Below are 231,380 nucleotides of genomic sequence, written 5' to 3'. Positions count from 1 at the left end.
CTGGATTGCATTGTGCAAAAATTCAGTTTCCTCTTGCTCCCAGCTGCACAGGAGCCCATTCTGATACCCCAGCCACCCCCAGACTCAAGCCCCCTGCTTTGATCCTCCCCTTCCCACATTTGATTTCCTGCCAGGGCTTCCCAGCAATGAATTATTTAATCTCCTTAATGTGCGCTGGGAACTTCGGCGCTGCGGCTCGTGCCCTCTCTCAGTGGCTCAGGTTCCGCCTTGGCACGGCCGGCCCTTGTCGGTAACCGATCTCCGCCGAGGAGAATCCTCCAAAGGCCTTTCGGAGCCTGGTGAGCTCAGCGCCGTCTGCCTGTGACCTTCCTCAGGACTAGTGTCTTGTGTCCCTCCTGGGGACGCAAGCCGGTTTCACGATACAGTAGGGAAGAGAAACGGAGATCCCACCCAGGTCCCTTCAGAGGAGCTGTTGCCAGATAATAATGAGGGGGAGAGAGAGAAAAGAAAACCCTTTTCGAGGCATTTTATGGAAATTATCTTGTCACCTTTATGGCAGCCATGTAAGGCAGGCATCCCCAAACTGCGGCCCCTCCAGATGTTTTGGCCTACAACTCCCATGATCCCTAGCTAACAGGACCAGTGGTCAGGGAAGATGGGAATTGTAGTCCAAAACATCTGGAGGGCCGAAGTTTGGGGATGCCTGATGTAAGGCAAATCAGCTCTTCTGACAGTAAGGAAGGGACTACCTTGGAAGGTGCTGAGTTCTCTAGCATTGGAAGATTTGGGACAGAGGTTGGATGGCCACCCACCAGGTATTCTTTAGCTGAGTTACCTGTGGGAATGTTAAGGATTGTAGGAAAGGATATATTGAATAAGTATTGTCCTTCCTTCACTCACGCTAGTGAGTGATATAGCAGAGAAGATTCCCCTCGATATAGCAGGAAGCTAGTTTGCAGATTTGTTTTGAATCTCTTTGGGTTAAGTAACCCAATCTGGCTTCCCCAGATGGATTATTCCTGGTGTCCCCCTTTATCCCTCTTAAAAGAATAAAGGCACCATAGTCTTTCCTTAAAAGTAACCAGAAGTTTACTCACATTTCAGTTCACGATTTGACCCCTGAAAGGCAAACTTTAACTAGTACGGTAGCTACATAGCAAACTGTGAGTTCATCTCATACGGAGCTTGAGCTCATGCGCTGCTGGCTGAGAGCCAGCAGACAGCAAAATTACATTAAGAGAACAAAATGGCTGCAGGAGAGCAGCAAGCAAGGGATCAGCAAGAGAGAGCCAAGAGGAGAGAAAATGGCTGCGTGACTCGGCTCTTTTATGGAGTCAGCCAGGGCCACGTCCATCTCCCAGATCACATGCTGGAGGAGGATGCTCCAGCTCCAGACCAGTGGAAGTTACACTGACTGGAGCAACATCCCTCTGATTGTGCCCACTCTAGATAAATAAGGAATGTTGCATTTGACTGTCCCAATGGATTACACCCCACATTTCTTGCATTGCAGGGGGTTGGACTAGATGATACCTAGGGGTCCCTCCCAGCTCTCTATTCTGATTTCTTCCCTCATATCACAGATAGGAAAACTGGGTCTGAGAGTGTGGATTGATCCAGGACACCGAGAGCATTCATGACAGAACCCAAAGATGTCTTGATTTGTGGCTCAGTCTCTTCACCACAGTTGGGCCAGAGATGAGAATGTTGGGGAGTTCTGGATTCCTTTAAAATGGGGATGAGTTTTCCAGCAATGTGTTTTCTGGTGCCCTCTCCCTGAAGAGTGGGGGAAGTCAGGGCTGTCCCCGATGGGGGGGGGGGGGCTTGTTTGAAGGAAAGAGCATCAATATCTTGTACTTACGGCACCCCATAAACAGTACGGTAATGGCAAATTCAGAAGGCCAGGGCCTCTCTATGGTAGTCACAGCAACATTGCCTTCTAAGACGATACCTTGGTTGTTGAACACTTCGGAAGCCAAACGTTTCGGTTGTTGAACGCTGAAAACCTGGAAGTGAATACTTCTGTTTTCAAACGCACCTTGGAAGTCAAACGGCAATCTAGTTATGAGATGGCAGTAAATGCCCAGTGGCGTGCATGGAACTTGCAGAACTGTGGAACTCCCTCCCACAGGAGGCCGAGACGGCCACCAGCTTGGATGGCTTTAAAAGAGGATATGACAAAATCACGGAGGGGAGGGCTGCTAGCCGTTACGGCTTATGTTCTGCCTCCAATATCAGAGGCAGCAATGCCTCTGGATACAACTTGCTGGGAACCGCAGGAGGGGAGACGGCTCTTGTGCTCAGATCCTGCTTCTGGTTGGCCGCTGTGGGAACAGGATGCTGGCCTCTATGGGCCACTGGCCTGATCCAGCAGGCTCTTCTGATGTTCTTACAACCCTGCTGTCCAACAGAAGGGCCCCCGATATCTGCCACCCGAGACTGTTGTCTCACTCTGCCCAACGGTAGAGTTGGCCACGTACTGTTCACTTCTGATTTGGGCTGGTCAACTCTGGGAAGGCTCTGAAGGTAACAAGCCAAGCCCAGTTCCACAAGAGAGGCCTCTCCCCGTTCCACAGGACGCAGTGGAGCATCATCTGCATGCCTTAGCCGTCTCTTTGCCGTGTGAGCAATTCCCGGCCTAAATAAATGATAAACTTTGGAACAATTATAGACCACTCACCGAGGAAGATTTAGCAGAGGAACGAGAGGCAAGTGCTCCTCGGCTTCTCCCTTTAATGCATTCAATAAAAGTTTATTAAGATATTAACGGCTTATTAAAGAGGAAAGCACCGGTGAGCATAATGGAAGGTGCCTGAGGCTGTGAGGTGGCCGGACTGAGAGGCAGTTCCCGTTAACGGCATGGCGGGAGCGCTTGAAAGCAAACTTGGCAGAGAGGAATGAAGGAGGCGGTTTGGGGAGTGTGGTCTTCTGTTTGCCTGAGGGTGCAGAGTAGGGTCTGAATTCGTGCCCGAGACAGTGAAGTAGCAATTCTGGGAAGAGGGGTGGGCCTTTTATTTTTTTGTAGCTGGAAAGTAACTTGCCGTTCCAACCTTGTTTTGCACAGTGCATCAAACTGGAGAGAGAGAGAGAGAGAAAATGAGAGAGAGAGTCCGGTTTCTGGTTTGGAGAAATCTATCTATGGGTCAAATAGAGAGGCTTGAAGTGAGGGGTTTAGCCTGGGAAGAAGGGGTTTGACTGGAGAGAGGGGGTGGCATGAGGACAGTCCAGGGGGCCAGTTAGCCCTAGGGGACTGCATTGACACTTGGGGCTAGAGAAAGTCCTGACAATGACTCACAGACCAATATCAGGGATTCACGGGTTCAGAAGGTTTTCTATTAATATACTGATTTTTTAACACGGATGCCTTCTGTCGCTCTCAGCTTCGTGACACGCTGATGATTCATAGGTACCATTTTTCAGACCGTCGTAGCTGGTCACTTTTATACCTCAGACAGATTTTAAGGTGCTCCTTTTACGGAGCATATTGCTGTCGCTGGGTCCCCCTTCCCCCCTTTTCTTATATTTGTTAAAATGACATTTTAAAAAATAAAAGAACAGAAAACGCTCTCCTCCCTACTTTATCACCCTGGACATTTATTGCTGTTTATATCTTCTCACCTGTCACAGCCTGTATCTGTCTAATGCATTTTTTTATTTATTTTTATGATTACCTTGCAAAAACGGCCTGAGGCTGATGTATGTTAAACACAGGACAGGAAGTGGTCTCTAGATTATGGCTTCTCTCTGGCTCCGACCCCCCCCCCCCAAATTTCATTTTCAGCCTAGGAAAATAGTGCCTGGTGGAATTCAAACAAATAACAATATGCTGCATTGTGATCAGGTGTGGGGACCCTGTGGCCCTCCAGAAGTGGTTGAATTACAACTCCCAGCAGCCACCAGGACCCAGCCCCCCCCACTGCTTCAGGTTTCCTTGATATCACAATCTGCCTTTACCGTTTCTGTGCTTGTTGCCTTCTGATAGCATATGAAAGGTGCGACGAATGTCTTTATTACTAAAATGTGACACAGGAATCCAGAGGTGAAGCCACCCCCTCTCTTCTCCCGCAGCCTCCAAATAAACCCCTTTATTCTTGTGGGTTTATAAATAAAGAGACTCTCCTTCCAGCTCACGTGGCCTGGTATCAAAGAAAAACTCTAGGCTGTTTGATAGAATAACCTCCTGCCACCAGAAAAGGATCTCTCTCTCGGCTTGATTCCCTCTACTGTAAAAGTTTGCCCTTTCCACGCTGGCAACTTGTTGACACCCCAAGTTATCTTTCTAAGCCTCCTCAGTGTTACTCTAAGACACAAACTTTCACCTCTTTTCCTGAGGTAAGTTTTGTCCTCTAATGAGTTACCACTTCTGTGAGTCCCGATACCTTGCTGGAAAAATAATGACGATACTTCTTGGCACAAAAGAGAAGAATGTTATTAACCTTAGAACAGAATTGTTTCTTTAATGTTTCATGTGTTTATAAGCTACGTTTCGGTTGTAGATAATCTCTGTCAAACATTTAACATCGAGCCTTCCTGAACCTCATCTAGATCCCCACTATCCTGGCCTCTCAACTTTCTTTTTCACACCTACCCACTCCCTCTCTCTCTCCTCAACTGACAAAACCGCTGCTCCCTTTTAAACTGGGAACAGTCCCGCCCCCACCAGAACGTTATGTCAGTCAGGCTGGAGGTGGATTAACTCTTTTCCAGCCAGGTAGGAATACATATTTCAAAACCGTGTCAATCCGTTACAAAAGGCAGTGAAGCCTGGGAGGGGCACAGACATATATTCCTGACACCCTCGTGGGGCACCAGAAAGGGGTAAAACCTGAGCTGAGGGCCAGATGGAGTGTTCCAGGGGGCCACATTCGGCCCACAGACTTGCGTTTCCTTCTCCTTGATCTACAGCAGTGGCTCCCAAAACTTTTTGTGCCACTGTCCGCTTGGTTTGATGAACTCATCCCCAGTGCCCCCTATGAAAAGTATTATTTAAAACAGCAGTTTACTATTTGCTGAGGAAGATAATAAAACAATAAAACCCCCAGTAACAGTTAAGTGCGCACTTATTCAAAATCCAGTTGGAAGTATTTTGTTTAATTAACTCACCAACATGGTTATGAACTTGATCCAGTGAGACTGTCTTTTCAAAGTCTGATTGTCATTTATACCTCCAGCGCCAATAATAATAATAATAATAATAATAATAATAATAATAATAATATATTTATACCCCACCCATCTCTTATACACCCTTGCCTCTTAGTGCCCTGTAGGGGGCGCTACCACCCACTTTGGGAAGCTGTGCTCTATCTTTCTCCTATTGGTATCGCTATTTTGGCTTCCATCATCTTTAGGACTCTCATAGTCCTTTCCAACACTGCAATTCTATTATTCTATCATCATCAGTTTATCTGGGCTCGAGATATCACATGAAGAACCACAACAGATTTTTTAAAAGTATCGTATTAGGAACACTTGATTCTGCTAACATTGATGTGAGGCCTACAGTCACAGACAGGTGAAACTCAGGAGATTTGACTATCGTCGAAAAGTGCATTTATTTCAGCAACACAACTTATTATTTTTTCTTTTTCTTTTAAGTTTTACAAATGCTTTCTTTTGGAAATTCTGCAGTAATAAAACAATTACAATAATACAAAAATGAACATCGCTATTACATTTCATTAATTACGTTCCATTTATAATTGACCCGCCTAACGCTTTAGTTTACGAACGCTTCAGTTTAAGTACTCCGTGGACCGTCTGGAACAGATTAATCCACTTTCCATTACTTTCAATGGGAAAGTTCGCTTCAGTTTATGAACGCTTCAGTTTATGAACAGACTTCCGGAACCAATTGTGTTCATAAACTGAGGTACCACTGTATTTGCAATAACCTTTCTCTGTTTTTGGAAACTCACGTATTGGAACAAGAGACATTGGCATTGAATATACAGTGGTATCTCTGGTTAAGTACCTAATCTGTTCCAGGGTGCCGTTTGCACCCCGAAAAGTACTTAACCCGAGCAGTGCTTTAGCGCATGCGCGAAGCGTGAATAGAGTGCTTCTAGAGTAAACACTTCTGGGACCGCCGAGTATGCAAGCTGAAAGTACGCAACCCACAACGTACTCAACCCGAGGTATGACTGTATACATATATACGGTAGATCTCCATCCTATATAGCCCTTGAGCAGGAGTGACAACCTAAGGCCCGGGGGCCGGATCCGGCCCAATCGCCTTCTCAATCCGGCCCGCGGATGGTCCAGGAATCAGCGTGTTTTCACATGAGTAGAATGTGTCCTTTTATTTAAATTGCATCTCTGGGTTATTTGTGGGGCATAGGAATTCGTTCATCCTCCCCACCCCCACCCCCCAAAATATAGTCTGGCCCACCACATGGTCTGAGGGACGGTGGACCGGCCCACGGCTGAAAAAGGTTGCTGACCCCTGCCCTTGAGTCTTTGGCTTCTCAGTCTCTGGCTGTTGACGCCCTGGGAGCTCCAGGTTGGGCAGTCAGCAGCTGAATTCGGTGTAGAGAGAAACAAACAGACCTTGTCATGTTCAATGTCAGGAACGTGTTGCGTTGGCAGTGAAGGCAACCCTGAGAAGCGACGTCGGGACTCAGTGGGTGGTTAATTTTCAGTCTGTGTATCCGGGTGTCATGGCATGTGCGATTTTTTGTTTTTGCCTGACGAGGAAAGCGGTGTGTGTGTGTGTGTGTGTGTGTGTGTGTGTGTGTGACGGCGTTGAGAAGCAGATGATATACGGAGGTTTTCTTGCAGGGAATGGCAGGGTGGATTTCAGCAGAAAGTGAGCTTCCGACTGCAAATCTGTGCAAACCCTCTCCTTTGAAAACAGACTGCTCCCCCTGCTCTTCATCCCCTTACAAATTACGCAATCAGAGCAAATTTGCATTCAGGATGCATAATTCATTTCTGCGCTGGTTAGCCATGCAGAAGGACCATGAGGCTGGCCAGGGGTACAGCTCTCATTGGACTCCAACTCCCACCAGCCCTAGCAGCCTGCCAGCATGATCGTAGTTGATGGACACCTCTTCTATTTGTAGCATCTGCAGTTTCAAGGGACCTGATAGACGTCATTGGACACACAGCCCAGTTCCAGAACCTCCACTGAGAACCCCAGGAGATAGCAATGAATCTGAGCCGAAGGCCAGAATATTTCTACCAGAAGGTACCAGAACTTAATCTGGTCTCACATGACTTTTACTCAGGAGCAGGAAGCAAAAAGCAGCATGTGTTCTGGATTGGGACTCAGTTGGTTCTCACTTAAGGGGTAGGGTTAGGGTTGCCACCCATCTGGATTTTCCGCATTATCAGGGCGGAAACCGGGAAAATCCGGACATATGGCAGCCCCTGTTTCTGCCGTTTTCCCAACTATATAGCTGTTTTCTCTATTTGGGGGGGGGGCTCTGTCCATCTTGAGCAGCACCAGTATTTCCTTCTGCGAAATGGGCACCCTGGAATGTCCCTCTGCTCCCCAGACATGCCTGAACACGCCGTGCTTTTCCTGATTCAGCTGATTCCACCGTCTGCTTGTTCCAACAATGAACGTGGCCTTGGCTTCCTTTCCCTTTCGATCTGCGCTGTGTTTTTTGGTGCGGTTGACAAAACTCTGAATATTTTGTGTGAATGGAGCTGTTCTTCTGTTTGATGTTCGCTGCTCCAGGCTTCCCCCAGGAAGGCAGAGCAGAATGTAAGCAAGACGTGAAATGAAATTAGCCCAGAAATACCTTTTTAAAGATTCTCTAGAACTCTAGATGACTCACTGCCAGCACATGCTCTAGCTCTGTTCCCTGAGGCTCAGCACCCCCCATGTTTGCCTGGGAGGATGCAGGATTCTGGAAGTAGAAAAAAATGGTGGGTTGTGTTTTTTTTTTGGTCCAGGGCTGGGGCTAGAGGCAGCTGGGGGCTGGGGAAGGGTCTTTGCCTCTTCCAGCCAGTTCACTGCTTTTGGATGCTAACCAGGCAGGGGCCCCTTTGCCAGGAGAGGAAGCTGGTGGCAGTTTTATCCATTTTAATTTCTGGGACCTGTGCAAATGTGTGCGAAATTGACAAATAACCACCCACGTTGCACAGATGCTGCTCACTCTCTACGTGGGTGTGAAATGTATAAACATACACAGTGAGCACACACACACACACACACAGAGAGAGAGAGTCATATTCACTACCTATGTGCATTTATGTATTTATTTAGCTTACTTGGTTAGAGCATGGTGCTGATAAGGCCAAGGTTGCAGGTTCGATCCCTGTATGGAATTGGAGTGGACAATCCTCACGTTCCCTTCCTTTTTCTCCAAAGAGCTCAAATGTGGCACATGTGGTTCTTTCCTTCCTTATTTAACCCCAAAACAACCCTGGAAGGTACAGGTGAAACTCGGAAAATTAGAATATCGTTGAAAAGTGCATTTATTTCAGTAATGCAACGTATTATTTTTTCTTTTTCTTTTAATTTTTACAAATGCTTTCTTTTGGAAATTCCACAGTAATAAAACAAATAGTTACAATAATAGAAAAATAAACATCGCTATTACATTTCATTAATTGCATTTCATTTATAATTGACCCGCCTAACGACAAATAATTACAATCACAACAAATAAAGGCTTGACATATCTTGCTTTGCATGTCATGCATCTATCTCATATATTGGTTTCACCTTTCAAGTTGCATTACTGAAATAAATGCACTTTTCGACGATATTCTAATTTTCCGAGTTTCACCTGTAGGTTAGGCTGAGAGGCCCAAGGTCGCACCCAACGAGCTTCATGGCCACATGCGGATTCGAACTCTGCTCTCCCGAGCTCCAGCCTGACCCTCTACCTACCCCACCATCTGTATGAGAGTTGTATAAATAGCAGGCTTGCCCTCTTAACCTGTGAAGCTCACAGTGGCCTTGATGCAGTCCAGATTTGCCTCCGCCCACCACCCCAGTGACAAAATGACGAGAGAGAGAAAGGCCATTCATAAAGGACGGGCAGACTCCTTTTGTGGTGTGGAGAGGGTCTCTCTCTCTGTGTGTGTCTCTGCCTGCCTGGGAGCCAAGAGCTTTCCTTTCCATATGCCAAGCTATCCGAGGGCCATCGCGTTTTCTTTTTCGGTTGGAGGAGGAGGAGGAGGGCTGCGTGTCTGTGCTGATAAGAACAATCAGGCACAGAAACAGACGTTTCTCTCTCTCTCCTCTCTATCGCCTCAGCCGTCCCCAGTCTTGGCAAACAGACACTGGCTGGCTGGCAGGAAAGGTGGGCTGCGCAGAGATTACCCTGAAATTAGGGCACGGCAGGGAGGAGGCGAGTGGAGTCATTTCAGATGCTTCTCAGTGTGCCAGTTTGGGATTCCAGGATCCTAGTGGACACTCTCAGGTGGGGACAAGGCTTTTCTCAGAGTTCCTGTTTAACCAGGGAGGCCTGGGCCTTTCTGGGAGAGCCAGTGTGGTGTAGTGGTTAAGAGCGGTAGACTCGTAATCTGGTGAACTGGGTTTCGCTTCCCCGCTCCTCCACATGCAGCTGCTGGGCGACCTTGGGCTAGTCACACTTCTTTGAAGTCTCTCAGCCCCACTCACCTCACAGAGTGTTTGTTGTGGGGGAGGAAGGGAAAGGAGAATGTTAGCCGCTTTGAGACTCCTTCGGGTAGTGATAAAGCGGGATATCAAATCCAAACTCTTCTTCTTCTTTTTCTGCCTGCAAACGCTGATGCTCTCCCATCCAGACAAGACCCCATTCGCAATGAGTCATAGAACTGTAGAATTGAAAGGGTCCCAAGGGTCATCTAGCCCAACCCCTTACAGGAACACCCTTATTGTGAAGGTCCCACATCCAACCCCCAATGCCATCTCCAGGGAGGGCTGGGGAAAGACCCCTGTCTGGAAGCTTGGAGAGCTGCTGCCGGTCAGTGCAGATGGTACCGAGCTAGATGGACCAATAGTCTGATTCAGCTTCCTAAGTTCCTGCATTCTGAATCAGGTCCTTCTTCTACCTTGCTCAGTATGGCCTACTCTGACTGGCAGCCTCACTCCAGGGATTCACATAGTGGGTGTCTCCCTGTCGGGTGGATGCCAGCGACTGAAGTTGAGACCTTCTGAGTGCAAAGCAGATCCTCTACCACTGAGCCACAGCCTCCCTTCATCTGACCCTTCATCTGGGTCAGCAAGAATTCACACGGTGTCAGTGAAGTTAACTCTTTATTCAAAGAAACAAGACAGCTCAGGAGGCCAGGCCTAATGAGCACAGAAACTCTTCCTTGTAGATCTTACCCCATTGAGGCAGTTGTGGGGCTGGAGGTCCCTGCCTTCCCACATCTCCTGATCTCTCTCCCCCCCCCGGACCCTTCCCCCAAAACATGAGACTTTGTTATCTTGTCTGTCTCTCCTCCGCCCTTTTCATGCCTCTTCTGGTTCTGGGAGACCAGGGGGAGGGGAGACCCCCCTGACTTCTTCAGCAGCCTGCCTCTCCTCTGCCTTTTGGCCCCCTTCCTCTCCAGCCTCTGCTTCTGCCTCTGCTTCTGAACTGCTCTCTGCCCCAGCCTCTTCCTGCTCATTAAACCCTGTTGCCTCTTCTGCTTCCGACACCTCCTCCTCCCAGTCTGCTCCCACTTCTTCTTCTGACCGCTCAGCACTGCCCCAACACCAGTCCCTGGCTCTGAGCCTTCTTCCCTTGGGGGTTCCCCAGCTGGTGCCTCCCACCACTCCTTTGCATTCAGCCAGTCTATGACACTGGAGCTCTACCTTCCATCCAGGGGTGCAAAAGGCCTTATCAAAGTTCAAGGATGCATTCCAGCCAGGCAAAAACATCTAAGGAGGAGGCAATGCAAGGCCAGCAAGGGGTGTGTGGCTCATGAGGGCCAGATAGGGAAGCTTGGGGGGCTGCATTTGTTTTAGGGCTGATTCAGAATAAGGCAGCACCCGATTTTTAAAAAAATATTTATTGAATTTATATACCGCCGTAGGCCCACAGGTCCATGTGGCACAGTCATAGCTCAGTGGTAGAGCAACAACTTTGCTTGCAGGAGTTCCTGGCTGTGCTTCTGAGCGCCTCCAGGTAGGGCTGGGAATACAGTGGTATCTCGGTTGCCGAACATAATCCATTCTGGAAGACTGTTTGGCTTCCGAAATGTTCGACAACCGAGGCGCAAAGGGCCGCCTGCAATTTCCATTGAGAAAATTGAACAAACAAACAAACAAACACACGCAGAGGAAACTGTTTGACTTGTGAGACGCGTTCGAAAACAGAAGCATTTACTTCTGGGTTTTCGGTGTTTGGAAACCAAAGCGTTCGACTTCCGGGACGCTCAAGAACCAAGGTGCCACTGTATCCCAAGTCTGGAGAGCTGCTACAAATGTCACAGACTGGTTGGACACAGAGGAATTGGGGGGGGGGGAGGAAGACATCTGGGGAGCCGCCAAGGGAAGAAGGCTCAGAAACTGGGGACAACAATAAGTGATCAGAGGGAGAAGAGGGAGAAGACTGGGAAGAGGAGGTGTCAGAAGTTTAGGACACACAGGACCTGGTGATTTGGGAGAGTCTGTGGCAGAAAGAAGTCCGGAATCAGAGGCAGAAACTGAAGCTGGGGAGGAGCGAGGCCAAGAGGCAGATATGAGTCAGGCTGGTGAAGAGTCACAGGTGTCTCCCCCTCCTGCTGTGAAAAGCTCCCCTCCCCCCTTGTTTCCCAGAACCAAAAGAGGCATGAAAAGGGTGGAGGAGAGGTTGGCTTCATGCAGGCACAGTCTTAGATTGCTTGGGGAAAGCCCTGGAAAGGAAGGGACAGCTGTGGGGAGGCGAGGATGTTCAGTCCCGGCAAGACCTACCGGGGATGAGCTGCTGGGCTCATTAGGCCTGACACTCCGCCAAGTCTGTGCAGATCATGTTTTTGCCAATAAAGTGTTTATTCTGAGTTGCCCAGTGTGATTTCCTGCTGGCCCGCTCCTGACAACCAAGCAGCTTCCTACTCCCTTCCCTTACGTGTCAACAGAGAGCTATCGAGGCAACAGGAGCCACAACTGAGGGTCACCCTCATTCTTCTGCCCTTTGCAATCTGCCGCCTGAGGCAAGTGCCTCTTCCCTCAGCTTGGAACCTTATTCTTGGGGTCAATGTTAGGGTGATGCCGAGCACAACTTGGGGGAGCAGTTTCCCTCTCAGATGGCATGTTTGACCTTCCTCCACGCAGTTCTTGTTGAGAGGTGCAAGTCAAGATAGCTGCTCTCCGTTCCATTTCCGCCGCAGCTGTGCGGGTGACAGCCGAGGAGGCGGGAGGCGGCCTCTCCCACTGTCAGTCACCAGGTGCTAATAGACTCTGGGTTTCTGGCCATTAATTTGTACCGTAATTAAGAGTTAATTGCCTACACCCCCCATGCCTAACGCAGCCATCGCCAGCCATTTGGATCTAATTGAATGGAACTCAAGGTCCTTGATATCAACAGACTCTGCTGAGGTCAGGGTTGGGAGAGCATGTTGATTTCAGGTCCTTGTTTTTCCAACCTTAAGTTTAGTTCTCCACTTTTGTACATCAGTTTGAGATTTCTCTCCCCGGCATCTTTTTTGAAAGTTCAGAAAGAAGGGGGGAGGGGTGGAAACACAAAACTGTACACTTTACAAAGTTGTCATTGAACTTCACCAGATCTTAGCCTATTACAGTATTTGTAAGAATGGATTCCAAATATCAATGAATTTGTCCACGGCAAGTCTGTGTTTTTTTGCAAGTTGTCCATATGTTGTGAGTTTGTGTAAGTCTTCAAAACCAATTGTAGAACAGTAGAAGTGATCCACATTTTTATTTTTCCAATTCATCAGTATCAGTCTTTTTGCTGTGGAAAAGGCATGGAGGGTCCACTCATATTGTCCTTTTGCAAGGTTCCATGTGCTGGGTATATAATTCAAAAGGATATTTTGCTCTGTAAATTGTTCCGTACAGTTCCGTACAGTTCTGTTGAAAGTTGTTTCTTTTTTAATTTCCCCATGAAGGTTTGCCAGCACTTCTGTGCAATTATCTCCTGCTATAAGAGGTTTCCTCCACAATGTTGCCACAATGTTTTCACATTTTCTTTCAATGCCATATAAATGCATTGTGTTATTTCACTAACATTGAAAGGAGGTTCGACTGAACATTAGGTACGGCTGCCATACGTCCAGACATAGTTGGTATTCAGCCCCCTTAAGAAGAGTCTGGGCGGCTCAACTTTTGTGGTTGGATTTTCACTTTTTGGAATGACAGCCCCTAACATTAGGAAGAACTTTCTGACAATGAGAGCAGTTTGACAGCGGAACGAACTAACCCAGAAAGTGGTGGAGTCTCTTCATTGGTGGTTTCAAAGCAGAGCTTGGATGCCCATCTCTCAGGGATTTTTTAAGCTGTGTTTCCTGCATTGCAATGGGGTTGGACTAGAAGACCCTTGGGGTGCCTTCCAACTCTCCGATTCCATGTTTCTAGGTAGAAGTAAAGGGACCCCTGACCATTAGGTCCAGTTGTGACCAACTCTGGGGTTGCGGCGTTCATCTTGCGTTATTGGCCAGCGTACAGCTTCCGGGTCATGTGGCCAGCATGACTAAGCCACTTCTGGCAAACCAGAGCTGTGCACGGAAACGCCATTTACCTTCCCTCCGGAGTGGTACCTATTTATCTACTTGCACTTTGACGTGCTTTCGAACTGCTAGGTTGACAGGAGCTGGGACCAAGCAATGGGAGCTCACCCCATCACAGGGATTCGAACCGCCGACCTTCTGATCGGCAAGCCCTAGGCTCAGTGTCTTAACCCACAGCGCCACCTATGTCCTCCATGGTTCTATGTTGGTGCATAAATACAATTATCATTGCTGTTATGCCCCACCTTTTTCTCCAAGGAGCTCAGGGTGGCTTGCATGGTTGCCCCCTCAATTCCCCACAACAACTCTGTGGGGTAGGTTAGGCTGAGGTGCCAATGACCAGCCCAAGTGAGGATTCGAACCCATGCCTCCCAGGTCCTAGCCCAACACTCTAACCACAACACACCACTAGCTTCCCTCGGTTTAGTTGCTAAGCTCCTTACCCTTCCAGCACCCCTTTTATCCCTCCTCTTCCTCACTCAGGCATCTGCTTGCTTCCTTTGCCGACCCTCTCTTCCTCATCATGCAATCTGTCCACGATGACCTAAGGGCAGTGTAAAAAAACCCAGAGAGGCCAAATATTGTCCCTAAAGCTGATGGATTCCTCTGAAAGTTTAATGAGCTAGTTAAAAATGCATGGGGGCAGATTGCCTTCTCAGGGTGGGCATAATTTGGGGGTCGGGTAGGGGCTGATGGTTCCATTAAGCCTGAGAAGCAGATGGGGCTGCGGGAAAGATTTCCACCCTCCTTCTTTCTCAGTAGGCAACCGTTCCACTTCAATGCATTGAAGGGAAGCAGATTGGAGGTGGCCATTGGGTTGCCATGCCATGCCGTCCGGCCAGATTTTCTGGATCCTTCGTTTTGGACTAGGGGGTGGTGCTCACTGTCCATTTGACTGGGAAAGGGGACAAGATACCCTTTAACTCAGTGGCTCCAAAACATTTATTTTATTTTATTTTATGATTTTCAGTTTTGTACATTTCAATAATTTTACAATCATTTTAACATCTTAAAAAAATCAACTTCCTTCCCCCTCTTCCTGCCGTTCCTTAAATTTGTGGGTTTAAAAAAAAATATTTTCTGCATATTCCAAATTAACTTTATTTACTCATCTACTTAAAGTATGTACTCTTATAAAACTGCAGGCTATTACAATAATCCTGCCGATGTTCTTATCTGTTTACAGTTGATTTGTAAATGTTCCGAAACATTTTTGGGTCCCCACCCCTTTTGTTCCATAAACTTAACTCCAGTGCCCCCTACCCTATTAAAAAAAAAACCTATTATTCAGAAAAAGCGGTTTGCATGAACCAGCAAGGAAGAGAACACCACAATGATATTCGGAAGCGTAGCAATGAATTGCACACATATTCACAGCCCAGTGAAAGCTGTTTCGTTTAACTAATTCAACAAAACTGATGAACATGATCTACAGAAGTGAGACCAGATTTTCAAAGTCTTTCAAGTCCTCTATACCCCCTGTGTCCCCCCTGCTGCCCACTTAGCCTCTTAGCACCCCACCCCTAGGCAACCCCAATGCCCTATCTACTCGGCTGCATTAGGTTTCATTGCTTTAGATCTGCAGTTTTTAATATTTTTCATCGCTTTGCTGCAATCACAATTTATCATCCTGTAAGATGCCCTGGGCTCCAATAAGAGGAAAAACAGACTTAAGAAATAATCACCACCCTGAACAGTTTTCACAGGTTCCCCCTCCCCCCGACAATGTAAATTCAGTTCTTCAGATTTAAACATCATTTCTCACTTAAGAAAGTCCTCATGAAAATTCACCAGTATTTGAGTGCAATCCCTCCCCCCGGAATATACACATTTTTCAAATGTATTTATTTGATTTATATAGACAACAAAACAATGCAAATGAAGTACTGTCACAGGACAGAGTCCTGACAAAGTATGCATAGAATTATAGAATGGGAGAGTTGGAAGGGTCCCCAAGGGACATCTAGTCTAACCCCCTGAAATGCAGGAATCACAGCAATCATTTCTCTTCTCCCAGGCACTGGAGGGGCTAATCTTTGAGAGCTGGGCTTGTTACTGGTCCGTGGATTGCTGCAATCCTGGTTTTTGGGTGTTTTTTTTAAAGTTTCTTATTGGTTTTTCCATTTAGATTTGTTTTTAATCGAGTTGTTTTCTAAGCAGGAAACTGTCCTGATGTGATGAAGGATGCTCCATAAAACCAATTTAATAAAGAAAGGAAACTAATGAATATGCTCCTAAGCACCACACAGACAGATCTTTATCAGATAATATTCAATAATAAGTCCCTGTGGTCCTGTTTACTGTAGCGTGCTTTTAAATTCACAGAAAACCCACATTTAAATTGTACTCGTTGTCACACTTGCTTTCTCCCCCTGAAGCAGAGAGGCAGCGTGGTGCTGTGGTTAGAGCATTCGACTAGGGAGCCTGAATCCTGGCTCTGCAGTCGGGGCTCATGGGTGACTTTTGGCCAGATGCTGTCTCTCGGCCTAGCCAACCTCACAAGGTTGTTAAAATGACAAAACCGTGAGGGAGGGAAGAGTGTTCACCACCTTGAGCTCCTTGGAAGGAAGGTAGGATGAAAATGGAGTATTTCTACTAACCCACTACTTGAAATCCCCTCTCATGGTTGCTAATCAGTAGGAACAGGGAGGGAGCAATATCTCTTCATGGACCCAAACTATAACAAGTCGCTAGACCCTGTGAGCACAAACCAAACCCATCCACTGTGTCGCCACATAAAATAACTCATGGATTGGGATGTGGTGTTGACTGTCAGCTCAGATGGCTTTGAAAGGATGGGCTTGAAAAGCTGGTGTGACTTTCTTCAACATCAACTTCGTTGGACTGGTCATGTTGTGCAGATGCCTGATGATCGTCTTCCAAAGCAACTACCGGTACTCTATTCCGAACTTAAAAATGGAAAGCGTAATGCTGGGGGTCAACAAAAGTGGTTTCAAGACTGTCTCAAGGCAAATCTTAAAAAAATGTAGTATAAACACTGACAACTGGGAAACACTGGCCTGCGGGCGCTCCAGTTGGAGAACAGCTTTTACCAAAGGTGTCATGGGCTTTGAAGACACTCAATCTCAGGACGCAAGGGAGAAACATGCTAAGAGGAAGGCACGCTTGGCAAATCCACACCGTGATCAACTCCCGCCCGGAAACCAATGTCCGCACTGTGGAAGGACGTGCGGATCCAGAATTGGCCTCCACAGTCACTTACGGACTCATTGTTAAAACAGTGTTTATGGAAGACAATCTTACTCATCTACAAGTGATTGCCAAAGAAGAAGAAGAACCAAAGATATACTGCCTGTGTCCATGGAGGTCCAAGGCAAAGTCACGGAGAAGAGGGCTAACTGTTTAAAAACGACACAGAAGCGAGTGGTCATAGGAAAATAAGAAGAGCCTGCTGAATCAGATCAATGGTCCATCTAGCCCGGCATGATCTTCCAGCTAGATGCATGTGGGAAACCTGCAAGCAGGATTCAGGCAGAAGATCCCTCTCCCCTCCTGCGGTTTCCAGCGACGGATGTTCAGAAACATTGCTGCCTCCAGCTTTGGAGGCAGAGCAGAGCCATCATGGTTAGCAGCCATCAATAGCCCTCTCCTCCCCCATGAATATGTCTAATCCTCTTTGAAAGCCATCCAAATTGGTGGCCGTCACTGCCTCCAGTGGGAGGGAGTTCCACAGTTTAACTATGCACTGCGTGAAGAAGGACTTCATGTTGCCCGTCCTACACCCCCCCAACATTCAGCTTCATGAGTTCTAGTGTTATGAGAGAGGGAGAGAAGCTTTTCTCCATCCACATAATTTTACAAACTTCTATCACGTCACGTTACGCCTTTTTCTCTAGACTAAAAAGTCCCAGACCCTACAACTTTTCTTCATAGGGGAGTTGCTCCCTCCCCTGATCATTTCAGCTGCCCATTTCTGAACATTTCAAACGCTGAAGTATCTTTTTTTAGGGGAGGCCACTGGAATTGTGCACATGCTCATCATGTGGCAGGCAATTCCACAAGCTAATGGTGCACTGAGCGAGAAAGCCACAAGCTTCTGAATCAGTCCTCTGTTTTTCCATGGTGCAAAAAAAAAAAAAAACAACCGAGGTGGAGGGAGAAGGACTAAACACCACTGTTTGTGCCTGGCCCCCCCTGCACTGCCCCCTCTCTCCCTGTCCCACACCCTGGGCGCAGTGTCATGCTAATGACATGCTAATGTTAGGGAAATTGTTCCGACTGCAAAAGTGACATTCCGAGAGAGAAACAGGAAGCCCCAAAGCATCCGGCTCTCGTTAGCTCGGCTGTCCAAACGTCAGTTCTCATTACGGGCTACAATGAGCTTCCGGGCGAGACTCGAGTGGCGGAGGCAATGGTGGCGAACCTGGGCGAGGGATGGAGGAAGAACACTCCGTCTGCGATCCCGCCTCCTTTGCTTCCCTTCAACGCCCCCCCATTCTGCCCCAGATCTAGATGTGGTTCGTTCGTCAAATGTGTCTCGATGAGGTTCATAAGTGTAACATGGTGAATCTGATTGGATAATGCCACAAATGGTGCAGCTGTTCCCCACGGGCCATAGAATGTCAGGGTTTGGTAGCCAGGAGAGGGCCATTAGTGGTCCAGGAATGACCTAGACATGGAGGGCCAAACACAGGTTCACAGCAGACCCTGTGGGTGGTTGGAGACCAAAGGGAGAGAAAGAGGTTGGGGATGAAATGGGCAGTGATGGAAGAATAATAGAATCATAGAATTGTAGAGCTAGAAGGGACCACAAGAGTCATCTAGTTCAACCCCTTGCAATGCAGGAATCTTTCACCCAACATGGGGCCCACAATCCTGAGATTAAAAGTCTCATGCTCTACCAATGAAAAAAATGTCCTCTGCAAGTGATCAACTCAGGCCTTTGATGAGAGGGATGTGTTGCTCTCTTGGTGGCTTATTTGGTTTGAAAGGAAGCGGGAGGAAGAGAAAAGAGAAGCAGTGGCAGAAAGAGAGGGGGGCAGCAGAAAGAAACAGAAGTGGGTGAGAAAACAGGGGTGGTTGAAAGAAAACTGGTTGGGAAGTATTATTAAGGGAAGAACAAGCCTTACTGGAGCAGAGTCAGCATGGCTTCTGCAAGGTCAAGTACTGCTTTGCAAACCTAGCAGCATTCTTAGAGAGTGTCAACAAGCCTATAGATAAAAGTGATCCAGTTGGCATTGTTTACTTGGACTTTCACAAAGCTTTTGACAAGGTACCTCACCAAAGACCTCCGAGTAAGCTTAGCAGTGATGGGATAAGAGGAGAGGTCCTCTTGTGGATCAGGAATTTGTTAAGAAACAGGAAGCAGAGAGCAGGAATAAATTGAAAGTTGGAGGGATGTAGAAAGTGGAATCCCTCAAGGATCGGTATTGGGATTTGTGCTTTTAAACTTGTTCATAAATGATCTTGGATTTGGGGTGAGCAGTGAGGTAGCTAGGTTTGCCGATGATACTTGATTGTTCCGGATGGTCAAATAAAAAATAAAGCCTTGCATAGAGCTCCCAAGGGCAAATTTCATGCAAGAAACCATTAGGGAAGGTATTGAAAATAAAAGTGCCAGGATCAAAATACCATTACACAAATTTAAGGTGAGACCACACTTGGAATATTGTGTAGCGTTCTGGTCACCTCATCTCAAAATGACGAGCAGGAAAAGATTCAGAAAAGCGCTACCAAACGATCAAGGTGATGGAATGACTCCCCTATGAGGAAAAGTTGTAATGTTTGGAACATTTTTGGTTTAGAGAAAAGGCGAGTGACTGGTGACATGGTTGAAGCTTTTAAAATGATGCCTGGCATGGAGAAAATGGACAGAGAAAAGTTTCCCTCCCTCTCTCAGAACACTAGAACTCATGTTGGGTGATTCAGGACAGAGAAAAGAAAGTTCTTCTTCATGAAGCACATGGTTAAACTATGGCACTCACTCCCACAGGACGCAGGGATGGCCCCCAATTTGGATGGTTTTAAAAGAGGATTAGACGTGACTTCCAACTCCAAAGGCTATGATCTACCTCCACTGTCAGAGATAGCAGGTTTCTCAGTACCGGTTGCTGGAATGACAGGTGGGGAAAGTGCTCTTGTGCTCGGATCCTGCAGGCACTTGGGCGGCCACTGGGAGAACAGGATGCTGGTCTAGATGGGCCATTGGCCTGACAAAGGGAGAAGATAAAGGTAAAGGTAAAGGGACCCCTGACCATTAGGTCCAGTCGTGACCGACTCTGGGGTTGCGCGCTCATCTCGCATTATTGGCCGAGGGAGCCGGCGTATAACTTCCAGGTCATGTGGCCAGTATGACAAAGCCGCTTCTGGCAAACCAGAGCAGCACATGGAAACACCGTTTACCTTCCCGCTGTAGAAGATAAGGGGCAGCAGAAAGAAAGAAAGACAGACAGAGAAAGGGAGGGAGGGAGACGCAGAGGGAGAGAATGACCCCATTCATTCCTGGCATGCTTCCCTCCACAGATTACCTCCAAGGAAATGCTTCCTTTGACAGAAAGAAAGTTCCTCACCCCAGATCTAATATATATTGATGGCTCTTAAATTTAATATATTGGCAGCTTTTAAATTTCTTCTCGGCTTGGAATAATGCAAGCATGCTTTCAGGGTGGCCAGTGAGATATCAGATTGCAGCTTTCCCTGCTCTCTTCGCAGTTTCTCACTAGCTCTGCACAGTGCAGCTGAACATGGTGGAGCACGTTTCGCTGCTGGGTCCCAGTCCTGATTCTGCTCAGCTACCGAGCAGCTGAGACACATGGACAACCATGGGTCATAAGGGATGTCAGAGTGAATGAGCCCTGGCTCCTTTAAGAAATGTAGGCCTCTGCTGGAGAAGATTCGGCTGACTGACCGAACCCAAAGGGTGCTCATCAATGGCTCCTAGTGACTAGTGGGGTGCCACAGGGTTCTGTCTTGGGCCCAGTCTTATTCAACATCTTTATTAATGACTTGGATGATGGGCTTGAGGGCATCCTGAGCAAGTTTGCAGATGACACCAAATTGGGAAGGGTGGCTAATACCCCATAAGACAGGATCACACTTCAAAATGACCTTAACAGATTAGACAACTGGGCCAAAGCAAACAAGATGAATTTTAACAGGGAGAAATGTAAAGTACTACACTTGGGGGGGGGGAATGAAAGGCACAAATACAGGATGGGTGACACCTGGCTTGAGAGCAGTACATGTGAAAAAGGATTTAGGAGTCTTGGTAGACCACAAACTTGAAATGAGTCAATAGTGTGATGCAGCAGCTAAAAAAGCCAATGCAATTCTGGGCTGCATCAATAGGAGTATAGCATCTAGATCAAGGGAAGTAATAGTACCACTGTATTCTGCTCTGGTTAGACCTCACCTGGAATACTGTGTCCAGTTCTGGGCACCAGATCTTAAGAAGAATACTGAAAAGCTGGAACGTGTCCAGAGGAGGGCAACCAAAATGGTCAAAGGCCTGGAAACGATGCCTTATGAGGAACAGCTTAGGGAGCTGGGTATGTTTAGCCTGGAGAAGAGAAGGTTAAGGGGTGATATGATAGCTATGTCCAAATATATAAAAGGATGTCATATGGAGGAGGGAGAAAGGTTGTTTTCTGCTGCTCCAGAGAAGCGGACACGGAGCAATGGATTCAAACTACAAGAAAGAAGATTCCACCTAAACATTAGGAAGAACTTCCTGACAGTAAGAGCTGTTTGGCAGTGGAATTTACTGCCAAGGAGTGTGGTGGAGTCTCCAGATGTTTTTGGACTACAACTCCCATCATCCTTGACCCCTGGTCCTGTTAGCTAGGGATGATGGGAGTTGTAGTCTCAAAACATCTGGAGGGCCGAGTTTGCCTATGCCTGCTCCAGGTGTTTTGTCAATGACATCAATATTTCCTTACAAGTAGGCTGTGTGTGCTCCCCGGCAAGATTTCGGTTCCTAAGAACATAACCTGAGAAGAGCCTGCTGGATCAGGCCAATGGCTCATCTAGTCCAGCATGCTGTTCTCACAGGGGCCAGCCAGCAGGACCTGAGCACAAGAGCCCTCTCCCCTCTTGCAGTTTCCAGCAACTGGCATTCAGAAGCATTGCTGTCTCTGATTCTGGAGGCAGAGCATAGCCATGATGGCTAGTAGCCATGGATAGCCTCCTCCTCCTCCTCCTCCTCCTCCTCCTCCTCCTCCTCCTCCTCCTCCTCCTCCTCCTCCTCCTCCTCCTCCATGACTTTGCTCAATCCTCGTGATGGCCAGTACAAGAGGTTGGTGGCTTCCAGTTGGGGAAGTCAGGTTGGGCACTGTGAGATTAGAGTCCTGGACTACAGATGGGCCACAGAATCATCAAATTGTAGAGTTGGAAGGGGGCCATTGGGTCATCTGTTCCGACCACCTGCAATGCACGAATCACAGCGAAAGAATCCCTTGGCCTGTCCCAGCTGCAGGTCTGCCGATTCAATCCCCGGCATCTCCCCTTTCCTTAAAACACTCAGATATCGGCCTGAGAGTCACCGCCAGTTGGTATAGATGGGCAAATTATTTTGGCAGAAGGCAACTAAAAACAAAACAAAAACACATCCTGACAATTAGGGAAATGTTCTCCCGAACGTGACGAGGCTGTGGGTGCAGGGTCTGGGCTCTCGGCCCCCTCTATTCCCTCGTGGATTCACAGGCGAGAGTGCGCCTGGTCTTGCTAAATGGTTGCCATCTGGGGCCAGAGAGGGCCCAGGTGAGCAGACGGGATTTGGCACGGCTGGAAAGGCGAGTCGATGGCTGTCTGTTTCTGCTAATGCTGGAGAGATGGCTCCTAAATAATTGAGAAAGGGTCCTGGGTGCCAGGCACTGTGGGGAGAGAGAAGGGGGAGCGGGAGATAGGAGGGGCACTATTAAGTGGCACTAAAAGCTCATTAGCTGATGAATTATTCAGTCTCAGCATCTGCAGATGGGGTGGAAGCTTTGCCAGAGGGATTCGGGATGGAGAAAGGCCTGTGTGGGCATCAAACGGGGCTTATTCCACAAACGGATGCTGCAAAGAAACCCAGTTGCTCCAGCCTGTTTAAGGTGGTTGCCGTGAGCAGAAGTCACTTCATCAGGTTTTCTAACAATTAATTTATATTATCCCCATTCAGGGAAGTTTTTAATGTGTGACATTAATGTATTTTAAATTTTTGTTGGAAGCCGCCCAGAGTGGCTGGGGAAACCCAGCCAGATGGGTGGGGTACAAATAATAAATGATGATGATGATGATGATGATGATGATGAAATGAGAACCTGTATTCTCATCCACACACATCACAACTTTTTATTATTATTATAATTTATTTTCAAAAAAATAATAAAAATTTACCAAATGGATACGCCAAGATATAAAGCAACAAAACTGTAAGCACGTTATTTGTTGTGTTCGATTCAATAGGACTCGCTGCAAATCCAGCAAATGTTGTTGCAAATAAAAATAAAATGGATTTAAACAATAAAACCATTTATCCCTTCCTCCAGCAGAATTAAAGAACCCTTTACTAGCCATCCAAAAGCAGTGTACCATGAGAGGGGGAAATTACTTTAGCAAACACTGTTATCTTCCATGGAAGAGAAAGGGAATAGATGGGATTGAGATATCTTATTAAAACAGGATGTAAATGAATTAGGTTAACACCTGTAAATTCTCTGAGTAAGGCAGATGAGCTAAGAGCAGAGATAGGAGCACTAAGCATTCCAAATCACACCATGGCTTATAAAAGTATACATCTGTGGAACATGTTCTTATTATGTGATTCTCATGGAGGAGAGGGCTACTGAAGGCTACTAGCCATGGTGGCTGTTCCTCTGCCTCTATGGTCAGAGGCAGCAATGCTTCTGAATACCAGTTGCTGGAAACTGCAGAAAGGGAGAGAGATCTTGGGCCCGAATCCTGATTTCTGGCTTCCTACAGGCATCTGGTTGGCCACTGTGGGAACAGGATGCTGGACTAGATGGGTCACTGGCCTGATCCAGTATAAACCTTTGGGACTGGTCTTTGGTGTTGTTTTTTTTGGGGGGGGAGAGTTTGTAAATGAAATAGAAATGCTCCAACATCATCCTGCAAAGGTGTCTTTGTGCTTTCTTGCCAGTCTGAAGTTGTGAGTCAATTTTCCCCTAAGGGCAACACATCATCCTCTCCTGTACCAAGAGTTCAAGTCTGCACCTTCTAAGTCCTTCCAGAATGTGGCTACAACCGTGCATGCTGCCACTACAAGAAATCCAATTACAGTAATTGTTTATCCATCAATCCCTGATTCTCATTTAAATACAGATTCGTTCATGAAAGCTCTGGAGATTTCACGATATGCTGATGAGTAATTTTATTTATCTCATTAAACATTTGTTCACATATCAGTTTTGGCAGCCTTTCCCCCCAAAAGCTGGTTGATCCATTAGAGGAGATGCCGCAGCGGTACAAAAGAAAAGGACTAAGTAGAGCATCCCTCATCAGGGGCACTGTACCTCCAAATTCTCCTCTCTGGGGAGCAGTGGTTGGAAAATGCCAGCATATCCTAGATTTACCTGCCCCCCCTCTTCTTCTTCTTCTTCTTCTTCTTCTTCTTCTTCTTCTTCTTCTTCTTCTTCTTCTTCTTCTTCTTCTTCTTCTTCTTCTTCTTCTTCTTCTCTCCGATACAAGTCAGATTATATTATAGCTGTGATTCCTGCATTGCAGGGGGTTGGACTAGATGACCCACTCTACAATTCTATTTTGGAAACTGTAGTCAAACCCCCACAAAGAGGAATGAAGATGTGAGCCAATTTTTTTTATTCAAATAAATGTAACCACATTTCCCTACCTGTCGGTAGAGTTCTTTGATGTTGCATCTCAGTTTTGTAGTATAAGTCTCAGTGCGAGGTTTGCTGAGTGGTTCAGTTAATTGATTGATAGATATTTTTGTTAGTACGCCCTGTTCAGCCCACGTCTTAAGTGCGTGCATGGGCTAGGCAACTGGAGCACCTTCACCGACCTTCCGATTACAGGAACATAGACACAGCATTCCTGGAGAACAGGTCCTGGTGCAGTGGACTCGCATCTGCTCATTGTGAGCACCAAAACTCAGCAGAGTAAAACAGAAGCAAAGCTGTGGAGGTTTTGAAGCATGCCTAATTTATTTCTAACAGTCACTAGAAATCACTACAGACCTGCATGAGAGGAGCAGCTCTTATGCAGCCATCTTATCTCTACATAGATAAGAGCGAAAACTTTCTCAGGCATGGGACAGAAGAACCAAAGAACAGCTTCCGACCCCTCCTTTCTCGTAACATGAAAGCAAAACAAAAGATCAGGCGATTCTTGCAATGGGAGGGGTGAAATGCCAACAATTTTTAGGGACTTGTTTCCAGTAGGGTAGCCATAAGTCCGGATTTTCCCAGGCATATCTGGAATACTGCGGTCGGCGGCAGTGTCAGGGCAGAAATTGGGCAAATGTCCGGGGAAATCCAGACGTATGGCAGCCCATGTCGGCAATGCCATTTTGTTCAGCAACTTTTCAAAAAGCAAAACAAAACCCTCAACAACTTTTCTGTCCGGATTTTCAGTGTTTGAAATATGGCAACCATGGGCATAGCCGGGCGGGGGTGGGTGGGTCAGGGAGGGGCAGCTCCCCCCCCAATAAATAAAAATAAATAAAAATACGTAGCTAATGGAGATTCTGCCCCCTAACAAAAGCCCCCCCCCACCCGCAAAAATCCTGGCTATGTCCATGATGGCAACCCTAGTTTCCAGAGCCATCTGGCAGGCTAACTTTGCAGAGAATGATGCTTTACTCAGTGGGCCTTTGCTTTGATCCAGGAAGGGACCTCTTTTGTTCTTAAATCTCCCCCCACATCCCCTAAAGCAAAATCCTGTTCTTCCGATGGAACCTTAGGAAGAACTTTGTGAGAGCAAGGGCTGCCTGACAGTGGAATGGATTCCCTCGGAAGGTGGTGGACTTTCCTTGGTCGGAGGTTTCTAAACAGAATGGCCATCTGTCAAGGAGTCTTCAGCTGTGATTCTTGCATTGCAAGGGGCTGGGCTAGATGACTCTAGGGGTCCCTTCCAACTCTACAGTTCTATGATTCTATGTTTGATTGCTTTTGATTCCTCCAGAAAGAAGAAATGAAACGAATGGCTTTGGGAGGGGGAGGAAGAGAAGAGAAGGGGCTTCTTGTTGCTCCATCCATCCCTCTCTTGAGTTTCCACCGTCTGGAACTGAGCCAGGGAATCTGATGCAGACGCCGAAAAGCCATTAAGGCGGTAATCCAATTGCAGCGGCATTTTAGTCCTTCCAGAAGGAGCCATTTCAGGATGGATCAACATTCCTATCTGATGTATTTTGAGCTCGCTGGTTGTAGCCGCCCCTGAAGGGAACTCGGAGCGAGCGAGGGAGAATGGTCCCCATCCACCCATCCATCCAGGAGGGTCAGCTGGATAATTGCTACCTTCCCCAAACACACAGCTGCACTGAAAGATATCACGTGCTTGTATGTTTCCCATAACAGGCCTCTAGGCGGCCAGTATGAGAACAGGATGCTGGACTAGATGAGTGACTGGCCTGATCCAAGAAGCTCTTCCTAGGTTCTTATGTTGCTGGACTAGATGGGCTACTGGTCTCATCCAGTCCTCCTCTTCATGGTTCCACACACTCCACTGCATTCCCCTTCCTACCCCATCTGAAGTTTTTGCAAGAGCCGGTCAGCTTTCTAGTCCTCATTGGGGTGTTTGGGAAGATGCTGACCCGCTAGTGACCAATCCCAGCTCCCAGAACATCTTGCATTCCTCCACCCTCACTTTGCTCCTTGGTGGTGGTGCCAGCCCTATCCTTAGTTGGGGTGAGGAAGCTGATTTTGGCTATCCAGCAGCTGGTCTCTTCTCTGTGTGCTTCTCTTTGACATGGGCACAGAATCAGTCTGTTCCACAGCTGGGAGAAGGCAATCCCACTATCCAAGAAGGCTGCTCAGTGATTAGCTCCTATGGCAACAAATCACCTGTACATGATACTCCTTCACACAACAAAGCCAGACTGCTCTGGTAGGCTTGAACACTTAAAGTAGTCCTTCCACTCTCTGGAACACAACACATGCAATAAACCAACCAGCCAATCATAGGATCCCTGCCTTGGAATGAACCTTGAGGTCATCCAGCTCAATCCTGCAATCCCATGGCAATGCATGTTATTGAAAAATCCCCTGGTTGAACAATATTTATAGAGGTGGTCCAAAGCAGATATGGCTGTAGATAGCCCATCTCTCTCTCTCTCTCTCTCTCTCTCTCTCTCTCTCTCTCTCTCTCTCTCTCTCTCTCTCTCTCTCTCCCCCACCCCATGGAAGGGAATTTTGACTGTTTCAGTTCCATTATCTTTGAACAGAGTTCCTTATCCACTCCCAGGCTGCCTCACGATTTGTCTCTGCTGCCAATAGCATCTTGGCCCACCAGCTGTGCTCCCCACCGCCCGTTTTGGAATCCTTCCATCTCCTTCCATCTCCACCTTCTCACTGTGGCTCCGACGGAGGCAGCTTGGCAAGTGCTTGGCTCTCTGGCAGGCCCAAGACCTGCATCTCCTCAGAGCCCCGAGTTAATGTAATCCCTGCACCCGGGTCATTAGGTGGTTCCCCCAGGAAGCTCTGGCCTTCTCCTGCCCTCCTGGGAACCCTCCTGATCGAATCAAGAAATGATCGATGCTCTTGGATAAACTGCCAGGCCAATTCTGGAGCTGGAAGGCTTTTGATTTTCTCATTTATTGTGCTTTTCAGCACACACATACGAAAAGGCTTAAAAGGACTTGGTCGGGGAATGGCAACAGGAAGCGAGCCCAGGTGCAGCCCCGCCTGGTCAGGGCAAAGGCCCATCTAATTCAGCATCTTCTCCCTGCCCCTAGCTGCCAATCATAGAATCAGGGAGTTGGAAGGGACCCCGAGGGTCATCTAGTCCAACCCCCTGCATTGTAAGAATCACAGCTAAAGAATCCCTGACAGGTGGTCATCCAACCTCTGCTGAAAAACCTCCAGCGAAGGAGAGGCTGGAACAGTCTGTTCCACTGTCAAACAGCTTTTATCACCAGAAAGTTCTTCCTAATGTTCAATTGGAATCTCATTTCTTGTCATTTGGATCCATTGGAGAGCTAAAGTGATCCTTTGCAGAGGGCTCTCCTCTGGCTACTGTGGCTTCTCCTTCCGTTGAGACATCTTGCTTTGTTCACCTTCCTCTCCAGATTCTGCACCCTTTCCTTTTTCTAAACCATCTTCCAGCTTCATCCATAGCATGGCTCCCTGAGATCTGTCCAAGGTTCTGATCTGTCTTCACTTGGCTTGGAACAGAACCTGCTGAGTTCGAGCAGACTCGGGAAGAGACTCCGACCATCACTAGTCCAGGCAAAATCATTCCTCTTCACCAGGGCCTTTGGCCATTAAATAATCTATGGCTTGTTAAAACTGAGGGCGGGGCTGTTATTAAGATCATTTTATAATTACGCTGTCTATTAACTGTGCCAACTTGAACAAAATGGGGGGGGGCAGGTAAGCACCGCCCCACATAATTTGCACATGCACACCATTTGAATGGCAATGCCCATCAACTGGTGGGGTGGACGGCCCCACATGACAATATGGAGGGGGCTGAAGGGACCTCGGTCCCTAGGAGTTGGCTCCTATGCTTTTATGTTTTTATTATCATGCTCCATAAAATGTGTTCTTAATATGGTCTGAAGCTCAGCATCAAAAAAACCAAGATCATGGCCACTGGTCCCATCACCTCCTGGCAAATAGAAGGGGAAGAAATGGAGGCAGTGAGAGATTTTACTTTCTTGGGCTCCTTGATCACTGCAGATGGTGACAGCAGTCACGAAATTAAAAGACGCCTGCTTCTTGGGAGAAAAGCAATGACAAACCTAGACAGCATCTTAAAAAGCAGAGACATCACCTTGCCGACAAAGGTCCATATGGTTAAAGCTTTGGTTTTCTCAGTAGTGATGTATAGAAGTGAGAGCTGGACCATCAAGAAGGCTGATCGCCAAAGAATTGATGCTTTTGAGTTGTGGTGCTGGAGGAGACTCTTGAGAGTCCCATGGACTGCAAGAAGATCAAACCTATTCATTCTGAAGGAAATCAGCCCTGAGTGCTCACTGGAAGGACAGATTGTGAAGCTGAGGCTCCAATACTTTGGCCACCTCATGAGAAGAGAAGACTCCCTGGAAAAGACCCTGATGTTGGGAAAGATGGAGGGCACAAGGAGAAGGGGACGACAGAAGACGAGATGGTTGGACAGTGTTCTCGAAGCCACCAACATGAGTCTGACCAAACTGCGGGAGGCAGTGGAAGACAGGAGTGCCTGGTGTGCTCTGGTCCATGGGGTCACGAAGAGTTGGACACGACTAAAAAACTAAACAACAACAACAATATTGTACCCCACCCTGGGATCTTTTGATAATAATAATAATATTCTCAAACCCTAGCAGAGCAGGAAAGACTGCTAAGACCCTGATTCAAAGACACTGTGTGCCTTTGAGAGGCATAGAATCATAGAATCATAGAGTTGGAAGAGACCACAAGGGCCATCCAGTCCAACCCCCTGCCAAGCAGGAAACACCATCAAAGCATTCTTGACATATGGCTGTCAAGCCTCTGCTTAAAGACCTCCAAAGAAGGAGACTCCACCACACTCCTTGGTAGCAAATTCCACTGCCAAACAGCTCTTACTGTCAGGAAGTTCTTCCTAATGTTTAGGTGGAATCTTCTTTCTTGAAGTTTGAATCCATTGCTCCGTGTCCGCTTCTCTGGAGCAGCAGAAAACAACCTTTCTCCCTCCTCCATATGACATCCTTTTATATATTTGAACATGGCTATCATATCACCCCTTAACCTTCTCTTCTCCAGGCTAAACATACCCAGCTCCCTAAGCCGTTCCTCATAAGTCATCGTTTCCAGGCCTTTGACCATTTTGGTTGCCCTCTTCTGGACACGTTCCAGCTTGTCAATATCCTTCTTGAACTGTGGTGCCCATAACTGGACATAGTACTCCAGGTGAGGTCTGACCAGAGCAGAATACAGTGGTACTATTACTTCCCTAGATCTAGATGCTATACTCCTATTGATGCAGCCCAGAATTGCATTGGCTTTTTAAGCTGCTGCATCACACTGCTGACTCATGTCAAGTCTGTGGTCTACCAAGACTCCTAGGTTCTTTTCACATGTACTGCTCTCAAGCCAGGTGTCACCCATCCTGTATTTGTGCCTTTCATTTTTTTTTGCCCAAGTGTAGTACTTTACATTTCTCCTTGTTAAAATTCATCTTGTTTGCCTTGGCCCAGTTGTCTAATCTGTTAAAGTCATTCTGAAGTGTGATCCTGTCCTCTGTGGTATTAGCCACCCCTCCCGATTTGGTGTCATCTGCAAACTTGCTCAGGATGCCCTCAAGCCCATCATCCAAGTCATTGATAAAGATGTTGAATAAGACTGGGCCCAAGACAGAACCCTGTGGCACCCCACTAGTCACTACTCTCCAGGATGAGGAGAGTGTAAGATTGTAAGAAGATCTACAATTGGAATACTGTGTTCTGGTCGCCTCACCTCAAAAAGGATATTGTAGAGATGGAAAAGGTTCATAAAGGAGCCACCAAAATGTTCAAGGGGATGGAACTCTAAAAGATGATGGGGCAAATTCTTGGAGGAGAGGGCTGTTGACGTCTACTAGTCACAATGGCTATGTTCAGCCTCCACAACTGGAGGCAGCAATGCTTCTGAATGCCACTGTGCAGAGGGGGTGGTGACAGTTCCCTACCATTTGCAGCAATGAAACCGCTAGCAATTGGATGGGAGACCACGTGTTGAGATTCCCTTATTGTGTGGGGTTTGGCTAGATGACCCTTGGCGTCCCTTCCAACGCCACAATTCTAGGATTCACCACCCCATTAGCTCCTCTTCATTTTTAGAAGGCTACAGCAGGGCGGTGATTTGGCTAAAGGTGGTGGTGGTCAGTGGGCGCAGTGCTTGAATTTCATCAAAGACCTCCCAATTATTTCAGCACTACTCAAAAGATGCGTCGCAACAAGACAGCCGAGGGTGTCAAGCAGATCTGTGGCCTTCGGCAGAGACTCCCATGGCGTTCCTCCAGCGATGGCTTATCGACGGCAATAAACCTCAATAATTTCATGTTTAATAATCGCCGGGAATTTATTTAACATACAATAACAGCCGGCAATAAATCCCAATTAAATACCCAGTGGGGAAAACTGGCTTCAAGATTGTTTGAAGGCTTGAACAAATAGGATAATATTAGCTGGAAGTGAAGATGGTTTTGAAGCGGCTGAGCGAACCATGGCGGGCGTTTCAGGGTATGCAGCACCCCTGATGGAAACCCTTTTAGATCTTGTGGATCTTTGGAGCCTGTGTGGTACAGATCTCAGTGGTAGAGTCCCAATAGGGAGCCAGGACTGTACCACTTCATTCTGTGGCTGGGATGAGTGCTTCATAGACCTGAATGTTTCCACTTGAACAAAAACACCCCTGCACTCAGAAAACTAGCATGTCAGGGGGCCGGCTGTCCTTCTCGAGATGGTACAGATACAGAACCCTGCCTGTAGTCTGCAGTGGTACAGACAATGCTGAAGTGATGCAGTTGGACCATCTCATAAAGAACAAGGCCTAAGATTGGCTGCATTCCTTGATCAAGGCTTTTCAACATTCTCATGGACAACTGGACAGGCATAAGATCACTCTCTCCTCCTGTGGCTTCCGGCAACTGGCATTCACTTTCTCCATGTCTTGCATAATTTTATGAACATCATTGTGCTGCCTTAAATGATAATAACAACAATAATAATAATTCCAGGCCTTTGGAAGCTAGAGTGCAGGCAGTGCTGGCCACTGGGCTGCTGTCAGAGCAAACGGCACTTTAATTTCTGGTTCTCACTATGTCTTTTAATTATTTTTTCCAACGAGCTTGTTTTTTTAATCACTTTGTATCTGTGGGTTAAACCACCGAGCCTAGGGCTTGCCGATCAGAAGGTCGGCGGTTCGAATCCCCGCGACGGGGTGAGCTCCCGTTGCTCGGTCCCAGCTCCTGCCAACCTAGCAGTTCGAAAGCACGTCAAAGTGCAAGTAGATAAATAGGTACCGCTTCAAGCGGGAAGCTAAACGGCGTTTCCGTGTGCTGCTCTGGTTCGCCAGAAGCAGCTTAGTCATGCTGGCCACGTGACCTGGAAGATGTACGCCGGCTCCCTCAGCCAATAACGCGAGATGAGTGCCGCAACCCCAGAGTCGGTCACGACTGGACCTAATGGTCAGGGGTCCCTTTACCTTTACCTATTTTACAGTGGCGTTTCTGAATGCTGTGAATCCTAATTTGGGAGGAAGGTGGGGGAGACATACTTTAAACAAACAAGCAGGCATCTTGAAGACCCTGAGACAGCCTGCTTGAGGCCACATCCTGAGTGGATATCAGGCTGTGACTCATGTTGGCATCCAGGGAAGCCTCGGCGCTGCCTCCTGGCTTTTGTCCATGCCCCCAAGGAGAGCCTTCTCTTGGGTGAGCAAGGCTTTCCCCTTGCCAGGAGTTGGCACCTGATACAGAGCAGAATGTTCCGGAATGCCCTGTGGTTCCTCCCTCAGTGTGGCTTATCCGAGGGGGTTCTGGTGGCTCTGTTTCAACCAGGTATAAACGGAGAAAACTCAGGAAGAATGCGACCTCCCTGCTTCTGAGATATTGAGATATTTCCTCCCAAGAGTATTCTTCTTCTGCTCCTGTCCTCTGCCGCCAACAGTGTGACCTAGTGGTTTGAGGGCTGGACCTACTCGGCAGCGGTGGACTTCGGCCACTGTGAGATGGTCTGATCCAGCAGGCTCTTGGTTATGTTCTTATGTTCCCATGCATGGATGTTTCGAAAGATGCCTTGGCAAGGGAGTTTTAAAATAACACGAGTGAGGAAATGGCCAGAAACTCAGAGGAATACAGATCAGTCCAGGGGGGCGGGGAGTTGCATATTTGAAAACATGGTACATTTATGGAATGGACTGAACCTGGATTTGCTTTCCTTTTTAAAAAAATCAAAATCAAATGGCATATTTTGCTTAAAGCAGTCCGGGATCCAAGCTCATTCCTCATGCTCGGCTTTCGATGCTCCTTAATTCTGGCGCCCCCAGCTCAGCCATGATCTTTTATTTACTGCCTTTTAGCACCGTTGCGAGTACAGGCTGGTCTTCAGAGACCCGCCGCGCTCTCTGCGTGTCGTTTGTATCAGAGATGCCTGTGAACACCATCTCTGAAGGCGAATTGCAAAAGACCCGACATTTATCACAGGGGCGAGGGGGTTGGTGCTGCCAATGCGTCCCGCTGTGGGTTGCAAATGGCGCCCTGCTTTTCACCAGGGCACAGCGGCAAACATTTTGCAAAAATTCGCCTCCTCTGATACTGCTCAGGAGGGGCGGAGCAGATACATTTGTACACAAAACGCCCCTGGGTTCTGTATGAGTGTCCTGGGGGCAGTCAGCTTGTCAGTTGTCAGTGCTACTGAAGCAATAGAATAACTCCCCATGCTCTGGTGCCTTGTCTCAGATGTGCCAACCATGGCCAAGGGAAAGGCCTTCTGCACATGCTCAAGCACATTGCCCATTACTTTCCCAGGGCTGGCTTTGAAAGCGGGCTGCCGAAACGCAGCTGAAACCAAGCAGCAATTTATTTTGTTTCCCTGGCATTTCCTTAACTGTTAATTTACATATTTTGTCTGTCTGATCGATGTTCTGACTCATTATAAGTCCCCTCTCCATGTATGGACTGTGTGACTTCAGCAGGCCTTCCAAGTGTCCCTATTTTCCAGGGAGAGTCCCAGATTTACAGAAGCCGTACCAGTTCCTGATTTAATCCTGGAATGTCTCTTTTCTAGGACGTTCCTATTTTCAACGGAGAAATGTTGGAGGGTATGGAGTTATGCGACCCCTGAGCCAAGGAAATAAGTAACTATACATTCTTTAGAAGACACCTGAAGGCAGTCCTGAATAGGGAAGTTTTTTTAATGTTTGATGTTTTATTATGTTTTTATATATGTTGGAAGCTGCCCAGGGTGGCTGGGGCAACCCAGTCAGATGGGTGTGGTAATACTACTACTACTATTACTACTAATGGAATAGGACACCTCTATTTTCATTGGAGAAATATTGGAGGGTATGCTTCAGGATACAGATGGGGGCATAGACTGCTCCTTCGTGGGAATTAATCTTTGCACATGGAAAGCTAGTATGGCAAGGCAACAGCTAGGCCAGAACTCTTTCTCATGAAAATGCTTGTTTTCTATAGGCAGGGGCTACTCTTAGAGAGGAGGATTCAGTCTGGCAAGCTCCCATCTAAAGGAGCATAGCCTAGACACCTCCTGGAGAACAGAGCTTTTGCGATTTCCATGTCTCGGGGTTCCAATATTGTTGCATTTGATGCAGGGGACCCCGTGCAGTGGCACCTTGCTACACTGAACCCATACAGGACTGAAAGCTGATATTTGCAAAGGAACGACAAAACATGGTACCTCTGAGCATAAGCAGAGTGGCTTCCTGTCCTTGTGGCGTGAGCTGCAACCAGACTCTGCACAACTTAAGAGAAAGCAACTTTCACACCACAGAGCACAAATCCCAAAGTCTTTGGACTCCAGTGCCCATAATTTTAGGGATTAAGCACCCTCCTCCCATTCCCTCCACACACCCACACACCCACAACAATCACAAGGAAAGGGGAAACTGCAAATCCTTTGGGTTTTCCTATCAAAGGAGACAACAGTGCAAAAAGAACAATCAATTGCTCCGGGCGACAATTCTCTCTCTCTCTCTCTCTCCCCTCTCCGAGTAACAAGGGATAAAGCCTCGGAGTATCAAAGAAGGATTTGCAAACAGGATCCACTTAGAATACGCAAAGGAAATGAAATCCCAGGGAAAGCCTGCGATGCAGAGGATTTCTACAGCTCAGGCTCTTGTCAGCTGAAAACAGAGTGGCACTGAGCAAAAAAAAAAAGGGGGGGAGTGTGGTTTGGTGGTGTGAGCGTTGAACTAGGACAGGCACCCCCAAACTCGGCCCTCCAGATGTTTTGGGACTACAATTCCCATCATCCCTGACCACTGGTCCTGTTAGCTAGGGATGATGGGAGTTGTAGTCCCAAAACATCTGGATGGCCAAGTTTGGGGATGCCTGAACTAGGACACAGGAAACCGTGGTTTGAATGCCCACTGGGCCATATGAAACTCACTGGGTGAGACTTTGGGCCAGTCGCTGTCTCTCAGTCTCACCTACCTCACAGGGTTGTTGTGAGGATTAAATAGGGAGGAAGAGAACTAGGTATACCACCTTCAGTTTCTTGGAGGAGAGGAGGCCTAAGAATGCCGTTAAATAAATGAATAAAATCCCTGGCCCTCAGGTGCCCATGTGAGCCTCCCAACGCCAAACATGTCTGCACCTGGGAGCAGCCAGGGGCCTGGAATATGTGGGTGGGTGAGTTGGGGGGGGGGTGGACACCCGGGCAAAGAGAAGGGTGCACCTGCCAGCCCCCCACCCAGAACAGACATCTCCAAGGCTGGGCACACATTGTACATTTAAAGCAAGCCCGCTGAAAAATTCCAGGAACTATAGTTTGTTGAGGGCTTGGGAAATAGTAGCTCTGCGAAGGGTAAACTGCATTCCCCAGGATTCCTGGGAGGAGGGGCATGCACTTTAAATGCATGGTGTGTGCATGGCTCGGATCTCTCAAAGCAGCCTGTTTTGGGAGAGAAGGCAGGGGATCAGAATCTGGGGCTCATCAATGGAGTTGCAGAATCAAGGCTGGAGATGCAATCGGTGCCATTCAGAAACCTCCACAGTTCTGGCTGGACTTGTGGAGCTCCTTTGTTGTTGTTGTTTAGTCGTTTAGTCGTGTCCGACTCTTCGTGACCCCATGGACTAGAGCACGCCAGGCACTCCTGTCTTCCACTGCCTCCTGCAGTTTGGTCAAACTCATGTTCGTAGCTTCGAGAACACTGTCCAACCATCTCGTCCTCTGTCGTCCCCTTCTCCTAGTGCCCTCAATCTTTCCCAACATCAGGGTCTTTTCCAGGGAGTCTTCTCTTCTCATGAGGTGGCCAAAGTATTGGAGCCCTAGCTTCACGATCTGTCCTTCCAGTGAGCACCCAGGGCTGATTTCCTTCAGAATGGATAGGTTTGATCTTCTTGCAGTCCATGGGACTCTCAAGAGTCTCCTCCAGCACCACAACTCAAAAGCATCAATTCTTCGGCGATCAGCCTCCTTGATGGTCCAGCTCTCACTTCCATACATCACTACTGGGAAAACCATAGCTTTAACTATACGGACCTTTGTAGGCAAGGTGATATCTCTGCTTTTTAAGATGCTGTCTAGGTTTGTCATTGCTTTTCTCCCAAGAAGCAGGCGTCTTTTAATTTCGTGACTGCTGTCACCATCTGCAGTGATCAAGGAGCCCAAGAAAGTAAAATCTCTCACTGCCTCCATTTCTTCCCCTTCTATTTGCCAGGAGGTGATGGGACCAGTGGCCATGATCTTGGTTTTTTTGATGTTGAGCTTCAGACCATATTTTGCGCTCTCCTCTTTCACCCTCATTAAAAGGTTCTTTAATTCTTCCTCACTTTCTGCCATCAAGGTTGTGTCATCTGCATATCTGAGGTTGTTGATATTTCTTCCGGCAATCTTAATTCCGGTTTGGGATTCATCTAGTCCAGCCTTTCGCATGATGAATTCTGCATATAAGTTAAATAAGCAGGGAGACAATATACAACCTTGTCGTACTCCTTTCCCAATTTTGAACCAATCAGTTGTTCCATATCCAGTTCTAACTGTAGCTTCTTGTCCCACATAGAGATTTCTCAGGAGACAGATGAGGTGATCAGGCACTCCCATTTCTTTAAGAACTTGCCATAGTTTGCTGTGGTTGACACAGTCAAAGGCTTTGACTGTGACCACATAACACCGATCCTGAAAGACCTACGTTGGCTCCCAGTACTTATTCAAAGTGTTGGTTCTGACCTTTAAAGCCCTAAATGGCCTCGGCCCAGTTTAGCGAGCCCGGACACTGAGGTCCAGCTCCGAGGGCCTTCTGGTGGTTCCCTCACTGCGAGAAGCGAAACTACAGGGAACCAGGCAGAGGGCCTTCTCTGTAGTGGCACCCGCCCTGTGGAATGCCCTCCCATCAGATGTCAAGGAAATAAATAACTATCTGACTTTTAGAAGACATATGACGGCAGCCCTGTTCAGGGAAGTTTTTAATGTTTCATGTTTTATTGTATTTTAAATATTTTGTTGGAAGCTGCTCAGAATGGCTAGGGAAACCGAGACAGATGGCAGGGGTAGAAATACAATAAATTATTATTATTATAATTATATTATTATTAATTTTCCCACTAAAACTGACCTCCAGACTGTCCCAACACTGAACGCTTTCCCAACAATTGCTTCACGCCCTTTTGACAGGCGTCTTGGATGTGTCCCCCTCCTCCAGAAAGGACCAGCCAGTCTCTCCGCCCAGAGCCTTGATCTGTGAGCCGCTGGGAATCCCATCGAGTGTGAATTAGGATTGTGTTTTGAAGCTGTTAAGGCACTTCCCTTGTTTTCAGGGAAGGGACACTTTGCTTGGTGGAGGTCTATCGAGTGTGAATCTGGCACCGAAGGCTGTGCCAGAGGCTATATGGGGGTGACCCTGACTGTGTACCTGGGATGCCCCTCTGACGAAATCGTGCAAGTCCACATGCGTAAGTCCACAAGAGACATTGCAGCAGAAAAACAACAACAACAACGGCTGGTCTGTCCAGGGAGACGCAGGAAGCCAGAAAATCCATCTGAACATCACTACCTGGTAGCCTCAGCCCGGCTGAGTTCATACTTGGTTAAATAGGAAATATTAATTTATGTTGTTGTCATTTTGCTTATCAAAGAATTGTTCCATTGTTTATCTTTACATGATTTTGCAATTTTTGTATAAAGTCGACTTGCATCTTACCTGTGTTTAACTTGTGCAATTTCAACTTTGTGTGGCTGGCCAGTTGAAATTGCTCAAATTACAGTAATTGCACGCATGTCCGAGAGCTTAAAAGCTCTTTCTGCGCTGGGTTCTCCTGGCATAGAAACAGCTTTTAAGCTCTCGAGCATTCTTACTGGGCTCTGGCGAGATGTCGCGGAAAATCAGACAGCCCGTAGTATCTCACTATAGCCTCACACACCTTGGTAAGCAAGGCAGAGAGCTTAGAATTGTTCTGCCTTGCTACTGGGGTGTGTACAGACTCAGTTACGAGTTGTTGTGTGTTTTTTAAAAAGTGTTTTAGACGTGTTATAACACCAGATGGTGCTGTAGAGTTCCATCTTTTGACAATGGGATTTCCCATCATAAGGTTGACAACACATTTTCCTTAAAGGGTTTTTTTTTTTGATGCATCTAGATCCAGCCTGTGTTTGTGTGTGGGTTAAGACCCATCCGGTGGAAGGTAAGACCGCTTGTGCAGAGGCAAGGCCGGCGCTTCCACTTAGGCAAACTAGGCCATTGCCTAGAGCTAAACAGCCCACCCGCCGCCCGCTGCAGCAGAGGTGGTCCCAAGGGAGTGTTTTGAATATATGCCTTTTTTGCGTATTTGTGCCATCGACCGAAACGTAACCCCAGCGCAGATGCGAGTCAAGTGTATTGGTTTTTCTTTCTTTCTTTTTGTTCCATTCAAAATGAAAACATTCCATGAAGAGTGAGCCTTAAATACTGCAAACAAACAAGCAAGCAAAAAACAAAAACAAAGTATAGACCCTTAAAGACCAACTAAGTTTTTATTTTGGTATGAGCTTTCGTGTGCATGCACACTTCTTCAGATACACTTGAAACAGAAGCCACCAGACCCTTATGTATATTCAGAGGGTGGGGGTGATGGGAATGGGTGATGGGCTGTATTGGACAAACAGGCCAAACCCTACGCCAAAGGATAAATGGACACAAATCTGACATCAGGAACCACAAGACAGAGAAACCAGTAGGTCGGGAGAACACTTCAATCTCCCAGGACATTCTATACAATATCTCAAAGCAGCTGTTTATTTACAGAAAAATTTCAGAAACAGACTGGAAAGAGAAGTTGCTGAATTGCAACTCATTAGCAAGCTTAAAACCATGGAGCCACCTGGAATGAACAAAGACATAGGATTCTTATCTCATTATACATGATCAAGCTTTCCTTAGCACCTCAGCCCTTGCTCCCCCCCCCCCGCAAGACCAATTGCAGTCATTAACAGTCGTTAACAGTCATCAACAGGTTTACCACTCCTATCAGCCCATCACCCCCACCCTCTGAATATACATAAGGGTCTGGTGGCTTCTGTTTCAGTGTATCTGAAGAAGTGTGCATGCACACGAAAGCTCATACCAAAATAAAAACTTAGTTGGTTTTTAAGGTGCTACTGAAGGAATTTTTAAAAAATTTTGTTTCGACTCAGACCAACACGGCTACCTACCTGTAACTAAAAGTATAGACCCGTAATTCTCAAACCATTTGCCAGGGCACACCTTTGAGACAAGAGGAGTAAATGTGCACTTTGTTCTTGTGCCACAGGTGATTTCCTTTTCAAGTGGGAGCAAGAGTGAATATTTGGAGGATGCACTTGAATCCTTCCACTCTTGTAAAGCTGTCTAGGTTAGTGGCCCTCACCGCCTCCTGTAGGCGGGAGTTCCACAGGTTAACTATGTGCTGCATGAAGAAGGGCTTCCTTTTCTCTGTCCTGAATCTTCCAGCATTTGGCTTCCTAGGATGTCCACAAGTTCTAGTGTTAGGAGGGAGGGAGACAAACTTCCCCCTCCCCACTTTCTCCATGCCGTGCACCATTTCCCTCCAAGTCACCTCTTGCTCTCCTTTCCTCCAAACCAAAAAGCCCCCAGACGCTACAACCTGTCTCCCGGAATAGTTTTTGCTTGGCCTTTTCTGCCGAAATTTCTTTGCCGCTTCCAGCAGAAGCGGCAGCTGCGCTCGGAACGCTGCCTTCGGCTTTGGCTCCGCTTCCAAATGTGCAATTGTGAGGAGCTCAGGAGAAGAAAAGAAAAACGCCCCCCCCTTTTCCAGGCAAGCAGACGACGTGATGATTCCAACCCAAACTTGGCTGGGGCCCCTGTCTAAGCAGCAGGTGGAAGGACGTGGGGTGGCTCTGGCAAAGCCAAGACGCAGCCAGCCATCTGCTCCTCGAGGGCTCTTTGGGGTTTGCCGAATGGCATCGGAAACCCCCGTCTGGAAGGAAACCTGTTTTGCTGGAAGAGTCTTTGCGATCTGGGTTTCTTTTGCGGAAGGCAGACAGCCTGGAGACACCTGCCCCCCTTGTAGTGGGACACCCCAGGGCGTAGCCCTTGACATAGACGGGGAATCTGCGGCCCTCCAGATGTTAGGGCCACAGGAAGCAGCCAGGGCCTTGGTCTATCTAGCTCAGTATTGTCTACACTGACTGGCAAGTGGCTTTCTGGGCTTCGGATACTCTCAGCCCTACCTGGAGATGCTGGGGATTTGAACCTGGGGCATTCTGAATGCAAAGCAGATGCTCTGCCACTGAGCTATGAATGCACATGATGAAAACTGGAACAGCTCAGTCAGTAGAGCAGTAGACTCTTAACCTCAGGGTCGTGGGTTCGGGCCCTACATTGGGCAAAAGATTTCTGTATTGCAGGGGGTTGGACTAGATGACCCTGGTGGTCTCTTCCAACTCTACAGTTCTATGGTTCTATGAAAACAGGAAGCTGCCTTATACTGAGTCAGGCCAGGATGTCTTTGGAATACTATGGAATGTCCATGGAGGTGCAGGTCAATTGGTGTTGGTGCTGACCTTTAAAGCCCTAAATGGCCTTGGTCCAGTATACCTGAAGGAGTGTCTCCACCTCCATTATTCTGCCCGGACACTGAGGTCCAGCACCGAGGGCCTTATGGTGTTTCCCTCGTTGCGAGAAGCCAAGTTGCAGGGAACTAGGCAGAGGGCCTTCTCGGTGGTGGCGCCTGCCCTGTGGAACGCCCTCCCAACAGATGTCAAAGAGGAAAACAACTACCAGACTTTTAGAAGACATCTGAAGGCAGCCCTGTTTAGGGAGGCTTTTAAAGTTTAATAGATTATTGTGTTGCATTTTTCTGTTGGAAGCTGCCCAGAGTGGCTGGGGAGACCCGGCCAGATGGGCAGGGTATAAATAAATTATTATTATTATTATTATTATTATTATTATTATTATTATTATTATTATTACTATTACTATTTGCTGGGAATTGGAATTATGCTCGGATCCTGCTTGTGGGCTTCCCAGAAGAGGCACCTGGTTGGCCACTGTGAGAACAGGAGGTTGGATTATATTGGCCTGATCCAGCTGCAGGACTCTTCTGATGTCACCTCCACCCCCACTTTGTAAAGAAAAGCTCAAATAAACACTTCCATATCATCATGTGTTTCAGATATATTAGAGTTGCCTCATAATTGTTTTTGTGTGTGTTGGGGGGTGTCAGGGAGTGCCTGTCCCATGGGAAATGGAGCAAGCTTGATTTCTGCTGCTCCAAAGTTACAAGAAAAGAGATTCCGACTAAACATCAGGCAGAACTTTCTGAGGGTAAGAGCTGTTCAGCAGTGGAACAGACTCCCACAAGAGGTGAAGGGCTCTCTTTCCTTGGAAGTTTTTAAACAGAGGTTGGATGGCCCTCTTACAGGGATTCTTTAGTTGTGATTCCTGCATTGCAGGGGTTTGGACTAGATGGCCTTTGGGGATACCTTCCAACCCTACAATGCTGTGATTCTGTGATAGGCTCAGATTGCATATGTGTGTAAATAAACTATATATCATAAAGACACCACGGTCTCTGCTGTGCCTGAAATCCCTGGAACCTCATGCTGCTTGGAGATTGGGGTGGCGTGCAACACTGGTGTAAGAAGTGGGATCCGTGTTTCCTTTTAGAAATGAGGCATAGTGGAGACTGTGCTGGCTTTACACTATATGCTTTATTTACACATATATACAACCTGAGCCTACGATGGAAGGGTTCACATGAGGGCCTTGCTTCTCTCATTGCCTCAGCCTTGGATTCCAGGCAGAAAACAGCCATGGCTCTCTCTCTCTCTCTCTCCCTCCCTTTCCAGCCTGCAGCTTTTCCCTTCTAGGTCACATCACAGCAAACTCTGCTGGGGCCCTTGCCAGAAACAGGAGCTGACAACCGCTACATCTTGGTTGCCATGGATTATTTCACACGGTGGCCAGAGGCTTATGCTATAAAAAACCACCAGGAAGCTGTGACAATGGCAAACGCCTTGGTTGACAACTCTCTCTCCCCACCTCCTGCAAATTTGGGGTGCCTGAGGGATTACACTCTGATCAAGGCAGGGAGTTTGAGCCAAGAGTACTCCAGATAGTGTGTGAAATTCTGGGAATTCACAAAACATGGGCTATCTATAGGAGCCCTCAGTCAGACAGCATGGTGGGAAGATCTGACCATGCCTTGGGTGTACGACTGGCCATGTTTGTCCAGCAACACCAAAAGGATTGGGATGGACATCTCCCCCTCCCTCTGGTGGCATAAAGGATGGAAGTTAAGCACCAAGCGTTCTCCAACCCTTCTCATTAATTGAGGACTCCACTCGCCTCCTTTAAGGTGCCCTCAATGATGGACTCAGGTGGCGCTGTGGGTTAAACCACAGAGTCTAGGGCTTGCTGATCAGAAGTTCGGTGGTTCGAATCCCTGCGACAGGGTGAGCTCCCGTTGCTCGGTCCCAGCTCCTGCCCACCTAGCAGTTCGAAAGCACATCAAAGTGCAAGTAGATAAATAGGGACCGCTCCGGTGGGAAGCTAAACGGCGTTTCCATGCGCTGCTCTGGTTTGCCAGAAGCAGCTTTGTCATGCTGGCCACATGACCTGGAAGCTGTCTGCTGACAAACGCCAGCTCCCTCGGCCTATAGAGTGAGATGAGCGCCGCAACCCCAGCGTCGGACACGATTGGACCTGATGGTTAGGGGCCCCTTTACCTTTACGAATGATGGACAGAGAGATTGAGGGCAGAATTTGCTAGAGGGCGGGGAGGAACTGTGGGCTGGAAAGGCAGAGAGAGCCATGGCTGATTTCTGCTTGAATCCAGGGCTACAGCTACGAGAGAAGCAAGACCCTTTTGGGATGTTGTTGATGCTGTGAGCCCATCCATCGTAGGCTCAGTTTGTATTTATATGTGTATAAACCATTAACCACAAAGCCACCACAGTCTCTGCCTTGCCTCATTTCCAAAAGGAAACACAGACCCTGGGGTCAGGAAACAAGCCCTATGAGGAACTTTGTCTGGGAGACGTGATAAAAGTAAAGGGTAAAGGGACCCCTGACCATTAGATCCAGTCACGGATGACTCTGGGGTTGCGGCGCTCATCTCACTTTATTGGGCGAGGGAGCCAGCATACAGCTTCCGGGTCATGTGGCCAGCATGACTAAGCCGCTTCTGTTGAACCTGAGCAATGTACGGAAACGCCATTTACCTTTCCGCTTGGAGCGGTACCTATTTATCTACTTGCACTGTGACGTGCTTTCAAACTGCTAGGTGGCCAGGAGCTGGGATCGAGCAACGGGAGCTCACCCCATCACAGGGATTCGAACCGCCAACCTTCTGATCGGCAGGCCCTAGGCTCTGTGGTTTAGACCACAGCACCACCTGCGTTCCTGGGAGACGTGATAGTGGTCTTCAAATATCTGAACGACACTCATGCAGGAACTGAGTCGACATTCTCTGTAGCTCCATAACAACCTTCTCTAAGCTGGTGCCCTCTCCTAGGCATAGCCAATAGACAAGGGACACTGGGAGTAGTACTTGAAAATCTTTGGAGGGCACCACATTTGGGAAGGTTGCTCCAGCAGGCAGGTCTAAAGTGTTTTAGAGCTTATAATTGTTCTATTGATGATTTGTTATTCTATATCATTTGTGCTGCATTTGGGATGTTCTATTGTGCTATTGGACCCAGGTGGCGCTGTGGTTAAACCACTGAGCCTAGGGCTTGCTGATCAGAAGGTCGGCGGTTCGAATCCCTGTGACGGGGTGAGCTCCCGTTGCTTGGTCCCAGCTCCTGCCAACCTAGCAGTTCGAAAGCACGTCAAAATGCAAGTAGATAAATAGGAACCGCTACAGCGGGAAGGTAAATGGCGTTTCCATGTGCTGCTCTGGTTTGCCAGAAGTGGCTTTGTCATGCTGGCCACATGACCTGGAAGCTGTACACCGGCTCCCTCGGCCAATAATGCGAGATGAGCGCGCAACCCCAGAGTCGGTCACAACTGGACCTAATGGTCAGGGGTCCCTTTACCTTTACCTATTGTGCTATTTATGGCTTGTAAGCCACTTTGGGATTCATTTGGATTGAAATCGTCACAGAAATACAATAAAACAAGCTATTCGGAACCCCATTGAGAATCGTTTGAAAGTAATATTCAGCCCCATCCTTTCACCAAGACTTGGGAAAGATTTAGAAGGGGAAAGGATTTGGGATGTTTTTACGGTTTTCACTGCTTCTGTGCTCTTCTGGTGAGCTTCCAAGCTTTTCCAAGAGGCAAAGCGAGGGGAGTCATTCCCTTGCAGTGCTTCCAGTGGGAGCCAGAGGGTGCCGTGCTCCTCCTCTGCTTGGGAGGAGAAATGCCTGGGTGAAATTTGCAAACAGTTGTCTAGCGAGGCGCTGGAGGTAGCAATTAAGCTGTGAGCCAGATAGAGGGCATGCCTGGGGGTGGGGAAGTAGCAGGAGGGACCCGCCTCTCGCGCCCCCACACAGAGATTAGCAGCGAGCCTTAGGGCTCTTCGCTTGAACGGGGAATGTGGTTTGCTAGAACCGCTAGGGATCATTTTCTTCTATGCTTGTGGTGCTAGTTTCTGGGCATTGCTCAGTGAATTCAAGTTGTGCAATTGCATTTGATCTGGTGCTCCTAGCCTAGCATCCTGCTCCCACAGTAGGAAACCAGCAAGCAGGATTCGGCCACAAGAGCCCTCTCCCCTCCTGTGGTTTCCTGTAAGTGGTATTCAGAAGCATTGCTGCCTCTGACTCCGGAGGCAGAGCATAGCCATCCTGGCTAGAAGCCATCGAGAGCCCTCTCTTCTATATATTTGTCCAATCCTCTTTTAAAACCCTAAACGGCCTCGGTCCATTATACCTGAAGGAGCGTCTCCATCCCCATCATTCTGCACAGACACTGAGGTCCAGTGCTGAGGGCCTTCTGGTGGTTCCCTTGTTGCAAGAAGCCAAGTTACAGGGAACCAGGCAGAGGGCCTTCTCGGTAGTGGCACCCGCCCTGTGGAACACCCTCTCACCAGATGTCAAAGAGAACAACAACTACCAGACTTTTAGAAGACATCTGAAGGCAGCCCTGTTTAGGGAAGCTTTTTAATGTTTAATAGATTATTGTATTTTAATATTCTGTTGGAAGCCGCCCACAGTCGCTGGGGAAACCCAGCCAGATGGGCGGGGTATAAATTATTATTATTATTATTATTATTATTATTATTATTAGTATAGCCATCTTGTGGCAGGGAGTCCCATAAGGGTTTTTTGGGGGTTTTTTTTTGTACAAGTCAAATATTTTTATTATTGTTGTTGTTTTCCAGTTTGTAGTTCAGCAATCAAATCTGGATTTCCCTCTCCTGGAATTCTTATATGCACTTTAGCAAAATTAGTCCGCCTTTGGACAGCATAATGCATGGGGACAGATCGTTTCTGTATTAGCTGAAAATTATATGTATCGCTTAAATAAAAGCCTGGCGTCTTTTTGGACACACTCTACCCTCTTAGTTGAACTGGGCACAAGAGATTCTCCCCAATCCCATGGAACTTTTTGCAGAAAGGAGAATTGCAGAAAATGCACTGGGAAGTGTGGGGTAGCAATTGCTTGACTTTTACTGATGTGCTAGCATAGGTTTTCAACCAGTGGGTCAGGACCTAAAGGTGGTTCCTGAAGCTACGCCAAGTGAGGTCCCAGCAAAGCTGTTGCCACTATGTTGGATTCCACCAGTCAAAGGAGCACTATAAAGTTCACACAATCAGTGGCGGAGCTTCATGCTCTGGCACCGGGGGGGGGGGGGCGGAGAGCAGGTGGGGGTGGGGCTAGTGTGCGTCCTGGGGGCAGGGCACGCTGCCTACAGGGGTGTGGCGCCCAGTGCGGGCGGGTGGGCAGCCGCGATGGAACCCCACCGGGATCACGCTGCCGGGGGCGGTGCACTCCCCCCCGCACTCCTCTTCCTCCGCCACTGCACACAATTCCTCATTGCATTGAGAAAGTGGACAGAGGAACATTTTTCTCCCTTTCCCATGAAGCTGAACATTGGAAGACTCAGGACAGGTTTTTAAATGTCCTTCTTCATGCAGCACATTGTTAAATTCCTTCCTGTAGGATAACCAGCCTCATATAACCATTATGCTTAAGTCTAATTAATGCATGAAGGGGTTAATACCATAGAGTAAGCTGTCCTGCCAGGCATAGCTAGGTCACTCCGCCTCACTCTTTACCTTGCTACATCTTTTGTGATTTTAAATCTCTGCCAGGGCTCTCTCTCTCTCTCTCACCAAACAGTATTTCCCCAAACCTGGATCTAGGCATCAAGGAAATTCTCCTTTTTATTTACCATACCTATTTTCCTTTAACCAAAAAAACAATACTTCCTGGTTCCCACAGAAAGCAGGAGACATGTAGTCATCCGTACAAGAAGTTATGACAAGCCTTACATTGCAGGGTTGCCGTTAGGATAAAACGAGAGGGAGAGCCCTGGCACTCTGCATGGAACTTATTGGTGCAAAGAAATGTGGGATATGACAGTATTGCAATTAACAAGCAAAGTAAAATGGGACTTTTCCAAGGTCACCCGGTGTCCTTCAGAGCTCTTCAGGGATTTGAACTCAGCGCCTCCCTCGTAAAATGTCTCTATCCGATTCAGTACAGTGGTCCTCAGTGTCCAGCATTGATTTTCTGCCCCTTCCCCCTCCCACCACAGGTTTTGATTTACCAGCCTGGGCAGCGACTGGAATTATACTCAATTGGAAGTTTTAAATTTTGCTGCGGGGTTCCAATTCTCCTTCCCTTTCCTGGACGTTTATCTTCTGCGGGTCCTGGCAATGCCGAAAGGGTAGCTTGATTGTTTTTCTATTCCTCTGATAAACTACCATTTCACACACACACACACACACACACACACACACACACACACACACACACACAAACACCGCCCCCCAGATTCGGTTGTTATTTATGGCTCCTGTTTCCACAAGTCCTGGAGCTGTCGTGAGACCAAAAAGGTGGAGCCCAGAGCTCACTGGCGTATTGACTGAGATCTGTCAGTGGGGCTTCAGATTATAAGGCCACAGTGGGAATTGCATCGAAGATAAATGACGGAACTTTTATAAAAACAACAGTGCAATTAAGGTCAATTTCCAATGCCAGTGGCGCCATACTTGCAATGAAAATTATTTAAGCCGTTGCACCAGTCCCCCCCCCCCAGCCCTGTTTGCATGTCTAGCAACCAACATACCTTCAACAGGCAGAAAATCACACAGCAAGAACCGTGCGCATTGAACATGCTGTTGTGGTTAGGAGCATCAGGCTGGGGCTGAGAAGACCCAGGTCTGAATCCTCACTCAGCTGGATTGAGCCTGCACCAGTCACTATGTCTCAGCCCAGCCTATCTCGCAGGGTCATTGTGAGGCTAAAAAAGAAAGCAGATATGACTGTCCACAGGAATTTTTCAATGAGGGTGGGCTGGGCTGGGCTAAGCAAAACATTGAAAGTGGCGAGCAGGCTGGTTTCTCACAGAAAAGGAGAAGAATATGGTCAGTGGGCACAGGTGGTGCTGTGGGTTAAACCACAGAGCCTAGGGCTTGCCGATCAGAAGGTTGGCGGTTCGAATCCCTGTGACGGGGTGAGTTCCCATTGCTCGGTCCCTGCTCCTGCCAACCTAGCAGTTCGAAAGCATGTCAAAGTGCAAGTAGATAAATAGGTACCGCTCCAAGCGGGAAGCTAAATGGCGTTTCCGTGTGCTGCTCTGGTTCGCCAGAAGTGGCTTTGTCATGCTGGCCACATGACCTGGAAGCTGTACGCCAGCTCCCTCGGCCAATAACGCGAGATGAGCGCCGCAACCCCAGAGTCGGTCATGACTGGACCTAATGGTCAGGGGTCCCTTTACCTTTACCTTTATGGTCAGTGTACATTTTATCCCCAATCTCAGGTTCTGCAGTTGCCAGAAACTTAAATCTAAAAGAAATACAAAAGCTGCTTGTCTGGAGATTGTTCAGAGAAGCCACCCTGAGTTCCGTAGATTATTGATAGGATAAAAAGTTAATAATCTACATTGGGCAGCTTTCAGCACATATAAAAACATAATAAGTCATCAAACATTAAAAACTTCTCAATACAGGGCTGGCTTCAGATGTCTTCTAAAAGTTGCGTAGTTCTTTATCTCCTTGGCATCTGGTGGGAGGCTGCTCCACAGGGAGGGTGCCACTACCGAGAAAGCCCTCCGATTTCTCTGCAGATTCGTAGAATCTCTCCTTGTCCCTAAAAACAGTTTCTGAGACGGAACTCATTCCTTGCCAGGGGACATTTCTGCTGAACGCGTCTCTCTTAACACATAAGAGAGTTTTCACAAGTCCCGACTTTTACAAAATTATACTCGGGATGCTTGTTGAAATTCCCTGTTCATAGATTCAGTGTTTGCTTCTCGCTTGCTTGCTACCGAGAAGGGAGCAGGTATCATCTATCTAGTTCATCATGGTTCCAAATTTCAGGATAATGAGAGAAATTTGATGAGTCTGATGAGTGGGGCTTTTCCTTCCTGGTTGGTTCTCCCCCCAAAAGAATTGTGATAGACTTCCTGACACACCTTAGTCTGCTCAGCTGTTTGGAGACATTTCTGAGCCTCAGGGGATTGAAAGACATTAGCATATTGTTGTACAGATCAGAGTGAGGGTGGGGGTGTCTTCATTTGATTAGAATTACCCGATTTATTTCTTCACACCTACACACACCTCCAGTTCTCCAGTTCTGTGAAGATGCCATCTGAGCATGCTCAATTGCTGTCTGAAATGTACACACCTCAGTTCAACCATGGCTTCCATTTTCAAAATGGGCCAATGGGCCATTCTAGTCCAGAATCCTGTTCTCACAGTGGCCAGCCAGATGCCTGAGGGAAACCCACAAGCAGGACCCAAACACAAGATCCCCCTCCTGTGGCTTCCAGCAACTGGTATTCATAATGGAGGCAGAGAACAGTCATTGTGGCTAGTAGTCATCAAAATCCTAATCTTCTTTTAAAGCCAACTAAGTTCTCGAAGCTACCAACATGAGTTTGACCAAACTGCGGGAGGCAGTGGAACACAGGAGTGCCTGGCGTGCTCTGGAACAAGTTGGTGTCCATCACCGTCTCTTGTGGGAAGGAGTTCCACAGTTCGATTATGTGCTATATGAAGACTAAACCCAGGACCTTCTGGATGCAAAGCAGATGGTCTCCCACTGAATGACATTCCTTAATCATAAAAAAATTCCTTCAGTAGCACCTTAAAGACCAACTAAGTTTTTATTTTGGTATGAGCTTTCGTGTGCATGCACACTTCTTCAGATACATGCACACGAAAGCTCATACCAAAATAAAAACTTAGTTGGTCTTTAAGGTGCTACTGAAGGAATTTTTTTTATTTTGCTTCGACACAGACCAACACGGCTACCTACCTGTAACTATTCCTTAATCATCTTAGTGGAACATCTGGGGGAATGTTACTCATAGCTCTGCACCCTACGAAACATCACAAGGTGGGGATCCAAATTTTTCCTATTGCGCCTGTTTTATGGAGTGCCTTTCCCTCTGCCATATATAAAGCATCATCCATCAGTTGCTTCAAAAATTTTTAAAAGCATGCATATATATTTTTGGTCATGCTTTCCCTGACCCATAAGGTTGGACTCTGTTCTTCCCAGATTTCTGGGTTTGTTTTTTTTCCTCCAGTGACTATGGTTTCACTATTTTTGTGCAAGCATTTTCCTGCACCACTCAAGAGCCTTTAAAAACAAAAAACAAGAACAAAAACGGGTGGTTCAGAAATGCTTCTGAAGATAAAAATAAAAAATGTGCAAAACTGTCAGCGCAGAGGACAGGATCTCTGGATCATTCACACGACACTTACCTGTCAGTGAAAGCCACTTGCAGATCAAGATAAATCTGCCTGCAGCTGGATCATAATAACACACACACAAACACGTCAATAAGTTTGAATCAGTCATCTTTATTTCTCTTTATTTAGAAGATTCCCCATCCTGCACTTTGTTCAGAATAGCTGTGGCCTGGGATGTGATGGATTGAATTGTAATAAAACTGCAATTTATCATCAAACCCAGCAACAACAAAAGAGTTAAGAGCAGAAGGGGGAGTCCAAAGAGGTCACACACAGCCCTCCCCACAGTGCAGCAATTTAGCAAAAAAAAACCCCTGTTATAGTGAAGGATTGAAACCTAGCAGGAGGCATGAATGAGGTGATAGAATGGACCATACCACTTCAGACTGCAGGTGGGTGATGTCATCTTTGTAAAAAGCACCTCCCTCAATTAATCCTTGCAGATGGGGGTGAGGGGAATAGCACAAAGGGAGAAAGGCTCTGATGTTTAGGCCATCAGGCTCTGTTTCATACTTAACAGGGTGAATTTTTCCACAAGGGAGCATTCAAAACTGCAGTTCTGGCCCCTGAGAAATGGTGCAGTCGAGGCGGCCACCTGAGGACCCCCCTCCCCAAACCTCATGACCATCTCTCAAACTGATGAGTGGGTCAGAAAAGGCCACACTGTCCAGCCAGCCTAGTAAGTCTGATGAGGTGCGTCTCGCTCTCTCTGATAAGGAAGCATTTCCAGCCGGAGGGCCGCATTCGCTTCTGGGAAATTTCCTGGGGGCCACATGCAGGTAGTGAGCAGGGTCAGAAGCAAAAATGGGCAGAGAGGGGAAAAAGGGAGGACATTATTTTAACATTCACACCCTGCAGTTTATTTTAATATTGTATTTTTAGATTGGTGTCACCCACCCCAAGGTCTTAGATGACGGGCTGGTAAGAAATATTAATACTACTGCAAATACAACTAACAAAGATAATATTCAGTACTGGAGCAGTTGTCATTTTTTACTCTAGGCTTTAATACCTTTATGCCTTCCCCTTTAAAGGGAAATAATGTGTACTACTGATCTTTCCGCACATGGGATAAATTGATCTTTTAGTGCAGCAGCATCTATCCCCTGGAACTGTCTGCCTCTTGATGTACAGCTTTCAATCTCTGTTAAAAACTCCCCCTCCCCAGCAAGCACATAATAAACCTATTGATTTCCGCCCTACATTTCAATGAATTCATTACATTTACATTCTTAAAGTCTATTTTTATACAGTATTAAAGGGAATACTGTATTCTACATCATCATATTTTAAATCAATTTTTGCATCAAGCAATATTTACATATTTGTTAAATGAAGTCCGGTGTGTGTCTGTGTGGCATTCACAGCCCAAACTGAATGTGCCCCTTAGGGACCAAACCTAGAACCTTATAATTTCGGTCCATCTGCCTCAGTACAGTATTGTCTACACAGACTGGCAGCAGCTCTGGGTTTTCAGGCAGGGGGATGGTCCCAGCCCTACCTGGAGGTGCTTGCCTGGAGGTGCTTGCCTGGAATGACCTGGGGACCTTCTGCATGCAAAGCAGTGGCTCTGCCTGTCAAGCTTTGGCCCCTTCCCCTGAGAAATAATGCAAGATTCTAGTCTTCATTGCTCTGCATAATGGGATGAAATAAATGGGAAGGTAGGAAAAGGTGCTGAGTCAGACCTTTGCTAGCATTGTGTACTCTCTTACACTGACTGGACACTGAGCTTTAGCTTGGTGGGTAGAGCACGAGACTTACTCTCAGGGCCATGGGTTCGAGACTCATTTTGAGCAAAAGATTCCTGCATTGCAGGGGGTTGGACTAGATGACCCTCAGGATCCCTTCCAACTCTAGAATTCTATGATTCTATGGTTGCAGCTCTCCAGGATTCCAGCTGCTTCCACCCTGGTCTCCCTCGTCCAACACTAGCCACTAACCAGGGGTCAGCAAACTTTTTCAGCAGGGGGCCAGCCCACTGTCCCTCAGACCTTTTGGGAGGCTGGACTATATTTTGAAAATAAAAATAAAAATGAACGAATTCCTATGCCCCACAAATAACGCAGAGATGCATTTTAAATAAAAACACACATTCTACTCATGTGAAAACACGCCGATTTCCGGACCATCTGCTGGCCGGATTTAGAAGGCGATTGGGCCGGATCCGGCCCCCGGGCCTTAGTTTGCCTACCCATGCTGGCTGGCAGAGGCTATCCAGGGTTTCGGACAGGGCAACCTACCCAGAGATGCTGCCAGCAGGGGCTTTCTGCGTGCCAAGCAGGTGTTCCTTACCTATGAGTTACCGCCCTTTCCCATTAAGACCTAGAGCACACTGACGCCTCCAGCCCCGTACACGGGCCGGCAGCTGCTCCCCAGGCTTTCCGAGGCAGGGGTGTTTTCTGCATCCCTGCCTGGAGACGCCGGGGATTGCAAGCGGGTCCTTCTGCATTCAAAGCACGCGCGCTCTGCCAGCGAGCGCAAACCCTCCCCCGGAGACCTTATACACAGCCTTTTACCTACCCCCCCCCCTCCAAAATGTGTACGCGTGTGTGCAAACGCATCCTGACCCTGGAATGGGGGGGGGGCGTGCACACGGCGGCAGAAACTCTGGGGAAAACACGTGATGGAAGGAAAAGCGGGGGCCAGGAGGAGGAGGGGGTGGGCGGCTGGAGGGGGGCGGAGGGAGTTTCTCTGGCGCTTGCCGTTCCCGGCAGAGAGCTCAGATCGGCGCAGCCTCGCCGCGGAGGAGGACCCGGGAGGCGAGGCAGGAGCCAGCCGGAGCGGCGCTTCTCCCCGGGCTCGTCTCGGCGCTCGCCCGGGCCGGCTCCTGCCTCGGACGCCCCTTCGCAGGCCGGGCCTTCGGATCGCCTCCTCGGACGCCCCGGCGGAGAAGCAGGAGCGCTTTGGATTATAGCAGCGCCACCCCCCAAATCGCCCCCAACACTTTTTTTTTGTGCGTGTGGTGGAGCTCTCTTCTTTTCTATTCCCTCTACTTTTTTCTCTGCCCCCCATTTTTATTTGGGGGGGCATTTTATTTTAATTGGTTTTTTTTTGCTATTTTATTTGGGGGGGGGGCTTTGAGATTTTTTTTAAAGGGGGCTTTGCATCAAGACTTCGCCGGCTGCCCCGTTCTCTCCCCCCATCCATCCGTTTGTATTCCCCCCGCCCAGATTCCCTTCCTGCCATTACTGTATTTACTGCCTAACACCCCCACCCACCGCCAATCGCCCCCCCCCGATTATTTCGAACCAATTTCGCCAGGGTTTGCACGTGGGATTCGCTCCCCCTCCCTCTCGCCCCAAGCTTCTTGATATTTTTTTGTGTGGGGGTAGGCAAAAAGGGGGGACCCTCCCCCCCTTGGGTGGAAATCTGGGGTGGCTCGGGGAAGGAGCAGGTGGGACCCCCCCTCCTTGGCCCATCTCCCTCTGGACCCCCCACCTTTGTCTCCGGGGTGGCCCCGCCCCTTACCTCACCCCCCCGTTCCCACGTCTCGGCCTGGGCTCGCCTTTCCGTTCGCACGTGCTTGGATTTCGCTTCTGCCCGCTCCACGCCTCGACCCGGATTCCGCCATGGCCGCCTCGGCGGGGAGAGCTCGCTCCGGACCCGCCGCCCTTTTCTGCTGCATCGGGGCTCTGATCAGCCAGGGTGAGTTTCCCCCCTATGCCGGATGCAGAGGGACGACGGGGTGGGTTTCGTCCTTTGGCTCCGGAGCATGCTTTTGGAAACCAGAAACAATTTGGAAAGACGAGAGTGCCTCTGGCCCTGTGCAGAGAGCAGCCCGCCCCAACAAACGAGCTGTTCTTTCGGGTCCCAGAAATGTAGGAGAAAGGTGTGTGTGTGGGGATATATCTCGGGGTGTTTTGGAGCGAGCCCAACAAGCATCGTGGAAGCCCCCACCCCTTGAACAGACCAAGTGTCGTGTTGGATGTTGTCTGGGGAACCAGATAAGTATTCAGATTTCCCCATGGCATCTGAGCATTTGCAGAGTGCATTTCGATGATTGCTGCCTGCAGAAATGTGAAGCTGATGAATGGACTTCTTAGGTCGGTTGGTGTAACTGCTGGGCTTGACGTGAGTCTCTCTGAGAGGAGTGGGGTGGCGTCCATGAACCCCTAATTCAGGCGTTTGTCTCTCTCTCTCTCCTCCCTCCCTTTCACTGAAGCTGGAACTCCAGACTTGTTCTGAAGGAGTTCTGAAGGAGTGGGGGCTCAGAACTGGGACACAGCGACACAACTTCAAAAAGGCGGCTCTGAAAAACATGTGGAGTGGTTTGAGGCTAACAAGGAAAGGAGCACGGAGCATGTACAGAGTGCCTCCCTCTCCTCCCATCAAGGTTGAGAGAAAGCCCAGGCCTATATCAACCCCTTGTTTTTAATGTTGGGTCTCAGCCTCTTTCCATGAAGCGGAGCCTCTGAGCATAAGCAGAGGGCTTTTCCTCACTCCAACCATCCTACTGTCCATACTTTAGCGCTCTCTCTCTCTCTCCCGCCCCCCCCCCCTTTCTGGGGATGCAGAGCTGCTTCTCCTCCCTGGATTGAAATTAACTCTTGACTGGCTGGCTTTTTAGCAGATGTGGAAAAACCCCAAAGGTCCCTGGAGCAGCTTATCTTTACAGGTAGACTACTTCTGGACCTGAAGGTTCTACACACCTTCTTTATCCCCAACCAGACTTTAATTTCCCTTCCTTCGGGGGGGGGGGGAGCTATTTCATTATTGGGAGTGGGGTGCTCCCTGATCATTAGAAGAAAGAGGGGCTTGCCTCTTACTCTTCCCTGATACTGTACAACTTTTGCTATCACATCCTCTCTTAATGGAAGAGGTTTGTGAATATGTGCATTTTTTTTAAAAAAAGCTTAATATAGTGGCATGTTATTTGTTCCTCTGATTGGAAGAGGGAAGGGAAGAATTGTCAGTGCTGGGGGTGGGGGGGAAGAGACCATGTAGACATAGTTGACTCTGAGATCACACCCTCCCGCTCAAAGATTAATAGCTGTGCAACAAGCTTCCTCCCCTGGCTTCTCTGGGATAATTGCTGGTGTGGTTCTGAACCTCCTCCTGACTTCCTGCAGCACGAAAAAGACCCCCCCATCCCATTTAAACAGCCCCTTGATGGTGTGGCAGGGTCCTCAACGTGGTTCATTGGCAGAGAAGTTCCAAGCAGATAGGTCCAGGGGTTCAGCTCTCTGGAATCGCTGCCCAGGATGCTTGTGTGTGGAGACTCGCTGAGGACAAGGCACTCTCCACATGCCTAGAGGCCATGTTGTGTTGCGGGGCCCTTTAGGGGAAGGAATCCGTACACGGCGGTGTGTCATTTGGAGTGCACACTGGCACCTGGCTGCTTAGACTGGCACCTCTTCTCTTATCCACTTCCTTTGCGTATCCCCTCTTTCCACCCCAAAAGTGCTCAAGCTGCCCATACCCTCACGCCAACCCTGTGAGGTAGGCTGAGGGCAGCAACCGTGCGCCCCTGGTAGGGATTTCAACCAGGATCTGTCCAGGCCCTTTCTGACACTCGAAGCACTACCTCACCCTGGGCTTGAATACGTTTACATGGAGACCCCAGCTTCATTTGTGTGTGTGTGTGTGTGTGTGTGTGTTGGGGGGGGGCAACAACGACCACAGAGAGTTTGTGGGTGTCTCCTGCAACCTTGCACCTGAATCACCCCTCCCTTCTAGAACTGCAAAACTGCTAGTAGCCGCTAGGGATTTTGGCACCATCATTCTGCCCAGGGAGTGGATTCCATGATCAGTCTGCAGTGGACCACGGACAATGCGATGTATTCAACACCCCCTCACGTTCCCCCTTTGCAAACTGGCCTTTTGGGGGTTCACTGTGCTAGGGGTGTGTGTGTGTGTGTCAGTCACAGGCAGGTTGGATTGCATGAGAAACACTTCTTTCTCTGTGGTGCTTATAATACCGGGTGCAATCCAGGACCTATGTATGGAGCAGAGGAAAACAGAACTATTGCTGTGTGTTTAATATTGCTGTGTGTTTAATATTGCTGTGTGTTTCTGGCAGATCTGGAGCAGGTGCATGGCACCCAATTTCCTGTAATTTTTTTTATTTTTATTTTGCAAAGGGCTCTCTGGAAGGCACAATGTCAGGGGTGTTTGTGGCGGGTGGTGCTTGTGGGACTTCTTGGAAGCAATGATTCCATCCCAGCGCAAACACATGAAGACATTTCCTGTCGTGTAACAGTGGCTCCCTATACAAATCTCTGCACCTCTCCGTCGGGAAAGTCTGGTCTTGTACACAGCAATCGAGAAAGACCAGGAGACTGCCTGCCTTCTTTTTTTCCCTCATCTTTTTTTGGAGGAAGGAAGGGGAGAGATCTGAGGTGGGTTTTCTGGGGAGGGGGCGCGAGCTGGTGAAGTTGTCAGTGGGGCTGAGCTTCCATCCCCCCTCATCCCCGACCTGTGCATTTCAAGGGAAGCTGGATTTATCACAAGTCTGGAGGGAATTGCTCATCAGTCAAATGTCGCTTTGCCAGAAGAGGCTGGCTATGGGTTGCATCCAGCCTTGGTCTCTCATCTGCCCATTTCTCTAACATTGGAGAGGACCCGGTGTTTTCTCCCTGCAGACCCGAACCGAAACTGCGCCCCGGCCTTGGTGGGGGTCGTCACTGTCCCCTTTTTGCTCCCCCTGCCTTCCAGTTTTCCCCCTGTTCCCGCATCACCCCTCCTGTGTACAGCTCTGTTTTGTGTCTGCTATGTGTGTATAGTTAGCTATATTCCAGCAGCTGCCTTCTCTCCTTGCACTGTGGAAGAGTGTGTGTGTGGGGGAATCAGCTTGATGCCCCCTTTTCCTCCCTCTTCCTCCCCCCCCCCCCGAGCCAAACCCCAGGAATGGGAACGGAGCCCCGAGCGACAGCAATCTATGGCATCGCATTATAAAAACGATTAATAATATATCACGGCGCAGCGTTCAAAAGCTCTGGGTCGGAGCGTGGGGCTTTACTGCCTGCGTCGCTTTCTACGCGCTTAAGTTTACAAGTAGGCTGGGAGCTCATTGGTGGGGTGGGGGCCTCCTTTCCCCCCTCCCTCGGCGAGCAGATGGCAGAAATGAGTCTGGGGATGAGAGTGGGGACAGGAGCTGGCTGCAAATTGCAGCGGACTCTCCTTCTTGGCTTGGCTGCGGCGATGTGTATTCATTGGAGAGGGTTGCTATATTTAATGCTTTTGAGCTGTGATTGCTTTAGGTCGAAATCAGGTGTGTATGTGTGCTTGGGGACCCACCACACAAATAAATCCTCCTGCTCTTCTTCCCTCCCCTTGTATGGATCATTTCATATGGATGATCCATCTCCCCCCCCCCCTCCGAATCTCAGCCCTTGAAAATTGAGAGCGACGAAAAGGAAGGCTGTTTACTGAGCTGCAACTGGTCCTTGGTGGTGGCCACTGATAAAAACTTAAGAGTCTGCTGGATCAGGCCGAGGGACCATCTAGTCCAGCATCCTGTTCTGGCAGCAGTGAACCACATGCCTCTTCTATTTTCTCTCTCTGTCCTGATGGTTAACTGACAAGTGGGAATCTGCCACCCCAAGGGTGTGAGGATGGCCAAATAGATACTAGCTTTGAAAAAGATGTGTTTGACAAATTCGTGGAGGACCAACCCAGCCACAGCAATTGGCCAGGAAGTGACTCATCATCCAGAGACCGAGGAGGCTCAATGGAAACCCCCCCCCCCCCCGGTCCAGATGCAGTATACCAAATATTTGTGGAGACAAGCAAAGCAGGCAGTGAGCAGGATGGCTTTAGTGGCCATGGATGTAGCTGGTTTGGCCGCGAAGAAGAGTCCTTTGGCATGAAAATGCCAAAGAGGGTTTCAGTCTGGTCCACTGGGGTAGCTATCTACGGGTGGGGGGTTATTAGGGTGGGGGACTTGCAGATAATGTTCTGGGCTCCTGTGAACCAGCTGCCGTTGGCAGACTTTGGGCTTTAAAGTTTCAGCGGTGCCCTGTGTACTGCCAAAATTCAGCCCCCCGCCGCCTCTTGCCTTCCATAGTTCAGCGTTTTCGTGCCACCCCCTGCGATGTCCTCTCGGCTCGGCGCCCAGCGAAGTGGTTGCACTCCTCTAAATCTGCCTCTGCAGCCGCACCCTCCCCGTTCGCTTCCTGTTCCAGACTTTCGGTAGCGATGTGTTACAGAAGAATCAGCAGCAGAATCCTAAGACCCAGGTGGGGAACCTGAAGCCAAGGGGCCAAAGGCACCCCAGCTGCACACCCTCTTCCCAGCCACGCCTCTCACTGGCCCCAATGTTTTTGCCTGGCTGGACTGTGTCCTCGAACTCCTGACAACGCCTCTCGCTTGTCTGGCCGGAGGATCAAGAAGGGTTGTTGTTGTTGTTGTGGTGTAGAAACACGCTTGGGTAACATCTGGATTTGTTGCTGCTCCCCTTTCCCCTCCCTGGCTGTGCTCACTGTTGGCATTTTGCCTTCCCATAAGGCTTCCCAGAAGGGGATGTAGCCCTTCTTGGACCTACAGCCCTGCTGTAGATCCTCGAACGTTGACCCTTTAATTACGGCACCAGCTTTTCTGCAGACTCTCGTCCATTTCGTCAGATGAAAGGACTAGCATCTTGTGTCTGATGATGCGAATGGTCGTCCACATTAGCAATTATATTAGCTTTAATGAAGCACAAATATTCTCTCTCTCTCTCTCTCTCTCTCGTCCCTTGATGGGAGGCCTCAGTTTTGGGACCAAAATAGCAAGTTTGAGCATTATATTAATATCCAGTACAAATTCGTGGCTCGTGGCATGGCAACCAGCTTGTAAATGACAAGGAACAGGATACATACATATATATATATATATATATATATATATATATATATATATATATATATATATATATAGTACCACTCTGTTCTCCTGCCTGGAATGCTGTGTCCAGTTCTGGGCACCTCAGTTTAAGAAAGATACCGACAAATCTGATGGTGTGCAGAGGAGGGCGAGCAAGACAATTAAAGGACTTGGGAACCAAGCCTTATGAGGAATGATGGAGGGAGTTGGCTGTGTTTAGCCCAGATAAGAGAAGACGGAGAGGTGATGTGGTAGCCAACTACCTGAAGGGCTGTCCCATGGAAGATGGAGCAAGCTTGTTTTCTGCTGTTCCAAATGACAAGAAAGGAGATTCTGACTAAGCACCGAGAAGCTTTTTCTGCCAGTAAGAGCTGTTCGACAGTGCACAGACTACTTGGGAAGACGATGGACTCTCCTTTACTGGAGGTTTGTCAGCAGAGGTTGGATGGGCCACCTGCCAGGGACTCCTTAGCTGTGATTCCTACATGGCGGGGTGGGGTGGGGTGGGGTGGGGTTGGACTAGATGATCCTTGTGCCCCCTTCCAACTCTACAATTCTGTGATTCTATATCTGTGAATGAAGGACCTAGAATTTAGTGGCAAGAGGCATAACCAGCCTCTCTTGTGAACCAGTTCAAGCTGTGTTGGAGCAACTTTCAGGGGGGGGAGCCTGTAATCTCCACCCTCTTTATTGCTGGAGGGCTTTCTTTTCCCATGGGGCATGGGGGGGCTGTTGGGGTGGGGGCTTGAAGGAGAGAGAGAGAGGAGACTTGCCTCTGATTCCTGGAAACAATTTTCTCCTCTCTTTTGCATCTCCAAAGAATTTGCCTTGGGGCTTAAGCTCTGAATCACTGCAACATCCTGTTTACACATTCCTTTAGGCTGGGTTGACAACCTGTGAACCTGCTCCCATTTGTCAGGATTCAGAATGGGGCTGGTAGGGAGCGTGGGGCGAAGTCAGATAAAATGAAGCTATAATCCTGCCCCCCCCTTCCAAACTCTTGCACGTGTGGCCTTCCCTTGAGGCAAAAATAAAATAAAATGAGAAGCTGGTTTAAGTGCATAGGAACATAAGAAGAGTCTGCTGGATCAGGCCAATGGCCCATCTTGTCCAGCATCCCGTTCTCGCAGTGGGAAACCTCCAAGCAGGATTTGAGCACAAGAGCTCTCGCCCCTCCTGTGATTCCCATGCTTCTGACATATTTTGGGTTTCTGACTGACAGCTTGATGGCCTGTGTGAAATTGCTCTCAGAGTGCTTTTTGGGCTCCATCCTGTTACCAGTGCACCTTTGCGAAAGGCGAAGGCTCAGGTCTTCAAATGCATTTGTAGCAGGTTCTTAAAATCAATTGATGGCCTTCCAGGAAAAATAGAGTTGTAAGTGCAAACCCTGCTAGCTTCCTCGTGTTGCGTGTCATAAGCGATCAGACGCACTCGATCTGAAGTCTGTTCCTCATCCTCCAAAGAGTCGTCCACATTTGGAAATGGCTTTCTTTCACTCCCCTAACCTGGCGCCCTCTGGGTGTTGTTGGGCTGCGAGTTTGAGTCATAGAATCATAGAGTTGGAAGAGACCACAAGGACCATCCAGTCCAACCCCCTGCCAAGCAGGAAACACCATCAAAGCATTCTTGACATATGGCTGTCAAGCCTCTGCTTAAAGACCTCCAAAGAAGGAGACTCCACCACACTCCTTGGCAGCAAATTCCACTGTCGAACAGCTCTTACTGTCAGGAAGTTCTTCCTAATGTTTAGGTGGAATCTTCTCTCTTGTAGTTTGAATCCATTGCTCCGTGTCCTCTTCTCTGGAGCAGCAGAAAACAACCTTTCTCCCTCCTCTATATGACATCCTTTAATACAGGCATGTCAAACCTGCGGCCCTCCAGATGTTTTGGCCTACAACTCCCATGATCCCTAGCTAGCAGGACCAGTGGTTGGGGAAGATAGGAATTGTAGTCCAAAACATCTAGGGCCGCAGGTTTGACATGCCTGCTTTAATATATTTGAACATGGCTATCATATCACCCCTTAACCTTCTCTTCTCCAGGCTAAACATACCCAGCTCCCTAAGCCGTTCCTCATAAGGCATCGTTTCCAGGCCTTTGGCCATTTTGGTTGCCCTCCTGTGGACACGTTCCAGCTTGTCAGTATCCTTCTTGAACTGTGGTGCCCAGAACTGGACACAGTATTCCAGGTGAGGTCTAACCAGAGCAGAATACAGTGGTACTATTACCTGCAGCAGCAGCGTCTGGAGGAAGGCCACAGACTCCTCCCTCCCTGCCTTAGTTGTTGTTGAGTAGAGCATGAGACTCTTAATCTCAGAGTCCTGGGTTTTAGCTCCATCTTGGGCAAAATATTGCTGCGTTGCAGGGGGTTGGACTAAATGACCCTCGTGGTCCCTTCCAACTCTACAATTACACGATTCTATGATTCCCATCGGAGTTCACTGTCTCCCCTCTTGTCTATGGTGAAACTGATAAAGGTTATTGTTGTTGTCATTATATGTATTTATATCCTGCCATTGTCCCAACTTGGGATTCAAGGAGGCTTGCAGCATTATAAAATGCCAAGCAATAGAAACAAACTATGGTAGTTTAAAATGTTTTTGCATTCAGGGAGGAGAGGGTTGTGGATGGCTGCTAGCCAGAGTTAGAAACTCAGATATACAGTATAAGCTAATTTCCAAATGCCACCTTAAACCTCCGTTACGGTCCTCGCCACAGAATCTCTAGGTGCCATTTATCAAGATGATTATTACTGTATTTTCATTTCTCCATTGCTTTATATTTTAAAGGGGAAAAAAATCACAAAGTGGTTGACGACACATTCAAACATCCAACCAAGCCATCCAGAATAAAAGGAATTCAAGTTTCAAGGAAAATATTTCAGATCCTTCTCTAAGGTACATTTGGCTTCCCCCATATTTTTTTACCTACTTAATTTATAGAGCTGCCACGTAGCAGAGGCACTCTAGGAAGCCAGTGTGGTGTAGTGGTTAGAGTGTCAGACTAAGACCTGGGAGATCAGGGTTCAAATCCCGGCCCAGCCAGGAAGCTCACTGGATGACCTTGGAGTCAGTCATGGCCTCTGAACCTCCCTCACAGGGTCGTTGTCAGGATTAACTGAGAAGGGGGTGAACCATGTACTCCTTGCAGAAAAAAGTGGGATATAGATGCAATAAATAAGCTCTTCTGCTTACCTAGTTAAGAACGCTGACATGTTAATCTCTTTCATTTCACTGGAGGGCAGAGATGGGGGAAGGGGATGGAAATAATGGTGTGTGGGGGGTGAGGGGAGCAGCAGAAGGAAGATAATGCAGAGAGTGGGGTGGTGCAGGAAGGAGTTTTCACACCCCCATAGTATTGCCAGCTGTGTCATGGCGGGGGGGGGGGGGGAGTTGTATCTGGCTGATATCTGGGCAGGTGAGGAAATATCCTATTTTGTGCCACCTAGAGAAGGAGCTTGGTGATCTTCAAAGAAGCAAAATCGAAACCTATAAACAGTGACAATGGACGTAAACTGAATGGGTGAAGGTTCCTGAATGCTCATTAAAGTGTATTAAAATATACATGTGTCTTGGGCCCAAGGAAGGACATGATAGCTGATCATAAAATTCTGAACGGCTGTACTCTGCTTCCGCAGTCGGCTGCAGTCATGCCTCTGAATGCTGGAAGCTGCAGGAGGAGAGAGTGCTCTTGGGCTCGGATCCTGCTTTTGGGCTCCCCATTGGGGCATCTGATTGGTCTCTGTGAGAGCAGGGTGCTGGACTAGATGGGCCATTGGTCTGACCCAGCAGGCTCTTCTTAAGTTCTTACGAATCGTATGGAAAGCGGGACTTCTTTCCCCTGCCCCGTTCCTCATAATACTAAAACTTGAGGGGAAGCTGATGAAATGTGGGCAAACCTACGGAACTCACTGCCACAAGACGTGGTGGTGGGCAATAGTTAAGTTTGTGTCCTTCTGGTTTCGAATGGAGTGGTGGGATCCTGGAATGTACCACTTCAGAAGACAGGGATTTGGGTGCATTTGTATTGCACGAACATGCCTTGTATTTGGAAGACACACTGTGGGTTATCTAATGCAACCCTCCTAGTCAATGCAAGATGCAACTCCAGCAAACGGCTACCAAGTCCTTCCTCCTGTAGAGGAAATCCTGCAGCCCCTCTCAGGGCATCCCGTGTCACGGTCAAACAGTGCTTGCTGTTAGGACATTTCTCCAAATGCTCTGCCGATATTCGCTTCTGTTGCCTCTGCCCTGACCGGGAGCAAGCCTCTTGCTGCACATATGCTGCAGAATAGGCCTTTGGATAAGAGCCACATTAAAAACAAAGGAAGCTCAAAAACCAAAACACAATTCCTTTAAGCGGAGCTGCGCTCTGCCTGGTGGAGCCTCCACATTCAAGGAGAGTATAGCTGCAAGGAGCGGGTAAGAAGGCAAAATGAGGACACCCTTCATGCATCGATTTGCACGGGCTAGGCATTGCTGGAGGCCAAAATGGTGGGTGAATCTAGCCTTGTAGTGGCTGGTAAAAAACAACAACCCTCCCTTCCCTTCCTTCTCCTCCTCCTCCTCCTCTCTCTCTCCCTCCCTCTCTCCTGCGTAGGTGAGAATATGGCACTCGCTGGCTGCTAGGGAAATGGACTGACCTGCCATCTTTATCAAGCGGGAACATCATAAAGCACAGGCGCCTTGCCAGCTCCCCGCTCTCCTCTGATGAGATCGCCAGGGCCATATATCACCTCCCCTTCCCCCTCCGAGAGCGTGAAGCTAAAATATTCCAGATGCCCACTTTTATTTCCTTGTCAGCCCTGCAACTCTTTCTGCACCTGGGGGGGCTGGGAAGGAGGGAGGAGAAGCGAGGAAGAGGAACGGATATAGAACATGGGGAGAGGTAATTGCAGGGACGTTATTTGTTGGAGCAATCGGCCAGGAAAAAATGTGTTGCTCCCCATCCCCATCCCGCTGCCTTTTGCTAGTTTCCACCACCACTACCACCACCACCGCAGGCTGTATGCATGCTGGGAACTGGGCCTGATTTCAGCCGGGGAGAAAACCAACATCTGTTTGAGAAGGCCAGTAGATGGGGGTGTGTATTAAACTTGGTGGCCAGATGCTGGTCTCTCATATTCTCTCTCTCTCTCTCTCCCCCCCCATGCCTCTTCCTATGTTGTCACTAATGGTCATCTGCAGAGGATATTCTTCTGGTTTTTTTGGGGGGGGAGTGTCAGTCTGGATGGTGCCCTGAGCCCCCTCCAATTCTTGGGGCCCTGTACCCGGTGAGGGTTAGACTGTGATAGAGGATTCTGTTGCTGAAATGTTCAGGCAAGTTTCTTTGTAAGATGCTGGCTGGCCACTTCAGCGTCCCCGAAGAATGAGGTCAGCTGCAAGAGTTGCACCTAAATGGTGGTGCCTCTCAGGTGAAGGAGGGCATTTCCTTCACCTTCCTCACCTAGCTGCTAGGTAGGAGACCAAGTGTCGGCATGGGGCGTGTGGGCTGAGCTGGAAACAATCTGGAAGCTGGAGACACAGAGACCTGCTTGTTCTGTGCTGGCCCTAAAACTGTGACTAATGGAAAAGCAAGATCTGTTGGGGTGCTGATGTTGTGAGCCCCTCCGTCTTAGGCTGATGTTGTATATCTTCTTCTTTGGTGATCCCTCATAGCCGAGGAAGATGGTCTTCCATGAACACGGTTTTAACAGCGAGTCCATAAGTGACTGTGGAGGCCAATTCTGGGTCCACACGTCCTTCCATAGTGGGGTGGGAGTTGATCACGGTGAGGTTAGGCCAAGCATGCCTTCCTCTTAGCACATTTATCCCTGTTGTCCTGAGTTCGAGTGTCTTCAAAGCCCATGACACCTTTGGCGAAGGCTGTTCTCCAGTCGGAGCGCTCGCAGGCCGGTGTTTCCTAGTTGCTGGTCTTTAAACTACACCCCCCCCCGCACGATCCATATGAACACAACAGAAAAACAGAAAAAAGAAAACACAAAATATACACAACATAACAAAATACCAACATTACAATAAAAAGAATATCAAATCAATCTTATATCACGTATCTTTATCGACTTCCTCCATTCCCTCCCAACTACGTTTCTTTATATTACTTCCTTAGTACTTTCCAGATCTTGATTCCAATCTTTTAAATAATTATCTAAACCTATTAATACTCTTAATAACTTATCAATACTATGAATCTCTTATAATCTCAAAATACAATTCTATTCTAGTTAAATCTTAAAATTCAATACAATCATAACACTTAACTAAATCTTAATACATAATAAACTTAACTGACACTCTTCTACAACCTCCTTTTACTTCCAAATCTTTAGCTATATGCTGCTAAACTTACAATTCTTTTCTAAATAAACTTTAAATTTCTTCCAATCTTCTTCCACCGATTCTTCCCCCTGGTCCCGGAGTCTCCCAGTCAGCTTGGACAGTTCCATGAATTCTATCAGCTTCATCTGCCAATCGTCCACCGTGGGTATATCTTCAGTTTTCCAATTCCTTGCTAATGCAATTCTAGCTGCTGTTGTGGCATACAAAAACAACAACAACAACGTAATATCTTTCTTGGGTAATTCCTCTCTAATTATCCCAAGTAAAAAAGCTTCTGGTTTCTTAACAAACATGTTTTTCAACACTTTCTTCAATTCATTATAAATCTTATCCCAGAAGCTCTTTACTTGGGGACATGTCCACCACATACGGTAAAAGGTTCCTTCCACATTCTTACATTTCCAACATTTGTTATCCTGTTTATGATAGATCTTAGCTAGCTTTACTAGTGTAAGATACTACCTATACATCATCTTCATATTTTCTTTCAGTACGTTACACGCGGTAAACTTCATATTCTTCTTCCACAGCCTTTCCCAATCTTCTATCATTATATTATGCCCGACATCTTTAGCCCAGTCAATTATTACAGATTTTGTCTGCTCATCCTTGGGAAGCCACTCCAATCTTTCAACTACATTTTTAAAGATTTGCCTTGAGAGAGTCTTGAAACCTATTTTGTTGACCACCAGCATTACGCTTTCCATTTTTAAGTCCGGAATAGAGTAGTTGCTTTGGAAGATGATCATCAGGCTGATGTTGAAGAATCATTGCTTCGACAGTGGTGTATATATGTGTGAGAGGCATATATCCTAAAGACACCACAGTCTCCACTGACCTTCATCCAAGCAATCCAGACCTGGGCAAATTCCCAGAACCCTCAGAGTCTCTCCTCACTTGGAAATTGGGGTGGCGTGTAATAATATTTAGGGGAAGGCTAGATGTGTTCCTGCTTGTTAGCACCAGCAGCAACGATTCCAGGCCTTGGTTGCAGACGTCACTCTGCCGCCAGCCAGCCCAGGCTCATAAGTCAAGCCTTTTAATTTCAACTTCTACCATTTGCAGCCCACTCCTCATTAAAAATCAGCCAGAGACAGAACCACTAGCACTTCCTTAATTGCAGTTAATGGCGGGGGAGCATTAGAACATTGCGGACAGAATGTAGGAAGCAGAACGTAGGAAGATTCAGCAGCGATAGAAGAGAGTCCTTCTTCACGCGGTGCAGAGTTAAACTGTGGAACTCTCTCCCGCAGGAGGCAGGGATGGCCACCAAGCATACCTGCCAAATTCCGGCCTGAGAAATAAGGGACTGGACCGGAAGTAGCAGACTAGATAGCGCTGCCGCCATTTTGGAACTGGGCGGAGCATGCTCAGAAGCGACTTTTGATGCTGCTCTGCCCTGTTCCAAAATGGCCGCCGCACCAGAAGTCGCGCTGCAGCCATTTTGGAACTGGGCAAAGCAGCATCAAAAGTTCCAAAATGAACAGCTCAGTTCAGTGGGGGAGTTTGCTCCTGGCATGGGAGAGTCTGCAAGCTTTCCCACCTGCCTTGCCCCACTTGCTGCCTGGGTGGTGTTGTTTATTTTGCCGGTCTTTGGTTGCTTAGCATTTTGTTGCAGCGCTGGAAATCCCCCAGGGGCCAGGCGCGTTTTGCAACTGGCGTGGGTCCAATTGCAACTATGTAGAGATCGCTGGATACCAGGATCCCTCTGGATCCCTACAACGACCCTGTGAGGTAGGTTAGGAGGCTGTGACTGACTCCCAAGGTCACCCAGTGAGCTTTCTGACTGCGTGGGGATTTGAACCCTGATCTCCCAGGTCCTAGTCCAGCACTCTAACCAATACACAACACTGGCTTCCTAGCGTACATCTGCTGTTGGGAAGCTATATAAATTAAGCAAGCAAATAAATACAGTGGAACCTCGGGTTATGTACCGTCTTTCTTCCTTACGAACGTTTGGGTAGTGAGCTCCGCTAACCCGGAAGTAGGTCTCCTGGTAGCGAAGTTTGCCCCAGGATGTGAACAGAAGTCGCGTCCTGGTGGCGTGGTGGCAGCGGGAGACCCCATTAGCAAAAGCACGCCTCAGATTAAGAACGGTTTCGGGTTAGGAACGGACCTCTGGAACGAATTACATTTGTAACTGGAGGTACCACTGTATGGGTGAAGCGAAATGTCACTTTGAGAAGGATCTGAACTATTTTCCTTGAAGCTTGAATTTGTTCTATTCTGGGTTGTTTTGTTTGACGTTTTGATGTACTGTAAACCGCTTTGAGATTTTTTTCTTTAAAATGTAAAGTTGTATAGAAATGAAATTTCTATAGAAATTTCTATACTAATGAATACTAATAAAAAATGCATTGTGGGTGGGGAATGGCAACTAGGCATTCTGTTGTGGTGATCACAACCTAGGTTTAAGTTGCCATTTGGCCATTATGCTATATTTCAGGGTTGACAAAGGTCCGCGGGCCGGATCAGGCCCAATTGCCTTCAGGATCTGGCCTGCGGAATGTCCATGGATTGGCGTGGGGATTCTGTTTGTTCTTGCTGCGCCATCCTCCCCCGTGCCATTCCATTCCCCCCCCTTCCTCACACACAGCGCGGCGGCGCCTCCTCCCTCCCTCCTTCTGGCTTCTCCCTGCCCTGCCTAGAGGAGGAAGGGGGCTGGGTTGAGCTGGCTGAGCGCCATTTTAAGCAGCCCCTCTCCGGAGCCAGCCCTTTTGCGCCACTCATCTTCCCTCTGCCACCACATCTCTGGTACTCCTGTGCGCCAGAGAGCGGAGTAGACGAGCTCGCTCTGCCTACCCACGAGAAGCAGCAGCAGCGGCAATGGCGGCAGCCCCTGGGAAGGTAAGCTGTGGCTGGAGGGTGGGGAGGAGGACTACTTGCCCCCCTCGCCTCTTCTTCCAGCTCCCCCCCCCCCCGGTGCAGCTTCTCCGGCCCGCCACAATGTCTGAGGACAGTGGACCAGCCAAAAAATTTTTGCCGACCCCTGCTATATTTCAAGAGTTTCTAACACTGTTTTGTTGTCAGGCGTTGTTTCAGTGTTTAGTAACATGAGATGCTTGCTTGCCTTCTTGATATTAGTGTGAGTTTATGTTTAAATGGTGCTCTGCTTTGCACCTGTTCCTGCATTATCTTGGCATGTTGTTACGTTTTATATTCCGTGTGTCGTTGGCGTGCTTCTGGTGTGGGGAAGCGGTACCCAAATAAACTCCTGAGCAGAAGGATGGAGAAGGCTCCGGCAGTGGGAGGGGGCTGGGTTCAGGGGTTCCGCCCCCCCCGGCTCTGGCCTCCGGGGGACCTTTTGCGTGCCCTTCAGCGACCCCCACAGCGGAAGTTCCCCTTGAAAAGGAGGGGGAAAGGAGGGACGCTTTCTTCACCAAGGCTCATTTTGCAGCTTCAGTTCCCGAAGCTTGGCACGGGGAAGGAAAGCCTCTCCCGCGGCCCCCTCCCCCCCCCCCGGAGCTGCTTGGCAGAGTAGCCACAGCTTCTCCATTCCAGCAGGGATTGCCACGCTGGGCAATGATCCAGATGGCAAAGCACTGCAGCAATGCCCTTGGCTGCCTGGAAGGTTGAGCTGCCGGGCAGAACCGCAGCCTCTTCTGGGGGAGGGGCATTGGCGGCAGCCTTAGAAACTCAGGTATTTAAGCTAGGCGCCGAATGGTTCTTTAAACCAAGGTAGCAGTCGCCAAAACGGAACGTCTAGTCGCCATTTGGGGGCAAGACGGCTCTAGAGTTTTATTTTTCAAACGATGGACTGACTGCGATTGATTCTCCGTTAAACATCTGGCTATTTCAGATGACAATCTTGAGCTAGGTGAAGAGCTTTGAGAACTTAAAAGAAGAAAAGTCGCTTGATCCAGGGACAGCCCAGGTATATAAAATGGTCTATTCCTACCTCTTTTTTCTCTTAATGGGGACGCCCACCATTCATAATGTAGGGATACTCTTCCCAACTCTGAGCAGGGCAGTGGGAGGGGGGGTAACTGAAGACAAGCGACCACAATTAACTAGAACGTTGATCGCTGCTCCTGCACAGGACGCACCGAAAAAGCGTTTTGCTTCCTGGAATTCGTTCTGATGGTGCAGATAAAATATACCTGATGGAATTCCGCAGGACGTGGTCTTGGTGTGCGAAAACAGTCCAGAACCAATGACACTCCCCCCCCCCCAGGCATGCATCTCCAGATGGTGGAGATGTCAGGCACCATCCTGGCCCCGGGCATCTTCACTTGGTCGCAAGGGACTGATTGCCAGGTGCAAAATGCACTTAGCGCCTGGCTACTTTTGAACACTGGTTGGCGGGCAAGGAGATGGGCCTGTGCCGTTGCGCCTCCTGAGAGAAGGGGATGCTGGACAAGATGAGCCATTGACCTGACCGATCAGGGCTCCTCATGTTCTTAAGGAGAGCTGAAATTGCGCAAGCTGTCCTTTCCTTCTGACAACGTGTGGCAGCTTGGATTCCTCCAGTCGCACATTCCCTCACACCTCCGTGAAGCTCTCCAAAAATGGAACTTCTGTGGGGGCTTTGGAGCAACTATTTTCGTCCTTCTCCACAGTTTGTTGATATAGCAGGCTCCAGCATGTGTGTGTGTGTGTGTGTGTGTGTGTGTGTGTGTGTGTGTGTGTAGCGCTTTTTGCAGACGGGTATCCACATTCTTATTTTTATTTTTGTTTCAGTTTAATTGAGGAACTCAGTAGTTTCTCCAACTTTCCTGTCTTTGGGGAATCCCTTCCAACCGGATTTGTCTACACTGAGCATCTGCTAGCCCTGATGCAGAGGAATCTGGGATGTATTTTATGATATACATGTGCAGTACACATAGGGGCTCTCTTGGGGCACGCTATTGCCCTATGATCTCCCCAAAATTTCATAGCACTGGAGCAGGACTGCCTGACAGCTGTGCCCCCCCCCACCGCCCACCCTGTTGCACACCTGACTTTTCTCCAAGCAAAAGGTTGGTGGTTTGAGCCCACCCAGGGGTGGCTGTGGGCAGGATTCCTGCCTTACATTGCGGTTGGACTGGATGACCCTTGGGGTCCCTTGCAACTCTATAATCCTATGATTTATATCCTGCCTTTTCCTCCAAGGAGCTGAAGGGTGTGTGTGTACATGGGTCTCCCCCCTCCTCATTTAATAGTCACAGCAACCCTTGGAGCCTGGGAGACCAGGGTTCAAATCCCCACTCAGCCATGAATCTAGCTGGGTGATCTTGGGACAGTCCCTGCCTCTCAGCCTAGGGCTGTGTGGAGGTGGAATGAGGGAGGGGATAGCCACGTATTGCCACCTTGAGCTCCTTAGAGGTGGGATAAAAATACAATCAATAAACAAGAAAATAAGTAACACAGTGATGCTTCCCTGACAGAAGATATCAAATTCAACCCTAGGAATGGAGGAGAGCATTGTTCTAGGCACATTTCAGAGCAAATTAACATAGACTGCATTCACACAGCTTTTTCGCTGACATTTCCCTTACTGTTAACTTCCACATTTATATTATATTATATTATATTATTATATTATATTATATTATATTATATATTATAATATTAACCATTGCTAACAACACAAAAGTACAGTAGCAGGATATTGCATCATATCACATATAAAGCAAGCAATAACCAAAGTCCACACGTTCTTAGGGTGACGCAGGTGGCGTTGTGGGTTAAACCACAGAGCCTAGGGCTTGCTGATCAGAAGGTCGGCGGTTCGAATCCCTGCGACGGGGTGAGCTCCCTTTGCGCGGTCCCAGCTCCTGCCAACCTAGCAGTTCGAAAGCACGTCAAAGTGCAAGTAGATAAATAGGTACCGCTACAGCGGGAAGGTAAACGGCGTTTCCGTGTGCTGCTCTGGTTTGCCAGAAGTGGCTTTGTCATGCTGGCCACATGACCTGGAAGCTGTACACCGGCTCCCTCGGCCAATAACGCAAGATGAGCGCCGCAACCCCAGAGTCGTCTGCGACTGGACCTAATGGTCAGGGGTCCCTTTACCCTTTCCACGTTCTTAGAACACAATAGACAAGTGCATATTTCCCCCCCAAGGTTTTCCATTGCTGGGCTGTTGAAATTCTAGCTGCCCCTGAAACTCAGGCCAAAGGTTCTTCAGCAGTATTGCCAGTCCACACATTCATTAATACGGCAGTCGCTGGGAGGCCTGAACAGGCAATTGAATTATTTTAGATATTTATTTTAATTGGCGCTGCTGGAAAAGTTTAGCGCTTGTGTCGGTGTTAATTGCTTCCAGAAAAAGAAAGCCTGCCTGCAGACCCATTAGCTCAGAAAATTGCGGGAGCAAAGTGATAAAATTTGGGGCGGTTTGCAAATCTTTCCTGCCGTCTCCATGGAAGAATCATTGGTGGTGGTGGTGGGGGAGAGGAACAGAAGCAGGGATGCGTAGAAAGGGCAGGAGGAATCACGATGTTGTCCAATTGCGTTTGTCGTTGTGTCCCGTGAATGAAATTTCGCCGGACATCTTGGCACAGAGGTGGTTGTGTAATGCAACAGGTACTGCAGTGTGGAAGGAACGTTAGAAGATGGGACAGAAGCACAGGCATCATAATAGGGGAAACAAATGCAAAATATGGAGTGCCTGGTGCGGGGAGATTCCCAGCTGATTCAGGTGGTTGGTTGAAACACAGCAATAATTGCATTTTTTGGCAGAGCGACTGCCCCTTCTCAGGTGGGCGCCATTGCCGTTCTAAGAGAACAAGAGAAAAGTTCACGGTGAGCTCCAGCACTTCTTTTTTTAATAGAAACTTAGCACTGGAGGGGAGTGTGTGTGTGTGTGAGAGAGAGAGAGAGAAGTTTGAATTTTAATGCAGGCTTTCCTGAGCAGCTGCCTGATGTGAAGGTTCCTTTCTGCCTCCTAGCAACAAGTTGTTCTCTTTTGAAGGAGAAAAGGGACATCAAGCAAGCCGTTTGTTTTCCAGCGATTCTTTTTAAAAAGCTCTGGCAAGCCCCTTGATTTCCTCTGTGGGGAATGGGGTGTGTGTGTGTATTTGCATGTGACTTTCCCCCAAAGGATTGGTGGGGGTGGGAATCCCTCCTTTCCCCAACAGGGAGTCCCAATGCCCTAAGCCTGATGCCTCAGGAAGGGGGATCTCACCCAGGAATGGCGGATTCCCCCTAACGGAATGTGATGCTCTTTCGTTTGGGACCACAGCTGTCAACTTTCGGATTTGAAAATAAGGGACCAGTAGCCTCACCTGTCCCGGGTACAGTCTACGGCAGGGGTAGGCAACCTCCGGCCCACGGGCCGCCCATGAACCGAGCCACCCGCTCGGCAAGCCCCCTCCGTGCTGCAGGAAACGGCGCTGGAATAAGGGAATTTCCAGCAAAAAAAGGGAGGGTTGACAGCTATGTTTGGGACAGACTGTTATCGTTGGAGGTCCAAGAGGGACCCACTGAATCTCTTTTTCTTTAGGAGTCGATATGTGAGGATGGGTTGCTAGTGATAGAACTATAGAATGGGAAGGGACCACATCACAGCTAATGAATCCCTCACAGATGGCCATACAACCTCTGTTTGAAAGCCTCCAAGGAAGGAGAGCTCACCACCTTCTGAGGGAGTCTGTTCCACTGTTGAACACCTTACCATCAGAAAGTTCTTCCTAATGTTTAGTCAGAATCTCCTTTCTTGAAATTTGAATCTGTGGGTTCAGGTCCTTACCTCTCGAGCAGCAGAAAGCAGACTAGCTCCATTTTCAGAATTCGGAAGTTGGCTATCATATCTCTCAGTAGTCTCTTCTCCAGATCAAACACACCCAACTCCTTCAACCGTTCCTCATCAGGCTTGGTTTCCAGACCCTTGACCATCTCGGTCGCCCTCCTCTGCCCACATTCCAGCTTGTCAATATCCTTCTTAAATTGTGGTGCCCAGAAATGGACACAGAACACCAGGTGTGTTTTGACCAAGGCAGAAGAGAGTGGGACTATTGCTTCCCTCCATTACTATTACTAGGGGATGCGGGTGGCGCAGTGGGTTAAACCACTGAGCCTAGGGCTTGCCAATCAGAAGGTTGGCGGTTCGAATCCCCGCGACGGGGTGAGCTCCCGTTGCTCGGTCCCAGCTCTTGCCCACCTAGCAGTTTGAAAGCATGAAGTGCAAGTAGATAAATAGGTACCACTCTGGCGGGAAGGTAAACGGCATTTCCGTGCGCTGCTCTGGTTCGCCAGAAGCGGCTTAGTCATGCTGGCCACATGACCTGGAAGCTGTACACCGGCTCTCTCGGCCAATAGAGCGAGATGAGCACCGCAACCCCAGAGTCGTTGGTCAGGGGTCCCTTTACCTTTTGTTACTTCCCTTGACCTGGACACTATATTTTTAGAATGCCTAGAATAGCATTAGCTTCCCATCCACCCAGTGACAGGATTCAGATGCAAGGTGGAGGACTGGGGGAGTTGGTGCAAGACAGAGGTGGTGGTTGCTTTCTGTTTGTTTGTTTTAGGGGGCTAGGCAAACCAAGCTTGGGCCTTGAACCGCTTTGCCTTCAACTTGTCACAATAGCCCTGTTAGCATCTCCTCTCTTGAAAGGCCAGTTCTGCCTCCCAGGATTATAGTTCTGACACCTGAAATAGGATTAGATGAGCACACAGTGAGGGGGGCACCACCCCTCCCAGTGCGGCTGCATCAGAAGATGAATGGTTGGGGGGGGGATGCTTTGGCTCTTGGGATGTTTACATGGCATAACTCGATTTCGGCGTTGGTAATCGCATCACCCAAAAAGCATGAAATTGGAAAGATGGGGGGGGGGGAGCTATTACAAAGCGCCTGCTTCTCCCCCTGCCTCGGTTGCCACGCGAGCAGATATGTGGCGGAAATATCAAATCCTTTAGCGGTGACGGGTGTCGGGGAAAATCATTTGCTTCTGTGATCTGGGCTTGTAGTTGGAGACGAGTCTACTGCGATCTGTTGAAAGTGGAAATGCAGCTAGTTCTGGGGAGGAGCATAGCAGGGCAGGGGGAGGTCCATATGAAATACAAACGAAGCACTGTTTTAGAGTTGGAAGGGGACCCTAGAGATCATCGGTCTGTGCCCCCCACATGCTACTGAGCTGGGTTCAAGATTCTTGCATTGATTTACAAAGCCCTGAACAACTTAGGCCCAGGGATCGCCTGAACCCTTCTTCCCTTGCTTGATCACTGAGATCTTGCTGGCTGTTCCTAGAGTTGGTGAGGCTCATTTGACAACAGCAAGGAATCGAGCCTTCAGTGTCATTGGCCCGGTCCTGTGAAACGTTCTCCCACTGGAGATTCAGTGGGCGCCTTCTAGGCCAACCTTTGAATGCCTGCCCCAAACTTTCCTGTTCCTCCAGGCCCACTGCAACCTTCCCCAATGCTTCTAATATGGGATAACTTTAGCATCCTTGGGAAACAAAGGTTTTTTGTGTCCTTGGTAGGAAATGTATACAGTTGTACCTGGGTTTTTGAACAGCTTAGTTCCCGAACGTTTTGGCTCCTGAACGCCGCAAACCTGGAAGTGACTGTTCCGGTTTGCGAACTATTTTTGGAAGCCCGATGGGGCTTCTGCAGCTTCTGATTGGCTGCAGGAGCTTCCTGCAGCCAATCAGAAGCTGCGCTTTGGTTTCCAAACGTTTTGGAAGTCAAACGGACTTCCGGAACGGATTCCGTTCGACTTCCGAGGTACGGCTGTACTTTTTTGTGCATTTCAGCAATTTTTTATGAAGAACACATGGTTCCACAGTGGTTAAAGGTTAATGGGAGTCACTCCACCCCCTTGATTGTTTCGCTTGCCCCTTTCTGAACCCTTTCCCAGCTCTGCAATATCTTTTTTGAGACCAGGCCACCAAAGAGGCAGACTTTGTAAAGAAATTTAAGCGCTGCTAGGTGTGTTTGCCGATGCTTTGAGTGAACTGTTCCCAAGGCAGCCCTCACGGCATTCCCCTCCTGGAGAGAGAGAGAGCGAGAGCCTTTTTTTTGGCTTTTTCTTCTGCACTCCAAATGAGAGGATCTGAAGACCGTTTGCTGAGACGACGCTCCTTTTCCCCGGAGAAGACAGTGTTTGGGCCTCGCCTGCTTCTTTTTTCAAGTCCCCAGTGCCAGGGCAAAGCTGTCTCTTTGTCGGCGGGGCATTTGATCCCGGGCCTCATTAGCGGAGTTTCCTTGGGTCGACTTCCGCAAGGGTGGCCCCGCTTCCAGCAGGAGTCGCATCTCTTCTCAGGAGATCTGAGGACAGGGAGGAGGAGAAGGGTGTTCTCGGTGCTGGATGCTGGATGGATGGGGAAGCTGGCTCCAAGAAACTCCTTCAGGCAAGAGTCTGTCCCAGTGTTAGAAACTCAGATATATAAGCTATTCGCCAAATGGCACCTTAAAGTAGGTTACGGTCGCCACCTCAGAATGTCTAGGCACCTTTTTTTACAGTAAAATTATTATTATTATTATTATTATTATTATTACTACAGTATTATTATTAATTTCTATGCTGCTTTGTATTTTAAAAGAAAAATTCTCAAAGCGGTTCACAACACATTAAATAAAACGATCCGGAATAAAACAAATTCAAGCTTCAAGGAAAATATTTCAGATCCTTCTCTAATTGACGTTTCGCTCCCACCCCCGCCGCCCTATTTATTTGCCTACTTAATTTATAGAGCTGTTCCATAGCAGAAGAACTCCTGGATTGCTTATTCTGGGTGTCTCTTAATGCATTGTTTCGTGAGAGAGATGCGCCGCAGCAAATCAAAACAAAAAACTGGGAAGCAACCCCTGCAGTTGTGGAACCACAGTAGGAGAATCCTTGGCAGATGGGCACCCACCCAGCCTCTGCTCGGAAGCCTCCCACAAAGGAGAATATACTCTGCCTCTTTGCCTTGATTAGCTGGTGGGTTTCCTCCTCTCTGACCAAAGCGTATTTCTCTGCCAGCTCAGGGGGTTGGCAAAGCGCATCCGGGGAGGTGGTATCGCTGTTCTTGCTGCTGTGAAACTGCTGTCACCCCCCCCCCCACCCCCAGGCTCCGCTGTGCCAGCGGTGTTCTGGGTTGGCATTCCGGCAGCTAGCAATCCTGGGGAACCGGAGAGGATCCAGCCCAATTCATCCTCCTTCGTAGCCGAGAGTGTGCAGGGTCTCTGAGTCCGGCTGTCACTTTGGGCAAAGGGAGGCTCATCTCTCGAAGTCTCTATTGCTTGTTTTTCTGTTTTGAAAGGAAAGAGCATCAACCTGTTTGTCTCTTTCGGCCTCCTCATGGGACTTTTCTATTCCCCGATTTCCCAGCTAGCACATCATCTCATTTACCAGCCAATTCGGTTTAAAGAGAGCCCAGACTCTCTTTTGATTTCTATAAAAAGCACCTCTCTCTCTCTCTCTCTCTCTCCCTGCCCTTGAAATGATTTGTGTAAATTGCCCTGAGTAGCCGGGAAATAAAAGACTTAATGGTGAATGGTATTTATATTTATATATAAGTATGTATTTTTGCAGGAGTTTTTTTTTTAATGCACCATCTCATTTTTCTTCCCACCCACTTTGACGTTCTTAGTAATTTGTAATAAAAGAGGCTTTCCTGAGAATGGGCAGGGCCCTGAGACGTGATATGTAATGTGTGTATGAATCTCAGCAAAACTGCCGTGGTGATTTTCTATTTATATTTTTATTAATATCCTGCTTTTCCTCCAGAGTCGGACTCAAGGTGACTCACGCGAATTAAAACAACAGAGATAATATACAAAAGCCTAAAAAACATATTAATGATAATTGCTATAAAGTAATTACAGTAAGCTCTAACAGAATTACAACAACAAAAACCCCCAAATCTGTTAAAATACAGATGGTGAGAGCAGCACAGCGCTACTTAAAAGCCCTTTCCATTAAAACAAAACAAAACAGTCAGTTCCCAAAAGCCTGTTGGAAGAAGCGGAAGGACAGCAAGGAGGGAGCCTGGCTACTCTAGGGAGGGAGTTGCAAAGCCTGGGAGCAGCCACTGAGAAGGCCCTGCCCCGCGTCCCCGCCAAGCATGCCTGTGAGGGGGGGGCAGGACTCAGAGAAGGTCCTCCCTTGAGAACCCAGACAGGTTTGTGTGGCAGAAGACGGTCTTTCAGATAGCCTGGTCCAAAGCCGTACAGTATAGGGCTTTGCAGGTCATAACCAGCACTTGGAATTGTGCCTGGAAAGAGACTTGTAGCTAGTGGAGCTGTTGTCGCAAGGGAGCGGAGGCTCCAGCTTCCAAGGGCGATTGCGGGGGCCAACGTCGTATGCGTGACATCATGATGTTGGGAGGAGCCAGAGGCGGAGTCACATGTGGTGGCTGTGCAGCTTCAATGACTGTTGGCTCCTCCTCCTCCTCCTGGCACCACCACTGGCAGGAGGCTGCTTTGACCCTCCTTCCCCCCACCCCAGAAATATTCAGGGCCCCCCAAAGGGCTCGGCCCCCAGGAGCCGGTGTCTCTGCAAGTGAGCCATGTCCTTCCTATAACCAGTGGGTGTTGATCTATAAAGCCTTACATGGCTCAGGACTTCAATACTTTAAGGCAGGCACCCCCAAACTTCAGCCCTCCAGATGTTTTGGACTACAATTCCCATCATCCCTGACCATTTGTCCTGTTAGCTAGGGATCATGGGAGTTGTAGGCCAAAACATCTGGAGGGCCGCAGTTTGGGGATGCCTGCTTTAAGGCATGGGTAGGCAAACTAAGGCCTGGGGGCCGGATGTTGCCTAATCGCCTTCTAAATTCGGCCCACGGACGGTCCAGGGATCAGCGTGTTTTCACATTAGAATGTGTGCTTTTATTTAAAATGCATCTCTGAGTTATATGTGGGGCATAGGAATTCGTTTTGGTTTTTTTCCCTTCAAAATATAGTCCGGCCCCCCACAAGGTCTGAGGGACAGTGGAGCGGCCCCCTGCTGAAAATGTTTGCTGACCCCTGCTAAGGACTGCCTTTCCCCACACGAACTGCCTCCCCTGGATCCTGCACTTGCCACCTGAAGGCCCTCTCCGTGTTCCCCCTCCTCGAGAGGTTCGGAGGTTGGCAACATGAGAGCAGGTATTTCCTGTGGTGGCCCCCCTGCTGTGGAATGCTCTCCCCAGACAGGCTCTCCTGGCGCCATCGTTACAAGTCTTTAGGTGCCTGGGAAAAATATTCCTCTTTGCCCAATCTATGACCTGTTAAAGCTGTGGGGGGGCGGGGCAGGGGATTGTCATTATGATTGTTTTATTATTATGCTGTCTTTTATTATGTATTATGTATTATGTATTATTATTATTACTTATTAGCTACAGCGGTTATGCTCTGCTTCCACAGCTGGAGGCAGCAATGCTTCTGAATACCAGCTGTTGGAAACTATAGGAGGGGAAGATGTTCTTGTGCTCAGGTCTTGCTTGTGGGTTTCGCACAGGCATATGGTTGGCCCCTGTGAGAACAGGATGCTGACTTAAAGGGGCTGTTGGCCTGATCCATTTGGCTCTTATGTTCATAGAATCATAGAGTTGGAAGAGACCACAAGGGCCATCCAGTCCAACCCCCTGCCAAGCAGGAAACACCATCAAAGCATTCCTGACATTTGCCTGTCAAGCCTCTGCTTAAAGACCTCCAAAGAAGGAGACTCCACCACACTCCTTGGTAGCAAATTCCACTGCCGAACAGCTCTTACTGTCAGGAAGTTCTTCCTAATGTTTAGGTGGAATCTTCTTTCTTGTACTGTAGTTTGAATCCATTGCTCCGTGTCCGCTTCTCTGGAGCAGCAGAAAACAACCTTTCCTCCCTCCTCTATATGACATCCTTTCATATATTTGAACATGGCTATCATATCACCCCTTAACCTTCTCTTCTCCAGGCTAAACATACCCAGCTCCCTAAGCTGTTCCTCATAAGGCATCGTTTCCAGGCCTTTGACCGTTTTGGTTGCCCTCTTCTGGACACGTTCCAGCTTGTCAGTATCCTTCTTAAGATCCCAGGTTCAGTCCTAAGCCAGAGAGAGAGCAACCTCCCCTTCCAACATAGGATGTGGTCTACAGGAAATTTGGGAAAAGGGGAGTCTCTTTGCATGCAGAAGGTTCCATCTTCAATCACTGCAGCTTCTGCAGGTAGATCTGGGAATCTTCCCCTTCAGAAACTCCCAGTAGCTACCGGTCAGCGTAGACAATATGGAGCTAGATGGATCAGAGGTCCAATTCGGTATAAAGCAGATTCCTGCACTCCAGTTTCAAAAGTGCCATGTTTTAAACTCCAAATGAGATTTCTCTTCCCTCTTGGCTATTGCTCACCTGCTCAGAAGCTGTGAAGTCGAGGTAATTGGTGAACCCGCTCCAGGAAGTCGCCTCTTCCCCTTCCCTGCCAGAGTTCACCAGTGGGGGTGGGAGGTGTCAGGGGACACAATACACCCCCCCAGCAGCCCTCCCCCAGCTCTGAGTCATCTGGAATTCAGGGTTCTTCTCTATGCCAGGGTGGAAGGTAATTATTACATTTGTAACAATTATTCACTTAATTGAGTTCCAATTAAAGAGGAGTTTTTCTGCACGTCAAAGGGAGCTCTTTGCCTTGTTGTCCCTTTTATCTAATTTGTCACTGTAATTTGCTCTTTCTTGTTTAAAGGGCATCTCGGAGTGCCTTGGAAGGGTCCCAGGGCTGGTTCTTTTTATCCCTTCCCGGAGGCAGCCTGTCCTTGAAGTTGGGTGAGGTGTGCCAGGTCTATCCAATACCGTTACAAAAATAGGAGCTGTCTTATGCTCAGTCAGGGCATTGGTCCATTATGCTCAGTATTGTCTGCACTGACTGGCAGAGGCTGCCTGGGGTTTCTGGCAGGAGTCTCTCTCAGCCCTACTACCTGGAGAGGCTGGGGATTGAACCAGGGACCTTCTGCATGCAAGGCAGATGCCCTACACACTGAGCTATAGGCCTTCCCACTAGGTTGCAACCACATTTGGAACACTATATACAGTTCTGGTTTCCTCCCCTCAAAATGGATATTGTAGAGTTGGAAAAGGTTTAAAAAAGGGAAAGCAAAATGATCAAGGCAATGGAGTAACACCCATATGAAGAAAGGTTTCAACTTTTGGGATTTGGGTCATTTAGAGAAAAGGAAAATAAGAGAAAGGGAGAGGTTAGAGAAAAGGAGAGTAAGAATCTACTGGATAGGAGTGAAATTATGCATGGCATGGAGAAAGCAAATAGAGAATTCCCCCCCCCCCACCTCTCAGAACACTAGAACCTAATGAAGCTGAATGTGGGAAGATTCAGAACAGAGAAAAAGGAAGCCCTTCTTTACACTGTGCACAGTTAAACTGTGGAACTCCTGCCCACAGGAGGCAGTGATGGGCATCAATCGAGAAAACTTTACAAGAGGGCTGTGCAAATCTATGTAAGAGAGAGCTATTGGTGACTACTGGCCATGATTGCAATGCCTTCCCTCCTTGGTTGGAGGCATTAATGCTTCTGAATGTTGGTGACTAGAAGCCCCTTGGGGTCTCTTCGAAATCTACAGTTCTACGATCTGGTTGGCCACTGTGAGATCCAGCAGGTTCTTCTTTCTTTTTAAAGTTATTTTGCCAAATGACATTTCCAACTGGATTTCCAGCTGTGGGGAATCTCTCCCCAGGGCTCCCTCGATTCCCCCAAGGAGTTTCTGGAGCAGACATTAAGAGATTTCTGCAGCTTGCGGAACATGGCCTTTTTTTTCCTGGGGCAGGATGCTGCCTTTCCCCCCTTTTCTTTTGCTAGGCCAGTTCAGAGTGGCCTGTTTCGCACGCAGAGGTGCCTGACACTCCCTTGGGGGGGTTTCTTTGATGTAAGAGCACAGCTGGAGGGGGGCTGTCTGCAGGAATCGACCACTCTGGGGCAGGTGGAGGATTGGCCTGACTCAACGCCAGCGCGAAGCCCCGCCTCTCCCCCTTAGACCCCTCTTGCCTCTTGAGCGCCCTGAGCTGACCCTGCAGCCTTGGGGGAGGTGAGTGGCTGCAGACGACTTGAAGCCTTGAGAGCTCATCCCATCAGACCGGATCAGGCCATTCGTATCGGCTGCGAGTGATGTGTCCCCCGAGGGACCCCGGGCAGGAGCAGTGGCCTTATCACAGGGCAGCGAGGTCTCTGATCTTGGCAGCCGAGAGAGACTTCGCTCGCTCAGACGTGCTTTCCTGCGACACGGCTGGTTCGGAAGGGACTGACCTCTTCATAGAATTGTGGAGTTGGAAAGGACCTCCAAGGGTTGTCTGTCCAGCCCTCGGCAATGCAGGAATCGCAGCTGAAGACTCTCCGGCAGATGGCCATCCAACATTCAACTCTGCTGTCAAACAGCTCTTGCCATCAGAAAGTTCTTCCTTGATGTTTAGCTGGAATCTCCTTTCACATCATTTGAAGTTCAGGTCCTCCCCTCCGGACCAGCAGAAAAGAAGGTTGCTGCATCTTCCATGTGACAGCCCTTCAGGTGTTTGAAGATGGCTTTCATATCACTTCTTAGTCTTCTCTTCCCCAGGCTAAAGATACCCAACTCCCTCAACTGTTCCTCAGAAGGCATGGTGTCCAGACCTTTTTTCATCTCGGCCGTCCTCCTCTGCACTACATTTTGTGCTAAGAAAAAGACCAAAAGCGAGCATCCTGTATTTATTTATTTCTGAAAACGTTTACACCACTTAAAAAACACACACACACACCATTCAAAACAGTTTACAAAGAGAATAAAATTGCCAGTAGAAACCGCTCTTCCAAACATTCAAAAGATAAAATCAGCAAGCAAATAAAAAGTAGTTAAAACACACATCAACATACTACATGGTTTGGTAGACCTGTCTAAACTAAAATGTTTTAGTAGGTGCCTAACAGAGTATGGCTGACATGCCTGCCTGGTGTCAATAGGCAGGGAGTTCCGAAGTGTAGGCATTGCCATGCTAAAAGACCAATTTCTTGCAAATGTGGAACAAGTACGATGTAGCACCTGGAACAGTGCCAGTTCCTCAAGTGGTAATAATAATAATAATAATAATAATAATAATAATAATAATAATATACTGTACCCCACCTATCTGGCTGAGTTTCTCTGGGTGGCTTCCAACAGAACATTAAAATGCAATAATCTATTAAACATTAAAAACTTCCCTAAACAGGGCTGCCTTCAGATGTCTTCTAAAAGTTTGGTAGTTGTTCTTCTCTTTGACATCTGGTGGGAGGGCGTTCCACAGGGCAGGTGCCACTACCGAGAAGGCCCTCTGCTTGGTTCCCTGTAACTTGGCTTCTCATAGTGAGGGAACTGCCAGAAGGCCCTCGGCGCTGGACCTCAGTGTCCGGGCAGAGCGATGGGGGTGGAGACGCTCCTTCAGGTATACCGGACCAAGGCCGTTTAGGGCTTTAAAGGTCAGCACCAACACATTGAATTGTGCTCGGAAACGTACTGGGTTGAATGGGATATTCAAGGTGACCTTGCAGACATTCATTGGGCTCCCACTTGTCCTGGAAGAGAGGAGTGAGGGTGTTCAGGTTCACAGCCCAAATGTAGCCCTCCAGGACTCTCTATGTGGTCCCTGAGGCTCTACCTAAGCCACACCCCTCACCATCACTGCTTCATACCCTCCTTGCTTGTTTTTGCCTGGCTGGGATTTGTCCTCGAACCCTCATCTTTTCTCTTTGATTTCCTGCATGATGGGTAGTGAGATGCGTGTAGAAACGGGCCTACTCCTACAAAGGGAAAAGCTTCCACGTTTGCCTCTGGTTCTTCCAGTGTCAAGACCAGGGTTTCCCAAACTCCAGCTGCTGTTGGACTTCAACTCCCATCATCACTAGCTAGCAAGACCTGTGGTAAGGGATGTTGGGAATTGTAGTCCGCAAACAGCTGGCGAACCAAGTTTGGGAAACCCTGGGCTAGACCAATGCAGTGCCTTCCAGGTGTTGCTGCAATACAACTAATTTTGGTCTAGCAGCCTGCTTCTTCTGAAGAAAAGGTGACCTTTATAATGTGTTTCTGCTACATAAATACATAAGGCTCTGAGTCTCCTTTGTGCTTAGTCTTAACAGTTTTTAATTACTGACTTTAAAAAAAATAAAGCAAAGGCACATGTTTCTTTACACATCTGTAAGCTGCTCTTGGATTTTGATAGAGGAAAAGTTGAATTAAGTTTGATTGAATCTTGGAAAGCTGTGTGTGTACTTCCATAGTGGTTCTGACTGAGAAAAAGTGATCTGAAACCTGTGGAAACAATAGCTGGATTTTGTGACTCTATGAAATGGTGGTTATATAGCGGGTTTTTTTTTGTTTTTTGTTTGTATTTAGCTGAATTTGTTCTGCATTTACTCTTGTTATTCTAGTTCGTACGTTCTCTTCTGTCATTCTTTCTGTGTGGCTTGGCCCCCCATGGAGAGCAACAAGTGATTTATGTAAGCCATCCTGGGAACTTTTTCCACTGAAAAGCGGAGTGGAAACCTTTGAATGGATGAATGTAATAACAGAGGACCTTGACACCCTGCTGTCTAACCACAGCAAATCCCATTCATATCTCTGGCTTCTGAAATCTCAGCTGGGGATTGCCCTGTGATCCTAGCAAGCCCCTCCCATATCCTGAGCCATGCTAGCTATTGGCTAGATTTCAGCATTGTCACGGAATGTTCACAGACATCAAACGCTCGAATCCAGCAAGCTGCTCTTAATGTTCTTATACAGGGTCAGACCATTGGGGGTCTTTCTAGCTCAGTATTGCCTTCCCTGACTAGCAGCGGCCTTCCTGGGGTTCATGAAGGAGGTTTGGTTATTTTAAATTTATGTTTTTATTACGACATTTTTGTATTGGATCAGATTGTTATAAGGTGTGTGGTCTTCGTTGTATATTTTGTTGCCCCCCCCCCAGCTTTTAAACCAGTATAGCAATATAGAAAGCGGTATGCGAATTAAAAGGGGGAAAAAGGGAAAACGAAATTTCCCAACCAGAGCTTCAGGGGATCGAACCTGGAACCCCCTGAGCGACATGCAGGAGCTCTACCACTAAGCTATGGCTCTTCCCGTATTAGTAACCCAGGAAACTGATTTTTGTTGAGTCAGACCTTTGATCCATTAGCTCAGTATTGTCTACAATGACTGGCAGCCGATCTCCAGGGTTTCAGACAGGGGACACTCCCAACCCTACCAGGAGACACCAGGGGTCGCATCCTGCATGGTCTGACTCTGTGTAAGGCACCTTCCTATGCTCCTTTGCCCCCACAGCACCAGCCACCACAAAAGCCATGCCCACCCCTGGCAAAGTCTATCATTCATGCCATGTGACACCGGGCCTTGAAGACTCCTCGCCTCCTCCAATCTCCTTCCCGGTGTAATGAAGAGGCTTTTCTGATGTTTGGGGCAGCGGCAGAGGCGCCTTTTGAACTCGCTCCAGGGGGAACGCTTGTCTTGGGAGCAGGAGATGACATGGGTTGAAAGGAATCCCCCAGATGCTCTTCTCAATAATCAGAGGTGTTTGTTCATGTCCGATCCACTCTCTTTCTTTTCTCCTCTCCTCGAGATCCTCTTTACTGACGTCAATGCAGAGGCAGAACCTAGCACTAGCGAGGTAAGTTTGGATAGGAGCTGCCTTATACTGAGCCCATAGACCTCAGTGTTTTCTACACTGGCTGGCAGGGGTTCTCCAGGGTCTTAGGCAGGGGCCCTGCCTGCAAACGCAGTGGATTGGGGCCTTCTGCATGCCCAGCAGATGTTCTGCCGCTGAACTGAGGCCCTTCCTCGGCCATGTGCTTAGGAACGTAGGAAGGCAGAGTCCATCCAAATCAGTGTTGTCGACTCTGACCGGCAGTGCCCTCTGGGATTTCAGGCGTCCTCTCCCAGTCCTGTCCGAAGACACCAGGGAGTGACGTGGAGGCTTCTGCATGCAAAGCAGAGCCTCTGCTACTGGGTGACACCCCTTCGCTCTGCTCAGTGAAGCCGCTGGTCCATCTAGCTCAGTATTGCCCACACTGACTGGCAGCATCTCTCCAGGATTTCAGGCACGGTCCTGTCCTGTCTGCAGAGAGTCAACCTGAGACCTTCTGCCTTCAAAGGAGGTGCTATAGCGCAGTGAGCTAATGTTTCCTTTGCAGATGGAATATGCTTCCTGGGCAGAGGAAACTCACATGGGGGGGGGGGAGAACGCCACATTTTTGCCTTGTTTCCCCTCTTGGGAATTCAGCCGTCAAAACCCACTTCCGTGTTGTGTATGTGTTCTGTATAGTGTGATTGTCGGTTATGAACAAATCTGTCAATTTCTCTCAGTTTCTCTATTTATTTATTTTTCTAATCTGAAGTTCAGTTCAGTACATTTCCACATCACTTCGTGATTAAAACAACAACAACAGATAAAAGATGCTTATGAAGTTCCGTTAGCATCTGAGGGTCTGGACCACTGCTGGGTTCAGGAGTCACAACAGTGTGGGGGTAGTAGTTTAATGTCTTTAGCCACCCAGAGAAGATATGTAGCAGCTGATCCTATCTCAGCTCGTATGTGGACTCATCTAGGGAGGGGGAGTTTGTCAGCTATGTCAGTTGGCAAGGCCAGATGTGGCTCACAGCTGGATTTTGTCCTGTCCTCTGGGTCCCCTCTCTCTGCCAGTTGTTCAGTGGGCAGCAGGTGAGAGAGGAAAGGGCTCTGACACTGAGCAGGAAAAATCTGCTGCCAGAATGTCCAAGCAGGGGGAGAATATATGGTAGACTCTAGCTCCTTGCTCAAAGTGTAGTCCATGCATTTTGCAATTGCATGTCTGTGATTTTCAGAAAGTATTTTTTTTAATAGTCTGAGGCTTCAAGTGGCTGCAAGGTAGGTCTTGCAGTTCAGCTGCACGTTGACCTCTTTTGCAATTCCCAGCTGAGGTTTTACCTTTTGCACTGTGAGAGTATTGGAGAATCTTCTCCTTCCCCTTTATTATGGTTGTTATTGCTACCATTATTATTACAGTCTTTGTAAGTAAAGCCCCTGCCAGCTTTCCACTGGGCTAAAACTGTGAGATTGCCTTACCCCATAAATGCCCACTCAAATGCTTCAATCTGTGGAACTAGTGCTGTTACAGATGCCACATGATACCCCTTCCACATCTGTAAGAAATCCATCTCATAGTGTGGCAGCACCTACACTTTGGAACTCGCTGCCCCTTGAGACCAGGCAGGCACCTTCACTGTCTTCTTTCCGGCACCTGATGAAAACGTTTTTCTTTAGAGAAGCCTACCCAGATATCTAGAATGCTGATGTGAGAACAGCCTTTACCAAAGGTGTCATGGGCTTTGAAGAAACTCGATCTCGGGACGCAAGGGAGAAACGTGCTAAGAGGAAGGCAATCTTGGCAAATCCACACCGTGATCAACTCCCGCCTGGAAACCAATGTCCCCACTGTGGAAGGACGTGTGGATCCAGAATTGGCCTCCACAGTCACTTACGGACCCATTGTTAAAACCGTGTTTATGGAAGACAATCTTACTCGGCTACGAGTGATCACCGAAGAAGAAGAAGAAGAAGAAGAAGAAGAAGAAGAAGAAGAAGAAGAAGAAGAAGAAGAAGAAGCTGCTTATGGTTGATTTAATTTTTAAAAATGTTTTCAGTAGCTGTTTTTACTGATAATTTCATTGTGTAATTCTTTTTGTAAACCACTTTGAGTTTTCTTCTTCAAGCAGTATATACAATTTTATGAAATGAAAGTATAAACTGCTCCCCGGCCCCCAAATTGTTCCCCACCCCTGCCCTAAAGGTAAAGGGACCCCTGACTATTAGGTCCAGTTGTGGACGACTCTGTGGTTGCGACGCTCATCTTGCTTTACTGGCCGAGGGAACCGGCGTACAGCTTCCAGGTCATGTGGCCGGCATGACTAAGCCACTTCTGGCGAACCAGAGCAGCACATGGAAACGCCGTTTACCTTCCTGCCGGAGCGGTACCTACTTATCTACTTGCACGTGCTTTCAGACTGCTAGGTTGGCAAAAGCAGGGACCGAGCAACGGGAGCTCACCATAGCTGCCAAGTTTTTCCTTTTCTCGCGAGGAAGCCTATTCAGCATACGGGAATTTCCCTTAAGAAAAGGGAGAACTTGACAGCTATGGAGCTCACCCTGTCGTGGGGATTTGAACCGCCTTCTGATCAGCAAGCCCCAGGCTCTGTGGTTTAACCCACAGTGCCCTAGAGGACTTTAAAAGTTGAAGCCAGCACCTTGAAGTGAACTCCAAAGCCAATTAGTTACCAAGAGGTGCAAAATAGCTTGAACTTGAATGCAGCTCCCCTTCTCTGATAGGAGATGCACAGGTGAATCGGTGTTGGAGTTCTGCTCAAGGGCAGCCCCTTGCCCAGCATTTTGCAGTAGCCAAGCCTAGAAGTTACAGAAGCATGGATCTGCCTCTCAAGGCCTGACCTGTGCTTCACTTCCCACCCTGATGCAGATAGTGCCTTGTTCCTCTTTGTTAGTTTCAGAGCAGAGACTCCTTTTGCACAGCCTCAGCCAAGAATCTCTGTTTTTTTCCTGGAAGCAATGGAGGGTGCTTGAAAGTTAATAAATTTGCATGGGGAAGGGGAGAGGGAAAGCAGTGCACAGCAGCAGGCTTGCGGAATTACTGTCTTCAAAGCAGAGCCTGTCATTGATATTCAAATTTGCTCCAGCTTGAATGGAAGGAGCAGACAAAGCGGAAAGGGAAAGTGGCTGGCCTGCGAAACTCCCTTTTTGTGTTTCTTGACTCATCAGTGGGCAGATTGGCAGGAAACAAAGTTGGTGTTACTATTCTTCCTTCTTCCTTGAGGGACCCGGTGGTCCAATCCTCAGGGAGTGGCCCTTGATCCATGGCTTCCATGGTGGGAGAGGCAAAAATGGTGAGCTCCATTTTTAAAAAAGTTTTTTATATTTTTCAAATTCATACATAAGTTCATAAGTTTTACAATCAATTTAACATTTCCAATTTTTGACTTCCTTCCTCTTTCTGCGGTTCCTTAAATTATTTGTTTTTTTAAAAAATCTCTTCTGCATATCCAAATTAACCTAATTTGCTCATGTATTAATCTTCTTTAAATTACAAGGCTGAAGGTTATTACATTAATCCTGCTATGTTTTTATCTGTTTACAATTTATCTCTAAATATTCAATAAACCATTTCCATTCTTTTTAAAAAAAGTTTGCTATCTTGGTTTCTTATTCTTCCGGTAAGTTTTGCCATTTCTGCATATTCCTTAAGTTTTTGGACCCATTCTTCTTTTTCTGGGACTTAGGCTTCTTTCCACTTTTGGGCAAGTAACATTCTTATTGTCCAACTATCTCGTCCTCTGTCGTCCCCTTCTCCTTGTGCCCTCAATCTTGACCACATCCAGTTTACCAAGGTTCATGGTTCTTACATTCCAGGTTCCTATGCAATATTTTCCTTTACTGCATTGGTCTTTCCTTTCGCTTCCAGGCATATCCGCAACTGAGCGACCTTTCGGCTTTGGCCCAGCCGCTTCATCAGCTCTGAATCTACTTGTACTAGTCCTCCGCTCTTCCTCAGTAGCATGTTGGACGCCTTCCTACCTGAGGGGCTCATCTTCCAGCGCCATAACTTTTATATGCCTGTTGTCTTTGTCCATGGCAGGGATACTGGAGTGGCTTGCCAGTTCCTGCTCCAGGTGGATCACGTTTAGTTAAAACTCTCCACCATGACCTGTCCATCTTGGGTGGCCCTGCATGGCATAGCTCATAGCTGCTCTGAGTTGTTCAAGCCCCTTCGCCACGACAAGGCACTGATCCATGAAAGGGTGTACATAAATAAACTTCTGGTTAGGTAAATTGTGAGCTCCAATTTTCAGCAGGGTTGATGAGGGTGCAGTCATTCTGGCAACACTGAGGCTATTTTTACTTATTTAACACATTTTTGGCCCACTGATACACAATGATAAATAATGAAACACAGTATTTAAAAAAATCTGAGAAACATTTGTAATAACAGTTAAAAATCAGTGAGAATATTTAATGTGCTGCTTTCACCTTTCTTCACACACACACACACACACACACACACACACACACACAGCTGAACTTTATATTATTATTGTCATCCAACCTTTTTCGCCATTGAGCTCAAGGTAAACGCTACACTGGCTGGCACCAATGACCTTCTGGGCATGTCAGGCAGGGGATTATATCCCAACCTGGAGACTCTGGGCATAGAACAGGCACCCCCAAACTTCGGCCCTCCAGATGTTTTGGACTACAATTCCCATCTTCCCCAAGCACTGGTCCTGTTAGCTAGGGATCATGGGAGTTGTCGGCCAAAACATCTGGAGGGCCGCAGTTTGGGGATGCCTGGCATAGAACCTGGGGCTTCCTACATGTAAGGCTGAGGCTCTTCCCACCGAGCTACAGACCTTTCCTGCTCTCCTTGCAGCATCCAAACTATGAAGCTGGTGAGGGGAGAAGGCAGCCCAGAGGGTCAGAGATCCAAAGAGGGTCTGGACTGCAAGCCAAGCAAAATGGAGAGAGATCAGTTGTACCTTTCGCAGAGGCCGCTTGGATGAGGTCCAGCCTCAAATGGCGCCGGCAGCAAAATGGAATATGTCAGGGCAATGCTTCCTTTTTCTTTAAATTTTAAAACTGGCAAGTGGCCACCCATGGTGCATTTAAGGAGTTTGAGTCTGGACTTCAGAGCGGGGGGAGGTGGGGCTCTTGAGATGGCAATGCATATGTACGACTTCACTTACTTCAAATTATGGGGAGCCAGCTCTGCTGGGTTTGACCCCTGCCACTGCTCATTCTGGGGATGTGGGTGGCACTGTGGGTTAAATTACAAAGCTTGCTGATCAGAAGGTCGGCGGTTCGAATCCCCGCGGTCCCAGCTCCTGTCCACCTAGCAGTTTGAAAGCACTTCAAAGTGCAAGTAGATAAATAGGTACCGCTCCGGTGAGAAGGTAAACAGTGTTTCCGTGCGCTGCTCTGGTTCACCAGAAGCGGCTTAGTCATGCTAAGTAAAGGTAAAGGGACCCTGACCGTTAGGTCCGGTCGCGGACGACTCTGGGGTTGCAGCGCTCATGATCCAGAAGCTCCCTCAGTCAGTAAAGTGAGATGAGCGCCACAACCCCAGAGTCGTCCGTGACTGGACCTAACGGTCAGGGGTCCCTTTACTGCTCATCTGAGTGGGGGACCTGGATGTCTGACCCCTAAGTCCTACTGAGGTGACACCATTGATTGGGCTATGAATATGGTGCTCCCTGTAAACCTTTCCTCCAAGGAAGTCAACATGGCACACACAGTTCTCCCCCTACAACAAGCCTGTGAGGTAGGTTAGACTGAAAGGCAGTGACTGGCCCATGGCCACCCAGTGAGCTTTATAGCCGAGGAGGGATTTGAACTGTGATCTCCCAGGCCCTAGTCTAACACTCTAACCACTTGCTGAATTACAACCTATTACTAAACTGAAAACTATGGAGAGATCTGTTCTGAACAGAGATATTGGATTCTTGTCTCATTACATATGCTAAAGCTAATTTTGGTCATCCGCATACTATCCCTTGCTTTTTCCTGAAGGACTAATTGCAGTCGTTAACAGTTGTCAAACAGGTTTACCATACCCATTGAGTCAACCACCCATCTCCTACTACCCTTCTGAGAAAAACCCTACGCCACCCTCCCACTATATACAGTGGTGCCTCGCTTAACGAATGCCCTGCTTAACAAAATTTCCGCTTAACGAAAGGATTTTTCGAGCGGAGGTTGCCTCGCTAGACGAATTCGTTTTATGAAAAATTCATCTAGCGAATCACGGTTTCCCATAGGAATGTATTGAAATTCCATTAATGCGTTCCTATGGGCAAAAAAAAATTCAAAAAAAATTTCAATGCATTCCTATGGGATTCACTAGATGAATTTTTCGTTATAAGAAAAGACCCGTGGAACGAATTAAATTCGTCTAGCGAGGCACCACTGTATAAGGGTCTGGTGACTTCTGTTTCAGGGTACCTGAAGAAGTGTGCATGCACATGAAAGCTCATACCCAGAACAAACTTAGTTGGTCTCTAAGGTGCTACTGGACAGTTTTTAAATTTTCTTTCACTCTAACCACTGCACCACATAGCTTCCATGGAGGGTATTGAAGTATAAGATTTGGCAGTTGAACAGCCGGGGTTACCAGTTCTCTGACTTCTGGGTGATGATGATGAATGATGATGATTTTATTTTGCAAGTTTCCCCCATACACGTCCAGATTTGCTGCCATGAAGACTATTATTTTTTATTATTACTTGTTCAATTTATATACCGCCCTTTATCAAAAGATCCCAGGGCGGTGTACCACATAAAGAATAGGTTTTTCAGAGCACCAGTAATTAAAACACGATAAAAAGCATAGTAACAGACAACATAATAATAAAATGATCAGGAACATTGCTCATTTGAAAACAAAAACAGGCCCTCAGAGAGCTAAATTCTCTGATACTGTCAATTTCTCTCTGTTTTTCATTTTGCCAGCTTTAAACTCATAGAATCATATAATTATAGAGGCTCCAAGAGTCATTCAGTCCAAACCCCTGCAATGCAGTTTGCTCCATTTCTATATCTGTTTTTTAAAGGTCCCTATGAAAATTGGTTTTAATTTTCATGTCCATTTTCCCCAATATATACACATTCTCGCACACTCTTTCCCCTAATGTGTATATCCCCCCAAGCAATTTCCCCTGATAAGATACATTTTTTTGTACATTATTGGCATAAACATACATTTTCGAGTGCATCTTTTGACACACGTTCTATTTGGAGTGTCAACCACACTGCAAAATTCAGAGATACTGTATGTGAATTTTGAAGTACAGCTGCTTTTTCAGTTCACTTATCATTTTGGAAAGGGCGAATTTGATGGGTTTGCATTCAAATGTGTTGTGGACAAACTCCCCCCCCACCAGAACCCTTAATTCTGAGCCTGCTGGTACAGTTCCTGCAACTTAATCATAACACATGGCAGACATCCAGCCTCCCAATTAGTCCTGAAGACCATTAAAGCAAAGACTTCAAAAAAAAGTTTTTTTCTTTTTAATGTGAGGAACTATGAGATAGTCACATTTCCTGACTGTTATGCACCAAAACAAGGAGTATGCAAAAGCCGCCAAATGATGTAAGAATTATTGGCTGGTTCTTCTTCCTCTTCTTCTTCTTCTTCTTCCTCTTCCTCATCCTCTTCCTCTTCCTCTTCCTCTTCCTCTTCCTCTTCCTCTTCTTCTTCTTCTATCACTCGTAGCCGAATAAGATTGTCTTCCATAAACACGGTTTTAACAATGGGTCCGTAAGTGACTGTGGAGGCCAATTCTGGATCCACACGTCCTTCTACAGTGGGGACATTGGATTCCAGGCGGGAGTTGATCACGGTGTGAATTTTCCAAGCATGCCTTCCTCTTAGCACGTTTCTCCCTTGCGTACTGAGATAGAGTTTCTTCAAAGCCGATGACACCTTTGGTAAAGGCTGTTCTCCAACTGGAGCGCTCGCAGGCCAGTGTTTCCCAGTTGTCAGTGTTTATACTACATTTTTAAAGATTTGCCTTGAGACAGTCTTGAAACCTCTTTTGTTGACCACCAGCATTACGCTTTCCATTTTTAAGTTCGGAATAGAGTAGTTGCTTTGGAAGACGATCATCAGGCATCCACCTCTTAACTCTTAACTGATTAATCAACAACAACAACTGCCTCTTAACTGATTAATCATCATCATCATCATCAACAACAATAATTTAATTATTTATACTCCGCCCATCTGGGCGGCTTACAATATATCTAAAAACATAATAAAAACATCAAGCATTAAAAACCTCCCAATACAGGGCTGCCTTCAGATGTCTCCTAAAAGTTGTGTAATTCTTTATCTCCTTGACATCTGAAGGGAGGGTGTTCCACAGGGAACGCACCGCTATTGAGAAGGCCCTCTGCCAAGTTCCTGGAATATGTGCTCATATTCTCCAAATCTGGAGAAATTGTGGACATCCAATGTCGGAAGATTCAGGTAAGAATAATAATAAAAAAAGAGGCACTCTTCACACAGTTCTTTGTTAAACTGTGGAACTCACTGCCACAGGAGGCAGCGATGGCCGACTTGGATAGCTTTGAAAGAAGATTGGACAAATTCATGGAGGAGAGGGCTATTAGTGGTTACTAGTCATGGTGGCTCTGCCCTGCCTTCATGGTTAGAGGCAACAATGCTTCTGAATGCCAGTTGCTGGAGACCAGAGGAGGGAGAGGGCTCTTGTGCTTGGATCCTGCTTGCTGGTTTCCCATAAAGGGCATCTGGTTGGCCATGGTGAGAACAGCATGCTGGACTAGATGGGCCATTGACCTGATCCAGCAGGCCCTTTTATGCCTTCAAGAAACTAGAAGGAAGTGTCATAGGGAACCAATGATGGAGTGAAAGGGGGCTGTGGGTGGACTATATTGCTGGACAGTATGCCTGTTGAGCTGCCCTGTGATGTTTTGGTGAAGAGCAAGGAATGTGGCCTCTGGTCTGAAAAAGCTTGCCATGTGTCAGTTATTCCACTCTATTCTGACTCTATTCAGACTCCACCTCGAGTCCCGTGTCCCTTTCTGAGCATCACAGTCTAAGAAGGATATTGACAAGCTGGAACGAGCGCAGAGGAGGGGGACCAAGGTGACCGAGGGTCTGGAAACGAAGCCTTGGGAAGAACTGTAAAGGGATTTGGGTATGTTTAGCCTTGAAATGTGGAGACTGAGAGGTGATACGAGGCCAATCTATAAACACCTGAAGGGTTGTCACGGGAAGATGGAGCAAGCTTGTTCCCGCTAGGGAAGACCCAAACCAATGGGCTGAAAAGACAAGAAAGGAGATTCTTGTGGGCTGTGACGGTTCTTCCTGAGAAGGTGGAGGTCCCTCCTTCAATGGAGGTTTTTAAACAGAAGCTGGCTGGCCTTCTTGCAGGGATTCTTGCTCTGTGATTCCTGCATGGTAGGGTGTTGCACTAGATTACCTTTGGGGGTCCCTTCCAATGCTACGATTCCATGATTCTGTGAGTCGGGCGTCATTTTGTTTGATCCGGTGTGTCGAATTCTCGTGTTATCTTTCCCCGTTGAGGCAGCGCGGTAATTGTGTCCAGTGAGCAGATTGCTTCTTTCATCTAGGAGCAGGAACAGATTGCGTTTTCCCTGTCACTTGGCAACCATCTCTTGCCCCCCCCATTTTGAAACGGGTCTCCCCCCCCCTCCCCAGCCCGGAGAATATCCGGAAGGCTTTCCTTCCTGCCCCTGCTAAATGCGGAGAGATGGATTCAGCTGCCCTCTGCGTGGCACCTGGGCTGCCCTGTTCCACTTAGGTACCTTCAGTGAGCAGGCAGCCTTCCAGATGTTGCCACTCCGCTCTGGACCCAGCCAGGCGAACGGCGGAGTTGATCCCGCCGACTGGCAAAGGGTCTCTGGGGGTTTTTCCGACGCCGTTTCGGAAAGGCCGGGATGGATGAATGAGGCCGATGTGAGCAGCAGCTGAGTCACCAAAGGACTCCTGCCTGGAGTTAATCAACTGTTTGAGCTCCATTGAAGCGCTTTGCAGAGAGAGAGAGAGAGAGAGAGAGAGAGAGAGAGAGAGAGAGAGAGAGAGAGAGAGAGAGAGAGAGAGAGAGGAAAACCCAACAGACATGTTGCCAGGAGGATTGGAGCTGGCTGAGGCATGGGCAGGGGTTGAATGTGTCTGTGTGTGCTAAAAGGAGTGCAATATTTGTAAAATGAAGCTGAATGTCGGACGATTTGGGGCAGATGAAAGGAAGTCTTTCAGGCACCACCTTGCTCAACTGTGGAACCTGCTCCCACAGGAGGCAGCATTGGCGCCTACTCTATGGGGCTGAGGTCCCCCAAATATATTGGGAGAGGGCTGAGCCCCCCGCAATCTTAAGGGGCTGGGCCTCGTTGGGTCTCCTGGTGGCTGCAGTGGGCCTTTCTGTCCTCCTCCTGCCGTGTGTCATCACACATGCATGTCGTCCGCATGACGTCACGCGCTCGCGATGCGCCCCCCCAAAGTTGGGCAGAACCTGGCGCTTATAGGAAGCCGTGATGAACACCAACCTGGATGACTTTAAAAGACAATTGGACACATTCCCGGAGAAGAAGGCTACCAAAGCCCACTAGCTGTGATGGTTATGCTCTGCCTCCATGGTTGGAAGCTTCAGAATATTGTTTGTTGGAAACCACAGGAAGGGAGAGGGCTGTTGTGCTTGGATCCTGGGTTCCCAGAGGCATCTGGTTGGCCACTGTGAGAAAAGGATGCTGGACTGGATGGGCCACTGACCTGGTCCAGCAGGCTGTTCTTAGGTCCCTATGCCTAACCTTGCAAGGAGTTCCGCCTTCCGAATCCCACCACCACCTCGGGGTCTTCCGAATGCTTATTTCGCCTCTGAAGAGAGACTGTGCTGTATCTTCACGCCTGCTTTGTGCGAAGTCCATTCTCCTCATGTACAATGCATTAGCGAGCTGCGCTGACATGCTAACTGCTGGCAGTTTCCTCCAAGCTTGATGGAGAGGTGTGATGTCAGCTGTCCCCTGCAGTGGGGGCTGCTACCGCTGAACTGCGCCAAGTGGCCTCGAGGCCAGATGCCGGGTCACACTGGCTAAAATAAGCTAGCGAGCGAGAAAGAAAGAGGAAGGCGGCCAAGTTGCCAAGGGTGTTCCCGCAGCTCTTTCTGCGCCACCCCCCCATGCAAGATGCAAAAGGGAAAGGAGATTCCATCTAAACATTAGAAAGAACTCTGACAGTGAAAACTTTTGGACAGTGGAACAGATTACATGGAAGGTGGTGGCTTCTGCTTCTTTGGAATTTTTTAAACGGAGTTTGGATGGCCATCTGTCAGGGATTCTTTACCTGTGATTGCTGCGTTGCTGCGGGTTGGGCTAGATGATCCCTGGGTACCTTCCAACTTCACAGTTCTACATCTATGATTGTTTTAGAAGGCAGCCTGAGAGGGACCTCTTCTTGCTGGCATGGCTTGCACGGTCGGGACTGGAATGAATTATCATGGAACCATAGAACTGTAGAGTTTTAGGGTGCACCCCCCCCCAGGGACCTCTCATCCAACCCTCTGTAAATGCAGGAATCACAGCTGAAGAATCCCTGACAGATGGCTGTCCAACCTCTGCTTTGAAACCTCCAGTGAAGGAGAGTCCGCCACTTTCTGAGGGAGTCTCACTGTCAGACAGCTCTTCCTAGGTTTCAGTCAGAGCCTCTCCTCTTGTCATTTGAAACCATTGGTTTGGGCCCTGCCTTCTAGAGCAGCAGAAAGCAAACCGTCTCCTCCTTCCATGTGGCAGCTCTGTGGCAGCTGTTTGAAGATGGCGATCGAGTCACCTCCCAGGCTAAACATCCACAACTCTCTCAGTGATTGGATGATTGGAAGACATCCAAAAGCATCAGTGCCAGATCAGGCCCCTCTAGTCCAGCATCCAGTTTCTCACAGTGGCCAAACGGATGCCTCTTCTGGTAGCCCCTCATGTGGGGCAAGAAGGGAACAGCACCAACTGATATTTGGTGATATACTGCCTCTGAACATGAAGGTTCCCCTGAGATACCCTGCCTGATAAAACCTGTTTGCTGGATCAGAGCAAAGGCCCTGTTCCTCTGCTGCAATCAATCAGAGGCCACTGAGAAGCCCTTGAGCAGAACATGAAAGCTGCCCGCGTTTTGCTTTACCCAAACATTTCTGGTAACTATGTTAGGGCTGCATATAGCACCATAGAATTGTAGAGCGGGAAGGGACCCTGAGGACCGTTTAATCCAACCCCCTGCAATGCAGGAATATGCAGATATCTGGATCGAACCTGCAACCTTGGTGTTATCATCAACTGAGCTGTCTATTGGCTTGTAGGCAGCTCTCCAGGGGCCACATGCTAGTGGTGGAAGATCAGGCTTGAGAGTTCCCCACAGGCAACTGGCCGACCTTTGTGAGAACAGGATTCTGGACTAGAGGGGCCATTGACCCGACGCAGCAAGCTCTTCTTTTGTTCCTATGGAGGGAGGGACCCAGGGCAGCAAGACAGGCAGAGGTGGTCGCTTCAGCACCATGGAGAGCTCCTGATAAGCAATGTTTTCTGACCAGAGCTGCATGGGGAGCTCTTCTGAGCCTCTGTCTTCAGCCTGCCTTTCCCAGGCTGCTGGAGAACTGGAGTCTATTCGAGGCCCAACCCTCTGGCCTGGAGGTGACCATGTTTCCTGCTCTCCATGGCCTCCTATCTCTCGTGGGCCAGGGGTTTAGGGCCACAACTCAGCGGCAGAGCCCATGCCTTGCACACAGATGGTCACAGGTTCAGTCTCCAGGTAGGGCTAAGAGAGTGCTGTGATCCCATTGACTGACACCTGATCTGAGGATTTCGTTTTTAATGATGATGGCTATTCTAGCCTTTGCCTTCCTTTGAAATGTGGTAAGGGCAGTAGCCATTAATAGTGGTAGATCTCAGTGGTTAGAGCACCGGCCTTTTATGCAGAAGGTCGCAGGTACAATCCCCAATGGCATCTCTAGGTAGGGCTTGGACTGTCCACTGTCTCAAACCCAGTTTCAGAAATTAGTCGGGCACTAGGCATGTCTTGCGACTGGATCAGTTCCAATTTTGACCATGTGGAGATCTTCCCAGACACCAGGAAGGCAAAATGTCACACAGAGAAGGATCTGAAATATTTTCCTTGAAGCTTGAATTTTTTAATTCTGGATTGTTTAACAACAACAACAACAACAACAACAACAACAACAACAACAACAACAATCTATTCATACCCTGCCCAGCTGTCTGGGTTTCCCGCCTAGCCAGTTGTGGCGTCTCCCAACAGGATATTAAAAGCACAATAAAACATCAAACATTAAAATCTTCCCTAAACAAGGCGGCCTTCAGGTGTCTTCTAAACATCAGATAGTTGTTTATTTCCTTGACATCTGATGGGAGGGCATTCCACACGGCACGTGCCACTACCGAGAAGGCCCTCTGCCTGGTTCCCTGTAACCTCACTTTTCGCAGGGAGGGAACCGCCAGAATGCCCTCAGTGGCTGAATGATGGGGGTGTTGTAAACTAATTTGAGATTTGTTCTTTAAAATATAAAGCAGTATAGAAATTACAAACTACAAGAAAGAAGATTCCACCTAAACATTAGGAAGAACTTCCTGACAGTAAGAGCTGTTCGGCAGTGGAATTTGCTGCCAAGGAGTGTGGTGGAGTCTCCTTCTTTGGAGGTCTTTAAGCAGAGGCTTCACAGGCGTATGTCAAGAATGCTTTGATGGCGTTTCCTGCTTGGCAGGGGGTCGGACTGGATGGCCCTTGTGGTCTCTTCCAACTCTATGATCCTATGAAATTAATAACCACCACAACAACAAATTCCATCGCAAAGCAAAAAACAAAACACAGTGCTGAAACGTTCCGTTGTGGTGGCTGTAACCTAGATTTAAGGTGCCATTTGGCGGTTAGACCAGGCACCCCCAAACTGCGGCCCTCCAGATGTTTTGGCCTACAACTCCCATGATCCCTAGCTAACAGGACCAGTGGTCGGGGAAGATGGGAATTGTAGTCCAAAACATCTGGAGGGCCGAAGTTTGGGGATGCCTGGGTTAGATTATATATCCGTGTTTCTAACACTGCTCAGACCCCAGAGCGCTGTTGTTCAGTGTAGACAATTCTGGGCTGACTCATTATGGAGCTTTCTTTGTTCCTATGTGCACTCCTCATTGCTGTATTGCAGGGCAATGTGGGTGGCATTCATTTCCTAAAGTCCAGGGTCAAATGTGTGGGAGCATCATGGCTCTCTTTCCATGGGATCCTGTGCTGTGGGATCTGGCTTTGTGGGATCCTGCCTCAGATCCAATGGCCCCCTCTTCACCAGCCTTAGAGTCTGGATTTTTGACCCTGTAGCCTTTGGCTTGGCCCGCTGATCACCACTGGACTCTGGGGTCAAGAGCCTGAGGTCGGGAGGGTGCGATGAGAAACAGAAGCCTGATCTTCCTCATGGATCTGGGCCTCGACTTTGCCGCAGCCCTCGGGCGATCACTGATGAAGCTGTCTCTTGGATCCAAGAACCCAGCAAAGGAAACACTGCTATTCCCGCCCGTGAAAAATGCAAAGTTATTCCTTGATTACGAACCACAAAAAGACGGGGGAAAGGAAGCAAATTATTTCTGTATGAAAGATGTGGGCAGCCTATGAGACATGAGACGTATTTTATTTTTTGACAAGACGGAAAGCCTGCGATTGGTTGGGGGGGGGGAGGATGAGAGAGGACGTCTTCCTCCTTTTGCCACAAGAGATTGTTAACATTTCGATGCAGCGATTCTTTGATTTCATAGAACATTGCTTCACTCAAGGGGTAGACAAGGGTGCACTTAATATCTGTTAGCAAGGCAGCACCATCCCTCAATTCCACTTCAGCTGCTTCCTCTACCCGAGGAATTAAATCATTTACCGGCAGCCGAAGTGAGATGGAATCTCTCTCTCTGGCAACTGCAGGGCCAGCCCACAGCCTGGTGTAAAAGTGTGTGTGTAAATCTTTGGGGGTGTTGGCCAAAAGGCAACAACCCCCTTTGTTATTATTATTATTTTTTAAATTCATTTTGTAATGCATCTAAAACAGAGAGAACAGTTATTAACAACAGATGCAAATTAAAAGACGAAAAACAATGCCGTAAAATAGCCATGTAGACTGAGCACAGTTGCACATGGATCAAAATAACCAAGTAAAAGGCCATCAAAGTTACCAGATCATCAAGTCCAGTTCCAGATTTTCCAGGCTGGTGACGAGGACTGTCTTGAGAATGATGGTTTCGCTGTATATGTCACCAAGGAATGCCAAATCATATAAAATGTGTCTGGAGGTTTCCGGTCCTTGTCAAAATCTCAAATGGTGTGCAATTTTCTCCATTACAGCTATATTCCAGAGTGAGTGGAACCAAGCACCCAGTGTAAGATTTTGGGCTGCTTTCCACTAGAGCTGCAATTGCTATTTGAGCTGCCAAGATTGTATATAGCATAAAAAAAATCAGTAACATTAAGTCTGGACAACGAATAATAGTTTAGTGATATTTACCACTATTTATCCCCATAAGGCTCAGGGCTTATAGCAGGCAGGTGGAACCTAAGAGAAAAAGTCAGGGGTCTTAAGACCCTGCCACTCACAGACATCTTTCTCCACCCAGGTTAGCAAGAGGCGTTTATCACACTTCAAGGATATTTCCAGATAGTCAAAAGTACGCATGGAAAGTGCAGAGTAGGGGTGTTCAGAGGGCGTTTGGCCTGAGGATGGGTGTGGCCCGGACTGACTACCGAGGACCAAATTGAGAGGCTTGGAGGGCCAACAAAGTTTTGCCTGCAGGCCTGAGATTCCACACCCCAGGTTGATTGGGTCAACTGCTGGAACAGTGAGTTGCACTCAGCCTTAGTCTTACTCAGAGTAGACCTGTTGACATTAATGAACCTTACATAAGCCCACTCTACCACTTCGGTCTGACACTGCCACAAAATACCTGTTCTGCGTCTGCTAGAAAGCAATCTTTTAGTGTTTTAATTTCTTTCTAGCTCATTGCAGATTTTAAGAAGCTGTCCTGACTGTTTTTTTGCAGATAAACTTATTATTTAATTCTCTTTGTAAACTGCTCTGAAGTTGTTGCTGTTGTTTTTTCTTTTTTTCTTTTTACAATCAAATGGAGTACGGATTTGATGAACTAAATAAATAAATACTTGGGTCCATTAACGCCAGTTGGTTTAAGCCCTGTAACACCTAGCTGGAGACAACCTTGGGTGCGTCAAGGAGCAACATTCTTGAGTTAAAGGGGTTCAAGAGGGTAGAGAGGAATCTCTGAGCTTTGATGATTTCCCCCTTACCCGTTCTTTCTAGGAGAGCTAGAGGATTTCCCTCCCCCTCAAAAAATGAAAGTCAGGAGCCATGAGGCCTGTGGGTGCTGGTTTGGGGACCTCTGCCTGAGACCCTGCAGTGATTCCTGAAGGACAGTGGCCTCCCTCCCTCTCCCTCTTCTTCCTCCCCCAGGCAACAGCTGGCCCAGCTTGGGAAAGTTGTCTGTAAAGCAATTACTGGAGCTGACACGATGATGAAAATCCCCAATAAATTCATCAGGAAGGGGCCGCAGAGAGAGAGAGAGGGAGCGTGCCACGTTGTGTGCATCAGGAGGGAGTTACTTTATTATCCGTCACCTGCAAACAGCTGGCTCCCGGCTGATTTAGAGCCCCAGCTCCTGGGACTCTCTTATTGCCTGCTGGAGCTCAGGCTTTGCAGGGCTGGCTGGGGGGGGGGGGAGGCTGGACTTGCCTGGGGGAGGAGAGGGAGATGAGAGCACCCCTGCTGGTTCAGGCCAGAGGGCTACCTGGTCCAGCATCCTCTACTCTCTGTGGCCCAAACACACATCTTCAGAAGTAATAATATGAACAACAGTAATGAATAACGAGAGCAGCACCATCTCATCGTATGGCTTACAGCAAATAGCATTCAGAAGCTTTGCTGCCTCTATACATGGAGGCAGAGCATAGCCATACATTTCCGAGCACAATTCAAACTGTTGGTGCTGGCCTTTAAAGCCCTAAATGGCCTCGGTCCAGTATACCTGAATGAGCTTCTCCACCCCCATCGTTCTGCCCGGACACTGAGGTCCAGTACTGAGGGCCTTCTGGCGGTTCCCTCGTTGCAAGAAGCCAAGTTGCAGGGATCCAGGCAGAGGGCCTTCTCGGTGGTTGCACCTGCCCTGTGGAACACCCTCCCACCAGATGCCAAAGAGAAAAACAGCTACTAGATTTTTAGAAGACATCTGAAGGCAGCCGTGTTTAGGGAGGCTTTTAATGTTTAATCAATTATTTTATTTTATTTTTCTGTTGGAAGCCGCCCAGAGTGATCATCATCATCATCATCCTGGCTAGTAGCCTTTGACAGCCTTCTTCCTCCTCCATGACTTTATCAAATCCTCTTTTAAAGCTATCCAAGTTGACGACCATCTGTGCCTCCTGTGGCAGGCAGTTCCATAGTTTAAATACATGGTGTGTGACTGGAAGTAGTTTGTTTTCCTCTGCCCTGAATCTTTTAAACATTCAGCTTCACGTCCTCAGGGCAACGGCAGGAAAGAGACCTATGCTGGGATAGCTCGGTCAGTAAAGCACAGACTCCTTAACCTCAGGGTTCAAGCCCCATGTCGGGCAAAAGATTCCTGCATTGCCGGGGGTTGGGCTTGATGACCCTCAGGGTCCCTTCTAACTACGATTCTAAGTGAGGTTCATCAAAGAGTGAATGATGTGAAGCCAAGAGGCAGGTGGAAGGTCTCTGCAACAGTTGTTGGCATTCATCTGTCTCGAGAGATAATGGAGCGTGCCTCTTTTCCAGGGTGCAAGACTGGGCAGTGTATATGGAGGTCCTGTGCTGCCCAGACAACAAGATCTCCCTTTTGGCCTCATTGATGTGGTCCAAATGAAAGCAGAGCAATACATTTGGCACCATCCTGGCTGTGGGAGTTGCCAGAAGGAGGCGTATAAGACCCCACCCAACCGTTTTAGGGTCTCCACTCTGGATTTGTGTAGAATTGACTCCTTAGCCTTTTCTTTCCCTGCTCCAGCAGCAGAACGAACAACATTGATTGGCGGTGGGTGAACCAAAGGAGTCCTTCTTCCCACATGGTACAATTAGCATGAATCAAGCGCAGGTTGGCGCTTGACGAGACGTCACACTCTCAGCACAGGCAGCTCTCTGGATTTGATGTGGCAGGAGCCAGGCATCAAAGAGGAAGCCTGGGGGAATTGATTGGCGCTGTCACACATGCCGGTTTCTCTGGGAAGCGAAGCCCTTCCAACCACAAACCTGCTAGGTAGGGAAAGCCCGTTGTAATTATCATCTGAGGGTGGGGAGCACAGAAAAGGGGGATCCCTGTGGGGGGGAAGGGCGGCTGTGTTCTCCCACATCTTTTTTTGGGGTGCTCTTGGAAGTTGCACATGTACTTTGTAGAATTGGTTGAGCGGGAGGTCACCCAAAGGTCATCCAGTCCAACCCCACAAGATCCACCGGTGACTTTGAAAGGGAACAGACAGATTCGTTGAGCAGGAGAAGGCGAACAATGGCTACAAGCCATGAGCCTGTGTGCCACCTCCAATATTAGAGGTGGTCAGCCTTTGAATAGAAGTTATTTTTGAGAGAGAGAGAGAGAGAGAGAGAGAGAGAGAGAGAGAGAGAGAGAGAGAGAGAGAGCTGTGTTGCCCTCTAGTCTTGCTTGTCTGTTTCCCTTTGGGGCACCTTTTTGGTGATTCTGATAACAGGACCCTGGACTAGATGGGCCATAGGGCTAATCCAGCAGGACTCTAACACGGTTGTGATTTTTCCTGCCATACACTTGTAAAAGAAAAATCCCTTTGGCATTTTCTTTTCCAAATTCACAAAACGAAGTACCACTGATTATTATTTTTTGCACAGCCGAAAAGTGACAGGCTTGGCAGAGTTTTGGGGAGGCTGGGTAGTGGCCTTTACAGTTGTCTTGCTGAGGTTTTGTACAATGCCCTTGTCAGCAAAGAAGGCTGATCCCCCCCCTCCATTCCAATTTTCTGGTGGTAGGAGGAGTGATAGACAGGAAATTGTTGCGTTAGAGATGAGATGTTAGAAGGCTGTGCTAATAGGGATGGGATCTGTCCCCCAGTATTTTTCAGGTAAAGGAAAAATAACAGCCTGTTTTGAGATTGGTGGCTTTTATATTTTTTGGGGGAGGGGGGGAACCTTGGGAGAGGGAAGCAGAAATCGACAGGTGAGCGGCTTCGATGTTGACAAGCTGATAAAAGCATCACTTGAAGGTTGTCTGTGAGCGACCGGCATAGCAGTGCAGAGAAAACAATACTTATCACAGCAAAGTGTCTTGGCGGGACCCGGGACAGATCCATCAAGCACATTTACTTTGGAGGAAAGAAGAAATTGAAGCCATCCATCAGCAGGGGTTGCCTTGCCAGTGTGCCAGTTCCATTTCTCCTTCACAGCCCTGGGAATTTATAGGCAGCAAAGTTTTTATCTCAGAAATCTCCCCAGACACTTAATGCTCTTAAGTCAAGGGGTGCGTGGAGAAAACAATGAGGCCTATATCCCATTTCATAACCTGCAGACTTTAGACCCACAAAAGGTCAATTCAGACCCTTTGAGGACCTTCCAATAGGCGTCTCGAAGCCTACCTTATCCAAATACTTTTTTGGCAGAGCCATCTTTAGCTTGGATGCTGTGACATGCCAAATGTTCTTTGTGCATTCCAGATGTTGCAAGGCAGGTGCTCTTCGCACTGAGCCACAGCCCTTCCCCATATCCACCGTCATCATTGGAGGTGCAGTGTTCGAAATTATCCAGGCGCCAGGCTCATTTTGCGACCAAGTGAAGATTCCTGGCTGCTGGGATGGCAACTGATCTCCACCATGTGGGAGTCATTGAATCTGGACTCCTTTCACACACTCATGTCCCGTCCTGTTGAATTACATCAATTATATTTTATCTGCACAATTGGAATGAATTTCTGGAACCAAGTTGCTTTTTCTGTGCAGCCTGAGCTGGATCAGTCACCGTTAAGAAAAAGGCAAGAATGTTGTTGTTGTTGTTGTTGTTGTTGTTGTTTAGTCGTGTCCGACTCTTCGTGACCCCATGGACCAGAGCACGCCAGGCACTCCTGTCTTGCACTGCCTCCCGCAGTTTGGTCAAACTCATGTTCGTAGCTTTGAGAACACTGTCCAACCATCTCGTCCTCTGTCGTCCCCTTCTCCTAGTGCCCTCAATCTTTCCCAACATCAGGGTCTTTTCCAGGGTCTTTTTCATGGATCAATGCCTTGTTGTGGCGAAGGGGCTTGAATAACTCAGAGAAGCTATGAGCTATGCCATGCAGGGCCACCCAAGATGGACAGGTCATAGTGGAGAGTTTTGGCTAAACGTGATCCACCTGGAGAAGGAACTGGCAAGCCATTCCAGTATCCCTGCCAAGAAAACTCCAGGCAAGAATAGGGCAATATATATGTTCACGCAAGGGAGAAATGTGCTAAGAGGAAGGCACGCTTGGCAAATCCACAGCGTGATCAACTCCCGCCCAGGAACCAATGTCCCCACTGTGGAAGGACGTGTGGGTCCAGAATTAACCTATGGACTCACTGTTAAAACCGTGTTTATGGAAGACCACCTTACTCTGCTACAAGTGATCGCCAAAGAAGAAGATATGTTGACTGTCCCTGGATTGAGTGACTTTTCTAAGTTCTCATAACTCTTAACTGAGCTCAAGATTGTCATCTGAACTAGCCAGAATCAATTACAGTCAGTCCCATCATTTGAAAAAATAAGACCCTCAAATGGCAACTAGACATTCTGTTCTGGCGACTGTAAGCTTGGTTTAAAGAACCATTTGGCGCTTAGCTTATATCTCTTGAGTTTTTAACATTCCCAATGGGAATTGGTGTTAAGCAACCTCTGGGAGGCTGGGGAAGGCTGGTCTGCAACCTGGGAACCTCTGGGGTGGCCTTCTCCAGTATGAGCAAGCCCCCAGTAGTACGTCCAGCTTTCCTGAGAAAAGCAGAGCTTGTTCCGTGGTGACCTTTGGAACTCATGCCCACTGGAGCTTTAAATAGGCACAATCTCTTCTCTCTTTTTCAGGGGGGCGGGGATAATGAACGGAAGCCTAACCATTCCCTACCCTGTGCATTCAGAAATTCAGTTTATGCCCATAGCCTGTATAGTCTGGCATCCTGTTCTCACAGCAGCCAACCAGAGGCCTGGGGGAAATCTGTAAGAAGGAGCTGAGCACAAGAGCCCTCTCCCCTCCTGCGGCTTATAGCAATTGATATTCATGGAGGCAGAACATAGCTATTTTGGCTGGTGGTCATTGATAGCCTTATACTCCATGGATTTGTCTAATCATCTTTTAAAGCTCTGGAAGTTGGTGGCCATCGCTGCCTCCTGTGGCAGGGAGTTCCACAGCTCTGCCCTGCGTGAATCATAGAATCATAGAGTTGGAAGAGACCACAAGGGCCATCCAGTCCAACCCCCTGCCAAGCAGGAAACACCATCAAAGCATCCGTGACATGGCTGTCATGAATAAGTCCTTTCTTTTTATCTGTCTTGAATCTTCCGTCGCTCGGCTTCATTGGATGTGAAGGAGTTCTAGCATTATGAGAGAGAAGGAAGAAAGCTTTTCTCTTCCTACTTTCTCGACGCCAGGCATACCTTTATAAGCTTCTACCGTATCACCACTTGCTTGGCTTTTCTCTCAACTGAAAATCCCAAACGCTGCAACCCTTCCTTGTAGGAGAGGCCCTCTACCCTCTCCATCATTTTTGTTTCCCTTTTCTGAACCTTCTCTAAGTGTATAATATCCTTTTAGAGGAGAGGCACCCAGAACTCTACACCATATTCCAAATGTGGTTGCACCATAGATTGGTAGAACGGCATTCTGCATATCAGCAGTTTTATTTTCAATTACTTTTCTAACAACTCCTAGCATGGGTTTTGCCTTTTCCACACTGGGTCAGCATCTTGTTTCTGAGCTATCCACTAAGACTCCCAGGGTGGGGTCTTGTACCCGGTCCATCCCTGCCAGTTCAGGCTCCGGGAGTGCATTTGTGAAAGGAAGACTCTTTTTTGGCCACATTACACTTGTTTACATTGCATTTGCCATTTTGCCGCCGATTCGCGCACTTCGGAAAGGTTGCTCCCTTTACAAAGCAGATGCTGCGCCAATGAACTTCTGCCCTTTCCCGCACAGAGTCTGCTTATCATCATCATCCCAGTCATTTGAAAGGCTTGTGCTGCCTTCGTCTGCTTTTAGGTCTTTTTTTATTTTATTTGAAAAAAAAATGATGCCTCTTGGACATGAAGAATGTGCTTTGATTATACTGGAATCTTGTATAATTTTTTGTTTTTGTTTTAATGTTCACTGTGTGTGCACTGCCCTGGAATGTATTGGAGGAAAGGCAATTTAGGCATATTGTGATGAACACAATTGAGCGGATGAGCTTTGCTGTGGATTTCAGGTAGGAGCACATCTGAGCCAAAAGTTCTTCATAGTGAGGCATAGCCTTCGCTCTGCAAACTCCTTGCAAACTGCCTTTGCCTGGGTCGGATTTGTCATCGAACTCTGATCATAGAATTGTAGACTTCGAAAAGGACTCCAAGGGCCATCCAGTCCAACCCCCTGCACTGCAGGAATCTTTTGCCCAACGTGGGGCTCGAACCCACAACCCTGAGATTAAAGCGTCTCATGCTCTACTCACTGAGCCATCCATGCCTCTTGATTGTCTGGATATAAGACAGAGAAGGGTGTGCGAGGGCATTTGTGTGTGCGCAGTGCAGAGGTTAAGGTTACATTTGCTGCTCTGCCCACTTTTATTCATTCATTTATTATTTCATCACATTTATACACTGCTTTATTGGCGCTGTGGTCTAAACCTCTGAGCCTAGGGCTTGCCGATCAGAAGGTTGGCGGTTCGAATCCCCGCAACTGGGTGAGCTCCCGTTGTCTGGTCCCAGCTCCTGCCAACCTAGCAGTTTGAAAGCACGTCAAGTAGATAAATAGGTACCACTCCGGAGGGAAGGTAAACGGAGTTTCTGTGCGCTGCTCTGGTTTGCCAGAAGCAGCTTAGTCATGCTGGCCACATGACCCGGAGGCTGTCTGTGGACAAACACTGGCTCCCTCGGCCGATAGAGCGCTGCAACCCCAGAGTCATCCGCGACTGGACCTAACGGTCAGGGGTACTTTTACCTTTACCTTTATTATTTTAAAAAGGTGGTTAACAAAAGAATATACGCAAGGGAGAAACGTGCTAAGAGGAAGGCACACTTGGCAAATCCACACCGTGATCATCTCCCGCCTAGAAACCAATGTCCCCACTGTGGAAGGATGTGTGGATCCAGAATTGGCCTCCACAGTCACTTACGGACCCATTGTTAAAACTGTGTTTATGGAAGACAATCTTACTCGGCTATGAGTGATCGCCAAAGAAGAAGAAGAAGATTTTTTTAAAAAGGTGGTTTACAAAAGAATATAAATCAATAATAAAAATGATCAACCCAAAATTTAGGACAGTTGAAAAGTTAAAAAAGCAGTAGACTAAAAGTAGATCAGACAGTGCATCAAATTTCTAAATATTTGAGTAGGCTTGGTTTAAACAAGGAACAGGTATAATGTGGTTCTTGTAATGGTGCTGAAGGTCCTAAGACTAAGGCAGGTAAACTGTTTGTATGACATCTTTCCTGATGTACACTTTTTTTGCAAAGCAATGTTCTCTGAAATAATGCATTTTGGTTTGCCACTTTCATTGATATATGCATTTCCATGCACACTGTTCCCTGCAATATCCAATTTTTTACACATTACTGGACTGGAGAATCGCATTGCAAAATTCGGGGGAGGGTGGCTTTCAAAGGATGCCCACGTTTCGTTTGGGAAAGTGGAGATTAAGTTGGTTTGCCTTTTTTATCGCAAACTGAATCTCCTCCCGTGACCAGCTGCAGCCCAGTGTGGCGGTGAGATTTATCATAGAACTGAAGAGTTGGAAGGTGTTCATCAACCCCCTGCAGCGCAACTTAAGAATCCCTGACACATTGGTCCGCTTAACATCTGCTGAAAAACCTCAGAGGAAGGAGAGTCTACCACCTTCTGAAGGAGTCTGATTCACTGTCGAACAGCTCTTACTGGCGGTCGGAAACTCCGGCTCTTAATCAGCTCATCTCTGTTCAAGACTTGGGCGTGTTCCTCTGCTGCTGACCCCCCCCCCCCAGGAAAGGACCTGAGAGACCCTTCTTTTTTCCTAACTGGAGCCATACGCGGATAAAGTCACACAGGCTGTAAACCTGTGTGCCGTAAAGCCGGGTGTTGGTTCGGAACGCTGGGAAGTCCCTGATTTAAGCCTCTTAATAAAACTCCAGGAAATTGTCCTTGGTTACTTCTGCGCCGCTAGAACGGTGCCAGGGTATAAAAAGGCAAATAAAACTTTTTAAAGGCACATAACTTATTCCCTCCCTGCGGTGGTGGCTCGGTACTGTTAAGGTGCATCATGGAACATATTCTAGCTGTATTTCACTTCGCTCTTTCTTTCTAGCGCAATGGCTTGTTCCAGCATGAGGGCCGCAATCCCTTGTTGGTAGAAAATCTGGGGGCCGCTTTCCCGTGATGGGGGGCGCGGTGACCGTGGGCCAGTCACTGCCTCTCAGCCTGACCTAGTTTGCAGGGTTGTCATGAGGATAAAATGGAGAGGGAGGAGAACTCTGTATGCCACTTTCAGCTCCTTGCGCTCTAAATGTAAAAACCAACCAGCCAGCCAATGCCTTGGCTCCCTGAGTCTTGATAATTCCCTGGCCCTGGCCTAAGGCAACCACATCCCCCAAGAATACAATGCAAACCCGTTCTGCTGCAGCATACAACATTGATACCAGCTCTACCTGTGTGGAAGGATTTAGGAGGCATCTTTGACTATGACAAACCCCTTGCATGCAGAAAGCTCATCAGGAAATTTTATTTGGCCTTGACTTCTAGGGCAAGGCTATCAAAGGCTATTGGCCACTGGTTACTGGGAATCACGGGACGTGGGTGGCGCTGTGGGTTAAACCACAGAGCCTAGGGCTTGCCGATCAGAAGGTCGGTGGTTCGAATCCCTGCGAAGGGGTGAGCTCCCGTTGCTCGGTTCCAGCTCCTGCCAACGCAGCAGTTCGAAAACACGTCAAAGTGCAAGTAGATAAATAGGTACCGCTCCTGCGAGAAGGTAAATGATGTTTCCGTGTGCTGCTCTGGTTCGCCAGAAGCGGCTTTGTCATGCTGGCCATATGACCTGGAAGCTGTACGCCGGCTCCCTCGGCCAATAATGCGAGATGAGCGTCGCAACCCCAGAGTTGGTCACGACTGGACCTAATGGTCTGGGGTCCTTTTACCTTTACCTTTACTGGGAATCACAAGCCGGGAGAGTTCTGTTCACTAGGGTGGCCTTGTGCCCAGAGTGGTTTACCAGCCAATCCCTCTTCCTTGGGGACTGTAGAATTCCCATTGTTTCCCAGACTCCGGGGCTGACGTTTCCCACCCAGTGGGAGAGCCTGGAGGGGTGAGGATTAATGATTTGGGCTGCATCAACAAGGGGATTATTGCTCCAATCTGATTCACGGGGATTGCCAGGGAATGATCCTGTGGATTTTCCCCCACCCGCCAGGCAATAGTCTGGGAGCTGCATTAGGGGAGCAGATGTTCTTTCCAGCTGCGGACTAAGATATATGGGGCAGGCGTCCCTCTCCGTTCCTCGAGTGCAGAAAGGAGGTGAATGCTGTCTGGGAGACTCAAAGTTAACACGGGGATGCATTTGGCTGACGCAGATTCCTCCCCGAACCCACCCAGTTTGAATTTCCTTGTGAAATGGTTGCTACTGGGCCATGCTTGTAATATAGAATGGTAGAATTGGGAGGGTGCCCTGAGGGTCATCCAGTCCACCCCCTGCCAGGCTAAAGCATTCGTGACACATGGCCCTCCAACCTCTGCTTAAAAACCTCCAAAGAAGGAGAGTCCACAACCCCCCAAGGGACACAGTTCCACTATCAAACAGCTCTTACTGCTAGAAAGTTCTTCCCGATGTTTTGGCGGAATCTCCTTTCTTGTAAGCCATTGGTTCAAGTCCTCCCCTCCAGAGCAGGAGAAAACAAGCTTGCTCCACCTTCCATGTGACAGCCCTTGAGATATTTGAAGGTGGCTATCCTATCTCCTCTCAGTCTCAGCTTTGTATTGCTTTTAAATGTTTCGATGCTGATGTACATTGCACTGATCTTTTGTGGGAGGGTGGTATATAAATACTGCTATGAATAACGGAATGAATGAATGAATGAATGAGTAAAATGTGCAAACATTAGGCTTCCTATCCCTTCTCACCCCCTTGGCCTTCCTTCTCCATTTATTGCCCTGGTCCTCATCAGACCACCAACAGACCATCCTCGGACCATGCGAGAGAGCTGTGTGCTCCACAGGTTCACAACACAGGAATGTAAGAAGTGAGTGCTGGATCAGGCCAATGGCCCATCAAGCCCAGCATTCTGCTATTGACATAAGAGGAGCCTGCTGAATCAGGCTATTGCCCCAGATACCTGTGGGAGACTCCGAGCCAAAAACTGGTATTCCAAAGGATTGCTGCCTCCAACTGTGGAGGTAGAGTATAGCTATCCTGGCTAGTAGCCATTGATAACCCTCTTTACCGTGAATTCGCCCAGTCTTCTTTTAAAGCCATCCAAGATGGAAGCCGTTACTGCCTCCCGTGGCGGGGAGTTCCATAGTTTGGCTCCGCTCTTTCCTCCAATCGCATCTTCCACCAGTCAGCTTCAAGGGATGCCCATGAGTTCTGGTGCTGTGACACAATCCATTCGTGAGGATCATGCCCCCTCTTACTCTCCTTCGCTAAACCAGGAAGCCTGAAATACCGCATCCTTTCTCACTTGGGGAATCACTCTCTCCCCTGGATAATTTGGCTTGCCATTTTCTTGAACCTTTTCCTACTCTACAGTATCCCCTTTGAGGACCACATCTTGCTTAACTAGAGCCAACCTACATCTTCCCTGCCCCACAAACCCCTGTTTTCTCCCCTTAAACACTCCCTCCCAGTAGGAAGTTGATTAAGGCCATGAGGACCTGGGGATTTAAGCCCCCAACCCCCATTATAAGACCACCATAATCAAGAGCTAAAGTTTTATCCCTCACCCAGATGTTTTCCCCTGCAAGGATTCTCTATCCCCACTGAATTTGAGGAGGGGGACATTATCCCCCCTGAGAGGGATCAAAAGGATGCCATCTTGTCTCATCTGTTTGTCTAGTGTCTGCTCTCTCTCTCTCTCTCTCTCTCTCTCTCTCTCTCTCTCTCTCTCTCTCTCTCTGTGTGTGTGTGTGTGTGTGTCTTATTTTTCCTCTCCTTAGAATTTCTCCTGCCCCCCCAGACCATCTAAGAAAGGATAGTCTCCAGGGTGGAAAGGGGGGGAGGGTCTGAGCCCCAGACCTACTCTGTTTCGGACCACAAAGTCCCCTGATTCCGCTCCCTTTGCCTGTTCCAGATTGTAACTGTTTTGGGGTACGAGGAGGGAGAAAGGTTGTTTTCTGCTGCTCCAGAGAAGCGGACACGGAGCAATGGATTCAAACTACAAGAAAGAAGATTCCACCTAAACATTAGGAAGAACTTCCTGACAGTAAGAGCTGTTCGGCAGTGGAATCTGCTACCAAGGAGTGTGGGGGAGTCTCCTTCTTTGGAGGTCTTTAAGCAGAGGCTTGACAGGCATATGTCAAGAATGCTTTGATGGTGTTTCCTGCTTGGCAGGGGGTTGGACTGGATGGCCCTTGTGGTCTCTTCCAACTCTACGATTCTATGATTCAACCACCTACCAGCAAGTTCAGGTATTGCAATGATAGTTTATTGGGAGGTCTTGTGTAAAAAAACAACAACTCAGTCCCCCCCAAATATTTCTTGCAATAAGGAAAAGTGATAGGTAAATGCACTTGTAGGTTTGGGGTAGACCCTTGTCTTGATGCAACATCATCTCACTTCTCCGCAACATCGTTTTGCTTCCCTGCAAACAAATCAGAATGAATGAATCTGCTATATACTTTGTCCATTCATTTGTTTGTTCTCTACACGTTCAGACGCCTCTTGAGATATTGCCAAACTTGGCAAGAGGGTTCCCAAGGGCTCTTCATTGCTGCTTGGACTCCAGGTGCCATTTTGAATCAAGATGGGTGCCCGAAATGCAGCTTTGGTGTGACGTCACCTGCTTTTCAGCATCGGTTCAGCTGCCTCTTACGGTTGCCAAACTTGGCATGGGGGTTCCTCGTGTGAAGGCGGTGGTCTTTGTTGATGTTTGAATGCCAGGCACGATTTTGAATCAAAACGACAGACCAAAAAATGTGACTTTTACATGGCTTTACCCGATTTTTGGCTGCGCAAAATCTGGACACTTTTGAAGGTATCACTGCCCCCATTTGGCAGAACATCACCAAATTTGGTGTGATGGGCTCAGCCTGCAGGAATTTGGATGGTTCTGAAGATATTGCCACCCTATTTGGCATGGCAGTTCTAACTTGCAGCAATTTGGATGTCTCTCAAGATAACTCCCCAGTCTTGCATGCTCTCTCTTTGGAGTGTCCTGTTGGCTGGCAGTAGGGCCCAGGGGTGAGATCCCGTTTTATCCTCAGCTTCTGTACTTGCCCAGAAAGCTTGGCGTGGGAGCATAGAAGAGAAATGCAGGATAGACTTGATTAGATTAGCCCACAGAGAGCCAGTGTGGTGTGATGGTTAGAACATGAGTAGGCAAACTTAAGGCCCAGGGGCCGGATCCGGCCCAGTCACCTTCTAAATCTGGCTCGCAGACGGTCCAGGAATCAGCGTGTTTTTACATGAGTAGAATGTGTCCTTTTATTTAAAATGCACCTCTGGGTTATTTGTGGAGCCTGCCTGGTGTTTTTACAGGAGTAGAATGTGTTCTTTTAGTTAAAATGCATCTCTTGGTTATTTGTGGGGCATAGGAATTCATTCATCCCCCAATATAGTCTGGCCCACCACATGGTCTGAGGGACGGTGGAGCGGCCCATGGCTGAAAAAGGTTACTGACCCCTGTTGTGGGGATTAAAGGAGGAGTGGGGAGAGCCATTCCCATTCCACCTTGAGCTCCTTGAAGGAAAAGGTGGGATGGACAAAAAGGAAGGAAGGAAGGAAGGAGGTAGGGAAGGAAGGAAGGAAGGAAGCAAAAAAGCAAAACGACCTTTAAAACACCACATATGGTGGTGAATTAGGCCGCTGCGAAAACAAAATGAAAATAAGAGGGTCAAATATGCTGTCATGAAGCCTTATAAAACACCCCTCATTGGATTAGCGGGCCACAGCGACCCCAAGATATGTGTTAGTTTGGCAAGTGCAGGCATGGCCAATGCCGTCACCTCCAGATGTTGCTGGACTCCCCCATCCGCCCCAGCCAGCATGTCCAGTGGTTAGAGTTGATGGGCGTTGTAGTTCAGTGACACCTGGAGGGTGCCCTTAAACTAGCTCAAATACCCTGTGTGGTATTGTCAAATGCTGGGGGGTGGGTGTGGGTGGGTGTTACGATAGGAAATATCTGCTGGGGGAGGCAGGGGGTGCTTTCAAGGCATTAGCGCCTGTAATCGGATCATCCGATGCCGATCATATGGGGGTAAGCGAGCTAAGCGGATTTCCTGCGGGGTGTAATGGAGAGGGCTGGCTGGCTGGGGGACTGGCTGGCAGGTGCGGTGGAGAAGGGGTCAGCTCTCTGAGGTGCTGGTGGGAATTCAGTCTGTCGGAACGCTGATGTTTTTTTAATCCCCTCTTCCTGAGAGTGTTCGAATGAGGAAGGTGGGAGGGAGGGGGATGGTTGCAGCACCCAAGACTGAACATCTGGAATGGACTGCGAGTTTGGAGGCTACCTGGAGATGTTGTCAAGTCAAGGATCAAACCAGGCGCTTTGCGCCTGAGCGGCGGCCCTTCTCGTCCTGTATGGGGCTCCCCAGCCCTCTAACCCTCCAAAAAACCCTAACCCAAAACAAATTTTCCACTTCGTTTGCAGGTGGCAAAGTTGGAGGTTTGCCCAGGGGGTGGTGGGTGGGAGTCATTTCTGCAATCATAAAACTGAAGTGTTGGAAGGGATCCCAGGGGTCATCTAGTCCAACCCTCCTGCAGTGCATGAGTCGCAGCTGATTGGTGACACTGGGCTGGGCTCTCTAGCCAATCAGGCTTGGCTATGGGGTGACGATGCTGACAGCCAACGAAGTTGGTTCAGATTGTGGGCAGCGTTTCTGAACGGACAGGTGCATTCCAAGCACCCACCAAAATATTGTCAAATACGACTAGTTTCTGGTCTTTTTATGTTTTATTTATAATTTTATTGAGATTATTAAAGTAAATTAAAGAAAGAATAGAAAAGGGGACGGGGAGATAGAATATATAAAAAACCCCTAAAAAGCAGAGGAAAACAGCAACAACAAAATAACCATAAAATATATACAGGTGAAACTCGGAAAATTAGAATATCGTCGAAAAGTGCATTTATTTCAGTAATGCAACTTATTATTTTTTATTTTTCTTTTAATTTTTACAAATGCTTTCTTTTGGAAATTCCACAGTAATAAAACAAATAATACAAATACACAATAATACAAAAATAAACAACGCTATTACATTTCATTAATTGCATTCCATTTATAATTGACCCGCCTAACGACAAATAATTACAATTACAACAAATAAAGGCTTGACATATCTTGCTTTGCATGTCATGCATCTATCTCATGTATTGGTTTCACCTTTTAAGTTGCATTACTGAAGTAAATGCACTTTTCGACAATACAGGGGTACCTCGACTTCCGAAGGCGATCCGTTCCGCGGCACTCTTCGGAAGTCGAGATTGTGCGCTTTGCGCATGCACAGACCACATGCGCCGCTTCTGCGCATGCGCAGAACACGCGCGGGGCGAAAATACTTCCGGGTTAGCGGACTTTGGAAGTCGAGGCTTTTGGAAGTCGAGGTACCACTGTATTCTAATTTTCCGAGTATCACCTGTACCAGTATGTAGATGGATAAACCTATTGTTTCCCTCAAGTATATGTCAATCCATGTGTCACCTGCTTTCGACAAATACATTCCAAACATCATTAAATTTGTCCATGCATCATCTTCGTCTGAAGGCTATCTGTTCATGGGTTGCAAGAGTTGTCATCTGTCCGTGATCAATTTTTTTGGGGGGTGTATTTTTTGCCCTTCCAATGTATAAATTATCAATATTTTTGCAGATGTGAGGGCAAAGAGAATCTCTTTACGTAGAGCGATACCAGTGTTGGGTATATGATTTAAGACGTGGGTAGGCAAACTAAGACCCGGGGGCTGGAACCGGCCCAATCACCTTCTAAATCCGGTGTTTTTACATGCGTGTTTTTACATGAGTAGAATGTGTCCTTTTATTTACAATGCATCTCTGGGTTATTTGGGGGGGCATAGGAATTCGTTCATCCCCCCTCCCCCAATATAGTCCGCCCCCCTCCCAAGGTCTGAGGGACAGTGGACTGGCCCCCTGCTGAAAAAGTTTGCTGGTTTAAGATGTTATCTTTTGAAATTTTCAGCTCTTTCCCCATTCCAAGTCCTGGTCCGACACTAACCATAGACTGCCTCTCCCTAGCAAATGAGGGTGCCTCCTCTGAGAACAGCACTCGCAAGGGGTTGGGGACAGCAATTCCACAGCCAGATGTGAATGGCAGGCAGGAAAGAGGCCCGGCCAACGAGGCTCCGTTGCTTGGAGCTGGCAGGCTTGCTGTGCCTGGGAGTGCTATGCTGTCATTAGCATTCAGGCCGGGTCTGCTGTGTCCGCCACTCAGACAGCCAAGTGGCTTTAAAGAGCTGTTTGGAAGGCAGCTGGTACATTGCGTACATTCTGGGGCAGGCTGGCATTGTGGGACGCGGGCAGGCTGGAACGGGGAGGGGGCGAGCAGAAAGGAGGGTGGCTCAGTTCACAGCAAAAGGCTGCCCGCCATGGAGGCTGTGTGCTGGGAAGGAACCAAGCCTATGGCTTGAGCCCCAAAGGAGTCCTGGATATCAGTCCAGATAGGTTTGTCAAAAGGAGGGCAGTCCCGCCTAACTGACTCGTGGCTCCGTGATAGAGCATCCATCTCGCAAGCAGAAGGTCCTGGGTTCAATCTCCAGGTAGGGTTGGAAGAGACTTGCCTGCCTGAATCCCAGAGTGCGGCTGCCAGCCAGTGTAGACAATACTGAGCCCGATGGACCAAAGGTCTGGCTCAGTATAAGGCAGCTTCCTGTGTAAGATATGACTTGGGAAGGCGGTGCTCTGCTTCCCTTCAACCTAGAACAGGCATAGGCAACCTTGGCCCTCCAGATGTTTTGGGACTACAACTCCCATGATCCCTAGCTAACGGGACCAGTGGTCAGGGATGGTGGGAATTGTAGTCCCTAAACATCTGGAGGGCCGGGGTTGCCTATGCCTGCCCTAGAAGCTTTATTACAGCTTCCCACAAGCTGCTGCCCTCCATTCATTCAATACAACTCCCACTGTCTCTGACCATTGGTCCTGCTGGCTGATGGGGCTGATGGAAGCTGGAGTCTGAAATAGCTGCTTCTAGGATATACCTGCTCAGTTTGAGTTTATCACCCTTTGGGTAGTTCATTTTTTATTTTTTAAAAATAAAAAAACTAAGTGGCGAGCTGAAATGTTCATGGCTTAATCCAGGCATCCCCAAACTGCGGCCCTCCAGATGTTTTGGCCTACAACTCCCATGATCCCTAGCTAACAGGACCAGTGGTCGGGGAAGATGGGAATTGTAGTCCAAAACATCTGGAGGGCCAAAGTTTGGGGATGCCTGGCTTAATCTCCCCCTTTGAGCAATCCTTTGAAAAGGATCTAGGAGTCTTGGTAGACCACAAACTTGGCATGAGTCAGCAGTGTGATGCAGGAGCTAAAAAAGCCAATGCAATTCTGGGCTGCATCAATAGGAGTATAGCATCTAGATCAAGGGAAGTAATAGTACCACTGTATTCTGCTCTGGTCAGACCTCACCTGGAGTACTGTGTCCAGTTCTGGGCACCACAGTTCAAGAAGGATACTGACAAGCTGGAACGTGTCCAGAAGAGGGCAACCAAAATGGTCAAAGGCCTGGAAACGATGTCTTATGAGGAACGGCTTAGGGAGCTGTGGGTATGTTTAGCCTGGAGAAGAGAAGGTTAAGGGGTGATATGATAGCCATGTTCAAATATATAAAAGGATGTCATATGGAGGAGGGAGAAAGACTGTTTTCTGCTGCTCCAGAGAAGCGGACACGGAGCAATGGATTCAAGCTACAAGAAAGAAGATTCCACCTAAACATTAGGAAGAACTTCCTGACAGTAAGAGCTGTTCGGCAGTGGAATTTGCTGCCAAGGAGTGTGGTGGAGTCTCCTTCTTTGGAGGTCTTTAAGCAGAGGCTTGACAGGCATATGTCAAGAATGCTTTGATGGTGTTTCCTGCTCGGCAGGGGGTTGGACTGGATGGCCCTTGTGGTCTCTTCCAACTCTACGATTCTATGATTCTAAGCCTTTTTCCAGTTTGGTGCATTCAAAATGCTTTGGGCGACAATTCCCATCCACCCCTAGCCAGCATGGCCAATGGTCTAGTGCAGTGGTTTTCAACCAGTGTGCCGTGGCACCCTGGGGTGTCTTGAATGATGCCCAGGGGTGCCGTGGGCATCACTGGCCTCTTTCCCTCTTTCCTTCTCCCCCTCCTCTGATGCCCAGCTGTTTGTTGCAGTAGCCCTGGCTACCAGGTCCCCAGGCGAATGGCGCCTCTAGGGCTGGCCAAGGGGTGTTTCCCAGTCCCCTGCGGGGCACTGGGAGGAGGCACCTCTCTTTGGGACATGGGGGCAGCTCAGAGACCAGGGGTGATAGCAGTAGCAGCTGCCCAGAGGACTCCCAAGGGGTGGGGAGAGGAGGCTGAGGGAGCCCTCCACAAGGGAGGGTGTTTGAAAAAGGGTGAGAGGCAGCCAGCTCTGCAGGAAAGGGGTGACACAACCGGGCTCCTGAGCCCTGCAGAAAGAATGTAGTTGGTCAAGGGAGCCATGGACTCAAAAAGGCTGAAAATCTCTGGTCTAGTGAGTCCCTTAAGAAAATCAGAAGAGCACTGCAGCTGGATCAGGCCATGGGGGAGGGCAGCATCCTGCTCTCACCTTGTCCAACCAGATGCCTGTAGGAAACCCTCTCCCCAGTGGAATTCCCAGCAACTGGCATTCAGGAGCATTCCAGCCTCTGACATGTTGGCTGGTAGCTGTTGGTAGTGTTATCCTTTGTGAATGCATCTGTTGAAGCCACCCAAGTTGGTGGCCACCACGGCCACAATATCGCATTGCATCGCACGAAGGAGGTCTTCATTTTGCCTGCCTGCCCTGGATCTTCCCAAGCCCACATCAGCAGCATGTTTCACACTCCTGTCTCGGCAACTTCTACGCCGGCTCGGTCATGTCTGCAAAACGGAAGAGGGCAGGTTCCCCAAGGAGGTGCTCTACGGGGAGCTGGCTTCAGGCACCCGGCCCGTTGGCAGACCAACTCTGCATTACAAAGATGTCTGCAAACGGGACATGAAGGCTGACAACGTCAACTCTGTTGTGTGGGAATCCCTTGCAGACGACCGCAGTGCCTGGAGACGGGCAGTCAGGATGTGCATCCATAGCAGTGACCAGAGGAGGAATGACCGCTGGGTGGAGCGCAGAGAGAAGAAACGCTGTGGTGCATCCGCAGCAGCACAACTGGATGCCTTCATCTTCCCCAGCTGCAACAAAACATGTCTCTCCTGTATTGGTCTCTGCAGCCACAGCAGGCGCTGCAACCGATCAACAGTTTGACTTCACCCCAGAGGCACACCCCTCCATTGTCTCCTGAGACAGATGGATGCCAGTTTACCTTCCAATATTCAGCTTTATTGGATGTCCACAATTTGTAGTGTTGGGAGAGAGGGGGGAAACATCCCTGCCTGCTTTCTCTACGCTGTGCATCTTTTGCACGTCTGTCGTGTTCCCCTGTTGCATCTGGTTGGCCACTGGGGGGAAAAGGATGCTGGACTCGATGGGCTATTGGCCTGATCCTGTAGGCTCTTCTTAGGTTCTTCCATTCGTAATTTCTCTCTCCTAAACTCAAAAGCCTGCTCCGTTTGTGGTGGAAATCGCAACAAAACAGGGCTAAACAAGATTCCTGTCGCACATCCCATTACATGCCGACATTCAGCCTCTGTCTGCGCACCATCTATAGCCCTGTGTGGGAAGATTAGATAGCTTTCCCTTCAGGATTAGCATTGTGTCCCCTTTGTGCTCTCCCTCCACCTTCCACCCCTCCCTCTGGCCAGCTGCCCTCTTTTGGGCGAGAGATTACGGGGGCGCTTTAAATGCATTTTCTTCTTAAGAGGAAATCAAGTCCGTTTGGTGCCGTGATCCAGATTTTGCTCAACTAATCTCGGCCAGATCCGTAATCTAGCCCCCCCCCCTGCTGTGTTGGTTGCCAGGGAATCTGGGAGCATCTGATGTGCAGGATGAGATCAGGAACAGCAGCAGAAGGGAGAGAGAAAGGCATCCCATTTGGGTGAGACCCTGGATCCTTGGATTTTGTTTTTTCTAGATTTGGATTAAGTTTCCCCCCACATAGATTTGGATTAAGCCACTGCTCTCAAAATAAGGGGAGAAGCGCATTTTCCAAGAAGATGTTCAGTGAATTTGTGAGTGGAATAAAGAGAGTTTAACTTTGGACGGCAGCTAACAGATTGGGGTTGAATCCTGACAAGACGGAAGTACTGTTTTGGGGAAACAGGAGGCGGGCAGGTGTGGAGGACTCCCTAGTCCTGAATGGGGTACCTGTGCCCCTGAAGGACCAGGTGCGCAGCCTGGGAGTCATTTTGGACTCACAGCTGTCCATAGAGGTGCAGGTCAATTCTGTGTCCAGGGCAGCTGTCTATCAGTTCCATCTGGTACGCAGGCTGAGACCCACTCTGGACTGTCTCACCAGAGTGGTGCATGCTGTAGTTATCTCTCACTTGTATTACTGCAATGCGCTCTGTGTGGGGCTACCTTTGAAGGTGACCCGGAAACTACAACTAATCCAGAATGCGGCAGCTAGACTTGTGACTGGGAGCGGCCGCCGAGACCACATAACACCAGTCTTGAAAGATCTACATTGGCTCCCAGTATGTTTCCGAGCACAGTTCAAAGTGTTGGTGCTGACCTTTAAAGCCCTAAATGCCCTTGGTTCAGTATACCTGAAGGAGCGTCTCCACCCCCATCATTCTGCCCGGACACTGAGGTCCAGTGCCGAGGGCCTTCTGGTGGTTCCCTCACTGCGAGAAGCCAAGTTACAAGAAACAGGCAGAGGGCTTTCTCCGTAGTGGCACCCGCCCTGTGGAACGCCCTCTCACCAGATGCCAAAGAGAAGAACAACTAGTAGACTTTTAGAATACATCTGAAGGCAGCCCTGTTTAGGGAAGCTTTTAATGTTTAACAGACCATTGTATTTTAATATTTTGTTGGAAGCTGCCCAGAGTGGCTGGGGAAACCCAGCCATGTGGGTGGGGTATAAATAATAAATTATTATTATTGTTGTTGTTGTTGTTTGAGTTAGGATTCCCCAATGCTTATTAGTCTTCCAAACCTATTTTTGTGGAGAGGACCCAGCCCTGAATGCTGAAATGTAATGAAGAGTGTGTCAATGAGCAGAATAATAGAATCAAAGAATTGTAGAGTTGGAAGGTACCCAAGGGTGATCTAGTTCAGGCACCCCCAAACTTCGGCCCTCCAGATGTTTTGGACTACAATTCCCATCATCCCTGACCACTGGTCCTGTTAGCTAGGGATCATGGGAGTTGTAGGCCAAAACATCTGGAGGGCCGCAGTTTGGGGATGCCTGATCTAGTTCAACCCTACGAAATCTATGAATCTCAGCTAAAGGGTTCTTTTTTGTGAAAAAAATCTATCATCTATCTATCTATCTATCTATCTATCTATCTATCTATCTATCTATCATCTATCTATCTTTTTAAAAAAGAACCACAGCTAAAGAATTCATGACAGGGGACCATCCACCCTTCGTTTAAAAACCTCCAGTGAAGAGAATCCACCACCTTCTGATGGAGTCTGTTCCACTGTCGAACAGCTCTTTCTGTCAAAAAGTTCTTCCTGGCATTTCTGGTCATTTGAATCCATTGGTTCAGGTCCTCCTCTCTGGAGCAGCAGAAAACAACCTGGCTCCATCCTCCATGTGGCAGCCCTTCGGATATTTGATGATGGCGATCATGTCCCCTCCGCATCTTCTCTTCTCCAGGCTAAACATACTCAACTCCCTCCCTCAACCTTTCCTCCTAAGGCTTGGTTTCCAGGTCCTTGGATCATCTTGGTAGCTCCCTTCCAGCTGTTCAATATCCTTCTCAAACTGAGGTGCCCAGAACTGGTGACAGAATTCCAGGTGGGGGGTCTGACTAAGGCAGAATCGAGCTGTACTTCCCTCGATCTGGACACCATATACGGCCGCTGCTGCATCAAGAGCATATTTCTTTAACCACATCCTCAACTGGGATTCACCACCCCACCCTGAATTTTGTTTTCTTTAACAAATTTGCATTAAAAAAAACACAATTAAAAAACCATGCCTTTCTTTAAATACAGTGGAACCAAACCAGGCATGGGGACAGCACCTAACCCCTCCAGTATTCGGGGGGGGGCATCATTTTTTGAGATGTGTGTGTGGGGGAGCATAGCTGGTAGCTGGACCAATGCTCTGATTCAGCAGAAGGCAGCTTCTTGTGTCTTAAGGGCCGTAAAGGTAAAGGAACCCCTGACCATTAGGTCCGACTCTGGGGTTGCACGCTCATCTCGCATTATTGGCCGAGGGAGCCGGCGTATAGCTTCCAGGTCATGTGGCCAGCATGACAAAGCCGCTTCTGGCAAACCAGAGCAGCACATGGAAACGCCGTTTACCTTCCCGCTGTAGCGGTTCCTATTTATCTACTTGCATTTTGACGTGCTTTCGAACTGCTAGGTTGGCAGGAGCTGGGACAGAGCAACGGGAGCTCACCCCGTCACAGGGATTCGAACCGCCGACCTTCTGATCAGCAAGCCCTAGGCTCAGTGGTTTAACCACAGCGCCACCTGGGTCCCCTTAAGGGCCGTAGCTTGAGTGATAGAGCATCTTCTTTCCATGCAGGTTCAACCCCAACACCCCCAAGGAGTATTTGGGGGAAGAAAGATCCTTGCCTGAAATTGTAGAGTTGGAAGGGATCCCCAAGGGTCATCAAGTCCAACCCCCTGCGATGTAGGAATTGCAGCCCAAGAACCCCTGACAGATGGGCCATCCCAGCTCTGTTTAAAGACCTCCAAGGGAGGAGAGTCCTCCATCTTTCGAGGTTCCTTATACCTTGGCGTAGAATTTCCTAGCCTCTCTTCTGCAGCACCCCATTGCTTAGAGGGAGACTGGGTCGTGGTGGCTGGGTGGGGGAAGAGATTGGCAGTGACAGTTGGCAAGCAACTAAGGGCCCTCCCATCCACGAGTTCCCATCAGTCACGATCGCATCCCACCGGAAGGAAGAAATGCAGAGGCCTCCAATTAACGCCCCTGATTTATGCCGTCTCCCAGGGCGGCCATTTTCCTCGCGCTCCCTTAAATGCTGACTTCACAGTGGTGCCAATGAGCCATGTTTATTCACAAGCCGCGTAATGGACTGGATCGTAAATAGACTGCAGGCCTGCCTGGCCTCCCTCTGCTCCTGGGAAGGTGGCCCTGCGTGAGGGGTGGGGGCCGAAGTCTGCAGTTGCCATCTTGTGTTTTTTTTTCTTCAGGGGAGGCTACTGCACAATTCAAAGCTAGCGTTGCCAACTGACCTGGGATACAAGTGGTCTTGTGCCTTTATGGCAGCATGTGGTGCATCGGAGCTTGGAGGAAAGGCCATAGCCCAGTGGCTGAGTGGCTGATTTGCATGGAGAAGGTCCCGGGTTCAACCCCCAGTGGCATCTCCAGGTGGAGCTGCTGGCAGTCAGTGTAGACCAGGCATCCCCAAACTGCGGCCCTCCAGATGTTTTGGCCTACAACTCCCATGATCCCTAGCTAACAGGACCAGTGGTTGGGGAAGATGGGAATTGTAGTCCAAAACATCTGGAGGGCCGAAGTTTGGGGATGCCTGGTGTAGACAATACTAAGCTACGTGGTCCGATAGTCTGACTTTGCACGAGGCAGCTTCTTACCTTTCTGTTTAAACCATCCTGACATTTAGAATCATGAGGACTAGAGTCTTAACTTTATTTATTTTTTAGCGAAAGGAGCATAGCTCAGCGGTAGAGCACCTGACTTAGGGTTCCCTTTGAAGAATTGCCCAGGAATCCTCTTTGAGCAGGAGGTGGGGTAGAGGCAGATGCACTTAAGCGGAGAGGCCACGTTTTTCCATAACGGTTATGCATTTAGCCATTTTAATTGGATTTGAGTAGAAATTTAACGAGATAACGTTATCGGCGCCTCTCCATCTATCGTTCCCCACTGTTTGCTTTCAAGTCAGGGCAGGCTCCAACTTCAAATTAATGGCTAAATGAATATGCAAATGAATTAGTCTCTCTCTACCCCTCCCCCCCCGTTCTGCTTTCTACAGCTTCTTCTCTATCTGCTTGGTTGCTTGTAGACATATTGGCCATGGGGGTGGGGTGGGGAGCTGAATCAGCCAATCAGAGTCAGCCCAGGATGTTGTCTCCTCTCCACCTTTTGAAGGTGACCTGTGAGATTGCCTTATCCCCATATACCCAATTGCTTCAATTTGCAGAAACTGGCCCTGTTGCAGGTGCTACATTGTAAGTGTGGCAGCACTCGCTCTGTGGAACTCCCTGCCTCTTGACACCAGGCAGCCATCTTCACTGTACTCTTTTCGGTGCCTGTTAAAAACATTTTTGTTTAGGCAAGAATACCCAGATGCTTAGAAAGTTGGTGCGAGTTTTAATTATGTTTTTAGTCTATTGTTACTTTAACTTTTTGAAAGTTTCAATTTGCTCTTAATTCTTCTTATTGATAATGTTTTCGTTTAACTTTTTTTTCAAAAACAGCTTTGAGTTTTTTTTAAAGAATCAGGCAGTATGCAAATCTTATGAAGTAGATAAACAAATGAATGATGATGAAATGACTTGCTTCTGAATACCAGGTTTAGGGCTGCGTTTTGAATTGAGTATTATTTGCCCTAGAAGCTCATGTTTGAATCAAGCGATCTTTCTTCTCAATCTGCTTCCTTCCCTGGATCCACAAATGTTGCACCAACAGGGCCTCAGGTTCCGGGAACCATGGGAAATACCGTAAAACCCAGCGGGTTTGTCATAAGGGCTGTGATTTTAAGAATGGGTGCCTGAGTCTGTTTTTCTCCTCCTCCCTCCCCATTGCCTTTTCCTTGTGTGATGTGTCTTTTAGAATGGAAGCGGGGGGTGGGGATGGGGGTGGAAGGCAGGGTCCCTTTCACTACTGAGCTGTGTAAGCTGCCCTGGGCACCCTGGGCAAAATATTTAAAAACAAAAGAAGTATAGTTTATATTTAAAAACATATAGAAGTATATGCCAAGGTGCCCATGTCTTACTGAGTATTTGGGTACCCAGGGAGAACTACATTTCCCAGTGTCCTGGAAGCAAGTCCCATTATGCTGAATGCATAGGATTTCAGCAGACATTCCCCTAAGAAACAAAATCAAAGGCTGATCTTGAGATTCTCTCTCCAAGAGCTTTTGAAGGGTCTTAAAAGAACATTGGCAAGCAGATTAGCAGCATTTCTCAAGTGTGTGAAGGACTTTGTGGGTTGTGCATCTCTATAATTGCCAACTATTTTCACCTAAATTGCAATATGAGCATCGTTGGAAGTGGATCACCTGCAGGGATTTATTTGTTTACTTATCTGAGGGGTGGGTGGGAAAGAAATGGTATACAATTAATGAATTTCCAAAAGGAAATCACACTTAGAAGATGGCATTCGTCCTTTCGGTACCAGGACTCTGAAGCATTTGAAGCAATGATGCAGGGTCCATCTTCCTCTGAGGATGCGCAGAGCGCCTTTCCATTCACAAGCAACCAAAGCATATGGCTGCGCATTCTAGAGTTCTGCGCATGTGTGGACTTTGATACTCCATGTGACGGCCAGCAACCTAAGAATCTTGGCTTTCTTTCTCATGAATTAAGTTTCCAGTCCTCTTTGCTGGGCGGACAGTTTTGCAAATGCATCATAAGCCGTGCCTGACGGGAAATCTCGAAAGGCAGCAGTGTGGGCAAATAAGCCTCCCAGTTACCCAGCTCAGCTTCTTCCAAAGAATTGAGTTCAAGTAGGAATAAATGGATGCAGAGCATGTACGCTTGAAATGTATTACGTTGCGATTTTGCTATCCAATTACGGAGAGTGCATCTGTTGCTTACGGTTTTGCGCAGAGTGGCTTTGGATAGGGTTTGGGGGTGGGTTTGACACAGAAAGGAAATGAATTATCTATAATGGCGGTGGACATTTTTCCGAGTGGCCGATTCACCTGCAGCATCTGAAGCAAGTAGCTGGTGTGTGTGTTCGTGTGTGTGTGTGTATTCACATGTTTAGCAGCAGTTTCCCAGCTGGAATTGGCTTTGGAGGTGGGGAGGGGTTGGGTGAAGAAAAACCTTATTGATTCCACCTAAACATTAGGAAGAACTTCCTGACAGTAAGAGCTGTTCAACAGTGGAATTTGCTGCCAAGGAGTCTGGTAGAGTCTCCTCCTTTGGAGGTCTTTAAGCAGAGGCTTGACAGCCATCTGTCAGGAATGCTTTGATGGTGTTTCCTGCTTGGCAGGGGGTTGGAATGGATGGCCCTTGTGGTCTCTTCCACCTCTATGATTCTATGACCCCTGAGGAGTTCCACTTTACAACAGTGACAAAAATCCAGCTGAGCCCAGTTTACTTCTTAAGATAATTCCTAGGCTCCCAGGGCAGTGTATGATCAGTAATAAAACTAATGAAACGATGTAAGAAGAGGCCAATAAGGTTTTTCCTTCACAATCTCAGCTGCCTACCTCTGGACCAGTCTTAAAAACTCATATACAGTGGGACCTCTGTTTTCGAACATAAGTCTGTTTGACTTCTGAAACGTTCGAAAACCGAAAATCAAAGAGCAGTCGGCAAAGTGAATGGTGAAAATGGAAAAACGCACTGCAGAATCCGTTCGACTTCTGAGGCGTGTTCGAAAACGGAAGCATTCACGTCTGGGTTTTTTGGCATTCGGCTTCCAAAACGTTCGGGAGCCGAGATGTTCATAAGCCGAAGTTCCGCTGTATAATCTAATCACCAAATGGCGCCTTAAACCTGGGTTACGGTTGCCACAATGCAATGTCTAGGCGCCATTTTTGTTAGTTATTATAAAACGTCAAATAAAGCGATCCAGAATAAAACACATTCAAGCTTCAATGGCAATATCTCAGATCCTTCTCTAAGTGACATCTTGCTTTTCCCAGTTGCTACCCTGGCATCCGGAGATCTCCAGGTGGTCGCAATTGGACCTGCGCCAGTCGCAAAACGTGCCTGGCGCCTGGCTAATTTCGAACACTGCTCCGCCCAGCGAACACACCATAAGGAGAGCCTGCTGGTTCAGACCACGTGCCCATTTAGTCCAATCAATAGCCCTCCGCGATTTTGTCTAGTCCTCATTTAAAGCCATCCAATTTAATGACCATCGGTGACCTCCAAGCTGCTCTCAACCCTGTGTATGTGGCAGAGCTGCTTTCTCCCATCTCAGACCTTCTTGTGGCTAGTGCCTGAGGGTTGCTGACATGTTTTGGGGGGGTCCTCTTCACTTAGGGGGTGGGATGAGGCTGTGTGGCAGCCTCCCTGCGATGGATGGGCCTTGGCATGCGCCAGAGTGGAGCATCTGATTATCACACCGCTTTGCCCATGTCGCAAAGGTTTCCCACACGCTGCCATTAGCCCTGCTCATAATGGGCTTATCGCTCAACCTTAAACACTCAGCCGGAGTGGCTCCATCCATCCATATAAATGCAGGCAGGGAGGGGGGGAACCCTCGACCAGTTATTGCTCCCCCCCCCTGGCTCAAATTGGTTCTCTGGCTCTGCTTGGCTGGAGATGAGCCGGTACAGAGGAGGAGAGACAGCTACCGGCTTTGACTTCTGTTCTGCTTTCCAGCAGCTGCAAGATCAGCAGGCGTCTCTCTCTCTCTCCTTTTCTTGGATTCCCACGACCCTGCGGAGGAGGCCCCGCGCCTTTACTTACAAACCACCGAGGGGATTCCATTGATTCAGCTAATCGAACGGAAAGCTTAGCAGGGACGCGGAGGCGACGTTCTCTCTCTCTCTCTCTCTGTCGCGGGGAGGAGATCAGAGATAGCGGAGGGCTCTTTAATCTCATGGGCGCCGGAGGAAAACGTCCCCGAGTCTGGGCGTAATGGAGATGAATAATTCATATACCCGGCGCAATCCGGTGGCCTCGGTGAATGGGCTGTCACAGCTCGGCTGCAGAGCATCATGTTGCCCACAGAAGTTCCAAGTTCAGTCCCTGGTATCTCCAGAGGCTCCCAACATCTAAGGACGCGAGGAGAGCCTGCCGGATCAGGCCGATGGCCCATCGAGTCCAGCATCCTGTTCTCACAGATGCCTGTGGGAAGCCCGCAAGCAGGATCTGAGCATAAGAGCAGCCCTCTCCCCTCCCGTGGTTTCCAGAAACTGGTATCCATAAGCATACAACCTTTGACTGTGAAGGTACAGCAGAACTCTCATGGGTAGTAGCCGATGATAGCTTCTCCTCTTCTTCCATGAATTTGCTAATCCCCTTTTAAAGTTGTTCAAGGGACGCGGGTGGCGCTGTGGGTTCAACCACAGAGCCTAGGGCTTGCTGATCAGAAGGTCGGTGGTTCGAATCCCCACGATGGGGTGAGCTCCCGTTGCTCGGTCTCAGCTCCTGCCAGCCTAGCAGTTCGAAAGCACGTCAAAGTGCAAGTAGATAAATAGGTACTGCTACAGCGGGAAGGTAAACGGCATTTCCGTGCGCTGCTCTGGTTCGCCAGAAGCGGCTTTGTCATGCTGGCCACATGACCTGGAAGCTGTACACCGGCTCCCTCGGCCAGTAAAGCGAGATGAGCACTGCAACCCCAGAGTCACTCATGACTGGACCTAATGGTCAGGGGTCCCTTTGCCTTTACCTTTAAGCTGGTGCATCACTGCCTCCTATGGCAGGGAGTTCCATAGTTTAACTATGCATGAATAAGTCCTGTCTCAATTCTCTCAGCTTTATTGGATCTCTCTGAGTCCTAGCGTTAGTGAGAAAAACTTCCCTCCGTCCACTTTCTCCATGCCCTTTGTGTATCTTTCTGAGAGAGAGTCACCCCTCCCTACTGAGACTGGACAGCAGCAGACCAGGGATAGCCTGTTTGATGACTTCCGTATAGAGCTAGTGTGGCATAATGGTTGGACTGGGACCTGGTAGGCCGGGGTTTGAATCCCCACTTGGCTAGGAAGCTCACTGGTTGTGACCTTGGGACAGTCCCTGCCTCTCAGCCTAACCTACCTCACAGGGTTGTTGTGGGAACTGAATGAGGGGGGAAAAACTATGTATGCCACCTTGAGTTTTTCAGAGAAAAAAGTGGGATATAAATACAATAAAATTTTAAATAGATTTTTTTTTTTTTGGAACTCCAACTCCCATCATCCACTGCAATGGCTGTGCATGATGGGAGTTGCAGTCCACCGCATTTGGAGGGTACCACAGTGGCCATCTCCTTGGGAGCAGACATCACTAGGTCAGGTGGACAAATGGCCTTGACAAATGCCGGCCAGTTCATCTATCTAAATCCGAGCAAAAGTTTCCAGTTGCCATTGTTGCTTTCCCATCTCTTCTCCGGAGCCGTATATCACAGCTATAAATTTCAAGTGTATTCAGATGGTTTATTGAGAATTCCCGGCTGCTTGCTGCGATATAAACAGGTAGCGTCGAGGGCTGCTTTCTTCTGAAGCTTTTAATTGAATTACTAGCAGGCTCTCGGGAATAATGAAAAGACGCTATCATGCTACTGGGTATTCCACGGGATTGATGGAAGGCTGGCGCCGGATTTCTGCCTCTGCCTCGGGGGTGGGGGCGCCCCTTCCAGCCCAAGGGACTCTCTCCCTTTGGGGGGTAATACTTTCGGGGTCAGAGGCAAAAGCAGTCGGAACAACGAACGTGAATTTCACCTTTGATACCATAGTCTGGTTTTTCTGATGGCCCCGAAAGGCTGCATTCGGCCCCAGTGTGTGTGTGTGGTGTGGGTGAGATTTGATCCCCGAGCCACAAGAGGCCCGGCACACACAATCACACATGTTAATGCAAGGCAAGCTCAGGCCTATTTCGGACAAGGGGTATCCCATTCCCGACTCCAACCATGGATCCCCGTCGCGGAGGAGCCTGCAGTCTAAAATTCAGCCCTGACAGAAAGTGATCGGGGCTGAGAAACAGCGTCTTTTGAACCAGGGGCCACACTTCGAGTTTTAGGAGGAGAGCTGTGGCTGCCAGTCGCAAGATGGCTGCCCTGGGTAGGCATGGCATCTGACAAAATTGGCCGGCAATTTTGTCAGTACAAAATGACTGCCACAGGTCGGCATCACATCGAATTAAATAGCTGCCACGGGGAGCTTAGTATACGGCAAAATTCTGGAGACAACCGCCCTTAACAACAGTTTTTGGAATTCCCCAGGCACCAGCTGTGTTTTGCGACTGGTGTGGGTCCAGTTGCGACCCTGTGGAGATCTCTGGATGCCAGGTTGGTAACTGACCTCTGCACCTGGCTGGCTCCTCCCATAGTATACTATATCCCATAGTACCAGTTAACGGTGGTAGTGACCATTGGTTAGAGCAGAAGATCCCAGGTAGGGCTTGGACTGTCCCTTGCCTGAAACCTTGGAGAGCTGCTGCCAGTCAGTGTAGACAATACTGAGCTAGACAAACCAATAACAGTGTAAGGCACCTTGCTATGTTCCTATGAGAGGATGGGCTGCTTCTATTGATTATGTGTTAAAACCCTTTAAAAATTATTTCCCTCTTTCTTTCATCATGCTTTATGGTGTTCCACTATAGTAGTCAAAAAGAAGGAAAGCTTCGAGTATTTGAAAAATGGGTATAAACAGGCCAGTTTGAAAAGTGGGTGTAAATAATTATTACATCTCGCTATAGTGCTATATATATCTTCTAAAATAATAACATTGAAGTGCATAGATCATCTAAATATTGGAATGCCATTAGCAGCTTCTTGCGTAAACACCATCAAATCCATTGCCTGAAATATGCCCGTTTGATAAGAATTCAAAAGCATGTATGGAAAGCATGCATAAATATAGAACAGCCTCTACATAAAAGCAAAAAATAAGAAACGAAACATAAAGGACTTAATATGGTGCTGTGTGTTTTTGTTTTGCTTGTGTTATTGGGTGCTTACATACAGAACATTTATTATTACCATTAAAACAATATATATATACCGCTTAACTACAAGAGCGTTTGAGCAGTTTGCAAAGATACAACACACAGGAAAAAATAAGAACCTGTTATATCTGTATAATCAAAGTGAAATTAAAATACTCTCTTGAGTGAAACAGTCTTCAGTAGGTGGGGGAAGTTTAACAGGGAGGGGGCCTGCCTCACCTCAATTGCAAGGGAGTTCTCCAAAATTTGGGCCACGGTACTCAATGCAGCGTGGCTCCTGGTGGAATTGAGCCGTGGGTCTGAGTTATAATAATAATAATAATAATAATAATTTTTTATTTGTACCCCGCCCATCTGGCTGAGTCTCCCCAGCCACTCTGGGCAGCTTCCAATCGAATATCAAAACAATACAGCAATAGCACAATTACAAAAGTCACAAACAATACATAAACCACATCAAAAAAATACACAACCGAATGGAAAACAATTAAGACATGAATCAAAATCTAAAACTAAAACTAAGAATACATCCTTAATACAGTTTAAAATAACATAGGTAAAAAATAACAGGAATTTAAACAAAAAACAAAATAAAATGGAGACCTCTCTTCCCAGCAGCAGCGGCGGGAACAGTCCTTTATAAAGCCCATCAGGCCCCGCCCTGGGCCAGGTGGTGAGTGGCAGGACTGGGGCCTTCAGGCGCTGAGCAGGGGAGTCCTCCTGGCTGGTAGCAGCAGCAGCAACAGCAGTTCTTATAGGCCTTATGGGGGACCAGTAACAGGGACTCCCCTTAAGAGCTCATTGATCAGGCAGGGATATAAGAGTTGGTCCTGGGGGTTTGCATACATACATACATAATATTTTTTTATTTATACCCCGGCCATCTGGCTGGGTTTCCCCAGCCACTCTGGGCGGCTTCCAATAGAATATAAAAATACAATAATCTATTAAACATTAAAAGCTTCCCTAAACAGGGCTGCCTTCAGATGTCTTCTAAAAATCTGGTAGTTGTTTTTCTCTTTGAAATCTGGTGGGAGGGCGTTCCACAGGGCGGGTGCCACTACCGAGAAGGCCCTCTGCCTGGTTCCCTGTAACATGGCTTCTCACAGCGAGGGAACCTCCAGAAGGCCCTCGGCTCTGGACCTCAGTGTCCGGGCAGAATGATGGGGGTGGAGACGCTCCTTCAGGTATTTTGGACCGAGGCTGTTTAGGGCTTTAAAGGTCAGCACCAACACTTTGAATTGTGCTCGGAAACATACTGGGAGCCAATGTAGGTCTTTCAAGACCGTTGTTATGTGGTCTTGGCGGCCGCTCCCAGTCACATACATACATACATACATACATACATACATACATACATACATACATACATATTATGTTTTTATATGTGCTGGAAGCCACCCAGAGTGGCTGAGGAAACCCAGCCAGATGGGCGGGGTATAAATGTTAATGTTGTTGTTGTTGTTTCATTTGTATGCTGCCGTTCCACAGTTCAAACCATGCTCAAGGTGGCTTATAAAATAAAAAATAAATACAGCATAAAAAACACATAAGTGCAACATAACGTAAGTACAGGCAACTCCCCATTTACGCAAACCCACTCGATAATTCGATTACCGTATTTACGCGAATTTAATGCGCCTTCGAATCTAATGCGCACCTCAATTTTTCAAGACCTTAAAACCAAAAAAGTATTTGCTGGCGAATGTAAATGCGTCATCAAATCTAATGTGCACCCTAAATTGGCCAAAAGAAGGTGCAAATGAGTAAATACGGTACTTCCAAGAAATTCTGTTCTTCTGATTGTTGGCTACATGAACAGTGCACCCCTAGTCTACCCCCAGAGCTTACTGTGTGTCCACCAAGCTCTCGTTTTCATTACAACTTCTTGCCACATGCGCAGAAAGAGAAAGAGAGACCCTGGGCCTCTCCCACACATCCTGGGCAGGGCGCCAGCCATCTCTAGCCTGCTTCGTAGCTCTGGTGCTCTGCACGACGCAAAATAACTCCTGGCTTCAGTATGCTGCGGAGAGTGTGGTGGCAACGGGGAGGCCTTTTGCGGTCGCTCCGACAAGAGCCAAGAATATCTGGACATTAGCTACGGCTCTCCGCTGAGATATTAGGCTGAGACAAATTGATAGGAGCTGCAGCCAGGCTCTGAAGGCAAAGCGGAGCTGGCAGGGGTCAGATAAAACTGCACAGAGGAGAAGGGAAAGATTGGGGGAGGAAGAGAAGAAGTGTGGTTTGGGGTGGGGGGTTGTGAGAACATGCTGGAAGGAGGTGGTAGAGTCCTGGGGAGGCAGAATGGACTGTACCACATCTTTGTTTATTGCCTTTGTACCCCACCTTTCCCTCCAAGGAGCTCAAGGTGACACACACCAGTCTCTTCCTCCCCGTTTCATCCTCACAACAACCCTGTGAGGTAGGTTAGTCTGAGATGCTGCGACTGACCTGCATGGTTTTGAAACAGAGTTTGGGTGGCCACCTGCCAGGGATTCTGGAGAGGCCGTCCCTGCATTGCAGGGGCTTGGATTGGATAAACCGGGGGGGGGGGCTTTTAATTCTGCGATTCTAACCCAAATGGAGAGATACAGCCGTCTTGTCTCTGTGAAATTCGTAGGATCTTTCCTGTAAGGATCCATGGGAGAATTCTGTTCTGTTTCCTCTACCCAAGCCCATAGCAGGCCTCCTTTAGGGGGGCAATCGCTGGGCTTTGAAAGCTACTGCTCTGTAGCTGGCTGGCAGGCAGCTCTCTGCGGATTTAACTCTTGCACCTGCTTTCCCCCCACCCCCACCCCCTCAGCAAAGCTGTCTACCTATTAACACCAGGCTAAGCCGGGAATCTCTGTGCCTTCATTTCCAGATGCTAATTGCGAGACAGATTGCAAGCAGTTTTGCAGGGCGCTCTGGATCATGTGGGGGCAGTGCACAGATTGCTTGTGAAGGGGAGGTAGGCAGCAGCAAGATCACTCCATTTCTGCTTTAGTTCATGTTATTTAAGGGGGTGTCTCTGGAGGATATGACCCGCAACTAGTGGGTGGACATTGCTGCAAGGAGCTGGTGAAGTCCTGCTTTCTCACATGTTGATCCACAGAGGCCCAGCAAGCTTGTCTCCTGGATAGTCAGTGAGACATTTTGCTCCCTCTCTCTGCCATCATTCCAGAACCCTAGGGATGCACATCATGGAGTTGGAAGGGACCATAAGATCATCTAGTCCAACCCCTTGCCATGCAGGAACATTTCCTGGGATTAAGAGCATCCTGGGATGCTCTATTGACCGAATTATCGATCTGACTTCCAAAGGGTTGCTTCACTTACTTTTGCCTCTGTCCCTTGCCACTACTAGCACGTGGCCCCCAGAAGGCTGTCCAAAAGCAAATGTGGCCCTCAGGGTGGAAAAGACACCCCCGCTGGGCTTTAAACCTCTGTATCTCAGCCTGAACGTTTTAGAATTTGGCCACCCGCCAGCTCTTCCCACCCACTCTTTCTGTGCAGAGTGTCACAAAATTGGGATGCACGGTTGTAGTTTTATGTGGAGTAAAATGGGTCATGTGTTACCTTCTGCTTGAAAAAAAAGAGAAAGTTGTTGTTGTTTAGTCGTTTAGTCGTGTCCGACTCTTCGTGACCCCATGGACCAGTCTTCCACTGCCTCCCGCAGTTCCAAGCATCTCGTCCTCTGTCGTCCCCTTCTCCTTGTGCCCTCCATCTTTCCCAACATCAGGGTCTTTTCCAGGGAGTCTTCTCTTCTCATGAGGTGGCCAAAGTATTGGAGCCTCAGCTTCACGATCTGTCCTTCCAGTGAGCACTCAGGGCTGATTTCCTTCAGAATGGATAGGTTTGATCTTCTTGCAGTCCATGGGACTCTCAAGAGTCTCCTCCAGCACCATTAATTCAAAAGCATCAATTCTTCGGCGATCAGCCTTCTTGATGGTCCAGCTCTCACTTCCATACATCACTACTGGGAAAACCATAGCTTTAACTATACGGACCTTTGTCGGCAAGGTGATGTCTCTGCTTTTTAAGATGCTGTCTAGGTTTGTCATTGCTTTTCTCCCAAGAAGCAGGCGTCTTTTAATTTCGTGACTGCTGTCACCATCTGCAGTGATCAAGGAGCTCAAGAAAGTAAAATCTCTCACTGCCTCCATTTCTTCCCCTTCTGTTTGCCAGGCGGTGATGGGACCAGTGGCCATGATCTTGGTTTTTTTGATGTTGAGCTTAAGACTATATTTTGCGCTCTCCTCTTTCACCCTCATTAGAAGGTTCTTTAATTCCTCCTCACTTTCTGCCATCAAGGTTGTAAAATGGGTCATGTGTTACCTTCTGCTTAAAAAAAAACAGTAGGGAACTCAGAATCCCACCGATAACAGCCATGGTCTAGGATTGATGGGAGTTGAAGTCGGACGACCTCTGGACAGAACTAGGTTGGTGAAGACGGTAATAGGCAATAAGAGCTGCCTGAACATTCTCGTATGTAGGGGGGAAATATTGTTGAAAATCTGCTTTGCAGCAATGGCTGCCAATGCACTTCCTCCAAAATGGCTGCCATATGAGTGGAGCATAATGCAAAATGGCTACTAAAAGGGCATAAAAAGAGAGAGACTCGCCAAGTTGTGTGGGAATGCCCCAGTTTATTGGGAAAAGACACCTGCACCAGCCATTGCTGTGCTTCCTCACGGGGAGAAGCAGCTCTTTGCCCTTGTCCTCTGTTCAGGAAGTGGCTGGGTGTCCCATCCTTGTCTACAATGAGGCAGCCTGGTGAAGTGGTTAGAGTGTCGGACTAGGAGCTGGGAGACCAGGGATTCAAACCTCACTTGGCCCAAGAAGCTCACTGGGTGACCTTGGGCCAGCTTAACCTACCTCACCGGGTTGTTGTGGGAATTAAATAAGGAGAGGGGTTAGGGTACCAAGAAGGAAGAGTAAATAGACCCTCCTGCACCCTGGATTTTTGAAGAGATATTTATTGAGATTTTTGCAGGCACCATACAAGGTGCTGATGTGCACTCTGCTGCCCGCGGGCACTGCATTGGCGACTGCTGATTTGAAAAGTTCACAGAGGGAGACCAAGAACAGCCGATGTATTAAAAAGGGATTCATTTCTCTTGCTTTCCCCCAAAGAATGTAATTCATCTGTGTCCATCAGCCATGGTTTGGGTGACACCCTAATTGTTGCGGCATCTATTGCAAGCCGATAGGTGGGACGTCTCGCCTGATCTCTGATTCCTGTATGATGTTGGCTTGCGTGGCGTAACAGGAGAATGAAGAGAAAAGAAAATGATTCATTTATTTGTTTGCTTGTTTTGTTTTCGGGATTTATACCCCGTCCAATAAAATCCCCAGGATGGCTTGCAAAATTTCAGGGCACAATAAAACAAATTGAAAACATACAAAAAAGCAATAAAAAAAGCAATAGCAGTAGCATAAAAAAAAAAATACCCCCATACAATCCCAGCCAAGATAAAGGAGAACAAATTGAATTAAAAGGCCTGAGAAAATTAAGCATGTCTTTGCTTGGTGCCAAAAACTGCAGCAGAGAGCCAGCAGGGGGCACCATTTTTTATTGGGGAGGGGCTGTCCATGCACAAATTTGAAATTTGGGGAGATTGACACAGGTTGCTTCTCCTGCCCTGCCCTCCCCCCCCCCCGGTCACATTCCTCAGACAGAGAGAGATAGAAAGCAAAGTACACCCCGACAATAGTTTGCTTTTTCCATAGCGTCCAGGTAAAAATTGGATCCAGCAGAATTAAAATGGGTCCTCTTGAATTTGCACAGTTTTACCATCATCAGTGGGACGTGGGTGGCACTGTGGGTTAAATCACTGAGCCTAGGGCTTGCCGATCAGAAGGTCGGCGGTTCAAATCCACGTGACGGGGTGAGCTCCCGTTGCTCGGTCCCAGCTCCTGCCAACCTAGCAGTTCGAAAGCACGTCAAAGTGCAAGTAGATAAATAGGAACCGCTACAGCGGGAAGGTAAACAACGTTTCCGTGGTCTGCTCTGGTTCGCCAGAAGCGGCTTAGTCATGCTGGCCACCTGACCCGGAAGCTGAACACCGGCTCCCTCGGCCAATAAAGCGAGATGAGCGTCGCAACCCCAGAGTCGGTCACGACTGGACCTAATGGTCAGGGGCCCCTTTACCTTTACCTTTAGCATCATCAGATTAAAAGATGAGGATAATGATTCTGCTCTTCAACTGAAAGGTTTCCCGGGGCAATGCACAAACCATTTGTATATTGCTAGCGGGGTGTGCTCGGAACTGCCCAGGAATTTTTAGAAACCAGTAAACAATACAGTTTTTAAACGGATAGTGTAACTTGTGAGCTTGCCGTTTAGCTGTAGTTTGTTAAAGGTGCTGGGAGTGATATCTCTTTGAGGGGGAAACTGCAGGTGCCAGGAGTTTTGTGGGCAAGTCCTGTGCATTAAATTATGAACATGCTTTAAGTGTACTATGCGGCTCTGCCCAAAGTGTGTCCATGACTATTAGCTTTGCTAGTGAAGTAGAACCTCCATGTTCAGAAGCAGTCTATCTGAATAGCCGAGGGGGAAGGGAGCCATCTTCTGAGCTGGCAGTGACTGAGCAGCAGGCCTGGATAGAGGAGGGGCTTTATACGCATACAGCCACCTCTGTGGATCTGAAACATAACAATAAAACTCGTGGACATCCAATGAAGCTGAATGTTGGAAGATTCAGAAGGGAGAAAAGAAAAGGTATTTCTTCACTCGGTGGGTAGTTAGCCTATGGAACTCCCTCCCACAGGAGGCAGTGATGGCACCCCCTTGGACAAATTCATGGAGTTGGAGAAGCCAGTATGGAAGCTGTGCCGTGCCTCCACAGTTACTGGAAACCACAGGAGGGGAGAGCATTCCTGTGTTCGAATCCTGATTGTGGGCTCCCCATAAGGGGAATCTGGTTGCCCACTGTGAGAACAGGATGCTGGGCTGCATGGGCCGTTGGCCGGACCCAGCAGACTCTTTTTTATCTTCTTTTGTGAAATTTATTAACCAAAGAAGGATGTAGATCACCACCTGTGCATTATTTGGGGCACATTTCCCCCCTTGTTCTCGCAGAGGACGATCGGAAAGGACTCTTGTCCCAAACATTATTCCAGCCATTAACATTAACAGGGTTGCCTTTTCTTTTCCATTCAGTCTTGAATTTTTTGTCGACTTTCCACCCCGTCTTCCACGGAGTTGTTCCTCCCCTTCTGCTTCACTCTGTCTCCTATCTATTAAAGCACAACCGCAGTATTATAATCTAATTACTTCTGTTGCTCGTAGCTCAAATCCTGCTCGCGAGGTCATCGTACTGTAATCTTTCTTCAAGGGGTCCGAAAAAGGCACCCGTTCTTCCAAAAAGCATTCATCAATACATTCTCTTAATTTTGCTGTTAATTTTGCCAGTTCTGCATTGGGGGGAGGGGGTATCTCTCTCCCAATGGTTCTTTAACGTTGGGGTTCTTTGCTCCTGGGCTTGCGGTTCTCCGTTCCTGCCCAAGTACCATAGCGGCTGTTATTTGTTATGTCCTGAAAATGCAGCTTACGGTATTTCAACGGGACGGGTCAGGTCTTTCCTTGGACTGGCAGGCGTTCTGCCATTTGACCAGCGCATCGGGACCTCTGCATTGCACCTTCGAACAGCAGCAGTCGGGAGTGGGTGCGTCCCGGCTGCCCTCTGATCTCCCGAGCTGCGAGACGGAGTTAGAGTTATTAATAAGCAATCACCTTCATTAACCCACTTAATTGCATGCAGATTGTGTCCTTCAATCAGCCGCTCTTGGCAGAGCGGAGATGCCTCCACAAAGTATTTATGGTTCACAGCCAAAATGTCTGTCAGGGAGATGGGGATGGAAGAGGGGGGGGGTGTTGCTTGTGTCAGAAAAGGGGGCAAGGAGGGGGGGGTGTCAGTGTGTCTTAACCCCAGGCGGAAGCGTTTGGAAGGGACGCAATCCGTAGAAACGAGTCATAATATTTTGGTACCCGGTTCCAAAGGGTGCGAACCAGAGCTGGCAACAACACAGAAAGGGAGGATAAAAGAAATGGCTATGCGCTCTTATTTCGTTTTCCGTTGTCTTTAACCGCTTTCCTAGCATGGAGGGCGCCTGTTTGGTCAGCTGGGTTGACGTTTTTTAGCGCAGAAAATCCCTTTCCTGATCAATACGAGTGCATCTCGGTTTACATGCCAGTTTCATATGCATTCCATATTAAGCCCTGGTTGCAAGAAAAAGTATGCACCTCTGCACTTGTTTGCCCCTAAAACAGAGAGGCAGTGTAGTATAGTGGTTAGCGTTCCGTGCTCGGAAGTGGGAGACATGGGTTCGAATCCCTACTTGGGCATAAAGCTCCGTGGGTGACTAGGGACCAGTCACCGTCCCTCGGCCTAACCTACCTCACAAGGTTGTTGAGGAGATAAAATGGGGTCAGGGAAAAAACTGAACCACCTCGAGCTCCTTGGAGGAAATGTTGAATATAAATGGACTAGATGGGCCATGGGCCTGATCCACCCGCCTCTTTTTAATGTTCTCATGAAAGAAAGGACTTTTACTGCCATGGGGAATCCCTGCTTTCTGCCTGTGAGGATTTCACAGAGATGTCCTCTCTCCTGTTTCAAATGTTCTCTCTGTTAGCTGGTGGAGAATACAGGAGTATTTTTTTCCATGTGTGTTGGACTTGTAAGAAAGTGAAGGTATTTTGGGAAATGTTATATGATTGGGGGGGGGAGAGATGTTTCAAGTGATTATGGATATGTAAGGTGATGGACTATGTGGAATTGGCAAAGTTAGCAGCCAAAATAAGAGAAACTCATGACGATTGTTTTGTGGAAGAATGGGAGCCTTTTCGGATTACTTAAAGAAATGCTATAGTATGATGAACTCAGGATTTGAACAATGAACAACAGAAGGAATTAGAGATTGTTGTATTGTTGTTGTGGTATAAGAAATAGAAGGGAGGAGAAATAAGAAACACAATGGAAAATGGGGTGGGAAGTCAGCAAAACAGATGAAATTTTTTTATTATGTATTGGAACGTTGGAACATTTAATAAAGTATAACGGGGTGGGGGTGGGGGAGAGAACGCAGGAGTAATTTTTGAAAGCCTTGAATTATTGTGGCTTGTTCTTCTTACTGATAATTATATTGAGGTTTTTCATTTTTGCAACCAAGTAGGATATAGATTTCATGAAGCAGACAACCCTATTTCTGGGAAAGCCATCGTTACTGCAGCGGCACCCCCTAGTGTCCCGGAGGTGCGCTGCAGTGTGACCGGCCTGAGCTCCTTTGACTCCCTCTCTCTCTCTCTCTCCCCTTTTCTCCAGCTCACGCCAAGGTCCTCCCCACCAGCTCAGAGCCCCCAGAGACCTCCCAGCCTCCCTCGGCTCCTGCCACTCTCCCGGTGAGCTACCGCCTGTCCAACACCCGACTGGCCTTCTTCCTGCGGGAGACGCGGCCTCCAGGCTGGAACGCCAGCCTGACGCGCTCGGAGCCCTTTGTCGTCTTCCAGACCAAGGAGTTGCCTGTCCTGAACGTCTCCCTGGGGCCTTTTAGCGCCAGCCTGGCCTTGCCCAAAGAACTCCTCCAGCCTTCCAGCACCCTGGAGGTCCCCGAGCGGCTGACGGTCAACTGGAAGGTGCGCGCCTTCATCGTCCGGACGCGGGTGCCGGCCACCCAGCCCACGGCACAGGTTCTTTTCTACGTCGCCGGCAGGGACTGGGACGACTTCGGCGCCACCGAGCGGCTGCCCTGCGTGAGGCTGCACGCTTTCCGCGAGGCCCGCGAGCTGCGCGCCTCCTGCCGCCTGCGGGGGGTCCTGGCCTCCTGCCTGGCCCAGGCTGAGCTGCCCCAGGCCTGGTTCGGACCCTCGGCCGTGCCCCTGGGGCGGAGAAAAGCGCCGGAGGGGGTGGACCTTTCTGGAGACGCCCAGCAGGTGGAGCTGTACTACACCCTCCATGCGCCCGACGGGGCGGGGGACTGCGGGGGAGAGGGGCCCGGGCGGAGGGGGGGCGGAGGGGCCCGGGCGGAGGGGCCCACGCAGCACCCGCTGCTCCGCATTGGCAGCCTGAGGCTGGTGCAGCCGCCCCCCGCCCCAGTCTTCCAGGAGCAGCGGCTAGACGACAACGTCTTCATTCAGCTCCCAGAGAAACCCCTCAAGCCCGGGGAGGTGCTGAGCATCGTCCTTTACCTGATGAACAACTCAACGGTCGAGCACTTCACCCTAAGGTAAGCAGCGCCTTGGGCAGCGGGTCGGGCGGGATGGTTGGTGCAGCGCCCAAATCCGTCTCTAGGTGGGAGTGTGGCTTGGTTAGGACTCATTGGCAGTAATGCACGAAGGTGGGAGAGGGAAACGTCTTTAACCCACAGGAGGCTGGCTTCCAAGGAGGTCTCTGAAAGCAAGGTTCTAGTCCTCATGGTTCTGAATAAAGGGTTGAATCAGGAATCGTAGCATCGTAGAGTTGGAAGGCACCCCAAAACTGTAGCTCACAGAATCATAGAAGTGTTGAGCTGGAAGGGACCCCAAGGGTCATCTAGTCCAACCCCCTGCAACGCAGGAATCTCAACTAAAGTATCCATGACAGGTGGCCATCCAACCTCCGCTTAAAAACCTCCAAGGAAGGAGAGTCCACAACCTCCTGAGGGAGACCGTTCCATTGTCAAACAGCTCTGACTGCCAGAAAGTTCTTCCTGGTGTTTAGACAGAATCTCCTTTCTTGTTATTTGATGCCATTGATTTGAGTCCTCTCCTCCAGAGCAGGAGAAAACAAGCTTGCTCCAACTTCCATGTGGAGCCCTTTAGATATTCAAAGATGGCTCTCATATCTCCTCTCAGTCTCCTCTTTTCCAGGCTAAACATACTCAGCTCCTTCAAGCGCTCCTCATAAGGCTTAGTTTTCAGACCCTTGATCATCTTGGTTGCCCTCCTCTGCACATGTTCCAGCTTGTCAACATCCTTCTTAAATTGTGGTGCCCAGAATTGGACACAGTATTCCAGATGGGGTCTGACCAAGGCTGAATAGTGTGGTTCTATTACCTCCCCTTGATCAGGGCAGTACAGTATACTTAGAATCATAGAATCATAGAGTTGGAAGAGACCACAAGGGCCATCCAGTCCAACCCCCTGCCAAGCAGGAAACACCATCAAAGCATTCCTGACAGATGGCTGTCAAGCCTTCGCTTAAAGACCTCCAAAGAAGGAGACTCCACCACACTCCTTGGCAGCAAGTTCCACTGTCGAACAGCTCTTACTGTCAGGAAGTTCTTCCTTATGTTGAGGTGGAATCTTCTTTCTTGTAGTTTGAATCCATTGCTCCGTGTCCGCTTCTCTGGAGCAGCAGAAACTTCTGCTGATGCAGCCTAGAATACCATTAGCAAGCCTCTTCATTCCAAGTCTGTTGGCCCATCCAGCACAGCTTTGTCTACAATGATTGCCAGTGGCTTTCCTGGGCATCACACATGAGTCTCTCTCAGCCCTACCTTTGGAGAACCTAGGGGATCGAACCTGCAACCTTTTGCTTGCAAGTCAGATGTTCTGACCCTGAGCTGTTGTCCTTCTCCCAAGAGTAAAGAAAGATTGCAGTCCTCGTTGGTCCGGGGTGGGGGGGAGAGACTGATTTAAATAGGAACATATTTATACTGAATCTGGCCATTAGTTCCCTACCTCAATATTGTCAGCACTGAATGGCAGCAGAGCGTGAGGGTTTCAGAGGCGAGTCTCTGCCAGAGCCTTGCCTGGAGATGATCTACCCAGGAGCTCTGGTCTGCCTCCACGTAAGGCAGCTTTCTTACGTAGTTGCCTGGAGACTTGATTTTTTTCCTTATCTCCCTTGAGCTGTGACTTTAAAATCCACCTCTGTATCTTGTTTGTATCTGGAGACCCAGCAACGACCCTTCTGGATTTCAATGAGACCCTCTCAATATTCATGGATTTACGGCGGGTGGTGTTAGAAAGCAGCCACGTTCTACACACCCTGGAAATCTGTGTTCAGCGCCAGAAACAGCTGATTTCGGCGCCTTATGTCAATTAGGCAAAGTGGGGGACATTTGCATAATTTATTTCATTTTGCATCATCTCCTCGGATCAACTGTTCGCATCACTTCTGTTTTTTTTTGCTCGTTGGCTCAGGGAGCTATCCAAGCTGGCAAACGCTTGTAGAATTGTAGAGTCGGAAAGTACACCTAGGGTCATCTAGACCAACCCCCTGCAATGCAAGAATCAGAGATAAAGAATCTCTTACAGATGGCCTTCCATCCTCTGTTTTGAAAACCTCCCACGAATCACAGAATCGTAGGACTATGGAGCTGGAAGGTTCTTGCGAAACGGCATCATTCACTCGGCGCCTGGCCTGCGCTAAAAAGCAACCCGCATTGCAAATAGATGCAAATAGGTCGTATTTTTATTCATCATTGTTCTCATTGCAGAGTTGAATGTTTTCCCTGGGATCCAACAATCGAGCGGCAAGGTTTTCCAGCTCCCAGGGATCCAGAGCCCCTGTTGGGCCCTCTGCCTTTCTTTCCATCTATTCATTCCGTTTATTATTTATTTATTCCCTGCCACCCACCCTGAAGATGAAATGACGACTTGCCTCGCGAATCAAAAACAGGACAATAGGAGCTTCTAGAATTGGCAGAATTTAGCTAGCTTTGCAGCAGCAATTGGAACATGGAAGGGAAAGCCTTGTCAGGTCAAGCGCAACAATCCCTTGTGAGCAACTCCTTGAGGGCCACATGCTGTTGGTAGGCTGGGCCTGAGGCCAAAAGTGGGTGGCAAAATACATCATAGAATTGTAGGTTTGGAAGGCACCCCCTCAAGGGTCATTTAGTCCAACCCCCTGCTAAATCTCAGCTAAAGCATCCATGACAGATGGCCATCCAAACTCTGCTTGAAAACCTCCCAAAGGAGACTGTTCATTTTCACATTTACTGTACAGGGTTAAACCACAGAGCCTAGGGCTTGCTGATCAGAAGGTCGGCGGTTTGAATCCCCGTGATGGGGTGAGCTCCCGTTGCTCGGTCCCAGCTCCTGCCCACCTAGCAGTTCGAAAGCACGTCAAAGTGCAAGTAGATAAATAGGGACCGCTACAGCGGGAAGGTAAATGGTGTTTCCATGTGCTGCTCTGGTTTGCCAGAAGCGGCTTTGTCATGCTGGCCACATGACCTGGAAGCTGTACACCAGCTCCCTCAGCCAATAATGCGAGATGAGCGCTCAACCCCAGAGTCGGTCATGACTGGACCTAATGGTCAGGGGTCCCTTTACCTTTAGTTCTACATTCCAGCCGGTGGTGGCTGGTGCTCTTTGGGGCTGGTGGGTAGAAGTCAGGTAGCCCAACCAGTAATGGGAGCTGGAGCCATTAGAAACCGGAGTCAACTCATTCTCGCTTTGGCCCCTATCCTCCCCCCCCCCCCGCCCCACTGAGTTCTGCAAGGGAAAAAGCTGAGACAGGACAGGTGAAATGAAATCCATTATGTGAAGCATAATGAAACTATGGAACTCACTGCCACAGGATGCAGTGTTGGTCTCCCAACTCAAATGACTTCAGAAGAGGATTGGACACAGTATGGCTAACCTGCCTGCTCCGACCCCCATATATAACAAACGAGCCCCACTGCAATCAGCTGGATGCAACCAACCAAGCGGTGGGTCCCTAATCTCTTGCAATGGCAGTAACGATAAATAAATCTATATATAAACAGTGGACCTGCCCAAGTCCACACAAGCCCCTGCGCTAACACCAGGCACCCCCAAACTTCGGCCCTCCAGATGTTTTGGACTACAATTCCCATCTTCCCCGACCACTGGCCCTGTTAGCTAGGGATCATGGGAGTTGTAGGCCAAAACATCTGGAGGGTCGCAGTTTGGGGATGCCTGGCTAACATTATGCAACAGGGCCGAAAGAACAACACCCTCCTGTCTCTCTTCCTTGCTCTCTTTTCCCCCAACTGCAAGATGTCTACGACAAAAGTGTCTCTCACTTTGAAAAATGTGAAATGTGAAAAAATATGAAAAAGGCTCTGTGAATTGAAACTTGAGATGATAGACACCCTTTTCCCTGATTGTTTGTTTATTTGTTTTTTGTTTTTGTTTGTTTGTTTGTTTGTTTGCTTGCTTGCTTTGTAACACAAGAAAAACTTTGATAAAAACTATTTTATTTTTTTAAAAAAAGAATTGGACAGATTCATGGAAGATAAGGCAATCCATGGCTGCTATTCCTGGTCACAAGGCAGTAGTGCTTCTGAATACCAGTTGCTTGTTTTCTGTTGCTTCAGAGGATAGGACTCAAACGACGATTCAAATGGCAAGAAATGAGATTAAAGATTAGGAAGAGGGTAAGAGCTGTTCGACTGTGGAATGGCTATTTCAGAAGGTGGGGGGCTCTCCTTCATTGGATTTTTTTTTTAAAATAGAGGTTGGGTGGCCACCTGTCAGGGATTCTTTAGCTGTGATTCCGGCACTGCAAGGGGGTTGGGATAGAGGACCTCTGGGGATCCCTCCCCACTTCACCATTCTGATTCTAACCCCACCGTTATGGCTGCCCCCCTCTGGTAAAGGCCGAGCTTGCCATTTCAGTTCATTCAAACAAATTTGGCAAGGTTTAAGCGCCTTGCCCGAGGGCGCATGAGGAGGAGCCAAACTTGAGGGTCCTTCAGAAACGGGTGTTGCTCTCCTCTTGTCTCTTCCTGCTTGGCAGAGTGAAGGCCAAGAAAGGGGTGAATCTCCTCACGACCAGATCCAGGCACCCCAAGTGGCTCGTGAATTCGGAGTTCCAGACTGGCAGCAAACACTCCACCTCAACTGTTGACGTGGCATGGATCGGCGGTGCTCAACCCAGGTAGGATTCACTTCTGAGATTTTTAGCCAGCATTGCCCATGTGCTTTAAAAAATTTTAATGCAGCGGTTACTAGACACAATGGCTGTCTTTCACGTGATGTCCTCGTGAGGCCACCGTGTCCTTGTCAGGTACACTGTCCCACTTACTGGCACCAAGTTTGGTTAGCGTTGGATACCAGCTGAAGACTTTCCTTTTCCAGCAGATTTATTTATTTTTTTGGGTGCAGAGAGTTGACTGGATTGCAGGGAACTGTTTTATTGCACATTGTGTTCATTTGTTTTGCATTCGTTTTTTAAAATAAATTTTATTTTTCAGTTTTACATTTTTTACAGACATACAAATCCAACGATTTCCCAGTAAGCATATATATTTTTACTCCCCAACCCCACTCCTTTTGCGGTTTCTTATGCTTTCAATTCTTAACACTGCATTTCCCACCTTATTCCAATTATTAAATACGCCCTAATTTTTCTTTAACATTACATTTAGCTGCTTGTTTGAGGTCATTGCTGCTAATGAACTTATTATATGTGTACAAAAACGTCTCAGATATTCCACGAATTTTCCCTGTCCTTTAATAAAGTTTCTTTCTTCTTGTTTTTCTTACTGTTCCAGTAAGTTTTGCCATTTCGGCATAGTCCATTAATTTAATCTGCCACTCCTTCTGGTTTGGGATAGAGTCTTCTTTCCATCTCTGAGCATGAATTATTCTGGCTGCAGTTGTAGCATTCATAAACAGGTTGTTTATTTTTATTTTTTGTCTTTAGGTAGCTCGGGTTCAATCCAAGCAAGGCAAAGAGCTTAAAAGATCTTTTTGCTCCATGTCCATTTGGGGTTTCCCAGTGCAGAAAGAGCTTTTAAGCTCTTTGCCTTGTTTCTAGGAGCATCAGGGAAACTGTCCTCATTACCTTCTATATGTGGGGCAGTTCTAAAGATTTGGGTGTACGTGATTTTCATGTATCCACAGAACTCATGTATCTGAACCCCTATGTAAGATGCAGCCATACTGTATAGTTCAGGCATCCCCAAACTGCGGCCCTCCAGATGTTTTGGCCTACAACTCCCATGATCCCTAGCTAAGAGGACCAGTGGTCAGGGATGATGGGAATTGTAGTCCAAAATATCTGGAGGGCCGAAGTTTGGGGATGCCTGGTATAGTTGATTGCCCTGTATTCTTGTTGAATCGATTTCAACCTTTCCTTTTCCTGTTCCTAAGTGGTTTATGCTTGTGTCCTTATTGTATTTAGCAAGATTTATATTCTGCTTAATGAAAAAGAAAAAGAAAAAACCTCTAAGCAGTTTACATAAAAGCATTCATTCAAAACTGCAGGAAAAAGCACTTTCAAAACAGCAGCAAACAGCAGACATAATGCAATCAAGTGACTATAGATAAAATCAGTCGTTTTAAAAACACGTATACCGAATGAAATGTTGAGAAGGGAAGTGGAGATTGATAAATTGGCAGGATTCATTTGTGACAGTTGAGGGAGTTGGGTATGTTTAGCCTGGAAAAGAGGAGACTGAGAGGAGATAGAAGAGCTATCTACTAGTATCTAAAGGGCTGCCACATGGAAGTTGGAGCAAGCTTGCTTTCTCCTGCTCTGGAGGATAGGACTCAAATCAATGGCATCAAATAACGAGAAAGGAGATTCTGTCTAAACATCAGGAAGAACTTTCTGGCAGTCAGAGCTGCTTGGCAGTGGAACGGTCTCCCTCAGGAGGTTGTGGACTCTCCTTCCTTGGAGGTTTTTATGCAGCGGTTGGATGGCCACCTGTCATGGATACTTTAGTTGAGATTCCTGCGTTGCAGGGGGTTGGAGTAGATGACCCTTGGGGTCCCTTCCAGCTCTACACTTCTATGATTCTGTGAGCTACAGTTTTGCAACATTTTTAATAAACTTGTCGTATCTAGCAGTAATTAAAAAGTGGCTTAAGATACAGGCATAATGGTTTAGCGTGGATGAACTCCTGTGAACTGGTCTGTATGCTAGTGATTAATGTTAATGAGATTTTCTTAGAACGGATTCGTTCTGTCTTTGTTCTTTTAATCTCTGATTGTTTACAGCTGCGCTGCTTTGGAGTCTTGCAGACTGGTGGTAGTTGTTTTTTAAAATTACATTTCTGTGGAGGCTTGCCTGGACATAGAAAGAAGTATGTTAGCTAGCATTTATTCGTAGAACTTGTATCTTGCCCTTTATCTCGGAGTGGGGTGGGGGAGCCAAATGCCACTCCCCAACAATTGCTTTCAGCTCCATCATTGTCAAATGCTCCATGGGTTGGCATCCGTCAGTCTCAGGAGACAATGGAGAAGTGTGCCTTTGGGGGTGAAGTCAAACCGCTGGACGGTTGCAATGCCTGCTGTGTCTGTAGAGACCGATATGGGAGAGACATGTTTTGTTGCAGCTGGGGCAGACAAAAGTGTCTGCTTGTGCTGCTGCAGATGCGCCACGGCGTTTCTTCTCTCTGCGCTCCTTCTCTGGTCACTGCTGTGGATGCTCGACCTGACTGCCTGCGTCTCCAGGCACTGCAGTCGTCTGCAACGGATTCCCACATGGCGGGGATTGATGTTGCCAGCCTTCATGCCATGTTTGCAGCATAGCTGCCAAGTCTCCCGTATTCCCTGGGAAAACCCCGTTTCCCCAGCCGTTTCCCTCTGGCAGCCCAGATTTTTAAAAACCCCGTAAATCCCCCGGATTCTTACCGGCCCGGGGAGGTTCCTTCTGTGCATTTCTGGAGTCTCTGGACATGCGCAGAAGCGATTTCTGGCGCTGCGGTCATTTTGGAAATGGGCAGAGCATGCGTAGAAGCGACTTCCGGTGCTGCTCTGCCCAGTTCCAAAATGTCCGCAGCACGACTTCCGGTACCGCGCTGCTGCCGATCCCGGATTTTTCAATCTGGGAGTTGGCACCTAAGGTTTGCAGACATCTTTGTAACGCCGAGTTGGTTTGCCAGCAGTCCTGCTGCTTGAAGCCAGTTCCCCCATAGAGCACATCCTTGGTGATCCTGCCCTCTTCCATTCTATGGGCATGACCGAGCCAGCCTTGAATGGAGGTCATGGCAACTTCAGATTTTCCACTGTGGCATTCATACGGAGCATTTCACGGACTATTGACACTACTTCCGCTGCCACCAATTTTGTGGGAAAAAAAACAGGGTTCCCCAGTGAAGTATTGAGTCTCAGTCAGGTAGAGTTAACAATGAAGATTAAAGTTTATTTCAAACACAAACAAGTTTGAAAATATATTCGAAACGCTGTCACTCTATTCCCTCTCAGTCTTGTCCCTGTCTCTAACTCATTCTGGACTCCTCTATCTCTATCTCCCCCCCACCCGCAAAAGAACAACCGGCAGCCGTGTGACACCGGAAGTTGCGTCGACGTAACTTCCGGTGTCGCTTTGCCCTTCTATGGGCACAAAAAAATGGCCACCGCTGGCTTCGAAAGTCACTTCTACGCATGTCAGGAAGTGCGTCGACGCAACTTCCGGTGTCACTCTGCCCATCTATGGGCACCAAAAATGGCCGCTGCCGACACCGGAAGTCACGTCTATGCACTTCCGGACATGCGTAAATGCGACTTTTGAAGCCGGTGGTGGCCATTCTTGGTGCCCATAGAAGGGCAAATCAGAAAAAAAAGGCCACCGGCAGGAGAAAATAACGGAGAAAAACGGGAGACGAAGTGATACGGGTGACCACCGGGGAAAGGTAAGTAAAAACGGGGGTTTCCCGGGGAAAACGGGGTACTTGGCAGCTATGGACTAACTGTCAAAACCTCTGGGCTGAGCCTCAAAATGAGGTAGGCTCCGCCCCCGGCTTTCTTATTGGTCCACCTATTAACCCTTTCTCTCCCCCAATGCAAACACATCCCCAAAGAATGGGCAAACGCCACAACCACCTTACACATGTAGAAAGTACCAGGTCCTTTCCCCAGGATCTTCGGCAAGAGCTAGGAGGCACCCCTGCCTGAAACCTTTGGAGAGCCATTGCCAGCCACTGTTGAGTCTTCTGAGCTGGATGATCCAGTCTTCTGACTCAGTAGAAGGCATCTTCCTGTTTTCATCAAGTGCATTCCTAGCTCAGTGGGAGAGCACCTGCTTTTCCTTGCAGAGCCCTGGGTTCAATCGCTGGTATTTGCAGGTAGAGCTGGTGGGGGGAAGAGCCCTGTTTGAAATCAGACTCAGTTAGTGAAGACAATATTGAGCTAGAGCTACCAGTTGCATAAGGCAGCTTCTTTTCATAGAACTGTAGAGTTGGAATGGGCCAGAAGAGCCATCAGGTTCACCTCCCTGCAAATGCTGGAATCTTTCCACCCAATGTGGGGCTTAAACCCACAATCCTGAGATTGAGATCCCTGTGCTCTACCGACTGAGCTATCCCAGAACATTTTATTCCAAAGCAATTCTTTATTCAGAACCATATGGTCTATAACAGGGGTCCCCAGACTTACCGCGCAGCGGGCCGGAGGGCAGGGGAGTGCGCGCGCAGCGGGCCGGAGGGCGGGGGAGTGCGCGCCCGTGCGCATGCGCACACGCACACGGTCGGGGAAAAAATCGCCGAAAATCGCTTGTGCGCATGCGTATGGGCCTCCCCCGACCCGGAAGTGCATCGGAAATGACCTCTTCTGGGTCGGGAGAGGCCCATACGCATGCGCACAAAGGATTTTCGGCGATTTTTTGCCAATTTTTAAGATCGTCGCCGCGGCGTGCATCGTAAGAGCGGGCGGCGGCAGCAGGCGACGGGAGTCGTCGCGGGCCGGATTGGGAGGCCGATTGGGCCGCATCCAGCCCGGGGGCCGTAGTTTGGGGACCCCTGGTCTATAATCCTAAAAAAAGGAGTTTCATACCAGTAGCTCAGTGCTAGAGCGAGATCTCTGTTCCATCTCCAGATAGGACAAGGAACGTTCCTCATACGAAACCCTGGAGAACCGCTGCTGCCAGTCAGTGCAGGCAATGCTGGGCTAAATGGACCCAAGGGTCTTGAACGGCTTCTACTGTCAGGAGAAGGGTTGTCGGTCAATGGTAGGAATTTAGCTTTGCAAAGGTCCCAAGTCCGGTCTGCAGGTAGGAAAGGGACTATCCCTTGCTTAAAACCCCGGAGATATGCTGCCAGTCAGTGTTGGCAGACATGAGCTAGAGGTAGCAAAGGTGTGCCTTGGCATAAGGCAGCTTCCAATGGGGGCCAGGAGTAACTTTTTGGGAGGAGGCAGAGAGGCCTCGGAAGAGGTAAGGAAGTTAGGAGCAGAGGGGGGTCTGGAGCAAGATTGATGGACACCTGAGGAAGACCCGTCTAGTCGACCATCCTGTTCTCAAAGGGGCTGAACAGTGGCAGAAAGCAGAATTCAAGCACAAGAGCCCTCTCCCCTCCTGTGGTTTCTGGCAACTGATATCTGCCGACCTGAAGGGTAACTGGTGATCCGAACTCACCCTGTGTAAGGTCTTTTTGTCTGCAGGGCTCACGTCGATTATTCATCCGTCACCTAAAACCACTCACTACTGTACAAAGTAGGTGAGGCAGACAAAGGACTCTGCCTGCAGGCTTACAATCCAAGAGGAAACATGAAAAGGAAGCTGGAGATGAGAATGTACAGGAATCAAAAGACTTTCCCGAGCAGGGAGGAAAGGTGCTTACCTGCTTGGCAAACCAATCGTTTCGGGCATTAGAAGGCCTCGCCTGGGTGGGTGGGGGTCTTGGTCTGTAAAGGCAGGCCATAAAAAGCCCTTCTTCACGCGATTCTGCAGAATTAAACTGTGGAACTCGCTCCCACATGATTATGATGAGAGCCGCTCGTTTGGATGAGGCAAATTCATGGAGGATAAGGAGGGTACCAACAGCTACTAGCCACGTTGGTTGTGTTCTGCCTCCACTGCCAGATGCAATGTGGCAGATGAGGGACAAATGAAAGTATTTCTGCACACAGCACATGGTTAAACCGTGGAACTCCCTCCCACAAGATGGCCACCAACAAGAACACACTCCCCTCTCGTGGTTGCCAGCAACTGGAATTCAGAAGCATTGCTGCCTCTCACCAGGGAGGCAAATAATAGCTATCAGGGCTGGTAGCCACCCATATCCCTCTCCTCCACGAATTTGCCTAAATCCTCTTTTAAAGACATTCAAGTTGGTGACTTCCTTACCGGTATTTGTTTACTTATTTGTTTATTTACTAAGCATCAGGTTGGCATGTACACGGGTTTTGTGCGTCAATTCTGTCGGCAAAATTAACTTGAACGTAAACTCTCAAGTTGCTTAACTCTTGCCCGAAACTCAAGGAAGAAGGGTAAAATAAGAAAAACATCCCAAAAGGGGGAAAGAGGGGAAAAAAGAAAGATTAATTAATCTGTTCAAGCTCCCCCTTCCCAGTTCCTATTATTTGCTTGGTGGAAAAGGTGAAATCACATCAAAATTAAGGTGGGGATTTACCAGCCAGGCAAAACAGATGATTAAATGGTTTAGTAGGCTTGGTCTCTTGACGTTTGTGCTATTGGATTGGAGATCATTTAAAAGAGAGCTACAACATGCTTTGGAATTGTAATAATAATAATAATAATAATAATAATAATAATAATAATAATAATAATAATGTCCTTCATAATGCCTGAGTGTTGGCATACTGCCCAGGCTTGATAGCAGCCCCGCTTCAATTCTTGCCTTTGACATTTGGCCTCCGACAAGCCTCTTTCACTCAGCCTTAGCTCCTTACACTGTCTGCAAAATGGGGAAAATAATCATAATACCGGCCTCCCTCAGATGATGGTTGTAGGGATTGCAAGAAGGCATTGTACCAAATGCTCTAGAGGGCTGCATGAGATTCATCCCATTATTCTGTTTGATTATTTATTGATACGTAACGGAATGTTCTGTGGATGGCCTCTCTGTTTTCACGGATGTATTTCTGTGTGTTCTGGGTTCCAAATGTTGTGTACACATTTTCCTTTCCCCCTTTAAAATTATCTTACTGTCTTTTATGTAAACCACTTAGGAGTTTTGCATATTAAGTGTATAAATATTACTGATGAAGATAATGGTGATATTAATACAGTCATATCTCGGGTTGAGTACGCTGTGGGTTGCGTACTTTCAGGATAAGAACGCGGCAGACCCGGAAGTGTTTACTTCCGCGTTCCTCCACGTGCGCATGCGCAGAAGCGTTTTCCGCACGTGCACAGAAGCGCTCTATTGGTACTTTGCGCATGCGCTAAAGCATCGTTCAGGTTAAGTACTTTTTGGGGTGCGAACGGCATCCCGGAATGGATTAGGTACTTAACCCGAGGTACCACTGTACAGGGCTTTTCGATATTATTTTGGGCTTCTCCTACTTCCCTTATTTATTTGTTACATTTCGATCCTGCAGTTCTGTCCCGGTATAACTCAAGGAAGCAGGCGTCTGAATAGTTCCCAAGGGGCAGACTCAGCCAGGGATGGATGAAATTTCAGCTCCTCATTTTTCCAGAGTTCAGTATGCTTTCCCCCTTCTTTAAAGTCCTCGTGAAAATTCTACAGCATTTTAGTGCAATTTTCTCCTGATACACTCATCCTCGCATGCAATTTTGCCTCGTACGCATTTTGCAAAGCATCTTTGCACATTTATTTTCACTAACATGGGCATTTACATGCACACTTGATTTCAGAATGTTCTCATTCACATTCCTTGATTTGAGCACAGCGCTGCAAAATTAGGAGAGACGTATAATAATAATAATAATAATAATAATAATAATAATAATAATAATACAGTGGTGCCTCGCTTAATGAATGCCCTGCTTAACGAAATTTTCGCTTAACGAAAGGTTTTTTCTAGCAGAGGTTGCCTCGCTAGACGAATTCGTTTTCGTCTAGCGAATTGCGGTTTCCCATAGGAATGCATTGAAATTCAATTAATGCGTTCCTATGGGCAAAAAAAAATCAATGCATTCCTATGGGATTCGCTAGACGAATTTTTTCGTTATAAGAAAAGACCTGTGGAACGAATTAAATTCGTCTAGCGAGGCACCACTGTATATTGTTTATACCCCACCCATCTGGCTGGGCCTCCCCAGCCACTCTGGATAGCTCCCAACCATCAAACATTAAAAACTTCCCTAAACAGGGCTGCCTTCAGATGTCTTCTAAAAGTCAGATAGTTGTTTATTTCCTTGACATCTGAAGGGAAGGCATTCCACAATGTGGGTGCCACTGCTGAGAAGGCCCTCTGCCTGGTTTCCTGTAACCTCACTTCTCACTGGGAGGGAACTGCCAGAAGACCCTCAGAGCTGGACCTCAGTGTCTGGGCTGAACGATGGGGGTGGAGACGCTTCTTCAGGTATACTGGGCCGAGGCTCTTTAGAACAGCGGTCAGCAACCTTTTTCAGCCATGGGCCGGTCCACCGTCCCTCAGACCGTGTGGTGGGCTGGACTATATTTTGAGGGGGGGGGAAATGAACGAATTCCTACGCCCCACAAATAACCCAGAGATGCATTTTAAATAAAAGCACACACATTCTACTCGTGTAAAAACACCAGGCAGACCTCATAAATAACCCAGAGATGCATGTTTAATAAAAGGACACATTCTACTTATGTAAAAACATGCTGATTCCCGGACCGTCTGCGGGCCGGATTGAGAAGGCCATTGGGCTGCTTCCAGCCCATGGGCCTTAGGTTGCCTACCCCTGGTTTAGAACTTTAAAGGTCGGCACCAACAGTTTGAATTGTGCTCAGAAACATACTGGGAAGGGTACACCGGAAGGGTGGTTCTGTGTTTCAGTTTGCATATTGTTACGGAAGCTGCGGATGAGGCTGGTTCGCCTGTACATGTGAACTGAATCCAGTTTCTCCCCTACCTGAGTCACTTTGAGCTGCTTCCGTTCAGCAATGTGGCTGCATCATACATCTTTTTAGACCATGCCCTGGACCCACATTTGCAGTCAGGTGGGTTCTTCCTCGTTCTTCATCTCATCCTTTGCACAGCTACCCCTTTATCTTTCTCTGATTGCTGCATTCAACTTCTGCTCAGCTTTCTGAAGCCCCCTCGCAAATCCACCCTTCCTCCTTTCATCCTGTTCCACCTTGATTTTGGCTCCTTTCCTCGAGATCTTCCGACGACGCCACAGCCTGGCAGAGCCTCTGATCGGCCAGATGTTCTGGCTGCGACTGATAACTCTTGTCCCCCATCCTGAGCTGATTGCTCACCCCCAGCAGGGAATATGGTTATCTCCACCAGACAGACTTATTTTTCGTCCAGGAGCCCAGAGATCTCTTTTCCTTGAGGCTTGTGGCTTTGGAGGTGGCACTGAAACACGTCTCTGCCAGAGTCTCTAGCTTTGGGAATGCACCTGAGTTCAGGGAAATGATTAAGGAGGTGGGGGTGAAGCAAGGGGAAGATAAAGATCTTTCTACCCAACTCCCTCCCACCCCCATCCTCGGGTAGGACTCTTTATGCTGTAACACCTGCGTAACAGATGCTCAAGGGGAGAGGGTTTGCCTCGTTTACATTCCTGCTCACCATGCAGTTATTAAATGCACAGGAACTTCTTTCCAGGAGAACGTTGGCAACCCAATTTTAAAGGCCACATGCTTGGGCCACTGGCTTCCCCCCCCCCCAGCATCCATGTACAGAGTACTGGACATGGAGTCATTGTGCGATGAGCTCCCTCCTGGCCTTGATGCCTTTACCTGTAAAATGGGTGTAATAGAAATACCGTATTTATTTATGTTTTAAAAAATTGGTATGCTGTAATACCAAAAAAAAAAATCAATCAATGCAGGTTGCAACAAACATAAAACCATAAAAAGTTAAAAACTGATGTCAATTAGTCATTGTGGAAGGATGTATTCTTAATAGTTTTCATAGACCTGGCAGAATAGAAGAGTTTTCAGCAGGTGTTTAAAAGTTGACATAGAAAGTCTTCTTCTTCTTCTTCTTCTTCTTCTTCTTCTTCTTCTTCTTCTTCTTCTTCTTCTTCTTCTTCTTCCTCCTCCTCCTCCTCCTCCTCCTCCTCCTCCTCCTCCTCCTCCTCCTCCTCCTCCTCTTCTTCATAGCCGAGTAAGATTGTCTTCCGTAAGTGACTGTGGAGGCCAATTCTGGATCCCCACAGTGGGGACATAGGTTTCCGGATGGGAGTCGATCACAGTGAGGGTTTGCCAAGCGTGCCTTCCTCTTAGCACGTTTCTCCCTTTCGTCCTGAGTTCGAGCGTCTTCAAAGCCCATGACACCTTTGTTAAAAGCTGTTCTCCCATTGGAGCACTCGCAGGCCAGTGCTTCCCAGTTGTTGGTGTTTATTCTACATTTTTAAAGATTTGCCTTGAGAGAGGCTTTAAACCTCTTGTTTGACCACCAGCATTACTCTTCCCATTTTAAAGTTCGGAATAGAGGAGTTGCTTTGGAAGACGATCATCAGGCATCTGCACAACATGACCAGTCCAACAAAGTCGATGTTGAAGAATCATTGCTTCGACACTGGTGATCTTTGCTTCTTCCTGTACACTGGCATTAGTTCATCTGCCTTCCCAAGTGATACAGGAAGTACTAAAGGATCCATGACAGATGGCCATCTAGCTTCTGCTTAAATACCTCCAATGAAGGGAAGCAGATCACCTCCCGAGGAAGTCTATTCCACTGTTGAACATTGTTGACTGTCAGAAAGTTCTTCTTAGAAGGTGGTGGGCTCTCCTTCATCGGAGGTACGTACTTAAGCAGAGGTTGCATGTTCCTCTGGCAAACATTCTCTAGCTGTGATTCCTGCATTGCAGGGGTTTGGACTAGAGGACTCTTGGATTCCCTTCTAATTCTACGATTCTACCATGGCAGTATGGACCAGGATACAGTGAGTCAGATCTGCATAGCTCTTTCGACCTCCCAGTTCCTCTCCTCTCCTCAAGGTAAAGCTACCTATGCAGGGGGCAAGGAGGCCCCTGCCGCGCGGTGAGGAGGGGCTCGAATTGAAGTCCCACAAGACCCGGCTCTGCCATTAAGGGAAGGTTGAAAAATGCACGGAGAGCGGAGCATTACAAAAATAATACAGCCATCTCGGAAACCAAAGGCAGGGATCAAAGGCCCGGCTCCGTTGCCCTGCGGAGGCTTCCTGCAGAGCTCCTGATAAGCCTTTGTAGTGGGCTTGTTTTAAACCAAGCTCCTTGAGGAAGGGAACGGCTCAGATGCTTGGCTGAGATTTCTTAGACTCCAAGATAAATTGGGAAGGAAGAGGAGGAGCAGGCGGGGGAGGCGGACGGCAGGCCCCAGCAGCGAGCAAGGCGAACATCAAAAGCGCCCAGCCCAGAATCAGAAGCTGGCGAGCATCAAACAGCAGTCTGGCTCTCAGGTTCGGGGACAACGGTGACACATGGTATTGGTTTGCGGGGGTAGTGCTTTCATGGGGTGATCTTGAACTGGAGAGATGGTCGCAACTGAATCTCATTACTGTAATCCAGTTTAGTGGTTTACACAACAGCAGAACCAAAGCAGTCATTCTGGTCAGCGTTGCTACCCCCCCCCCCCAGGTGTGCCAACTCTAGGGGGTGGAGGTGTCTTCAGCCCCCTCAGTATTTGTTTGAAGGAGGCCCAGCCCCCTCCCCAACAGTATTGAGGGGGCCTGGAGCAGCCTAGCAGAAGGCTGCCCTGCACAGCATTGGGAGGCATGTGTGATGTCACACGTGTGACATCACACACTCACAATGTACACCAGGCCCCCCTAATCTTGGAAGCAACCCAGCACCTTTGCCCCCCCGCTCATCATAAAAGCATAAGGACAGCCTTGCTGGATCAGGCCTGTGGCCCACCTAGTCCAGCACCCTGTTCTCACTGTGTCTTCAGGGAGGGTTGCGGGTTCTGATTCCGGGCAACTTTCAAAACTTACGCTTCCATTCCAGTGGCTTGTACAAAATAGTGGCAATAGGCTTTTGTTGGTGGGCCGTTTCAAGGGGCTTTGCCAACTACCCCATCTTAGGTTTCCTGGGGATGACTTCCGAATACCTCTCCGCTCCTGCAACACGTCGCGCCCGGGGAGGTCTGCAGTTTTGCAGAGAGGCCAGTCTACCACACTGCTCAATTTATATATTTTTAGCTGTAACGAGATAAAGGGACTGGCCAAGGCACCAGAGGGGGACTGACTGGCTGGCTCCTTCCTGGGCTGCAGATTAAACTCAGCCTTGGAAGATTGGAGGCGGGTGATGAATTCAAAGTGATTACAGTCACCTTTTAAGAAGGAAAAAACACGCCCCTGGATCAAATACTGCAGCTGGGGAGTGAAACCTATCTCAGCCCTCACCGCTCTTGGGGATTTGGACATCAAAGGCTTTCATTTGCCTTGGCATTTTGACTCCTTGCCGTCCAGTCCGAGGCCTCTGTGGAGTCTGTGGGCGAGAGTTTTCTAGGGGGAGAGGGTGCAGAAGGGTTGGGAGGGAGCTCTGAGGCTCTGGTGTGATGAGAGCGGATGGACTGTAGGGGGTGCTGCTGTGGAGTTGCGGGTTCCAATCCATTTGCTCATCTTGGTGCTGATGGGGGAGACACCCATATTTTGGTTTAAAAATAAAAGCAAAACAAATAAACGGCACTTTGATATGTATAAGAAGGCAGTGCCCAAAACAGAAACACAATCCTACACTAACTGCAATGAGACAATTCATATTCAAGATTCCTTAATCTTTATGGACCGGCATCAAGGATAAGAGGCTTTTAAATGGGATAGCGGGTGAACAGTGTTACTTTTGAGTCCACTAATCAGAGACATATTGCCTCCAATGACGGAGGCGGGACATAGGAACCATGGCTAGTAGCCACGGATATTCCTTATTATCCTCGAGGAATTTGCCCAATTCTCTTCTAAAGCCATCCAAGTCGGTGGCCATCGCTGACTCCTGTGGGAGGGAGTTCCAGATTGTAACTGTGCGAATAAGTCCTTCTTTTCATCTCCCCGGAATCTTCCAACATTCAGCTTTACAGGGTGCCTATGAGTTCTGGAGAGAAGGGGGGGGGGCATTTCTTTATCTATTCTCTTCGTGCCAAGATCCAGGGATTATTATTTTTTCAGCTGGAAATTGCTGGGACTCAGTTCCGGCATCTCTCAGGTGGGTGCTATTGCATTAGAATAGAACAAGGGAGGTGTTCGTGGTGAGTTCTGGCACCTCTTTTTCTTGAAAAATAGCACTGCAAAGACACTTCACTTCCGATGACCAAACATGCTATTCCCCAATAGCCTCCTAGTAAATAACTCTCCTCTCTCTCTTCTCTCTCTCTCTCTCTCTCTCTCTCTCTCTCTCTCTCTCTCTCTCTCTCTCTCTCTCTCTGTGTGTGTGTGTGTGTCTCTGCCCCTCCTCAAAATCTATCTTCTAAAGAGCCTCTATTTCTCATTAAGCTTGTGCCTTAAACCTCTTAATGTTCATCTCCACCCACACAGAAGTCTCTTAAGTGAGGCCTCGTTCCCACTGAAGCTGCAACACTTCAGACGGCAGATGAGGGCTCACACACTAAGATGCTCCTACAGTGCAATGAATGTGGTACCCAGGCTGCTTTTTTGTCCGTTCGTGGGAGGTGGAAATTCAAAAGCCTGTGAAAATGGCTGGGAAAATTCGAGTGAACTCTTTTGGAGGGAGGAGGGAGGGTTTAGCTTACGTTACATAAAAGAGGCGCAGAGAGTCTGTTCTTGTCTGTCTCTCTCTCTCTGACTCCCCCCCCCCCCACTTTCAGATCTTCAGCACCTCCTTTAAGTAAGGGAAGCCAAACTCAAGGTAATTTGTAAGAAGTCGATCTATTAGTGCGGCAGCTCCTGCACTTTGAAACTCCTTGCCTATTGACATTGGGCAGGCGCTTGGGCTTAGGCAAGGCTATGTTGACATGTAGAACTCGGAGGTGCCCTTTAATCTGCTTTTTAGCTTATTGCTGATTTTATTTTTGTGTGAATGTTTTAAATGCTTTCAAACTGGTATTTACCAATAATTTTTATTCTTTTTGTAAATCGCTTTGAGGCTTCTTTTCTCACAATCCCGTAGTATATAAAATTTGCGAAATAAATAAATGTTTTACATCAATCAATTTAATACGGGGTTATTTTGTTCGTTCGTTTCTTTGGTAAAACGCTTAAAGGTTTTATTACGATCAAGCAGTATATAAATGTTGTCAAACAAACAAGTAAAACTCTTTAAAGACTTAGATGCAAGGGATAAAATCTTCCAATCTGTGTAAAGAAACCACCTCACTTTCCACCTCCATTTATTTACTTATTTTATTACTATTTCTATCCTACCCTTCCTCCAAGGAGCCTATGGTGGCCTACATAGTTCTCCTTCCCCACATTTTATCCTCACAAGAACCCTGAAAAGTATCAAAGAATCATAGAGTTGGAAGGGACCATGAGGATCATCTAGTCCAACCCCCTGCAATGCAGGAATACGCAGCTGTCTCCTAAGGGGAGTGAACCTGCAACCTTGGTGCACTGTGCTTTAACCTACCAAGCTATAATTAATATGTTAGACTGAGATGGAGTGCTTGGTTCAAGGTCACCCAGTGAGCTCCTTGACTGGGCTGGGATTCGAACCTGGGCCTCCTAGGTCCCAACCCTCTGTAACCACCACACTGATGACATCCACCTTCTTACATAGAGCTTTCCTAATATGCTCAGAGGTGTTATTACAGTCAAGCGGTATTTACGTGTCATCAAATAAGTCCGTTAAATATTTCCGGAGACCTGGATGCGGAAATGACCAGCTTGGAGTCTTCCAATCTATGTAAAGAAACCATTTGTTGGTGCTGACCTTTAAAGCCCTAAATGGCCTCGGTCCAGTATACCTGAAGGAGTGTCTCCACCTCCATTATTCTGCCCGGACACTGAGGTTCAGCACTGAGGGCCTTCTGGCGGTTCCCTCGTTGCGAGAAGCCAGGTTGCAGGGAACTAGGCAGAGAGCCTTCTCGGTGGTGGCGCCTGCCCTGTGGAACGCCCTCCCACCAGATGTCAAAGAGGAAAACAACTACCAGACTTTTAGAAGACATCTGAAGGCAGCCCTGTTCAGGGAGGCTTTTAATGTTTAATAGATTATTGTGTTTTATTTTTCTGTTGGAAGCCGCCCAGAGTGGCTGGGGAAACCCAGCCAGATGGGCGGGGTATAAATTATTATTATTATTATTATTATTATTATTATTATTATTATTATTATTATTTCTGTGTTCTTCCACTGCTGGCATCCACCTTTCTCTCTCTCTCTTCCTCTCTATCTCTCTCTGCAGGACTGAGGATTCCCCTTATGAGGTCATGCAGCTGGACTTTGAAATGGAGAACTTCACCAGCCAATCGGTGACCCGGCGCATCATGTGGCATATAGACTACCGAGGCCGAAACCCTCCGCCTGACTTGGAGAAGGCTGTGACGGAGCTGGCGGTCATCCAGAGGGACATTCGTGCCATCCTGCCACTGGCCATGGTGAGGGTCCCAGTAGTCATGCTGGAAGTTGGTTTGTGTCTGTGCACCTCAGTGCTATTTTTCTAGAAAAAAAGGGTTTGCTGGAACTCACCATGAATCAGCCACCAGCCTTGTTCTTTAAGAACGGCAGTGGTGCCCATCTGAGAGGTGCCGGAACTGAGTTCCAGCGACTTGTGGCTGAGAAAAAGCCTTGTGCGTGGGCCACCCCTTCTGTTTCCTGACCTGCCTGTATCCCGAAACTGGCCCACCGGACCCATTGCATGATCTCATCCCCCCAACTCAAGTAAAGAAGCCTGTGTTTCCCACGCTTCTGGGGCCTGGAGTGTAGTTCTATCACAGACACGGGTGGCGCTGAGGTCTAAACCACTGAGGCTCTTGGACTTGCCGATCAGAAGGTTGGCTGTTCGAATCCCCCGCGGCGGAGTGAGTTCCTGCCTCTCTGCCCCAGCTCCTGCCAACTTAGCAGTTCGAAAGCAGACCAGTGCAAGTAGATAAATAGATATCACTGCGGCGGGAAGGTAAACAAAATTTCCGTGCGCTCTGGTTTCCGTCACTGTGTCCCGTTGTGCCAGAAGCGGTTTAGTCATGTTGGCCACATGACCCAGAAAGCTGTCTGTGGACAAACGCTGGCTCCCTCAGCCTGAAAGCGAGATGAGCACCACAACCCCATACAGTAGTCGCCTTTGACTGGACTTAACCGTCCAGGGGTCTTTTACCTTTTTACCTTTTTCTATCCCCTCACAAAAACTGGAGCCAGCAGCACAAGGGACTTTTGCAGGCCAGTTGGCCCGTCCACTTGTCAAAACTGGCCCACAGGAGGTAGAGTGTTAGGAAGGCCAGAAAGGCCCCCTCCCTGCCTGCAGTGTAAGATCCGGGCACTATAACTACCACAGCCTCCTTTGTTCCCTTCAAGGACACGGAGATCATCAATACGGCCATCCTAACAGGTCGGACGGTGGCCATCCCAGTCAAGGTCATTGCCATTGAGATGACAGGCGTCATTGTGGACATCTCGACCGATGCAGAATGCAAGTCCACTAATGAGGACATCATCAAGGTGGGTGGGTAGGGAAATCAAGGCGGGGGATGTGGAACCAGGCTGTGTGGGTATATGAGAGGCACCAACTGCATTTGTAAGATCAGTCCCAACATGGCTAACCGGAGGTATACATTGGTTTTTTGTATGGTTTTAATTCAATTAGAGTTTAATTACTTTTTAACGATGTGTATATGTGTGTGTATATATATATATATATATGTACATGTGTGTGTGTGTTTGTGTGTGTATATATGTTTTACAATTTAAAATATTAATTTAAACAACCTTAAGATATCAATGACTTCCCTTCTTCCCTTTCCATGGTTCATTTTGCATAAAACAAATCCCCACATATTTTATATAAACTAAACCATTCAGTATTCCATTATTGCATCCATCATTATTGCATCCATTATTTACACTTACAGGTAGGTAGCCGTGTTGGTCTGAGTCAAAGCAAAAAAATTTTTTTTTATTATTTACACTGTTGAATTTATCTTAATGCTCCCAGCGTTTTCAAGTGTACACACTTTCCCCCCATATATTCAACAAACCTTTTCCAATCTACTTTAAACGTATGTTCTTCTTGTTCTCTTGTTCTATAAGTTAGGTCCGTATCTGGTATTTTATCTGTGTTGTTTTGATTTCCGTAAGCCACTTTGCGTCCCAGTCTGGGAAAACGACAGCAATTATTATTAGTATAATTAGTATTATTTTGTTCTAACCCAAAAGTCCCAGTTCCTTGTATGGAAGGTGCTCTGACCTTTCTGCAGCTTCTCCACCCCATGATACACCCTGCCACCACTTTCACATAATCCAGAGGTGGCAGCAGCCAGCTCAATCCCTGCCAAATTCCTCACAGTGCCTATGGAACTCCCTCCCACTGGAGGCAGTGATCGCCACCAACTTGGATGGCTTTAAAAGAGGACTGGACAGATCTATGGAGGAGAAGGCTCTCAGTGGCTACTAGCCATGATGGCTGTTTTCTGTTTCTACTCAGAGGCAGTGATGGAAGCTACAGGAGGGGAGGGGGGTCTTGCGCTCAAATCCTGCTTGTGTGTTTCCAATAGGCATCTGGCTGGCCAACGTGAGAACAGGAGAAGAGAAGGTTAAGCGGTGATATGATAGCCATGTTCAAATGTATAAAAGGATGTCATATAGAGGAGGGAGAAAGGTTGTTTTCTGCTGCTCCAGAGAAGCAGACACGGAGCAATGGATTCAAACTTCAAGAAAGAAGATTCCACCTAAACATTAGGAAGAACTTCCTGACAGTAAGAGCTGTTTGGCAGTGGAATTTGCTGTCAAGGAGTGTGGTGGAGTCTCCTTCTTTGGAGGTCTTTAAGCAGAGGCTTGACAGCCATATGTCAAGTATGCTTTGATGGTGTTTCCTGCTTGGCAGGGGGTTTGACTGGATGACCCTTGTGGTCTCTTCCAACTCTATGATTCTATGATTCTAGGATGCTGGACTAGACAGAGCCACTGGCCTGATCCGGCAGGCTCCTCTTCTTATATTCTTACACCCCTCGCCCACTGCCTGGATTGAAAACAATCAAGTTTGATTTACCATTGCCAGGTTTTAATGGTTCCCTTTCAGCCTGAGCGAGCACGCTAGCAATCCTGCAATTCTGGACAGGCTCCGAGACACTCTGATGGGGCTAATGTGCTCCTTCCCCACTCGTAAATCTCTCCGGTTGCCGGCCCTCGAATCCGGGGACAGGGCCGAGCCTGCGAGCTGGGTTGAATAATTGATCAAGTCACTGCCCCTTTGCCTCCTCTTCTGACTTACCTTCCTCTATTCCGTCTCTGTTCCCCCTCTCCCAACCTACTGAGTTATGTTGACATTGCTCCGAACGAGGTATGCTTGGCAGGAACTCCTGCGTACCTGGAGAGACTGGAGGGAGGGCGATTGCTCTGTCAGGACTATAAACCTGCACCATCCATCAGGCAACCCGCTATCTGTTACTGTAAATAATTCAGCATTAAGGAGAGATGTGGCGCCGTCGGTGGCTCCCCTCCCTGGGTGTGTATTGCAAAGAGGGGGCATAAACAACAGGAGTAGCTCTATCGATCTCTGGACTTGAGGAGCGCGGAGGAACAAGCCTCCAGTTATCTGTGCAGTGAGAGGCTGACGGATGCCGGGGCCCCGTCTGGCTCAGAGCGACGTGGATCCCTTGCGGAGCGAGCGCCTTGCGCTCAGGAGAACATGAGAACTTGTGGGCATCCAGTGAACAGGAGCTAGCCAGCCGTAAATCCCGTCGTGCAAGTCGGAGTTAACTCCTTATTAGCGAAAATATGATAAGTAGCAGGAATGCCAGGCCTAATAAGCCCAGCAACTTGCCTCCAGTAGGTGTTGCCCACATGAAGCAGTTGCCAAGACTGAAGGAATCCCCAAGCAATCAGAGACGGTGTCTGCACGTCGCCAATCTCTGCCCTCTTCATGCCTCTTCTTGTTCTGGGAGACCAGAGAGGATGGGAGCTGGTTGCAGCAGGAAGGGGAGACATCAGTGCCTCTTCACCAGCCAGATCTCTCTGCCTCTTGGCCTGCTTCAGCTTCTGCCTCTGATTCTGGACTTCTCTCTGCCACAGACTCTCCCAGCTCACTAAGCCCTGTTGCTTCTTCAACTTCTGACACCTCCTCTCCACAGTCTTCTCCCTCTGACCGCTCATCGTCATCCTACCAACATTCCCTGAGAGTCAGTGTGGTGTAGTGGTTAAGAGCGGTAGACTCGTAATCTGGGGAACCGGGTTCCCGCCTCCGCTCCTCCACATGCAGCTGCTGGGTGACCTTGGGCTAGTCACACTTCCTTGAAGTCTCTCAGCCCCACTCACCTCACAAATCTAGTTACAGGTAGGTAGCTGTGTTGGTCTGGTGTAGTCGAAACAAAATAAAAAAATTTCTTCTTCCAGTAGCACCTTAGAGACCAACTAAGTTTGTCATTGGTGTGAGCTTTCGTGTGCATGCACACTTCTTCAGATACAGTGGTACTTCGACTTATGAATGCCTCGACTTCTGAAGGTTTCGACTTACGAAGTCCGCTAACCCGGAAGTATTTCCGCCGCGCACGCGTTCTGCGCCTGCGCAGACGTGGCGCGTGCAGTCTGCGCATGCGCAAAATCACGCTTCGCGCATGCGCAAAATGGACGCTTCGACATCCGAAGGTTTCAACTTACGAAGAGCGCCACGGAACGGATCGCCTTCGTAAGTCGAGGTACCACTGTACACTGAAACAGAAGCCACCAGATCCCCACATATAGTGAGAGGGTGGGGAGGGGCACCACTCAAAAGGGTGGTGGAAAACCGGACTGTTTATGACTGCATTTGGTCTTGTAGGAAGAATTTACGTCTGTTTACAACTGCAAATAGGTCCCACAGGAAAAAAAGCAATGGGTGAGATGGCTAAAGATAGCTTTATCATGTATAATGAGATAAGAATCCAATGTCTTTATTTAGACCAGGTTTCTCCGTGGTTTTAAGTTTGGTGATAAATTGCAGTTCAGCAACTTCTCTTTCCAGTCTATTTCTGAAATTCTTTTGTAATAAAACAGCTACTTTGAGATCTTGTATAGAATGTCCTGGGAGATTGAAGTGTTCTCCTACTGGTTTCTCTGTCTTGTGGTTCCTGATGTCAGATTTATGTCCATTTATCCTCTGGCGTAGGGTTTGGCCTGTTTGTCCGATATAGACTATTTAATTGCTCATCTTCTAACATTGTGTATGCCATCAAATGCCAACAGTGCCCTTCAGCTCTCTATATTGGCTCTCTGAGCCTTCTTCCCCTGGGGGTTCCCCTGGGGGTTCCCCAGCTGGTTCCTCCCACCATTCCTCTGCATCCAACCAGTCCATGGCACAGAGCCACGGAGCTCCCACAGAGTGGTGTTAGGCTGCCTTATCTTGAGACGTGACTATTTGATCCATCTAGGGATGGATCAAATGCGGACCAGCAGCAGCCCAGCCCAGCTGGCTTCCTCCCTGATCCTGTGATCTGGCAATGGCAGGGATCAAACCTGGGACCTGAGAGCCTGCTGGATCAGGCCAGTGGCCTAGCTAGTCCAGCATCCTGTACTCACAGTAGCCAACCAGATGCCTCTGCTGGGAAGCCTACAAGCAGGATTCGAGCACAAGAGCCCACTCTCCTCTTGTGCCTTCCAGCAACTGGCTTTCAGAAGCATTGCTTCCTCCAACTACAGTCATCACAGCGGACAGTAATTGATTGCCTTCCCCTCCATGTATTTGTTCAATCCTCTTTTGAAGCCATCCAAGTTGGTGGCCATCGCTTGCCTCCTGTGGGAGGGAGTTCTGCAGTTGAACTATGCGCTGCATGAAGAAAATGGATGAACTATGCCGAGATGGCAAAACTTACAGGAAGAATTAGAAACCAGGTAGAGACTGACTTTAATAAAGAATGGGGAAAGTTTATACTTTATTTTTTAAAAATTACTGTAAACAATTACACACATTGGTAGGACGGACGGAAATCTATGGAGTGATAAAAGATTTATAAAAATAGAGCTACGGAAGAGATGCAGAGGGGGAAATTATTATATGAAGATCCACAAAGGGGGGGGGGAAGTCAAAGGGGATTACAGTCATACCTCGGTTTAAGTACGCTTCGTTTTGAGTACTTTCAGTTTAAGTACTCCGCGGACCCGTCTGGAATGGATTAATCCACTTTCCATTACTTTCAATGGGAAAGTTCGCTTCAGGTTAAGTACGCTTCAGGTTAAGTACAGACTTCCGGAACCAATTGTGTACTTAAACCGAGGTACCACTGTACTGTATATGTTTATGTTGTTGTTGTTTTCTGTTTGCAAAAATGCAAAAATATAATTTAAAAAGAAGAGGAAGGGCTTTCTTTCCTCTCTCCTGAACCTGGTTTTCTTCCCCATCCAGGGATGGATGTTACCCAAAGTGTAGCTAGTGTATAGCACGAGGCATTGGGGAGTTTTTCTCCTGCAGCGTTTCAAGACAGATGCTATTATTTGTTGTCCCTGGAAGGGCTGGGAGCGAGCCTGCTCTGGACTGTGTTGCTGGGTGTGTTTATTAGCGCAGAGGAGGTGAGCGCCGTGGCGTCGTCTTTATTTTGATGAACGACACAATATCCAGAGATGCATTACAAGGCTCATTTTTATTCCGATGCCGAGCTGAGATTGCCTTTGCAGACATGCTGAGCTGGTGTCTCTTGGATGTTGAAGGCAAGCTTAAGTAGCCCCAGGGGAACAAGAAGAAATAGACCCCAGCTAATGTCTAACACACACACACACACACACACACACCACGTATCCCTGACTCCAGAACAACCAGCCAGCTTCATAGTTGAGAGGAAAGGCTTTCCCAGACAGTGGTCCACAAACCACCAGTAGTTTGTGAGAGGCAGTTTGTGACCTCTAGCATGGGAATTCAGCTTTGTCATGGCCAAAGCACCCTGGGTCCCACCTCTTCCTCTTCCTCGGTACCCTAACCCACCAGTTTTGTCTGCAGGTTTCCAGCAGCTGCGACTATGTCTTCGTGAGTGGCAAAGAATCAAGGGGCTCCATGAATGCTGGGGTGTCCTTCAGCTACGAGCACCTCACCGCCCTCCTGGAGATGACCGTCTGGGTCCCCAAACTCCCGCTGCACATTGAGCTCTCTGACTCCCGGCTCAGCCAGGTGAAAGGGTGGCGAGTTCCAATCTTACCCGATAGGAGGTAAGCCCAGGAGTCGGGGAAGGAGTGGGATGGTTGGAAGTCCGCTCGGGGATTGTGTTTGAGAGCCTCTAGGCAGGCACAGTGAAGGCTAGGGGCCATGGTTGATCCCATTGCCCAGAAACTTCAGCTCATGCCAGAATACTCCTCTAGGTGCTCACCTCCTTAGAACACGCAAGGACACGCAGCTCTCTTTTTTTGAGAAACCTATCTGCCTAGGGCTTGCTGATCAGAAGGTTGGTGGTTCGAATCCCTGTGACGGGGTGAGCTCCTGTTGCTTGGTCCCAGCTCCTGCCAACCTAGCAGTTCGAAAGCACGTCAAAATGCAAGTAGATAAATAGGAACCGCTATAGCGGGAAGGTAAACGGCGTTTCCATGTGCTGCTCTGGTTTGCCAGAAGCGGCTTTGTCATGCTGGCCACATGACCTGGAAGCTATACGCTGGCTCCCTCGGCCAATAATGCGAGATGAGCGTGCAACCCCAGAGTCGGTCACGACTGGACCTAATGGTCAGGGGTCCCTTTACCTTTATCTGCTACAAAAAGCACCATCTTTTTTCAGACATTGGTGTTAACTAATTTTGATAGCACGTTTTTAAATTGTTGTAGCCTACCATAGGCCTTCGTGTTGAAAAGTTAATGATAATAATAACAACAACAGCAAAATAATAACAATGGGGTAGAAATACCCATCCATTTAGAGTGAGGGAAGGCAGCACAGCCATCGCTCTGATTTGACCTTGCGATGTTATGTCACGTGAAATCCGATTGGTTACGTGGTGCCATTACGCCAGATGCATGATCCCTGATTGGCTGGTTAGTGGAAACACTCCTTTTTAGGAAAAGGGGCGGGAGTGCCAGAGCAGCTGCTGACTGACCCAACTGCTTTGGCTCCCAATCACCCACAGGTCTGTCCGGGAGAGCGAGGATGACGAAGAAGAGGAAGAGCGGCGGCAGAGCCGGGGCTGCACCCTCCAGTACCAGCATGCCACCCTGCAGGTCTTCACCCAGTTCCACACCACCTCCTCGGAAGGCACAGACCAGGTGGTCACCATGCTGGGCCCGGAGTGGATGGTTGAGGTCACGGACCTGGTCAGCGACTTCATGAAGGTTGACGACCCTCGGGTGGCACACATGGTGGACACCAACACCCTCGCCGGACGGGAGCCTGGCACCACCCTCTTCAAGGTAAGAGCGTCACAGGTACCCAGCAAGGGAAGGACCATAGCTCTGTTCTAGATCACATGCTTTTCATGCAGAAGGTTCCAGGTTCAATCCCTAGTGGCATCTCCAGGTAAGGCATTTGAGAGACTCCTTGCCTGAAACCCCGGAGAGCTGCTGCCAGTCAGTGTAGACTGTACAGAGCTAGATGGACCAGTGGTTCCTATTTAAATAAGCCCTTGATTGGGAACCACGAGGACTGGAATCTGAGCTTAGTGGCGGAGCCTCTGCTTTGCAGGCAGAGTGTCTTAAGGTTCCACGCCTAGAATCTCCTGGAAAGCCATTTCCATTCCATGTAGACAATACTGAGATGGACGAGCCAATCGTCGGTATAATGAATCTACCCATGTTCCTCTTAAAATTAGCCCTTTCTTTGGAATAGTGAGGACTAGAATCTTGGCTTGCTTTTAAGTAAAAATTCAGCGATGGAGAAAAGGTCCCAGGCTTAATCCCCAATGGTAGCTACAGGTAAGGTTGGAGGAAAGACCTGGAGAGCTTCCACCAGTTAGATAGATAGACACAATTGCCTTCTTCTAAATAAGGCAACGTAGGGACGCGGGTGGCGCTGTGGGTTACACCACAGAGGCTAGGGCTTGCCGATCAGAAGGTCAGCAGTTCGAATCCCCACGACGGAGTGAGCTCCCGTTGCTCGGTCCCTGCTCTTGCCAACCTAGCAGTTCGAAAACACATCAAAGTGCAAGTAGATAAATAGGTACCGCTACAGCAGGAAGGTAAACGGCATTTCCGTGTGCTGCTCTGGTTCGCCAGAAGCTGCTTTGTCATGCTGGCCACATTACCTGGAAGCTGTACGCCGGCTCCCTCGGCCAATAACGTGAGATGAGCGCCGCATCCCCAGAGTCGGTCACGACTGGACCTAATGGTCAGGGGTCCCTTTACCTTTAAATAAGGCAACATCCTATATTATGGAGCAAGGGTTATCTGGCTCTGTTAGGGGGGGCAAAGGAGGTGCAGCTGTAAACATCATTTTTCCCAACAATCTGAGCACCTTTAGATTTGCAGCTCCCCTCCCCTCCCCTGGCACTAGATACTCATCATATCGGAGGCCCCTTTCCCACATGCTCATAGAATTGTAGAGTTGAAGCTGACCCCCAAAGGTCATCCAACCTCATGTAAAGGAGAGTCCACCACCTTCCACAGGAATCTATTCCATGGCCGAATGGCTCTGGCCATCCATAAGTTCTTCTTAAAGTTTCATCAGAATCCTCTTTCTTGCCATTGAAAGTCATCATTTCGAGTCCTCTACTCTGAAGCAGCAAAAAGCAAGCTCGCTCGTCTTCCATGTGACAGCCCGTAAGATTTTTTAAGGCGGCTGTTATCTCACCTCTCAGTCTCCTCCAGGCTAAGTATACCCAACTCCCTCAACAGAGGCCCTCTTTTCATTCTCGCTTCACACCTCCCAGGGCTAAGAAAAGAGATCTGCTTTCCTTGGTGTGTGTGAGGGAAGGGGGGGGGGCTCATCTGCATTTTCCTGCCTCTACATTCCCCTTCCTCCTCGGCTGCACACCCCTACACCCCTTCCTCCTTCCTTCCTTCCTTCCTTCCTTCCTTCCTTCCTTCCTTCCTTCCTTCCTTCCTTCCTTCCTTCCTTCCTTCCTTCCTTCCTTCCTTCCTCTATCTCTCTCCCTCTCTTGCATTTTCTCCCTGAACCAGCTCCTCTTGAGCCTGTGCCAAGCATCTCTTAACTACAATTAGTTCCAAGCCTAGGCACTGTATTGCCTTCCTAAGCAGAAATTCCCAGGCTCCCAGATGCTGCCTTCAAAGATTCGAGCAGTTCAAGGTCGGAGTGTCTTCCCCCTGTGAAATGTACTTCGGAGAATATTGTGTGTGTGTGTGTGTGTGTGTGTGTGTGTGTGTGTGTGTGTTTGCAGGGCGAGTGCATGCTGTTCTCTGACTTGGCTCATTAGCATCGCAGGCCTGGGACGGAGGGAGAGAAGAAATCCTTAGCTAGAGACCTCAGCAGGCTATTTCTCCAACAAGAATCACAGAATGGGAAGGGTCCACGAGGATCATCTTTTGCCCAGTGTGGGACTTGAACCCACAACCCTGAGATTAAGAGTCTCGCGCTCTACCGATTGAGCTATCCTCTGGCTTTTTTCCTTGTAAAAGGATCTCCTAACTTGGGGCATGGGGGCGGGGTGACTCTTTTCCATTCCAGGGCATTCCTCCCTTTAATAAATAACCATATTTGTTTGTTTGTTTGCTTACACATAGTGCTCATCCAACTTCCTTTTTGAGTTTCGTTTCTAGGCGCCGGTCAAGGGCAGCCCCGCAGAAAGCGCACTACAGCAATCCACAAGGGCAATGTGCAGTGTTAGAAACTCAGATATATAAGCTAGATGTTACCAGGGTTACAGCCACCAAAGCAGAAGGCCTGGTTGCCATTTGGCGGCAAGACTCCTGAAATTCGTTCTGATTGTGCAGATAAAATATACCTGATACAATTCTGCAGGATGTGTTGCTAGTGTGTTCAGGGAAGTTTTTTTAATGTTTGATGTTTTATTGTGTTTTTAATATCTGTTGGAAGCCGCCCAGAGCGGCTGGGGAGGCCCAGCCAGATGGGTGGGGTATAAGTAATAAATTTTTGTTGTTGTTGTTTGTGAAAACAGTCCAGTTCCATGCATCCTCAGGCATGCACCTCCAGGTGGTGGAGATGTCAGGTGCCATCCTGGCACCCGGGCATCTTCACTTGGCCACATGTTGGCCAATAGCCAAGTGCAAAATGCAGCTGGCGAATTTCCAGCGCTGGTGGTGATGAGGAATGAGACTGGGCGTTCCTCCTAATCCCAACCAGAGGAGAAGTTTCTTACGGCCCGCTTCTCTTCCCGTAGGTGGTCTCTCCGCTCATGGAGGCGGTCCTTGGGGAGACCCTGGTGACGGTGGCTGACGAGAAGGTCAGCATCACCGAACTGAAGGCCCAGGTCATCTCAAACCTCTCCCTCTCCCTCCATCCCAGCCCTGGGAACAGCCACACCATCGTGGCCAAGACGACAGCCCAGCAGACTCTGAACTTCTCCAAGCAGGTACTTCTTCTGGAGCAGCCCTCATGGATTGGGGGTGGCGGAGGGGGTAGATTTAATTATTCAATTGTCTCATTCTTTCATTTAGAACCCACTTTTTCTCCAAGCAGCCCTCATGGATTGGGGGTGGCGGAGGGGGTAGATTTAATTATTCAATTGTCTCATTCTTTCATTTAGAACCCACTTTTTCTCCAAGGAACTCTAGGGCCCGCCCACACTTCCCCCCCCCTCCCCGTTTTATCCTCGCAACAACCCTGTGAGGTAGGTTTGGCGGAGCAGGAGTGACAGGCCCCAGGTCACCCGGTGAACTTCATGGCTGACGGGTGGGGTGGGGTGGTCCTAGCCCGACACTCTAACCCAGGGGTCAGCAAACTTTTTCAGCAGGGGGAATGCCCACTGTCCCTCAGACTTTGTGGGGGGCTGGACTATATTTTGAAAAAAATGATGAACGAATTCCTATGCCCCACAAATAACCCAGAGATGCATTTTAACTAAAAGCCGACATTCTACTCATGTAAAAACACCAGGCAGGCCCCACAAATAACCCAGAGGTGCATTTTAAATAAAAGGACACATTCTACTCATGTAAAAACACGCTGATTCCCAGACCATCCACGGGCTGGATTTAGAAGGCAATTGGGCTGGATCCGGCCCCCGGATGCCTACCCATGCTCTAACCACTACACCTCACTGCCTCTTGCTTGCCTTCTCTCACTCTAATCATTTCCATAAGTTTACATGTCGTTGCTGCCGCCCAATATTTTTGCTAATCGTTCCTGCCCTGTGGGTGGTGACCTATTTCCCTCCCCCCCCCCATTTGTCACGAAACGAATGTCTGATCAGCTGCTATCAAATTCCATATTAAGTTTTTATCTTTTCCTTGAGGGTCTAAAAATCCCTTCCGAGACAATTATCAGAGCATCCAATGGCAACTCATACGATGTCCGTGACGATACAATCTTTACTGTCTTGCGCTTATATATATATATATATATATATATATATATATATATATATATATATGTTTTTATTCATTGTATTCATTTTCATCTTCAAACTGTTTAGCATGCCTGCATGGAGATATATCTTTGCTTACATTAGAGCATAAGGCACGCAACAATTACCGGTACATAAAATTAAATATAACCCAACAATAAACACTCAGATAATTGTTTTCTGAATATATTAGTAAAGTTGTGTCGGAAGTGCACATACCCAAATTATTGCAATTATTACAGATATGAAAATGAGGTTTAGCAACATACATAACCCAAAAGGTTTCAGTCATTGGACGGATCTAACAAATGTGCCCAAAACTTCCCATTGCAGACAGGATAAATTCTACTCAAGCTTTGTGGAGTCATAGACCATTGAGAGAGCAGCTTGTAATGTTTTTCTGTAACGTTAACACAAAGAGGTCCTGCCGGATGAGAAATTGGAACCCCTATTATTTCCCTTTAAAGTGTGTACGCAGATGCGATTTCAAAGTATTAAGGCAAAAAAAGCAGTTTTGAATAGAACAACTGCTCAAGTTTCCCTTCTTATAAATTATTACCTCAGGACTTGATATTTTACCTCAAAATTCACACCATCTTGTTCATCCGTTATATTTTCTTCTACATAACTTATCCATTGTCTTCATTGAAAGCATCGCAGGACTAGGTCCATTTGAGGCCTTCCTACCATCGTTTTGAAATTGCCATTATTTACAATTCCTTGATCTGCAATTACATTGTGATTTGCCCTGTTAGCCGTTTGGCCCCCTACCTTACTTATTTATTTATTTTATAAAAAAAATTATTTATAGAGTGCTATTTCATTTTTTAAAAAAATTCAAAGCGGTTTGCAACAACAATACATAAAAACATGTTTTTGAAAGATTTTAAACAGATGTCAATTAAGCACTGAGGAAAGGTGTGGGCTCAGTTGCCTGCATAAGCCTGACAGATTAGAAAAGCTTTCACCAGAACATCTCTTTGTTTAAAAGAAAAGAAAAGATGTGAGCAAGGATATATTCAGGTGTTGATATTGTATTTAAGTTATTCCAAGTGTCTCAGACTGCATCTGTACACGGATTTTGTATTTGAATAAAAATCCGTTGTCACAGGATCCTAGAACCGTAGAGTTTGAAGGCACACCCAGGGGTCATCCATTCCAACCCCCTGCAATGCATGAATCTCAGCTAAAGCATCCATGACAGATGGTCCACCCAACATCTGCTTCGAAACCTCCACTGAAGAAGAGTCCTTTCCCCTCTTTCTATAGTAACCATGGAATAACTGTGAGCTCTGCTTTCACTTATACCAGAGGTCGGCAACCTCCGGCCCACAAGCCGCCCGGTCACCGAGCCGCCCGCTCGGCAAGCCCTCCCCCCCGCGCTGTGCTAAACCGGTGCAGCACAGCGCAAGGACTCGGCGAGTGGTGCCGGAAATGGCACATGCGCAGATGCCAGAAACCGCACCTGCGCATGCCCAGACGCATGCCCAGAAGCGATTTCCGGCCCTCCGGACATGGGCAGCGCGGCGCCGGAAATTGCTTCTGCGCATGTCTGGCCCATGTCCAGCCCATGGACGATCATCCGTGGGAATGATCCGTCCCATGGCCGGAAAACGTTGCCGACGCCTGACTTATACCATGGAATTACTTTTGAGACATTCAGCCATTGGGCTATTCCTTTTGGATATGTAGCTTTATATTAGTCTACTATATTGAGACATTTTATTCCTCCTTTGTTGTAGCTTTTCTCTAAGGTTGCCATGGGGACGCTAGCTCTTTTTTTTGTGCCACAAAAAGTTTGTAAGTAGTTTTTGCTGGTTCAATCATACCCTTTTGTCACTCTTGGTCATTATGTTTTCAAATGGATAAAGTAGCCTAGGAATTTCTAATGCCGCAACATTACATAACCATGTGAGTCCAACCTGAGTCCATTTTAAAAACTCCTTTGCTGCTTCAACCTTCATAACTTTCATTTAATTTAAAATATGTGATTGAAGACAACCCGGGTTCCTATATATGTTATCGGCATAACTGCCCAATTAATTGCTCTCCCTTTCATCAAATTTGCTTTAATTGATTGCGACACACTTATTTCAGGTTTGGATGAGCTCATTTTTATAGCCAAGCGACGTCGCCAAACTTCCCTGTTATTTCAAGGAATTTCTGGTGCAGATTTTAAGGGATGAGTTTAGGAAAGCATTACATCATCAATGTACAAACAGATTTTGGAACTCGTAGACGGAACCTTAATCCCCGTTGCATCTTCTGTTGATCTTATTAGGACCACTAATGATTCGGTACATATTCGAAAAAAGGAAAGGGCAAGAACTGCACAGAGGGCAACAATTCATGTCTGGCTCTTCTGTTTACATAAACTGTCCAGCAAAGGGCACCTAAAATGATTCAGGGGATGGAATAATAGAATCATAAAATCGTAGAGTTGGGAGGGACCCCCAAGGGTCATCTAGTCCAACCCCTTGCTATGCAGGACTCATTCATTCATTTATTTATTATTACGGTCGAGGACCAGTTCTTAGAAGTAAAATAAAATAAGAATAAAATAAAAATAAAACGGATCCCTTTGAAAAACAGTTTCCGGGAGCATAACGTATAAAAGTTGCTTTGAACAAGATTGAAAAGAAAATTATTAATTATATAACAGTGCTAAGAGTTTAACCCTTAAAATAGTGGCTGCAGAAAGCTGAGCCTAGCTCACTCGGGGTGCCATTGAGGAAAAAATCAGACAGGCTGGGAAGAAAGTCTGTGTCTGCATATTTGGGCACAGAATCTGGCGACCGCCCTGGTTGTTTTCAGGTCTTTGCCTAGCAAGAGCAGGTTGTATAATTGCTTTTCCGGGAGGCCTATGCAGGACTCTCAACTAAAGCATTCATGACAGATGTTTCATCCAGGCTCCATGGAAGGAGAGTCCACCCCTCAAGGGAGCCCATTCCACTGTCAGGCAGCTCTTACTATCAGGAAGTTCTTCCTGATGGAGTGGCTCCCTTATGAGGAAAGATTGCCACATTTGGGGTTTACTCGTATAGAGAAAAGGCAAGTAAGAAGGAGCATGACGGAACTTTATACAGTTAGGCATGGCACGGAGAAAGGAGATAGTGGGAAGTTTCCCTCTCTCATAACACTAGAACTTGTGGGCGTCCAACAAAGCTGAACGCTGGCAGATTCAGGACAGATAAACGAAAGATAAACGCAGAACGGCGGAACTCACTCCCACAGGAGCCAGTGAAGGCCGCCAACCCTGATGGGTTTAAAAGAGGATTGGACAAATTTATGGAGGGCTATTGATGGCTGCCAGCCATGACAGCTGCGCTCTGCCTCCCCAGTTGGAGGCAGCAATGCTTCTGAATGCCACAGGAGGGGGGGGGGGAGAGGGCTCTTGTGACCCGGTCTTCCTTGGAGGGTTCCTGCAGACATCAGGTTGGCAACTGTGAGATGCTGGATTGGGTAGACCGTTGCCCTCTTCCCGTAGGCTCATTTTATGTAAGAGAATGGGGATCTGGGCCAGCGAAAGGGCGTGGCCTCAGAAGGGGGTGTGGCTTCAGAAGGGGGCATGTGGCCTGGCCAAGAGTTTGGGGTCCTGGAGAGAGTTTGAAGGGCCAGACAGAGAAACCCATGGGGTCCACATTCAGCCCATGGTCTCGAGGTTTCCTGCCCCTGATGTGAAAGGGATGGGGGGGGGGGTTACACACTGTTTCCCACCTTTCATTTCTCCTTCTTCCGCAGGAGGCCTTGCTGAGCCTCTGGGTGTCGTTCAGTGACGGCACGACCGCCCCGCTCTCCTTGTACGACCCCAAGGACTACACGCTGGTGGTGACCAGCCAGGACCGGGCGGTGGTGTCGGTGATGCCTGAGAGAGCCTTTCCGCTGGTGATGGCCGAAGGCGAGGGGGCTGGCGAACTGGTCAGGGCCGAGCTCATGATCTGCGAGAGCTGTCAGAAGACCAAGAGGAAGAGCGTGCTAGCCACTGCCCTGGCTAGCGTCCGAGTGCATTTCAGCTCCGAGGAGGAGCCCACCTACGACTATGAGCCTGTCCAAACGCCTAGCAGGCCCGGGCGGGACAAGGGGAGCCCTGGCACCACGCCCCGGGTGGAAGGCGACTGGCACTTGCCGCCCAGCCCGGAGAGCCGGCCGCCCAGCGCCGCCCTCCCAACCGAGGACTTCCCGACCATCCCCACAGGTTATGTGCAGGTGACGCGGGGCCTGACGGACCTCGAGATCGGCATGTACGCCCTACTGGGCGTCTTCTGCCTCGCCATCCTCGTCTTCCTCATCAACTGCATCGTCTTCGTCCTCAAGTACCGCCACAAGCGGATCCCGCCGGAAGGGCAGACCAACATGGACCACTCTCACCACTGGGTTTTCTTGGGCAACGGGCAGCCCTTGCGGGCCCAGAACGACCTCTCGCCGCAGCCGGAGAGCTTGGGCAACCCTCTGGAGAACGTCCAGACCTGCTGCCACGCCGACCACCACAGCAGCGGCTCCTCGCAGACCAGCGTGCAGAGCCAAGTGCACGGGCGGGGGGACGGCTCCTCGGGGGGCTCCACCAGGGACCAGAGTGAGGACCCGCTCAACTCGCCCACCTCCAAGCGGAAGCGGGTCAAGTTCACCACCTTCGCCACCATGCCCTCCGAGGAGCTGGCATACAACTCCATCCCCATCGCCGACGAGGAGGACTTGGAGTGGGTCTGCCAGGACATGGGTCTCCAGGGACCCGAGGAACTGCACAGCTACATCCACAGGATCAAGGAGATTGCATAGCAGGATTGGGCCCCACGCTTACCGGAGGCGGAGGGGGGGCTCCCTTTGGAGAATCAGAATGATCAGCCGCATCGCCCTCCGGCGTCTGCTGGGCTCCCTCGCGGCCCTCCTCTTAAGTGGACCAGCCCGTCGCTGGCCCCGCTATGTTCAGAGAGAAGGAGGGCGACCCCCTAGGAGGGGGGTGGATCCTTTTGCTCAAGAGGGGGAGTCGGATGTGCGGAAAGCGATGCCCTGGGATTGGGTGAGGGAGACTTGGCCAGCTGCGGCTACTTGGTGCTTCTACCCATAGCCAAGTATTTAAAGGGGGGTGGGGTGGGTGGCGCCGCCAAGCAGGCCGAGAGGAGTGGAGAGCTCAGGAGCTGCCATATGGAATTGCCCCGCAGAGGAGATAAGTCCTTGCACCTGATTTCGGTTTGTCGGGGGAGAGGGGAAGCTTGCTCCTGGCCTCCCCCAAACGACCACTGCTGCCTTTGCTGCTGCCCGTCTCTGAAAGGCAATCCTCCCCTCGGCTTTTCTTCTTCTTCATTTCTTTCTTTCTTTCTTTTTTTGCACAATAAATGTTGACTGTTTTTTTATATATATAAAAAATAAAAATAAAAAAGATAATATTCGGGGATTCTGACTGATCGGCTGGGACCCGTGTGGAGAGGGGCTGCCTGCCCAAGCCGTAATCTGATTCCTGCATTGCCGTGGTCCCAATTCTCCCAAGACTGGGCTTGTTTACCTGATATGTAATCTGGTTTTCCCAGTGAGGGGAGGCGGGGGGTGCGTTGTGGAACAAAGTTGGAAGCCAGGAGCCACGCGGGCATGCACATCTTTGCACCAAATATCAGTGGAATAAGTCCCGGGAAGAGACTGTCTGGTTCCCAGTCTGGGACAGCCTCCCAGTATTTACACGTGGGTCGACTGGGTGGGCCTTGCAACCCAGCCAGCAGCAATAATGGTGGTTGCAGCCTTCCTTCCCTTCTGCTCAGCAGTGCTTCTAGTCCCTAGTGAGGCAATGCAACACACCTTCCAGAGAGGAGGGGTGGGGGACAAGCTCTCCCTTTCCTGTAAACTCTCTTCCATTCCTCTTTCGCTGGCTGAGCTTCTGGGAAGGGAGCTCCTCTGCATGCCCCAAGGAAGGAGGGCTTTTACAAGGGGGAGGCAGGCTAGGATTAAACAGGGCATAGGGATAGCCATGGCTGTGCTGTTTGGGGCAAGGGCCGTAGCTCAACGGCAGGGCATCTCTGCACGCAGAAAGTCCCATTTTAATCCCCAACAGCATCTTCAGGTAGGGCTGGGAGTCTCCCCCACCTGATACCCTGGGAAGCAGCTGCCAGTTAGTGTAGACAATACTGAGCTACATGGACCAATGTTCTAGGGCAGCTTCCTTTGGTCCAGTGGGTCAGTGTGGGAGGAGGGCTGGATTTCACATTTTGGTTAAAAATGCCAAGCTACTCTTGGATGCAGGATTCTCAATCCCCCCCCCTTTCATGGGTCTCTCTTTATTTCTCCTTGGGTTGATCTGCTTCTTCTTTTGCTTGGTTTGCGTTGGGGGTGGGGAGGCGGGGATGTTGTTCCCCACAGGTGAAAACATTCATTTGGATGAGACTCCAAAAAGGACTTGGAACTCAACGTGTTGCTGATAGGGGTGGCGTCTTTCGATGAAATCTGAGAGTCTGTGGCAGCGCACATCACAAGGCCGATTGGCCCTCCGAGACTCAGAGGGGGTTTAGGCACTAGGGGGGTGGGTATCTTGTTCGGGGTGGGTCTTGGGTAACTGCCCTTCCATGTGAGTCATTCCAAAAGGTCCCCTTTCCTTTGGATCAGAACCAGTCTACTCATGCAGGAGAATCACAAGGTATGGTTCCCAGGTGGACCCAGGTTGCAAGGGGTGGGGCTGGAATCTCAGAACAAAAAAAAACGCATGACACCCCCGCCTCCCCATTGGGACTTCGTTGCCGTCACATGCTTGAAAGAAAAACTGGGAAATGAAGCCCAATGGTGGACTATAGCCAATGGTGGCAGTCCATGGAGTAGAACTCTGTGATGTCACTTGTCCTGGACAGTACCACTGAAGGGGGAGGGAAGGGGAGTCTCATGGCCTTGGATATCTCCCCCAGCCCCCACCCATCCTCTCAATTAAAGCAATGTAAAATAAATATATTAAAATTCAGCTAGTAAAAAGAGCCAAATGTGCCGAAAGCAGCTCTTCCACAACTGTGGAAGTGCCAGGCGATGCCCTGGGATTGGGTGGGGGAGACTTGGCCAGCTGAGGCTAGTTGGTGCTTCTAATATTCTGGGATTTGTAGGGGAGAATATGGTCTTTCGGATAGCCTGGGCCTAAGCCACATAGGGCCTTCTAGGTTATTACCAGCTACATTCCAGCCACTCAGAAGTGTTCACACAGACATTTCTCTATCCTTCATCCAGGAGAGGTAAAATAAGCCTCGGAGTTCAAGGAAGGTTTCCAGCCAGGCAAAACTACTCGGAGAGGGAGTAGGAAGTGGTCTGAAAGAGTCCTGGCAGCCATTCTAGAGGGCCACATTTGGCCACTAGGCATGAAGTCGCCCACCCTTGTACTGTTGCTATTTATTAATATAGATATTTATAAACCAGCTGCTCTTACAACATTTCCAATGTGGTGTATAGCAACATATGCCAATACAATCAAATATAATACATTGATTTAAAAAACAAAACCGCAGCAACAAATCACTGAATTGTCCTGTTAACAAAAAAACCCCCTATTTTCTTGATTTAGTCCATTTACACATCCCACCCTTCCTCCATGGAGCTCAAGGTGGCATACATGGTTCTCCCCATTTCATCCAACAACCCTGTGAGGTATGTTAGGCATAGAGGCAAGGACTGGCCCAAGGTCACCCAGTGAGGTTCATTCAAGCCATTGTATCCCAGGCAGGCCCTAGTCCGACGCTCTAACTGCTGGCTCTCTTAAGATGAAGCTCCAACCTAAGTTTGCACGTTATGAAATACTGAACTACTGCTTGGGTTATTGCATTTATTTCCCAGGTTATTGCATTTATTTCTCCCAGGAGCTCAAGGAGCTGTGCATTGTTCTTCCACTCCGTCAGTTAATCCCCACAACAACCCTGTGAGGTAGGTTAGGCGGAGAGGCAGCAACCGGCCCAGAGTCATCGAGTGAGCTTCATGGCTGAGTGGGGATTCGAACCCTGGTGTCTCGGAGGCCTTAGTCCAGCACTCCAACCGCCAGACCGAATTGCCTTTCTAGAGATGCCTGCAGGTTAGCAGCAGGGATGCCAGCCGTTAACTCTGTTCCACAGCATGAGACCAGCGGCGCTGAAGTCGGCCAGGCAGTTTTGAAGCACAGGGGGGAACTAGCAGCCTTCTCTGGATGGTCTCGGTGATTGTATTAAACAGTTTGAGCTCTGTAAATCCCACTGTGTGGAATGAGATAATGGAGCTCGCCTATCACATTTCTTCCTGTTCACTGAATGTGGTCTAGGCTGTAGTTTTTCTCCAGAAAGTGTGAGGAACAGCAAAGTGTTCTGAAATCCCCATTGTTGGTCTGCCGCCGCCACCGAATATTATTCAGCCAACAGTTGAATTGCAGCAGTTCTCCAGGGAAAGGAAGACAGGCCTCGCATTGCCCAAAGTCCAATTTATTGAGAGCCAGTTGCGAGAGTGTCAGACTAGCACAGGCATCCCCAAACTGCGGCCCTCCAGATGTTTTGGCCTACAACTCCCATGATCCCTACCTAACAGGACCAGTGGTCAGGGAAGATTGGAATTATAGTCCAAAACATCTGGAGGGCCGAAGTTTGGGGATGCCTGGACTAGCAGCTGGAAGTGGACCAAGGTTCGAATAAACCCCTAGTTGACCTTGGGGGACAGTCACTGCCTCTCAGCCTTGCCTACCTCACAAGGATGTGGTTAATTTGAGGAGGGGTAGAACCACGTACCCCACATTGAGCTCCTTGGAGAAAAAGGTGGGATAAGTATGGGATTTTCAGTTGTATAGAGAATAAACAGAAATTTTAAAGTCGACATAATACACCTCCCCGGGTGCCAACTTGAATATAATACTGCTCCACCTAATCGATCACATGACATGGTGCACACACCATTTGAATGGGGATGCCCATCTACTTTGGGGTGTGTGTGTGTGGCCCCCTCAATATTTTATTGGGGGGGGTGCAAAGACCCCTCAACCCCTAGGAGTTGGATCCTATGCCCCCCCCCGGTGACAAAACAGGAGAGCAGACGCGTTAGCAGCATATATAAGGAAAGAATAAATCAATGAGAAGCAAAAGCAGGTACAAATTCAAGAATAGGAGCTGGACCCTGGCAGAAGATCAGGAGAACATCAGGCAAGCCTCAATTGTCCTGGCAGTTTCTGGCAGATGTTCTTATCTGTGTGATTCGGAGGTATAGAAGATAAAGCCCAACCGTAGCACATCAGGAGACTGTCGCTGTTCTTTACCCTGCAGGAAATGTAGGCTGCGGGTAGTTTTCTTCAAAAATTGCAAGGTTACAAATGTTTTTATGCCATGCTTGCGAGGATAGATAAATGAATAATAATGAGTAGATAATTTGGATTCCCCACATAAATGCTAGCACCTGGAATCTGGGCAGTCCCCAGAACTGCAAACTTTGGATGCATGGACATCCAATTAAGCCGAGTGTTGGAAGATTCAGGACATAAAAGAACGCCCTCCTTCATGCAGCATACTCAGAAAATTAGAATATCGTCGAAAAGTGCATTTATTTCAGTAATGCAACTTATTATTTTTCTTTTAATTTTTACAAATGCTTTCTTTTGAAAATTCCACAGTAATAAAACAAATAGTTACAATGATACAAAAATAAACTTCGCTATTATATTTCATTAATTACATTCCACTTATAATTGACCCGCCTAACGACAATTAATTACAATCACCACAAATCAAGGCTTGGCATATCTTGCTTTGCATATCATGCATCTATATTGGTTTCACCTTTTAAGTTGCGTTACTGAAATAAATGCACTTTTCGACGATATTCTAATTTCCCGAGTTTCACCTGTAGTTAAACTGTGGAACTCCCTTCCACAGGAGGCAAGAGATGGCCACCAACTTGGATGGCTTTCAAAGAGGATTGGACAAATTGATGGAGCAGCGAGCTATCAGTGATTACTATGGTTATGCTTTGCTTCCACTGGTGCCATCTATGGGGGGGGGGGGGACTGTGGGGGCTACACCCAATATTTCCAAGGTGGGCCCTGGGCCTGCCAAAATCCTACTGCAATCCTCAAAAGGACGCATCAGCAGAAAGCATATTTGCACTGGTGCCTCCTCCACCAGGGATGCAGCAAAGGTAAGGCGGCTCGCAGTGGGGAGGTGGTGGGCCAAGTCGGCCTGGCTGGATTTTGGGCGGTGGCGCACGTGTGACATAACACACACGCATTGGTCTCCCACAATCTTGGGAGCAACTCAGTGTCACGGTCCGGTCGGCGGGCGGTTGAAGCCCTGGCTGAGGACGTCAGGACCAGAGGCAAGATGGTGGTGTAGAAGCAGGAGCAGGTGCAGGGCTGAGGGTCCAGCAGCAGGCAGTCGCAGGGTCAAGGAGCAAGGCAGAGGCGAGGGTCTGGGAGTCAAAGGGGCAAGGCGTCGTCAAGGTGAAGGTGCGTCGGCAAGGCAGAGGTCCAAGGAGCAAGAGGCCAGAGGCAACCAGGCAGGGATAGCGTTGCTGTGGCCAAGAGCTGAAGGGAAATGCTGGGCTTTTATCCCTCCCAGCTCCTTGCCTCTCCAGCACAAGCTGAGGCCTCACTTGAGTGGCCACTCCTTGCCTCTCCAGCACAAGCTGAGGCAGGCCCCAGTCCTGCAAAGCACTACAGGCCCCAGAGCCTGACTCCTGCCCATACTCCTGACACTCAGCGTGCCTGTCTGCCTCCATGGTTGGAGGCAGCAACTTCTGAGTATCTAGAATCCACAAGAGAGGAGACTGCTGTGGCACTTTGGTCCTGTTTGCAGGTTTCCAAGGAGGGGTATCTGGTTGTCCTCTGTGAGAACAGGATGTTGGACTAGATGGGCCATTGGTCTGATCCAGCAGCCTCTTCTTATGCAAGGATAGATAAACAAATAGATTGGATTTCCCACAGGCGTGCAAGCGAAGCAGTGCACCCTGGAATTTGGGCAGTTCCCAGATCTGAGAGCCATCTGGAGACTTGGCTGCTTGCAAAAGGAATGCAAACCCCCCCCCCCCAAAAAAAATCCTCTTGGACAGGTTTAATGTGGAAAAGTGACCAGATCCCATGAGGTTTCCCGCAATCTCACAGCTTCTGCTTCCTGTAACTTCTGGAAACGACTGGTGTTTCCACAGCACTGCCTGGAGATTTCCCCTGGGTGCCTGATTTCTAATGTGTGGAATATATCTTTATTTTAGAACTCTGTTTTGAAATAGGCCTCATGTTTCGAGACGGCCGTGCGCATCACTTAAAAGTCTCCCCCCCCCCCGTTCCCTCCCGGAGAACGATTGCAGTAATTACATTCGTCTTCCCAAGGCACGGCCGGTTGTGGGGCCTGGTGGGGGCAATCTGGCTCAGATCGACACCAGAATGGCTTCAGATTCCATGCCTGCTGCGAAAACATGCCACATTCGCTGCCGGATAATTGAAAGAGCCGCTGGCCTGACAGAAGTATGGTGTCCAGATCAAGGGAAGTAATAGTACCACTCTATTCTGCCTTAGTCAGACCACAGCTGGAATACTGTGTCCAATTCTGGGCACCACAGTTCAAGAAGGATGATGAACATGCTGGAATGTGTGCAGAGGAGGGCAGCCAAGATGATCAAGGGTCTGGAAACGAAGCCTTATGAGGAACGGTTGAAGGAGTTTGGTATGTTTAGCCTGGAAAAGAGGAGATAGGATAGCCATCTTCAAATATCTCAAGGGCTGTCACATGGGTCAAGCTTGTTTTCTCCTGCTCCAGAGGGTAGGACTTGAACCAATGGCTTCAAGTTGCAAGAAAGGAGATTCCAACTAAACATTTGAAAAAACTTTCTGACAGTAAGAGCTGTTTGGCAGTGGAACAGATCCCTTTTAAACAGAGGTTGGATGGCCATCTGTCATGGATGCTTTAGCTGAGATTCCTGCATTGCAGGGGGTTGGGCTAGCTAACCCTTGGGGTCACTTCCAACTCGTCGATTCTATGATTCTATGTCCAATGCTGACGATATCGGCAGCATCACCAAGCACCCTTTCCACAAAACATCTGGCAGCTCCTGAATGCGGGGGGGGGGCAAACCTTGGGACAATATTTTGTTTGGAACTGTCAATTCTTTTTTGGAGAGCTGAAAGCAAACCACAAACAGACACTGTGTTAAATTCCTCCCATGGGTGTACCCAGGATTTATGTTGGGGAGGGCAGGTAGCCAAGATTTTGTTAAGGGGGGCAGGACACCCCCTCTGGCTCTGTCTAGCAGATCAACCTCTGGCTCTGTCTAGCAGATTCAGAATGAAATGCATCAACAACAGTTGTTTTGGATTACTTCCTTTTGACTCCAAGTGCTCAGAAAAATACGCCAAAATCTGCCTACAATTTCTACTTTTAGTTAAGTATTTTTATTTATTTACCTGATGGGGGCAGCTGCCTCCCCCTCCCCCTGTTTACACCCATTATTCCTTTCCTATTTTAATTCAGATGATCAGTCTGATGAAAGGATTTAGGGATGTGGGGCTGCAATCCTAAACTCCCTTGCCTGGGAGTAAGACCCACTGAACACAATGAAGCTTCCTTTTGAGTAAACATGTATAACCTGGGTGAGGTGAAACCTCAGTGGCCTATGAAGTTCTCCCCAGGCCACGCCCCTTCCCAGGCCACGCCCCTCACCCTTCTTGATTCCCCACACCACCCCCTGCCTGGATGGAGGAGGGAGAGGCTAGACATGTGTTCTACTAAAGGAAGGGGGGAATTATTCATTGCTCCACCCCTCTTGACTCTGGCCCCACCCACCACTGACATGTGGCCCTTACACAAGGGAAGGGAAGGGAAGCTTCCTTTATAAAGTTTCCTGCTGCTCCAGAGGGTAGGATTCAAACCAATGGAGTTGAGTGACAAGGAGATTATGACTCTAAGAAGAACTTTCTGACTACAAGAGCTGTTTGGCATTGGAAGGAATGTCTCGGAAGGTGGTAGACTCTGTTGTTGGAAGTTTTTAAACAGAGGTTGGATTTTGGGACATTCCCACCACATGTGGAAGTATGTGCCTGTGGAGGTGCAAAAACAAATCTCGCTACAGCCAACCAAAGACAACCAACCACACCCTAGGCCACCCCCAACCTCTCTCACCACCAAGGAAACACAACGAGAGAATAGTAAGAGAACCCATAAAAGTAACGCTGACACATAACCCCACACGCTTCTTCTTTGGCGATCACTCGTAGCCGAGTAAGATTGTCTTCCATAAACATGGTTTTACCAATGAGTCCGTAAGTGACTGTGGAGGCCAATTCTGGATCCACACGTCCTTCCACAGTGGGGACATTGGTTTCCAGGCGGGAGCTGATCACGGTGTGGATTTGCCAAGCGTGCCTTCCTCTTAGCACATTTATCCCTTGCGTCCTGAATTTGAGTGTCTTCAAAGCCCATGACACCTTTGGTAAAGGCTGTCCTCCAACTGGAGCACTCGCAGGCCAGTGTTCGCCAGTGTTTATACTACCTTTTTAAAGATTTGCCTTGAGACAGTCTTGAAACCTCTTTTGTTGACCACCAGCATTACCCTTTCCATTTTTAAGTTCGGAATAGAGTAGTTGATTTGGAAGACGATCATCAGGCATCTGCACAACATGATCAGTCCACCAAGGTTGAAAGCAGATGGTCCTTAAGAGTCGTTTGGAAGCAATCTCACTTAATGGGATCTTGAAGGGCTTGAGTGTTCATTTTGCGCCTTGGTTTCCTTCCTTGAAGCCTGCGTTGAGGTATAATCTTGATAGCCATCATGGAGCGTATTAGTCGGTGATCTGTCCAGCAGTCGTCGGCACTCATCATAGCTCTGGTAAGGAGCACATCACGGCGATCTTTAGCATGGACAATAACAAGAAACCTTTAATAATTTTTTTTTAAAAAAAACACACACACCAAAAAAACAAAAACAGTGGTTGGGAACTTGGATGGCCATTAGTTAGAGATTTATTTATTTTTAAGCTGTGATTTCTGCATTGGAGGGGGTGGGACTGGATGACCCTTGAGGGTCAACTCTGCAATTCTATGTTTCTCAGCTGGAAAAGGCCTCTTTGCATGGTCGCATGTTTCTTTCTTCACGAGCACGGAAAGGGGCAAATTTGGTTTGTCATAGCAACAACAAAAATCTGTGTTTAGCCTCTCTAAGTTTTGAACAAGTTTCAGCTGAGGGTCAGATCACCCAGAATTCATTTCCAGTGGAGTCAGTTCCAGATTTATTTATTTATTTATTTATTTATTTATTTATTTATTTATTTATTTTTAAAACGTGGTCCCTTTCAGTTTGAAGACATAGCAACCCCAACCTACAACATGCTCCTGACCTAATGCGGGTATGGTAGTTTCCCTCCAACATTCATGGGATGTCTGTGAGTTCTAGTGCTTGAAGAAACACTTTCCTCTACCCATTGTGTCCATGCCATGCATGATTTTATAAACTTCATTCGTGTCTCCTCTGCTTTGCCTTTTCTCTAAACCATGGATAGGCAAACTAAGGCCCGGGGGCCAGATCCAGCCCAATTGCCTTCTAAATCCAGCTCTCAGATGATCCAGGAATCAGCGTGTTTTTATATGAGCAGAATGTGTCCTTTTCCCCAAAAATATAGTCTGGCCCCCCACAAGGTTTGAGAGACAGTGGACCGGCCCCCTGCTGAAAAAGTTTGCTGACCCCTGCTCTAAATTAAATTGCAGGGGTTGGACTAAATGGTGCTTGGGGTCCCTTCTAATGCTATAATTCTAAAAAAAACCTCCCAGACTCTGCAATCTTTCCTCATAAGGCAACCTTCTCCGACTCTATGATATTCAAATGCAGGGCCGACCAAGCCGTTAGGCAGGCAGTGAAAGTCCCTAATGTGGTAACCCTACAAGTCCTGCCGCCTTTACCTGTGGCAGAGAAGCAAGGCTGACATCAGCACCGATTGGGGATCTCACCTGAAAATGGTGCCAGGGCCGGCCCTGCTTCGAACATAACAACAGAAAAGGACACCATCGTGATGTGCTGTTTGCTCCTTGGCCAGTTCCCCTGTTGGCAGCTGCCTGCTGCGGAGAGATTCCCCTAGTCTCCCAGGGACGCTGCCTAGGAGATGGGACAGCCTCCAGCAACAGCTGGGACACCAAGTTCCAAACGAGAGGGGCTTAAGGGTTGTCAATCTGTTCAGCGGATCAAAAGATTAGAAAGTTGGTGGCGCTTTGGCGCCCAAGAGCTTTCCTGGGGTGAAAATCTGAAGCACTGAATGACTTCTGAAAACAGTGAGGGAAGGCAGCAAAGAGACCCAGCAAGCTGAGAGAGAGAGAAAACCCAAAATAAAGAAACCATGCCCCCCCCCACTTCTTGAGAAACACCAGTTGCTGCTTTGAAACTTGCATGCTTATTATGAAAGAATGCTTCCCAGAAGCTGAGTCATTTTGGAGCAGGTAGTGAAGACCATCTCATGCCCAATCTCCTGCTTGAACCGGAACAATATAGTATGGTAGCATTGGAAAAGGGACACCGAAACGACCCATCTTCTTATTTTTAAATCTGGTTTGGTGAAGGTGGATGATCACCAGTGAGCATCTTGAAGCTAGGAAGACTTTTGCACCGCTTTCTTTTCTTTACCAGTACATTTACACCTCAAATTTCCTCCAAGGCACTCGAGGTGGTATACATTATTCTCCGTCTCCCCATTCCATCCTCACAACAGCCCTGTAAGGTAGGTCATGCTGAGAGGCAGTGACCGGCCCAAGGTCACCTTGCGAACTTCATGTCTGAGTGGGGGATTTGAACCCAGGTCCTATCCTGACACTCTTAACAACTACACTGTAAATCAGGGAGCCTTCTTGGTGTCTGCTTCCAGACATTGGAACTCCCTCTCTTGAGAAACCAGGCTAGCTCCGTCCTTGTCCTTCGGCCAGCAGGTGGAACTGACTGGTTTTTAAGGAAAGGGGTTTAATAGTGCTGTGCTGTGCTGTGCTGTTTTTATCATTTGTATATGGACTGATTTTTAAAAATTCGTTGCTTTAATTATATTTGAGTTTAATTACCTTTGAATCTTTCATATGTTTTTCTAAGTTTTCAGGAAGAGACAGTGACAGAGCAATTCAGACCTGGAAGCAGGAGAGGAGGGAAGCCAGAAGAGAGATGAGGCAGGTTGCAGAAGAATCCAGGGAGTCTCCCCCTCCTGCTGTGACCAGCTCCCCTCCCCACTGGTCTTCCAGGAGTTGCAGAGAAATGAAAAGAGCAGAGCAGAGACTGGTTGTATGCAGACAAAGCCTATGACTGCTTGGGAAAACCCTGGAGAGGAGGGGACTTAGGCAGCCTTGGGAAGGTGGTGACTTTCAGTCCCTGCAACTGACTGGTAAGAGTTGCTGTGATTACTGTTTTGGGGCCTTCTCAGTGGTGGCGCCCGCCCTTTGGAACGCCCTCCCATCAGATGTCAAGGAAATAAACAACCACCTGACTTTTAGAAGACATCTGAAGGCAGCCCTGTTTAGGGAGTTTTTAATGTTTGATGTTTTATCGCTTTTTTATTATTAATATTAATATTCTGTTGGGAGCCGCCCAGAGTGGCTAGGAAAACCCAGCCAGATGGGCAGGGTATAATAATAATAATAATAATAATAATAATAATAATAATAATAATAATAATAGTATTGCAGCTCCTGCTGCTGCTGACCTTCACCTGTCTCTGGCTTCTGACAGCCACCTTGAGTCCCCATCTAGAAAAAAGGTGGGATATAAACAAATATACTGCTGCTGCTGCTACTAATAATAATGAGAGATCATTTGTAACTGCATGTCACATCATCTTCAGGATTACAGCTGAAAACAGCCTCCCTGTACTGCACTGCTGCCTGCTCTCCCTTGCCAATACCGTAGCACCTGGTTCCATTTAGAGCCAATCCTTAGCAAAAGTCACACTCCAGACCAGCTGTCGTGTCCCAAGGGACCAGAAGCAGATAGCCTCTTGAAAAGACAGAGATGAAGCTCAAGAGGAGCAAATCGGAAACAGAAGAAGGTGTGTAATTAAAACTGGGCAGAGGTCCACAGATGGTATATTACACCAGTAAAAATGGCAAAAATGTATAAAACTGGGTCAAACATACTGGGAATGTAAAGAAAAAGAAGGTACTTTATATCATATGTGGTGGGAATGTAGAGAAGTCAAAAAATTCTGGGAGATGATATATAATGAATTGAAAAAGATGTTTAAAATGACATTTGTAAAAACAAAACAAAACACAGAAGCATTTTTGTTAGGGATTCTAGGACAAGACCTGCTAGGAAAATAAAGAACTTATTTATGTATGCTACAACAGTGGCAAGAGTCTTGTTAGCACAAAGATGGAAGAATGAGAAAATCCCAACAAAAGAACAATGGCAAGAAAAACTGATGAGTTATGTGGAGTTGGCAATACATACAAACTACGTGAGAAGGATAACCGTGACTTCAAAGAAGAATGGGAACTTTTTTACAAACTATTTAAAAAGACGACAAAAGGATTTGGACTCCTTCGGCAGGTTTTGAATAAACACCCGCAATTTATTAGTAGAACATATGATAGATAAGGTAATGATATGTACAATTTTATAACATGCAGAAAACAATATGTGCAAACAAATCAGAGAGGGGAGCTGAGGGAAGTCCTTAGAGGGTGGGATAGGGTGGGATTGGGGGGAAAGGGGGGGAGTTGTAATTGGCTATTTTATTGGTAATTTGTATTGTTTAAAAATTCTTTTTCTTCAATAAAAATATTTTTTTTAAAAAAACTGGGCAGAGGTCCAGATCCAAGACAGCAAACGAAAAAGGCGATTCAGGCTTTGATGTCACAAAGAACTCTGCAGGTAAGCTTTCCTAGGGGTTGGTGGGCAAGGGACTGGCTGCTGGGAGACCAGCTGACGAGATGCCAGGGAAGCATGGCATTGTAGCCTAGATGGCACCCTGGCAGCAGGGGCTCAGTTTGCAGGTGGGAAATAGGGCAGTGGCAGCGAAGGAGATGAGTTTGAGCACTGGGAGCCCCAGGTTGAAACTGCCATGGCTTCATGGCCATCTGGGGATTTGAACTCTGGTCTCTCCTAGGTCCTGGTCCAACATTCTAGTAAATAAGGTGCTGGTACTCACTATGAAGTTGTTACACTTTTAAGATGGTGGGGGGGGGGGAGATGCCAATACAGTGGTACCTCGGTTTAAGTACACAATTGGTTCCGAAAGTCCGTACTTAACCTGAAGCGTACTTAACCTGAAGCGAACTTTCCCATTGAAAGTAATGGAAAGTGGATTAATCCGTTCCAGGCGGGTCCGCGGAGTACTTAAACTGAAAGTACTCAAACCGAAGCGTACTTAAACCGAGGTATGACTGTATTGCTTACCTGTGAGTACCTCCCGGTCCCCCCCCCCCGAAACAAAGCAGCGACTCTAACCCAGGCATCCCCAAACTGCGGCCCTCCAGACGTTTTGGCCTACAACTCCCATGATCCCTAGCTAAGAGGACCAGTGGTCAGGGATGATGGGAATTGTAGTCCAAAACATCTGGAGGGCCACAGTTTGGGGGTGCCTGCTCTAACCACTGCACTACACTGCCTCACTGATGCCGCAGGCAATTCTGGTGGGCACACTGGTGCTCACGGGCGCCACGTTGGCGACTTCACTAGTCCTTAGGGAGCAGGACCTATTATTGCAGTTTCTGTTTTTCTGCACACACCAAAGGGACCATCCCGCAGAGCCCTTCGATGTCGGCCAAGCAGGAAGACAGATTTCCACGCATTTCCACCTGCAGATAACTGCTGCCTCTCCCCACAGAGGGATAGCTGAGTATTTGATTTGGATACAACTGACAGATAAGGCCGAACAGGCTGCAGGATGTTAGACTCGGCCTCTCCGGAGGATTCCAGACAAAATAAGCTTGCTAACTCGGAGGTTCTCCCCTCCCGGTCTCTTTCCCCCAAGCCCCCTCGAGCAGCGTGTTAGATCTCCGTCTCTCCGTCTCCATCTACGGTAACAGGGCAAGTGAGACAGACAAATTTATTTGGCCAGCAAATATTGTTTTCTCTCTTTATTAGATGGAGGCTTTGAATGTTTTATGAGCTCCGGTATTATGATCGTGGTGGGGGAGAAGAAAACATCACCTCCAAAAAGGAAAAAAAAGGGGGGGGGAGCAAGCCTGGTGGACTCCTAAGATGGGGAGGGCCGGGGAAGAGCGCCCAGACGGCCCTCGTGGATGGCGGCAGGTACTTTGCGCTGCTTGCGGAGACTGCATTAAAATGCAAATTTTTCTCTGCCTGCTGGGAGCAGATAGTAAAACGCTAAAGAGGCAGGAGGCTTCTTTTTCGCAAGAGAGGCAGGCAGGCCCGCGACGGAGCATGGGGCACTTTTTAATTATTTTCCTCGGTGCCTTTTTAAATGAGATTGGAAGTGTTTTCTCTTGCTGTGGAGGCTGAAAATAAACAAAGCCAGAGAGGGTTTTTTTTGCGGGTGGGGGGGGGGGAGAAGCAGGGCTTTCAGGGGGTTTCTAGAAGGCCAATTGAGATTGAGAGACAGTGCGGAGTAGTGGTTAGAGCAGCTATGGCCAAACTTGGCCCCCAGCTGTTTTGGGACTACAACTCCCATCATCCCTAGCTAACAGGACCAGTGGTCAGAGATGATGGGAACTGTAGTCCCAAAACAGCTGGAGGGCCAATTTTGGCCATGCCTGGGTTTAGAGTGTCATGCTAGCACGTGTGTGTGTGTGTGTGAGAGAGAGAGAGAGAGAGAGAGAGAGAGAGAGAGAGAGAGAGACCAGGGTTCAAACCCCTCATTCTGTCATGAAGCTTTCCCTGGCTGTGGCCTTGGGTCAGTCACTGCCTCTCATCCTCTCCTACCTCGCAGGATTGTTGAGGAGGCGGAGAACCATGCACACTCCTGTGAGCTCCTTGGAGGAAAAGGTGGGATATAAATGCAATTAATAATTCGGAACCAGGTGGGGAGAGAAATTTAGGCTTAGGTCCTGCTTGCCCAAAGCAGCATCTAGTTGGCCACTGTGAGAACGAGATGCTGGCTTAGATGGGCCAGTGGCCTGATCCAGCTATGTAGCTCAATTTAGGATCTTATGAGAGAACCAGGTATGCCACTATGAGCTCTTTGGGAGGAAAGGCAGTGGTGTTGTAGTGGTTAGAGTGTCCGACTGGGACCCAGGAGAGACCAGGGTTCAAATCTCGCAATACACCAGGAAACCCACCAGGAAGCCCAATGAGGCATACATGGTTCTCTCCCCCCCCCTCAACAGCCCTGTGAGGTAGGTTAGGTTCTCCCCATATAAACCAACCCAGACTCTGCATTCATAATCTGAGGCCCTTCGATGTGTGTCTCCTCCACAAGATGTCTGCAGGGTGGCAACATGAGAACGGGGTCTTCTCTGTAGTAGTTCACTGTCTGTGAGTGAAATGCTCCCCCCAGGGAGGGTCACCTGGTGCTTTCATTATGCATCATTAGGTGCCTGGTGAAAAAAAAACGGTCCTCTTCAACCAGGCCTTCGGGTGATGAATATTCAACAGCCTTTTAAATGTGTCTGCGGGAAATTGGGGGAGGGTATTGTTTTGCTGTTTTGTTTTAAGTATTTACTTGTGTTTTTATCTTGTGTTTTATTCTGTGAACCGCCCTGAGATCTTATGATGAAGGACAATATATACATCATCATCATCATCATCATCATTAACATCTTTATTGAAAGTTCAAAAAGTACATACCGTATTTATATGTGCAGTAAACATGACGAGACATAAATAAAAGAGAGAAAAGGAAAAAGAGAAACAGCACCCGTGTAGAAAGGAAAATAAAGGGGGGGAGGGGGGAAAACCCCAAACTGTATACAGTACTTTACAAGGTTGTTATTGTACTTCACCAGATCTTAACCGATTGCAGGATTTGTAAGCATGGATTTCGAAATATCATTGAATCTGTCCATGGCAATTCTGTGTTTATATGCAAGTTGTTCATATGTTCCGAGTTTGTATAAGTCTTCAATCCAATCATAGAAGGGAGCCACATTCCCCCCCCCCCAATTCATCAGTATCAGTCTTTTTGCTGTGGTAAAGGCAGAGAATGGGATGCGGGTGGCGCTGTGGGTTAAACCAAAGAGCCTAGGGCTTGCCGATCAGAAGGTCTGCAGTTCGAATCCCTGCGACGGGGTGAGCTTCCCTTGCTCAGTCCCTGCTCCCACCAACCTAGCAGTTCGAAAGCACGTCAAAGTGCAAGTAGATAGATAGGTACCGCTCTGGCGGGAAGATAAACGGTGTTTCTATGCGCTGCTCTGGTTCGCCACATGACCCGGAAGCTGTACGCTGGCTCCCTCGGCCAGTAAAGCGAGATGAGCGCCGCAACCCCAGAGTCGTCCATGACTGGACCTAATGGCCAGGGGTCCCTTTACCTTTAACCTTTACCTTTAAGGGCACGCACAGTCCACTCGTATTGTCCTTTTGTAAGATTCCATGTCCTGGGTATATAATAATTCAAGAGCTTATTTGCTCTGTATAGTATTACGTATTATTTGATCAAGGTTGATAGGCAATGACTGACCGAAGGCCACACCTGGCGAAACCTTCATGGCAGAGTGAGAGATTGGAACCCTGGTCTCTCCCACGTCCTAGTCTGACACTCTGACCACTGCACTGCACTGCTGGACTGAACGCAGTTGTGGGCGGGGAGGAGGAGGCTGGACTTTTATATCCCGCTCCCTTGCGCGCGCACAAACCCCTCACCAACTGCCGCAGGAGACTCTGCCGCTGCTCCCCTTGCAGGCGTGAAAGGCAGGCGTGAAAGACAGGTCTGCAGGAAATGGCAGGATGGAGAAAAGGAGCAAAGATTCTCCGGGCAGCCAGCGTGCTATTATTCCCCCAGCAAATCGCATCCGATGGCGTCCCCCCGCGGAGTCCTCCTCGATTCAATCGCCAGCTATTGATTAAGAGCTTTGCGTAAATCTCTGTGTGCCAGTATGACATCCCGGCCATGCTGGTTTAAAACGCAACTCCCCCCCCCCCCCCGAGAAGCCGGGACAAAGGCAGGCCCTGATGGAAGACAGTTAATCGGATGCGATGGACGAGCTGGTGGCCGTGGAGGGAGGAGAAGGAGGGAGAAAAAAAGACAGGGCCTTCCCCAGTTCTTCCAAGCTGCGCTCAGCGGAGCGAAGAGCAAACGGCACATCAAAGGCAGGCGGTCGGAAATGAGCCTGTGTAATCCGAGGGAAAAAATAGCCACCAGCGCTTCAAGAAATGAGCCGCCCCATCTCATCTCGAGCAAATCCTGGCATCCCCCTGCTTACGCACACCTTAAAAAAAGGAGAGAAAGGCCTAATGTCAGCAGATTCCACTCTCGGCTTCGCCTTAGGCGATCCTGGTCGCCTCGGCGTCCCGTCAGCTTTCCGCCTCGCTAATACTTGCACATTTCTTCAACTCAGCAGGGCCCTGTTGAGCTGAAGGAGAGGAGATTTATCGAGCCAAATTGGTCAGAGTAATAGGGAGTGTGCGGCTCTTAGCTGGCATCAATAGTGGGGGGTGGGGTGCGGTTTAATGTAGAGAAAGGGGGGCTGAGAGTAGGATTGGGTTGGTTTTCCACTGAGAACCTAGACCCAATTTCCACACCCCAAAACAAGAGGCGCACACCAAGCGTCCTTCGGGATTTATTTTATTATTGATCTCATAAAATGTATACACTTCTTGATTATTAAAAACCAAACAAACCCTCAAACAAATTAAAACGCTAAAATTACCAGCAAAAAACAACTCTTTAAAACATTCAAAAAATAAAACTGTTCACATTTAAAATGACTGGTAGCATTAAGATAAATTCAACAGTGTAAATAAGTGTTGATGGATGTAACAATAGAATACTGAATGGTTTGGTTACAGGTAGGTAGCCGTGTTGGTCTGACATAGTTGAAACAAAAAATAAAAAAATTCCTTCCAGTAGCACCTTAGAGACCAACTAAGTTTGTTATAGGTATGAGCTTTTGTGTGCATGCGTGAAAGGTATCTGAAGAAGTGTGCATGCACACGAAAGCTCATACCAATGACAAACTTAGTTGGTCTCTAAGGTGCTACTGGAAGGAATTTTTTTATTTTTTGAATGGTTTGTGTTTATGTAAAATATGCAGGAATGTATGGTATGCAAAATTAACCATGGAAAGAGAAGGGAAGTAATTGATTTAAGGTTGTTTAAAGGAATATTTTGAAATGTAAATTAGAAATACACACACACACACACCGCTTCTGCCACAATAAAACAGATTTAAACTTGCATCAACTTTCTAAATATCAGGGTAGGCTTGTCTAAACAAAAATGCTCTTAGTGGTAAAGGTAAAGGGATCCCTGACCATTACGGTAGGTGACCGACTCTGGGATTGTGGCGCTCATCTCGTGTTATTGGCCGAGGGAGCCGGTGTACAGCTTCCAGGTCATGTGGCCAGCATGACAAAGCTGCTTCTGGCGAACCAGAGCAGCGCACGGAAACACCGTTTACCTTTCTGCTTGGAGTGGTACCTATTTATCTACTTGCACTTTGACGTGCTTTCGAACTGCTAGATTGGCAGGAGCTGGGACCGAGCAACGGGAGCTCACCCCGTCGCAGGGATTCGAACCGCCAACCTTCTGATCAGCAAGCCCTAGGCTCAGTGGTTTAACCCACAGCGCCACCTGTGTCCCTTAAAATGCTCTTAGCAGGTGCCAAAAGCTGTACAGTGAATAGGCAGGGAGTTCCAAAGTGCCACACTATTTCTTACAAATGTGGAGTGTGTGTTGTTGCATGTTCCTCCAATGTCTGAGCAGTGTGAGATTCCAGGTTCTCCAAGTACTTACACAGGGTTTGGTTTCCTCGGAATAAGGCACAGTGGAGACTGTGGTGTCTTTATGATGTTTATTTACACACATATACAACCTGAGCCTATGATGGAGGGGCTCACAGCATTAACACCCCAAGCGGGTCTTGCTTCTCCCATAGCCACAGCCTTGGATTCCAGCAGAAATCAGGCATGGCTCTGACTCTGCCTTCCCAGCCTGCTGCTTTGCTTCCAGCATCCACACATACCACTCTGGCTTTTGTCTTTCTAACTACCAGAGAGTTGAGGGAGAGGGGCTACCCATTTGTCCTCTGGCACAGAGCCACTTCCTTTGCTTCCTTAATGGCCCATACTTAGAGGGCCATTACCAAGAACTTTGGCCAGTCCCTGTTGGATCCATGAATTAGAATGCACCATGAGAAAACAGTCCTCTTTTCCCAGGCCTCTGGCTAATTAAACAAGCTATGACCTTTTAAACTGTGTGTCAGAGGTTGTTTCGTTTGCTATTATGTTATGCATTTTTGTGTTTTGATATCGCAAATTTCAAAGGATAAAGAGAGGTCAGCGTAGAGGTTAAAGATGAGTCTGAGAATCTGGAGCTCCCTTACTTTGTCTGTTTAAACCTCTTTCTGCAAGCTGAGCTGTCCCCAAACCTCCAAAGAAGGCAGCATAAAAAAATCATGCAATAGTGAAAATGATTTGCAGAAATGGACTGTTAGGGGAAAATTCATGGGAAAATGTGCATATCTGCATAGAAAAATGTGCGACCGGACACAAAATGCACAGCAAAATGCTGACTGGTTTCTATGAGGCCTTTAAATAATATAATCATCGCAAACTGATGCAGAAATGCGGCAAAGTGTATTTAAGGCTGGACAGATTAGGACCTTAGGGAAACGGAAATTGGCTGTCTTGTCCACTGCTATCCTTAAGCTATTAAAATCTAAGCACAGGCACCTTGTTCCTGCCTTTGCTTCGTGAGACAGCTTGCAATGAGCTCCAGACAGACAGCAGAGATGGTGCCTGGCCTGGTGGAAGGATTCCTGCAGAGGGGCATGCAACTTCTAGGAGTCTGAATAGGCTTTCAAAGGTTCTAAGCCCACCTCCTGCTCTCACAGCAGCCAACCAGAGGCCTCTTGAGGAGGATGCAAAGGCAAGAACATTCTCTGCACCGAGAAGATTCATGGCAACTGACATTCACAGGCATACCATTTCTGACAGTGGCGGTGTTTCAGAGGCCTGCTGAATTTTATTTTTTTATTTCTGCAATTCTAGCTGGAATATAAAATTCAGTCGCCCGTGTATAGAGAATCAACTCTAAAACTCATACATAAGTGGTACCTGACCCCTAGGAAGCTGGCCCTGATTCAAACTGGTGCCTCACCGCATTGCTAGAGGGGCTGCCTGCCCCACACCTGGTAAGCATCTACACACATGTGGTGGGAAAATACAAAAAAAACCCAGCCTTTCTAGAATTCAATATTCCGAGAAATTAATATAAAGTAACAAAACAACAATTGGAAGTCAAGCCAGAATTAGTTTAATTACATATATTTCAAGACAGTAATCTGGATTCACATAATAAAGAATTAGGAAGTGATTTATTAAATTAAAAAGTCCCAGACTTTACAGTCCTGTATAGGGAAGGCAATCCTGTACAGGTATAGGGAAGTTTTTAATGTTTAATGGTTTATTAAGTTTTTGAGAGCTGGACCATAAAGAAGGCTGATCGCCGAAGAATTGATGCTTTTGAATTATGGTGCTGGAGGAGACTCTTGAGAGTCCCATGGACTGCAAGAAGATCAAACCTATCCATTCTGAAGGAAATCAGCCCTGAGTGCTCACTGGAAGGACAGGTCGTGAAGCTGAGGCTCCAATACTTTGGCCACCTCATGAGAAGAGAAGAATCCTTGGAAAAGACCCTGATGTTGGGAAAGATTGAGGGCACAAGGAGAAGGGGACGACAGAGGACAAGATGGTTGGACAGTGTTCTTGAAGCTACAAACATGAGTTTGACCAAACTGCGGGAGGCAGTGCAAGACAGGAGTGCCTGGCGTGCTCTGGTCCATGGGGTCATGAAGAGTCAGACACGACTAAACGACTAAACAACAACAACAAGTTTTTGTGTATCCTGGAAGCTCTCCAGAATGGCTGGGGCAACCTAGTCAGATGGGCAGGATACTATGATTCCTCCTCCTCCTCCTCCTCCTCCTCCTCCTCCTCCTCCTCCTCCTCCTCCTCCTCCTCCTCCTCCTCCTCCTCCTCCTCCTCCTCCATCTCCTTGATTATTTCAGCTGCTGTTTTCTGGACCTTTTCGAACTCTACAATTTCCTTTTTGAATGAAGGTGACCAGGACTTTGGATGTGCTTTAAACATAAGGGATGGTTCTGCTGTAACTGAGCACCTTGCCTGGCACCAGCCTGACACCAGGGGCGATCGGTGGGCCACTCTGACCCAGCCTCTGTCTCTACTGCAGGGAGCTCCCTGGTACCATTTCCAAGGCAGGTTGCTATTCCTCATGCCTAAACGAAGTCTTTTCATACCCTTCTGTTTGGTGAGAGCCTCCTGCTGCGCGGAGCTATTTCCAGACGCTAATTAGCAATCCATTGATTGGTTGCAGGGGCTGTTTAATGTTTGCGCTTCAGACATACAGACTCAGCGGGTGTTGTTTCAGAGTGGGAGAACGAGGACCACAGTCTCCACTTCTCTAGCATATGTTGAGCACTCAGCCCCCCCCCCCCGTCAACAGTGCTTTTGCACGCCACCCCAGTCTCCGGAGTGCTAGGGAGATGCCGGGGGTTCCAGGCGCAAACTCATAGTTTTATTTCGGTGGAATGAAGGCCAGCAGAGACCCTGGTGCCATTAGGATCTGTGGCTTTATTTACACATGCGTCCTTTTCCGCTTCGTTTATTTAATTTATACACTGCTCCTCATCAAAAGACGGCAGGTAAGTCTACGGCATAACACACCAATATTGCCAAATGGTTGATTTTCATCACTTTTGAATTTACTGGCATGTTCTGTATTTTGTATATTTGTATTTCCAATGCTCCGGAATTTGATGTTTTAAATGTTTAATGTAAGCCGCTGTGGGCACAGCTTATTGTGGGAAAGTAGCCTACAAGGATTTGCAATCCATCAATATCGAGACATACAGTAATATCGGTACACAAATCTCTACACAAGGTAAGAACCAAAACCGTTACATGCATAAAATTATAATAAGAAAAAATATATGCAAAACATAATAAAATACATAATAAAAACAGATTATTACAACAACAATGACATAAAAATAAAAATAAATTCAGCTACAGTGGGACCTCGGTTTACAACTACCACTGCATGCACAGAAGCGATCTGCGCAGCACGTGCGTGCGCAGAAGCGCTCTATCGGCACTTCGCGCATGCGCAAAAGCGTGCCTTTGGGGAGTGAATGCCTTCGTTTACGAACACCTCCGTGGAACGGATTGCGTTCGTAAACCGAGGTTCCACTGTACAGGGAAAAAACAAAAGCACACAAGATACAAATCTTTCTGTCCAATGGTAGTTTTTAATCCATGGAAAATGACAGGCCCGCCCAGCTCTCACCTGGGAGGTTGCTTTTCCTCTCCCAGTCCCTGATGCCTTAAGAGCTTATTCCTCCCCACGGTGGCAGCAAAGAAGCAGAGAAAAACAAAGAAGGGTTCTTACTAATTAGTTTATTCAACAATCACAGTGAGAGACAAAGGAATGCAGTCTCTCTCTCTATAGTGGTGTTGCTCCAAGAAAAGTCCTCCCCTCATGTCGTCCCTATTCTACGTCACCCCTGCGCCGGCTAATCTGAACTTTCTGCTTCTGAGCTCTCTGTTCTACTACCCGCAATGCCTGCCAGGTCCTGTGAGAGGGGGGGTGGGGTCAGGAACGCTCTCCAAAAACACTGTGTCTGTCAACTGTCTCTCCCCTGGTGCTTCTTCTTCTTCCTCCTGCTCCTCTTCCAATATTTCCCAGCTTCTGCCCTCTGCAGCCTCTGAACTATGACCTTCTGCAAACCACTGTTCTAAATCTATCCTGTCCTCCTCTTTTCGGGAAGGTTCAGGAGAAGGGAGGGCAGTCCCCACCATTCCTCCTCAGTCCAGCCCCTGACAGCAGGCAATTTAGGATACGCCCTTCCACAATAGTCAGATGGTTTCTGATTTTAACTTTTTAAAATATGGTTTTTAATGGTATGTTTTTTTGAACATACAATTGTTGCAGACTGTTCTGACAGCCTTTTCATGAATAGGTAAAGGTAAAGGTACCCCTGACTGTAAGGTCCAGTCATGGACGACTCTGGGGTTGCAGCGCTCATATCACTCTCTAGGCCGAGGGAGCCGGCGTTTGTCCGCAGACAGCTTCTGGGTCATGTGGCCAGCATGACTAAGCCGCTTCTGGCGAACCACAGCAGCGCACGGAAACACCGTTTACCTTCCCGCTGGAGCAGTACCTATTTATCTACTTGCACTTGACGTGCTTTCGAACTGCTAGGTGGGCAGGAGCTGGGACCGAACAACGGGAGCTCACCCCGTCGGGGGATCTGAATCACCGACCTTCTGATCGGCAAGCCCTAGGCTCTGTGGTTTAGACCACAGCGCCACCTGCATCCCTGAATAGTGGTGTAGAAATGTATATTATAAACATGGTGTTGATAATGCCACGGTTGCAGGTTCCATCCCTGTATATTCCCCTCCTACATTGTAGGGGGTTGGACTAGATGAACCTCAGGATACCTTCCAACTCTATGATCTTTTAAAAATAAGTAAAATAAAATAAATCCCCATTGGGTTCTCCCTCCTGCCCCCTGACCTCCTAGAAACAACAATAACAAGCTCAGAGGACTCGAGATGACTGCCATAAATCCAATTAGAGCAGGGTTAAGCACTCTGTAGTCGAAACAGGCCAGTTTGAGCTGCTGAACAAGCAGCTGCTGGATTGCCCATTGATTCGAGGTAAATAATATTAGCTCTTATGGATCTCCTCTCTTTTCTGTTCCGAAGGAGACATCCATCTAATATGGCAGGCCTCAATGCAAAGGGCCGACCCACCTGGCCTCTGTCATGTCGAAGCCATTACACGGGAGCAAGAGTAATTGTCCCTCACACTAAAGTCGTCGTTCCCCCCCCCCCCAAGTCTTGAAAAGGACCCAGAGTTACTTAGCAAATGAAGAATATTACAGCCACAGTGACTGTCACAGATGAAAAGGCAACGTTGTGGGTGGAGGTGCAATCCAATCATCGGTTTATGGACCCAGCATCCTCCAGGGAGCATCAGGCAGGAGTTGGATCTCCTGGGGCTGGCCTGGGGTGGAGCTCAGAGATGGGCAAAAGGATCTGGGTGGCTCAGGATTGACAGCAAACGGAAAGGGGTCATGATGCTGGAGGAAGAAGAATGGTGGAAGGGTCAGCTCCAGGAAGGGGCTGCTGGGGGCAAACTGCCTCCCTACTTCAGAGCACCCCCTCCTTTAATCAGCTGCAAGTATTGATTCTGCCGCACTGGAGAGCTTAGATATATTTACTGTAACGTCGCAGTCAAATGACAGAAAGTGCCTAATTTTGAGCTTGGTGTACTGCTGTTTCAGAAACTTAGTTTCCATCCTTTCCTTTTACTGATATAACATCATAAAATTGTTGAGTTGGAAGGGACCTCCAGGGCCACCGAGTTCTACAACACAGGAATCACGGCTAAAGAAGCCCTAACAGATGACCACCCAACCTCAGTTTAAAAACAAATAAGAGTCCACCACCGTCAGAGGCAATCCGTCCTGCTTTCGAACGGCTCTGTCAGAAAGTTCTTCCTAAGGTTCAGTCAGAATTCTTTCTTGTCATTTGCACACATTGGTTCAGGTCCTGCCCCTCAGAGAAGCAGAAAACAATCTGGCTATGTCTTCCATGTGACAACAGCCCTTCAGATATTTGAAGATGGGTATCCTATCTTCTTTCTTCTTCTTCTTTGGTGATCACTTGTAGCCAAATAAGATTGTCTTCCATAAACACGATTTTAACAATGGGTCCGAAGTGACCGTGGAGGCCAGTTCTGGATCCACACGTCCTTCCACAGTGAGGACATTGGTTTCCAGGTGGGAGTTGATCACAGAGTGGATTTGCCAAGCGCACCTTCCTCTTAGCACGTTTCTCCCTTGCGTCCTGAGATCGAGTTTCTTCAAAGCCCATGACACCTTTGGTAAAGGCTGTTCTCCAACTGGAGTGCTTGCAGGCCAGTGTTTTCCAGCTGTCAGTGTTTATACTACATTTTTAAAGATTTGCCTTGAGACAGTCTTTAAACCTCTTTTGTTGACCACCAGCATTACGCTTTCCATTTTAAAGTTTGGAATAGAGTAGTTGCTTTGGAAGACGATCATCAGGCATCCGCACAACATGACTGACCAGTGCAACGAAGTTAATGTTGAAGAATCATTGCTTCAAAACTGGTGATCTTTGCTTCTTCCAGTACACGGATATTAGTTCACCTGTCTTCCCAAGTGATGTGTACAATTTTTCGGAGACACCATTGATGGAATCTTTTGAGGAGTTGGAGATGGCCTTTATAAGTGGTCCAGGTTTCACAAGCATATAGTAAGGTTGGTAGTACAATAGCTTTGTAAAGAAGCATTTTGGTTTCCCTGCGAATGTCCTGGTCCTCAAACACTCTGCACTTCAATCGGGAGAAAGCCACACTCGCAGAGCTCAGGCGATGCTGGATTTTGGCATCAATGTTGGCCCTTGTGGAAAGGCCCTTGTGGAAAGTTGTCATTGTTTATACTACATTTTAAAAGATTTGCCTTGAGAGAGGCTTTAAACCTCTTTTGTTGACCACCAGCATTACGCTTTCCATTTTTAAGTTCGGAATAGAGTAGTTGCTTTGGAAGACGATCAACGAAGCTGATGTTGAAGAATCATTGCTTCAACACTGGTGATTTTTGCTTCTTCCAGTACACTGATATTAGTTCGCCTGTCTTCCCAAGTGATGTGTAAAATTTTTCGGAGACACCGTTGATGGAATCTTTCGAGCAGTTGGAGACGGCGTTTATAAGTGGTCCATGTTTCACAAGCATACACTGTAGTAAGGTTGGTAGTACAATAGCTTTGTAAACAAGCACTTTGGTTTCCCTGCGAATGTCCTATCACCTCTCAGTCTTCCCTTCTCCAGGCTAAATGCACCCAATTCCCTCAACCATTCCTCATAATCATCTTGATCATCTTGGTTGCCTTTCTCTACACTTCCTCCAGTTTGTCAATATCCTTTTTCAACTGTGGTGCCCAGAACTGGACATAGGACTCACCAAGACAGAATAGAGGGGCACTATGACTTCCCTTGATCTGGGCAATATACTTCTGTGGATGCTGCCTAGAATAGCAGTAGCTTTTTTTGCTGCTGCATCACCCTGTTGGCTCATGTTCAGCTTGTGGTCTGCTAGGACCCCTAGATCCGTTCCCCATCCGTTCCTCAACTGGAGAGCAGGAGGTTCACATAGGAATGCAGGACAACCGTTTTAGGAACAACAACACAAATTTCTGCAGCTCCTTCCCTCCCTGAGGGCATCGCAGGTGATGGCACAGCTGTCTGGTAAACAAACCTGCTTTCTATTAATCCACTCGCTCAGCTGTCTATTGCTACCTCTTCCACAAACAACGCCACCATTGATTTAGTGTCCCCTGGCTGGATCGATTTCTCCTTGTCAATCAAGCGCATGACCATGCAGAGACCCATCTCCTCCATGCTTGCATGTTCCCTCCTTATCCTGCGATTGGCTCCAGGAAGGTATTGACTAGAGGGGCAGGAAAGCAGGGATGGAGAAAAATGGCAATTTGGGTGTTGCTCACTTTCTCTTTTCTACAGTCCAATTCTCCACATGCCCACATCAGTTTGCAATTTGTTTTTGTTCGTTTTGAAGAAACTGGTCCTCGTGAAAATCCACCCGCATTTTAGTTGGGGTTCCTTCTCTCACACACTTTTTTCTCCCCTACGCCGTGTTGTCCAAGATACACATTTTTGCACAGCAAGTTCCCAATTGCAAAGCATTTCTGCATACCTGATTTCACAGTTTGCAACAGGAGATGCATTTTCGCGCTTGGCTGGAGAACCGCAGTGCAGAATTCAGTGCGGATTTTAGAAATTGGTGTTGTTTCAGTTTGCAATTCGTTTCGGAAATCACGAATTAGGCAAGTTCGCCTTTGGGGGTGAACGGAATCAAATTTCTCCCCAGAGAGGTTGAATACAATAAAGTTTTTTTTTAAGTCCTGCTAAATCAGGCACAAAGCAGACCACCAAGTCTATCATCCTCTTCTCAATGTGGCCAACCAGATACCCCTGCAAGCAGGACCTGATTGCAACAGGGCTCTCTCCTCATTCGCGATCCCCAGAAACCGGTTTTCAGAGGCCAATTGGCTCCAACAATGGAGACAAAAAATAGGCCATCAAAGGGCAGCAGCCTTTTCACAACTTGCCACATGCATTGTGGAGCCTGAGTCCACGGAGCAGGGATCAGGGGTAGCTTGGCCAGTTGTGCCAAATTGGTCACGTATGAATTGGAGCGAAGAAGACATGGTTGATGACTAGCAGCCGGCCTCGCTGTCCTGAAGACGGACTTTAATAGCTTTCCTTTGTATTTCTCTACAAACATCCCCTTTCCTGACCTGCTCTCCTTTGCTCTCGATGCTTCCAGATAAATGCAGCATCTGTTAAAAAATAAGCCTGAAAAACTCATGCCGGCTCAGCCCAGCTCAGAGGGGAAGTGCTCTGCGTCTAATTGGGTAAGTAGACTTCACTGTAATGTCAAGCTGATGGCGAATTTTGCCCGAGGACGAGTAGGGGGAGAGGCAAGGAGAGGTTCTGGAGTGCCGTTGTAGATCTTAACAGCCTTGGATTTTAACTAGCTGCTCGCAAGCCTGAGGATGCTTCCCGGTTTTGTCTTCTGATGGTGCTCTTAAAAGCCAGCATCCTTGGGGGACTTGGGAAGGGAGGGGGGGGATACAGTGGATGAACACACAGAATCATAGAACTGTAGTGTTGGAAGGGATCCCAAGGGTCATCTAGCCCAACCCCCCCAATGCAGGAGTCACAGCCAAATCTAGAACCCCCCTTTGGAGTACAGGGTAGATTCCTGAAAACTCCTCTTTAAAATACAACAGAAGTCTTTGCTTACTAACTCCCACCCAGAATTGGGGTTTTTCGGAGCACAAGCCTGACTGGGTGAATCTGCTAGAGGTGGGGGAGAAATCTGATACAATTTGCATTTATTTATTTATTTATTTATTTATTTATTATTAACCACCCTATTATTAACCACCCTAATTTATTTATTTATTATTCACCCTACTAAGGTCCCAGGGCAGGTCCCAGGGTGGATTACAACATTAAAAGACAATACTGAAAACAGTTTAGAACAACTTGCGATCACAAAAATTAGGTGGTTCCTGAAATGTGCTAATGCAACTTCTTGTCTTGTCAATTGATGGGAGTGGCAGGACGTGGCATGAATTTATGACACAACCCTAAAATTTAAAAATAGTAATAGCAACAATGAGTGAATTCATAAATTTCCTACTTTTCACCCTAAGGTCCCAGGACTGGTGACAACATTAAATCGCAATATTAAAAACAGTTTATTCCAACCACAAAGGAATCAAGTGGATGCTTAAAATGCGCATCTCAAGGGTCAAAAGCCAGGGTTAAAGAGGCTGTGTGTTCATCACCCTCGGGCAGAAGCATAATGAAGGTGCCAGATACACTCTGTGGAAACAATTTCCCACAGTTTAGGGGCTGCCACAGAGAAGGCCCTCTCCCTCCTGGGCTGCCACCTCCCAAGCCTCTGAGGGTGGAGGAATTGCCAAGAGAGCCCCCTCGGCTGATCTCAGCACCTGAGAGGGTCTGTTGGGAAGAAGGCAACCTATTTAAAGATGAATCTGCAAAATTTGCTCTGTCCAAAATGGCGTGAGAACCAAAACACAGCCGTCGGAGTCTGAACTCACTCTGGATGCAGACAGAGTCCTTGGCCTTCATTGCAGGATGCTGGCTTCTTGCTCCTCATTCCCAGAACCTGCCCCATAGGGGCGTAGGAAGATAGGGGTGGTGGGGGCGGGCCGCCCTGAGTGGCGCGATCCCAGGGGTGCCATCGTGGCAGCCCGCCCCACCCCCAAAACGCGCACCCTGCCCCTGTGCACGGCGTCCCCGCCCCCCAGAACACGCTCCACATCCCTGGGGGCAGCGCGCCTGCTTTCCGCCCCCGGTGGCAGAGCATGAAGCTCCACCGCTGTTGCCCCAGGACCTGGTATAAGACCAGGGCCTCCCATCCCTCTAATCCCTTGACTGAGGCATGACACGATGCCCCCCCCCCTCTGTGTGTTTCTTCTAAGCGTCCTGGGTCTTCCTCTGTTGGAGGACAGAGCTGTATCTGTTACATAGCCTGCTCTGGCCTGATGATCTCAGGTGGACCAGCAATCCCTTTCCCTTCAGAAATGTTGAAGCCACAGTCAGTTGCGGGTACAGCTGGCTTTTGTATTCGGAATGAGAAAGGGAGCGCTATCCTTTCCTTTGCCCGAGGCAGCAAAATGTCTTGGGCTGGCCCTGCCGAGAGGCATGTCGTTTGCAATTAACAAAGGTCAAATAGCAAATCAGAAGCAAAGGCCCTTTGGGAAGGGCTGTAGCTCAGAGATAGAGCACCTGCTTTTCACACAGAAGGGCTCATGTTCAGTTCCCACTGGCATCTCCTGGTGGGAGAGCCAGCGTGGTGTAGTGGTTAAGAGCGGTGGACTCATAATCTGGTGAACCGGGTTCGCTTCCCCGCTCCTCCACATGCAGCTGCTGGGTGACCTTGGGCTAGTCCAGGGGTCAAGCAACCTTTTCCAGCCATGGGCCAGTCCACCGTCCCTCAGACCATGTGGTTGGCCGGACTATATTTGGGTGGGGGGGGGATGAACGAATTCCTATGCTCCACAAATAACCCAGAGATGTGTTTTTAAATAAAAGGACACATTCTACTCATGTTAAAACACCAGGCAGGCCCCACAAATAACCCAGAGATGCATTTTAAATAAAAGGACACATTCTACTCATGTAAAAACACGCTGATTCCTGGACTGTCTGCAGGCCGGATTGAGAAGGCGATTGGGCCACATCTGGCCCACGGGCCTTAGGTTGCCTACCCCTGGGCTAGTCACACTTAGAATCATAGAATCGTAGAGTTGGAAGAGACCACAAGGGCCATCCAGTCCAACCCCCTGCCAAGCAGGAAACACCATCAAAGCATTCTTGACATATGCCTGTCAAGCCTCAGCTTAAAAACCTCCAAAGAAGAAGACTCCACCACACTCCTTGGCAGCAAATTCCACTGCCGAACAGCTCTTACTGTCAGGAAGTTCTTCCTAATGTTTAGGTGGAATCATCTTTCTTGAAGTTTGAATCCATTGCTCCGTGTCCGCTTCTCTGGAGCAGTAGTCTCTCAGCCTCACTCACCTCACAGAGTGTTTGTTGTGGGGGAGGAAGGGAAAGGAGATTGTTAGCTGCTTTGAGACTCCTTAAGGGGAGTGAAAGACGGGATATCAAGTCCAACCCCCCCCTCCTCCTCTTCTTCTTCTTCTTTGTAGAGCTGGCTCAGTTTAAGGCCATCCCTATTTCAGCCCTTGAGTTGGGCTCATGAATACTGGAATCTTAGTTTGGCGGCAGAGCCTCTGCTTTGCATGCAGAAGCCTGGAGCGCGGGTGCTATGGCCTCAGGTGCACAATTTTTGAGCAGGCCCTAACCAGGTGCCTCCCCCCCCCGGGACCTCCAGCATTGCCTTGCCCGGTGCTCCTCTCTACCCACCAAGGGCCACCTCGGCCAGCAGGGCTCCTGCTCGCATGGGAGGGCAGGCGGCTTAGCATGATGCTGCTTTGCTCTGGTTGGGGGTGGGGTCACTCTGGCGGCAAGGGCTGGGCTGTCAATCCCCCCACCTGGTGTGTGCGTGCCCGCCCCGGGCTCCAGCAACCAACGCTACGCCACTGGCCTGGAGAGCCTCTGCCAGTCAACACTGATGGACCAATGGTCTGACTCAATCTGCAGCAGCTTCTTAATGTTTCCCAAAAAAACCCAAAGCAAATACAGTATTGTGCACCGCTTGCCTATTAAATTAAAAACAAATACACCTCTCCTTTATATTCCAGTAACTATAGCAAAGACTTCCAGGTGGGATCAAGCCATTCTGTTTATTGCAAACTTTTCCTTCTGTTGATCTTTGGAACATGCAGTTATAGCATCTGACTCAGCCAGCATTTGAGAAGAATATTGTATTTAAATTTAATAAGCTACTCTCTCTCTCTCTCTCTCTCTCTCTCTCTCTCTCTCTCTCTCTCTCTCTCTCTCTCTCTCTCTCTCTCTCTCCTCCCCCTCTCTCCCTGCATGCTTGTGAGATCATTGTACCATGTTTATCACAGTGAAATAAACCACATTTATTAAGGTAACATCTTTTATTAAAATGCTTATTAAGTTCAGTGTGCTTGATTTCTTCCAGCCGTCGGCCATAACAAAGCATAAAAGAGATGCCCACCTTTAAGAATATATCAGGCAATCCAATTTGAAATTCTCAGGTTGCTAAAAGGCTCACTCCCACACACATTTATTATTTTATTTCATGTTATGTTATGTTATGTTATTACTGTAAGTGTATATGAATGAGCCTGGGCAAGAGTTGAAAAAAAAAAGTGGGGAAATGTATCCCATAATGGACAAGACCTGTTGAGTGGAGTTGTATAGCTCAGGGTAGATCAGAAAAGGGCAACCAAAATATAGCATGCCTGGATAGCTCAGTTGGTTAGAGTGTGTTGCTGATAATACCAAGGTTGCAGGTTCAATCCCCATATGGGATGGCTGCATGTTCCTCCACTGCAGGACTTGATGTTGCTCAGGGTCCCTTCCAACTCTCTGATTCCATGAAATGATCAAGGGGATGGAGTAGTTCCTCTATGAAGAGAGCTTATAGCGTTTAGAGCTTTTTAGCTTATAGACGAAAGGTGACTAAGGCGCGACATGATAAAGTTTATAAAATTATGCATGACATGCATGCAGAAAATAGAATTTTTAACTCCCCTCTCTCCTAGCACTAGAACTCTGGGACATCTCATGGAGCTGAATGTTGGAAGATTCAGGACAGGTGAAAGGAAGGACCTTTTTCATGCAGCACGTTATTAAACTATGGAACTCCCTCCCACAAGAGGCAGTGATGGTGGCTGCCAACCTGAATGGCACCTGTTTTCCATTCAGAAGGCCCCAGGCTTCTAATTCCCAGTGGTACCTCCAAGTAGGGCTCGAAATCCTGGAGAGCTGTTGCCGGCCAGTGTGGACGACGCGGAGCTAGACGGAGCAGCGGCTTTGTAAGGCTGCTTTCGAGGTGGATCAGGCCCCGCCCAGAGAAATCCCGCTCTAGAGATGTTCCACGCCAGCGGGCTCGTTGGTTAATTTGCATCGAAACCGTTTCGTCAGGCTTGTCCCATCTCGTTAGCGTCGCGTCTCCAGAGATAGAAGGAGACGAGGTGGAGAGGAAATGGAGACTGACGCAGCAGGCAAGGACCAATTAGAGAGGCAGACGCCCTCTCCCCTCGTCGCGGGTGAAAGGAGCTCTGAGCCGGCAGAGCAGTCGGGCGATCTCGTCGAGGGTCTTTGTCAGGCATCCCCAAACTGCGGCCCTCCAGATGTTTTGGCCTACAACTCCCATGATCCCTAGCTAACAGGACCAGTGGTTGGGGAAGATGGGAATTGTAATCCAAAACTTCTGGAGGGCCGAAGTTTGAGGATGCCTGAACTAGATCACCCTTCGGTACCTTCCAACTCTACAATTCTTTGATTCTATGATTCTGCTCATTGACACACTCCCAGAACACTGGGAGACACGACCAGTCTTCTTTCCCAGTATCCAGTCCCAGATTTCATCACAAGGGAACAACTGCAGGGAGTAAGGCTAGATGAGGGACGCGACACTAGGGAAATTGTTGCTCTGGGCCTCGGGTCAGTGGTGGACCTTGGCACGTCACATTTCAGTGGCGCCCTGTGTGGTGCCAACATCCTACGCACGTCCCCCCTCCACCTCTTGCATTCTGTTGGACTTTATAGTTGTGGGACCTGCTGCAGTGTCCCTGAAGCTTTGCGCCTGGTGGGAACCACACTGGCCACGCTCCCCCCTTTGCTTGGGTCTCTGCAAGATCCTTTCTGTTTTGATGCATTCCATTTATTGCATTTAGATCCCACCTCTCTCTCTCTGTCTCTCTCTCTCATAATCAATTTTCATTAAAAGTTTTCAACATAAAATGCAACAAAAGGCCAGCTAATCCAGAGAAGAAGAAGAAAGAAAACAAAGCAAGAAGAAGAAAATGATGATGGAGGAGGAGGAGGAGGAGGAAGAGGAGGAAGATAATAAAAGGCCATCTTTCATAATTATATTGCAAACCATATTCTACACACAGAGGAGCCCAAGGCCACCCAGTGAGCTGCTCCTTCCTTCCTTCCTTCCTTCCTTCCTTCCTTCCTTCCTTCCTTCCTTCCTTCCTTCCTTCCTTCCTTCCAAATTTATTTATTTCATTTTTCAAATTAAAATTTTACAGAGGTATATCAAACATAAATAATAAAAACAGGGTTCCAAGGAATCTCCTGGACTATGCCATTGTTAATCCAGGCATCCCCAAACTCAGTCCTCCAGATGTTTTGGGACTACAACTCCCATCATCCCTAGCTAACAGGACCAGTGGTCGGAGATGGTCCCAAAACATCTGGAGGGCCAAGGTTCAGGATGCCTGTGTTAATCATTTCCTCCCACATCTTTTATGATACTCCAAATCCCGTACCTCTCCCATTATGTCCAGAATTCAACCTTAAACTACAAGTGATATTGCAACCCTACTAAGGATTTTAACTGTTTACAATTGTCTTTAAGATAAGTTATAAATTTCCCCCATTCCTTATTAAAATTTTGGTCTTCCTGATTTCTGACTCTTCTGGTCATTTTAGCCATTTCAGCAGTGAGCTTCATGGTTGAGTGAGGGAGATTTGAACCCTGGTCTCTCTCAGGTCATAGTCCAACACTCTAACCACTACACCACACTGTTTCTGTCATGACCTCCTGTGGCTATCACAGAGGACCATCAGAAGATCAGGCCAAAGGAGGACCATCTATTCCAGCTTCCTGTTCTCACAGTGGCCAACCAGATGCTGTGGGAAGCTCCAAGGCAGGACCCGAGCGCAAGAGCAGCCCTCTCCCCTCCTGTGTTTTTCCATTCAGAAAATGGTTGCCTCCGACTGTGGGTGCAGAGCAGAGCCATCATGACTGGTAGCCATGGAACAAAGCTGGACTTCGTGTCTCCAGGTGTGGGGCTTCTTGAAAAAAGCCTTGTGAGCCAAATGGGGAGGGCCTGGTGAGTGGGTCATAGAATCATAAAGTTGGAAGAGACCACAAGGGCCATCCAGTCCAACCCCCTGCCAAGCAGGAAACACCATCAAAGCATGCTTGACATATGGCTGTCAAACCTCTGCTTAAAGACCTCCAAAGAAGGAGACTCCAACACACTCCTTGGTAGCAAATTCCACTGCCGAACAGCTCTTACTGTCAGGAAGTTCCTCCTAATGTTCAGGTGGAATCTTCTTTCTTGTAGTTTGAATCCATTGCTCCATGTCCGCTTCTCTGGAGCAGCAGAAAACAACCTTTCTCCCTCCTCTATATGACATCCTTTTATATATTTGAACATGGCTATCATATCACCCCTTAACCTTCTCTTCTCCAGGCTAAACATGCCCAGCTCCCTAAGCCGTTCCTCACAAGACATCGTTTCCAGGCCTTTGACCATTTTGGTTGCCCTCCTCTGGACACGTTCCAGCTTGTCAGTATCCTTCTTGAACTGTGGTGCCCAGAACTGGACACAGTACTCCAGGTGAGGTCTGACCAGAGCAGTATACAGCAGAATTACAGGGATAGAGGTTGCCCATCCTTGTCACAACTGGAGAGATTGCTGTGGTCAAACTGGGAATGGGACAGAAGCTGGTGTCAAATGACCCCCCCCCAATGCAAAACTCTGTGGAGCCCAGCTTTCCTTGTTGCAGACTTGAAACTTGTTGTTTTCCTCTGGTGTGGAGATCGCTTGGCCCTAGATCTCTCTCTGGGGTAGTAATTTCCTCAGCTCAGACAGAGTCATCTCTCATTCCTCCAACTCTGGCTCCAAGGAGACTGGTAGGTTTGGACCAAAAGGTCTGTCTGAGACTTTGCTGCCTAATAATGGCCTTGCTCTTAGGACCCAGGGATATATATGGCAGAGGAAGGAGGCCTTGGCTGCCCATCGGACATCCTCACTTAATGGCGTTAGCATTTTCATGGTCACAGCCTGGCAGTGAGTCTGATTGAAGATGAGCTAATCAGCGATCATAATCTCTCAGTGTAATGAACAAATTAAAAGGGAAGGAAGGAAGTTCGTACTTCTGGCTCGGGAGGTTGCCTCAGCCTGCCGGCCTGTAGAATCGATGAGACAGGGGCGCATTGATTTGCAGCGGGAATGGGGGCAAGGAGACACAAGTTGCCAGCCAACCAGAACAGAATACTGCCCTGGCTGACTTTGGGGGGCTCTGGGCCAATTGCCAGGCTCTCTCTCTCTCTCTCTGTCTCTCTCTCTCTGTGTGTGGAAAAGCCAGAAATGTGGGTTTGTGGCTAGTGTTTTGATGCTTAAAGCTAGAAGGTTGGGAGTGACAGACGGAAGGCACACATTTAATGCGCACATTGAGACAGTGGCAACCGTGTTCCACTGCACTGGTGCTTGGATCCTGCTTACAGGTTTCCCACAGGCATATGTTTGGCCACTGTGAGACAAGAATGCTGGACATAATAATAATAATAATAATAATAATAATAATAATAATAATAATAATATTTATACCCCGCCCATCTGGCTGGGTTTCCGCAGCCACTCTGAGCGGCTTCCAACAGAAAACTAAAATAAAATAATCGATTAAACATTAAAAGCCTCCCTAAACAGGGCTGCCTTCAGATGTCCTCTAAAAGTCTGGTAGTTGTTTTTCTTTTTGACATCTGGTGGGAGGGCATTCCACAGGGTGGGTGCCACTACCAAGAAGGCCCTCTGCCTGGTTCCCTGTAACTTGGCTCCTCGCAGCGAGGGAACCGCCAGAAGGCCCTCGGCGCTGGACCTCAGTGTCCGGGCAGAATGATGGAGGTGGAGACGCTCCTTCAGGTATACTGGGCCGAGGCCGTTTAGGGCTTTCAAGGTCAGATGCAGCAAGCTATTTTTAAGAACATAAGAAGAGCCTTCTGGATCAGGCCAATGGCCTATCTAGTCCAGCATCCTGTTCTGACAGTGGCCAGCCAGATGCCTGTGGGAAACCTACAAGCAGGATTCGAGCACAAGAGCCCTTTCCCCTCCTGTGGACTTTAAATAAGGCAGCTTCCTGGGTGCTTACGCCACACCAGGGTGCAACAGATCACATTTGTGAATGCAGTCCGTTTCCCCCTGAACCATGTTTTTCTTTAGCCCTGTTTAGCCCTCATGTTTTTCTTTAGCCCTGTTTAGCCCTCATGTTTTTCTTTAGCCCTGTTTTTCTTTAGGCCTCATGTTTTTCTTTAGCCCTGTTTATTTATTACCGACTTGTAAGATCTCCCAAAGCATTTCACAGAAGATTATTACAAGCATCACTTTAAAAAAAAGAAAAGACAAGTGTTTGTTTAGCAAAACCTATTCCTGTTTCATCTCCCTTCCCCTCAGGACAATATGGTGGCAGTTGAGGGGGGGGGACAGGGAGAAGAGTCCACTTTGGGGGCTGGATGGTTCCTCAAGCTTCTTCCTTCTCCTTGCTGTCATCTTGCTCAGAACTTCTACTCAGCAACCCCATTTAAATCCATTGATTCAACTCCAAGTCTTTGATAAGCGATTTAGAGAGATTTAGGCTGTTATCCCATGCTGGATCACAGCAGGGCAGTGAGTGGAGAGCCAGATTGATGAATCTAAAACCCTTTGGTGGGAAAATGACTGAGCTTAGTCACATCGGCTTCTGCTACTCTGGAGGCTGGGACACTGTCCTTTCTGTTCCCACACCCTCTTCAAATGTGTGGGTTTTTTTTGAACCCCTGAAAAAACCCTGCAAAGACTTTTAGCAGATGAAATATTATTCCTATTGCTGTTGATGCCGTTATTGATCACCCTTATACTTCGCTTCTCTGCCTGCCGTGTACAGAGAGTTACTAAAGCAAGGGTGAAAAACCTTATAAAAAATTAAGCAAGCGGATAATAAAAAGGGAGGGGTAGTTTTAAGCACAGTCACTCCCAAAAACCATTTTGCACAGAACCGCATTCATCAAAATTCAGACATTGCAATGAAATAAAATCCACTTTCCCTCTTCGATTTCTAGGAAAAAGACTTTGCTTGTTCAATTTCTGGAGGGCAGGTTTCTTTTCATTGCCGGGGAAGAGCAAGACCGCTCTTTATTTCTAACAGGGAAAGTTCAGCTGAGATGTCCCTACAACGGATTTGGTGAGTGAGGGAGAAAGAAGACTAGAAGTAATTTCAATCAGGAATCATTATGCCCTGCTTTGTTGCGAACATTCACGGCACTGACATTTTGCTGATCAGCCTCCATTTGACTTCCCATCCCTGGGCAATAAAACAGCATGGCTCAACTTGGCCTGGTGGGCATCTGTAGCAATTTCTCAAGCACCTGCGCAGAGAGCACAACCTTGTAATAGAATCACAGAATCGTAGAGTTGCAAGGGATCCCAATTTTCATCTAGTCCAGCATCCTGCAATGGAGGGAGCACAACTAAAGAACCAGCTAGATCTGGTCCTGGTTCCAGATTCTAAGAATATAACATAACAGGAGCCTACTGGATCAGGCCAGTAGTCCATCTGGCCCAGCATCCTCACAGTAGCCAGAAAGATGCCTATGTGGAACCTGCAAGCTGGATTCGAGCATAAGAGCCCTTTCCCCTCCGGTGGTTTTCAATACTGCCTCCAACCATGGAGGCAGAGCATAACCATCACGGTTAGTAGCCAACGATAGCCGTCTCCTCTATGAATTTGCCCAATCCATCATTGCCTCCTGTGGGAGTGAGTTCCATAGTTCAACTATGTGCTGTGCGAGGCACTTTCTTTTATCTGTCCTGAATCTTCCAACATTCAGCTTCACTGGATGTCCACAAGTTTTATTGTTGTGTGGCAGGAGCTCTCCGTGGTACTGCAGCTCATAATCTACAGTGTGAGGGAGGTTATGAGCTGCAGGACCACGGACAGCTCCAAAAGAGCAATTTGTTCAGAGAGGGGTTGAAAGCAAACTTGGCCTCTGTAAGCCTCTGCCCAGAGGATACATCCCTAGGCTCCACTTCCTTGAGGAGAACTTGGATCCTTAATGGGCCAGTCGTCCAACTTGAAGTCAGACCTCTTTCCTATGTTCTGTGGTCTCCTACCTGCTGTGCCCAGTGCACTATTGAAGGTGTTAGCCTCCTCAGACTAAGGGCTTATGAGAGTCCTCGCTCAGAGTCTACCTATAGGCCTGGTGCTATGATTCTATGAATGTTGGAATGAAGAAATTGAGGGGAAGTTCATCAAATCTGCAGATGACACCAAAGTGGGAGGGGTAGCTAATTCCGCAGAAGGCCGAATCGGGATTCAATATGACTTGAACAGACTGGAGAACTGGGCCAAAACAAAATGAATTTCAATAGGGACAAATGTAAGATTTTACACTTGTTGTTGTTGTTTAGTCGTTTAGTCGTGTCCGACTCTTTGTGACCCCATGGACCAGAGCATGCCAGGCACTCCTGTCTTCCACTGCCTCCCGCAGTGTGGTCAGACTCATGTTGGTGGCTTCGAGAACACTGTCCAACCATCTTGTCCTCTGCCGTCCCCTTCTCCTTGTGCCCTCAATCTTCCCCAGCATCTTACTGCACACTTACTGCACAAATATAAGATGGGGGACACCTGGCTTGCCAGTAGTACATGTGAAAAGGATCTAAGGGGCCACAAGCTTAACATGAATCAACAGTGTGATGCAGTACTGATCTATTCTACATTGGTCAGGCCTGTTCTGGGCACCACAATTTAAGAATGATATTGACAAGCTGGAACGCTTGTAGAGGAGGGCAACCAAGATGTTCACACATCTGTAAACCAAGCCTGATGAGGAACAGTTGAAGGAGTTGGGTATGTTTAGTTTGGAAGGGAAGAGACAGAGATATGATAGCCATTTTCAAATATCTAAAGGGTTGTTACATGGAAGTTGGAACTAGATTGCTTTCGTCTGCTGTGGAGGGTAGGACCTGAGCCAACAGCTTCAAGTTACAAGAAAGGCGATTCCAACTAAACATCAGTCATAACTGTCAGGGTGTTGTCAGCAGATGCTGGCCAGTGCCCAGGAAGGCAGTGAGATAGAGAAACTGCAAGCTTTTCCAGTTCTGTTTATTAATACAATTTACAGAGACAAATTCAAGATGCACTGTAATGCCTAAGGTTGCCCCGAGAGAAGCTCCACCTCTTCTCTGTTACTTCCCTATTCATCTGACTCCTCCTCCTGCCTCTGATGATGGCAGGTACGTGACAGTTGCCTCTGAGCTCTCTGTTCTGCTATACTCAGCGGACACTTGGATTTTGGGTTGGGGGAGGGTACGGGTTCTGGGATACTCTCCAGGGACAGCATCTCATTCAACTTCTCCACCATTCCTCCTCATCTGCCCAGTTCCTGACAATAACTTTCTGATCGTAAGAGCCATTCAACAGTGGAACGGACTCCCTAAGAAGGTGGTGGACTCTCCTTCCTTGGAGGTTTATAAGCAGAGGTTGGATGGCCACCTGTCATAGATGCTTTAGTTGAGATTCCTGCATTGCGGGGGGTTGGACTAGATGACTCTTAGGGTCCCTTCCAACTCGACAACTCTCTGATTCCATGTAATGGGTGGGGTGGGGGAACTGTGCTTTGTCTTCCGCCGATAAAGGGCAAAACCACCAGGATTTGTTTCTCTCGGTCCCTGCTGGGGGGGTCTGTAGCTATAGCCAATTGACTTTGCCCACTGCCTGACATCATGTAATGTCACTCATCAGGGCACCCCCCCCCCACTTTAAAATTCCTTTATTGAATATAATTAACTTTAAACAAAACATATAACACAAAATACAAATTTTGTTTTTCATTCATATTACAACACATTACGATTATCTTTGAAATGATGCTAAAGACAAAGAAAAAGAAAGAAAGAAAGAAAGAAAAAAGAAGGAAAAGAAAAGAAAGAAAGAAAGAAAGAAAACAAAAAGAAAAAACATTATAAAATAAAAGACTTCCACCGCATTTCACACAGCGTTCATATGGTTCATACCAAAACATTCTGTCATTCTTGATCTAATCAATCCTAATTTTGCTCTTTCACATTCTCCTACTAAATTAATTATCCTTCATACATTTCCTGCAAGGTTAATCTAGACACAGCCAAGATTTTGTTCCCAGACCTTGTTTTCCCAAATACTCATTCAAGCATTCCCACTGTTTATAGATCATATCCTTCGATTTTCGTCGGATCAGATCTGTCAACTTCGCTAATTCGAGATATTCACATAACTTATTTAACCATTCACCTTTAGTTGGAATTTCCTGTCCTTTCCATTTACTTGCAACTAAAATCCCTTGCTGCCGTGGTTGCATACATAAGGATGTTGACTTTATCACTGGGGATATCATTGTATATAATTCCTAATAAATTTCCACTCTTTTGGTAAATGACATTTTTGTCAATTTTTTAAAATCTCCCCATGAATCATCTCCCAATATACATCAGGGCACTCTTGAGCAATCAGCAGGGGGTGCAACTTCTCACTCCACCTGGAAGCAAGTTATGGGATGAAGGTGGTCTCGGGCCCCTTACTCTCTCTCTGAGTAAGAAGTTTGCGAAAGCTTTGAAGCTATTTATAATCTGAAGAGACAGCAGGGACTTGATAGAACAATGGCTGGATTCAATATGAGGCAGCAATGCCCAGCCGTGGTCAGCGGGAACAGCCAACAGCTGTATTCCCTGGGGACACTTTGTTCTCTGGACGCTCCTTTCAGCATGGAAATTACCAGCCAGTGACTACGGCCTACCTGCAATTTCCCACTAAGTGGCTGGAAGAGCTGAGTTTGCATCAAAAGGAATCTGAAAGACTATATCCCACCGGGGGCAGAAGGTAATGGCGGCTGAGTTGCAATTAGATAGTGCTGGAGAAAGGAGAGCTACTTTCTCTCTCGCTTCAAGAACGGCACAGAGTTAAACCTGCCATTATCTTGCCGCAAACTCTGCTTAGCACAAGGATATTCCCTGGATGGCACAGAAGAACGTCCGCCTCTAGACCTGGCTGTTGAACTCCAAAAACCGCAAATTGGGACACCCGTAAGTATGAAGGCATAGAGGCAAGAAACTTAATGACATTAGAACTCATGGACATCCCAAGAAGCTGAACGTCATGATATTGTAGAGTTGGGAGGGACTCTGAGGATCATCTAGTAGTCCAACCCCCTGCAACGCAAGAATATGCAGCTGTCCCGTACGGGGATCAAACTTGCAACTTTGATGTTATCAGCACCGCAGTCTAACCAACTGAGCTATCCAGGATGGAATGCTGGAAGATTGTCTTACCCCATATATGCCCACTCCACCCCTTTGCTCTGCAGAACTCGCACTGTTACGGGTGCCACATCATACCAATTCTGTATTTATAAGAAATTGATCTTTTAGTGTGGCAGCACCTGCACTTTGGAACTCCCTGCCTATTGACAGCAGGCAGCCGCCTTCGCTGTACTCTTTCGGCACTTGTGAAAAACATTATTGTTTAGACGAGGCAGGTATTTAGAATACCGATGTACAGGTATTCTTAGTTCATTGCTGCTCTTAAATTTTTGAACTCTTTTAAATTGTTTTTATTTTACAGTCATACCTTGGTTCTGGAACAGAATGTGTCCTGGGAGTCTGTTCGACTCCCGGAACTGTTCAAAAACAAAGGCACAGCTTCTGATTGGCTGCAGGAGTGTCCAACAGCCGATCGGAAGCTGTGGAAGCCATGCCAGATGTTCGATTTCCAAAAATCATTCAAAAACTGGAACACTTGCTTCCAGGTTTCGATCATTCGGGAGCTGATTTGTTCGGGAGCCAAGGTGTTTGATATCCAAGGTACGACTGTACTAGTAATCCTGTTGTTTTAGTCTTTTTAAAAATCCTTCACACCAAGGATAAACTGTGATACACCCTCTCACAGGAGACAGTAATGCCTCTAACGTGGATGGCTTCCCTGCATCCCGTCTGCCCACGCTGCCTGACCTGTGAAACCCTCAAGGGGAGAGAATCCTGCACCTCATTAAATCCTCTCCAAAGTTTAAACTGAAGTGTGAGAATCAGCGTAGGCTGCATAGTTCACACCACAGGGGAGTTTTATTTTTAATTTCATTATTACATTCCTATCCCACTTTTCTCCCCCAAGGAGCTCCAGGTGGTGTGTGTGGTCCTTGCCCTCCGAATTTCATCTTTGCAACAACCCTGTGAGGTAAGTTAAGCAGAAGAGGCAGTGACTGACTCCCAAGATCACCTAGTGAGCTTCTAGGCATAGCTGCCAAGTACCCCGTTTTCCCCGGGAAACCCCCCCGTTTTCCCTTACCTTTTCCCGGTGGTCCCCCGTATCACTTCGTCTCCTGTTTTTCTCCGTTATTTTCTCCTGCCGGCGGCCATTTTTTTCTTTCCGATTTGCCCTTCTATGGGCACCAAAAATGGCCGCCGTCGGCTTCAAAAGTCGCATCTACGCATGTCCGGAAGTGCATAGACGCGACTTCCGGTGTTGGCGGCGACCATTTTTGGTGCCCATAGATGGGCGGAGCGACACCGGAAGTTGCATCGACACACTTCCTGACATGCATACAAGCGACTTTCGAAGCCGGCGGCAGCCATTTTTGGTACCCATAGAAGGGCAAAGTGACACCGGAAGTTACGTCGACGCAACTTCCGGTGTCACACGGCTGCCGGTTCTGGATTCTGCAGTCTGGGACTTGGAAGGTAAGCTTCTAGGCCAAGTAAGGCATTTGAACTCAGGCCTCCCAGGCAGGGCCGTCTTAAGCATATTGGGTGCCCTGGCGCCGTGGTGTGAAGATCGCTTCAGCACCCCCACCCCCACCCCGTTTCCCACCACGGCTGGCTACTGCAGCAGGCGCAGCCGCACGGCACCCCCCTGGCGGCACGGCGCCCTGGCGCCCTGCGCCACCCAGCCTTACCTTAGAGCCGGCCCTGCTCCCAGGCCCTAGCTAGGCCCTCTAACCACTGTTCCACACTACAAATGGTGATGGGAGATGATTTGTTAAATGAAGGAAAAGTACATAACCCACCGTCCAAGACAAAAAAAATAGCAAAACCCCTGCAACCCACCCATGGGATTTTCCAGCAAAATCTCCTCTCCCTTTTGATATTTCCCTAACGCAACCTTTTCTCCCGTTCATTGACAGGGAGCAGGTGGGAACCGCAGGAGAATTCTGTCCCAGCCTGCAGAAGTGAGCAAAGCAGCAGACCCCAGAAATTCTCTTTTCTGTGTCGCTGCACAATCTCAGGTGCAGGAGACCCCTGTTAACGTCTCTCCACCTGACCGCCACTTGAGTGACAAGCGTAGCAGTACAAGACAGGGGATGCTCCATTGCTTCCTGCCTGTGGCAGCTTGTCTTGGCTCACTGCCCCCTTGCAACGCTGATTGTGGTAAATCCCAGCTGAATTGCTGACCTTTGAGCTTCTTGATGGAGCTTTCGCTTCTGAAGGTTTCTGCTGAGTCATCCCAGGGCTGCGGTCCTTCCAGAGTACAACTGCTCCAGACCTGCCTAGGTGCATCTGAATACCTTCCCTGCTTCTGATTGTTGTCTCTCTCTCTCTCTCTCTCTCTCTCTCTCTCTCTCTCTCTCTCTCTCTCTCTCTCTAATGATTTTCTGTTTTACAATTTAAAATACTCATTTTACATCCTTAAGACATCAATGACTTCCCTTCTTCCCTTTCCATGGTTCATTTTACATATTATAAATCCCTGCATATTTTACAAAAACTATACCATTCAGTATTCCATTATTGCATCCATCAAAACTTATTTGCACCGTTGAATTTATCTTAATGCTGCCAGGGTTTTCATCTGTACACAATTATTTCCCATATATTCAATAAGCGTTTGCCAATCTTCTTTAAAATTATGTTCTTCTTGTTCTCTTATTCTATATGTTAAGTCTGGAATTTGTGCATATTCTGTCAACTTAAGTTGCCATTCTTCTTTGGTTGGGACCTCGCTCTTTTTTTATTTTTATATATAATTTTCATTAGATTTTCTGTTTTACAATTTAAAATACTCAACAACAAAACCGTTTATTGTGAGGACCATGCCTGTACACAAATATCAACACAACAATAATTAAAAATGTTAAAATTCATTACATACTATCCTAACAAAACCTTCATCCCACAAAACAGAAAGAGAAGGAAAACAAGCAACGAGTTAAACAGACGATGAAGGGGTCTTTACATTGTCATCCATAAATATTTCCCTGGCTTTCATGGCCTTCATCACAAAGACCGCTACCACATGGGTAATTCATGGGTTAGCATCAACTAACAAAATTTTTACTGTATCTTCAGGATTGATTATAGAGTTGGGTATACTTTGCAGCACCGCGTCTCTAAAGCCCGAGTAAATGGGGCAATAGAGGAGGTAATGTATAAGATCCTCTTTAATTTTCATGAAGCAAGGGCATGAACAGTGTTCTGCTGGTTTTTTTGTAAATCTACCAGTGAGGTACGCAGTTGGCAATGTTTGAAACCGGGCCATGGTGAAAGCTCTCCGAAAGTTGGGATCAGTGATATCCAGCAGGTAGTTGGCACAGATTTTGACTGCCTTTACTCGGGGGAACCAGTAGGAAAACCCAGAATACTCATTTTACACCCTTAAGATATCAACGTGTGTTGTGTTTTTTCTGGCCTCATGCCTCACCTTAAGGGTAAGGCTAGCAAATGGCTATCAGCAATGACAGCTGTGCTTTGCTTCCGTGGTCAGAGGAAGCCATGCTGCTGAATGCTATTTGCTAGAAGCCACAGGAGGGGACAAGACCATTGGGTCTGAGTCCTCCCTGAAGGTTTGCCACAAGCATCTGGCTGGCCGCTGTGAGAACAGGGTGCTGTACTAGATGGGCTGTTGGTCTGGCCCCACGCCCTCCAACATTTCTCTGATTAAAATAGGGACGTTCTATTCAACAACAACAACAACATTTATACTCCACCCACCTGGCTGGGTTGCCTCAGCCACTCTGGGCGACTTCCAACAGATATAAAAACATAATAAAACATTAAACATTAAAAAGACTTCCCTGTACAGGGCTGTTTTCTGATGTCTTCTGATGTTTGTATAGTTACTTATCTCCTTCGCTCAGGAGGTCTCATAACTCCACATCCTCCAACATTTCTCTGATGAGAATAGGGACATTCTCAGGAAAAATGGGATCGAATTGGAAACTGGGACAGCTTCTGTAAATCCAGGACTTTCCCTGGAAAATAGCGACACTTGAAAGGTCTGTGATCCAGCAAGGTAAAGGCAGGGGTGTAGCTAGCTGCTCTGGCACCTGGAGTGGCAGGGGGCGGGGCGAGCCGCCCAGGGGGGTGGCCAGTGAGTGCTGCCCCCTGAGGTGTGCCATTTTGTCACTCCCTCAGGGATGACACCCGGGGCAACTACACCCCATGCACCCTCCTTCCTAAGCTCCTGGGCAAAGGTAAAAGGTAAAGGACCCCTGGACAGTTAAGTCCAGTCAAAGGAGATTATGGGGTTGTGGCTTTCATCTCGCTTTCAGGCCAAGGGAGCCGGCGTTTGTCCACAGACAGCTTTCCAAGTCATGTGGCCAGCATGACATAATAATAATAATAATAATAATAATAATAATAATAATAATAGTAATAATAATAATAATAATAATAATAATAATAATAATAATTTATTATTTATACCCCACGCATCTGGCCGGGTTCCCCCAGCCACTCTGGGCGGCTTCCAACAAAATATTAAAATACAGAAATCCATCAAACATTAAAAGCTTCTCTAAACAGGGCTGCCTTGAGATGCCTTCTAAAGGTCTGGTAATTGTTATTCTCTTTGACCTCTGGTGGGAGGGCATTCCACAGGGTGGGTGCCACTACCGAGAAGGCCCTCTGCCTGGTTCCCTGTAACTTGGCTTCTCGTAGCGAGGGAACCAGCAGAAGGCCCTCGGCGCTGGACCTCAGTGTCCGGGCAGAATGATGGGGGAGGAGACACTCCTTCAGGTATACTGGACCGAGGCCGTTCTGACTAAACCACTTCTGGTGCAACTAAACACCGTGACAGAAACCAGAGTGCACTTGAACTCTGTTTACCTTCCCGCCACAGCTGTACCTATTTATCTACTTGCACTGGCATGCTTTCAAACTGCTAGGTTGGCAGCAGCTGGGACAGCCGTCGTGGGGATTCAAACCGCCAACCTTCTGATCGGCAAGCCCAAGAGGCTCAGTGGTTTAGACTACAGCGCCACCCAGTGGAACTTCCTCCTTGCTTCGCCGATTGTTGGATTCAGCTTTGCCGCTGGAAACTGGTTCTTGAACTCTCCATGAAAAGGAGGCTGTGCCCAAGTCCCATCCCTCAAAATAGACCGTCTCCTCCTCGTATGATGCTCCTTTTTTCATCCTGCATACCTGACAGCCCATCACTGTGCAAGATAGCTTTCCTTGGCAGTAGCTCTGAAATCATTAGGCCCTTAATTGAATTAGGTAGTCTTGCCTCTTGCATCTAAGTGACTCTCAATCTCAGGGAGTAGGGAGCCAAACCCCGCCCACAGCCCCACACATGAACTAAATGAAATGAGTGTCGATGTGCAAGCCATGATTGATGCCACTGGAATGCAATCCCTAATGCAGTTCTGGCAGCAGCCCACATATGATTTTCTGTGGAGCCACCTGAACCTTGAGTGAGGAAAAAGGGAACATTTCTGGTCCCCAGATGCAAATGGAGAGAGTGTTACACCGCTTTTAGAATCATAACACTGTAGAGTTGAAAGGGGGCCCAAGGGTCATCTAGCCCAACCCTGTGCAATTAATGTGCTCGGTTTCATTAGGGATGGAGGGGTCCAAGCCTACCCAGATTTGTATAGTTGTCATGCATTGCAATATTCAGCTTAATTGAATAATGCATAATTTTTAACAGGTGATTTCATTTATATTTTGAGATTTGTAGGTCAACTTGTTTTTAACTTCTGGTTTCCGTCAATAATTTGGGTGTATATAGAGCCATTGAAAAAGAGCCAATGTGTGCTGTTTGTCCACATTCTGATGCTCACAGCTTCTCTTTCAGCAGCGAGATTGCTCATGAACCTCACATGGCTTCACACCGGATCCAGAATTTTTTGAAGACCTGTGTGGCTCTCTGAAGTCTCCTACTTCCCTTTCTGTACTTCCCAGAATTTCTTCTCCTGCTTAATTCTTTCTTTCTCATGCCAGGCTCTGCATTATTCTCTTCACGTATTCCTGCCCCCCCCCCCGCCTTCAATAGAATCATAAATAAGACATGAGAGGAGCTAAAACAGAAAAAAGTGCCCAATCTTTTATTCTGGTTTATTGCAAATTCGAGACGGAGCCGTCTGTGCTCGTGGCCCCTGGGAGTCCCTGGCTTGCACCCCATGGCCAGAACGAGTGTGTTACTATCCTGCTTGTTTTGTAAGTTGGGAAGCAGTTTTCATTCCTTACCATGAAAACTGACTCCCTGTCTTTCTACCCAACAAAGAGAACTCAACGTTGGCTTGAAGACAGATTCCCCATTTTTTTTGGGGGGGGGGGGAAATAGAGGAATCATTTGCTTTTCAATGAAACAGGCGTACCTCCGAAATGTAGGGCCTTAAACAAACCAACAGCCATTCTATCTCACAGGGCTGTTGCTTCACAGAGAACCTGGTGATTTGACAATATTGAAATGGACTCTGTATACACACAGGGGTGTGCAATGAATGCGCTCAGTTCTGGGACCCTCTCTGCTTATCCCAAAGGAGTCTGAAACCTCTTCTTTCCAATCTCCACATAATCTCAAGGCCATATGTGGCAGGATTGTGTGCCTTTCAACAAGTTTGGGGACCATGTCCAGGCCAAAGAACACAGGTTGTGTTAATTTTCCATGTTTGTAGGAAGTGGTCGCCGGGACCATATAACACTGGTCCTGAAAGATCTTCATTGGCTCCCAGTACATTTCTGAGCACAGTTCAAAATGTTGGTGCTGACCTTTAAAGCCCTAAATGGCCTCGGTCCTGTATACCTGAAGGAGCGTCTCCACCCCCATCGTTCTGCCCGGACACTGAGGTCCAGCACCGAGGGGGCCTTCGGGTGGTTCCCTCCCTGTGATAAGCAAAGTTACAGGGAACCAGGCAGAGGGCCTTCTCGGTAGTGGCGCCTGCCCTGTGGAACGCCCTCCCATCAGATGTCAAGGCAATAAGCAACCACCTTACTTTTTAAAAGACATCTGAAGGTAGCCCTGTTAAAGGACGTTTTTCATGTTTAATGCTGTATTGTGTTTTTAATATTCACTTGGAAGCCACCCAGAGTGGCTGGCGAAACCCAGCCAGATAGGTGGGATATAAATAATAAATTATTATTATTATTATTATTATTATTATTATTATTATTATTACTCCAGTTTACAGAGCAAGATCCTGATAACTCATTTGCTAACAGCTACCTGTTTAGTTAGGTTCAAGACTAGAAGGACCTTCTATGTTCTCTGTTATGAACTGGTTTTAAAAAGCCTTATTTATAGTCACATCAGAGAAACTGACTCACCAACTCTGGGTTCTCAAAGGGGAAGTGGGGTCTATAGGGCTTTGTGGACTGTCTGGTGGTCCTTTGTAGCTTATTTAACACACAGTCACCATGCAGTGGTGAACCACATTCTGATCTGAGGATTAGCTCATTTCACTTTTATTTTATTTACACCCACCTTTCCCCCTACCAAGGGGCTCAAGCTGGTGTTCTTGGTCCTCACCTCCCTCACCTAATTCACACAACAGCCCTGTGAGGTAGGTAGGGCGAGAGGCAGGGACTGGCCCCCACGGTCACTCAGTGAGCTTCATCGCCAAGTGGGGATTCGAACCCTGGTCTCCCGGGTCCTAGTCTGACACACTAGCCATTGCGCCACACTGGCTCTCCTTTGAAATGCTGTTACAGGGTCAGCTGGAAATGCTAACTTGACACGACTTAAGAGTTTGGGGGGAGCCGAGAGGCAATCTCTCTGCTCTAAGACAAATTGCTTTAAGCAGAAACAGACCACCAGAGAGATTAAAGTTTCAGAGAGAGGGGGGAAGGAGAATCTACACCCTGTTAGCTTCCAAATGTTTCTAATCAGTATTTCCATTATGTTTTCTTTTTCTTTTTCTTTTAGGGGTCTAAGTACTTCTTCTTAGACGGAAGATTCTGCCTCAGTCGGAGGTTTAATAAATGATATTCCGAAGCCAAAGACATCGTGGAAGTATCTGTCCCTCGGCAGTGATGGGGAGGAGGCAGAGATCTAAGTGGAAGTGTCAGTTAAAAGGCCTTCCATGAGCCCCGCTAGTATTCAGCTGCTCTGTTCTTCTACGATGGCAACGTAGATCTGCACTTAAGGAAGCATCACAGTGTTTCCTGAGATGCCTTGGGGAGCAGGGAAAGAGAACGAGGTTGCTACTGGGCCACAATTCTTTTTTTTTTAAAGACAATTTATTAAATTTTCCAATTAAACACATTTAAACAAAAACAAAACATACAACTACAAACACAACACATAATAAACACAAAATTTCCTTTTCTTGACATCTAATCAATTATTACAATTTACTTTGCTCTGCCGAGCTTTGACTTCCCTCCTTCCCCCCAGTCGGTTTTCTTATCCATTCCTATCTCACAGTTCCTTCATTCCTTCTACTTAAAATCAATTCGTAGGATTTATTTCAGTCCTGCAAGTGTCTTTAAACTTCTACAGTTTTTCTCCATATAGTCCACAAATTTACTCCAATCCTTTTGGAATTTTGACTCTCCCTGGTTCCGGATCCTGCTAGTCAGTCTTGCTAATTCCGCATTGTCCATCATTTTCGTCTGCCACTCTTCGATCGTCGGTAACTCCTGAGTTTTCCATTTTTGGGCTAACAAAGTCCTAGCCGCGGTTGTCGCATACATAAATAATACTTGATCTCCTTTCACTATCTCCTGTCCTATAAGTCCTAATAGAAAAGCCTCCGGTTTTTTGGGAAAGGTGTATTTAATACTGGGCCACAATTCTGGCTTGGCCCCAGCCTGTCTCTTTTACAACTGGAGCTTAGCCTCCATTGCCTCAGAGGCGTACAGTCCATATGGCCTTCGCTAAGTCTCAGTGCACAAGCTGAGGAATGAAAGCAAAAAGGCAAAGGCAAAGGACCCTTGGGCGGTTCAGTCCAGTCAATGGGGATTATGGGGTGCAGCACTCATCTTGTTTTTCAGGCTGAGGGAGCCGGCGTTTATCTGCAGCCAGCATTCTGGGTCATGTGGCCGGCATGACTAAACTGCTTCTGGCGCAATGTGACGAGTGCCAGAGTGCACGGAAACACCGCTTACCTTCCCGCCACAGTGGTACCTATTTATCTACTTGCGCAGGTGTGCTTCCGAACTGCTAGGTTGGTGTCTTGCCAAAGGCAAGGCGGTCTTTTTAAAATGAGGTTCAGAAGCAATACAAAATACACAAGTGAGTGAGAAGATTAAAGACTTTGTTCTAAAACAGCAAGCAATGTATACATACTAAGCAAGCACTTCCATCTGCCACTTGGAAGCCCTCAAGAAGCGGCGAAGCGACTCCCCCAGGTAGCCTCAGTTTGCACGGCCCTGCGGCCGACCAGTCTGTGCACGAGCTTCAAAGAAACTCTGCTCAAACTGTCTGATTTTGTAGATAACCTGTGTGGCCTGCCAGACTGGCTGCGTGCAGATCATCCTTTAGCCACCCCCTCCCAATGCCTCACTTTCTCAAAACAATGTCCAGCATGCAAGAAGGTACCCGGCAGTATCCTCCACAACTGATTAAGACAGCTGTGTGTGGGGCTTCATCTCCTCCCAACAGTCTCAGGACATTAAAAACTGTTCTCAAACCATCAAAAAACTTAACAAGAGAGAGGGACGGGGAAGGAACAGAGGCAGGAAGGGCTCTGTGTCAGACCACTTAACTCTTCAATATGTTTTGTCTTCCGGGTGCATTTTCCATGCAGTTGGCAGGAGCTGGGACAGAACAGCGAGAGCTCGCCACCGTCACGTGGACTCAAACTGCCGACCTCCTGATCGGCAAGCCCAAGAGGCTCCATGGTTTAGACCAGGCATGGTTTAACTGCGGCCCTCCAGATGTTTTGGCCTACAACTCCCATGATCCCTAGCTAACAGGACCAGTGGTCAGGGATGATGGGAATTGTAGGAGAAACATCTGGAGGGCCGAAGCTTGGTTTAGACCACAGCACCCCCCTCTCCAGTGTTATGGTTGATTGATGGGTTGAGTTCACTTATATGCCATTTTCCCACAATGAGCTGCACCCAAAGCGGCTTACAGCTCACATTCAAAACATCCTAATATACAGCATTGGAAATACCAAACATACAATGCAGAGAACATTCAAAATTCAAAAATGACAAAAAACCCCAACAATTCAGGAAACAAGGAATTAATTCAGTATTGCAGACAAAACAACAAAAACCCATTCTACGCTTGTCTTGTCAGCTTCATAGAAAGTCTTGTCAGGATCCCTGATGGTGGGAGGAAACAGCGCTGCAAGGGCAGCCCAGTTTTTGAAGCATCTCTCCCCTCACCTGGGAGGGGTGACCCCTGGCTCTTTCTGACCAATGGGAGGCCAGACCCGGTTGCTCAGGTACCTCTTGCCTCTCAGGTAGGCATCTTAAGTAATCTTGTTACATTTGAAGAGGTGGCAGGAGTCATGTGACAGACTGGCTTGGAGAACTGGTGGGGCAGATCAGGGCCTTTCTTCACAATGCCCCTGTCCTAGCCTATGTGCAGTTTCTGTTAGGGAAGTTTTTAATGTGTGACATTTTAATGTATTTTAATCTTTGTCGGAAGCCGCCCAGAGTGGCTGGGGAGACCCAGCCGGATGGGCAGGGTACAAATAAATAAATAAATAAATAAATAAATAATAATAATTCTGTGGTTCACTGGCCATCTCTCCATTAGTGCCTACCTGGATCAAGAGCCCTTAAAGATGGTACAGTGCTATTACAAGGCAAGTACTGACCTCATCCCCGGCAAGGCCTTGCAGAGGACTCAGGCCGGCCTATAGGAGAGCAACATTCCACCTGACATTTCTCCATTGAAAATAGGAGTGTATTATTATTATTATTATTATTATTATTATTATTATTATTATTCCCCGCCCATCTGAAAAAAACTTCTCTTTACAGGGCTGCCTTAAATGTCTTCTAAAGGTTGTATAGTTACATGTTTCCTGGGCTTCCAGGGATTTCGTTTTTCCAATGAAACATTTTTCCAATGAAACATTTTTCCAATGAAAACAGGAATGTCGTAAGAAAAAGCAGGACATTCCAGGATCAAATCAGAAACCGGGATGGTTTTGGTAAATCCTGGACTGTCCCTGGAAAATAGGGGCACTTGGAGGGTCTGGAGCAATGTGGTATAGGAGCAGTGCCTGTGGTTGAAGAAGGAGCAGTCATCAAAGATGGGTGAGCTTCAAAGAGTTAACCAGCATAGAGGAAATTAGCTTAAGAGGAAATAGTGAAGTTTTGATGGAGGTCTCCCGGGACCACAGCGCTACTCGAGAGAATGTAGGCCATTTGTTAGACAATGCTGGTGAAATGCTTGATGCTTCTAAACAGACTGAGATGGCGGGAGCTGACAAAGGAGGACGGCAGCGAAATGGGTCAGACAATTACGAAGCGATCACAGAAATTGCGCTGGGCAAAGCCAGGTGGGAAGATTCTAGAGGATGCGAAGCTTCCCACAGAACAATCTCAAAGACCCCCAAGGAATTGTCGAGGATACACAGGCAGCTTTTTGGAAGATCCGGGGCAGACAAAAGGAAGCACTCTTTCCTGCAGTGCAGAGTTAAACTATGGAACTCTCTCCCACAGGAGGCAGTGATGGCTACCAACTTGGATGGCTTTAAAAGAGGATTGGAGAAATTCATGGAGCAGAATATGGCTATTGTTGGAGACTAGCCATGATGGCTCTGCTCTGCTTCCCTGGGACCCCTGACCATTAAGTCCAGTCGCGAACGACTATAGGGTTGCAGTGCTCATCTCACTTTACTGGCCGAGAGAGCTGATGTTTGTCCACAGACAGTTTTTCCGGGTCATGTGGCCAGCATGACTAAGCCGCTTCTGGCAAATCCAGACCAGCACACAGAAACGCCATTTACCTTCCCGCTGGAGCGGTACCTATTTATCTAGCGTTTGAACTGCTAGGTTGGCAGGAGCTCACCCCATCGCAGGGATTTGAACCGCCGACCTTCTGATCAGCAAGCCCTAGGCTCAGTGGTTTAGACCACAGCTCCACCCGTGTCCCGCCCAAATAAAGGTACAAAAACGAACATCAATAACAGCAACAACCCCCTCTAAACAATACCCCAACCCAAGTGTCTGTTCAGCAGCCTCCGCTTTTTGGAGCTGGAGTCAGGCAGGCCCTACTCTTCCAAGCCAGGTGGGAAAGGCTTGCGAGGCATGGAGCAGGACTCAAAGCAAGATGGACCTCCCATCAGAGCATCTGGTCAGCCACTGTGAGATCAGGATGCTGGACTAGACAGGCCACCTGCCTGATGTAGCAGGCTCTTCTTTTGTTCTTCTTTTTGGTATATGACGGATGTAACAGTGCTCACTGGAAGG

General features: G+C 48.0%; 1 protein-coding gene across 1 annotated transcript; it reads left to right on the top strand.

Moving 5' to 3' along the window:
* Window positions 1-52,899: 52,899 nt before the first annotated feature.
* TMEM132E (transmembrane protein 132E) lies at window positions 52,900-178,033 on the top strand. Its single transcript, XM_035139990.2, has 9 exons — window positions 52,900-53,305; window positions 139,886-140,786; window positions 145,250-145,390; window positions 160,582-160,774; window positions 161,688-161,831; window positions 167,293-167,498; window positions 168,402-168,681; window positions 171,564-171,755; window positions 176,490-178,033. Exons 1-9 carry the CDS (start codon window positions 53,230-53,232, stop codon window positions 177,522-177,524), a joined length of 3,168 nt encoding a protein of 1,055 aa, XP_034995881.1. The 5' UTR covers window positions 52,900-53,229; the 3' UTR covers window positions 177,525-178,033.
* The last annotated feature ends 53,347 nt before the right edge of the window (window positions 178,034-231,380 follow it).

The sequence above is a fragment of the Zootoca vivipara genome, chromosome 15 (assembly GCF_963506605.1).
Source record: "Zootoca vivipara chromosome 15, rZooViv1.1, whole genome shotgun sequence".
In the NCBI taxonomy this organism is placed as follows: Eukaryota; Metazoa; Chordata; class Lepidosauria; order Squamata; family Lacertidae; genus Zootoca; species Zootoca vivipara.
Note: the sequence above shows the minus strand (reverse complement) of the source record. Positions and strands in the feature narration are given on the sequence as shown.

What these genes read in the sequence shown, in the direction of transcription:
- TMEM132E (XM_035139990.2), top strand. Translation starts at nt 53,230, where the DNA reads ATGGCCGCCTCGGCGGGGAGAGCTCGCTCCGGACCCGCCGCCCTTTTC. An exon ending in CCATCCTGCCACTGGCCATG is followed by an intron (nt 160,775 to 161,687) that starts GTGAGGGTCCCA and finishes GTTCCCTTCAAG; the next exon opens with GACACGGAGATCATCAATAC. An exon ending in CTAATGAGGACATCATCAAG is followed by an intron (nt 161,832 to 167,292) that starts GTGGGTGGGTAG and finishes TTTTGTCTGCAG; the next exon opens with GTTTCCAGCAGCTGCGACTA.